Source organism: Sander lucioperca, chromosome 17 (genome assembly GCF_008315115.2).
Source record: "Sander lucioperca isolate FBNREF2018 chromosome 17, SLUC_FBN_1.2, whole genome shotgun sequence".
NCBI classification, from domain to species: Eukaryota; Metazoa; Chordata; class Actinopteri; order Perciformes; family Percidae; genus Sander; species Sander lucioperca.
In genome coordinates, this window is record NC_050189.1 from 3976917 (window position 1) to 4265274 (window position 288358).

A 288358-nucleotide genomic window follows, 5' to 3' on the forward strand; every position below is an offset into this window, starting at 1 on the left:
AAAAGTGTGTGTGGTATAGGTTTGGTGCGGACCACTAATGAGTAGCTTCACCATGTCTGATTCTTGTTAAAGGCTCCTGGTCATTCGTGTTGAACTTTGACTTTTTTTTTACCGCAAAGTTTCTGGAGTGTATTTGGCTGGGAGGAAACCCAGTAGACCTCAAATTATCCTCCTCCTTTTTCAGGCTCTTTTCATCATTTCAGCTCTCTTGCACACCATTCCTTTACTCTTGGACATTTTACCCACAGTTATATCTGTTCTCGCTTGCACATTATTTTCTTGCTTTCTTCTTCTCTCCTCGCTCCGGTCCCTGCTTCTGCCAATTTCATGCCAGGCCAGTCCTTGGAGAATCACCAAGGGCATTGGAAACAATCAGACGACTCTTCCCTCAAAAACAAACCTGAGTTCTTCATAATCAACCATTTACTTTACTCTCTGTCACAATTAAAAAGCGGATGGAAATTATTTTTTAGACATGGCTCTCGTTTCCTATTTCGTATTGCACAGTTCAAGATTATTTATCTAAACGCAGCACTGTGCGAGTGAGCATTCTGTTGCCCACAGCTATTTTCCACATGGGCAACCGTGAAGTCATATTGACACTAAACATATGGTCGGCCCTGTTTTGAGATACACTTGCAGACTCCCAACGTTTCACTTGTCTTAATAAATAATACCATGGTGGATTCCGGCATCTGGAATCAGTGTTTTTTTTTTAACAGCAAAAACAGTGCTTTCATGCATAAATTAACGCTGTGCATTTCCATTTTTACATGGTGCTGGGGAACACAACGGTTTGTAATTTCATTTGCAATATTATGAGGGAGGAACTATAAAAGAGAACCGTCCCGCTTGTAATAAGTGGCCCATTTTATGTTGATTTCCATTCCAGTCGAGCCGAGTACATCCCAGCACAGTAAAAAGATTGAAGCATTTGAGCAAAATCAATGATATTTTACGGTACTAAACCGCCAATCCTTGGTAATATATCCCTTTGTTATTGAAATGCATCTCTTTTAGAGGACCCTGGCTTCGTTGTAAGACTGGAGCTATTCCTGTGTGCGGTAAACGGAAGAAACCTAATGCTAAGTGACAGGATAGGAAATGAAAATAATGAGATCTCACAAATATAGTTTGGACGACAAACCGTCCACTGCTGCTTGTACAAAAGGAGGTATTTCTGTCCACAGGCCTAATTTCAGTGACCTCTGAGTTGCAGGGGTAGCTAGAGAAGGAGAGCCAAGAGGATTTGTGTTTTTGTGCATGAAAGAAAAAAGTGTATGTGCTTTCTTGTTTATGTTATTGAAGGTCATATTGAGTTGGAGTTGCGTTGTTACTCCCATGCCGAGTTGTAGCTCTCAAAAACAGCCAAACAGGAAATTCTCTAAAAAGATGAGAAAAGCTCACAGTCTAGTTTTTTTATTTTATTTTATTTTTTTTTTAAATGGGACCATCAACATTGGACTGAGCAGAAAAACAAGACTAATGGTGCCAATGGTACCCATCAGAACTGCTTGTCGAAAAGCTTTGGAGACGCTTCTTTCCCTCGCATCTTTCCAATGGCGGATTTTAGGGGCTGTGTTGGACGAATTCTGTAACTTTCCGAAACCGACAATCCAACACATTCACTTCACACTGTGCCGATGTGAGAAAGGATGCTGGGTATTAACTACCTTTTTTTTAATTTGTCATAAAACTATATCTTTCACTCACTTTCCATGTGTACAACCAAGGACAACAGTATGGGTCCTACTTTAACAATCTAAGCTCACGGCTTAAGTGCGTTTATGGTGTGTGTACAAATCCACTTTTGCTAGTTTAACGGCAGAAAAAAGGGTCCGTGCGCCGGTTCAAAAGGGTTGTACTTAGTGTCTTAATTTAATTCATGGGTGTGTTTTGGGCGTAACGTGCAAGAAACCAGTCGGAGTGTCATCTCCCATTCCCTTTATGAGCCAGACGCATTTGTACCTTGGTGCATTGCTATTATGATGGCGGATTTGCACCATAATATTTAAAAAAAATATATATATTTTGCATATTTGTATGCTGCTGCGTGTGTGTAACAAGCATAGTGGGTGTGCGCTGCACACAAGCCTAGGTGCATTTTACTAATGCACTGTTAAAATAACAATGAAATGCTGCGTCATAGACTTTAGACCAGGTTTTTGTTGGTCAATGGCGCGATCTATTCCCGCTGCCTCAAGATAGGAATAGCCAAGAATGCACCTGAACACACCTCCATGTAAGACCAACACGCCCATGGGCGCACAGATGGGTGCAGGTGCATTTGCTATTTAAACGACGTGGGCGCTGGACGGGAAATTGACAACTGCGTCGGTCTTAAACTAGCAAAGACACTAGCGTCGGGCTTTCGCTGAGCCGGGTGCAAGATATAAGACATGTTTACTCGATGGTGGCTCCATATGAAAATTGAGGGGTTCACTGAAGTCATTACGATTCATACTGATACAAACTGAGGGGGACATGAATGTGTCTACCAAATATCATGGAAATCTATCAAAATGAGGCATTAAAATACATTATAATCACAAATGTCAACCTCATGTTGGCGTTGAATGAAAGGTCAGGGGATTACCAAAATCAGATGGATTATTCCCCTGGGAACCATGAAAAACAGTACAGATTAATGATGAAAATGTAAGATCTGATGTCATATAAAATAATAGCTACAAGTTTTGATGTGTCTGGGGATGTGAGATCTGGTTGGAGATAAATTATAAATTCATGCAAATGGTTTTTTTTGTTTTGAATCTACCACTACACTCCACAAACATGTTGACTGTCATTTTTATACAGGCATTGTTCTCTTTGCCTCCATTAACCAAACATCTGCCCTTCTTTATGACTTTCAGTGTTTAATGAACGTTCCTGAAAGTTTCTTTTCGCCAGCCCAGCTGATGAAATGTGATGATGTCAGTGGATTGTGTTTTCCTTGATCTTGACGACTCATAACTCCGAAACCTTATTACGGTTGATTAGCAGTTTGAGTTTGTGCTTTTGTGTGCATTTCTGTTACGCATAAATCTTGACAAATGGCCTCTTGGCGCTTACCACAATATGCATGATGTAGTACACACACATTTCACAGCTCTGCGGCCTCAAGGTTTGATGATTAACTTGCTGTGTCTGACTTTAGTAAACTTAAATGTTGACTGATAAGTAGAAAAGCCCAAACATATGAGTCAATGAAAAGAAAAAACTATTGCGCCATCCCTAATTTGCTATTAAAAGCTGGTGAAATTACATTATTTCTGTCACATCTGCTCATATTCATATACACCAAATTGCTTCTACTTTCGCACCTCACTATCCCTATTCCCAAGTTACTACACTGGCAAACACAGTACAAAATTTGCTGCATGCAGCTGACATTTTCAGTTCAATCTCACCTGAGAAATGAATTGTCCAGTGGGAGAAATTTGATTTGCAGACAGGTTTTGGAATTAAAATTTGATTTACTAGATACAAGGGACATACTATAGCAGAACATACACCCAAAAAACATAAACTGATAACATTTGACTATAGGCATAAAATAATTCATCTTTTGATGCATTTGTTAATCCAATAAATGATTTCACTAGACTCTCAATCTGCAAAACTTTGCGCTCTATAAGTAAACAACCCAAAGACTTTAGAATGGCATCGGCCTTGCTCACCATATGCTTCTCAAAAGTTTCCAGTCAGTCGTACCTGCCCCAATAACTCCAATGCCAACCATAACTCCATCTTGAAATCTACTTCAGCTAATTAAGAGAGGAAGACAGTGGTACAGTAAAGGTCCGAGGGACAAGGAGCAAACATAAAGGTGCAGGTTAAGTGACAAGCCAGATGGTCGGAGTTTCGAACCAAAGTCACTTTAGCGAGTTGGACTCTTTTCACCTTCCTCTGCCTATAGTGTACTGCAGTTGCTGAATAGGCAAATAAAGCAAATTGTAATGGTACACTTTTTGAGGTCAGTTTTGGTTGGAGAGGCTGTGAAAATGATGTTATTGGAATTACTTTTTTCCTCTACTCTAAAGATTTAACAGTATCAGAGCACTGTGTTGTCTTAATAAAGGTGGGGCTACATTTGCAGTGCTGGGGGAAAAACACATTCCTAAGTTAAAGTACCAGTACAACAGTGTTAAAAATATTCCATTAAAATCCAACTTAAATCAAAGTATCATCAGCAAAATGTGCATAAAGTATCAAAGTGTAAGTACTTACATCCAAATAACTCTGGGGGTCATTAAATGGCTACAAAGTTATGCTACATAAATGTGTATACATTTCTCTAATATTTGCTTTCATGTGAAATATTGGATAATTTGACCTCTTTGAGCATCATATGTGAAATGTTCATTTGGTGGAACTGGGAATAAGTCACTGACGTCTGAAACGTAACAAGGGATCACAACTAGACACAGGTCAAAAGGTTGGGAGCCGCTTGTTAAATCTTGAAAAGTACAATATTTCTCTTTGAACAGTGGTGAAGGAGCAGAAAATGGAAATACTGAAGTAAAGTACAAGTACCTCAAAATCATATTTAAGTACATGGGTAAATCTACTGAGTAACTTTTCACCTCTGTACAATTGGTTCTTTTTTATATAAAGAAAAGTCTCATTATTGCAGTGCCTCATATGACAAGACCATGAATAAGTGTTGAGCAATATGCCACATTATTCTAAGCTATTTTCCTGCATGTCTGTTCAATTTGTTACCATTCATTTAAATTCCTAAGTTTTAGATACAAACATTAAGGTGATAACCATTAACCCCCTGTAGGTTTAGCCAGCAGTGAAAATGTTGATTATGAATCATGATTGCATAGAGCATCATAACACCGTCCTGTCTTCCAGGAATATTTTCTTTCAGATTTATTATTCTTGTTTTTCTCTTCTGATGTGTTTTGATTGACGGCTGAAAATGCGGTTATAAGAAGTCCCTGACAAAAGTGATCAAAGTCTTTGTGCTCACTATGATGGATTACCTAAACTAAACTCCATTAAGTTTCTGGAAGTTTCATGTTTGTACAGTGTGTTATTGTTGAGAAACTAAATAGCTTGAAAACTGGAAAACAGGGGAAATAAACAGACACCCACAAGCGAGAATGCGGAGGACAGTCTAGACAAGCTGGGAAAACCCATAATCACGTTGGCAATGTGCTTAAGATGCAGTAAATGGGAGGGCAGTGTCTTTAAAGCAGAGTGAAAACTCACTTTGCATATCAGTATTGAACACTCTCGCCCTTTCGAACAAGCTAAGTGCATTTTATTGGCAAAGTTTGCTTTAGAGATGAAATCATTCCACCGTGTTCCTGTGCAGTGCAAGCACTTTCTGCCTGGTCAGAGTGATGCATTCAACAACGCACAAACACACTCATGCATATAGGCTAGAGCGCAGATGGATATTGATGACAGTGCAATACCAATTGGTGTAATTAATGCCCAGGTTATATTGGAAGGACATAGGCAGCAATGTGGGCCATTTATCACCAGTGGGCTTGCTTATTCTCGCCCCATTGAGCCATTGGAGTAGGCTGGCTGAGCAGAATCTTAATTGGAGGCTCAGCCCTACCCCCCTCCCACACACACACACACACACACACACACACACAACCCCATGACTGCAGACAGGGGGGACAAGACGGGGAACAGTCGAACAGTCAGCCAACCCTCTCTCCTTGTTTTTCCTTTCAGTCATCACTTCGCCTCTGCACACTGTGCAACGAGGGACAGGAGGAGAAATACAGGTGCGGCGATGACAAAAGCACACATGCACACACATCTGCTGAAAACGGGGGGAGTCCGTCACACACGCGGCAGGGCTCAGAGTAGATTACAGAACTCCTGAGGAAATATTTCTTAGCTCTCAAACTGACAGTGCAAGAGGATTGACCACTGCCAAGCCCCAAAACAAACATTTACACTTCTCCTGCAATAGATGACATTATGTAAAGAGATGGGGGGGAAAAAAAATCACATTCTGGCAAATGGAAAATCGACAGGGAGCTCGCGGTCTGTATTTACTCCAATTGGTGCGAATGTCAGAGTCATTGTAGAGGATGTGCTATTTGAAATGTGTTTCAAAAGGGAGAGCTCCAGCTTTAAATTCATAGTATCCGCTGCCAACATCACCTGGCTCATTCTCACAACATTTTGGGAAAATTCCCAGCGGGTTTTCCGGTTAACGTTGCTTCTTTTTATAAGTTTCAGAATGTAGAGGTTAAGGTGGAGGGGCACAGGACTCGTCAGAGGAGCGCCTAATTGAAAACATAAATGTTAGAGAGGAAGCAAGGCAGAGTAGCATGGTAGAGGAGCAGGCACCCGGGGAATACCAACAAGCGCTCATTAGTTTTACTGTGTAAGGAGTAAAGAAGGGGAAAGGAGCTGTGGGAAGAAGGCGAGGTAGGAAGGAGGGAGAGAGTTGTCATGCAAACTTTTTTATAAATACAAAGAGTGAGTGCCTGGAAAGTAGGGGTGGGAATCACCAGAGTCCTCACGTTACCATATCATCACGATACTTATGTCACGATACAATATTATTGCGATTTTAAAAATATTGCAATATTCTGCGATATATTGCAACTTATTACCTTTTTTCCAACTTCAAATTTTTCCCAATTTCAAATGATGTCCCAAAAAGGAACCCTTGTCAACATTGGTTTAATCTAAAAAGATACATTTCTCTGTTTGTTCATCTCAATTCAGTTTTATTGCTGCAAAATGGGATTGTCAAGCAGAAAAACTGACCAACACATATATAATAAAAGATCGATACTTGGCGTCTGTGTATCGATACAGCATTGCCACGGAAAATATTGCAATACTATGCTCTGTCGATATCCCCCCCACCCCTACTGGGAAATGGCAGGAAGCCAAACACAGTTGAAAGGTGGGCGCAAAGGGACACGTAGAGACAGATATGTGCACAAACGATTGTGATATGTTTCCAGAAAGTCCTTCTTCTGTGCATTGATGTGTGCATCTTTACAAACACAGAAGCGTGAGGATTTTAGCCAAATGCATTTGAAGCCAGAAAGACAAACAGAAAAACGAATGCACTTCTCTACACCCTAGTCCCTCCTCTCTACATTGTTTTTTGCACATCACCACATCTTTCTGTGTCATTTTATCATTAGTTCATATATCTCTAGTGATTAACTGTCTGCCGGGCCTGAGTGAAAAATGCAAACAAGACACCACCTCCCTTCTGCAAACTACTTGTGTCAATACTGGGGAAGGGAGAGATATAATGGAATATGATAGACTGCTGACCTTTCTATGTAATCAGAGTCAGTGTCAATGGGATGACAAATAAACTGTTAAGTCAGACGAGAATGCTGACGGTGAGCAATACAGAAGCCTCAGAGTTTCTACTCTTGCCTCAATCAGTCTTAAACGTACTGAAATAAGTAGTAAACATTCACAGAGTAGAGGAGAAGCAGCCAGGTCAGACTTTAGATTTTTACTTGAAGTGATAACTTTATATATGTCCAATCAGCAGTTTGGTGTTTCCTGCAGACCTGTGGCCTTCAGCAACCAAAAAAAACATTGATGCAAAACGAGAAAATGAACTTCTTTCATCACCATTTCTGCACTTCCTGTTTCATTAATAACTCACATTTGTACAAGTTCCACATTTTGGGGAATGAGATTTTTTGCTAAATATGATGAGCTAGCAGGCAGTTAGCTTAGCTTTCTTTAGCATACAGTAAAGACTGGAAACAGGGGGAAACAGCTTGGCTACGTCCAAAGGTAAAAAAAAAATAAAAAATAAAAAACACCACTTTGAAAGCTCACAAATTACCACACTATATCTTGTTTGTTTGGTGTTGTGGAGGTCATTGGCCTGGCCAAGCAATATTATAGTTCCAGCAAGATAAACATGTTAATTAGAGAGCTTCAGAGGAGATGGTAGGCAGATTATTTCTGTTGTACCTTTGGACTGATTCCAGCTATGTTTCCCCCTTGCTTCCAGTCTTTAAGGCTTTAAGCTAAGCTAATTGGCTGCTGGCTCTAGCTTTATACCTAATGGACAGACACCTGTGGTATTTATCCTCTCATCAAACTCTCGGCAAGTAAAGGAAAAGCACATTTTTCCAAAATGTCGAGGCGTTCCTTTTTAAGCAAAAATAATGCCGAAACAACAGGTTTTCACCTCAGGAAGGCATGGGGCAGGTTTGTGATTGTCTGGACTTCATTCAAGTTCTAGTTATGACTGATGATGAAGGACATTAACTCAGATTTCTAGTCATTCTATTTTTTAAACTGTTCAAAACCATTTTGTCCAATATGGACATTGATTTTATATTAGTGGATTCATGTTATTGTGTTAAATTGTCACTTTTTGTCTTATTAACACCAATGCGTGTCCTATCAACACCATGTTAAAATATACTGGAATTTTCCTTTAGGGATATTATATATTTGTAAATTGCCCTACCCTAGAAAAAAAAACATCTTAAAAAGAAGACCTTATAGTTAATGTCCTGTCAATAAAAATAAAAGCAATGTTTATTCAGAGAATGTTTACCATTATAACAATGAATGTAGCATGTAAACACATGAAAAGTATTGACTACACACATTGTACATACCAACTAATTATAAAATATGAATCCTGTAAGCATACACTGCAGCCATGTGCAAGCAGTTCTTATGCTGACTGACGTTGTGTAAAAGGAAAAAGTTCTGCTTCTCTTACAGCACAGCAGATGGGTAGAGGAGACATCTGCAGTGTGTACTGTGTGTACAATACATCCCTCTAACTTTGTTAGTCCCCCCGCGTCTGTCCCCTCAACCCTTCGGCTAAACACACTCCATTGTATTCCTCATGTTGACTCGCAAGAAAAACCACCAGCGCCCCAGTCCTGTGCCATCATCTGGCTCTTCAGAAGGGAGTGGTGGCTCTGTGCGTGTCTGCGTGGTGTTTGCCTGTGTGTTTGGTGGGTGGGCTGCCATGCCTCCGTCTCTGTTGAACCGATTGGCATGGCAGCAGTGGGAGCAGACACTAATCTAATGTGCCAGGATGGAGGCATCGCACAGGCTGCTATCACTTCCACGGATGAACAAGTTACTGGTACAGAAGTAATGCTGCTGCAGTTAGTCAGCTGACTCAATAAATGACAGTGAGGGACTGAGAGTTTTATGCACAGAGGAGGCAGCGGGCTGACAGATGATGAGGATTTCCAGAGGGTCACATGTTCAACGCCAAGTGAAGGCCACATTTTTGTCTTGACCAAAGGATAGGACAGCATCAATCGGGATTACATCCATTTTGGACGTTTCTGCAGCATGAACATTTGCAACCACGTCTGCTAAAAATTATGTTCATATGTGACTAGACAATTTTACCATGCAGGTTCTGGAGGAAACATAATTGCTGCCAGAATTTTATTTTCAGTCCAAATCATAAGACTTTGACACTGGAGAACAAGGTTTGCATCCTCAGTCCTGCACATGGTTAGGTTTAGACTACCAGTACACTTATTGAAGTTAGAGAAAGATTATGGTTAAATATTGAGACTGTAAGCACGTCCTTTCTCATAGTAAAAGTTGGCTTTGACTATTTAAATATGCAACCAAGATCACAATCTCTCCCAAACTTTGATTAAGTGCTTTAAAGCGTCTATAATCAACATTTAAATGATGACAATGTACCAAATTACAATGTGAGGATGTGAAAGCAGTCGCCTGTACTGATGAACCTGCAGAGAATAATAAGCCAAGTCGGCTTTACCCAGCTTAAAGGAAAGTTTCAGCTCATTGTTTAGTTTTCCCGCCCGCAACTTTCTGCTTTGTTTCACTCTCACTGCCCTTATAGTGTTGTTTTTGGCCACAGCAGGCTGCTGTAAAAGCTCTAAAAAACCATTGAACGCAACCTGCTCAGCACCAAACGGCAGACGGACACAATTGGTAACTATTTGGCATATGTAGTGAAGCCTTCAGCAGCTAAAGAGACAGAGCTAAAAGAGAGTGAATATTGGACTTGCACTCGCCAGGTGGACAAAACATGACTCAAACATGATAAATGCTAATGTTGCTCCTGCTGGATGTGTAAATAAGCAACTGATTCAGTTTTGAAGTGTGAACATTTTGTTGTTGCAAATTAGTAGTAAATATAATCTCAAGGTTAGTATCACCGTTCTTCTCTGGCTGAGCCACCTGCACATTATTGACACAGGTTATATATCTTAATACACCTCCTCAAGACTTGTTTGCTTTTTTATGACATAAATTGTGATTATGCTGATTCAGTGTGTATAATGTACTATAATATTTATCTTTTTGGGCTCAAGTGTCTCATATAACCTGCAATTTTGATTGTGGACGTAAGGGCAAATGAGTTTTGCGTCCCATGACAAACTAAAAATGATTGTTGTTTTTTTTAACTGTAAACAAATCTTTCTCTAACCTTAACCGTACTGTAGTATGTGTAGATATTGTAGAAAAATAATAAAACACACAAAAAAACTTGGCACTAAGCTGTAAGATGTAATTGAAAGTAAGCTGGGGTTTCGCAGTATAACAGTTGTATCTGGCAATAGGCTTGAGCAACACACACACACACACACACACACACACACACACACACACACACACACACACACACACTGTTTTTCCCCTGCATAAGGGAAACACACTGTGCACTTGTATTGCCTGGTAATATGGCAGTCACACTTCGGATACTGGAAGGAACCTGGTGATTTTCTGAGTTGCAAAATCGACACATGAATTAAATATTTTCCACAGCACTTTGGTATCACCAGCCGCAGTTCTTAAAGTCAATGCAGTCTCACTCATCCCAATCATGCATACCATCCTCACCCCATCCCTCCCATGAATCCTTCAGAAAGCACTATACGATGCTTGTTATTTATACAGGAAAGCTTTACTGAGTTTTTTTTTTCCTCAGCACTGCTATGCTTTATATTCAGCCAGTACACTCACTCAAACTCAAACACAGTCTTATATTCCTGGTTATCATGCAGCAGAGGGGGTTAAAAGGTCTTGCTCAAGGGCACACTGGGAGCAGTTGTCAATGGAGATACCCCTGCTATATGAACATGCGTTTGAAATAGATGGTGAAACATGACAGCGTAAATCCTGAACATCCCAGCGGTGACACAGGTGGTTTACAACACGTTTTTATTATCACACATGCCCCCAATAGTACAGTGATAGATAGATTAAATCAAAACGGAAATTGAAGCCTGCATAGAAAAACCGTGTGATTAATAAAGAGGATAGGAGCGGGCTGCTGACATTAGGGTGACATTGTGCACGTAAACATCTGTTTTGTTTTGTCAAGACAGGCTGCTCCCTGGGGTTCCTGCTGCTTAGCGTCGCCAAATCCATGTGGATTCATCGCGTGTGTATATTTGTATGTCTGTGTTGCATTACCATGCATGCAAGAATGAATTTTTATGCACGTTGTGTGTGTGTGCGTGCTTATGTGCAAAGGGCTAATTAAGTGTAGCTCCTGCACAACACACACATATTTTCTCCTTGAGGGAGGAAAGCAGCCGGCAGAGGTTTAAGCGAAGGGTCCAGACACATGGCCTCTCATGGGAACCCCCCGCCCCTTCCCGCTCTCCTTATCCCATTGGGTGCAGCAAGAGAAGGAGAGGCAGGAAGTAAACAAGGTGGCCATAGGGACCACACGGTTCACACTTGGATTGTGTGTGAGAAAGACAGAGGATGCATAGGAAGTCATATTCAGGGAGAAGAAGATGCTTGTTATTCCAAATCAGACCACTTACATCGGACCTTAAATTAACTTTTGCGTCATAAGAGTGAATCTGAGTGCACAATGCAGAAAATTAGCATGCACAGCATTACATGCAAGTCCTGCAACCCCAGTGCATCAATCAAAAACAACCAACCGAGCTGTGATCTTCACATACAAAAATCCTTTGATGTAGCACGTGCAAATACAGATAATATCCTCATGCTGTTCTTCTCATACACAGCTTCTTCTAACCTAAATACTTCAACAAGCAAGCCACCCTCTTCATAGAGCCATCATATTTATGCAAATGACTAAATAAAACATGCATGCGTACATGCTTGACTGATTGCATTTATTCCCCCACACACAACTTTGTAATGTCTTACCACAATCAGATATGTGGGTAAATGCAAAATGTGCATACATGGAACTCTATCTACTATAAAACATCAAAAACAAAGTGTTGGCCTTGTCAGAATAATGCATGCGTAAACAGATAGAATATATACATCACAGGAGGATTTTCTTTGTTGGTGTGATTATATAGCAGGGATACACTGAGCAAAATAAGCAGCAAGCAAGAGGCCACTCTCCCTTGAGAACTAGCCGACAGATTTCAGTTTTCTTCTCCCGACCCTCATTCTGTGAATTGTATTGGCCCACACGGATAGCCGAATCCATTGATCTTGGCAGAGGCTGAAATTAGCTAATTAATTAGTGCGGGGGGACGAGCAGACAGAGCGCTTGATGCAAAAGTCATCCACAAAACAAAATCCTATCCTGAAGTCGCTCCCATGCCTGTGGAGATTTCAGGTTGAGGCTCGGCTTTGTACCTTATGTTAATATATCCTTCTGATGAATTATTCATGAGCAAGTGTCATGGGCAGTGTTACTGTGGTATGCAAATGAGATATGTAAATAGACAGCAGCATGTTGGACCAGCGTTTGGTTTAAGAGATCACTGAGGGATCAATAGTCGAATGGTTAAGTGTGACTGAATTAGTTAATGTATGTACACATGTTCATGTCAGACACTGTAGGTGTGAGCATGAATTCAGTGATGTGGACTGGAGTGGAATGAAATAAGTCAGAATTGTTGATGGAAATGCCCACAGACTGAATAAAACTTATGTTTTGACCAAAGAATGGTTGGTTCTCAGCTGAGGTAATTATGGAATAATTTCTGCTTTCATTGTTATTAAACTAGTTCTTTCTGTTGTTAAGATGAATGATGCACAAAGACTGAGTCGTTTTTTTTTTATAGTTAGAGCCCTAACACTACACCCACACAGGTGTTTTCACTTTTGTTGCCTAATTAGATCTCAGGACCATGTGGGCATGTACAAACTGGACTTGACTGACATCTCCCTGACTCCCATGGTGGCACCTGTAAGGGCGGGAGCCTGTTATCAATCATATTATTTCATAGATTTTTGGAATGATGACTAGAGGTCTAATCAGCCAGAACAATTGGAAAACCCTATGTAGATGTAGCCATCTTAAGAAATCTATATCAACCCTGTCTCCTAAACATTACCTTCAAATACAACTAAACTGCATTCTCAATTACGTTTCAAGGGAAGCGTACTTTGTTCTGGATAACATTTGTTTTTGAGGAATCACAAATACATTTCTAATCAAAGTCTGCATTCAGAGTCTATGGGAAGAGGAGGTCAGGGTGGTTTGATAGATCTAACAAACCAGGAGACCGTTGTTCATGTCCCATGTGAAACCAAAAGTTAACATAGACATATTTTAACTTGCGTACGTAAGTTAACTTGCGTATTGTACATAACTTACCTCACATATGTACTTATTTTAACACAAACCGTGAACTAAACCTAACCAAATTTTTGTTTTAATTCACAACATTAACCACATGTTTAAAACTGAGACTTTTTCACAACGTGCGCCTGTTGCTGGACATGTAACCTGGGAGAAAAAAATGTTCCCTCGAAAAAGAATTGAGAATGCAATTTTAGTTCTATAAGAACGTCATTTTTTTTTTTTTTTTTTTTTTTAGATTATTTTTTGGGCATTTTAGGCCTTTATTTATATAGGACAGCTGAAGACAGGAAAGAGGAGAGAGAGGGGGAATGACATGCAGCAAAGGGCCACAGGGCGGAGTCGAACCCGCAGCCGCTGCGTCGAGGAGCAAACCTCCACACATGGGCGCCTGCTCCACTAGGTGAGCTACCCAGGCGCCCAAGAACGTCATTTTTAAGAGATAGATGTGAATGGAATGGTCCTTAACAAAAAGAAGTAAACTGGGAGAGGCTGCAGCCCTTGGTCGGTGCTATTAGAACTACTTTCTAGAGAAGAAATAGTCCCTATAAAAACTGTTGACCGTGCGTTCCATTTTTAATTGTCATTTTTGTCAATGGTGCAAGTAACATAAGCTAAATCCTATTCACCTCAAATGTAATCAGGCGGCAGCAGAGACCTTTAAAGATGTATCTACTACTATCTGAATGGCTAGAAACTTACTTTTTCATTTTGACAGAACTTGTCTTTTGTCCAGGCTGAAAAACGATGTTTTGCTGCTTACTCTGAAAGTCAGTTTCACCTTAGTCTTGCATTGCCAGACCTTCCTCCACAGCGCTGCGGAGGAGGGTCTGGCTAGTCCACGCAGCATTCCGGGATGGGAGAAAAACGTGCTCTGGTTTATTGGCATTTCCTTAAACCAATCACAATCATTTTGGGCGGAGCCACGGCGCCGCTGCAAAATAGCCTTGGGAAGGAACTTGTTTTGGAGGAATGTGTACATTCAAAAGTTGTTTTAGTCGTGCAACAGAAAACTCAGATTGGACAGATAGTCTTGCTAGCTGTCTGGAAATAGCTTGCAGAGATCTGAGGAGCAGTTAACCATAGTCCTCATAAATCGACCGGAGTTTAAAATACAACGCAAAGAAAGCGGAAGGTAATGGGACATCCGAAAAGAGTGACATCCGGCCTGAATTTCCGGCAGAACGAAAGCCATCCCGGAAATGGAACATCGTGGATAGAGACTAGGTTCACCTCAACCCAGACTCACTGATGGGTGATGTCACAGGGTCCTAGAATACATATGTGCATCACTGCAACAAGGTGAGAAGTTAAACCACTGGAGGTCAACAAAGACAAGATTTCTACGGGGTGTTAAGTTAAGACTTTAAGTTTGCAAGTTACTTGGAGAAAGCTGAGCAGAGATATGAGAGGAAAAAAGGCCTTTACTGTATAGGGATAAAAGTTTATTGCAAAGGCATTGTTTGTTTTTTTCTTCGGTTATTTGGTACATAATTTATTTCGTACTATTACTTACTATTTATGGAGCTTTCATCCCAGACAATCTTACTCAGCACATTTAGTTCACCCATTTGTCATTTCATTGTAGATTCAAATTTATATTTCTGTTGATGAAGGTTATGTAATAAAACTGAAAGCCTACTAAATGGGCCTTGTGTCGAGATTGTTTTCTCAACTATGATTGATGTGTTTCTTTTGGCTTTGTCTGTGTGTGACTGAAAGATATCTTGGTGTATTTTTGATGTATGACACACAGCTAACTAAAAGGCCACATACTGTGTAGGGATGTCCAGATCCGATCACGTGATCGGAAATCGGGCCCGATCACATGGTTTCAGAATCGATCGGAATTGGACGTTACCTACCGATCAGGACTCAGATATATATGTATATATATATTCTCATTATTTTTTAACACATCTATAGATATGCGGTGGCACAGAGTTAGACCCTTTTGACTCCACACAGAAACAGCAACGCGTGCGGCATGACATCACTTTGTTGCAGAGACGCTATTGGTTAAATGCCGGCAAAGCAGGCAGCACGGAAGCAGTTTGAAGCAGAAAGCGCGAGTATGTCTGCGGTCTGGAGGTATTATAAAGCTGAATTATTATAGAAGTATCGGATCGGGACTCAGTATCGGTAGATACTCAAAATCAAATGACTCGGACTCGAGGGCAAAAAAACCTGATCGGGACATCCCTAATACTGTGTACAGTAGCTTTTGGGAATAGCTCCCTTTGGCCTACTTGGAGATTTCCTTTAGTGTAACAGTAATGAGAAGTGCAGCAGAGTGGCAGATCTAGCTGGGCACAGTGGGATGAAAATGGCTCGGGGTCTATCAAAGTGTCAGAATGGAATATAGCTGTGCTCTGGCCTTGAGCCACAGGGTGAGTCAGGGATTCACACACACACACACAGTGACACACACCTCCACTGTAAGGTCAATACAATCACTGCTGAGTCAACCCCTATATTCATGATCTGCCAAGGAAGTGTGAGCGAGTGTGTCTTAGAGAGAGAAAGACGGAATGACAACAACCAACTTGAGAAAGGGTTCATTCTTGAGCTAGAGGGCTCTTACGACACACCAGGAGAGTGCACTTGCATGTGTGTGTTTTGGGCCTCACACACAGCTGCTCTGTACATTATACATTCATCCACATGGGAAATAATGAGATCACTGAGATCATTCTCTTAGAAAAGGAAATCCGTTGCATTTTCATGGCTGGTGCACTGTGCATGTTAACAGCATGAGGCGAGAAGAAAAACCAACTCTCCCTCATGCGCCTCTCTCCCTCTTTTTTCCTTTTCCTCTCTCTCTCTCTCTCTCTCTCTCTCTCTCGCTCTCTCTCTCTCTCTCTCTCTCTCTCTCTCGCTTTCCTTCTGGCTTTGCTTAATGCAAAAAAAATCTGAGCATGTGTAGAAAATGCATGAGAATCCCACAGACAGGGAATAGTCTGGGGCACTTTTTACTGTCAATCTGTTGTTGAGGCTAAATGTACAGTATATAAATTCAGCTGTGGTCAAAGTAAAACATTTCCATTGGAGAAGAGGAGCTACTCTGCACAAAGGTGTGTGAATCCTAAACATAAATGCAGCGCTGCAGATGTGGAAAAGGTCAAAGATGAGATATGACTCCTGCTGCCGAAGTGTAAGCAGCAAAACATTACCAACCAGGCTACTTTTGCATGATATCACCCCATGATTCACATGTCAAAGATGATCCTCTTCACCATGTCTTCAATAAGTGAGAAATTATATGCGGTTGCCTTTCCCCAATCTAATGAGCACCAGTTTTTGATCGTTTCGAACGTGTGAGTATTGTAAACATGAGTATTATTAAAGGCGTCTGACTAAACATGTCTTTTCATGTTGTTTGTTCATACAATTGAAGACCAAATGTGGTTCTTCACATGACTGGAGAGACGGAAATCTGCAGCAGACAAAAACAAAAAGGGTATGTAACAATTCAGTCTTTTATAGAAAAGGTCTGGTCTGCAAAAATGTCATTTTTTTGTAAAAGGAGCATTTAGTTGGCAGTTGCGTAATTCTAATTTTTTTCGCTGTCAATCATTTTAATGGCAGGATTGAAATGCTCTTCATCACAACTCTATTCAGGTTTAACCCTTCAGATTGAACACCCCACTTAATTCAGTAACCTTGGAATATTGTTTAACATTTTGCTTTACAAAACTAACTTTTCAGAGTGACCAGCATCCTCAAAAGATTTTTTGTCACAAATTTTCTACTTATATCTGAAAGTCACTTTGAGCATATTCATATTCACAGCATGCTGAGATTTTAATAAAGGGCTATAAATGCCTTGTTGAAGGTGAAGGTGCTAGACTTTTTGTAAAATAAATTGCAGTTTTCAAAAATTCAATATTTTTACAAGGTTTTCATCTACCAGTGTACATTGGGCTTTCCAGTGATGAGTTTTTCTTTTCAACAACTTCCAGAAGTAAATAGATTTTGCAGTGAGAGTTTGCCTGCAATGAATAAATGCATTTGTCATTGGTCGAGGCTTACTTTTTAGGACATGAAGTCTGGATGTAAGGTGTCAGGGGGCGAGGGGTGTCGGATAGTCAATCTAGCAGTCACCTTTTCTCAATCCCTTTCCCCCACACTCTGCTTCCATCTATTTGTCATTTATCTGCCTCCTCCAGCTCTGTCTTCTCTTTTCTTCTCACCCGTTCACTTTTTCTTACGTAAGTAGTTCTCATTAATCACAGCCCGGCTCCAACTACTAAGGCTTGTATGGATTTTTGTCAAATAGCTTCTGCCACATAATTCTAGCACATATAAATGTGTGTGCATTCAACTCACAACTGATGTGTGATTAATGGGAGTACATTTGCCTGTTCCACTGCAGATTTTTTGCCTCGCAACAAGTAGCACTCATACTTCATCTTTGGTGGGAGGTCACGTGAATGGCTCTGTCGTGGCTGCAGGTTATTGCAGGAAATCTATCCTGTGACAGTAGGGGTCACGGAGAGTCTTGTGGGTAATAACTAGTGACCTGCACACACTGGAAAGATATCACTCATGCCTCATCTCTGCCAGTCCAGTCCCTGCCTTCTCAGTGTCCTTGTTTGCAGGTGAAAACTGTTTGTCATGCACACAACTGGAGCGATGAGAGGAAAAAAACAATATAGGATGGAGCTAAAAAACTGCTGAAATATGCTCATGTTGCAAGCTCTCTTATCCAGATTTCATGTGTGTTAGTGGAGGTTTTGTGCAAGCATCCTGTAGCTCAAATATTTAAACAAATATCAGGATAGTAACAAAATGCAGTGACTACATTATTGGTCAAAAATTGAGTTATAACCCATATCTGACTTTCATCTGACATCTGTTTTATTATCTATGGCATACAAATATTGTGCCATAGAAATGTGTAAGTCAAAAAGAAATGTTTAATAATTTTGTATTTGCAGTAGCCTACAAGATGCCTAAAACCAAGCCAAAACCATAAAGCTTTATCTTATTTTATACTATGATAATACATCATCATCATCATCATCATCATCATCATCATCATTATGTATTTGTTGATATATTTTGAATTGTTAACCTGAATCTGTAAAGTAGGCTAACTAGTAACTTAAGTTATCTAATAGATGCGGTAAAAGTACAATATTTGCCTCAGACATAGTAGTAGTAGAAGTATAAGGTACAGTACTTGAGTAAGCTAACTGTACTTAGTTACTTTACACCACTGACTGCAATCTCTGCCATAGAAAAACAGCTAACTATCAATCAACATCAATCAACATTTATTTATATAGCACTTTACAGCAACCAGCAGGTGTCCAAAGTGCTTCACATCAGAAACAAGAATAAAACAACATACCATACATCAAAAGGAATGAAACATAGAAAACAGTAAAATCAGAAAAGGTTACATAGAAACAGGAGGAGGAGAGTGAAATTGTCAAACCACTATTACGTATTAAAAGGCATTCTAAACAAATAGGTTTTGAGTTTGGACCTAAAAAGAGCTACATCTGTAATAGTGCGAATATCAGGGGGTAACTTGTTCCATAGTCTCTGATCACCCCACAGTTTATACCTTGACCTTGGTACTTCTAAAACCAGTTGATTTGAAGACCGCAATGACCGGATGTGCTCACGCAGCATTAAAATCTTTGACAAATACTCTGGGGCCAGGCCATTTAAGGCCTTGAAAACAAACAATAAAATCTTAAAATCTATTCTAAAACGCACAGAGAGACAATGTAGGGTGTAGAGAACGGGAGTGATGTGTGCACGTCTAGATGTATTTGTTAAAAAGCGAGCAGCAGCATTTTGCACAAGTTGATGTCATGAGATGGAGGTTTGATTCAGACCAACATAAAGAGCATTACAGTAATCCAACCTTGAACTAATAAAAGCATGAATCGCCTTTTCTAGATCATGCCTGTTAAGGAAGGGCTTAACTTTAGCCTGGAGACAAAGCTGGAAAAAGCTAATTTAAACAACATTGCTGATCTGCTTGTCAAATTTCATGTTGCAATCAAAAGTAACCCCCAAATTTTTGACAGCTGGCTTAAGGTATGAAGCCAGAGCTCCCAAACTCAAAGCTGGGCCGTTTGGCATGCATGAAGTACTGAAGATGATACACTCAGGTTTAGCGTTGTTGAAGTTAAGAAAGTTTTGTGAAAGCCACAACTTAATATCATTAATACAACTAAGCAGGGATTTTAGTGCGACACTGTCATTTGGTTTCATAGGCAAATAAATTTGCAAATCATCTGCATAACAATGAAATGACAGGTTGTGCTTTCTTATAATAGCCCCTAAAGGCAACATATTTAAGGAAAACAGCTAGACAGCTAAAGTAAGAGAGCTATATCAAGTTAGAACTAGCTTGTAGCCTAGTCGTGGCTAGCCTTAGCTTAAACTGAGTTTAGTTATTGATTTCCCCCCTAGCTGTTATCTGTAAATAAAAAAAATATATTTTGATAAAAGTACATGTTTGTTAGTCTGTTAGTCCATATAATTAAATAAGGCAGCAGCTAAATCAATTTGTGATGGAGGAGAACGAAAACAGCTAAACTCCTACTAAAGCTTAGCAGATCTCGGTAGCCAACTAACATTTTGACTCTAGTGAAGTTTGTGTGGTTTGGTGTGGCTAAGATATTTATATCACATACCTAAATGCAAATTGTAAATACATGTATTATATTGATTTAAATGTAAATATTAATAGTACTCATTAGGGGTGACCAAGAATAGTCGAATATTTGATGCTTCAATCGAAGGAGACTGATTTGACTGATAATCTCACAGTCGAATCTTCGCAGAGGTGTTATGAAACGAGGATCATGCCATTTTGGCTATATGGGGGTGCTCAATGTCTGATTTTACATAGAACTACCTACAATAAGTTAATATACAGCATATTAGGATATAGGCTAAATATCAATGAATAGGCCTAATGCTGTTAATAAAAATCTGAAAAGAAAGTGCGTGAATAAATCCAACCTCCCCATGACAGATTTAAGTTGCACTTTGAAATAGATAAAAAAAAAAGTAAAAGATGATCCAAAGTAAGATGCAAGTTGTGTGCCACTGCCTGGTCTGTGTCCTAATCAGTTGAATGTTTTCACACAAAAGGAGCTTTACCTTATCTCAGCTGAATATTTCATTACTGTAGTCAGCCCCCCACCAGATTCAACAATCAGTCGACAAGAGGCAAGACTTGACGAATCTGATTTGACTATGTAAATTCATAGTCTGGGACACCCCTAGTACTCAGACAGATAGAAACACACACAACAATGATTCCTATAAGCTATGGACTGTAAATGATGATCAAACTAAAGTTCATTTTTTTAAACCTGTTAAAATTGATAGGAAAGCTGAGAGAACCCATTCCATGAAGATAATCCAAAGGCAGAGTGCAGTATCTGAATATTTTAGGTAGGGGCATATTGTTTGGCTCCTGTGACAATTATTTTTGGGGTAAAATAATCAGACATTACAACCGTTTACCTTTAAACATCTTTTTCTTAACGTTTCTGCTTCTTTTGTTAATGCTCAGCCTTTGTAGGGCAGAATTGTTCAGGCAATAAAAAATAGTCAATTAGTTCACCATATTCCAAATTAATACAATACAAAGCAACTGCAACAAATGTACCCAAGTTAATGAATTTCCTTCAGAAAACAGACTTTAGCAGACCAAGTGTGATCACGGGGTGAGACGGTGACTGCATTTTCTATGTGTGTCCATCTCTGCTGTGAAAGCAATGAAATTACCCGTAATGACATCATCCTCGAGGGTGTGATGGCCAGGCAAAAGAAACGCTGATAGAATTTATGTGTACACAATTAAATTAAAGTTATTGCAGGAGTTTCCTTATGAACTTGTTTATTTGTTCCATCCACAACACATAAAAAAGTTAGCCTTCAATCCCTCAGTAAAATAAATATGAAATAAAAATCAATTTAGCAAAGCCCTAACTGCTATTCCTCGGATGCCATTTCCCACGGTTGCGCTGGAAAAATAAAATCTAAAGACAATAAAAAAAGTCATAAATTGTGGTTATCAAATAGCTTCCTCTAAGGTTTATGGTCAAATTCCCCTTGCTGATGTGATTTTGAGTCGTTATTTTGCACCAGTGAGCATAAAACGGGAATGGAATTTAAATTAAATTGGAATACCTCATGTTTGATGTTGGAGAAGTGATCAATGATTTCATTAATTAGCTTCACATATTTGAGCTTGGGGAATAGTATCTTTGAAATCTCTCTCCTGCCCTGTAGCACACAGAGGCTGCTCCCCTTCCTCTCCTCCCACACTATCTACCATCATAGGCCGGGTGAACTGGCAACACATTCTCACTCTCCCATAGCGTTAAGTACGGACGCTTGGTCATGTGCCTTTGGCGTTTGTTATTCACGCTAAAAGTCTCCTTTGGCATCGGGACTCTTGACGTCACTTTTGGCGCTCTGGGTCGGGATGTACTGACGCGGTACAGGAACGGAGCAGTTAAGTTTAGGAAAAGATCGTGGGTGGGGTTATAAAATGTACGTTTCTGTGACACGCGGGACAAGACCGGGATATTAACCCCGGTCTCCTGGGTGAAAGTCCTGTGTTGTTTGACCCATCCACCACTCCAACCAACCTCCTTACCCGGCATTTCGTTCTTTCATACTACTCGCTACCGTTGTCGCTCTTTATACTACGTCATCTTACAGCGCCGTGGTCGCGCTGCTGCTCTGCCCGGTGCGTTCCATACATACGCTGAAGGGTGCTTTTTGAGTCACATCTGACGCTCAGAGCCACTGACTAGGGTTGGGAGTGAGAACGGGTTGGAACAGGACACCACTACAAAATGCACCTTTGATTCAGGTGAATGCCTGATTATTATTGAGATTTCACCTATGCTTCTTTTAGGGCTCATATTCTCAACCTGTGTGAGGAGGTTAGTGCATGGCACGGCCAGACCTTTTTTATGAGTGGGAGGCTGCTTGCAACTTTGCATGGAGACGGTGGATAACGGGTCAATGTCAGCTATGATTGCTGCTGATAGCTGCCAGAGGGTGTTTGTTGCTGCCTGTGAAAAAGTATCAGGTGTGTATGAACTAGCACTTTGTTGTGATACAATCAGCTCACGCTCACACCTACACACCTGATGGTAACCTGACCTGATAAGACCGGTTTCACAAATACTACCAACAAATGAATATTTTTTTTGTAAATAAAGGCCAACAATGGATGTACCATTTAAGAAAGAATAATTCTTACATACTGTATTTGTAACTTGTATTTGTATGTAAACTGTTATTGACTGACGCCTACTTTCCAGATATTAACGCACCCAGTAATTTCTGCACAACGGCTCTCATTCTTATTTATGGTATTCATAGTATTCAGTCACTGTTTTATTTATACAAAAATCTCTATGAATTGGTATGCATTGCCTAAACATTAATTAAATTCAAATTCATTCTAATTTGTCTTAATTTGCCCCTCTCCCAACAGAAAAATGAATACTCCCTGCTAATTATTATATGCCAGGCAATTCAAAATGCTTCAGCGAGGACAAGAAAATGTGCATTTCAACAAGATTCAAACCCAGTATTTCTCGGAAGTGGCATCTTTTGAAGACAAACATGGAGAAAAGAAATGGTCACACTTTAGAATTTTCATTTGAAATCGTACATAAACAAAACTTCACAGCGTCGTGGGAAAAAAGTTTTTCTCCAGTCGTGTTCTTAACTGTACATCCTCCAATATTCCTGGGACAGTTGAGAGGAAAACTTTCTCTAAATTATTGAACTTTGGAGATGTAATTTGACAGTGCATTGTAGTTTTCTATTAAGACACCATTAGCGCTTTGAGGGTGCTGGAAAGGCTAAGGCATGCTGTTTATCAGAGCGTAGGGAATGGATCTTTAATCACCTAGACTGTAATCGCCACATACATCACCCAGACATACAGGCATGATAGCATACTCAAAAACATATTAGTATATGCACATATGTCAACAAGTGCATACCGTATGTATACTTTCACATACAGCTGACATGGAAGGAGAAAAGGCCACCGTGTCACTTTCTGAATGAGTTTTTTATAGAGTTATTCCACATTAATGTCATGCACAGGCTTAATTCGGTTTGGTCACCACTTTATACTGTAAAAAATATCTTTTGTTTGTTCATGACAACATATGGATGATTTAATCCTCAAAAAACATTTTGTAATGAAACCTTTTTACATTCACTCTCACCACAAGGTCCATTTGTTTATTGTTTTGAGCTTTCGTTTTAAGTCAACGTGGACAGGAAGTCTCCTGAAGTTCGCAGTTCATTAAAGCTGCACTAATCAATATTATTTACATCATCATTGGATCCAATCACTATGTATTATGTGATAATGTTGCTCGTATTACAAAACTACAGAAGATTAGCACTTAATTCTTGGGAAAAATCACTGATAAACTGAATGTATGCCACCTGCCTAGCAAAACTGAGTTTTATCTCGCACGACTAAAACGACTTTTGAACGTACACATGTTCCACCCAAACAAGTTCCTTCCCAAGGCTGTTTTGCCTCTGCAGCGCTGTGGAGGAAGGTCTGGCAATGCGAGACTAAGGTGAAACAGCCAAACATCGTTTTTCAACCTGGACAAAAGACAAGTTCTGTCAAAATTAAAAGTAAGTTTGTAGCTATTTTGCAGAGACGCCGTTGCTCCGTGCGGAGCTTAGCGCCGCACCAGATGATTGTGATTGGTTTAAAGAAATGCCAATAAACCAGAGCACGTTTTTCTCTCATCCCGAAATGCTGTGTGGACTAGCCAGACCCTCTTCCGCAGCGCTGTGGAGGAAGGTCTAACAATGCGATACTAGGTAGGCAGAAACAAGACTAATTAATTAATGCTAATGTTGCTCCGTGTCTGCTATGTGTAAATAAAAAACCTTTTGCTAACATAAATTAATGCAACTTTAAAAAATAGTTATATGGTGAATATACAGTAGATTAATATATACTAGAATATGATTTGGCTTTTTCCCTTTCATTTATTGTGTTATACATTTTTATTTGTGCATGTAATAGGTTTACAAAGTGAAAAAGCCCAAAGTCCACCCCAAAGGGACTTACCATCTTCCAGAGAAAACACTGTTCACAAACTGCTCCAAACAGCTCTATTGTAGTCCAGCCTTTACTTCTGTGACAAAAGTGTGTCACTTTGTAACACGTTATAATGCTCGCCTAGCTGCTAGCGTGGCACACCCTCATACTCTGCTTCTGACTGGCTAGTAGTACTTACTCCTAGGTACTGCGCATGTGCGACTCCCAACAAAGATGGAACAGAAGTGAGATGCCTCACTCTGTAGCTAAAACAGAGAGCTCAACACACAGGGTGAAAAGAGGAGCTGCAGCAATATGCAGTATAACAAAAATATGGTGTTTTTTTGAAAATTAAACCACGAAAACCCATTCTGGTACAACCTCTAAATACAATTATGAACCTGAAAATGAGCATAATATGAGCACTTTAATGTTATATGTTTCATTTTGAAATGAAACTACATTATTACCCAGTTTGGTTAGCATACTGAGATTAGTGCTGCATATACTGTAAGTGAAGAAGATTGTTTACATATGTGCAACACTGTAATTAGCACCTTTATTCAGACTATTGGAACTCTCCAGTTAATGTTGGAGTCCAGTAAACTCATTGGTAATAACCACCAGTGAATAAAAAGAACATGAAAAAAAAGTGCATTATTGTATTACGGGTTGACCAATTAAACGCTCTCATAAAGGAATTAGGAATAGGAAGATTTTTATTTTTTTTTAAACCAAATGACAAACAATGAAACCAAATATACTTGTTTTACCATGTTATATTTTTATTTCTGCAGAGACAAAAATGACAAGCAATTTATTTACACAAACCTGTACAAAAGCAAATTAAATTATGTAAAATATCTCATAAATAGAAGTGGACTTGCGTTCAATACACTTTGCCATGTTCAGCTAAGCTGCGTGCATAGTGACTCTTTAAACGATGATACATTTGTTCCTCAATTTCTATATCAACATCCAAGTCGCAGGACAAATAGTAATGGTTAATATTACAAATCTCATTACACAATGTGAAGGCTATAGGAATAGAGGAGAGCACAGACTGAACACACACCTCTGGGCGGCAAGATACAAACATTTTGATGGCAGCTATTTCATGTTTTCTGTCAAAAAATCTGTAGCAGTTACCTCAGTGAATATCAGAAAAAAACAGTGTTCAGAAATGAATGAGTGTACACTTTTTTCAGTGTAGTTGCCAATGTATGGCATATTTTCTTTCATGTCCTCCCTTTATGCCTGAGGTTCACACTACAGAGTCTTTGTTTCCATCTGATCTAGAAATCCAAAGCGTCACTGTGCAGTATCATAGCAAACATCATATCGCACGTATTTGTAGGACAGGGTTTCATCACCTACTGATATGCATATACTGTAAATCAGCACGTGAGTGTTGTGTTGCTCGGCACATGCTGAGGTGTGTGTTCTGTCAGCTACTCTCTCCTGCAGCTCTTCCACTCCTCCTAGTATACCGTCACATTAGCATTTTTATCTCTAGGCTCCCTCAACTCTGAGCAGTCAAAATGTCTCCAAGCACTTTTTTTTCTTTTTTCCCCGCCTCTACTGTATCTTTCTATGCTTCTATATTCAGTCCTAAAGCTTGTTTCATGCACAAAGAAGGTTACTTGACCTCTGATGTCATACATGTACATGAGTGGAACACGACAAAAAAATCCATTATATCATTATTATTACTACCAACAAGCAACTTTTGAATGTACCTGTACTCATTCGGTAATGCACTATGCTAGGAATGGATATTTCAACAAGATAATTAAACCCGGCGAACAATAGCCATTCGGGTATTAGACCTACAGGCTCACTGACATTTGACCAGTTGTCCTCAAGAAGCCTTTGACATCATGGGATTTCATCTAAGATATGCAAATGTGTTTCAGTCCGTTCTTAAATGCCACCCCATCTACTTTAGTAAGCATGTCAACGTTATTGTTGATGCACCATTCCAAACCAACATTTAATCATACCAATTGGTATAAAAAGGCACAATTGCATATTTGCATTCACTCTAGTATATATATATATATATATTTTTTTTTTTTTATGTTTTCTTTGTTTTTTTCAGAAGCACTCTAAATATACAAAGTGGCACCAGATAAAGAAAAAAAGTAAAACACGTAGTACATTGTCCATGTTTTTGACTGTTCAACAAATAAATGTATGGGATTACAAAGTAAAATACAAGCTGAAGATACAAAATTGCAAATCTCATGGTATAAAGTTGATGTAAATGAAATATATGAAATATTTGGGTTTGTGTGGTAATATAAGAGACATTGATGAAATTTGATCAATTATGACAAATAAAAATGAAAAAAAGATCTGACGTACTAAGTTGTACTACATGTTTCTTTAGGTATAACAAAAGCAAGCAACAAGGTGGATTTCAATGTTTACAGGAAAAACTTTTTTTGTACATTTTGTTTTACATTTTTTTTCCTTTTCCTTCTCAGTAAGTGAAGTAAATTCCCATTAAACGTGCAGTAAAAAGTAAATATTTATGTATACAGTTGATAAGTATAGGAGCACTTTCTTTTGAACAACGAGTAGTACTTACAGACTATAGATTGCCAGAATGCAGAAAAAAGCAACTCCGGTCAAACCAAAGGGGTTTTGCTAACATACAAAAAAGTTCCATTGCATCTGATATTCTTTTGCTTTATTACAGTCATGAGATTTTGCGCCTCTGTAGTTGCGAAAACGAAACATCACTGTGACAGGGAGGCACAACATCTCAACATTGTCATGTGTGTGAGCGGTCATTAAGCGTCAGCACCGAGGATGTGATGGATGTTTAGTTGAGACGTCACATTCTTATCTCATTCCTTCATGTAATGCCTGCTTTAAGCAAGGTTCTCCCCCCCCCCCCCAAAAAAAAGAAGAAGCTATTTTTGTGTGTAATGTGTAATGGGGGAATGCTTCATTCTGTTTGCGAAGCTTTGGTTTCACTTTGACACCATTTTTCTCAGCCTGTAAATCCAAAACCCTCCTGGTATCTGCGCGTACATACTTTTTCTTTTGATTGTTCTCCATTGAGCTGATTCTTACATTCGTGCTTAAAGATGCCATCACCATGTACTTATGGAAAGCAACATCTACTAGTGTTATAACAGGACTTTTGGACAGCCATGTGTGAGTCAATGTCACCTCGAAGGCTTGAAAAGTGAAAAAGAAGTTGATGCTTGTTGGTCACGTGTATATTATATTTATTGCTCAGTCTATCACACAACAAGAAAGAAATAACAGCAAAAAGCTGTCCTTGCAACTGTTATAGGATCAGCTTGGCCATGTTTACGCCCTCCTAATCCTATTATTGGTGTACATCTAAAGTATACACTAAATATAGCCTAAACACAGACACACTATGTACTGCATATCAGGTCCATACAAACATACAATTTCAATTGCACCTCCATAATTTTAATCTTGGCATGCCACACACTGTGCTTACCCAGGATTTACAGTCCAGCAGCGCCACTGGCCTCAGTTATATGAATCTGATTTTCTACTTCTGCATGTCTGCATATGTGATTTGCCAAAAACAGGGCAAGTATTACAACTTCATACAAACGGTAGCATCCCACTGTGGTGATACAAATATGCACGACCATGTACATGCATGCTTTTCAAGCCAATGCGGCGATAGATCATGGCTCTAAGATTTTGCATCTCTTAAGAGGGTTTCGGTCTCAACCTCGCCAATCAAAGACAAAGAACGAGAGACTGAGGAAAGGTAGTAAGACAAAATGGAATGAGAGCAGTTAGCGTTGTTGCAGTGGTCCAATGTTTATGTACAATGAGTGGCTTTTCACTTGTGAAAAGCGTACACACTGGTAGGTTAGAATAAGTCATCATATGTGTGTCACACCAGTGGTGTTGTAGTCTTAAACAAGGTGTTGTTGCAGCAAATTCCATTGGCTCCCATGTCTGTCCAACAAATGTCCATTTCAAGAGAGGACTGACACAAGTGTTGTTTTCTGGGCTGAGTATTTAAAGCTTCCCGTCCTTATAAGATTTGAAAACGGTTACATTTTGGTCTGCTATTGAGCAACTTTTATCACAAACGGTCAAGGTGACGGAATCCATAGACAGCTCAATATGACAGAGACCATTATGTCCAAAGTCCCATATGTATATATTGTTGCAGCCACTGAACACCACAGCCAGAGCAGTGTTCTGAAATAAAAAAGAGGCATTACCAGACACACTTTGAAGTCCACATGTACAGCTTTGTTTCTAGAAAAAAAACACAAACAGAAAAAGAAATTGTCTCTTTTGTACAGTGTCATCTTCAAGAATGGGGCCTATGTGTTTGGGTGGGTGGGGGGGGGGGGGGGTTGTAATGCATGCATGTACTGAATATGTAAAATGCGTTGATTATTGTACAGAGTGACTGTCAAGCAGCAGATCATGTCCCAAGAGCCCGACTCGCCAGTAGAACAGCCTCATCCAAAGTCCCATAGATGCCCCTCAACAGTTCTTCCATCCTCCTTTCTTCCAGGTCATGGCCGGAATTAGCACTTTAAAAATATTTTTTTTTTTATATATCCACTTAGATTTTTCATTAAGGAGCTGTCGTAAAAGTCTTTGGAGAAAGTGTAGTCCTACCTTGCAGAACAAGGGTGGCTAAAAAGCTTCTAGAGCTGTAACGGTGGTGGGAAAGCAACTATGCTTAGTGTTGTACTTCAATGCCATATGTCGTGGCACAGCGGGTGCATCTAACACTCACAGGTACACCTCCCGTCGAGTCAGAGTACCACAGGACGTGGGCTTGTACTCCCCAGTAGGTGCCAGAGGGATCTCCTCGGTGGGGTGGCCCAGCGCCTCCTCCCCATTTCCTGGCGAGCCGAAGGAAGGCGAGCCGAAGGCCTCGTAGGAGGAGGAGGAGGAAGCCATCTTCTTGTTGAGCAGGTTGCGATTGCGGTCGCCCATCATATGAGCGGTGGTGGGGTCTCCGTTGGCCATGGCGGCCATGGCGAGGATCTCTTGGCTGCCGGGCTGCTCGGCGCTGCTGCTGCCGTTGCCGCTCATGAAAGTGGAAAGCTTTGGTTGTTGGGAGGTGGGGGTTGACTTGGATGGCCGTCGCTCAGGCGACGTGCGCACAGGCATCCAGCAGGAGTCCGAGTGGCCGTACTCGTCGCATTCCCGTGTGCACTTGCCAGTCATGGCTACATCAGGCAAGGGCCGGGAGTCTAGAGGAAGCAGAAGGAGAGAAACAAAAGTAAATGATGCGGTTTGTTTCACTAAAGTGGGATATTTATTGATAAACTAACACTAAATACATTTCCTAGCACTTGGTGTTTGGTGTGGTATGTGTCACATGATTTGGCTATCATGAATTCCTTCCTTAGATGCGAGAATTTGTATTTTCTCCCTAATGTGGTCAACAGCGCATCTAAATGTTTATGGTGAAGGTAAAAAAAAAAACAATAAAAACTGGTCACAATGATTACCAGGCACCTATCGTCAAAGCCAATGCAAGTTCTGAATTTTATCACTCGTGAAGATAATTGAGCTCGTACGGATAAAATTGCATTTGTTTTCATGCAGAACCCATACCACATGACAGAAACGGAAAACAACAATGAAAAGAAGACTCCACTGACTACCACAACAGCCTGAAACTAAAAAACAGTGGCGTGAATCAGAGTTTAAATAACGTCATGCTTCAAAACGTGTTTGTGCTGAGAGGGGAAGGGAAGGGAGAAGTGGGAGGCCAGTGATGGAGAGAGGAGGGAAGGAGGTCAGTTTGTGTTTTTCAGTTTTTCCTGATCTAAAATTTAAGATTAGTAAGTACAATTAGGCCTGCTCTCTCTGTGTGTGTGTGTGTGTGTGTGTGTGTGTGTGTGTGTGTGTGTGTGTGTGTGTGTGTGTGCGTGCGTGCGTGTGTGTGTGCGCGTGCACGTTTGTAATGTGTGTGTGGGTGAGTATGTTTATGAGATGGGAGCACCAACAACAGCCTATCTGGTGATTGACAGAAGGCAATCACATTCTGATCTAAGTAGCTTAATAGCTTTGTGTGGCTAAAGCACCCTGATATCCTAGATCCTCTTAAATTCCACTAATAGGGGTCTTAACCAATTACCTAACTGGGAGCTGGCCTCAGATTAACTACGTCTACTGTATTATTGTGGAAAGCAAATTATGTGCTTACAATGCTACACCAGGACAACAGGTTTGACAGATATCCTACTGTCAATGACTACTGTCAGACAGTGCAATACGTGAAAGATAGTTATCCCAAATACAGCAAACCAAAGCTGAGTAGCTCGATATAAGACAAAAACTGTAAGGAGGGAAGGAAGGCAGGAAGGAAGGAGGAAGGAAGGAAGGAGTCTACTCCACAGCCCTGACCAAATACTGAGCCCTTACACAGAGTTAATAAGAGTGCCAATGTTATAGAGATGCATTGTTAGATTTAATTTATTCATGACCTGATGCAAAGTATGGAAAACTAAAATCAAGCAAAAGCGAGGGTGAGTGCAAACCAAGCCAAGCATGCCTTTGCCCATGTTAAAAGAAAATCAAAAGAGTTTGGACCATGGCTTACTTTTAATGCTCGTTTTCTCCTGTAAAAGAACAAAATAGAACAGAAATCACTCTTTATGTTTTGCACGTATGCAATAAAATATATACTGTATTGTATGAGGAAACCTTGAGCAACATTGAAAACTGTAACTAAAAGACAACAGCACCAAAATAGTGTTATGCAGAGCAGACACATGGCTTAGGACACAATGTAGCCGAGACAAACAGCAAAGAAAAGAGGAGATAGGGATAACAGAATTTAGTCCTACTGCAGTGTTTAATCAACAAATGTATCACTTTCAATATGAATGCCTTTCAGCAAAACATTCAATATTACTCTGAGAGTGCCATTCCTGTGCTGCCAGAAATCCTATTCCTACTAAATGCCTATTAGAATCCATTTTCATGTCACAAATTACCTTTTGTAACGATTGCCAGTCAATATATAGTCAAAGCCTCAGGGAGCGACTGCCAGTTGATAGAAAAATCAAATAACTTTTTGTCATTAGTGCACCTAAACAACTGAGTAGTTCTGTTTAATGAAATGTTAAAAAGCTAAATAAATGAGAAGAAAAGCAGAAAAATAGAGGGATGCAATGGCAATCACAAATAGTTAACATGCCTGCTGAAAATGTAGTGAAAATGATAAAAGTGGCAATTGATCATGTCTCCCTCTCCCTCCTTTCCTTCGTCTCAGCTTGACAAACACAGCCATCAAAGAGACAAGCAGATACCAGGTACTGATTGTCTTGCTCATTTACACCTACGATTGAGCCATCAGACTACCCATAATGCTCTCACAGGGCCTGTGGTGCCCTGCTCCTGATTGCCCATCCAATTGCCTCCTCACCACATTCACATTCAGACACACTGGTGAAAAAAAATCAGCAGGGAAGATTTCTTGCTTCCTCCGGCTCTTGTTGGTAAGCAGCCAACCTTCGGCATCACGTCTCTGCCACCGCCGTGCACGGTGAGCTGCTGAGGTAGTTAGCCGGCACGCTGTGTGTTGAGTGCGCTGAAAGGAGGCTGATTATTTCCTAGCCATGGTCCATTGACTCTGCAGGCTTGCTAAAAATATAGATGTTTCCCACTGAGCTAATGAACTGGGCTGCTATATCAAAGCAAAAATGCTGTATTTTTTTCTGTCTTCACAAGTGTCACCTCCCCCTGAGGTTGGGCCATCAATCTGAATACTTTAAAGGTCCCATATTGTAAAAAGTGAGATTTCCAAGTCTTTTTTATGATAAAGCAGGTTGAGGTGATATATAAATACTGCAAAATCCACAGAGAAATGCACAAAGCCTGTATTCAGAAACTGTGCCTTTAAACGTGCCATCAGGACTTCAATGCAGTTGTGATGTCACAAGTTTAATGTATATATAGGTAGAAAGTGCCACTACAGTGCCGTTACAGTCATTACATGGCTGCACTGACTGTGCAGAGACGCCGAGAGCGCAGATGCCCAGAAACGCTGACCAATTACAGCAGACTGGGCTTTTTCGGGAGGGGGAGCTTAAAGAGACAGGCACTAAAACGGACCGTTTCAGAAATGAATAAAGGTAAATTCAGACGGACAGTATTGGTAAAATAATGTGGTTTCTTTTTACATTAAAGCATGTTAACATTTTCTAGTAGAAACCCAAAATACAAATATGAACCTGAAAATAACCATAATGTAGGACCTTTAAAACCACTTAAATCCATCTGTCTTTTAGCTCTGGACAAATAAGTATGTTAGAGTCAGCTTCAGCCTGGACTAGTAATTTAACCGGTTGACTAAGGAATAGCCATAGGTAATGCTAAATTAATTTTAATGTCCACGCAACATCCATCTGATTATTATTTATTTAACAAGAATAGAAAGAAACGTCATTCTTTACATTTCCTTATAAACCCTTGCTGGCTTATTTGATTAAAACGTAATGTTAAATCCAAGAATGTCAGTCGGCAGAATCAAAGCAAATGCATTACAATATGGCTGATAATAAAACCTATTGTAATTGTTTCAAGTATTTCGATGGAGAAGACTCGCAACGTTGCTTCCAAACATATCCATAGGCCCTTTTAAGACCCAATTCAGAAATCAGGACGAGGAAAATATCTTCAAAGAAAAGCCCTTAGAGCACACCAGCACTGTAGCAGGCTTTTGTTACATACTCACAAACGTCCTACGAGCCCACACTATCAACCATAACATAACACAATACAAGTGGGTCACTCGGCTGTGTTAAAAAGCCTCCCCGAAACACTGAAAACCGAACAAGGAGGCCCTCCATACCAGGTTACGTCCCCGTGGGGGGCTCGGGCCTCATTGTTTAGGGATCCAGAGCCAGAGAATGGTGCCACAGGCAGGGCTATCTCCGTCGCTGGAAGAGAATAGTTTTTAGCCAATGCTCATAATGGCCCACAACGCAAGCCATTAGCCGATTTTTACATTTACTCAAAAGAGGCTTCTGGAAGATCGAGGGAGAGGTGGCGAGGGTGTATCAGGGAGTGATTGACACATGAGTGAGAGGGGCAATGGGCACAACGGAGAGAGCTGCAGCTTTCCCTGCAATGTAATTCCATATAGACAAAAGTCGTACGCTGCTGAAGTGATGATTACCCAGCGAGAGTGAGACTGCACTGTAGACCAGTGCTCCGAGATATTTGTGCCTCATACTGTGACTATACTGAAGACTTGCTTCGTTTGTGCAAGAAAGCAGGCTGAAACTGGGCCAGTGGCAGCACTGGTTGAGCTGCGGCTTTTCTTGGCTGGCTTTAGTCAGCCACGACTAGCTTACACTGTGGGATATTTCAAAGAACTTCCACTGCCGGGGTACAGTAGAAATTTGATGCGGTGTCTTTAGCACTCGCTAAGATGTTGCAGTGGTAAGAAAATATGGAGGGTTAGACTGTCATCGCTTCTGGCCATATGCACAATAATGTCTGTTGCGTGGGCATTTCTGGGCAATTACAGTTTAGTGTGTTTGTTTGTGTCATAGTACTGTACACTGAGTTTTCACTGCATGTCAACAAGTCCACTTGCCAGTCCGCGTTCATCTACGTCACCAGCGCTTTTTCTTCTGAGCTGTGTCTTCCCCCGCGCCATCACTACTTCCTCTCTTTCCTCTCTCTATATTTCGTTATGAATCGCTGCTACACACTGAAGCTCCGCAACCTTTTGAACTCTTTTTTTCCGGCCGTCAGATTCAACCCAAACAGCTGAGGCATTGGGAGGAGGGGAGAAGATGATGCAGATGAAGAAAAAAAGAGACTTAGAGGGAAGAGGAGACAAAACAGAGGTGATGTGCCTGCGTACTTTTTTGTGTCTACGCTGTGTCTTTGACAGACATTGCAGTTGGCTGGACAGCACATAGGGGTCAGAGCAGAAAGGGAGGAGGAGGGCATGTGGGGGAGGACAAAGACAGGAATGATGTAAAGAGGGAGGGATAGAAAGAGAATAAAGGAGGGAGGGACAAGGAGGGAGAGTGTGTGTGCCGAGTATAGCAGGGTCAGGGCCTAGGAGAAGGGAAACAGCAGATTGAGTGGCGAAGACAGCATGGCTGCCTCTGGGCCGTCACAGGCCAAACACACTGCCAAAGAGAGCAGTGGAGAGGAGAGTAGGGGAGACAGGAGGAGAGGAGAAAGAATTGAGGACATTAGCAAAGACAGGAGGGGAAGGAAGGAGAGGGTAGGAGAGGAGCATGGGGATGTGGGGAGTGATGATGAAGGGAACTTTGTTAACAGAAGATGCTCTGTGCTGTAAATAAACCCTGGTACCGTGCTCTCACACATGCTTAACATATCAATCCAACAACCTTGATTTAGCCTGTTTAAGGTTTCAAATTATCTCTCCAACAATGAAGTCCTGTGTACCGGTAGATGCCAAGCACCGCTCACCACTCCATTAACTAATCTCATATACTTCCATCACATTCCCTACATTAAGAAAACTAAAAGAAACACTTTAACCTTCTAAATGTAATTTAATTTGTAACGCATCCACATGGTTCCAATATATAGCCATTTATAGATATCTTCTCGATTAAGACAGGGAAAAATAAAGTTTTCAGGGCTTTGGCATAGAAGCACGAGAGGGCGCCTGTGTGAGAACAGAGAGTCTGGCTTGGAAATGGTCTTGTGATTGCCTCACACCCCTCATCAAAGGCCTCCCTGTATGGACAGATCTATTTCACACAGCGGAGCAATCAGCGTGGAGATGACAGTGTACATTGCTGGGTGTCATCCAGATTACTCTGTGCGGGCTGAGGGAGGGAAAATGAAATATTTATCCTGAAAAACCAGCTGTTGAAAATACGCAGGCTTTCATGATAAAACAGGAGAAAAAAAGGAGACAAATGAAAAGTGATAAAGGAGATAGCAAAAAAAAAAAAAGAGAGCCAGAGATAGGAATGAAACTTAAACCAAACACAACACGAAAGAGAGTTCTCTGCTGTTGCTCCGCAGTCGTCTTTCTTGTTTCTCCCTTTCTACTCATTCTCGCCTCTAATAGGGTCCCATTTAATTAGGTGAAAACTTGCCGACTAATTACGGTGTAAGAGCGAGTCTCACTGCGTTTGGCTCTCGCTTTGCATGGCCCCTGTGGCGTCGCCTCGCAGATGAGAGGTCCTCATCATCAAAGACAGACAAGCAGATAGACACTCTGCGCTGCCGAACACACACACACACACACACACACACACACACACACAACTTAAGATGGCTGTGGGGAACGAAAGGAAGGAAATGGAGAAAAAGAAGAAAGAGGCCTACGAGGAGAAAATAAGGTTGAGGGAGGAAATGTAAGAGCATCGAGAAAAAGAATAGATGCTAAATTATTAACGCTGTGATGGCGAATTCAGACAGAACAATATCCACAGGAAAAAAGCGATATTTGTCTTTCTCGTGCTGAGATGTTTGCCAGACAATTAGGAGAGATGGAGGAGAGAAAGATGCGCAGTAGTGCAGTGGAAAATGAGAACAAAAGGGGAGTCCTGGGGAGCAATGACCTTTGAAAACGCAAGTCACGGCGTGCAACACGAGCGACGACATTAATTGATTGCATTAATGTCAGCAGTGGAGATTTCTTCAGTGGCATAGTGATAAAATCCAAACCCCAAACATGTAACCCCTATTAGTTCAGTTAAGATCTCGTAAGCGGGAGGCCAATTTGATTGAAGGAGCAGAAAATGACAAATTTTCCGTCCATTTTAATTACTCTATACTATTTATCCTTAATGTTTACGTACCAATAACACCCTGTTCACGAGCCCACATTTGCCCCCTTTTTCAGCATTTCTTCATGTAACCACTTTTTGCTTAGCAGTGCTGCTTATAGGCCAGCTGGAGGAATGTTGTTAAAAGTGGCAGCAGGTGATCTATTCTCTGCCTTCTGAGCTTCTTGAAGTATGTACTGCCTAGTAAGGGCAACTAAGGGAATAATCTGGAACCCCCTACCATGCCTCAAGAGGTGCAGAACGGACGCAAAGGAAAACGGAGTGAGTGAGTGAGTGAGTGAGTGAGTGAGTGAGTGAGTGAGGGAAAGATACAGAGCCCTGATCGAGGTTTTGTAATGAGCTGTCACCTCCTTTTGCCTCGCTTTTCCAGATGCCCAACCTCTGAGTGGAACCAAGACTCAGCATAAAAAACCCACATGAGGCCATTCAGTACTTATAGAAGACCTTTTCTAGGCTATATGTAGCTAGATGATTACATCACTTCCTTTTCATTCTTCCTTCTTTAACTGCTGTCTCTACCCTAACTAGCATTACGATTTCATTGCAGGTAGGCATTGTGGGTATGATATGGTTGTTTCTTCTTCTTCCAGCAGGGTCAATACTCTTTCTGGAATAATGAATGTACTGCGGCCTGCTCCTGATGTAATTAATTGAGGAGAGATTAACTAGCATAATTTCATTCTGGTGACGATCTCTCAGCCAATTATCAAATGCGGCTTGCGCTCTCCCTGTCCTCTGCACACATCCTCTCTCTCCGGGTCTCAACCTCTCTCTGCCCATTTGAGCAGTCAGCACTCAAGCCAAAGAGCCCATAAATAAAGTGTCCCCGCATGTCATGCTCCCTCGTTCATCTTGCATGCATATGGGCGCTTGCACGCATGTACAGGGCGAAGCTTTTCGTCCAGCAGGTGGTCGCTGTGTTCACTGGAAGCATATTTTCTCTATCTCAGCTACACATGCATGAATGCAGACACCACAGGCCGTGTCCCGAGATCACTGCTGACCCCTAACCTTATCTATAAGTGGAACAACAACAGGATGATGTGGAGAGGAGAAAAGCAGAGTGACTCATCCACTCTGCTAATAAGAGTGATGGTGCTGGCTTCTTGCCAGACACACAAAACTACTGAAGCAACTCAAAATTACCTCCAAGATATGCTCTGAAATCCACACACATCTTTATAAACAAGGGTATTTTCGCGTCAGGCTTTCCTACAGTACTAGCTACAACTGATATATTTGTATATGTGATGAATTTATGCTATAAAAAAAACATCCAATTACAGTATAAAATAACGAACTGTGTCACCCTTCCTTTCTATGTGCTGTTTTCTTTAGCGTGGCACTCTGAGTTTATACAGACTACTCTGGAAGACCCGTTAGGATTAGCATTAGCCCCTCTGCTATGGTGCATGCATGCAACACTGCTAGCAACCGATAAAACAATATGACATTCTCCGCTCATTTTCACACCACGCAGACACTGTGCAGGTTGTAGCAAACCTTACATTAGCGTGTGTGTGTGTGTGTGTGTGTGTGTGTGTGTGTGTGTGTGTGTGTGTGTGTGTGTGTGTGTGTGTGTGTGTGTGTGTGTGTGTGTGTGTGTGTGTGTGTGTGTGCGCGCGCGCGCGCGTGTGCACGTGTGTGCACGTGTGTGTCCGTGTGTGTGCGTGCATGTTTGTGTGTGTTTCTGTGTGTCGATGCTCAGCTTTCCCAGGCACAGACAAGAAGACAAGCACACAGTATTATTTGATAAGAGAAACACAGCAAAGGGATGAAGGGGTGGTGGGTGTGTAGAAAATGGTAGGGCTTACTGAGCTACTGTGAGTGTGTGAGTGAGGGGTTAAATCAGTTTAAAAAAAATGTTTTTATTGTTTATATTCCAATAAATTATTTCTCTCACACACACATTCTCCCCAGCTCTCTCTCTCTCTCTCTCTCTCTCTCTCTCTCTCTCTCTCTCTCTCTCTCTCTCTCCAGTCTTTCGAAAAAGAAGTGCCATTGCTTCCCCTCCACTGTTACTCTTATCGCACACTCACAGGCACACTCACACAATAGCCTGTTTTACACCATTAAATGGTTATTTGTCAAAATACAATTTCGATTAAATCCTCCCCTAAAATAAAAAAGAAGAAAGAAAAAAAGGCTGTGATTTGTGCTTTTTACCGATTGTACTAATAAGAGAAAACATCTAAATCTTGCTTAGTCATACTGTAGGTCTAGAGAGGTAAGAATTGTCGGTACAGTTTCGAAGATGCCCATGGGTAGTTTAAAGAATATGATAGCAACTGGGGCTTTGGTGGTATTTTTCTCCTTTACGGTTCAAATGAATGGTGACTGCACAGAACATTCTTCATGATCTGCCCTCAGCAGCATATGGAATATGAAGCTTTACCAAGAAGTATAATACCACTTGGCAAAGACACTCATAACACTAGCAGCTAATTTGCATCAGAATTTCATTATGTGTCTCAAAATTAGCATGTCCTAAATATCACAAATAAAGTTGTATTCATGCGTTGCATAACTTTCATTTCAAAGATAAAAAGCGCCACCAACTCTTTATTTCTTTATTTGCAATAAAAGAAAATATGACAAAATAAGAGTCTGTCCTCCCATAGAAAATGTACTCTCTCAGCACCTGAAGCCTAAAAACAAAGGTTCCACTTGTGATAAGTAGTTAGCAGTGGCAGGATAGCTAGTTAGCGTGTGAGTCAGCCAAATAACACCCACTATCTAACATGCTTGTGATCCTGAGTGTAGCAATTAGCTCTTAGCAGCTAGCACATTCTCGGCCAGAGTGAGCAGTGCATGGTGAGTCATGACCTTAATGGAAAGCTAGTGGTGGAAATGTGGTGGGGGGGGGGTAATTTATGCTGACCTCAAGGGACAGGCTCCCTGTTTTTCGGCATGTAGGCTCATAAACAGGCACAGTGAGTTCCACTCCAGGGCAGAAAAGGCAAATTGTCCCGGGCCTTGTGTTTTCCAGCGGGATTCTTTTTCTGTGTTTCAGCAGGTTCACAAAACATGATGGATTCTTGTGTTCTACCTCAAAGCTCTCTGGGAAACTTAGCTGATCAATCTGTTGATTTAGTTGGGGAAATGTTTACTGTTTACTCTACAAATTTCTTTCATTCACGTTTGATTTTGAAGAGGGGGGAGTTGTGAACAATAAACTAACAACACATTTAAAATATCCTTTACAGTATGGGACCAAAATTGAATAGAAAGAAGGGCACACTGCCTGCGCAGACCTCTGCCACAGCCATGCCCTATCTAGCAATGTGAACCAAAGTGAAAACAAATTTTTCAGTATTTCATGAAAATCAGTAGCCTGGGAAAACCCTGACGAACTTCCGGCAAATTTTAGATTTGTTCTGCAGTCAGTCTGGCCAAGAGCTCATTCAAGCCCATTTCCAATTTTTCCAAATCAAGGCACCAATCACAACCGCTGTGGCGGGCTTTACACGATGATGATAGCGCAGCGACGGCAAGCAGCTTTTTGTTTACATTCAACATCGAAGCGCAGCAACCCGTTGATGCCGCTGTCGCTGCTACGTCACCCGGATCGTTGGTCTGATTGGTTGAAGAACTATCCAATTGCGCCCAGAGGCATTTGAGCGGCGTCCGTTTGTGACGCCCCTTTGGAAATGAGTTGTGAATGAACATTCCCCAGTCCTACTCTCAGTTACAACTGAGAAGGGTCTGGTGTCAACCAGGCTAGAAAATCAGGCTAGTAGTTCTGTAATCCTGCTGACAAACAAACCAAACTGAAAACATAACCTTTTTGGCAGAAGTAATAATGTCGTTTGATTCAAGATGGTGCACGTGTTGCAGATGGTGCACGTATAGCAGTGGCCAAACAACCCTAAACAACCCTAAATAAAAGCTGCCTTTATCCCTTTTGTTTGTAGCCTTGGTCATCTTTCCCATCTGCAGTGATGTGTTTTAACTCACAAGCTCAATTATAAAGATATTGGGACATGACAACACTCTTAGACACAGCTTTACGGTGTTATGACCAGGGAAACCAAACAAGCGATCAGAAGGGTTTTAGAAATTTCCCCCCTCAGAGCACCCAGTGGGAAGGCTAAAAACAAACTGCATCAAATGGCTCTGCACAGTGCAGCCCCCGATGAAAGTGCTAAAAGGATGTGCCAGTCAGCAAATAGGTTCTCCGGCACCTCTTTAATGTATCCTTGAGTCTGACCAGGGGGCCTCTGCTGTGTAAAAAACCTCCCACGTGTTTTGAGTGTTCATAAATGGAAGCAAGGGCTTCTGTGACAGCATGAAGGCCTCATTCTACATGGCGGACATCTGGTGAGGGAGTCTTGATCACCTCAATTTGCATACTAGTCATATGTACAAAAACATATCGCATGATGCCAAGATGTCATCAAGTATTGGGCTTGTTCCTACTGGGAGTGGCTTGGGAGCTCGGCGAGAATCGTGATCTTTGATTTTTTTGAGTGCCTTAAACACTATCCAGCCACTGTTGCTCCGGCAGAAGCTCAGAGCGATACAGCCCGATAACGCCAAGGTGTCCTGGATTATAGACTATCTCACAGATAGGCCACAGTTTGTTCCCTCCCGGAGCAGTATATTGGATTTGCTGCTGCAGAGAGGCACTGTGCTGTCACCTTCCTTATTCATTCTCTATCTTTGACTTGAGACTCAACTGTGGGTCACGCCACCTCCAGATTTCCTCTGATGATTCCTCTATTATGGGGTGCATCCGTGAGAGAGAGGAGTAGGGGGGAATGAGTTTGGTGGGGAGTAAATGTAGTACCTACAGGTCCCTTTTCGGTACATTTACTATACAGTCTTAATCATGTGTTTTGAGGTTTGTGGTTGCTTTGAACATAGTAATATATGTACATATTCTTCTGTCACCCTTCTGTGTTTGTATGCATGCACGTGTCAACGCAAGGCCATGCAAGCGGCGTGTGCACTAGCCATGTCCTCTCCCCATCCCTAAGAGGTTTTGCATGTTGTGTCACATTACGCAGTGTATAGACGCAAGAAGCCCATCTGAACATTTTCACCATCCTCTCCTTCTTGCCTTGCCTCACCAGCTAACACCATATCGTAAACATTCAGCAGTGCAGGATTCTGTTTCCAGCAAACAAACACCACAGGGAGACAACAAGGCTCTTTTCAGTCATCACTCAACAGTCATTTCCTATCCTTGAAGCTCCAAAGATATATTTGAATGAAGTGGACACTTGAAAGCAGGTTTCACATTAACATTTGCATGTATCACACGGATGAACAAGAAAGTTAGATGATTGGAAGTGAAACCAGCCCTGGATTTGAGTCACTAACCATGCCCCTCTTTCAACCCACAACACACACTTCTTAACTTCTTAGGCCAGTTTAGAAATATAGAACTACAGTGCCATGACTGGAGCCATACACAGTGTATTATTTAAAGCACCAGGGGCCCAATTTGTCACTCTGGCGGGCTCATCAGAGACGAACATCCTTTATGAAATGCACTTTTCACGCTGCCTGTCAGAGGGATCAAAGCAGCTGCAGCCTTGCCTGTTTCTCCCTCTTCAGCTTCGCTGCTCCAATTCCCACTGACAAAATGAGTCAATTTAAACCAAATGGATCCCCTATCAAAATAACGAGGGTGAGGGAGGGAGATAGACAGGGAGAAAGAGATTCATATCGTGGGTGGATGAGGTTTGGACAGGTGGGCAGTAACTAGGGAATATGGACACTCAGCCACTCTTTTCTTGACTGAAAATGGTTGGATATAAGACATAAATGCCATCACTGTATTAGAGTTAAAGTCAGTTTTCCGCTAAATGGAGTAGATGGTCAGACTTAGCGTGTAAGAATTCATCGTATGGAAGAAACTGTTTTGTTTCTAAGCTGTTTCTATGAGAGACACATTACATATGTGGTCAGAGAGGCAATGCCATTAAGCATTTCGCTGATATAAATGCACTATTTCTGGTCCAGTCTAGACATTTTGTACATTGTGTCCGTTTTGACAGAACAATGGGTCACTCAGTTTTTGTTAAACAGACCTTAAAGGCAAATTTCAGTAAAATAGGACTCTTTATTGAATCTAGTGGAAGCTGTAGGAAACAACATTGGAAAATTTGTATTTCCCCTTTTTTGAGCAAAATCTTTAAAACTTGAAAGCTTATAATATTACATTACTTCAGGGACAAGACAAAGTTTTATGTCTGAACAATTTTAGTGTATCTACTTGTCTCCACAGAGCGCACACTGACTCAGATGAGCTGGTATTACAATATTGAAGCTATAGCAGTAACCCCAGCCTTATACAAATGTTGGCAAATCTGAAGTTTCGAGCGGACGATCAACAACAAGCATTAGCTGTTAGCTTGTTAGAGAGGCCAACATTACCTACTTTATAGTTTTTTTTACGCTTGGGGTAAAAAACGGTTGATGATTCAAAGGGTATTTGGTCATGGTCTGGAAAAAGAGATCAGCTCCAGTTCATACACAGCCGGTTAAGAGTGCCTGGTTCGAAAAGCTTTAATTATCTGCAGCCAAAAGTTTTCACACAGCACTAACCTGGCATTGATCAGCAGTACTTGAGAACCCCTGCTGATATTTGATGCAAATATTACCGATTGAACCTTAAAGAGACACTTTGAGATGGTAAATTAATACTTGAAGAGTTCAAAAGCCCCATGTTTGCCTCATCATTCTGTTTCATTCTGTCTCATATGATACTCAAATTAATTTGACATTAGATGGCACGGAGTACGTAACATAACTTCACCATGCATTTTCTCCTTTGCCTTTGAAGCACTGCTTCACAAGATTATTCACCCAGCTTGACAGGCCTATTTTACCCCATTTCTACCCTCTCTACCCACCCTCTTTTTAGCAAAGATCTCGACCAATTGATTTTTCCTCTTTCCTCCGTCTGCCTCTCCCCTTGATTCTGATGCTTCTGGGTTGTGGGAAATGTTTACATTGATCGACGGCGGAGCTGATGGGTCTTTCATGAGCGTCAGAACTCAAAGTGGTTTTGTCCCACCGATGTCTCCAAATATCAATCACCATTGGGAGAAGTGTGGGCCGGACTGCAGATTAGGGCAATAAAGCCATGAAGGCCAGACTCATTTTCCTACCAGAGACTAGAAAACAGAAATATATACACCAGACCGCAATATAGTCTGACCTGTAATGGAGTGTCTGTGTATTCTGTGATGCGTCCTGTGAGCTGTCGGTGCTCGAAAACAGTGTTTTAATCAGAATCAGAATCAGAATCAGAAAGGGTTTTATTGCCAAGTACGTTTTTTTTAACACATACAATTAATTTGTTTTGGTGTTGTTGGTGCACATCACACATTCTCTAGATGGAATATTAAACAATATAAGTAGAGGTATAAACAATATAAGTATATGTACACAGTATGTATTACATTAAAAATAAAGAATAAATAAAGATAGAAATAAAAATGAAAGAGCAAAGAGCATTACAGCAGAGAGAGAACAGTGGCATGAAGAGCCAGGGGTGGAGTGTCAGGGTGGTTTCCGGGCCTTGTTAATAAGGCTAGTGGCGGAGGGGAAAAAACTGTCCTTGTGACGTGAGGTTTTGGTCCTAATGGACCTCAGCCTCCTGCCAGAGGGGAGTGTCTCAAAGAGTTTGTGACCGGGGTGGGAGGGATTGGCCACAATCTTAACAGACAAACTTTTCGGCGAATGACTGAAATACCTGAAGCAGATCCAGGCACGAACTAAGTTCGATCTGGAGGTGCAAAGTTGTTTATGTGCTGTGCATGACGCCGTTCTGGGGGGCTAGCGGGAGCGCTTAGATGGTAATTCCTGCATCTGCGTGGTCTCCATTAAAAATGCAGCGCCGACAGGATATTTTCTGCATCAAATTTTTATGACCTCAAGCTGTCTCGACAGCCCCGTCTTACAGACACTCACACGTAACAATGATGAAGTTCTTGAAGCCTATCTCTCCCTTACTTTCTGAATGCAGTATGGCTTATGTGTGAGGGATGCAGACAGGGTCCATGGTACATAAACAGTAGTATCCCTCAAGGGCCTTTGCTACTGTCTGCTGTCTGCGTGCCATCTCCCCGATGCACTGACTCACATGCGTGGACGCACACCAACATCACTGTTTACTAGCTCTCCTGCCTGTACGTACACAAAACCACATTCAAACATGAATTATGCCCCAGTGAGGCAGATTAAATATTTCTTCTCAATTTTGATGGAAAAAGGATCTTGACGCTGTCCCGGTATCTAGTGACAGGTTAAAAATGAACGCCTTTACAACAATATGTGTGCTACATGTAAATTGAACGACACATACGCACATTTAAATAGCCAGAAGCCCACACATGCAGCACTGTACAGTCCATTGACATAATACACAGTACAGTTGGCAGCCAAACTAGTAAACACATTATGTCTTATCCTCATGAATATCACGGCCCGATCTGACTCAACTGCTATTTTCATATTCGTATTCTGCTGTCACATCCAAGATAAAAGCACATCATTCCAGCAAAATAAAACTCTGCGAATCCCCCGTTCCACCAATTGCTGCATGCAAGGTCATATGTAAATAGGCTTCCCTTGCAGCAAGGGAGACAGAGGCATCACCATGCGTATCAGCAACATAAAAAATGGCAAAAGCCGCGTTTGATAAATACGCCGGGTACCCAGTCACACGCATTCCCTTGACCTAAGCAACTAGTCAGTGAGAAAATGGAGAGCTCTGGAAGTTTCGGCTCAGTACAGAGGCAATGAAGACGTACACTCAACACGTGGTCACTTCACCCTCATTATCGCTATCACAGTACTCGTATGTTCTTTTCTCATGTGTGGAGAGCAGAAACGGAATTGAAGCTCATTTTGGCCCCATTAAAACTGTCGTGGGAAAAGCTTTTAGGAAAGAAGTTGTAGTTAGTTGTTGTAAAATAATATTAATATTAAACTAATAGTACTGGATTTATCACTTTCTATGCACAGAGCTAGTAAAGCTAAATATCCTTTTGATGACGCCCAACTTAATCCCAGCAAAGCTGACAGAGTATTTGCTTTCTATCCAGTTCACTGGTTGAAAGATTAGCATTATCTATGTCCTTTGATGAAAAGAATTCAGAAAGAAAAGGACAGAGACTACACTATAGCATATACAGTGAGTGACTCATATGAGGGTCTGCTGCTAGGGAAGGGCATGCAGTGTTAATACCTGATGAGCGTAAGTTGAAAAAAAAAAAGTAATAACATTTATTTACTTCCTTTGTTTCCTCTTGAGAGACCAATGGGAGGGGGCTCATTGAGCTACTGCGGAGTGTGCAACCAAATTAAGAGAGAGAGAGAAACATAATCAGTAAGTGGTAGAGAGAGTGTTCAAGATGCAAGTGTGTATGAGAGAGAGAGAGAGACTGGTAATATGCTTGGAAATTTAATAAGGCTCAGCGCTCCTCAATAATATCACCCGCTCCACGGAGTCCTCTGGGAAACATGAAATGTGCCGATAAAGGATGATGCCTCCCTCTGACAAACGGGGTGTGCTAAAAGCGCTGGAGAAAAAAAAGAAGAAAAAAAACCATAGCCACCATAGCTAGCGCAGATGCTAATGTGCCCCAGGCTACACTTTAAAGATTATTCACTTTCTTCTCCTTATGCTGCGATTCTCTAAAACCTCCCCTCTCTAAGGTCACACAAGCTGCACACTTATTTAGACTGAATAATGTCAGCTTTGTTAGTGGACATGGACGGTGCATTTAAGAAGAGTTCCTGTTTGTGTTTTTGTGTGTGTGTGTGTGTGTGTGTGTGTGCGTGCGTGCGTGTGTGTATTCAAGCCTGTACGGCCATGTTGAATATACAGGAATATACTGCGGTAAGATTTGTCATGGCACCACAGCTTTGCCTCTATGAATGATACAGTTGACCAAAGAGCAGGCAGTGATTGCTCAAACTGTACTAAGTAAATACACTATATGCCAAAAGTACGTGGACAGCCAAATATTACACTCATATAACAGCATCAGCAAAAATGTCGGAACCTTGCTGCAGGGATTCGCTCCTTATGAGCCATAGTGACGTCGGCCACGAGTGTTGGCCGATACTGACGATGTTCCAATTCATCACAAAAGGGGTCTTTATGGAATGCGGGGTCATTGTCCTGTTGAGACAAGGAAGGTCTTCCCCTTGAAAGCACACTGTTGTCTCAAATAGCATCATATATTATGACATTATTATTTTCCTTATCAATTAACTCAGTGGCCCAGGTGTATTAGTGCTCATGCATAGCACCATTTATTATTAACTGTTACTGAGCTGCTGTTGGACTGCATTGAATTTTTCTTTTCCTGAGAACTGTTAAGCCGACTACCTCCAGATTGTTTCCTCTTTGGACCAACCGCCAACATCAAATCTTCAACAAGGACGTCTTCGAACTGGGGCGTCTGCATACTTTTGGCCACACACCAGTTCTTAACATATACACAATACAGACAAATGAGTACTATCAGTTTCATTTGATTACATATTTGTAATACTTTTTCTGAGTTTATCTGGAGTTGCTTTTAAGTGCAACCCTACTCATGTATGTCAAACCCAATGTGTTCATGTTGACACCAACACCAATGGAGAAATGCACCCCTGTGACCTGCCATGTCCTCTGAAACAAACTGAGAAAGACAGCCCCTCGCTCTGTTGAGTCCTATGACATTTACCTACCACACTGCCTGGTAGTGTAGGAATCACCCTTAGGCTGTACCAGGCCTTGAATTTTGGACGGGCACGTTTTCAGCCGCTCCCCCCTCCCTCTCTTGTCGCTACCTCACCAAGACTTGCTCACGCTTGACAAAAAGAACCCCAAACATGTACCTTGCTCCACTGCCGCCAAAACGGGCTGCTGCCTTTTAGACAGGGGACACAAAGCGTGAAAGGGAAAAAAACATGGCCCATTTCTTTCCCTCCCTCCCTCCTCTATTTCCTATCTGAGCAGACATTGATGTTCACATTCTTTCTTTCATGGCAACTCTGTCTATCAAGGCTCACCTGCTCTTTTGTCTTCACTAATCCGTTCTCTCGCGCTCGCTCAATTTTACCCATTTTTTTTCCCTTCAATACTTCCTCACTGTAGTCACTCTAACCCCCCCCCACCCTTCTCTCCCTCCTCCCTCACCCTCCCCACCCGCCCCCCATTTCTCTCATTATCTGCCTCTGTCTCTCCTAATCGGCCAACGACTCCCTATTGGCAAATTCATGAGATTGATCATTTTTACACGGGTGGGTGGATTTACTAAAAGGGCCCCTTTCCTCTCTTCCTTGATACACAGCTCCTACACAGCACGCTATGTGGCACCCACACCCTTACCGGTAAGACTGTGAAACCCTATCACTTAACATGCACTGGGCTCAACTCCCAGGAGCAGAGAGAGAGAGGCTATGGGAGGGAAGGAGAAGAAAGCGGAGTAACGTCTGAGCGGAATACTAATAAAGTGCAGCACTCGAGAAAAAGGAGTCGGAAGACAGTGGTGCTACAAAATTACCACTTAATTTGATTCAATACAGTAGCATCTCTATTTTCTATTCGCCCCGTCTTTGCGTGCACGAATGTGTACGTCAATTTATGTGAATATGTGTACGACTGTGTAAAAAAAAAAAGTGTGCCCACAGGCATGCAAAGATACAGAGTTATAGAACTCTCCACTTAAGATATTCATATGCCTAAGGGGACGTTAGGAACTCCATTCTTTCTCTCTTTTTTCCTTAATGTCTGCGTGTGTGTGTGAGTGTGGTCGGCTTCTTTGAACAGAGCGAGAGAGAGAGAGAGAGAGAGAGAAAGAGGTTGCATTAGCATGATTAAAAGGACAGTAACAAATGACTGCTGTCTCAGAATCCATGTGACTATCACAACAGGATATAGGCCAAGTATATCAAGGCACACACTCCCTCGTGATTTGACGTTCCTTCTTAAAGAGAGACGGAGTGGCGGGAAAATGAGCAATGAGGGTTGTAAGGAAGACAATATGCAACATCGTACCTGTGCCAACTTTGAGAATTTCCTCAATCGTATATGTTGTGTATAGTATTTTAAAAGGCTGGGTGTGTGTGTTCAGATGCATCAAATATGAATGGGCACATGGTCACTGGTGAAGCCTCATTATCACAATTACTTTGGGGGAAAGAATACAGAATAAAGAGTTTCTTTCATTGCTACAACTGCTGAGTTGCAGGCAAAGGCGGCCTCTAAAAATAGCCTCAAGGTTTCTTGTGCCATAAAACCCATTTCTATGCTCTCACACTGGGTGGAGGAAGTGGAAGAGCATATTTTATACTGGTCCTGCTCATTGTTATTCCACCACTATGCAGACTATTTCTCTTCGTTACAGCTTTTAATCATTTAGCTGAGAATGACTTGCCTGGTGCTGGGAAGCTCATTGGCTCGGCTTTCAATAATAACCATTCTGAATGGATAAAGTCATTAATTCCTGCCTATCACTTGGCTAATGCTCACCCATGGCTCTGCAATAAACCTTTGCTAGCCGAGTGCACTCTTTTCCAATTCCACTCAGAATAAGGAAGCTATAACCTTGTTCATGTTTGCACAGTGGAAAGAACATGTTTCTATATTTGCCCATGGCAGCATTCAGCTGGCATTCATTAATATTAGAGGCAGAGGAAGGGAGAGAGTGAGAGAAAAAGATTCTGCGGTACATTAGCGGCCAGATTTATTGACTGATTTGCACCGTGAATGTGGCAGGTGCTCTTAGGGTACTTGTGAACAGCGGAGCTCCCCTCAACTCCTGCATTTGGAGATAAGTTTTTTTTTTTGGGGGGGGGGGAACACCTACACACACACACACACTGCATTCTGTCAAGGTTGCTGAGACGTTGCAGGAACTTTTATGAATGTTCTCTGTCTTGTCAGGGCACAGTGTGCAGCCTCTCACTGACAGCAGGCACAAAATGATGGAGAGTCTGTGCATGGTGTTGCCAACGGCTGAAAATCACCTGCTGGACCCGTGGCCAGACCTTGAAAACACACTTAGACCACTTTTGAGGTCTCTAAGTCATATTTTAAATCCTTCAAACAACTGCTCATCTATGAATAGCTGCTGTGGTGCAAAGCTTTCAACACGAGGCCACATCATTCCAGCTAAGGGTGTGGTATAGACAAAGAAACTGCCACCTGAGCCGCCTGCATAATAAAATCTTTCAAAGTTTCTTCTCATGATGAGTGAAGCTCATTTTATCAGTTATAAATCAGTGCAGCAGGGCATCTCTCTTTTCTCATCATGGCATATATTTTCTATTGTCTTGTCAAGGCAGTTGGTGGCGTGACAAATCAACACAATCTGGTTTGTTTTCTATCAGGAAGCCTTTCTTTGGCTCTCATTGCACACTACTTCTGTGTACCTTACTATCTATGCCTGCTGTAACATTTACAATGCCTAGTTCAAGTCTAATGACCCATAAACATACTATATTTTTGCCTTTTAACCCAGCCACACAAGACAAAACACTCTCCCAGCATGCATCTCATTTATTTGTTGCTTTATGAGACAATTTAGATTTTATATGGTGTCACCAGATGAATCTGCCACATCAGTCCTGTTCAAATTACAAGAGCGGACAAGAACGTATAAGATTGCTACCAGCAGATGAATGCAGTATACATGCTCTATAATGGCCTTGGGGTTTCTTAACATGAAAGTGCCGCAAGAATCATTTCTTGGCCCTACCCCAAGCCACAGTCATAACCTTTTCACCCTGGCTCATATGTCTCTCCCAGCCTCCCATCACTCAATGGATGGGAACTGATGTATGGAGCGACGCTTCGGTTCAATACCATTTAATTGTATTAGGCCTAAAGTATGAGATTAGTCTTCAGATCTGTCCAGAAGAAACAGGGACGGTCTGTGAGCGCCGAAGATAGCATATTAAATTGATGTGAATCCGACACGGTATAAAGAGGGGGGGGGACTCTCAGGAGATAATGATTTGCTTGGATTGTTTCTGAGGGTCAGCCTGGCCATTTCAGGGCTAGGGAGGTGTACTCATTGACAAGTCAAAACTATTTATCCCGCCCGTCATCACTAAATATTCCATGCAACTTGATTTTCATCCCTCGTACATTGCTCAAAGCAGACCAAGCTCTGAGACATGTTGTCTGGTGCCATGCTTTTGAAATAAATTAGAAAAGGGAAGGGGAGAATAAATCACATTTTCATTGGATTTTTGTAGTGAGGGAGCCTCGGCAAGAATCAAAGGAATGTGTTTAGGCTATGAAACGCTATCTATTCTTGGATTGTGTTTGTGCTTTATTTTTGGGAGTTACTGTGGTGCTGCATATCATGAATAAATATGCTATAGTGTGCTTTTTGTCATATGAAAGGCCCTGGTGTCCATGGTGAAAAAGAAAGGAGGACAGAAACACAGTACGTACAGTACAAGCTCATTTATCTCTCTTTTCTTCTGTGCATTATATAGAGCATATTGTGTCATCCTTAAAATTGCCAGAAACAACGCTTTTTTTTTTTCCACGTGTGGGAGTGCAACACATACAAAATGTGCCAACCAATCTTCAACACACACATGTACAGATTTTGTAATTCAAACACAGAAGCATTCCAGGTACTAAATCTCCACCAATCGATTGGAGCTGTGGATATCATAGCATCATAGCAAAGGCAAGGAAACCCACCAAATATTTAATCCACAAGAAACATATCAGTATAGAGTATAGATTAGGCCATCTTCCTTGAAAGTAAGCGCATATTTACTGACACAAACAAGCATTGGGAGCTTGCTACTGAGATACGCATTGCTTTGTGACAGCATATGAATGTTTAATTAGACTGTATGGCAGTTCAGAATGTGCGGCTGTTACATTTGTTGCAAAAATTAAACAATACTGTTGCATATAAGGCTGCTCGGATAAATATCACCGGATTTAGAGGGTATTCTTTTGGTTAGATAGTCACTGTTTGGTAGGACTAGTTAAATACATGTTGGAGTTTTAATACCAAGACAGATTAAAGCTTTGCCATCTGTGCACTGAACAGATGCTGGAAAAATGCCATTCATCTTCATATTTGTTTTTTTTCCCCTTTTACCCTCATACGTTTTCTCCTCACTGTTTAAAGGCATTTTGATAGAATAGCACCTGCCACTGGTAAACAGGAAAAACAAATGGAGCTCTGAGCTCATGGATGTAGATGGGTATTGTTTTTTATTGATTTCCATTGGCGGAGGAGCTGGTGACAAGGAGTCTCCCCTCATCAGGGCAGGTTATCGATTAGCTGAGGAGGAGCAGCAGGGGGTGCGCGAGTGGGTCAAGCGTGAGAAGCGAAGAAGAAAAAAAGTTGGAATGTGGCCCGTTGGAAAGCCAAAGTGCAGCTGCGATCCCTGACACCGGTAATTAACGTGTGGAATGCAGTCAAATTCTCTTTAGATGGAAAAGGGCTGCTGCAAAGTCAACATTTTTTGCTTGTATAAGGGAATGGTCTCACATCCATAAGCACTTAAAGAATGAATGTATCCTGCAGCAGCTGTCAGTCTAGCACAGCTGAATTATCAGGTGGGCGGTCACACTTGCTGTTCTGGTGCAAGTCAGCATTTATGGGGAAAAAAACACTGCTTTTAATGAAGGTATTGCACTACCTGGCTAGCTCATTACCATTGCTAGTAATACCTTTAACCCCCCTAAATCAGGGGTTTTCAACGTTTTTAAGCCAAACACCCCCTAACTGAAAGAGAGAGAGAGCAGGGACCCCCTACTACATGTACATATTTTGTAGAAAATGAAGTTGCATATTAAACTGGGTCTACAATTACATGTAGGGCGACCTAAAGCCTTTATACATAGCTTTTTTGTTTTGCATTGAATATTAAGCTTTTAAAATAATAAAATATAAAAAAAATTGTTGGCATGATTTTATAAATTATGTTTTAATGTTAAAACATACATGTGGCACAGTGAATCCTTAGGATTAACTGTATCTGTGGATAGTTATCTTAGTGACTACCTTATAGGCCAGTAAGTCTATCATCAGTGGAAATCTATATTTAATATATCATTTTTGAAAAAACTTTCAAAAATTAACAATAATTTGGAGGCCGCCCTGCAGTGACTCTGAGGGCTCCGTAAGGGTCCCGGACCCCCTGTTGACGATCCCTGCCCTAAATAATGATACATCTCCATTCCTTTATCCCTTTAAATAACCATCCCTATGTTGTAGAAGTCTGCACTTAGAGGACACAGCACACTCAGAGGTAGGTGAGACAGATGACATTTTGAACCCCCGCAAGGACTGAATCATTACAAGCACCTCCCCACTGGAGGTGTGGTGGGATCAGCAATATTTCACACTGACAGAAGGACAGGACAGCAGGTGTCCACACACAAACCCGACTCTTCTTCTCCCCTTTTTTTTTATTTATTTCCGTGTCTCTTTATTCACCCCTATATATTTGGCAGAGTTGCCAGATTGGATCAAAAGCACATCCAATGTACCCTTCTACTCTATCGCAAACTTAAAGAGATACGCTCACACACAAAAAAAGCAGAGTTTCTGATTAGAAATCTCAAACTCCAGATAACATTCTCCTTTATGTTTCTAATCAGCATCTGCATGTAAATGTGTCTTTGGCTCCAGCTGGAGTGATAGGACTAGAATCAGTATGTGTCTGCTTAACACCAAAGTGTTTAAAATGCCCACGAGTGCCTTCCTCCCTCTCTACTCCTCTTTCTTTCCTCTGACTTTGTTGCTGATGTATATGCAAAAGATGCAACATTAGGACTCTGGTTAAGCTGATTGAACCCATTTGCTGCCTCTATCCCCGCACCCATTAGATAATACCTTTATGCACAACAGTTCGCTTGTGCCTCTCTTACATCTTATAAAGAAGAAGAGCTCATTTGATTGGAATGCTCTGTTCTTAATACATTTTCATTCCTCGTGCTATTTATTTCTATTTGGGCCAGAGCCTTTCTTTTCCTTTAGGACCCATGAATAGTGCATCATTCTTGGCTGTGAGCACTTTAACAAAAAAAAAACACAAAGAGCCTTGGATATCTAAGTTTGACTCCGGGGCAAGTCTCTTTCCTTGCCCCCCATCCGCCCTCTGTACCCCTGGCTCTCACCTCTTTTTTAGTTTTTTTGCACCACAGAAATGAAACGAGCTGGAAATAACAGCTCTGTCTTTGGCAGTGCATCTGAACATCGTAATTCTCCAAACAATTGAGGCATATTAGCTTTCGAAGCTACTGACATGGAAAGATGTTTGCTGACAGATACCACACTAAATCACTTAGGAGGCGTCCTCCTTTTTGTCTCCTATCTTGCCGAGAGGACACCTCTGCTTGGGTGGCCTACGTTGCCCTTTGGGATTAAGATCACCAATAGTCTCTCAAGTGTAGCGTTCATTTGCTGATTAGATATATCGCCTTCTATGTGTCATAAAGCCAAAGTTTATCCAATGTTTTACAGATAATTTGAGGATTTGTTCCCTAGTGATTTAAAAACATAAAAACATAAAAACTGGCAAGAACTGGTTCTTTGGGAATAAGTTGCCAAATAAATAAATAACGTCTTAGATTTCTGTCAATTAAAAATGTGCCAACATTCTTATCCTTCCAAGCTACTAGGAATGAAATCACCATAACCTCTCCAGAAATGATTACACCACCAGCAACCATGAGTGGTAACTACTAGTATTTGCTGGGATCAATTAGGCTGATTGGCTTAGGCTCTGTCTTGGCCAGCCCAGGGGGTTGGCAGTTGCAGACAAGTTGTCCAATTAAGTGAGCACAAGTACTTGCCAATAATGGCTGAATAATGTGCCTTAGTGTGATTCATCTCCAATGTTAGGCACCAGGGAGGCAGCCACTGAGTGTGTAAAAAACATAGATTTCTCTTTTCAGATTACAATCAATATCGCCCCCATGGTTTTGACAATGGCCTTAATGACAGATTAGACTGTAAAGATGGTGGTATCCTGGGTTGATGCCAATAGTTATTTTCAGGTTGACTCCCCCAGTGTGCTATGTACAAATGTCAAAATCGGTTCTTCGGGTTAAGTATTCACAAATTATTTGTATTTGCTTGCCCAGATGCTTGGGATTTAATACATTGTGGCATTTAAACATTGTTGATTTGTCAACTGCTACATTTGCCAGCTATACTCACCTGTAAATGTAATGTTCTGTTTTTGATTTTGGTCTGATTTACATGTGTGGAACCAGCACTGCTCCCTGTCACTCAAATAGGAAAAGAGTGTTCCCATTACATCACGCTGGATGGGTAAACAACATAAAAGGCTGCCAGTGACAAACAAACAAAACTACCTTGGCATTATACACGTATTTGCAGTCCAAACTTGCTCAAAGTTACTTTCTATGAAGTCACTGTTTTAGCATTTTCTCCCATTTCCCTATCTGAGTACAGAATAATAGTCAGGAAGTAGTTGAAAGGCTTTTATTTCTTCTGACATCACATCCAGCTCCGATCTCCCTGCCCTCTCTTTCACTCTCTGTATCTCTTTTGTCGACGCGTCTAACACTGGCAGGTTTCTTAATGTCACATGTAAGCAGCTGTAATTTAATGCGTCGGGTGTGGCGTCTGACAGTCGCGTGTTTAATCTCTCCCTGTCGAATGCTTGTTAGTGCCACCACCTGATCATAGGCCTGGAGTGGGAGATGCCACGGTGCGCACAAAAGGACCATTTTGAAATGCGAGAGATGAGCTGGAGAATGGCTGCCATCTTTGGTGCATTCTTTTTATCTCTCTTTTTTCCGTTTCTTGTATTCAACTTACTGTGTGACTATTCAAAATGTAGCCATGTCATAATGAGAAGAAGAGGAAGAAGGTGCCTTTACAGTGTTACTTGTGCATTCATTTCAGTTGCTCCCCTCTAACACACCCCTCACTTTTGTACATCGGCATTGCGCCGCACTTGGTTACCTCTCTGACTTATTTTTCTATTCCTCTGCTCTCTCCTCTATCACAATCTCTGCTTTGAGTCCCTCTGTGTGCATTGGCTGAAGGGTGGAACATGTAACAGGCTTGGATGTTCTCCTTTCTAACGTTCTTTTTTCTTTCTTTCTATTCTCTCTGTCTCTCTTTCTCTCCAACTTCCTTTCCTCTCCCAGGTGGCTGTCTCCGGCCAACCGTGCACACTGTACATCGGGGTCAGCAGCAAAACGGATGACATTAACAGGGGAATGCACACCTGCACAAGCACGGACGTTCCCCCACGCACACATTCCCTCGCTGATACACAAGCTGTCAATCATGATGGCCAGGGAAATGTGTGCTTCAGTACAGCAAGAAGCCGGAAATAATACAAATCCTCTGTGCAACTGGAGGCACCCCTTCTTCCCGTTAACTCCTCGTCCCTCCCTCCATCACTCTCCGTCCTCTCTACTTTTTACCTCCACCAGACCACTCTGTCCTTGTTCATTCTCCTTTTGGAACAGGGTATAATCCCTCTTTCACAAGAGGGTACTTGTTTCTTTATGTACCCACTATATTGGTTGCCAGCAGATAATTGTTTACAAGACACATTGCCGTTTTAGTTAAGATTTAAAACTCAGACACAGGGGGAGAAAGGGGTGAGCCGGTGACATGCGCAGGCTGAATCTCATTAGATATATTTGAACATCGTGAGATTCCGCTGACCACAATGCTATGCAGTTACCAGCGGGGCATTATGGGAGAAAAAGCAATTTGCTGCGGCAAGACTCAATGGCCTCATGAATCAAGTCAATATGGACAAGGCGAGAGCAGTTAAGAGACCAGTACATGCTGCCTGGAGATTCCACTTAATGCTGTTCTGTTACTAAAAAAGAATGTCACACCGCGTACTATCTCAACCCACAGGTTAATGTCCTTTTGTGCTGTCTCATTGTCATCTGCAATAGTTTTAACGTTTAGTTTTGGTGCGTTGCTGTGAAACTTTATTGAAGTTCCTGCACAGGTCAAAGAGCTTGTAAACAGAAAGAGGATCTGTAGCTCCTAACAATTATCCTTTTTAAGAGACACAGCAAGATAATGCACTGGTTTGTTTGCTTCCTAACAACAACCTGTAGGCTTCTGGCTGCCAGTAAGAGCTAAATAAAAACACCTGTCATACCCCACTGTCAACCCCTTCCTGCTAGGTAGCTGCGCCACTTAAGCTGCTAATGATAATGACGGCAATCAAAACATTGGCACTAATGCTGTTAATAGTAATGATAGCACTAATGAGGACACTACCTGGGAGGCTGTTTGCTTAAGCTGTTTTCCTGGCTTGCCCTCTAGGGTCCAGAGAAATAGGGCCTGATATCCTGTTGCACTGGTCCCACAATAGTCTCCTGGATGTCCTGAAAGGCGCTCATCTGCACTGGCTAACTGCTAATACACACCGCTAATTACAAACAGGGGAAATGAGGTAACAGCAAGAGAGCCTCGTGGGGCTCGGAGATGCACCCTGACTCCCTCCTCCTGTTGCAACCCCTCGCCCCACTTCCTCCCCAGAGGCTCACGGTTTGCAAGTTTCTTAACAGCTAGTTTTCAGTCCTCTGGCTGTTGTGAGGTTGAGTTGAAAATGCACAAGGGTGAGCAGGTTGGAAGAAAATAGGGATGTTGTTATTCTCTCTAGCTTTCAGCCTCCCTGTGCGGCAATTAACACCTGAAATATTAGTCTGCAAAATGGCTGCAATAATGTTAAATGTGGCAGCAGAGAGGCTAAAGCAGGAAAAGAGACAGAATAGAGCTCTTAAGCTTGTCTGTGTTGATAATAAGCTATTTATACACTGTATGTTCTGTCTCCTAACAAACGTGTGAGGGAGGAAAGGGGGTGGGGGATTACAATGTTGTGGGACCACCTTTGTCATGCCAAATCCCATTCTTAATCTGCCAGTATTGATTGGCCATCACAAGCATCCATTTACAAAACAGAGGATTGTGGGGGAATTGGGGATTGAAATGGATGGGGGGGCGAGGAGCAAGGCAACACAAGGTACTCCCAAATGGCTGACACTGGATAAAACCAAAGCCGGCTCCACTGAGCCTGCGCAGAAAAACAAGGATAATGCTCTCCCTCTCATCTACTGTTTCCACTCGCCACAAGCACAAGGGAGAGAATAATCGCCAGAGCAAGACTGAGCTAAAAAAGAGGGAAAAGGGTAGAAATGAGCCCTCCTGCTTCCATTTTGGCTCGGATATCTGGCAGTTGCCCTTTAAGAGTGAGAGTCTGTAGGGTCCAATTGGAGACAGGAGCTAAATCCCCTGTTTGGTCATTAAAAGCGGTTTCTAGAATGGCATCCATCTGCTTCTCCCTCATTACTGCTGTGAGTTATGGTGGTAATGTTCCTAAATACGGTACTGGCGAATTGTCATTGTGACCCTTGACTCAGGAAGTGGACACAAGCCGGTTAATGATGCCACTGCTTGGACAGAAGTGAAGCTCTGGGTGTCCAACTTGGACTCGATGCAGGTGGGTACGCGCAGTCTCGTCATTAAGCTTAAATGACTTGTCCTTTTGGTGACGCGAGGCTCACCTCGCCGCTGTGTTTGTGCTCCAGGTCGATTGTGCGGCCACCTGCATTAACACGGAGGGGTTGCTAATGCTCAGCCGAGGATTGCTTATCACCGCCGAACATCAATCAATCTCGTCTGCCAACTCCGCCCCCCGCCGCCGGTCCTGATTCTTTTCTTCACTGTCTTTGACAGATGGAAAACTCAAATCTGTGAAATGAGTAATAAAGCGTTGCTAAAGAGCTAAGCTGTGACTCAGCAAACAGCACATTCACAGAAGATAAAAGCCTTTTTTCACGGCAGCCATTTTGATTTCACATCCACAATTTAAAGTTAAGGCTGGTGTTATTTTCTCCTCCATAAAGTGAATGTCTCTACACTGCTCAGAATTCTTTCAGCTTTCGTCTAAACTCTAGCCCCTCCTGCTTTCTGCTCTCCATCCGTAGCTGCAGTGTTCACTCCCATTAATTACCTGCTTACAGAGGCTCTAGGCCTGCCAAGACACCAACAGAAGTAGAGCGAGAGTGAGAGTCACCCGTGTTCTTTGGGCTTATGAAGAATGTCTTACGGCCTCACACACACACACACACACACACACACACACACACACACACACACAACCAAAAAGATCCTTATTGTTTGCTTCAGACAAATACACACACAAACAGCGCTGCTATCAAACAACTTTATATGCATGCGGCTATGAATCTCAATATGCAAATAGATACAGTAAAATCGAAAAACAACACTCAGACGTGTACGAATATTACTCATCACTCCAAGGTGTGAGGTAGTATAGTGTTTACCTGGAAGAGAGATGAACTATACAGTACACTAAGGACTAATGAGCTCTCTGCAGCCCAATCCCCGAAGCATAACACACACACACACACACACACAACTCTCTCTCACTTGCAAGCCCCCCTCTCCGTTTCCGTGGCTTCCCCTTCTCCAATCCCTTTCGTCATTATTGCTATTGCTCCTTGTGTGTCTCACTTCTCCTCCTCCTCTTTCATCCCTTTTTTTCTTTTCTGCTCCCTACTTCCCCTTTTTCCTCTCTCTCCCCGAGGCATATCCCAGGGAGCCTGACTGATCCAGCGGCTGTTTGTTTGGAGTGCAGTTGATAGGGCACATTGGGTACCTTGGGGCACAAAGCCGGGGAGGCATACGAGGTGACCGGAGGGAGGAAATAAAAGGTTGTGATGCTCCAGTAGGTGCGCACACGTGGATGGAGGAAGTCACAGGTCAAATCGATGTGTGTTTGCACCGTTAGGTGGTGACTTTTTACTCAAAGTTTGGGTGACACGAGTGCAGCTTGATCCTTAGTTTTTGCCACATTCTGTCCTGGAGATATACAAAAAACTTTGGCCCCACAGTCAAAGTGACCTACCTCTGCAAGAAAAATACAACTTTTATCAATGTTCTGGCAGGTAGAATGTGGGAAGTAATTTAAATACTGTAGCAACAAGCAATATTGTTTAAATCCTCTATCATGATATTTGTAATCTTATATTGTGATAGTCGTATCAATTGTCATGTAGTACATTTTCTAGGAAAATCTTTTTTAATTGGGTAAAATAACTGAATATGATTGTCTGTTTTTGGCTAATCCAGTTAATGAAATACTTGACAAATAAAGGTAGTTCATCACAATGATGCAAAATATTTAATGGTTGACAAATTCATATTATATCACTATGTATCATCATAAAGCCAAACTCTAATATAGTGCATATTATGAGCTCATTTAGAAGTACGGTCAGTAAGTTTCAGATGACTGGATTTCATGTTTTCATCTTGAATTAGGGGCTAGATGAATGAAATAAGTGTTGGCAAAAAACATGTAACTAACAGGCAAGCATAAATCGAGAAGCGCCATTTAAAAGCTTTTATAGAAACTCAAAGCAGCAGAACATTGATTGACAAAAAGCAAAACTCTGTTGGACACTGCGATTTGTCACGTTGCTGAGGAAACCTACAACCATACACACACATGCACACTTGTTCCACATGACAGGCACACAATAAAAGGGGCACTCTAATCCCATAAAAGGTGTCTTTGTGGTATATGAAGCTGCTGCACTGCAGTCTACTTCACTTTGCTGGTAATTATCGGCGTCTGCCTGGAAGACAGAGACAGTAATGCTTCATTACAAAGTACAGGAACGACTGAGGACACTGAGGAGAAGAGAACAGGCCAGGAGGAAAGTAGGCGATGAAGGGGTATCATTACTGGCCCATTTGTCTTAAAACGCAGGGACGGGAAGGAGTTTGAGAAGGAGAAGGTGCACAAGATGGCTGCATGTATGAGAGAGAGACCCTTCAGAAACTAATCCAGTTCAGTCTCATGGGACTGCTGCCTCTCAGTGAGGACCAAGTGGCGAGTGCAAAATGAGCCAAACCCAGTGTAAATGTAGTAGACTCTCCAATTCAATTTCATTATTCCACCATTAATACTTGCCCAATTTGGGGGCTATAGCATGCCTTGATTAAAACGGACACTATTTAATAACCTCGGCCAACTCGAAAAGGAACACACCTTGAAGATGGAATAATTAAAGCAGTGGTGAGATAAGATTCATATCGCCCCTCTCTAACTCACTCCCCGCAAATTGGATGTGTTGGTAGAGTGGAGTGAGCCAGTGAGGGGAGAGAGCAACCATGGTAGGGGGTGGGTGGGGGTGGTTGAGTAAATGAGCGAGTGGCGGAAGGATTTGATGGACAAGTAGCCGGGTTGGGAGACAAGTGAGAGGATACGTGAGGGAGAGGCATATGGTAAAAAGATGCTTAGTGGAAATGAAGAGCAGGCACTATTAATTTGAACAGTCTGAGGCCTCAAACTCGCAAAAGTGCCTCCCGTGTTGTGAAGGGTAAATGTGCTGGAGAATGTGGGTGGGTTAAGCAGGGTTGCCTTTGCATGTGTCCAGTGGTGCCCCCCCTAGGGAAAGGCTATTTAAAGTAAGGGACGGACAGCAGAGTCTCCCTCTTTACTCTCACCAAGAAATGAGGAGAGAGAAGTGGGGCAGGACATTTTCAGTGTCCTCCACGCAAGCACACACAAATTCATACCAAATGTTTACAAGCAGCAGCTCTCGCTTGGTTTTTAAGGGCCTCGTTGCGTTGAGAGGGGAACTAACTGGACATGTTCTTACCTCAGCTTAATCACACCCCAGTGGACCTGAGGTCATGAGCCAAAACACTAACAAATGTGGGAGTTTTTTTTTAACAAGCATTCAGGCATGTCTAGCTTCTGACCCAGCCAACACATTATTTATTTTTCCTGATATTAAGAGCATGTCTGCATGGGGGCAGTGTTTTTTGTGCATGAGCGAGAAAGATTGCGCCGGATGTATGTGTGTGTTTGTGTGCCACTGTAACAGCTACTAACCTGCATACCCTTATGGCCTCACCTACAAAGAGTGCCATGGCTCGTTAAGCTGGCAAGGATGATAGGGCCTGACATGTATTTACCGTAGCCACGCAAACAGACACAGACACACACAAATGGCCCACTTTGGCCAGCAGCCTCGCTTCTGGCCATTTTATGACTCTTTGACTCTTTTCCTTCCATTACACCCACCCACCGTGACCCCCTTCATGTTTCTTTTTCATCCCTTAGTGCCTCCATCCTGGTCTGAAACGATTAGTGTCATACCTGGCTATGAGGTTAGTGTACTGTTCAGTGCCCTACAATAGTTCCTATAGAAATACACTGTAATCTCACTCTGCAAGACAACTTAATAGGAATAAAAAATAATAATATCAGAAAAATATCAAACGATTCAAGTTCACGGAGTGCATATGAACACGCGCTGCTAATATGCATGTCAGCATATCTTTTCCGACGTACCCAGACCTACTTCACAACACTCCATTGCATCAGTAGTTGATACGTGAGGCTCATCTTCACCGATATGTCTGTGCGTCAAGGGCTTACATTCAACACTTCACTGGAGCCAACATGTACTTTAAACACTTGCAGAGACCTTGCAGATGTAGCTGCTCAGTACAGTCGTGAGAAGGCTAGCTCTTCCACAGAATACCAGGGTCTCTGAAGGCAGCAAACGAGTTTTACTTTCTAAAACATGGTGGTATTTCAGCTTTTACGAAGACTTTACAAAAGAGTGCATGTTCTTAAATGTGCAGCATTTTGGTTAAGAGACTAATTATAGAATCAGAATCCAAGTAATCCTTCATCAGATTAATGTTCTTCTTGTTTGTATGCAGTATAACATCCACAAAAAAAACATATGCACATCTGAACTAAAGACCTATTTAAAATTCTTACGTGGAATTTAGCCTGCTTAAGCTGTTTAAAAAGGCTTTCAAAGCTCTCTCAGAAAGTGATCTAAATGAATGAAGCGAGGAGAGAGACTAATGCCGAAAGGTGGCCAGAGAGAGAGCGAGGGAAAATCACAGCATGCCACCCTGGGCTCAAACAAATCAGCGCTGTCTAGGTCAGCACATTTGAAGTTAAAGTCCGTCTTAAATGGGCCTTCAGACACCCTCAAATAAAGCCGACAGACAGCGCTGACCTTTACAAACCACTGTCGGCTGCGAAGAGAGAGAGAGAGAGAGAGAGAGAATGAGGGAGAGAGGGGGAGATGGAACTCTTTCTAATTGAAACTTTTTTTAACTCTTTTTCGGAGTTGTGCTAAACTATAGGGAAGGGAAATGAAAAGAGGAGTAGGTTCTGTTTTGATTTGTTCTTTTTCAGCAGAAACCCCCCCCCCCACCACCACCACCACCACCACCACACTTCAAATTTTTGTGTTTATGTTCAAATCTAGGTTGAGTCAGTGTGGGGGTGGGAGAGAGGGTGTTATTTTGGAGCTCAAGTTTTCTTTTTTCCCGCACTGCGCAATTAAATTGAATGACATGAGGGCTTGTCTAAATCGTTTGAAGCGACTCAGCTTTGCGCTGGCGTAATAGAGCGCGAGAGGGCCAAGGTCGAAGGCCCGATATGTCATATATCTCCTCGTGTTGCATAATTTAATGACCCCGAGCGTTCGCTTGGTAATTCATTTATTTCAAGGAGTCTGAAATTCAACTGAGACATGGAGCAGCAGGAGAGAGGAATCCGGAAGGGAAAGAACATTTTATTGTTGCTGAACGTTATTGATCTGCAAAACCAGATGCTTTTAATTGGATAGCAAAGGGATGGTATGGCTTGCATTTTGCCAGAAACTTTTTTCTTTTCTGTGAGAGAGTGAGGCAGTGCTGGTCCCTAGAAATCTCACCCGTGGTGCATGAGTTATTTGTTTATGCGTGACATATCTTGGCTGGGAAATGTGTGTCAAGTGAGCAGGTGGGGCGGTCATCAATGAAGACAATTAAACACTCTGGAGGCACTCAGCCAAATCTTCCCTCTGTCCCTTGTATCTCTGTACCCTTCCTCCCTCCCTCCCTCCCTCCCTCCCTCTCTCTCTCTTCCTCTCTGTGACTCTGACAGATGATAATTCAGTGGGAGTAAGGGGTCACGGCCTGACAGAGAAGGGCATCATCAGCTGTGATAACCATCGCTGGACACAGACAGTCAACAACAAGTTGGCAGCTGCAAACAAACAACAGACGTGAAAGATAACTTTTCAAAGGCACACACAGGCCTGTGGTTTTTAGTTGCAACCTCACACACTACTCTTTGAATGTGCGTGTGCACGAATTAATGCTGAATCGGCGGTTAAGATGAAGGGTGGTGCAGGTACACTTTGTGCTGTGGCAGCTGCACAGTGCTTACTCATCCTAACTTGACTCCCCGGTGTACACCGAGACCCGGAGACACACAAATACGCAGCAAGACACAAAAACGTTTCACCGTTCAGCCCCTGTCGAGGTCAAAAGGGCTCTCAGTTTCTCTGGCATCATCTCAAATGCTCGCTAATTACACCAAGTTGATGGGTATTATTGTACCCTCTCTAATTGCTGGAATATTCTAGAAGGACAAGAAATACTTCTGTCACTCGCACATCCTCAAAGGAGGGATTATAGTCCCAAACTGGAGTGAGGAGAAAAAAATAAATCACTGTCACAAATGGGGATCGACTGTCAGCCCAGCTAATTATCCCCGTTGAAAAGAGCAAGCTTCATTTCCCGGTCTTACGTCGAGGGGAATCATTTCGGCGACCTCATCCCCGACTTTATGAAAAGAAACATTACACTCATAATATTACCAACCCCACCACCCTCTCCCCCCATTCTTTGCAACTCTCTTCAGCTTGGCTTTCATTTTGACGGCTAATTCCGGTGTTTTCATTTCAAAAGGCATGAGCTTAATTCTAATGCATATTAGCGTATTACAAGGGGGTATCCGCGGCGGCAGCCCGCACACATCACACCGACACATGGGATAAAACATGTAAGCTCTCGGTCACAACCACAGTCAAATGTGAAAACAGTCTGCTGAGTGATCGCTCCGACACGCTTTCCACATATTAGCGCTTCTTTAATGCTCTCACAATGTTAGCCTTGTGCCTTGAACTGCTCTGTAAGAGGTGCAGCTTGGCTACCTCAATCTCAGTTCAGAGCGAACACAGTGCAGCAGGGTCAAAGCCGGGGCACTCACATGATCGATGCTAACGTGATTAGCGACACGCTAGCGTTCAACCAGAGGCTACGCTGACGCTCGTGAAGGTGCTAGTATGGGGCTCTCTTTCCCATCACAGAGGCGCATGTGAAGCCTGGAGCAGACATGTGTGCAGGTTAACATGGAGCTGCCCATGGACCATAATCCATTTACTACTGTAAACATGGAGGAGGGGGAAGGCATTTACTGTCAGGGAGCACTTGCCACAGCCAGTATATCTTCTCCCTGTCAACAATGCACACACTGCTGGCCTCCATGAGATCACTACAGCTACAGTGGTGTCAGGCTTCAACCTTCTAATCAACTTACTCTTTTATAGGCAAGCTTTTCATTTATTGCATATTGTCACCTACTATACCCACATTATTTAAAAGGTGCATGTCAGTTTAAACAAATTATTCATCTGGATTTTATGTCTCAGTGTTATTTTTTGTAGGAAGCCTTAGATCACAGCAGTTAGGGAGATGTGACAGCTAAGAAAATGCTTCCAGTCATTGAAATGGGTAAGGAAAATTAGGGGCATACATAAGTTTGTCATAATGAGTTCCTGTTAAGTAAAAAAAAGAACAACAAAAAATGTGTTAAATTGGAGAGTTTTTGCCATTATTGTTACTTTAATCTTTTGTAATCCCATTCTTTTAAATAAGCAAAATAGAGTGAGAATGAGAACAATGACTCGTATACAATATATGTAACTACCAAGGGCACTGAGGTCTGATAACAAAATGTAAAACAGCCGTAACGGCAGTTCAGTGTTAATCCACTGGCCTTACGCGAGGTGAATGAGGGCACAGTGTGGCAGCCAAGGTTAGAGACTTGTTTAAGAAAGGCTGACATTTACGCACTAAGGTTCCTAAGCCTTTAGACTCACAGCATTCACTCAAAGGCTTTGTGCCCTGCTGCTCATGTCATGTCGTATGGGTGATAGTTAAGCCATCGTGATGTACAGGATGTGTGTGTAAAAGGGTTTAGATGTGACACCGAGAGAAAGAAACAAAGAGTGTGTTTCCTACCTCTCTTTCTATTGTGCGCACACACTCCCTTTCCCCTCATGCAAACATCTCTTCTCACACTCTACCTTGCTCCCAGACCTTAACTTCTATTATTAGAGAAGGGCTCTCCAGCTACCGGTACTCCTTTTGATTTTGATTTGCGCCGGCTTCTGTAATGCTGGTGCGACGGCCTTGCCTGCAGAATGCACCACCCTCCGTCTTGCAGGGAAACGCAATTAACTAGCTCACAAACATTTAGGCCAGAACAAGTATGTGTGTTTTGCAGTAGAAAATACATCATTAATGACTTTTTTTCTGCAGTGGTTTGTCCATTCAACTTTAGGTCAAGAACCGTATAGTACAGATGTCTGCCCTTCAACAGCCAAGGTTGTCTGCGACGTCTAGATCGATATTTCTTCTAGTAGCCTACTAGCACGGTGGCAATGGCTGCTGAGCAACATAAGCAGTGAAGCACACAACCCTCTGCATTCTACCTATTTCTCCAAAATAGAAAAAAAGAAAGTGAGAGAGACATGGGGTTTTATACACAATGGGATTTTTTTAATCTGGAAGTAAGAAAACTCTAAACTATTTGCAGCTTGTTTTTCTGTTGCATGTTTCTCCTAGAGCAATGTGATGCTGGATGGAATTTCATCACCAGTAAGAGCTTGATAAACAGAATAATAATGAGCGTTGGCTCTTCAATTAGTGATTATGGCAGAGGGACAAAACCAAGACATTAAGTTATTGATTAAATGCATATTTCTTTATACTGGTGTATAGAATTTATCCTGCTGTTACATACCGGTGACTCACGTACATCATCCATGTGGCCGTATACACACACACACACACACACACACACACACACACACACACACACACACACACACACACACACATATGCAAATTTCAACCAAACACACTTGCAATAATAACCCAAATCTTTCCAACACTGCAGAACATCTCATGGCAACGCAACACTGTCACCAGACATCGTCAGAGTTATTAGTCTATTATTAGTAGACACACACACACACACACACACACACAGACACACTCCCTCCCTGCCACCACAGCGCTGTCATCATGACTGGCTTCTAATTGCATACAGAGGGGGCCGCATCCGTGTTTGACAAGCTGTGAACGGTCACCGAGTGGTGAGAATCACATTTTCAACTAAATAAGCCCCAAAATGCAAGAAATAACATTTATTTGGGTGGTGGCAGGATGATTATTCTGTAAATCAGATTGAGGCTTTTGCATAAACAGATGATTACAACGCGACGTCTGAGCAGCAAGTAAGGGAGGGGGGGAACAGGGGAGATAGAGCTGAGACAACAAGGGGGGGTTGTGGAACAAAGAAGGACCCTCTCTTATCTGTCTCTCTGCGCCTCAAACAGTTGGCACCTACTTTTTGTTTTTCATTTCTGCTCGCATTGGGTAAAAAGAGGAAAAACTTGTACGCAAACACATACACTCAGAGGCACTCACACGCATATATACACACACAGTGGGAAACTGGAGAAGAGCGAACGTGAGGCAGCTGTGAAAACATTGCTTCTCAGTATCAGAATAGACTTGAGAGGAAATATGGTGCAATTTTTTTACAGCTCTCTGCCTGTCAGGGTGCGTAAAGGGAGCCCTGTCCAGTGGACCTTTACAGTCCACACACTCATAAACACGCACACATCACGCTCCAAAATCCAAACCCTGGTGTCACTGGGTGGGCTGTGAACATTTGCTTTTTGCATGATTTGAAGCAACTTGTTGTAGATTATTCCTGCTGCCTATTTTTTTCAGGGGGAACACATTTGTCTGTGGCCTCATCTTCACCACAACATAAACAAGTGATTTCATGCTAGCGATAATGGGAAAGCTTTTCTTATTTTGGACTATATTTCGGCACCAGACGTACCACGATTAATGTTCAGATTGGTCCGTTGAATCTAATGTTAATGTATAGGGTATTTTCTGGTCCTGCACTCTGAATTAGTTTCATGACATATATAAGAAGCACATTTTAGCAATTTCTTTAGTATTTTATCTCTGGCAGCTCAAGAGAGTAAGGCTTAATTTAGAGTGTGTATGAAAATGTGTCAGACGTTGCATTTCATTAGGGGAAGTGCTCTCTGGATTTTAACTCTGCATTCTTTGTTTCTCATTATTTTTTCGCCCTATTCACATCATCAGCACTTCAGATTAAACTGACACAATCTCCTGCCTGAGTGTGAGGATGCACACACACGGACACGCACACACAGACACGCACACACACACAATTAATCACAAGGAAATGGAAGAGTCTGCTTGGGTTGCATCACCTTGAACAGAACACAATCTCGTCAACGCACTCCCACATTCACGCTCTTCGTCTCTCGCTCCTTCCTCTCTCCCATCATCACCTCTGCCAGAGGATAAACTCTTTGGCTTGCAGGCTTTCTATCAAAGCCCCAAACCACAAAAAGGAGCTCACTCTCTTTATTCTTGCAGTCTCTCTGCAAAAATCTGTTTATACACTGTACACACTCTCACCCCTCTGCAGCCTGCTCTTAAATTCGCCTCCTTTGCTCCTCCTCTGACTCTTTGGAAACAAATTGCTTTGTCTTTGCGCAGAGTTCATCCAAAGAACATGAGTGTTGACAGCTATGGTCTTTTTAAGAGGAGAGGGGGATTACTGCATGCATGTATTGAGGTGGATTAAGACTTTGGCGCTATTGAAAGGTCCTGACAGGAGAATTTTTGGAATTGGTCAGCGAGTCTTAAGCCCAGATAATGCCTTTAAGACCAAAATTAAATCACCCAAAGCAGGGGTAGTAATAATAATAATAACAGCAAGTAGGGAGAGAGAAAAGAGCAAACAATCAAAACATGTCTGGAAAATGCAATTTTCACTCTGAAACCATCTGTTGTTGCTGCTTATAATCTGCGGTTGCTTTTGATTAAGATTAAACCTCGCTCAAACCTTGTGGGCCGTTAAAAAGAAGTGCAGCCTCTTTTTTTTAATAAAGATGAGTGATTTGAATGGTGATTTGGGGAGTTCTGGAACAAGGTGAGGAGTGTGTGTGTGTGTGTGTGTGTGTGTGTGTGTTTATATGCGTGTATATATGCATATACGTGGGTGTGTGGATGTGTGTGTCCTTGCTCCATCTGCAATCGCTCAGGGATTAAGATGATTTATGTTGCCCTGGCGTGACTTTAGATTCACAACGTGTGTGGTGATGGAACCATCATTCATCGCTCTCTTTTTCACTGTCAGTAAAAATCGGACTTGATTCTACTAAGGTTGTCTAAAAGTTTAGATTATTATTCAAATTCTTACCGTGTCTGCTGTTTAATTACAGTATCCGTAGTTTTATTAGTGCTTCACCCATTTAGCATTGCAATCCTATAACACAGGCTCACGATGGATGCGATCAATATCGATGCAGCAGAAACAGAGACTTTTGTCTTTTTTACTCCACACATTCTTCTTTCTTGTCCAAACCTGGCACCTCCATTACCCACAATGCAACTCCACCACCAACAGTTTGGTTGTTTGTTGTTATGCTCGTGGCGACTAATACCACTAAAAGCTGCTAGCTTCAAGCAGAGATGAGAAGCGTGCTACAGAAGTCTGGAAATATTATTTTCATGTACAAACTCTGTGTGTGTGTGTGTGTGTGTGTGTGTGTGTGTGTGTGTTCCTGATTTGAGACAACTATCCAAAGAGTACTTTGAGAACGAGTTCATCATAACAGCTATAACTGGATAATGACTGTAACTTGTTTCCCTGCACAGTGTGTGAACCCAATCTGTCACTTCCAGAAGATTTTCAAATCCAAGCCGTACATTGTTGTGTGGGAGGCGGGCTAAACAGCGCTTCTCTGCATCCTACAGCCCCATGTGTACATGCAGCGAAGAATACAGTAGCCTAGTGCAACCAAAGAAACACTCCAGTGTTAATGTGAAAACAGTCCAAACAGCATGCCTTAGCTTTCACTTATACCTACAGCACAAAGGATTATTTCTTGTTCATGTATACAACCCTCTTCCCAGTAGCATCCCTCCAACAATTGCACAAATCCATTCACTCGCAGTGAGTTGCAGGCGATACAATGTTTGCCGAGGCTGCCAGAAGCTGATTTCAGGGCATTCTTTTAAAGAGATAGAGAGTGATTTTTACGTCAATCTGGTCTCTCGCATATGTATTTATGTGTGTGTCTCATGATTGTGTGCATGTGTTGTGTTCGCGGGCATTGTGAGCGGACTTGCGGGCACATCATCTGGATTAGGATGCTCTGTTTTGTCAGGCCATAGGTAGCGGGGGCCTATGAAGGCGTGTCTTTTGTCATCGTGTCTGTCTTCCTGCTTCCTTTTTTTTTTTTTTTTTTCTCTCTGCCTGGTAAAAGTTGAAGGGTTGCTCAATGCTGAGACAACATGTAACAAAAAAAGTCACAAAATCAAAGAGCAAAAAAATAGGATGAGGAAGTTAGATGTTTTTTGAAGCAGAAGTTTCAACTTTCCTTTAAACAATGCGTTAATTCTCCTTGTTCATTTGTTAGTTTTTCCTCCACTTAAATCTAATCATGTGTGCCCTGTGGAGACACCCCAGTGACTAGTCCCACAACCTCTGCTAAAGTGGTTGCCTGAGGGTTACTTTGAGCTACAGACAAGATAAATGCTATTGTTTTAGCCTTCTAGGTAGCCATTAGTCTGAAGGCGGGACTGCAAACAAAAGGGCAGGAAACAGACAAAGAGTCACACACTTTGCCACAATTGCACAGAAACAGGTGTGCCCCTATTGCATTTATTCAAAGGGTTAATCTTTTTGTAAAACCCCCCCTGGGGAAAGAAAAAACAACTCACCTGGCTTTCCCTCATCAAATCCCCACCGCATTTACCTCCATTGTTTGGTTTTGGGTGTCGCGTTACTTTGCTCTGATTGTGTCCGCTGATATGTTTTGGCCCTCGGGCGCTTTTCCATTGTGGTTTAAATGGAAGCTTTTGACTGCCACTTTGGCGTTCATCATCCCTCACAGGAAGTCGTTCTTAGGGCCGCAGTCATCAGAGCTCTGAATAGTTGAGCTGGAGCTTTGTGAGGTGATTGCTGCATTTTATAATCTTGAAAAGACAGCTGCCACGGTGAATGACGCACAAAAGAGAGGGTAATTCATTTCTGCCCCTTGTTTTGTGACCTTGAGGTAAAAAAAATCCACACCCAAGGTGGGGGGGGGGGGGGGGGGGGAAGGGAGTATAGGGTGGATCTCTATGTTTTGATGCACGCTTCCTCACCTTCGCGACCAGGTGCACCGAAATTACAAACAACACAGAGAGAGGGAGCGTCGGGCCTATGATGGAAAGAGACTCAGGTGAAATTTGGCAATTCACGGGCTCAAGTTGACGCTGCACTTTCGATTACCGGGTGCCAATGCATATTCAGTCCAGCGTGAGGTGGAAATGGGGCGTGGCGCCCCAAAATAATTCCCGAGCTGTCAGCGGGTTGTTTTATTTCACGATGCACCGCTGCATAGCATTCAACTTCAAATCCTTGCATTCCAAGATACGAGAAAGGGGGATAGAGAGGAGGAAAGTAAGAGAATGAGGGAGAGTGTTTTTAAGGAAAAAAAAAAACAAAGAGAGAAACAGACTGTACTTTCTTGTTAGAAAAAAAAGCATCAAAATACATCGGGTTTTTCCTTTGTGTGGCTTTATGCAGGTGCTGTATGTATCGGAATAAACTGTTCACATCGTGAGCTATGAGCGACGGCACAATAGCGAAAATGCTAAAGCTTTTAAATGGGTCACAACAATGCATGAGAAATCAGCTTCGAACTCACAAGAGAGAACCAGGGAAAGCGCAAATATTAGCAGCACACACATACGCACATACACAATTTCCTCCTTCTCACACACACACCATGCCAATTTCATGGCTGTGTGAATGGCTCAGCGAATGTTTTTCTTAAGTAGGGTGAGCTCTAGGCCTTCATAAAACATGTATGGTGCTAATGCTGACCATTATGTGAATTTCTTGCCTCGCAGTTTCCAGGGAAACCGGTTCGATGGACTAAATGGACAAGCCTTTGTTAAAAGTCTCTCGCAAAAGGCATTAAGTCACTTTCAACGCTCGGATAAAAACTTTACCCTCTGTTCTCTTGAGACCGCTGAGAGAACCACAGAAGGATTGTTCACCGTAACAAAAATAATGAGCATCCTTTTTTTCACCCCACCCTGACATAGAAAAAACAAAAAATACAAACATCTACTTCAGGAGGGGATTTTTATTTTCCCCACTAATGCATATATGACCCTGAGTAATTGTGTCCGTGACCACTGTGCCTTGAAAAACCCCTGCCAAAAGGAAATAAGAAGAGACGAAATAATGAAATTCCTCAGCTAGAGAAACTCAGGAGGATATTGTCCCTGTAGGTGGATCGTGTGCACATGTGCACACAGCTGTATAAGGAGGTTTTTGTGTGTCTGTATGTCTTTCTGTTTGATTAGGTAGTGTGAAGGGATGTTATGAGACCCATCCCCTGGTGTCAAAGTTCGCAGCATGTGCCACTTGGAGACCTCTAACACGGCTCTGCCACAGGGAGGCCACCTTCTATAAACCGTGTTAGCTTTTCATTTCAACCCTTTCCCTCCCTCTCTTCATCTCCTCTCTTCCCACCCTTCCTCCATATGAGTCACATTAACTGTGTCCTCAAAGAGAGAGAAGGCAATAGAGGGAGGGAGAAAAAAGCGGGAGGATAACCCCCTTCTTCCATTGTTACATGCCTTCATCTATTTTTATGAGGCGAAGGAGCGGAGGGGCAAGATAGAGGGAGTAAAAATAAGTTTTGGTGGTCCGCGGTAGTCTCGTTGCACCGCTGAGAGTATGATGCATCTCCGCTTCGATCCATACACATGTGAAAGGCATGTACACACACACACACACACACACACACACACACACACACACACACACACACACACACACACACACACACACAGCTATACAGTACATGCATTCTTAAATACACACACATTTTCTTCAGCACTCAGTATTGATCCACACCACTTTCTGTAAAGCACTTTATCAAGACAGCACTTTACTCTACCCCCCCCCCCCATATCATTTGTAAGCAGTTTATAAACACTTAATGATTTATAAGAAAAGATAGGACATTTCTACGTGTTGATTAACAACTAGGCCTATAGCTCCTATATAAAGCATCTGTAACTGGTGTGCTAACAGTTAATAAATGATTGATAATGCATTATAACACAGTTGCAATCATATGTTGCGATAATGATATATAACTGCACACATATTACAAATAATTTTCAGTTGGTTAAAAACATGGACTTTATACTATTTTTTTTTTTTTTTTTTTTTCCAGAGCTTTCAGGTCTCTAAAGGAGTTATAACTGTTGACTTATACATTAATAAACACTTAAGATGTCCATATATCTCTTTACAACAACATTACTATTGTTACAATACGTATTATTATTTGTATATTTGAATTTGTATTATTATTATTATTATTATTATTATTATTATTATTATTATTATTATTATTTGTATTATTTGTATTATTATTTGTATTATTATTTGTATTATTGATATTAAAGCCACTAGAGTGATAAGCGGACAGTGACGTTGACCCGTTTCACAGTTGCAGGAATGTCGCACAGTGTGTCTTAAGATACCCCACATAGCTCCAGCAACACACTAAGACCATCTCCTCACACTGAAACACACACACTGATTATCATTAGCTTTCCACATAATGCCTGCCGCAACCGAGCATTTGGTTGCCTGTGTTTTGACAGTTTTACAGCATTTAGCTGTGTCTCTGAGTCATCAAACCAACCCGATTAAAGACGAACATGATGTCAAATTCCTAAATAATACAACCTAATTGGTATCAATTAGTGGTAGCAGCCGACGCTGCTGGCAGAGTGAGGAGTTTCCTGACAAAATCCCTTCCCAGAAGGAATGCCAGTTTATAGCAATGCCTGCTGGAGATATGGCACAGCAAGCTGTTCTGTAAATGGGCACACGTGGGTAAACGTGGACAGAGTGGCAGAAGAAAGCTACAAAAACAAAAGTTTTTAGATATTTTGTATTGTTCAGTAATTGATACCTGTGTATGGGGACAAAGTTGTAGGCCGTACAAAAGCATAGTGTGAACTCAGAATCTGAATTGTCAAAGGTTAAGCTGCCGGTTGGGCCAGATGCCACATATACATAATGTGTATGATAAACAGATAAAGGCCTAGAACATGCATGCGTCAGCTCTTGCAAAAACACAGCCGGGAAAATGTACACAATTTGGAATTCCTACCTTAAAGGTCAAAAAGAGTGTCACTGCTCATATTCAACCTGGAGCGCACACAGTGAGAAACACAAGGATACCGGCAAACCTTCACTGAAATGAATTTGCATGTTTGCATATTGGCTGAAAGCAGGTTACATCTGTTTCCAGTTGGTTCAGTTGGGTTTGGCAAAACATGTTCACCTTGTGTAATTTCACGGCAAGTTCAAATAAATGTAATCAGCACATGCATTCCTTGTGTGCAAAGTGAAATTGCCGGCAAGTTTTTCAGATGTGTGGAAAGAATGTGTTGAGCAGGAGAAAAGAGTTCCGGCAGAGTTACAGTATTATGCATGAATTTGTGCATGTGCCTTAACTGTTAGATATGAGGAGGGGGTAGTGAGAGACGGTGTTTGCACATAAAGTACAGTATGTTTGGCAACTGCATGAATGAATGCATGAGCGGCCTCAGCTTGGTGTCGGCCTACAGAATGTGTGAACACCTGAATGTGTTTTTCTGAATTCTGTTTGTTTGTGTGTTTTCAACAAATTCCCCGAAGTGAGAAAAAAAAAACATCTTAATTATCTCAGTGTTCCTCTCAGATATGCTCCTGCTGTGAAGTTGGCATGCTGCAACATATGCACATACTACATATGTATAGTTGCCTTGTGCAGTGGTCCTCTTTGCTCAGCTCATGTTCAAGAATCATAAATTGTACAAATAAATAAATAAACACTTGCAGGCAGCGAGTATTATTATTGGCATCCCTTGCAGCGAGCCCACTCCCATGCTATAGACCTCACACTGGGAAAGACATGGTGCCCACTGTGTCCCAGTGCTGCACACCTGATTTTCCTTTCTGCACAACCTGTTCACCTCATCCTCTCTACAATCATGCTCAGAATCCTAACTGGTTATTGTGACAACAGAGAGGGAAGTTATAAAGAGAATGAATACCAGGAGGAGGAGGAGGGAGAGATCCATGGAGGAGGGTGGGGGGGTGGGAGGAACAAGCAGAAGATATGAGTGCCTTGGAGTTGTTTTATTGTCTTCATTGAAGACCGCCCCACCAAACGCTACACCTAGACTAGCCAAGAAGTGATGGTATCGTGAGAGATGTTGGGAAAGAAAAGAAGAAGAAAAAAGGTATGGAGACAAAAAGAAAGCGGGGTGCATTCCAAATTAACAGCTGTCGGAGAAAGTGTTTTAATCTGAACATAACAAATGCTCGTGCCATTTGGAGAAAAGCCAAATTGATAGTCGCCGCCTCGTTGCTCCTAAAAAAGCACAAAATGCACATGGCGGCGTGTGTGACTGTAGGCCCTCATTGAAAGTCATGTTGCTGCAGTGCCATGAAACATCATTCTGATCTCCTTCTCTTTCTCCTGTAAGTTCTGGCTATGTATAACTCTGCGTCCAGATTGCAGACGACGATGCAAAAGTACAGCCGTCTTTGAAGTAAAAAACAACGCATGTATACCTTCAAAAACAACATGGCCGCCTCACTTGAGTGGGCCTTTCAGTGCACGTACTTGACAATAACAATTTAAAACACATTTGCTGCCATTTTTGTGTGTAAAAATGGCTCATATTCTGTACATGCACAGTCAGTATGAAGTGGCAGCACTTTTTCTCTCTCTCAAACCAAATGGCTGTGTGATGCTTCTCTTTGTATCGACGTTTGTAAGCCAGCTGAATGGCTTTTTTAATCTCTGTTAGGAGTGGGTGTCAGCCTGCCTCTAGTTACACAAAACACCACAGCAACAATGCCATTATTGTGTGTGTGTGTGGACACACCACATCCATCCATCCATCAGTTCTCATTTAGTTTTACTTATATTGCAGTGAGTGTACTTCATCTCATGCATCAGCAGCATAACATCCATTTTGAACAATTCTATTCCCATTTAACAACATTCCTCTTTAACTTCTCTCCTGGCCTTCTACATTATTACTTATGTTGATGTAAAGGGTCGGTTCATCCAAATTGGAATGTCTGCCTCCACCCACTCCTCCAAATATAATGGAGGTGAATATAATTTCCAAAATTACACCAAATCAATTGTTCCTTTATTGTAGTTGCATGGTTCCAAACTCTTTTTGGGTTGTTTTTAGAGGTCTAGAGGTTTAGAGGTGGAATTAGTAATTCGCAACTCGAAACAATGTGTTAAAGAAATATGATTTCTTTCACGGCTGTTCTACCCTGTTAATTATCTTGCAACCGCTCAGACTTATCTTGTAACCCCATGGGATGGTTCTACAGTTTAGGACTCCTGGAGATAATCAACAGAACAAACACTTTTCTTAGGACTCTTTCTTTAGTAAAAAGTAGCTACAATTGGGAAATGTCCACAGTGAGGTCTGTGAATTATCCACAGTAACCTGGACTTAGTTTCTGGAAAGAGAAACGGTTGCGGCTGAATTTTTAAAAATGTATATTTTTCAGCGTTGTAGTGGATATCTCCAAACCTGGGCATATAAAAATGTGCATGGCTAAATGAGAAAATGTATTCTTTTGCAATTTGGGTGAACTGATCCTTTAACAGGGAAATATAAAAAAAACTTTCCGCACAGATTCCCCAGGTCTCTCTGCATCCTGTTAAAAGCAGGTATTTCTTCAAGTTTAATTCTGTCAGCATGGTGTGTTCCAGGAGTTAAGACTGCACTGGGTGGGCTTCACAGTCCATGTGTGCCCATGTGGAGAGACAGAGAGGAAGACAGGACTGTGGATGTGACACTGGGGTATGATTTGAATACCTGCCTGCTCTGGCTGAGCAGTGATCAATCATCTCTCTGTCAAGCGCCACTCCCTGCTGGCAACTTCTCCACGCATGTAACCCCATCGCTCACTTTTTTCCTTCTGTTTCTCATTCTCTATCTCTCTTGTTCTTTATTTTTTTATTTTGTTAATTTTCTCTCTATCTCCTGGTCTCTTGCCAACCTCCCATCGTTCGATCCACTCCTAGGCTCGTGTGCAATGTGTTACTCATTTACTCTTCCTCGCCACGCTTTCCCTCAGTGCTTTCTCTCACATCATCTCACCAGGTCTCCCTTGCTGTCGGCTTGCCTGAGGATATCACGAAAAGAAATAAGGGGTGTGGTGGTAAAGGAGAGATGGAAATGAATGAGAGACACACTGCTGAGGACTTTGCATGGCACCCAATACAAACTATTTTTATGTGCAACAACTCATTCTTATTTCTTTCATTTCTGTCCCGCTTTTAATTTCCTAAATAATGTTGTAGTGTTTGTGAACTTGTGCACACATGGATTGCGTCTTCGGGGAGGGCGACGGGGGTAAAAGCGTGTGTAACAAGCTGATTGATTGCGCAAGTACCTTCCGCTGGGTGATTTTTTTGCTACATCGCTCTCCGCCGGGTGGTGATGGGCGCACAACACACACGCAAACACACACAGAAACACACACATACCCCTATCCCTCCACCAAGTTTGGGGAAATCAGACCTAAGACCAGTGCTGCTGCCGCTGCTCCGCTCTTGAAATATGAATGGTTTTAATTAAACAAACTCGCTTTGCCATCTGGCCCTACAATTGGGCTCGCCTAATGAACAGAGTTACACACAAACACACAGAGACACACACCCATTATTAACCAGGCTAAGCAGCATTCCAACAGGCATAGCCTCGGAAATAGAGAGAAACAACAATAGTGAAGTGATCTAGTGAGGTGCTTCACAGAGCTGGAAAATGATGCAGCCCCTCATTGTGCTGAATGAGGAGTGAGTGTGAGTGGCTAAAGCGTGTGTTTTTATGTGACTAGGCATGTGTGTGTTCATTTCTCTGTGTAAAATTGTGCATTTCAGTCAGTCTGTCTGTCTTGTGTACGTTAGCAAAGGCTCAGACAGTGTCTGTACTCTACCTCGCTTACCTCAATTGCTGTGATGTGCCACTTGTCTGTCTTACTCTATCGGGCCAGTTAGCCAACACTAAATAATGATGTTTGTAATCCAGCGGTGGTACCCCAAGATTTCTCAGCGGGAGGGACAGGAGAGAGAGAGTGTGTGCGTGAGTGTGTGTGTGTGTGTGTGTGTGTGTGTGTGTGTGTGTGTGTGTGTTGGAGGGTGGTTGTCTGGCAGCCAAAGCCCAGAAACGTGGGAGGCATGCTAACGTTAGCAGCCAGTAGGACGTGCTATTACTCTCTTACAGGCCACAATAAATTTGCACTATTCATCTGTCTTAGCAGCCAGCATAAATTAAATCAGGCATCAGCCTCTGTGAGATGCACTCAGTGATGTAGTGGTAAGGAAAAAGTTGAGTAGACTAATATATATCTTCTTCTTTGTTGGTGTTCATCATAAGGCAGAGATAAACACGACGATATAAAAAGAAATAGCTTTTTTTTAAAGAAGCTTTTCCCCCTTTAAAACTCTTCTGGTTCTTTCTCTATCCTCTACATTACACACACTAATGTCTAGATAGGATACTTTGCTTACCTGTGTATGGTATGAGCAGCAGAGCATGCACAGTTGTATTAACTCACGGTTGAATTCGAGGAGGTAAAGCGAAAGTGAAAGGTTCAAATTATTCATTAGCATTTTTTTGTCTATATCAAAAGCAGCTACATAATGATTCACGCTGTGGATCAAATAGGATAAATCCTCGCCAGCGTGGACACACGTGCACTAAAAGGCCCACTCAAGTAAGGCGGCCATGCTGTTTTCGGAAGGTATACATGTGTTAATTTTTACATCAAAGACAGCTGTACTTTTGCATCGTCTTCTGCAATCTGGACACAGAGTTGCTATAGTCAACTTGCAGGAGAAAGAGAAGGAGATCAGAATGATGTTTCATGGCACTGCAGCAACATGACTTTACTTTCAATGAGGGCCTACAGTCACACATGCCGCCATGTGCATTTTGTGCCTTTTTAGGAGCAACCAGGCGGCGACTAGCAATTTGGCTTTTCTCCAAATGGCATGAGCATTTGTTATGTTCAGATTAAAACATTTTCTCCGACAACTGTTAATTTGGAATGCACCTCGCTTTTTTTTGTCTCCATACCTTTTTTCTTCTTCTTTTCTTTCCTAACATCTCTCACGATATCATCACTTCTTGGCTAGTCTATGTGCCACAGGCACAGCCCTCTGTATAGCTGCACTGAACAATTATATTACATCTTCAGTGCCGCGGGTTGTTCACATTTGCACGAACGCATTTGTTTCATATGAAAAGGCTTTGCACACCTCACTCATGATGAAAGGCCAGTGTGGAAGCATGTTATTTTGAGGTGTACTTGAACTTAGATGGTAAAAAATAGAAAAATCCACTTCGCCCCCCCCACCCCTGGCGATGTGAAGATCAATAATAGAGCACGAGTCTTTGACCCACTGATAATGCTGTACATCTGGAAGGGCTCTTTGACATCCATAACGGCCTAATCGGGTGTTTGACTCCAAACACTCAGCGTTTATGAATATCTGATGAGCACCGGGGTAAGCTTATGAATAAGTGAGGGGCCCAGCTGTGCATCAAAAAGATCAAGACTTCGTGAAAAGTAGCAAATGACATAGCTGAGCATTATATGGTAGCTCCAGAGTTTTGGTAAAATTAATGTTTTTCTTGCTGTAAAGACTACAAATTGAATTCTTTGTGCGCTGTTCAACGTTACAAAGTCAGAAACATAATGATACAGCTGAATTCTCATAGGTTCCAGACATGCAGCTTGTCTCTCACTCTGCCGAAGCAACGTCTGTGAAGAGGAAACTACAGAGGAGTTTTGTGTGATAGTTTGTGCAGAGTGGATTCGGTCAAGAATGTTCATATTCCCGCGATGACCCCGGCACTCCCTGTTTTAAGACTGTCTTGGATGGAGAGGTTGGTTTTTTTTCTTCTTACTTGACACTCCCCATGGAAAGAAGTAAACCAATAGAAAATAATAAAGTTTGAATCCTGACCTTGATGAAAGAGATGAGGAAAAGAAAACACAGTCCCTCGGCACATCTGTGCATGGTGGAAGGGAAAGGAAGGATGGAGAGCGGGAGGCACAAGAGTGAAAAACAAACTGTGTGTGTGTGTGTTGTCTTCCAAGTGTGTTCGTCTGGGTCCATGTTAGTACGGATGCCTGCGCATGTGTGTGTGTGTGTGTGTGTGTGTGTGTGTGTGTGAATGTGTTGGTGTGCGTGCATTCATGTGTGTGAGGCAGACGAGCAGCTGCAGCGGAGGATGATTGTTCCTGCACATTGTGCGAACATCGATCGACAACAAGCAAGTTAGAAGCCGGAAAAGGCACGGAATCAAACAGGGACACGAGCCTTTGTTCGTGTTACACCCTGACACAAAGCAATGGCAATCAAAAATGAGGAATCAGTAACACTGTGAATGGAAAACAAAAATCCTCAAACTGACACTCTGAACCCAAAGTCTTGAATTGACACCAATCGCTTTCATCTACACACACACACACACACACACACACACATACACTTCCCTCTTTGCTTGCTTCCATCTGTTTGTCTACAGGACTAAATAAAAACCACGAATCACTGTCGCATTACGCACATAAATGCCTACAATTACCTGTCGCTAATGATGCCCATGCCAACACTGAGCACCACTGCAAGCCATCTGCTAACTTTTGTTCTCCCTCTTTCCCCATAACTCCCCTCATTTTATAAAAGGAGCTAGGCCTTCATATAAAGCAGTGCTGATGGTGTCTGTGTGTGTTTTGGCTACAACACAAGGGGGAGTGCTAATGACTGTAGTTAGCATCGCTCTAGAGGCTGAAGCACTTTGCCAATATTTGCCCTAACCTTTGATGATTGCATTTACTTTACACTTAGGCATTTTGCTGATGCCCTTATCCATGGTGACCTAGCATAAGTGAGAAAGCAGGGGCTCAGAGTCTTCCTCAAGGACACATTACCAGGAACAAATAGCTGTTTTTGATTAAACGACAGGACCTAGACCAATTACAGTGTCTCAGATCACCCTGCTGCTGCCTACCTAACTCCAGGTTATTATTATAAACTGTAATTGTATGAATGTGCTGCAAGATATTCAGAGGCTGCGATGAAAACAATATGTTGAACAAAAACAGGCCAATATTCGCATGCACTCACTCGTACAGCTGCCTTTCCATCTACACGCACACACACAAACACACAAACACACAAACACACACACACACACACACACACACACACACACCCATGCACACACCAGTTCAGCTGATCTCACAAAGATAGCGAGTAGCAGCAGAGCTTGTTGTTTCTCTTGGATGCAGACTGATTCATGAATTGACCTTGACTCTGTTCCTCCAACAAATCTGCTCTAAAACTCCAGTGTGTTTTGCAATAGTACCCTCTGAAACCGTGGAAAAAGGAGAATTGACAACATATGTGCACTGAGCTGAAACCCAAATTGGTGGGGATTATATCACCATGTATTTTGGGTCAGTGTGCTAATTGTAAAATATTTCACATTGTATGATACATGGGCTTTTCTTTGGTATTCAATATTCAATTGTGTTTCACTACTTATGTTTTTGTTCTTAAGGTGGATTTGATTGACAGGCTGATCACACTTTTCATCTCACTGTGTGCTCTGCCATCGGCTGTCCCTGTCCTATTACTTTAAACCGAGACCAAATTGAAATTAGTCTTTTAATTGGGTCTAATTTGGCCATTAAATTGGGCCCTGTTGTCTAAAAAAAAGAGATTTTAAGTATCCACAAGGTAGCTCATATTAAAGTGGTTCAAATCCCTTTTAATCTGCATTAAGGCTAACATTTGAGAAAGCTCACTGTGGACACCTGTGTAACTGCCTGTTTGATGTGCACATCTGTCCAATTTGCCTGACTTTCTATCTGGGGTCATTGCAAACCCATAACTAGACATTTTACCCTCTCCCTAAAGGATGTCCGGGCCTCACCTTGTGGCTACAGTGGAATATTACACTGACTCCACTGATCATATAAGAGATAAGTCAAGACATCATCTCCAAAAACAGCTCCATCTAAAAAGACAGGATTTGAATCTTTGAGCCATTTGAATATCCTTATCCTAAGCTGCAGTGGGGAAGCCTCTGCACTTAGGCTTAACACTCTCAAGACAGCTCCTCCTTGTTAAGCATCGCCTCAGACTCCTAGACTATGAGTGGGACCATTACCCCCATCTCTCACTGCACTCCCAGATACGCACACTCCCACATATTTTGGTCTTGGTAGGAAACTAGCTGCTGTGAGAATGTTCTGCAAGGGACTATGCAGTGCTGTACCCAGGGACTGCCTTTACTATATGTTTTTTTTTCCACTGCTCCCACTCATTTTCTCTAGGCTGCAGTGTTTTTACATTACAACTGACAGAACAGCTCTATCTCTAAATACAGGCCTCAAGCCAAAGACACATTACAAATAAGTACAGCAGCTATCTGTATATAGCTTCTAAACAATTCAAGTTGCGTATTACCCCCCATTGTTAGTCCTCCTTTACTTCATCTCAAATAACACACACAGATCTTGTACAAAATCTATCCTCAGCCCAGTTGAAACGTAGATGACGAATGAAATTAAACTGGAATTGTAAAGAAATGAGAGAGGACTAAAGGGAGAAAAACAGCCTGAAAGGAAAAACGGTCTGAAAGGTGTTGATCTTAAAGAATATGTCTGTTACATAAATTCCCTCGTGTAGCTCCTTTGATCAAATAAGCCTGCTGTTTCTGAAACAGAATCACATGTTTTATAATAAATCTCACACCTCGTATTCACATGATGTAGATTTGTGGATGGGCTTTAATACAAGTTGCAACAGCTTCTACATCACTCCTTAACCCCACATTACACTTGGTAATGTGGTGTAATAGTTAGTTACTATAAAACTAACCAAAAATCTTAAAGCCAAAAAACATCTAAAGAAATGTCTAACAAATGTTCAAAAAGCACAGACCTTCCTCATGTTTTTGTATGTTTCTGAGACTGTCTACCGTCGGGCGTGCCGCTGTGGTGAATGCTCTAGGCAGTATGTGCGTGTGTGTTTCCTGTATCTTAACGCTTTCTTAATCTTCTTTAGTGTTTTCCCCTACCATTTTCCATGTGCTCTGCCTCACCGACACTGCCATCCGGCGTTGTCCTCTCGTAGCTGTCCTCGGGGAGGGGAAGGGCGCCCAGCCGGGGACCCGATGAACTCTTGCTGCTGGGCGTCTCCGACTCGTCCAGGCCGCTGTCGTAGCAGCTCTGCAGCGATCCCTGCTGGTGAGGGTCCTGGGGCTGGCTCACCACCGAGAAGGTCACTCGGCGAAACGGCTACAAGAGAAACCAAACGGCCGGGGGTCACTATAAAAGGGACTGTTTTGCTTTTCTTTCTTTTTTTGGTATTGTTTGACGACAGCTAGGGAGTTGGATCCTCCTGGATTTTTGAAAGGGATTCTGGGTCAGGATGGTAGAAAAATTAGGGAAAAGGGGGCAAGGGTAAGGAGACTATGCTTTAATTGAATGAGTCAGTAGGAGTCGTAGAAGTGTGCTAACTAGATTTTAAGGGCACAACTAACAGGGCTAACCAAGCTAGCTGTGATGTCACTTTCCTGACCCCAAAAAGAAGACACAAAACCTAATACACTCTATCACAATACAATAACCAACAAAGACCTTTTAATCAGCACCAACAGGGTCATGTTTTTTTCTCTCACTCTGAAAACTTACAATAGGAAGACATTGTAACAAGGACATGGAGGAGGCTATACAAAGGGAATCTTTCACAAGCTCGCTTGGAGCTGAGGGGACCAAGAAGACATGGCAACCTGCTAAACCTGTGTGTCAAATACAACTAAGAAGGAAAGAATGCACCGGCCTCATTCACTTGTTTATTTGCCCACTAAAAAAGAGGACAAGGTGAGCAAGAGTCCGGCTCTGCAGGAAGTCCGATTAGACTCCGCAGAGCGAAAGCGCAAAGACAAGTGCACACAAACTCACACACAGCAACACCTAGCCGATTGCATGCACACTACAGCTTTCCCTAGATGAGCTGCAGGTTAACGTGGTCAATATGTGTAGCCTGCTCTGAAACATTATTGAACAGTGTCCTGAGTTACGCAGTAACCGAGCATGTCATTAAAGCGGAGGCCTCTTGCTCACTGTCTGCAGTCCGTTTTCCTTCCTCCCCTCCACATCTCTCAATCCCTGTCTGAGCGTTATACAGAGGTAAGGGGAATGAGCATGAGGCGAGGAATGAAAGATCAGACTTGGTCATTACCAGAATAAATGGCATAACAAATGGCTAATGCCGTTCATTAATTAGGTACAAACACAGTCAGAGCTTTGCCTCTGTTGCTTCTCCTCCAACACCTTGCTGGACGTCATCACTTGTCCACCTGCTCGTCTGCTTTTGCCTCCCTCCATCCACCATTTTGAGAATGTTAAACAGAACAGAGGCACATTCCTCAAACATTATCTCTTTTTCCCTCCATCTCCTACCATTCGTTCCCAAATTGTCTCCCCTGATGAAGTGAAATCTGTTATCAGCCTCTGTGATCAGTAACTGCCTCTTTAATCTGTGCATCTATCCGTTCCCCATTGAACACCGTCATTTGATCTGAGAGGCAGATGCCAAAACATCATGTCAAGCTCTTGTCGTGCCCCACGGATATTTGCTATGCGTGGGACATTCTCAGCAAGTGTTGACAGGTCACATCGGAAGTTGAATTTTTGTTATTTTGTCATCCTGAGACACTTACTGTAAGCACCTCTAAGTCTCTGCCAAGCACATGCCGTGAAAGATTCTCTTTCTGATAATGAAATTACCCACAAGCCACTGGGAATAAAGAAAATGTCCTTGCTGTGTATGCCTGTGTGGAAATTGTGAATTTATTTATATATTTCCGCCCGGTTCTTTTTCTCTGGCTGGCTGGCTAGCACAGCAATCTTGGCAATAAATCATGTTTCCATGTAATTACAATCAACACTCAACACATGAATTGGTATAAATATTCATGCAAATTTCACTTGGATAGTCAAACATTTGTTGCATAATTAAAACCGGGGGCCCAGAAGGAGAACTGCTTTCTGTAAGTGCAATAACACTTGAAGAGATGCTAAGATATAGATAAAACATGGATTTTTTTTGTTTGTTTTTTACTCCATTACCACGAAACACTTGTTTGGTGTGAGGTGTGTGCTAACAAATCCCACAGCTTGCCTGTGGTGGGGGGAAAAACTACTTTGTCTGGATCAGATTTAGTGGAGTGCCATACTCCTTGGGAAACACTGTTTTCTAATGATACAAATTAAATGACTGTTGCCTAATGAATTGCTGGCGAGACCATCGCAAAGAAAAGAAACACTCAAGCAGGCGCGCACCGAGGGAAAATTGAGTTTGGGAGAGAGAAAAGAAGCTGACGGGAAGAAGAAAAAAAAGTTAAATGAACAAATAGATTTTATTCACCTGAATTTCCCCTTATTTTCACTGGAGGGAGAGCGAGATAGAAGAGAGAGAAGAAAAAAAGCTGATTTGTTTGCAAACCAGAAATGGAGTTCACACGGAGATCGCCGGAGGGTTTGGATTACAATCTACAGCAACCACCGTCTGCACAGCGACCTTCGCTCCATTCATTCTGTCTTTTAAATAAATGAATAAACTAAAAAGCAATTCTTTCTTAGTCATTTTTCTCATATACTTGTGTCTGTATATGTCTAGGTGTGTGTCTCAGAAGTCGCCGGGGAAGAAAAATGAATTGTCCAACATGCCATGTGAAATCACATATTGTTGTCACAACCAATGCCTTTTTCTCTCTCTTTCAAGTATTCATAGGGAGCAAATTTGGGGCTTGTCACATGGCCAAACCACAGGGAAAAATTAACTAAATTAACTGCCATGCACACACAATCAGGGTTGACAGCTGGGTTCTTTTCTGCCCCAAAGATACTTGTAACTAGCTAATGCATGAGCGAGGGAGATTCTACATTGTGAGAAATAAAAGCAGGCTGTGGGTGTTACAGTGAAAGCTTTCCCCTCACTGTCTGTCCATGCTGTCATATGGCAAAGAGCTGACCTCTTCTCACCAGATACTGGTCATTTTCAGACCCGGGGAGTTTGTTAAGCCTGACTGAGTACATGCCCTTTGATGCCGGTCCCTCTACCTCCTACCCCGCCCCCATGGTCCACTCAGCTGCCAATCAATCTAGCAGTGCACAGACACAAACCCACTGAAATGGCATGACCCCAGTCCCATCTAATTTTAAAGGAGAGCCACAATTTTTCTAAAAAAAAAGCAGAAGGGAAAAGAAGATGTAAGAGCAAATTCAGTTTATTGACTGTCTATTGTGTGATGGATCATTTTAAAGTCTGGGATTCAGAGATCCTTCAAAAAAATATCACAAAGCAAAACCTCATCAAATGGTTCCATTTCAGTAGATGGCTAACCCCCATGCTGTGTCCTGCCAGAGAGTGGCCATGCTTTCAATGTATGGCTTTCATTACAAGTTAGCACTAGTTTGCTTTATCTTCACCAGATGCCGGGACCCCTTTTCAGAGGGCCTCTTTGGGGTTGTGCCTGTGATTGAAAGCCAGCTGTGACAGCCACGGGTGATTGAGCAAATCCGTCATCCCAAAAAGTGAACAATGCAAACAAGCCACAGGTTTACTGGGAGATCTGGCCGAAGCTTGGCCCGGCCTATTTCCTGGACACTGAAGGGAAAACACATGGGCTGCCTGACTCAAGCAAAGTTGCAGCCAATAAAAACAGGACCGTGCCACTCGTGTCAATAATGTGTGACCTCTTGGATTTGATTTTCATTTCCTCCCCCCACTCCAAACTAGACATTGAGCTGCTGTCGGCAGCACTATGTTTGAGCCTTACTTCTTCTTTTATCTCCCAGCAAACCTTGAATGGGTAAAACATTGTTTTGAGGTAGAACGTTCTGCTTTGCGTTAAACCTCAGCGTTATTAAAATCAATGGCTCTAGTCAAGGCACATTACTTAAGGAAATACAGTAGCCTTAGTGTCAAGCGTTTTTGAAAGAAATTCTCATTATCAAATCTCCAATCCTCCAATGCCACTCATTAATGATCATGATGCAGTACATGTACAAATCACACAATGGTGACTGTGTTTATTCTCCACTGCCACTCCTCATCCACTGAGGTAGCCTTTTGAACCCGATCTCTCTGGATCTCTGGATTTATAATTAAGCCCACCTTCAACAGAGCCTCCGGACGGTGTGAAGGATAATGGGACCATGTAGGTAGGTCTGCTTGGAAAACACAGTGTGTGTAATTTCAGCTGTAAATACCTTTTGGTGGATGGCAGTGACCCACTACCATGAACCACAGGAAGTAATTGTGGCTGGGCAGGACTTGGGGCAAGGGGAGCAAGCATAAACTGCAGGGCTAGTGTCTTATTGCAGTCGACCAAAAGAAGATGGAGGGATACAGAGAGGAGAGTATGAGTAAGTGAGATGGAGAAACGGATAAAGAGGCCAGTCAAACCAGGGTGAGGGGGGAAGACTCGGAGAGATTGAGAGAAGTGAGGGACACATGATTGCCAAAAGTGCCAGTCGGTAATTAAGAAGCCATGTTTCATTTTTAATGGGCAACCAGACAGTGACCTGTGATACGCCACCTGAGACACACAGAAAGTGCCAAATAGCCACGGTACACCAAACAACATACTTGCTGGGATCTTAAATTGCCTTAACCAAATCGCGGCCGCGGCTCAAATGCAAGTGAAGCTTGCTGTAATTCCAGTACTGGTGAATTAAAAAGATCATGAGATACACTAATGCTGAAGGCGATAAATGAGACAAATGCCCTCAAGGTGAATGTCTGACTGGAAATCAATTGGAATCTGATCAGGGTGGATTCAGATTCTGTTTGGGTGCTGCTCAGTTGCACTTAATTACTATGCTAAGCTAAGCTAAAGACAGACCACTGCTGCCTGGCTTCGGTAGTCAAAAACAAGAGGCCGAATGTGGATGGTCGTTAGTGACGAGGGGGAATTTTCAAAAAGGGGTTTTGTCAGGGCCGAGTAAGTTGAGGGAATTCTGGCGGAGTCGTTTGCTGCAGCTTTGTTAGCGCAACCGCCTGCAGAGTCTCAGGTATCATGTTCTAGCCTCACTGATAGCTTTGGCCCTGTCAAGCTCCAGTGCTCCTCTTAACTTCCTCACGTTCCCCCGTCTTCTTCAAGCTTCACTCCTCCGCACACATTCCTCCCAGGTCGCTCAGGATGAAGAGAAGAAACCGGGGTAACATTTCCAAAGAACACCCAAGACTCCGGGAGAAAAGAAAAGAAAAAGCAATGCCAAGATAAAAGAGGCTCTTGCGAGTTCAGTGTTTGATTTTTCCAACATTATCTTCTGAGTCAACAAAGACGCAAAGAGTGTTTTTTTTTTTCTTCTTCTTGTTCTAGTCTGCTGAGTTTGAAAAAAAAATGTTTTTTCACATCCTGTCAGACAGCCGCTCTCACAAGGGCATCAAGCTGCCTGTTCCTCACCTTAACTGTGCCCACAAATAATGGATTTGAATATAATAATGAGAGATCAGATTGGTAAATTTGAATGCATGTCAGGAAGCTGTAAGGTCATAAAATCCACATGGGTCCAAAGCTTGATAATAAAAACATGTTAAACCCCTTTAAAAATACTTTTATTACAGGAGTGCAGACATTATGGGTAACACAGCACACAGCCTCGTTAAGAGTTGATGATGCTATTAGCACTCTCTTGTCGATCTTTGAAACCCTGAGTATTTTTTTACCCTTCTGTTTTACCATGTGGTAGTTTTATGATCTGACCGCACAAACCGATCAATCAAATGTCCTTCAGCGCATGTCTTCTGGCGTTCTCTTGAGGCTTTACTGTCCCTTTATTGCCCTCTTTGGCAGAAGAAATAGCTGTATAAATATATGTGCTCCAGTAAGAAAAGACTATTCAATAAATCCCCGCCTTCCAAAAAAAAAACAGCGGGAAACCCAAAACATGAACTCCCTGATGCTTCCGACTATTGTATGGTTGGGCTTGTGCCATAAAAAGTTGTTGCTAGGCACAAAAAGTCCTCCAAAAAAACCCTGGAGGGATAGAGTCTTAGTCACAGAGCTTGTGCTTTGGGAACTACTTTGGATTGAGAAAAAGGAAATGGGAATTGAAGTGGAAAACAAAGATGCAAAAGTTGGAGAGAATCTAAGAAAGGAACAAAGAAAAGGGAAAGGATAGGAAACAGATGATAAGGAAATGAGAAAGTTGGTGATCCTTCCAATCCCAAAATTCATTTTCTTCCTTCATCCACATCACCCTTTAGTCATTTCTTTGCCCAGTGTGTTTGGAATGCCTTTGGAAGACTGCCATAGCTACCACTTTCCTATTAGCATGCTCCCCATGTGCGCAGCCGGAGAGACAGACCCGCAGGAAGAAAAAAAAATGGGGAAAAAAAAGATCACACATGGTTACTTTCTTAAACTCTGGGCTAAACTTTTAATTGCTCTTCAAGTGGCGGATTAGGCCATTGGTGTAACAGAGATACTATTCAGGGGAGATGCGTTTGAACATCTTCAGAAGCTTAGTCCAACCCCTGACCTGCTCTGAATGGCAACCACACCATTTTTATGGTTGATGGGGTGGGGGGGTGGAGATGGGTTTGGGGTGGGTGTTGAGTGGCAGTGGATTAGCTTCAAGCTGACAAATAACACACCCTTTGTGGGATTCTGTTGCTTTTCTGCTGGGCTGCAGAAACACCATCACAGGGAGCCTGGTGTCATGTAGCTGATAGCATGGGGCTAAGAAGGACATAAAAAATGAGACATAAAGGCTTCATAATTCATAAAGGGAGGCTTGTCATTGTCATCCAAATAACTAATGTATTTTGCGTTTATGCTGTGGTACATTTTTGCGTCTGTCAGTCGCGAATTATGTTACATCCTCTCATTATGAATGGATGGGGGCCTTCTCCTGTGTCGCCACGTTAGAGCCACTGCTGCTGACATAAGCTGGGAATGAGTTTCAACCAAACCCCGATGCTGGTGTTGCTTACATAGAGTCTGCCTGCAAAATCTTGAGGTCGCATTTCGTACTTTTTTTGGAATTCAGCCCGTTGTTTGTACACTGACATCTGCGCGTGCATGTGTGCTAGTGAAATCGCTCCCTGCGCACTCAAGCACACAAGTGCCTCTTGTCTGTCTGAGTCAGAGTGTATGTGTGTCATGTCTTTGGCATTGTCATGTCATTTCACATGTCAGCCTGTCATCATCTTAGGTTCCCAGTTCTGGCATGGCATGGCGTGAGGGGGGGATCCAGGTGTTTGTGTAAGGGGGGGGATCCATCACAGCAGTGGCAGGGCTGTATCTGACCAACGACCTACTACTGTCAGTTTGTGACGAGCCTGGGGCTGGCGCTAACGTTAGCTTCTTGTGACACAGGTCTGGGTGTCAGCAAAAAGCATGACATGGCATCAACGAAGCCAAAGCGGCCAAATGCCAGAGCTGAGCACTCGCTGCCACGGATATGAGAAACAGCAGCTCACTTGTTTTGCTACCTGCCCCGTGCAAGCACAGATGGGAGATTTAGCAGCCTTCAAATGCTATATCGAAGGAAATGAATGTCAACGCAGAGTGAGAGAGAAAAAAAGGCAGTGATAGGATCTACGGAGATGGACAGATTTGTAGAGAGAAGGATAAAGAAAGAAAAGGACTGAGATAAGGGAGAGAGAAAGATAAATGATTCTTTATTTACCATCCTGAGTCACTGATGACAGATAACCTGTATTTATGGGATCAGGGCTGTCATCCAAACAGGCAAAGGAGAGAGGAGAGAGATAGATTGGAGGAGGTTAGAGAGCATATCCAGCTTTTCCGCTAATGAGGCGTTCTATTTGGGTATGATCATGCAGGCATGGATCATTCAAGTGGGATAAGTAGTGTGTGTCCTTGCATGTGTGTTTTTAGCACCAGTTCGTGCCTCCATCTATGTGTGTGTGTGTGTGTGTGTGTGTGCGTGTGTCCTCATGTCATCTTTAGAATCACCCGCACTCTCCTCATTTCATCAGGATAGCACCACCAGGTGGCGCGTCTTTGCATTGATGCAATGAATCCCAACTGTATGTCCTGATAATTTCACTTCCACACACTTCCCTTACAGATCCTATCTACCACCTGTTCCCTACAAGTGAAGCATACGACAATTACAATCCAAACAATTAAGAAAACAATTTATTACAAATGAGTAATTCAACCCTAATGTCAGGATAAATAAACTGACAGTGAGAAGGGAGAGGATGAAGGAGGATGGAAAAGAGCCCTAGGCAAGTGAGGGAAGGAATGAATACAGAGCTGCGGGAGAGGAAAAGGAATTGAAAGAGAAGTGTGCAGTTGCTAACGTGCTACACTCTGCTGGTGCAACATGTGGATTATGAAAAATGGAGTGGCTTTACACACTTATGCGCACGTTTAACAGACCTGGAAACTTGGCACTGAAGATGTTCCTCCCCTCCACATTTCTTCCTGTCATGTTCCCTATCCCTCCATCCTCGTTCATCATCTCAACTCAGGCCCGTTATCTCCCAACTTCCCTCTCTCCCCTATCTCCAGTCTCTGTCACTCTCGCACGCTCCCTCCCTACCTTGCTATCTTTGTTGAGATCACGCAAGGTCAAACCTCCCTGATGTTTGATGGATGAAAATGGAATTAAGATGAAAGCACACTTTCAGATAATGAAGATCTGCGGCGGGAGATTAGGAAGCTGAGGAGGCTGCTGAGGTGCCGACCAAATTAATATTGAAATTTATGTGTTTGGCTCAGGCCCAGACAATCCCCATGTGCTATTTTCACCAGGGGGCCAAAGTGGAAAACATAACAAAAATGTTAATAGCATTTGAGGAGGGGTAGCCGATAGTGTTTATTTTGTCTGACATAGGAATGCACAATGCAGCCATTCAGGAGCAGATGAGGGATTGTGTTGGGGAGCATTAAACATGCACACCTGTGGGGCTTTGTGTGTGGCACTGAAAGATTAAATATCTAAAATTTACGTGTGATATTTGAAGGTAGGTGAGTGTGCACGCTCCGTTGACCATGTTTGCATACTGACATATGCCTATTCAGAAATTTGCAGTGACTTTGAAAGGCGTATGATATACACAAAGTGACACATGCAGGCGATTACATTTTACAATCCAATCTTTACCATCTCAGCAGTTCTAAAAAGCTGGATCAGTGTGTGTGTGTGTGTGTGTGTATGTGTGTGTGTGTGTTGCAGAAGATAGACGAAAGTGATAATGTCCCGTGCCTCAGAAAGCATCACATACAGACAGTCTATCAAGGCCCTATATCAATGTCTGATGACGGCGATATGAACACTAATCCGCATGTAGGATAGTCCTCTCCTCCAAGGCACTTCTTTAAGTGCACTTAGCCAACAATGTCTCTCCTCTCCAAATCTTTCCACATTCTTGCTTTCTCTTTGACACTATCCCCAGCGAACCGGGGGGGAAAAGCAGAGAATATCCACAGTGTGCTCTTAAGGTCTCATTTTCGGCTCCAGCCCTATTAGATCTCATTACTCAGTTGTTGACTGGGCAGCCATTTTGGTGCAGCTAATGGGAAATTTGATAATGGCGTCAGATTGTTTTGGTCCCCATTGTCACAAGCTTTCCGGCACTCTAGTTGCGGTGGCACTTTGTTAAGGGAGAAACACAGGAGTGTTTCGAAAAAACACAATTAACAGTGCAGCTTGTTTGTTCCCTCAGGTATTTCTGCCCAATAAGTCAAATATAAATTCACAAAAACATTGGAGGAGTACAAAAAAAGTTCATGTGTTCTTGTCCTCTCTAAGCTGCAAGCTGTTCCTCCTTATTAAATGAAGGGGAAAAAAACGTGGTCAGGTTACATAGGAGATTGCCAACAATGAAGCTCTTTGTTAAGACATTAAGTAAACAGGCAGAATGCAGAAAACCTTTTTTTTCACCTTAAAGGTTGCAGATAGGTCAAACAGGCATGATTACTGGACACCTGTGCCTGCTCTTCAGTGAGCTCCGTACCAGTGTACAAATGCCCCTTTGCCAGCATGTGTGTTTGTGTGTGTGTGTGTGTGTGTGTGTGTGTGTGTGTGTGTGTGTGTGTGTGTGTGCGTGCGCTTGTGTTAACCTATCACCTTACCGGCAGCTGGTACCCTAGGAATAAAAGAATCGTCAGAGAGATGACCAGCGGAGGCAGAAGATGAAGGGGGGACAGTGGGTGGTATAGTGGCGGCGGTGTGCAGGGTTAGCAGATGGAACGGATCCTGTGTCTCATTGAAATAACCCCCCCCCCCCATCCCCCTCCCTTCCTTCCTCATGGTGCAGGTGAAAGCACCTAACTGTATGCATGACTTTGCTCCTCCTACTCCTACTCCTCCTCCTCTCTGTACTTATAATCAAGAAAAGGACAGGAATGAGAGGACAGGGAGCTTTGAAGGGGAACAGAGAAAAGAAAGGCTGCTATTGAAGTAACCTAAGCTAGCGGAGAAAGATAGCCGTCATGTGGACACATCAGACAGCGCTCACTCAACCACACACACACACACACACACACACACACACACACACACACACACACACACACACACAGTGGCAGCTACCTGTTCTGCTCACTGACTCCATGAAGGAGCTGGTGTTGGTGGTGGTGGCTATTGTGTGTGGCGGAGGGGGGGAGGTCAAAGACCGAGATGAATCCAAGATGATTATTGGTTTAATCATCAGTGGTGACAGATCTTAGTGATGAGTGGTCAGAACGGCACAGCACATGCAGCATCATCAAGGATCCATGATGCCGGATCAATACGGAGGCATGAAAGTCAGGTTAGCGATATGTGTGTTTGTGATTGCTATGAATAGGCTTTCTTGCGTCCTTGTGGATTCTCGGGGAGAACAGAAGAGGGATGCGCTTCTCCGCCTCCGGACTCTCCTTTTTTCCTCTCTTTCACTTTCTCTATCTTCCTCCCACTGTTACCTAGCCATAACAGAACAACAACCCACCAACAAAACTCAAGGCCAGAATTGAGGCTGTCACATAAAAAGACAAAACATCAGTTTAATTTGAGCTCGTATTACATTGCCATTTTCTCTCCCTTTGATCTAAGAACAATGCCCAGGATTTGCCTCAGACCGGGCAGTCTCCAAACCCATACCTAGTTTCTGCCCAACAGGTTTTCTCCCCATTCACCGCTTCATGAAGCAAAAGCAAACTGCGAGCAGCTTAGCACAGCACCCTGCAGAGCTAATGATGGCCCTCATCAGGCTGGCTAATTTAACCCCCTTTGTAAATTGAGAGGTAGAGGTCATGGGGGGTCTGCAATTCATCTAAAGCTGAAGCAGCTCCAGCTTAAAACAATAATCAGACCTCTAAAAAAAGAAGAAAAAAAAAAACAGCCGCTTGGCCCACATTTCTATGCTAACAAGAAAATTGGGTGTGTTTTATTTATCTGCAGTGCAGACCACATTATTATGAATTTGGGGCATTGAAAGAGTAGTTATTTAGAAGGCTAGAGTTTCTGTTATCCCCCATGTATTTACTTTGCCTCCCCTGCTCTCTACCCCAACTCTCCCTCCGTCACTGTGCCTCTGGTCCTCTTCTTCGGCCAGAATGAAAAGCAGGTCAGGCGTGCATGTCAACTCAATAAGCTAAGTATAATACACCAAAAACTTGAGGCCATCGTTGTTAGCATGCAACACAACGCAAGTATGAGGCAAAAATGTGTAAATCTGTCTTCGGAAATTATTTCAGGTGTTAGAAATCTGCCTTTGTAGAAATTCTATCTGCTGACATGCACTCCCAAGGGAGCGGGTTTGAAAAGAGTTGGGTGTGAGGTGGCTGTCCCTTTTTCCCAAGATGCATCTGCCGAGTCTTTTTGGTACTTCAGTGGTATTATAATCGTGCTGTTACATCTGAAGACAGTTGTAGCAGCTCACACATACGTGTATACATCAAATGGCTCTATTTCTTGCTTCAGTACATGGTCCTACATAACAGTGATGATGGTGTTTTTGCAGAAGTTGTCAAGCGGAGTCATTTTTTGTGTTTTTTTTTTTCTTCCCATAACCGACATGTGCTAGGTACCAGCCCATCCAGATGTGATCATCACCATTAGTGTGTTTGTTTTTTCAGCACCGTCGACTTTTCATTTGTCATCCATCTGTCAAGAATATTACGCACCAAGTCATCCATCACACTCAATCCACTCCCTAATTCTCACGTGTCTCGCTCTGCTTATCTCCATACTTCGGAGCTGAGGCATAATACTAACAAGGTTGAGAAAGACGAATGGCTTGTTGGGTCGTAAATCCGCAGATAAGGTGAGCGTGTGTGCTTCACGTTACGGCTTTTGGCCATGTTATACCTCGGAGGAAGTTTCTTCATGCGCACATGCCTAAGCACACTCATGAATAAAGGTCCCTGTCATCCTTCCCTCTCTTCACTAATGAGTTCCATTTCATTCCCACATTCCTTCACAGCGACCCTATCAACCTCAGTTCTGTTGAATTGCAATGCCACCAATCCCTCTGATTCTTTCAGTGTGTGTGTCTATCTCTCTCTCTCTCTCTCTCTCTCTCTCTCGCTCTCTCTCTCTCTCTCTCTCTCTCTCTCTCTCTCTCTCTATACAGTGCTTTCCAGTGCAGGTCGAGCCCTGCAATCTGGTTAATATTTCATCAAGTGGGGAATTTCACATCTGTAGGTCACATTCTGGGCCTTGGCAATGAGAAACTCAAACAGTGACCTGGCTTGCTTCTTTAATTCTCCTTCTTCTTCTTTTTCTTCTCCTCACCCTTCTGCGCACCCTTTTTTCAAAGGGAATTAACAAGTTGATATTAATTTGAGCCCTCGCTGAAGTACTTATAGCGCAATCGCTGTGAGTGGCCGAGAACAGGCGGGGGGGGGGGGGGGGGGATTTGTGGTGGTTGATGTGAGAGGTAGTGTGAGATGTGAGAGGCAGAGATAGCGAAGAGACCACCGGAATCCACATGAATAAAATAGCATTCCGTGTTGCGCAGCTAAATGAGAAGCGGCTGCAGTCATTTGCTGGGTACAGATTGTCTTTGGTCTTGGACAAATCCCTCGTTTAGGAAACTAAGGACATGATATCGCCATGGTCGCATGAAGACACAATGAACTGGAAACCACGGCTAATTATAGTAACATTTGCACCAGTTTGTGTGACTTGGAGAATTCAATATTTAATTTTCCAAAAGATAAATGTGTTCGTTTTAATAGTGAATGTGCGCTTGTGTGCCTTCATCTTTTTGTTTGTGTGTAATTACATGTGCGCTCACTAAAGGACATCTGTGTAGGCGCATTAAGTGTGGGTCTTAAGTGCACGCTCGAATCTGTGGGTTTACCCTAGATACAGTATCCGAACTGGATTAACAATGCCTCATGCATTGCAAGATGTTCGTTTAACACAGCCTCTACCTCGCAGCAGCTTAACAATAGGATGCCCGGTCTTAGCATGTTGACATCTATGATAACACTGGAACAAGACAAACATAGGACGTGATAAGAGATGTGATCAATGAGCCATTTACTGTTATTTCCATGAGGAAGTCAACACAGCTACTCTGGAATGGATTTAAAAAGATCAATGGACCTTTATCTGCTTACAATACTGAGTAGAGTTTACATAAACACAGAGAAGGGCTCATCATGCTTTTATAGAACACTAAATGATACCAACGTTCTCATTCAAGGCCTGTTTAATGCTTCTGACGGGCACTGTCGTGGGTCAGGAGTGCGTCTGTGTTGCTTTATCTGGGACTAGTGATTATTAGCAATGACCACTCAGAGCAATGACCTGCAATGCACTATAATGCATGGCCTTGTGACCTTCCTGTTTGTCTGCCTGCTTAGAGCTAATATGTATTGATCTGTTGTTGAGGAAAGGGAGTGTGTGGAGAGAGTGAGAAAAAGATATGGACAGAATGAATGCTAAGATTTGACCGAAAAAAATCACTCTGGCAACTCTAGGTCCCTGCTGGGCTAATTTAAGCAGGCAAACAAGAGAGGCAGTCCAGTAATCTGGCAAAATAAAAACCAAAACTCCCCGCTGCAGCCAGCCAACCAAGGCCATCACGCAGAGAAATGGCTAAAATCCACTGAATCTGTCTCAGAGTTACAGTCTCAACAAAACCTTGCAATGCAAGCCAACGAGCCCGTGCACCTTTTTTGTAAAGGTGCAGCCGACACGAGATGAAACTTTTGATATGAGCGCGTGTGATCTGGTGTGCGCCAGACGAGACACACCCATCCCACACGCAGCCCAGATCTGTCCATCAGCCATGTGTTTACCCAACCTGAAAAAAAACAAAAAAAAAACTGCCCCAATCAACACGGAAGCCGAGGCACATTAGCAGCCAAGTCCCCACAAGGCAGAGGAGATGAGGCTGAATGCTTATTAGTGGCTGTGAAATCTTAGCCTCAAAGCTTCTCTTGCATTTACAGGCTTCAGTCAGAAAGCACCATTCCTTTTCGTTTTAGATTATTATTTTTTCTGTTCAGCACAAGGAGTGAAAGCACGGAAGGTCGAGGCAGAGAAGCTACTATTATGTCCTAAACGTGATGTTGTAAGCACACGGATATCTCCCACTAACTCTGACTGCTACTGTAAGCATAAGAAAAGAAGTTGTTTAATATAGTATGTTCCCAGAGATTAGGAGGCTTCTCTTTATCCCACGCAAATTTACTCAGTGCACTGGCGGAATGCTGATTGGCGATGTAGACTTTGGCCATCGACTGAGAACATTTGCTGCATATTTAAATTCACAGTTAAAGTCAGCGAATAGAAATTGTACAAGTTCAACCCCCACGAGGTGGTAACACTATCTCAATGTTATCGGACAGCTCAGAAGCAAGCAAACACAAGGAATGAAATTAACACATTAATAAAAGTGTACAACCACGCACGGCCCCATACACAAAAGTACAACTCCAGCTCACATCTGCGCGTTCGCAGCCGACAGGACGTAGCGTTTAAATGGATGTGGCATTAAAAGAGGCAGCCCTGTTCTGAGCACTGCTGGTTTCATAAACACACTCCCTCCGTCTCCCTCGCTCTCCACATCAATGTTGGAATAACGATGTCTTAACATATTTGTCAAACAGATGCAGACTTTACACTTGCTGGAGGAAGATGCAATATGCAGAGCTGTATGTGAGTCTGTTTCCAGTAACGATGAACAGCAGCTGTCAGTCAGAGCTTGACCGAATTTCAAAGCACACTCCCACTCTCGGGTCCACTCAATAGCTGTCATGAGTCACCGCTACAAGCAATTAATGTGATGATAGAAAACAAATGCACAAATGAGGAAAAATAAGATGGCAGTGTTAAATCCTATAAGATCAAACTGAGGCCTTTCAGATGTACACATACAGATCTCGTTCTCGTAGCAAACTGGGCAGCATAATTGAGATGGCAGGCTAACGGAAAAACAAAACATATTTTTAGACTTGTTTCGCAGTCTCAAGCATATGTGCTTTGGAATGCTTTGGATTCCGCAAGAAGCAGAGAGGCACGTACCCCCGCTAGCATGGTTTAGCACTTCTTCCCCGCCTCTCGGTGTGTAACAACAACAATCAACCCGAGGATTGACCATCAATCGCACACCGTCCCTGTTCAATCTGCACGTTGTTTGATCTCAGCTAGGCAAAGCCAAAGAATAAACAACTCTATCACAGAAGGATTTTGCATACAAGAGAAAGACAAAGAGATACAAAGCAAACAAATAAATGTGCCAGCCCGTATGAAGATTTCTGGGCTGTGTAATTAGGCAACATTCATAATACATGACCGGAGGGAGAGAGGGGAGGAAGGGAGGGGAAGAGGGAACGAGAAAGAAGAAAGGTAGAGCATTTGAGTCTGCAGGCAGGAGTGGTAATGCTTGATCCGCTGTCATTGATCAGATGTGTGTACGTGTGCGCGAGTGTGTTCATGTCTGTTTGCTTCCATCATGTGTCTATTGGTGCGTCTCTGCACCTGTGTGTTTGTTTGTGTGCATGGTGTGATGGAATCAGAGGGCCTGTGGCAGGTAGAAAATGGCCCGGGCCTTTTCATTTGACACCGCTGCGCCTTCAAACAAACTATCTAGGGCCCCTGCGTACACCCATAATCCATTCAAGGTAGCAAGCAATTTTCATTATTGACTGGTGAGAAACACAGGCAGAGAAAGAGAGACAGAGAGAGAGGGGGGGAGAGTAAGCGAGACGAGATGGAAAACAAAAAGAGAATAGAATGGCTGAGCGGGGGAGAGATTGAAAGTAGTAAAGAAGTGAGAAGTGGAAGAGATAGCAGGGTGTTGGGGGAAAAAAAAAAAAAAGTTGAGAAAGAGGGAGATGGGAGGAGAGCTCCAAAGAGATAGATGTGTGATTGAGAGTGATGCATCTGGAGAGGGAGGGAGGGTGGAGGTGAGATGGAGAGTAGAGCGATGCAATCATAGAAGGTGCTAATGTATGGGTTCAAATATATAGCAAGTTCATGTTAACCAATGCTGGAGGCGACGTGTATGCAAGTGACAACCTGTCACCCTTTATATATGAACACACATTTGCACACACACACAGGTTTTCGGTGATCACCAGTAAAGGGAGAGGGGTGGAGCGCATTTGACGGTATGCTAATCCGGACCTTGTGAAGAGGGCCAGGGCTGGGCGACAGACATGGTCAAGACCGTGAGCTGACAGATGGCAGAAGCAAATTGTCTACACACACAAACACACACTGTTCTCTTTCTTTCTCGATCTTCTTTTTCTCACAATACAGATTCAAACTCAGGTGAAACTCCACCACCGCTTGTCGTTTCTTACGCAGTTTTACAGTATCCTGCTTTAAAGATTTGTCGAGAATATTGACAGGGCATTTTGGGGACAGACTCATTGATATGCAGCTCAGCAAACCGCCGGAGAAGAAGCCGAGAGAGACGCAGCGAGATAGATGGAGAAAGGGAGGGTGCTGAGCGTTGTTAATGCTTGAAAGAAATCCCTCTGCGCGTTATATGAAATCACACAGATTTGTACTGTTTAACCCGCCCTCCAACCACCGATACAACCTTTTAAAGCACCTCTCGATAACACACTGCAAAATATGTTTTATGATGTGGGGTTTGTGCTGTACATTATTCACTGCAGGCCTTTGTGGGCCGAAGCAGCAGTCAACAGGCAGAATCCTCTGCTTTTATTCATAGAGGGAAGTTGTAACAAAAAGGGAGAAGGAGGTAGGAAATGAGAGAAATGATTGATATTCCGTCCCCGTCTTGTTCCAGTCAAGTGAGAAAATTCCTCTCACTGTGTTTTTCTATCTCTCTCTGTCTCTCTAACAACCTGAGCCAGCAGCCAGGAAATGAGCCAGTTTTGTTTTGTTGGAAGTTTTTTATTTCTTTATATATATATATATATATATATATATATATATATATATATATATATATATATATATATATATATATATAAAGATATGTATTCTAAACAATTATATTCTAACAAATGACACACAAATGGTTTGTCCCACTCTCTGCGATATTTTCAGTGTGTGTGTGCTGTATGAGCGTGCTTGTGTGTGACCTGTGAGAGCACGGATGCGTCCGACTGATCATAGCGGGGGGAGCGTTTGTCCCATACCTCCCTGAGAAGATTAAGATCACCCCCATGGTGCATTGCTATAGCATCCATCAAACCTCAACAAATAAGTAATAACGGCACCGATCACTGCCAAATGTCTCCCTTGTTTCGCATTCATAGCTGCACTTCTGCTTCCAAATCCCTTATGCTAACATCTCAGGGCTCTTTCGCCTTATCTTCTCCTCCCCATCCTTTCAGCCTCACTCCCTTTTTTACAGTCACATCATCTCTCTCTCTCTCTCTCTCTCTCTCTCTCTCTCTCTCTCTCTCTCTCTCTCTCTCCCCCTGACACACACACACACACACACACACACACACACATTACACTCACAGGGAGTGTGTCTACGATTATGAGTCTCTCTCTTTTCTTATTTTTTTCTTCTCTACGACCGGGGCCAGGGCCAGAAGTTGCCTCTGTCAGCACAATAAGGCCCTATAATGGATGGTAATCATTCAGCGAGCGTGGCAGCTACGGCTAGCCTGAGAAAAAAAAGAGTAAAGTGAGTGAGTGAGAGAAAGAGAGGGAGGGAGGGTAGCCTGGCTCCTTCGCTGCTAATCTCAGCTAATGGCTTCTGCAGAGCCAGGAGAGAGGTATACGCACTAATAATGCAGCGGGGGAAGAATCGGAGGGATTGGGTGTGTGGAGTGGTGGGGTTGGTGGTGATGAGGGTGGGGGGGTCAACTGGGTGTTCAGAGTGTGTGGGGGGGCATTGGGTGTAAAGAGAGAGAGAGAGAGAGATGGGGGTGGGGCGATAAAAGAGAAGGGAAAAGGAAAGCAAAGTCAGCTTAAGCGTGAGGTTTAATAGCATCATTATTATGGGGAGGCACCCACTATGGAATTTAGAGCCAAACACACACACACACACACACACACACACACACACACACACACACACACACACACACACACTCATATGCCAAGTCAATTTAAAGACGTGTGCTTTGTGCATATGGCTATGGCTGTTCTGGTATTTCTTACAACATTTTAAACTGTTCTTTGTTATCAAAGGAATTGTTTGATATTTTGGCAAATACCTTTATTACTATTCCGTGCAGAGAATTAGATAAAAAGATCAATACCACTCACTTGTATTTGTCAGGTAAATACAGATGTTAGCTTGTTAGCTTAGCTTAGCATAAAAAGTGGGGGTTACAGAGATAAACAGCTAGCCTGGCTCTGGAAGTTACTGCTCCCGGCTACAAAATAGTCAAATATGTAACCCTTTGTTGTTTTTACACTTTGAGTTTTGTACATGTTAAACAGACAAGATAGGCCTATAACTTGTTAATTAGTTAGCTTAGGTTGTGGTAGCAGTTTTTTTGTTAGCTTCGGACAGAGCTAGGCTAGCTCTTTTCTTCTGCTTCCACTCTTTAGGGCTCCAGGCCAAGCTAAGCTAACTGGCTGTAGCCTAATCTTTAACGGAACCAATGTAAGTGGTATTGATTTTCTCATCTAATTCTCGACAAGAAAGTATATGAGTATTTCCCAAAATGCCATAGTATTCCTTTAAATAAACATAACAATATAATTACACTTTGAATACTGTTGAAGGGGAATGGCTGAAATAAAAATGCAAAGTTTATAGCTTAGCAACAATGTTGTTTGTGAAGATGAAATACAAACACAGGACTTTCACCCCGGAGACCAGGGTTTGTTTCCCGCGTGTCACTGAAACGTTCATGTTATAACCCCACCCACAATCTTTTCCTAAACCCAACTGTCGCGTTCTTTTCCTGCGTGTCACGTAAACGTACCTTTTATAAGCCCACCCACGATCTTTTCCTAAACCTAAAAGTGACGACAATAGTCCCGACCCAGCGCGTTTAGATAAACGCTTTTAGATCTGACACTAAAGGAGACTTTTAGCGTCAATGACAACACCAAAGGCTCTTGATCAAGCCTCCGTATTTCACGTGATGGGAGTGAGAATGTGTTGGTTTGGAAGATTTTAGGATCCACAGTCAGTGGATTGGATGTAGCTCAATAATGCTTTAAACATGTACAGGCTGTGACATTTTGTCCCAATCAAACACAGCATCTGACATTTTGTATTTCTCAAAAGAAAAGTCCAGAGCTAAACCCTGTGACAGAAAAAGAAAGTCTACACAAAAAAGATTTTAAATCAAATATAGGACTGTAAACAACCATTATTTGACAATGCTGTACATTGGCTAGTGCTGCAATGAGCACCATGCTTTGAGGGATTGAACGTTTGTCTAAAAGGATTAGCTCAGGGGATAAGCAGAATGTTTCCTGTATCTCTTTAGCCTAACTGAGCAGAGAAACGGCAAAATAGTAGCCTACTTGTTTGTGCCTGGCTCATTTTCCATTTCCAAATATATATTTATCCTTTTATCCTGTTTTCATCATCCGCAAGGTTATGCAAGCATGAGCAGAGACAGGGCTGCGAGGTCGAACGTATGAAAGGCTGATACCAAATTACTGTCCGGAGCTCATGCACATGCACAAGGGCTGAAGGCTGGGGATTGTAGGAGAGACCAGCGGGCGTTTTTCCCTCATTACAATGCCAACAGACACAGATGGCCGTGGCCAGAGCAGGGGCTCAAATCCGTTGGACAGCACCCAATGGGTGAGCCATGAGCCTTCCCATGGTCACAGACAACAGTAATTGGGAGAAAGAAGCTTGAAAGAATTAGCAAGAGCAAAGTGTGTAGGGAGCCCAATGTCTTTTGTGACAATTGACGAAAAAGTATAGGATAGTTGAATTAAATTTATTTTGAAAGATAGCTCCCTGCGTTTTCATTGTCGTCTCAAATCACAGACGAGCTGTGGGATTCACTAAGTAATGACTGGAACATTTATCCATATTACCATGATCAGGTATCTCAAATAATTCTTGCAGAGGGATTCACAACAGATGATGCGGTGAGGATTTTATACAATTTGCCTTGCTAGACTGGCCTCAGTTTAAAAGAAAAGCTGCCTCTGAGTCTTTCAGCAAAAATAAGTCATATTTTAGCATCCAGCTTGGGGACAAAGCAGACGTCTTCTGTTCTGTGTCAACAAAAAGCCACACAGTAGAATAGAGAAGGATGAGGAGAAGAAAAAATACTTTTGTATGTTTGTGTGTGTGGGAGAGATGGAGGGTGACTTAAAAAAAGTGATACACAGAAGAAAAAAGTAGGTGCAAAGAATGAGATGGAAAGTAGATGAAGAGGGGACATGAAAGTAGAGGAACACGAAGGAGCTTACGGAGCTTACAGACTGACATGTGCTTCATAAATGTGTGTGGTGACACTAAAATATCTCAACAACTACAGTATTTAATGGATTGCCATGAAATGTTAAACATTAATGGTTCCCGCAGGATGAATCCTACTGACTTTGGTGATCCCTTGACTTTTCCTCTAGCACCACCATCAGGTCCAAATTTAAATGTGTTCAATGACCAAATACCTACTAAACTAATAACCTACTTTCAGCCTCAACTGTTCTTTGTCTTAAGGGCTAATTGGCAAGTGTTAAAATGCTAATAGGCTAAACTAAGATGGTAAACTGGTAAACGCTATACCTGCTAAACATCAGCATGTTAGCATTGTCCCTGTGAGCGTGTTAGCATGCTGATTGCTAGCACCGGTGTATACTCTCAGTGTTGCATCCCTATGTTGCAGTGCTAAGCGATTGCATCCAGTGTGTCTTGTCTTCCCTTTATAAACATAACAGATGGAACATGCAATTTGTCCGAAAGGCAACTCCCTTTCCTTCTTCCTTCATCATCTTTTCCTACCTATCTCTGTCACTTTACCTCCATTTATTTCTTCTTTGTCACCAACCTTCTTCTTCATTCATCCCTACTTCGTACATCTCTCTCCCCCTTTCTGCCCTCCTCTCTCTCTCTCTCTCTCTCTCTCTCTCTCTCTCTCTCTCCCACTCGCTTCTGCAACTCTGTGAAGACTGATGTATGCCTGTTTAAGAGACGGGAAAAGAACATTAATCAACAAAGAGCTGCCTGTGTGTGTGACTGCACGCGTAAACAAAGCTAATACTATCAGAGGCATTCAACATCTGTGTCTGAGTGTGTGTGAGTGTGTGTGTGGCGGTGTGTCTGGGTATAAACACGCCTCCTTGAACCTGCTTCCACCTGCCGCGACTGACTGGAGGCAGTGTGTTGAATGCTCTCTGCTTCTTTCTTGTTGTTGACATTCAAACAGTGTAGTAGGTTTTTTTGCTAGTGAAGTGCGAGATGTGGAATCCACCTGGCATTATAAAGAAATGTGTTGACAAAAGAGTGCATTTCTGAAATACAGGTACAGTTGAGAACACTGTGTGAACACTCATGTGTATGTGTGTTGGACTAATACCCACAAAGGAGCCATGAATCACGTTTACACCCTTGGCGTGAGACCTTTCATCCATCATCGCGGTGTGTTTGTGTGCGCAGGTTGCTGCTCTCCTAATTTGACAAGAGAATGAGCGAATGTTATCATTTTCCTGCCCTTGACCCGTTCCTGCACCAGTAGACAGAAACACCAGATTGAGAAAAGATTGAACGAGGGGACGGGAGAGAAAACTAAATAAACAGGAGAAAGAAAAAAGAAAGAGGGAGAGCGAGAACGATGTTGCCTCAGGAATCAAAAGTACAAGACAACTACAGGGAAAGAATATTATAAATACTTTTGTTTTATTGTCTACCGAGGCTTTTTCTATCCACAATGGAAAATCTAATTTTCAATAACACAGCATGTTGCAAATATTAGATCTTCTCCGAACCCAGGATGTTGCCATACTCATCACAAAGTGTCATCAAAAGAGAGTTATCCTGAGCGGATGGATTAGCTTCAGTCTTCCTCATGCAGACTTTGACCTTTAGGTAGTAAATCGCAGATGGTTATCAGGAGACAAGCAGAAATAGAATGACAACCGAGGGGGGGGGAATTGATCCCTGGGCTAAAACTTTGTCTGTCAAAGAAGTTTGAACCCTGAAAAGTTTGTTCAAATGTGTCTGTGTCGAGGGTTTTTATCTCCTTTCCTGTCAGTTTTTGACATTATCAGGTGTTCTAATAGGATTCTGGCTGATACACACAGATGTGCATGCACTTCACACGGCGTTTGATCTGGCTCGCACAGCGGTGACATCCCGCTGCCAGTAACGAGGTCCGCTCTCGAGGAAGGAAAACCTGAGGTCAAAGATGCAACTACGATTCCACATGCTTTCATTTAGCGCTCAGCTCAACCACCCCACCTGTCTTTGAGCCCAGATTAAAGACCTTCAAAAATAGACAGAGAGAAAGAAAAGGCTGGGTGAAAGAGAAAGAAGAGGGGGAGGGAAAAAAAAGTTCAATGACAACAAAAACACCCTCAGCTGTCAAAACTCAATGTCATTGTATCTCAAAAGGGAATTGGTAATTGGCTGGGGCAGAAGGGGACTGGAGACGAGAAGGGACCTGGGCGAAGGTTCTTCAGCTGTTTAACGCTGTTGAGGTATGCTGCCCTCGTCCTCGTAGCCCCAGGCAGAGAGAGGCTAGCTCGGTTATAGAAGAGCTGCTTCTCAACTGCATAGTTCTAAAATGGTATAGAAGTCAAAAGGATATAAAACTCCTATTGTTGGTGGGTGTATAAAATACAAAGTGGTAGGCCCCCCCCCCCAACCACCCAACTGCAACGAGGGAAAAAGATGTTGCTGTGACTCATAAAGAATCAGCACTTGGTGCTCAATGGTTAACCAAGTCACTTGCTGGGAGCGGGGGTAGTGTGTCTTATGAATAGAGACCGAAATATTCCAACATGATTCTGTGGTCAAAAGCAAAATGCGCCAGGAGAAAAGAGGCACTTACTCTTCACAACACAATGGTGCTTTTTTTCATTTGCAAGGACACCTGTTTGGGGACATCCATCTAAACCTCAGCAGGAGGCCCTTGTGCAAGAGAAGAATTATCCTACAAAAGGCGTTAACCGGAACTCCTCAAAACTCTTCAAGAAAGCTCCATCGCCTCTCGGAGTAACAATGATAGGGTGATGGCCTCTATTTGTCCCTGCTCATTCAGCTTGTTCTTTAATTCCCTTGTTACGTGTAGTGCGCAGTGTAGGAATGCTTTGAGTTAAGAGCTCAAGGGAGGCCAAGGCAAGCCGATCAAAGGGCGGACTGAGGGTAAGCGCCACTTTAAGACCCAGTTGTATGGAACCACGTCGGACAATGACTAAGCAAAGAGGACACTTAACTGGGCTTACAACACCCTCTAGGAAGACTACTGATAATTAAAAGTTCAGCTGAGTTGCATTCCACTTAAAAAGTAAAACATTTACATTTATGTATCTCAATTTAGATCAGAATCCAAATCAATCTGGAGTTATGTAGCGACACTCGCTAGACTCCTAAGCAGTGAACGAGTTTCCCATTTCATGATCATCTGCATCGCTTTGACATTCCAGTCCAAACAAAGCTCAGCGACAGGGCCCCTGATTAACTATTAAAATCTACGTGTACAAAAGAGTGTTGACATGAAAGCCTGTTGTCATCTAGCCAAGGCCAGCTTACACTCAACCAAAACAAAGCAGCTTGTCAAATAAAACACTCAAGATGAATATTTTAGCATTAAATGCATGCAAGTCGAAAATCCACATAGCGACAGTGTCTTCGCCTTCCGAACGCCAGATCGTTTAGGTTACGCCAGTCGCTCATCTGATCTCCCACCTAATACTTCATTGCTAGATTTACTTTCTTTGGCCATTTGGATATATAACTAAATCCTACATGGTTTATCCAGATGGTCGCCACCCAGTATGTGACAGTCCAAAAATGCAATAAAAGGCAAAAAGAGAATTCATCCAGATATCTTTGCATCACTCTGCCTTTAATATTTCAAGGTTGGTAGCATAATACTTGCGTGCTCTGGGACAGAGATATTCACTTCAAAGGAAGAGTGTGTTTAACCTAGAAAATATAGCAATTCAGTAAAACTGATGTTTCGTGTATCTGATTCTGTGTGCACATGCCAGGGTTTGGCTATGAATCCAAATTTAACTAGAAGAAAAGGCAAGGTGAGCACATGGCGGTACAGCCGTCAAGGAACTGCGAAGGTAGATTTTTCTCTCTATTTAGGGTACAGCAGCAATCTGTGTGTGTGTGTGTGTGTGTGTGTGTGTCAATATAAAGACACCAACACATAAGCTCAGCTGCCGCTTTTCAGCGATGATGTTGAAATGATGCGGTCTGTGTGTGTTCCCTTTCTCTCAGGCCCTGCATCCACTGCCTCATCTTTTGTGCCTTTGACACGCTTGTACGTTCTGGGTTCTTTTTTTCCACGGTGCTATGTCATGATCAATTTACCGCTCGGCACATGATGGCCCCTAGCGCCTCAGAGGATTTTAAGGACTTTGTGTGCAATCCTAGCCTGACTCGCTTTCTCTCCCACATACAAAACGGGCATTTGTATTCTCATCCTGCTTTGGCCGCTGAGCGAGATTGTGTCCCAGCTTTTGCCTCTCTGATTCCAGGCTATTGTTTGGAAGAGAAATTGCACCGAATCTCGCCGAGCAGACACTAACTGGCAGCTCCCTATTTTGAGGCAAATCTCGCTCATTTTCGCTATTTTATTCCCATATTGTTTCAAACTGTGTGAGGTTGGGGGGGGGGCAATCTGGCAATCTTACTGGCTGTATGTGTTTGTTTGTGTGTATGCATGACTGTCTGTGTGTGTGCACACAGAGAGAGAAAGAGAAAAGCACTGAAGCAGTTTGAAAACATCAGGCTCAATCAGTGCTCATTTGTTCAGGGACCCTGAGAAACTCAGCTCATTGCCTCACATGGTGACAAAGTGGGAAGGAACCATTGACAAGTGTTGTCCTATGCAGCTACAGTACGTTTGTGCACCTGCCTGCTTGTTAATGTGCTTCTGCCAGCGCCGAACACAAACACGGCTTGGCACACGTTGAAATATAAAGCGGCAATTTTCCAGACTTCATTTTTACGCATCATTCAAGCTCAAACAGCAGCCAAAAAAATGGTCTTTAACTTTATGTGACAAAATCAGAACTACTGTAGATGTTATTTTGCTTCTTACTCCTTAAAAATAAAATGCTAAATGAATGGGTTAAAAATCCAGTGAAGCAAGAACATATCTTCAAGGACATTTGCAATTCAACGACTGTCATGAGTGTTATGAATGCATGTTATGCCGTCCAGTCTGTGTGTGTGTGTGTGTGTGTGTGTGTGTGTGTGTGTGTGTGTGTGTGTGTGTAGGTGGGTGCAGATTATTAAACTGGCCAGGACTGAATGTATTCCCGCAACCTGGATCGTGTATGCTCATTCACTTTCTCTCTTTCTATCCCCGCCTTTCCTTCCTCCATCACACCATCCTCCCATTCCCCTTCGATCCTTTCTTCTTCTCTGATCCCGCAGCCACCTGGCGAGTATCCCACGATGGGGACCTTTACAGCAGACCTTCCTTCACTCCTTCCTTCTAATTGAATAATGCAATGTAGTATAAAATCCCGCTCATTAAAGGGGCCTTCTATGGATTAAAATGCTGAGGCGAACACATTTTCCGCATGCGGAGGTGAGTTAATGTATTCGGTTACCTCCAGTAATGAAGTGAAAATAAGAGTTGACCGATGGGCTTCAATTTATGTGTTTGCTAGAGACGAGTGCGGGTGGCACCCTTCGGCCTAATGGTGCATGGTTTTAGGGCATTGCTGATTGATGTATTTTCATGTGTATTTTTTATGTTTCTGCATGTCAGTATATCTTCTAAATACTGCATGCATAGCTGTTCATCCCGTGACCTTTCAAATACAGAGCAGAATCTATATTCATGTTTAAAGGAATATCAATCTGGTCGATAAATCGTACTGTGTTTGTCAGTGTTCTCGGTATCCCTGAGGCAACCAATCCAGAGCATCTCTAGGTGATGCATGGCAGCCTCGTGGACATCAATAGTCCAGCTCTTCTCTTCAAATTTGTGCTTTAAAGAATCAACACTAGCAGTCATACAGTGCACTTACAGCTCAGTATGTCCCGGTAGAATAACTGTATTGCAAAAATGTTCTACAAAGAATTCAATGTGAACATATTTTAGCTCTCTAATTGGTTCACATATAAAGAAAAACATGTCCATGCTGAAATACATATTTCTGCTTATTCAGTTGCTTACTTATTTTTGATCTACGTTAGATCTACTGGTTCCCTTCCAGTCAGCTGTCATTAGTGTTAAAATTACATCTAAATTTAAATTCCCATTACTTCTCCACTGGTTCTTACCCACAGTCCCACTGCAGAAGAAAACAAACATAGTTAAGTAGAAAACAGGCAGAATTATAGCTACCTGGTGGCCGCAATACTGGCTGACCTGAGCAGGGGCGGGCCTAGAGAGGGGGCCCGGGGTGGCACCCCCCCCCCCCATCCACTGACAAATTTGATTTCCATCGGATCAGAGTACTGTCACTTTGCTGCCTGTTCTGCCAATCGCTGCCTTTCCATTTGGGAAACGGATACATACTTTAAACACACATTGTATGGCAACTGTGTACTTTGTTGAGATTTTGAGGCCAGTTTAGAAGTAGAAACATCTTGAACTCGCTGTAGAGCACTTGTTGCTGTAAGAAATAAATTGTGTATTGCACTTTATTTCTGTTCTGTTTCCAATTATCTGAAAACTTTGTACAGCAAGGTTTTCTTTGAAGTTTTTGTGCGTGTGTTGCACATTATTTTTATACGGTTCTGTGAAGAAAAAGAATTCCCAGCCCTTGTCATTTGACCAATTAATGTTTTCACCAAATGTTCGCCTTACGAGCCCACATAAAATGTGTATTGTATTCGGATATACAATTTGTTGAAAATAAAAACAAGTGAAATTAATAATGAATGTGATTTTCTATGCTGTATTCTGATAAAATTCCCCCCCCACCCCCCCCCGGTGCTGACTGATTATTGGTCCCCCCCTGTGCCCCTGGAGCCTGGACCTGAGGCCAGATACAAAGCAGTGGCAGCTGCTTCCATCCGCTGAGACCCACCTCATGACAGAGACAAAGACTGAGGCTCGATCCTTCTCTTTTAGCCTGGTTTAGTACATTGTGACTGGGCACGCACCAGCTCCCTCTCCCAACCCTCCGAAATCTACCAACAAGCTTAACATCATTCATCAACATCATTCACCAAACCTACCATGGGCAGACAGAGAGCAAAAAGCCATGAACAGGGTGTCAACCATGTGGATTCCATTGATAACGTTTGTTAACCAAACCTCTCTTTCCTTTCTTTTTGAGACTGTAAACCCTGTGGTATAATTTCAAATTAACCAACCTCATCCTAGTATGAATATGAGATTTCTTTGGCTAATATTGATATGCAGAATTTTCTCATTATCCCAGGCGAATGAAACCGCTACAAACAACACCCGGGCAAACGTGTCTCATGCGAGTCGTGGAAGGAAGGGGAAAAAAAGGAAGAAAAAGTTAATGTTTAATTTGTGAAAACAACACCCTTGACTAATGAATTTTCTAAGTTTGTTTCCACGCTTACAGCTCCTTGTTTGACTTTGTTTTAATAGAGCATGCTGATTTGGAAAAAATGAAGGGCAGCAAGAGCAGGAGTGGAGACAGGGGAAAAAGGTGTTTGTGCAGAAAACACCTTATTTGGACTATTTTTCTGAGCTGATCCGGCCGTGCTCTGCCAAAATGCGATGTTGGAGCTAAGTGTAAGACAAGAAACAGCTTACATGAGGAGTGCATTGCCAGAGGCATTTTAATGATCCAGGGGGCCTAGAAACGTGAGCAACAGACGGGGCTCCTCTGAGCCTCAGACATGAACTGAATTATTACTGTATACAGGAGCCAACATCTCCTTGAAGCATCGCATAAATCTAGGGAGGAAAAAGACAGGTAGCAGTGTTGCGGTGGCCTCAAAGATGTGAGGATATGAGCTAAAAAAGAAGACAGGATTCATCTGCTGTGGAGGAGTTCAGCATGAGTTCATAGATGCCATTTCCAGTTTCTCTGGAGCATCGTAGAGTCCTTCTTGTCGACAGCAGCAGTAAATGCAAGGCCACCATGACTCGAAATGTAGTAATTTGAACAAAAATGATAATAAAGTCTTAGCTTAGGATTTCATAGAAAAGTGTTTACTATGAAAATGACTTCAGAAATACTTTATAATAAAGATGTTGTAGGAGCTTATGCCTTATAATTAGTCAGTAGACTGCTTTAAGAATGTTGAGGTAAACAGGGTTTAATTAGGAAGGGTAGAGCAATCTGGGACAGATGTTGTGCAGGAAGGATCACACTGTGACTTTGGTTTGTGTCACAAAAAAACATTCGCGCTTTTCCAGAAAGACAAAAATAACATAACAACTTCCTGTACACACAAACACACGCACAAACACACACACACACACACACACACACACACACACACAACGTAAGTAGTTCTGATCACTCTGTTTGTTCAAGTGTTAATTTTTTTGATAAATTAGTTATTTATTAGTTATATAGTAGGATTAGATAATTCATTTTGGAAGATGAATCTCTTTATATCTTGCTACTATGTTCATTTGCTTACAATAAGTAGCACCAACATTCATAGGTGACTCATACTTCTTCCATGACTGTACCTTTTTTCTTTTTGTTAAGCAACTTTAACAAAGTGTAAGGAAATGTCTGGAATTAAAAAACACTGTGATATAAGCAACCTGCCTGTTCCGTCTCTTCGGCTTCTCCTCGCTGATTCGAGTTACTGGAAATGCTGTATAGCTCTGAAGTGGAATAACTTTGCCGAGTGCTGTGGCTTTGTTGCGCTCATGAAAGGAGCGCTCTTAGGATTGCATGCAACAGCTACAGACAGCGAGGCTTACCAAACAGATGCACACACCTACTTTGCAGGGGGAGAAAGGGGAAGGATATCTGAACAGTTACATGTACATACCTTCAGACCACACAACAGAAGCCGCTGTTAAATTCCATTTCTGAAAGCACGTCAATGACAATGTCGACACATGCACAAACAGGATGGACGCACCCTCTCAAACACCAAAACAACATAGAACAATTGGCAGCAGTGAATGCTGTCTTTTCAACTCATAAACAATTCATTTTAAGAAGAAAAAAAAGCGTTGCATATTTAACTTGACACCCAACTGTTTCCAACATGTGTGCCCTTTCACTGGATAATTCAGTTGATCATTATGTTGTTAAACCAAATTAGCACTACAACAGTTGCAAAAATCACTGAGGAAAGACAGACAAATATTTGAGTCATCCTTTTCCAATTCAGTTAAGCTAGTATGCTGAGGCGTGCATTATGGGAGTGGAGCCTTGGGGGGAGTGGGGGGGGGGGGGGTTGGGGGGGCTAACCTTGGTCTAGTTAGGGCACCGTCGCCCTCGTCAGCACCTTCTGCCAACATGAAAACATCCTTGTTTATTCCCATCACACTTAACAGAATGCCGTTCCCAAATTGCATGCTAATGCATCTTCTAGTGGGGTTTGAAAATCACTGCAAACTCCCAGCAACGCTCTTAACTTTGACATAATTCATTACTTCAAAGACCTATTGCATTTTACTCTGATATCAGTGTTTGTTTAATAAAATAAAAGAGATTAATTTCCATCCACGCGCTTACACACACACACACACACACACACACACACACACACAAATCCCTGGAGGGTGAGAGGAGTGTGTTTGTTCCAAATTATCACAATAAATGCACTTACACTGGGTAGTTACTGTTTTTTTCATGTATTTCTTTTTCCTTTTGTACTTCTTTTTAACAAGAGCATTGGCAGTCTGTAATTAGTGATCACTGAGAGGAATCAAAAAAACAAGACAAACTTGTTTTTGTTGAGCTCCTTTCTTCTCTCTCCGTCTTCCTTTTCTCCCCTGAGGGGAAGACGCCTCACACGCAATTTGGATTCAGAGCCGAGTGCCAAATCCAAACTCATTTCACTTCAGACCATGTTAACGCTTGCCGACTTCTTCGCCCGTATATTTACAACCTGTGATATTTGCTGTTAATAAAAGCAGACGTGTCCGTGGGACACTGAAGCCTGCAGGTGTCGTTGATGTCTTAGTACTTCTTCTTTTTTTCATCGGGAACACCGGGCGGCTTTCCTTAAGTGTTGTAAAAAAAGGCCTTTGTCTCTGTGCTTTGATATGTATCGCTCTTTACAGAGGTGATACCAACAGAGGGCTGGAGTCTTGAAGATGCCTACAAAAAAAAGCCTTGCTTCAGGCCATACAACTATATTTTCCCATTTACTTTTTTACTATATGTATATGAATATTTGATAAAGGCAAATGAAACAACAGGGGCCAAAATATTTACAAAACTTGAAAAATGTTGCACCTTTCCTGGAAAAGAAAAACTCTGTCAAAATGTTACAAACCTTTTTCTTTTCCCTTGTCGATCACCGTTTCGAATATACACACCCTGTTGCTAGTGCTTTTTGTTACTATGTATCTTTGCTGTCTTTAGCTTTTTTCCCCTACTCTTCGCCTTGTAGGAGTTGAGCTACACTGCTGTAACTGACAGATGGCCCCTCCGGGACATGTTTCTGGCCTGAGTTATTGTTTATTAAATCCAGATCCTCTCTGTAACATAAAGAAAACAACGCTACAGGAAAGCTTTTTTGGACCGTTGGTACTGTAAAACGTCAGGGATGTTTCACTACAAACAAAATAAGGGAAAGAAAAAGATACAGCAAGGGCTTTTGAGTTTTTGACCAAGAAGAAGAGAGACCTAAAGCAGCCGTAAAACATCCCCTGGACACAAGAAAACAGCAAGAGCAACGGTGCAGAACTCGTGCTTTGACACATCTGGCGAACAGCAGAGCCTCGTAGGAAGAATTTACTTGGGGTTACGTCAATCTTAGATTCTCAGGCTGAATGCTGAAGAATATTTGCAACCAAAATGAATATTTGGACTAGCCAGACCCTCCTCCGCAGCGCTGTGGAGGAAGGTCTGGCAAAGCGAGACTAGTCCCATCAGACCCGAGATCCGTCATGAAGCAGGCGACGCTGACAGGACCGGCCAGTTAGACAGGGTGGAGCAGGAGGGAGGGGAGCAGCGGGGAGGCACCGCAGAGCCAGGTGCTCTTTATAAACACTACTATTAGAGATGGGAACTGGCGCTTGTTTGAATAACTTTCAAATACGAAGGCCTGGTGTTTATCCACCATTGATCCCCCACCGTTGATTACACCTCGATGGGGGGGACCGTCCGTTGTCAGTGACTACCATTACAGGAAATCTATACCTAATACCCTTCTAATTATGAATGCTCATTTTAAAACTTCAACAGAGGAGCCGCAGCGTGGGCAGCTATCATTATTCCTTCAGGGGTAGGCGAGTAATTCACTGTGTTTCACTCTGTTGTTGTATATTATTTTCATCCTCCATCTTTAAAAAAAAAAAACCCTTCAGTCAAAATCCTGGGATGCAAACAATATATCAGAGTTGTAATATGCGAGCTTACATATATGCATGACTTGTAATTCTGTAAATTGTAAATTTCAGCCTCATTGATATGCTTAGGCAAAGAAACCAGCACATCTTTCAGTAGCGGCAGAGGGGCCTGGGTTGTGACTGCAGAGGTGCTGAGCAAAACAACATTGCCAAGGGAGCAGGAGCTTTTACATTGAAATGTACATTATAGATGTATAGATAGGCAGACTTATAGATTCATAGCGAGCCCGGGAGCCATTCTGGGCTGTGATGAAACAATGACCCAGGAGCTGCCAAATTTAGAGACAAGCTGGGTCTCCCAGGAAGCATCTCCATTTGGGCTGGAATGGCAAGTGTGACCCCCATCTCTCTGCTCCTCACCTCCTACTAATTGAATCAGGCTGCTGCCCAGGATAATTCTGTGTGTGTGTGTGTGTGTGTGTGTGTGTGTGTGTGTGTGTGTGTGTGTGTGTGTGTGTGTGTGTGTGTGTGTGTGGAGAGAGAGAGAGAGAGAGAGAGAGAGAGTAAGATAGACTGTGGAAGTGTGTATTTGCAAGGAGTCTGTTAAACCAGATTTAAAAATGTGTCTTTTTCTGAGCTGACCCTCGCATCAGATTACCATCCAATATATTTAACACGTGAACGGAATGAGAATATTGTGGGCACTCAACAACCCACCGGACCTTATGCCTGTTCCTACCAAGACCCGGAGGGCAAATATATATATATATATATAAACATTACTATAAAGTCATGACAATCTCTTTTAGAAAATCCCTCATGGACATTCCCTGGGAAATTATGCATTATTAATTTGTCTATTCACCACCCCCAAACCCATTCCTGATGCAAGGCTTTTTACTATATTCAGATGCATGGATTCAATTAAGAAAGAGCGGGAAGAAAAATTAAATATGTATGATTGGAAATTGCCGCAAGTTCCAGATTCCCTTTTTTCCTCTCCTTTTATACCGTAATCCGTTGAATATACAAAAACAATGTTTAAGCACTGTTCAGAGCCTTCCCAGGCATTCATTAAAGTTTTTCTTTCCCGGTGTGAAAGACCAATACATTCTGTTGGAGACTTGGCATCATCAAGGCCAGACATGGACAAAAAGAGGGGGAATGCTCGAGGGGAAACACTCTTATTAGGTTTTCCTGTCTAATTTCTACTGTAACGCTCGCGCACCAGCTACGACACCAGCACTCTCATCAGTGTGCAAGATTTAAACAGGGCTTTGAGGAGCTTATGCCTTATAATTAGTCAGTAGACTGCTTTAAGAATGTTGAGGTAAACAGGGTTTAATTAGGAAGGGTAGAGCAATCTGGGACAGATGTTGTGCAGGAAGGATCACACTGTGACTGCTTTTGGTTTGTGTCGCAAAAAAACATTTGCGCTTTTCCAGAAAGACAAAAATAACTAATTGTTTCAAACAACTTCCTGTACACACACACACACACACACACACGACGTAGGTAGTTCTGATGAGTCTGTTTGTTCAAGTGTTAATTTTTTTGATGTTGTTGTTTATTAGTTATTTGATGCTATAAAAATGGGATGAAACGTCATGAATGACAGCTGTGATTGACTCGCAATTGGTCTGGCGGGTGTATGAGCAGGACTTCAATACCGTGGCTCGACCGCCTGATCAGTACTGCTCGGACTCTGGCTCCAAAATTACACAAGATGGCGGCGCCCGTATCCGGGATATTTTGGCTTTACTCTTGTACAGCGGGAGAAAGTTGAGACGCGTTGTCCATCTTTTTTTTTTACAGTCTATGGTCTGGAGTTGCAAGCATGGTCTTGTTGTACTGTGAAGGAGCTTATGTTGAAAACGGCTGCACCCATGGAAATAGAATGGAGAGTGGACAAAAGCAAAACAAGTCCAAGACTTGTTGTATAGGGAGCATGTGGCAATGTGTGCGCAGTAAACAGCTTTTGTCCTCAGCCCTGCAGGGTGGGTCCCTGACAGGGGTAAAAGAAAGCAGGGCCAGGTATCCCGACAATGTCTTCCTGACTTCCCCGCTAAGTGGCAGCTACACTACTTAAAACCTGCTGATGGGATCCCAGGGCTCCACCTAGGCTTAAGTCGCCACTAAAACCACATGAAACTCACCTCTGACGGGCAGTGGCTGAACAAGGATCAACAGCTAACAATGTGGCAGTCCATGCACTGTTTTGGGAAAGTCACAAAAGCAAACACACCTAAGGCGGGTTTTATGGATTCTAAGCCTCAAATAACCATGTCCGCTAAGCTGGAAGGAACAGAGGAGGGGGAGGATAGCAGTGTGAGAATGAGAGAGAGAAAAAGGAGAGATGGAGGAGGGTATGTTTGTGAGAGAGTGAAGTGTTAAAACAGAGATGATGAGAAGTGGAGAGAGAGAAAAAGCAAGCTTTGAGGTGCAGATGATGTGGATGACAGCAAGCAGAGAGAGGGAGAGAGAGAGAGAGAGAGAGAGAGAGAGAGAAATAAAAAAATCACATATTCTTGACAGAAGCAACATGGCAGGATCACACAGCTATTTTTCATTCACACTCCTCTGCATTCACACATGATTCCAAAGGTACCCAAGCCCCAAGGAAGCCTTCCAGCAAATACTGTTTGCCAATTTTTCAAACCTGTCACTCCCTTTCGGTGTATCAGCTTGTGCTGCACAAAGGGGCCTCCTCCTGGTGCTGTCGCTGTTGTTGTTGTCACTGTGCTGATGTGAGGTAAATACGTGGGGCAGGGTCGTCCATTTCCCTCCACCACCACCACCCCACAATGCATCATTCTCACATCACACTGTAACATTACTGTGGAAGGGACAGTTTTTTTTCTCTTGCACCCGCGTTTTGACAACACACACTATCCGCGTAGTATATTTCAGTAGGTGTTGAAAAATCTCCTGGAAATATGACTTGTGTAAATAAGCGGCGATGGCCTGAGCAATGTGGGGATTGCACACATCGCCTTGTCAGTTCAACGGTAGCAGTTTGAAGTGGTTGTTTAGTAATCCGCATCATTTTTTTACCTCTGTCTTCCTCAGTCTCAACCGTTTTACACCTCCTGGCTGTTAAAAAAAACAGCTGAGCCTCAGTCAGACACTGTCTAGCCTACAGTGAGCTGCATGCTAAAGCTGTGAAAAACACCAGGCCACTGCAGGCGGGCAGGTGAAATGTAGTCAGTAGCGAGTGTTGCGGTTGTGTGTGGGTGACGCCGGAGGACATGTCTGCCACATGCAAAGACACACATGACGCCTTTGTTCTCCCTCGCTTTATCGCACACACAGAGGTGCACACCACTCACTGCCCACAGTGTTCATTATGAGCTTTGACAGAAAGTCTACAGAGACGCTGAGGCTAGTAATCAAACAGGAGCCACAGTGTGTTCCTAAAGGCAGCCTGGCCCTGCTTTAAGGTGAGGAATACTGTATTTAAAGCTTCTGCTGAGGCCAAGCCTTATAAAGTCCATATATGCAAGGGTAATATTGATTGAAATTTGCATTTGTAGCAAAATTGAGGGTGACACTAAAAACCCTACCTGTTCATACCAGATGAGGGTGATAGCTGATGGTTGTGTGAATACAATGGTTAAAAAAGGTGAGTGTTTATCGTTAAGCTGTGTAAATACACAGAGCAGACATGTTGAAACACCGCAGGCAGTCCCGGGGGCAATTCTGCGACGATTTACAATCAAACACATTCCTGTCGTCACATAGGCAAAGTCCCACTTCATTAGGACACATGCGTGCCAAGAGTTATTACAGAGACGAGACGCACTGCTGCTAGATTCGCACACAAACACACACCTTTCGGAGCTCATTCTTGTCATTCTAGCTACTGGTTTTAAGTTGACCGCTGATGAGTTGCCTGCATACCTTTAAAGACAATACGGCGCCTTCCAATCTAAACACACTTGGCTATTTGGTTTATTCCTTATGCATTAGAATACAGCATTTATTCAACATTTCTCCTTTTTGATCCTTGACACCAGCTCCTTTAATCTGTCTGAATGAATTCATTGCTATTCAGCCGTCATGCTCATAAGATATGGGATGAAATATAGAGGACTTGTTTCATCTGTCTTTAAGATTCATGGCTATGTGATACTCTGGAATGTGTGAAAACACTAGATTCCCTACGTGGCGCATCACATCAATAACAGAATTGACCTTGCGAAGCATGTCTTTTCTCAAAAGAGTTAAATGTGCGACTCAGATCTTTTTAAATGCTTTATACATAACCACTTCAAGCTCATTCTTTCTTTCCTGGCTCAAAAAATAAAATGGTGGAGATATTGTTTTTGAAATTCACAATGCTCAGCACATTTCTCAGGCCGGAATAGATGCAGGAAATGGGTAACCAGTGACCAGATTTGATGGTGTTGAAATACTTGAGTTAAAGAGCAGAGTATAGTTACTGATGTTCCTCTCACTGTCTAATTTGATCTCATGAATCAAGAACTCAAAGAGGGGAGGGCAGTAAATTACAGGTTCCTAAGGAGCTGTGACACAGGAGAGAGATGAGCCCATCGTAGTGAAGCAACTGCTGCCAATTTAGTGTTCAGGGACCTTCAAGTTTGAAGCACTCCCCGCTTGCCCAGGTGGCTTTATCAAAAGAATTTAGTGGACCATGACGTTCCCACGCCTCTTCCAACTCCGGGCCAACGCTCTGAGAATACAGTGACTTTGTTTGGGAGGACGTTGCCCATGAGCTACGCTTTTGGCAGGGATGCGTCTGAATTACTGGGAACAAGCAAGATGAGAGCAGTTAAAACCTTTTTAAAAGAACTGCAGGCATATCGCCATGGGAGTGGGTGGGGGCGAGTGCGGTGAAAGTATATTGCCATAGTAACAATGCATAGCCCACCAAGGATTCCTGAGCAAACACAGGCATACGGTTTAAACAGTGACTGAGGACCCTCCGCCAGTGTGCCTCCTTGTTCAAACAAAATCATGCTGGCACAGATAACGCTGGCATTTAAAACATAAATTACAAGGTCTCCAATTGTCATGTCATGTCCCCAATTCACTGAGAGAAGAGGCTCCCTCGGCGAAAGAAAAGCTTATTCAAAGAGATTCAAAAGAGCAGACACACATGCACACACACCCTAAAGTAAATCTTTCAAATGTGCAGGGGAAGGGAAGCTAGGCGAGAGCGGTTTGCATGTTAAGCACATTTGCGTCGACATCAAACGATCGTCCCGCAATTGGCTTCACGGGGGAAAAGTAATCTGCGCTACTCAAACATTTGCTGCAGCACCCGCAGAATTCTGATGGTGATTAAACAGAAAGTAGCAGTCTTTCCCCTCTAAGTCCGGCTGGGGATCTCCACGGCACACTCGTAAATGTCACCCATGTCGGCACTTACAGTAGCTGCTTGTCAAAGTTGCTAGCTTCGCTCACGTCACCAGTTCATAAGAGCTCTTCACTGTGTGATAGGCTTCCTTTATGCACTTATATTCCCAGCAGTTTGCCTCCCTCCGCTGAAGTCTGTTATTAATATATCATCACGGACAGATTAAATGTGATGAATCTGACGTTGGGTTTGAAATAAAGTTGAGGTAAAATATGAAAAACCGGCTACATGTTCGAGCGGCTTTGTTTACTATTATTCTAATCATTTTACCGCCACCAGACATGTCAATTTGATTGATGTCCTTACCTCTCTCCCCAATCCCAGACCTCATCAACCTGTAAAAAAAAAAAAAAAATGAACAAACAACATTCCCATTTCCCCCCGCCTCTGTGGACTAGCTCCCCCTCAAGGCACTTTGAATCCACTCTGTAATTTACAATTGGCTATTGTGTATCCCAAGTGTTGCATTGGACCAACTCAGAGTAAATGAACCATGTCAAAGACCACTCTTTCAGTCTTGATTACATCCCCTTGTTTCGCTCCCTTATAATTGAAGCAAACTGACCAAAAGCCATAGCTCAGAACACGCTATTATTCAAGCACCTGAGTTCACACACTCATTCAAAAACCAACATGGCCGTTCTTTGCCAGTGCTCAGTTTGATTGACTACTTGTGATTGTTACTCAGAACATTTTAGCTGGAGAAGAGAGAGAGAGAGAAATAAGGCGGAGGACTGAGATACTGCGGAAGATAAGGAGTAAGAGGTGAAACCAAAGCTAGATAACAAACAGGCTATAGGGCAAGGTATAGCAAATCAATACCTGAAACCATATTAAATGTCTGAAGCTCCTCAATCCACAGTAGAATTTGTCTGACTAAAGTCAGCATTACAGTCATCATTCTTTATTTTGCTGTTTCCAACAGGGCATGCCTATGGGAATATACACCATATGAGGAACTGTGTCAGAGTATATACCGTTTCTCCTGGCAGAAATATGCAGAGCTCTGCTATAGAACAAAACATTTCATCTTAACCTTTAAACACTGTTCTTTGCTACCCTCCTTAATTTACTGTTCGCTGTCAAATTTGACCAAACAGTTTTAACTGCTCTTATTTTAACATAAATACAAATAAAAATGACAAAAAGTATATTTAATAGAACATTTATTGTAAAAAGAACTTTATTAGAACATTAACATCTACAACATGTGTGTGTCTCCAGAATATAGACCCGAGCCTCTATCACTGTCATTCGCCTCTTCATGTTGTTTGCAGAGTAAAATGAGGGCAAAGCAACATGAAAACTGCTTATATAGTGTCTGTCTGTAGATATGATGTTGTTCTCATGAAGTGAGGGGCACATAGCATGAGAAAGAAGTAGATATCGATACATTGTTTGATTTGCAATGTTCTTCTCATGGGGGGAGGGGCACATAAGCATGAGAAAGAAGTGGGTTCCCATGATTTACACTACACTGCTTTGGGAAAGTTGAGTTCCATGTGAGGGAAGGACATGTGAAGAGGAGTAGTAGAAGGAGTATGTGAAAGAGATGGGTTGCTATAATTTACATAAGATTGATTTGTTTGGCAGGTGTGGTTCACATTGGGGGAGAAGTACATTAGTTCAAGAAAACACTGGGCTCCCATAATTTACATTAAGCTCTCTTGTGGAAAGTATGATTCATGTGTAGAATGAGCACACAAGCACAGGAAAGTTGTAGGAGTGTGTGTATGGAGATATCTTTCATCTCCTGGATGAAAATTATACTCTTTCCCATACATTTCCTATGGTGGTCATTTTTGACCGTAAACAAGTGTGACCAAGTTGAATAAATCACTCAGAATTCAAAGAAAGTAGTCACAATTAATTGTATGTGTTCAAATGCCTTTTGTGAAGGATATCATAAGGTCTTGAGGCAATCTGATGAGAAATGCCATATTTATGGTACAGGGAATGTACCATAATGTGTAAATCTGTCATTTTTGACCGGAACAGTGTTACAAGGTTAAGAAGTTTCTATTTAGTCTTAAAGCAGTTACACACTTGGCCGATAATTGGCCGTTGGACAGTCTGGCGAGGTCAGTGACTCGAGTCTGTTCGGTGTGTTCCGTGCCGTCGTCCATTGGAGGAGCTGTCGGATTTAATTTTCGCCGACCTGACATGCTCGGAGATAGGGCAGTCAGGATTCACCCGGAAATGGCAAGCGGGATGTGCGTGACTAAGCCTCTCAAAATCTGACAAAAATCTTTTAAACTGAACTTTGTCGATCTGAAATGAAAAAATGCACACAGCTTGAATTCATAAACGGTGCCTTTAAATGAGTCGTCAGGACTTAGGTATGGTTACAGTCATTTCCCGGCAACAATAACAGTGCAGAGACTCCAAAAGCACAGATGCGTAAAACCCGAAAACGCTGACCAATCACAGCAGACTATGCTTTTTCTGTTAGGTGGACTTTATGAGATGGCCGGTAAAACAGAGTGTTTCAGACAGACGGTGAATGCAGGTATATTCAGACAGACAGTATGAGAAAAATATTAAATTTGGGACATTAAAGCATGTAAAAATGTCCTAGTAAAAACTCAACATCCAAGTATGAATCTGAAAATGACTATAATATGGGACCTTTAAAACCATATTTTCCTTTGAAGGAATAAAATATGCCGCTGTATGGCCACTTGTTTGTAATGCAGTTTATGTATGACAATAATAAGCGTCAAATTTTCACATTTACAGAACTGGAAGCAACACATGTTTAGCATTTCTGCTTGATAAATGACTTAAACGTTTAGTTTTCTGTGTAAATAGTTGATTTCGTTTCAGGTCTAAATATTACCAAGATATAATCATACAAGCTTCGAAAAAGGTGGATTCGCGTCAGCTTACTGACTGTACCACTTTCACTCAGTTTGTCCTTTAAAGGATATCTAGAGGATTCTCTGTACTCCCTTTTTCTATAACTTTAAAGCATTTAGCGAGCAGTGGATAAGATGCACAAAAACCTTAAAAATGTTTTATGAAAATAAAATAACATGTAGAAGGTATTTGTACTGCCAACTGTCATCATCGGCCTCACGTGATCACAAACTATACCAAGGCTGTCACCTTATTATTCACATTTCAATGTACAATCAATTCAATGTTTCTACATTGCTGCGAGCTAAAAGAGAAAGTACACAGAGAAAGGAAAAAAAAAAAGAAAAAAAGCTGGCTGGTCTTCATAATTCATTTGATTTGATAGAAGCTACCTAGCGAGGCCATTCGTAACACCAGCTGCCCCATGACCTTCATTCTTCGGCAGACTCTTCCAGCCTCTGACAAGAGTTATCACGCCTGGCTAATAGCCTGCTCTCTGCCGGGTTAGCCTCATCGATAAAGGGGCTTCTCCTGCTAATGAATATTTCAGCTTGTTTTGCACACATCTACATAGCTTAATACAGGTGGTTGAAATACACGTTATAAGTCACAGCAGCGGTGTAGAACAAATAGCTCGACTGGGGCAAAGGAGCTCCCGGTGCCTTGCTCGAGGGCACTCACAGTTACCGAGAGTCACATCATCTGCCCAGACTACTCAAGCTTGTCGTGGGTTTTTTTTAGATAAAATATTGCTCTCGCCTTCAGGCTCCATCTGCCTCTGTACGCATGTGTGTAGAGAGTAATAACCAGACACACATACAAATATAATGAACTGCATTCCTTGGGTAAACAGCAACACACACACACACACACACACACACACACACAGGATATTGAAACCCTCTCAGGCATGTCGCCATGCATGTGCCTGGCATGCAGGATGATGGAGAGGCTGAACTGTGGAGGCCTCTGCAGCCCTCACAGGATACACACACACACACACACACACATTCATACTGTACACCCACACGCTTTATCACACCCTTACACATGCACACACGCATCCACACAGTGAGTGTACCCGCTGAGTATACATGCACAAACTTTCACACGGGTCCCCCCAGGCTTTGATGGATGGTCGGTGAGTGCTCTACCTCCTGTTTCATACACATATAATCTCATTTGGGGGGGCCACAGAGGGGGAGCCGCACCAAAACAGGGCTAATAGAAGCAGTCAAGCTGTCCTATTTCTCCCCTTCCCAAGTCTAGTCATATCCATTATACTTTGCTGCTTAGCAAATATGTATGACTGTAGCCTGTTAATAAAAAGTTAAATCCTTTGTACAAAAGCTTTCGGATGCATTATTTAACCCAGGCAATTCTTAATGTGTCTTATGCAGTCAGGAGATCTCAGCACATCTTAATATTTTAACACTTTCCCAATACAAAAGAGGAAGGTTAAATGGGGGAAGTATATGGGAAGAGAAGCAGAACTGGTGCTTGTCTGTCAGAGCCTTAAAGAAAATCAATGTGAACCTGAACCCAGGGTGAAGGTTGTACGCTTTGATTACACCGTTGAACTTGTTAACTTTTCCCGTCAACACATCTTCTTACCAAGTCCAGTCCAGTCTTTCCTCTGCCCGTCTGGGAGACAACATGTCACTTAAAGTGTCTTCCTCACCTGTGAGATCTTGGAGGAGCTTTACAGTTGGCTATCAGAGCAAAAGGTGGCACTTAGGGGTAAATCATGGACCAACGTGTCTGGCTTTCATGGCTCTTATTCTCATTTTCGTGAAGGCCGCGTGTGACAACACGGCTGGATGCTCGATGGGGTTTAAATCGCCGCCTCCTGACGGGGGGCCACGGACCCTGCTGGCAGTTCCCTTGACACCCTGGACCCATGTGAGCAACACTGACAGGGAGTGATTCATCTGATTCATCACTGTGTTCCCTCCACAGTGAGGGATGGACGGAGAGCGAGAGGGAGGCACACATGCCAAGACGTGAACAGAAACTTTGCTCATGACAGAATTTGAGAAAAAGGCCAAATTCTAAGAGCCTTCTGCCACCTGTTTGAATCAACGTCAAGAGGACACATGGCCAGTGACCTTTTCAGCAAAAACAACAACGGAAATCACATCATTACGGCTCAGACTCCACCAGACATTGTTTGCAATTTTGATGAGGTACAGCGTCACAGTAAACAAAACACTAATGTTTTGCCTATTAGCCTCAGAAATAACAAGGCTCAGGTCAGATACGTGTTGAGTTCCAGAGAACTATTCCCCAGGGCTGTACAGCAGTAGAGCTAAGCCATGTTCTCATTTAGTCGCTTCTAGTTACTGCAGTCGATACAAGAGGACAGCTATAGAGAAAACAACAAGGAGACTAGCATAGCATATCATAGACCTTGGGAGCCTTGTAAAAAGTCAATTTACTTTACAAACTCCTCCTAACAATTTCCGTGAAAAACAAGTCTGCAATATGGCGGGTGTGCGATGATTGATAGTGCCACAGGAAAGGCAAATCTGCAAAAATGAATCGGCTTTATCCTGGTGAGCCCTATCTAATGCGATCGCTGCCAAGTATGAAATGAAATTCCATTTTCGATGACATCAAATTGAAAGAAGCGGCGAGAAGAAGGTGGCATCCCCGACGCTGCCACTTACAATCAGCAGCGTGGAGAGCAATCAAGGTGGCATGTGGCTTAAATTCCTTGTCTGTTTCTTCCCTCACACCCCCCTTTTCTCTGTATTTTGGCATCTTATCATGACAAATGTTGGCGAAAGAGTTGGGGCTTCTTCAATCATGAGTACTTATTCTCATGCGAAGACAACTGAGCTCACTGGCTCTTCTATTGTATGCAGAGAAGAGAGTGGGAGACAAAGAAATAGAAATGAAGCAACCCTTCTTATGGTTTCCCCTATAGAAACAGGAAACCTCAGTATTTACATATTATGCAGAGTAATATAGCATGAACCAGCTATAGCATTCTTTTTCTATATTCCTCTCTCAGTCCCCACCATTTGTGCCGGTGTATCAGATAGGTTTAATCCTTAGATTAGTAATTGCCTGAGAGCGAATGCATTCAAATCACCAAACCAAATTATATCAGAAAATGCTGCCCGCTGCAATTTCATGAGTATTACCGTGCACTCTTACTCCTTCCATTTCCCTATCAGAACATAAACAACAAAAGCCCGAGAAGCCTAAGATTGAATTAAGCTGTAATAGATCCAAAACAATTTCGATAAAATTAGCCACAGTCTGCGGTATGCAGCACCACACTAAAGGGCAAGCGCTAATAATAATAATGTGGCAATAAACAAACCAGCTCATTGCACATAATCTCATTTCTAACTTAATGCAAGATTTCCAGATTGTGTTTTTCTCACCTTTGACACTTTATCCTGAAATTATGTGTAGTTGCTATAAAACTGTTTTCATATGTTGATCTGGTAATGTGATAATCAGCAGATTGCTTACAGTACATGAATTTGCTCCTGACTGTCCAAAGTCAGATTTAATGATAATGAAGAAAAGTTTCTACTTTCTCTGCTCTCACCAAAAAAAACCGAAGCTGACTTGTGTCAGCGATCATGGAGGATGGGGGTTGACCCATAAAGCTCCTGTGGAAACACTTATCATGTATCAATTGAGCTCAATGAGTGGCTGACTACTTAAAAGATAAAATCATGTGAGAGCCATCAGGGGAGTTTAGTGGTGATGGCTGCCAAAGAAAAATAAACAAAAGTTTGGACAATGGTGGCATGATGGTTTAATCCACAGGTGTTCATATAAAACTGAAGACACCTGAAATTCTGCCTCATTGGGGCTTTGTGAGTTTCAATTAGGTCAGCAGTGGCATTCTGTAGGTGTTTAGGCAGCTACATTTTATAAGTTAAAACAAATGTGGCCTGAGGCAAAATACTGCATTTCCATATTGGTTTCCTGATCTGCCTGGAGCCTGAAGGGCAATCACATCCTATGTTTTGGCTACAAACACCATCCAGGTGCCCTCCATTTGCATGGCGATATTGTTGGCCCTCTGTGAGTGTGGCGGGGTGAGGAATTGCCCTATGCAAATCAGATGCTTCTGGGCTGTATTCAGCCAGAGAGGTTGCGGCTACAATAAGGCACAGGAGGAACAGCTGGCCAGAGCACGGGTGGTGAACACTGGAGGCTGGGTTAAGGACAATGTCCAGTTATGCTTGCTGCATCCGTCCCGAGGCAGGATGACCTGGTATAAGAGTGTGGACCGAGCTTTTGCCTGCCCTGAGGTGCTACGCTGCGAGAGCACAGAATACAAGCTGCTGTGGCTCACTACTGATTAAAAGTGATCCACCTGGGCACCAGTGGCGCTTTGAAGTGCAATGATAAAACAAAAGCTGATGGCTAAGTAATTTCATTCCTCACTACATTACAGTTGGACGGCATTGTTTTCTGGCACTGGATAGAACAGAAGCTACTGCCAGAAGTAATAAAGTTAAGTGTTCTGTTAAGTGCACGCACTGCTCATCAGCCTTTAGATTCTAGGATTGGACACAGGTCTGTAAGAAGCCACGTGTAATGTAGCCACATATCGAAAAACAGGAGAAAAAAATGTGAATAACATAAGTTGCAATCAATGGAGTTACAGGAAGAGATGAAATGTCAAGTCTGTTGACCCTCCTGTTCAAGTCCTCTCCAGATGCTGGGTGACACGCTGGCTTTTCCCTCGCAGTTAGATCAGCTTAATGACTGATGGGCTTAAAAAAAAAACAGCTCGCCTTACTGATTAACTCCCTCAGTTGCTTGGTTACCTGTGCAGTTTTTGTGAGATCAGGTAGGCGAGGAGAGAGAAAGACAGAACCCGATACCTCAGAGATTACAGTCAATGGTCAGCACTATTCTCTCTCTCTCTCCCCCTCCCTCCCCCTCCTCCTCCTCTTCTTTCTCTCTATCTTTCCACCCGACCCCCTGAGTCCCTTGTGAAACAGTAGGGGCCATTCTCTATACCCCTAACAAGGCCATCTTTCTTGTGCCTGTCTCTATCTCTTCCCACAGACGGACAAAAAGAAAGGGAGTGGTAAAAGAGAGGGGTTTGTGGGCGAGGGAGTGTATACGCACACACACAATGAAAAACAGCCCTTATCACTTATTAATCTTAACCATACTAAACAGGTTTAACCTCGTTTGTGGCCAAATGTGTTACAATTTAAATATAACCTTTGTAATATGAATAAATCTCAAGATAGTAAAACAAAATATAATAAAAATAGAATGGCACTGGTATTCATTGACGCATCATTTTCTACCATTAATCCAGACCTGGCACAAATTGTTCCCTTTACTGAGGAATGCAAGTGTCCTCGAGTGTTTTATGTCTTTAAGCTGTAGTGGCACTTGAATATTTCTAGATGCGGCGTCTCTACAATCGAGAGCATGACCGCTTTGCTACTTAATCTAATACAAAGGTGGCTGCTTAATGCCATAATTGGAGCACATGAATGCACACCTTCTCTTCAATTAGCTCTCTTTTGCAGCCATTAAATTACACCCGATTCACTCCCAACAGAATGTCTCTACAGAGAATATTTACTGAGCCCATGGGATATAAAAGGCCATTTGAATACCTGCTAGCTATTGTATATTAAATACCTAACAGGCTACACTACACAATACATGTTGGGGGGGTATATTGCCCAGCAGACCAGTAAACACTTTATTCACAATTACAATTTAAATATGCAAACTAAAGGCTCAAAGATCACTACAAAATACTCTTTGTGCATTATGGCTTTTCCCATGACACTGTCTTCTAACAAACACGCTGTCCATAAAAGCTACCACAGCATTAATGTAGAGAGTAAATAAATAATTATATAAGTGGAGCATAGTGACACACAATACATGCTGCTGCCGCAGCAGCAGCAAATAGAGTGCCCTTTTAATTATGCAGGAGACATCCAAAAGCAACAGCACTCCTCACACTCTGGGAAGCAGCTCAGCGAATACACCATATTAGAAGCTGTTAGAGACCGAGCAGGGGAGGAGAAGGGCTAGAAGTAAAAGGGGAGTGAAATGATTTCAGAAGAGTAATAGCAGGAAGGAGGGGAGAGGGATATAGATAGATGAGAGTGGATATTTAAAAAGAAACCACTGCAAGAAAAAAGGCAAGGCAGAGAGCACCATTGTAAAGGGTATGGTGTAGCAGAGGCTGAAAAAATGGAATACAGAGAGGAAACGGGCAGCACGGGTGGATGCAAGGCATGCAAGGATGTACTACATGGGGCCAAAGGAGAGTATGAGGAGCAAATGTTGGCATTGAATATAAAAATGTGAACAACATATATATATATAGAGGAAAAGAAAGTGGGGAAACAGAAACAGATATTGGGGGAAAGGGTAACAATCCAGCTGAGAGAAAACAGCACTCCAGAATCCTAAAGTAGTAGTGCTGACGCCAGGTAAAAGAAAGATCAATAATTCATTAGACTGCCATAGAAAACACATAAAACAATAGTGTTCTTTTTTTCTGAAAAAGCAAATCAACTGACTTCATTATGTATTAACTTTGTTTCCTGCTGTTGTTGCACATCACAGCGGAAAAAACAGCCCAAAAATATAAAGACTGAACTAATGAAAGCCCACATTTGAATATCAGATCATGCCACCTACACCTTTTTTCTCCCAGCACATCAAATGGAAGAAAAGAGTTACTGGGAGGAAAAAAGAAACAAGAAGGGAGGTAAGACTAGCTGGATGGTGGAAGAGAGTGGAAGAAAAGCAGGTAGAAGATGGCAGACATTTATATACGAGGAAACAGATGAAGGGAGTAAAAGAAGCCGAGGCACAATATGGGAGGTGATATAAAAAACGTCGAATTTCACTGCTAGGTCAATAAATTGATGCAGACCCCAAAGTGCAGAAGAATGTTAATATGACCTCCTGGCCAGATGTTCCTACTCAAGCCGAGACCGTAAAACTGACTCACAAACCTCAAAAAAACATGTTTGTGCTGCATTCACCCTACATCTACCTTTCTCTCTTATCCTCTTTTGTTTTTTATTCTCCCTCTTTCACAAGAAGACAAGGCAGCCTTGTCACAGACACAGCGGCAGGGCAGGGCTTGACATGGCTAAAAGGGAGTGCCTCTGGCACGCTCCCCTCTGGGATAAAATAACTGCAAACCAAACCCTTATGTGAGCTGTCTACAACACTCCGACACATAGTTGCTAAGGTTAGTAGATGTGACACCGCAGGCGGAAAAGGCAGCCTCAACACATGCCGTGATGAAAGAGAAAAAGTTGGACGTGTTTGGTTGAGTAACGATACTGCCTTTGTAAGCTAATCTAAACCTTTCTCTTCCCTTTCAATATTACGTGTGAATGGCACTCCAAACCAAAACAGATCAATACCGCTAACTTGACACACATTAGCGCCATAAAGGCAACAAGACTACTGAGACTAGCCCTGTCAGAAAGCATTATGGTAGAAAGAACACTAAGAGAAAGAAACAGAAGACATTTAAGAGTGGTGGAGGGAAGAAGGAAAAAAAAAAAGAACATGGAGATGTGTCTTCTTACCTGTTTGTTGTACTTGTTGATAGTTTGACTGCTGTATTCAGAGCAGTGGTCAGATCCAAGGGAAATGTTATCTCCGGTGCCAACAAAGGTGTTGGCAGGGGGCAGGTCCTGAACTGCCTGGTGCTTTTTTCCAGCTGTCGGAGACTGTGGGTGAAGCTGGACAGTAGGGAGCGGTGAACTGGACTTGTAGTGCCGGGCCAGATCTGGGCTCCCTGGTCCTCCGTTGACCGATCGGTAGCGCCCCATGCCAGGACTGTCCGACAGCTTCTCGTTGACGCCATCGTAGCGCTGCCCGTTGGGTTTGGAGGCCTCTACGGTGACAATACTGCTATAGAGTGGCTGTTTGGACTTCTGTTTCTTCTTATCTTTTTTGGGCTTCTTTGACTTATCATGCTGCTGTGGCGTGAAGAAGTCTTCGTGATCCTTCTTGCCGGCCTCGTAGCCGTTCTTATTCTTGGGACGGCAGTAACGGGCCATGACGACGACTAGAATAATGAGGATAACCGTCATGATGCCAGAAACTACTCCAATGACAATGCTTAGCCGTTGTTTGCTTAGATCATAGTTGGGGTCACCGGCAATGTTTGTGTTCAGAGACGTACTCAGGCTCTTAGCCACCTGGGTGTCCACAACTGTGGAATTGGATAGTGTCTCATTGACATACACATGAACTAATGTTGTGGTGCTCTGTGAAGGCTGACCCTTGTCGTTTACCTGGACCACTAGTCTGTGGAGGCCATAGTGCTTCTGCTCCAACTTCCCCACCAGTGAAATGACCCCAGTGCCCCCATCAATCTCAAACAGCTTGAAGGGGTTTCCCCCAATGATGCTGTAGTTCAAGTCGGCGTTGATGCCAGTGTCGGCATCAGTGGCTATGACAGTTCTGACTACTGTTCTGATGTTACTGGAGGGAGGAAGAAGGGTGTAGGAGCTGTTTATTGGGAAAGTGACTGTTGGTGCATTGTCATTATCATCCATTATTAAGAGTGAAACTGTGGCGGTGGCGGATCTGGGTGGATCACCACCGTCCACAGCCTTGACACGGAATGTGTATGTGGTCTTTTGCTCTCGATCGAACGACAGAGTGGAGAAAATAGTCCCTGTGTCATTCTCAATAGAAAAGATGTCCTCCTCTTCCTCAATGAAAAGACTCATCTCTGCATTCTGGCCTTTATCTGCATCAATGACTGTGACCATGCCGACTGGGCTGTTTGGCTCAAGGTTCTCTTTAATATAGAAAGTGAACACATCCTGCATGAACTTTGGATCATTGTCATTTTTGTCTGACACAAGGACAACCACTGTTGCTGAGCCCTGTAGAGTGTTTATGCCCTTATCTTTGGCTATCACTTTGAATTCGTAGCGCTCCGTTTGCTCTCTATCCAGAATGGTGTTTACTCGGATGTCTCCACTGTCTGCATCGATAGAGAAAATTCCATTTACTGATGAGTCTAGGGAATAGGCTATTTCAGCATTCTTCCCACTATCTGCATCAATGGCTGCCACTGTTGTCACCCGTTCGCCAGGGGCATTACTTTCTGGAAACGACACCTCTACTACATTCTGGCTGAAGATAGGAGGGTTGTCGTTAGTGTCGCCCACTTTGACGATAAGAGAGTTATTACTTGCCAGACTGGGGCTTCCAGAGTCCACAGCCACTATGACCACATTGTATTCCTGTGTGGCCTCATAGTCCAGCGTTGCAGACGTGTGGAGGAAATATTTCTTTTTATTCTGCTCACCCTCCATCTCGCTGGCTGGTTTGAGCTGAAAGGGAACATCCCCTACCACTGTGCAGGTCACAATGCCGTTTTCCCCCTGGTCACGGTCTGACACTTGAACTAAGGCAATGGGTGTGTCCACCACCACATCCTCAGCCACGTTGGCTATGCCATCTTTTAAGAAAATGCGTCCAATTTTCCTTATCTCTATAGCAGGAACGTTGTCATTCTCATCCTTGATGTTCAACACCACAGTGGCCTTGTCCATTTTCGGTGGCTGGCCCCGGTCACGGGCCATTACTGTGAACCTAAGTTGGCTCACTTCTTCACGGTCGATGCGGTGCAACACACTCAGCCACCCTGTGCTTTCATCCAACCTCAGCAGCCTCCTTACTGACTCTGTGGCTGCCCCAAACACATACTCTATTTGACCATTAACCCCCACGTCTGCATCAGCCGCTTTGAGCTGCAGTATGGGGGCACCAGGGGAGCTGTTTTCTGGTAGGTCAGCTTCATACACACTCTTCTCAAATCGAGGGCTGTTGTCATTCACATCAGTGATCATCACCCTAAGAATGGCCTGGGAGGAGCGCGGGGGATCACCTCCGTCCCTAACACGCAGTGTTAGCTCATAGGAGTCTCTCTGTTCCCTATCAAGGGCCCCTTTAATGATGAGTTGAGGCTGCTTCTCTCCATCAGTAGTATCAGCAACTTGCAGTTCAAAGACGCTGCTCCTGCTTGCGCCTTCCTCAAATCTCCTCTTCCCCGAGAATGAATCCCCAGAAGAGCCCAAGCGCCTTGAGTTTTCCCCATTGTCCTGGATAAGCTCATATCGCTCTATTCCATTTCTGCCAAAATCTCTGTCTGTGGCTGTGGGCAGCAGATAAAGCGTTCCAATGGGTCTGTTTTCCTCCACAGACAGTGTCAGGACAGGGGAAGGGAAAGACGGGGTGTTATCATTTATATCTAATATGATTACTTTTCCCTCAAAGAGGTCAACCCAGCTTTGGGCTGGCCCAATAACTGACACCTCAAAATCTATGAAACACTCATTTTCATCAAATATCATTTGGCACTGCTGTAATTTTTCACGGTCTATGCGCCTCTCATTGGTGGTGAGCTCACCTGTTATGTTGTCTATTTTTAAAAAATCAGAGCCTGACTCTAGCGTGAATGTCACCTCGCCGGACCCGGCAACAATGCCCAGGTCGCCGGCTACGTTCCCTACTCTGACATCGGCGGGTCCCTCCTCGGCCAAACGGTACCGGAGCACTTGCTTGGCAGCGGGCTGATGCACAAGCTGCAGGATGAGCATGCAATAGTACAAATAGTCCACTGCACCAGTAGTCCTCATTGTTCTCCCCTGAAAAATGTCCACTTAGATTTGAAAATGTCGACACAAAAAAAGAATGTTATCACTACCGGAGACTCTGACTATGGAAAAAAATATATTTTTCAGAAAGAGCAAAGCCCTCTGCTGCGGGATGCGTGAGACTTCATCCTCCGGAAGACTTCCTACATCGCTCCTGCTGCAGTGCAAAGCAGCAAGTGCACGGGCTCTCGTCTGTTCTCTGACTTCCCTCCTCCAGCACTGAGTGTTAGTTGCTCTTTCCTTGTTATAGTAATATAAAAAAAAAAAAACGCAATGATGTTAAAAAGTCGTCAGAGAGGCTCCGTGCGCTCCCACAAATATTTGAATTGCATGCGCGTAAAAGCCCAAATGTTATAGTCCTAACATCATCGGATCAACAGAAAGTGAATTCAGTCCATATACCGCCGTTTTACTCACAGTTTGTGGTTAGAATCTCCTTTTTTTGGGTGAGGCTGCAATATTCCTCTCTCCGGCGATATGTCCATATGTCAGAGGATCGTGTAAATGCCCGCGCACTTTCCAAACTCATCAGGCAGCGTGTGTTGACTGCGCGGAGCCTGACAACTCTCCGATCTTGAGGATGTGAATATGAAACAAATTACCTGTCCGGCTGCCTACTCTGCTCTCTTCCTCCAAGTCACTTGCAGCCAGCAGGCAGAATAGTTCTTCCCTTTTGCAACTCCACAATGCCAAAGGTTGCATTAAAAGAAAGAAAGAATTTTGCAAGAAAAATCAAAACAATTAAAAATGTATATCCGACGCAGTTTATTTCGGAAACGTTGGTTGAATTCCTCAGTGTGTCCGGCACATTCAGCCTGTTCCCTAACCTGCAGACGCGCCGCATGTGTTGGCAGCCCCTATCTGCAGCACTGTGAGAGGGATTCACAAATGATATTGCAGTCTCTCTCACTTCTCCTCTCTCTCTCTTTCTTTCTTTCTCTCTCCCTCCACCCCCTCCTGTTTCTTCTCCTCCAGCAGCGCGCACGTAAACAGGGTCGGACTTGGTCTTGATCGCCGGGTCCAGACGCCAGCAGACAATATTTGACGAAAGGGGGACAGAGGAGGGAGATGCCTTAATATTGGTCGTTTTTATCGGTGTTTTCTCGAGACGAGGCTCGGCACTGTGAGCACAGTTCGCATGCTTCGTATGTATGCTCCTGTGGGCGATATTACGAGATATACGATCAAAACAAATTTTAATTGTTTTTTTTGTTAATTGTCATTGATTGTAATGTATTTTACATTATAATAAGCACTATATCATGACGTTATTTCATTGTGTAGTGTGGTACGGGGATGTTGGCTTTGCCGCAAGCGATCCCTTGTCAAGAAAACGCAAATTCAAAGCAGAACTTTTACGCACTGTTTGGTAGACACAAAGTTCTGTTTAAAATATTATATGAAATAGTTCAAAATCTCTGTCCAGCAGCGGACGACACGACACAGCCGCCGCTGCAGGATAAGCGAGACGGGACGGGGCTGTCTGTGTGCGCAGTGCTGTGGTTTCCCTGTGGTTACTAATATGAATGCGTGTGGTCGCCAGTGGCTGTGCTCTCCGGCGCTGCGGGCTCTCAGTGTCTTTCGCTTGCGTGCTGTTCAGTCCACTCAGCATCCAGTCATCTGAGACAGTGGCTATGAATTAATTTTGCTTAAAGAGGAATAACGAGAGAAATCCCTCCAGAGTGGCCCTTCAGACCATCCGAACAAGGGTTTCTTATTCGGCCACTGCGCACACCTAACTCCCTGTGTAAGATTAGGGTGCGCGGTGTGTGTCCTGACACAGCTGCCATCCAAGTAGTACTTGTGATGCAGTGTTGAACAAACATTCATGTCATGGTGGCGGTCACTTCGGCCACAATTGTGCTTAAATTCTCCCAGGGGTGCACTGTGTAATGGAGGAAAATGAGCGCATGTTTGGTGCTTGCGTGGATTTATATCTCCTACAGCACATATGCGCATTGCACTGCTGTGTTAAGTGGGGGGAGGGGGGGGGGGGGTACTTGTGCGCGCGGATCTCCTCCTTTAACTTGGAATTGAGGATGCTCTCCTGTTTTAATATAGGGGCAGTGCGGCGCTGTGTCTGATATTATATAGGGAAACAGTGAGGGGCAGAGTGGGACAGAGGGAGGCAGAGGAGGGAGGGAGGGAAAGAGGTAGCCAGTCTCAGCAGCTGCATCTTTCTCAGACGGCTGTCTGAACTGTGGCTTTATCCTTGCTTACTAGCGCCCTCTATCGTCACATTACAATCAACCCCCCTCTAAAGACTGGCGTGGAAGTACAGCAGATAGAGGGTAAATCCACTCATGTTTACACTGTGGACGTGTTGTCTTAATCCGTTAGTTGATAAGTTTCGCTCAAAAGAATCTCTGTCTAGTACAAATTCCATAAACCATAATGGTTTATTATAGGTAGGCTACATGTCTTTAAATATGACTCAGAAGAAGAAGAAGACATTTATGATTTATTCTTACAGTAATGGTTGATTAGTTTAAGGGCATATGTTTTTAAATATGACTCAGAAGCTCTGGGCCTATATGAATGTAGTAAGGCAGTTGTGATGATTACAGATTAAAACATTTTCATCATAGGGAAGTTGGCTTTAAATTCTCTCACAGTCACTTTACCCATGCCCATGGATTGTCAGTGTTATTTTTATAGAATTGTTAGGTTATACCCAAGCTTTAATATTGTTATTCTGACCCAGTGTTAGATAAAAAGCTCATGTTTAACCTTAGAACTGTCACAAATGTATTGTAAATTGTCCAAAACAATGTGCATATGACATTAAAACTATCAAACAATTTTTAACCAGGACATAGTTGCAACCACTGTAGAGTAGGGGTGGAGGAAGAAAATCGATACAGCATAGTATCGCGATATTTTCCATGGCAATACTGTATCGATACACAGACGCCAAGTATTGATCTTTTATTGTATATGTGTTGGTCAGTTTGTCTGCTTGACAATCCCATTTTGCAGCAATAAAATTGAAGCGAGATGAACAAAAGAGCAAAAAGTGAGAAAAGAGAGCGAAAGTGTTTTCCTCTTCGTTTTTGATTGATGCTGCTCTTGAAATTTGAATGCAGGTGATTTGGGCACTATGGAGCTCTTTTACATGTCTCGTGGTTCTTTGAAAACTCAAATTGAAATGGTTTGATTGCAACGTCCTCCTTTGTGACAGAAAAAGCCTGCTAATTGGCATTCAGCTATGATGGGGTTACCACAATGTTAGCAATTTTCCAGCAAGCCATCAGGTATTTCTTTCGTCTATTTTGTGAAGAGATTTAGGAAAGACTTTGAAATGCTGCATGTTAATTTTCACGTTGAAAACAGATATTTGGCACATTACACAGAAACAGAAGAAATTATAGCAAAAATGTTATGCTCAACATACGTTTCTATTGGTATACCAGGACATTATGTTGATTTCCATAGAGATCTCATCTGAAAATTAAGTAGGGGAAGATTTTCCAAAGAAGTTGGACTGTATGGCAAAGCGAGACTCCATTTTGGTTGTCGTGTTTACAGCTTTGAAAGTGTGAAAGTTAGTTTTGAGAAATGTGAGAAAAACACAGTATAACTGTTATATCAGGTCCACGATCGACGGGATGCCGTGACTCTGAAAAAGGTTCATTTTGTGCCATCCTCCATCTAGTTTTTATTTTCAGCCCATCACAAAAGTTGGGAAGAAAGCTGTGCATGCCAACAGTTGGACTACAGATCCACGATGCATACAGCTCCTTAATTAGCTTTCATTTGTCAACTTCTTGTATGTACATTAATTGCCATCTATAGCTGGAATTCTATAATCTTCAATTCCTAAACATTTACATATAAATCTAGCACGTTTCTCTCTATTGGGAGAGCTGTTAATAACACAGTAAATAGACTCTGTCGCTTTGAAGTGGGTGCTTGACGGATCACATTGCTGTGTGTTTTTTCGCTGGTGCTGAGCCACCAGGTGTTTGGGACTTGGGGGCGAATATACTCAATTAATTATGACATTGCATTGTGCAGCATGAGCAAGGCTACATTTCAAAACAGTCAAGAAATTATCACGTTTGTGTATTTTTAGAACATTCATTTCCATTAAAACCAAACCAGGGGTTTTGTTGAGTTCATCAGCACATATTTTCTTATTGGACTGTAATTTACACTTCACTTTTGTAGCTATTTGCAAAGTGAAGATAATTTAGCTTTTCCTGTCTTCAGTGTGCATTTATGAGTATGAAATGGAGGCAGGAAAGATGTGCTTAAAAAGCTTCGGACAATGCCTATGGGTGAAATACAGTCTCCCCTATCAGAGCTGTGTTAGTAGAGAAACCACACACGCTCTTATCAACATTCTGCCAACACCCCCTGATGTTAGAGCAATGGGTCTAAGCCTTAACATAGAATCTATGTGTGTCCTTATCTTCCTTCCTGCCTTCCTGTGTGTATCCGTATACATCTTTGCATGTGTGGGTACAAGCATTGATTCACACTTCCGATGCATATGTGTGGGTTTTCCCTTGCTGTGTGGATGTGTCAGTCACTGTCCAGAGTTGAGCCTGCATGGAGCCCGTCGCTGTGTATTCTCTGACTGCACACCCTCAGGAGAGATATACAACCATCCGTCAACAATGTGTAAAAAGTCAGCCGATGACGGCCAGCCAGCCAGACCACTCTTAGGCGACTCTTTGTAGTGCTGCCCTTGCGGTAATAAGTCACGGCATCCTCCACTTTGAACAGCTAGAGAAAGACATCAACAACAGAGTGACTCAACAGCATAGAGAAGAAGCGTCCAGTACTGTGGTGGTGTAGCTCGGCATGTCTTTTTTTCTCTCCAACTCCCCCTGGCGAGTTGCTATTTTGAGACTCCCAACGCCTTGTTCTGCCTTCTCCCCCCTGGGCTTCACAAGAACTGTTGAACAGATCACAATAAATATACAATAGAATTGGTTCACAAAGTTTCAATACCGGCCAGATCATTCAGGTAGTCACAGGGGGTAAAATGGATGGCACCATGCTTTGAATATGAAACAGAAGTAGTGTGTCTCGTTCAGTAAAAGAAGTGAAAGTCAAATTCCAGTGGGATTATTGCTGAGTTTCATGAGTCATATTTACCTTGATTTGACACCGTGAGTGATACAGCTGGGTGCTTTGCAGTATTAGTTAGCATATCCATGGGTGTACTCTGAATCTGGAGGGTGTCTTTGGCTAGAAATGTGTCACAATCTGCATCCAAAGGGCTTTACAGTGTTCATCCACCTGAACACATACACACCTATGGCAGCGGGGCGAACATGTAAGTCACTTGCCTAACCATTGGGGGGGTTTAGTGTCTTACTCAAGTACACATCGACATGTGTACAAATAGGGATTGAACCAGCAGCCCTGTAATTGGGTAATAAAATAAATATATACTCTACATGAACAACAACTGGACATCAAACGGTATACATTTCATATTGTTACTTTATATACAGGGTTATAACAATTTACAGCCATTTTGCATGAATTATTTAATAGTCAATAAAATGGCATGCACAAAATTGAAAGGTAATTTTTTTTCTTCTTATTTTATCTTTTTTTCATAGTTTAATTTCATAAAATTTCTCATTTTATTACATTTTCTAATGAATTTATTCTTGTGATTGAGAGGTTTCAAATTAACTTAGCACTTACAAGTTCTAACCCCATATCGCTCCCATCAGTACAAGGGGCATATACATTGTAGGCATTAGTTCCCCCCCCCGACCCCCCCCACCACACACACACACACACACACACACACAGTCAGTCATCCAGTCACAACTTAATCACTGACACCAGTGACACAAGGGACACCCTGCTTTTCAAAAGGCCCTCAAACTTCAAAAGGGGACCTCTCAAAGCAGCCATTCAGAGGCTCCTTTTTTCAATGGGATGAGGGCCGTTGTGTCTGCTATGAATGGATTGATTCGGAGCGAATGTGGTCCGAGGCAACTTGTATTGTGATAATTCCAGTGTCAACACTCTGTACTCCTCCCCTCCACCCGCTGATCCTCAATGAGCTTGGCTCTTGTCGTGGAGAAAGTGCCTTGGAAATCTGTCACTTAAAAGGGAAATTTGGCACAATAACCCTACTAATTCCTCCCTACCCATCCTCCAAAAAAAAAAAATCTAGCCGGAGCATGCAACACTACAGTAGTGGTATTATTAGGATCTGTTGAAGGAATAATAAGGATGAATTACCCTTCCCTTTCCTGTGACCTGAAAATCACATAGCATACTAAATCTTGCCCCCGTGTCAATGGCTGCCTGTTGTTTGCATGCATTAGATAAGTGAAAATAGAGGCTCTGTTTTATGACACTCATTTTGTGTGGAGAGTCCCAGATTGTCCCTGTCTCTCGCGCCCTTCCTCAACTTCAGCAGACATGAGGAAAACATTATGTGTGAAGGGTGTAGTCATTTCCAATGCATACTTACTTCTTGACTTCTGTGTGTGTGTTTGTGTGTGTGTGTGTGTGTGTGTGTGTTTGCCTGCCTGTCTGGTCTGCTGGTATGTTTATCTGTTTATGAACAGCGTTGGAGTGTTTGTGTGCACTGTCCCACTGTTTCGGCAGAAAATAAGAAGACACCTGCTCGGCGATTTCGGAGCTGGCTGTCAAAAACAGGAAAGAAAGTGGTGGTAGAAGAAGAAAACTGAAAAAAACCCAGGCAGCCCGAGATATATCTATTCTGGCTCCCCGCTCCCCTCAAGCTGCCGGTAGGAGACTTCAAAATGGCTCCACTCCCCGCCACAGAGTGGGCTTTGCCCTGTCAAAACGTCTTTCAATGGAAAATACAGACTGAAAAGTTTCCTCCTTACTCTCTCTCTCTCTCTCCCTCATTGTTTTTCTCTCTTTCGCCCGCATTCTCTCTTCCTCCCCCCATTCTATCCACCCTTCATCTCACACAGAAAAGGGAATCTCATTCTCTCCAGTGAAGCTCTCACTGAACGCTGCCTTTGCTCTTATAAAAATACTCTCCTCTCTCACTCTCTCTCTCTCTCTCTCTCTCTCTCTCTCTCTCTCTCTCTCTCTCTCTCGCTGGAGCCCCGCCAGAGCTCTCTGTCTCAGTGAGGTATCTGCCAGTCACTCAGAAGACCATTCTTCACTTAAACATGATGTCTATCTCCTGGGTCCTGTCTGTAGAACAGTGCAGGTCCTGGTACCTTTTTGTCAGAAGCGATTATGATTTGTGTTGCTGACAGAATCGCAAACAAAACCAGTGCGTGTGAGTCAAGTAACAGGGGACATTTGAATGTTTTAGATTATCCAGATTTGAGATTTTATTTTTATGGCCAAAAGTAAGTGGCAATTGTACTACATGAAAAATAATGAAATAGCCTCCAATCTCCCGGAAAGGCTTTCCATAAGATTTTTGGATAAGTAAGGGTCATAATCACTGCTATTGATACTGATATTAATACATTTTATTATCACAACTGGCTACTCTACATGTACGGGAGAATCATGTGTCATTAATTTATGAGGTGAATTCATCATTAATAGGCTACTTTGAAACAACCACTGAGTGACATGCATGTTAAAATACAAGACATTTTGTAATTATATTTAACAAATATGATTGTATATATGTGAATTATCTGACCTAATGGGGTGTTTATGTGTCCAGAATGTAATCTACTGCAAGACGGATCCATTATTAATTTTTTTGATTTCAGTAGTGATGCTCAAAACTCAAAAGACGTATTGATCTGCCCACCTTTATTAGTGAGTTTGGGCACTAATATTGGACATGGCTTGCATTCCTTCCAAAGCTGTTGGATAGAGTTGAGGTAAGAGCTCTTTGCAGACCAGTCCACACAAATGTAAACCAACAACAACAACAACAACAACAACAATAACACATTTCTTATACCTAGCTTTGTGCTCCAGGGCATTGTCATGTTGAAACAGTAAATAGGCTTTCCCAAACTGTTGGAAGCACTATTGTCTAAAACAGTGGTTCATATGAGCTGTGAGCACTCCATTTAAATACATTTTAGAGACCTAAATATGTAAACTACTCAGTAATTTCCCAGATATAACCAAAGATAAAGGTCCCCCTCAAAAAATGCAAGTCTATGGAGCAGAAATAATGTTTTTATTATTTACTAATGTGTTAATCATCTTGTGACCCCTAAGCTTTGTCTTATGATTGTCTGGGATGGATAGAGGTATGGATGGATGTACAATACTGGGTTCTTTTCTTTTCTTTTTCTTTTAGATTATTTTTTTGGCATTTCCACCTTTTTAATGATAGGAAAGCAATGAAAGGGGGAGAGAGAGGGGGAAGACATGCAGGAAATCGCCCCAGGTCGGACTCGAACCCTGGACCTTCTGCGTCGAGGCATGAACCTCTGTTTATGTGCACCCGCTCTACCGAGCTATCCTGGCCACAGGATGTACAATACTGTCAACAATACTAAACAATAACTTAAATAAAAAGTGGGAGATTTTTTTTTACTGTACATGCAATATATACATATGCTGTAGCAGTCAGTGTAACGTCATGACAAAGATGAACAGAAGAATGTTTCACTACACTGCCATTAATAATGTCATTACATGTGTAGCACATCTATCACTTAAGAAACCAATCATCATTCATTTCATGGTATGGACACTTGAGAAATCTATCTGTTGGAATTTGGTCCCCAAGGCATCTTACATTTATGGTTAATCTAATAATTCTCCTATGACCATGTCTAAAAACCCCATTCTGCCTGCGCTTTTCCCCATTAGTTCAGGTGGCTTCATCACCTGTGGCCAGAAGGAACCACCTAATGGCCATTTTTATTTGATAATTGGTTATCTTGACATTTCAAACTGGCTCCATAATTTGTTCGTCTCTATTGTGAGTGGCTCGTTAATTAGAGTGTGTCTGTGCTTAGCTCATCATTTCCGGAAAGGATTTGAGGTCATTGTCGAATTACACGGTTGGCATTCTTTGGACACGTTCATTAAAAATGGCAGTTTCGCCTAACCAGCCTAACATGAAAACTTTAGAAAATCTGATAATCCTAACCCTGAGGACTAACCACAGAAAGAATATGAATGTCAAAAGACAGAGTTTATTTGAATATCTGTAAACGTGCATCTTGTGAGATATAGTCTTCAGGATGGAGGCTGATATGTGCCATGACAGCGGTGAGAAAAAGGCAGATCCATGTTCGCTGAGTTAACTCCGAGGGAGACAAAGTAAATGTCCTTCTGTCAGTCTTCAGATGAGTGATTCCTCATACTAAGCCTTCAATCTCTCCACAATGCTCATCTCAATCATAATTCATTCTGCATCCTCAGAAATGGAAAATATTGATTTTCAATGAAAAACACCCCAAACCAGCATGCAGCCTATTGCCGGGAAAGTGAAAAATAGTATGCCCTATCCCCCTCAAAGAAGCACCTCTCATGCATCTGCTCCAGGTGTGATAAAACAGACGTCTGCGAGTCAACATCCAAACTAGTTATTGTTATTACAACTAATTAGGAGATAAGTCCTTGCAGTGTTTCCTCTATGTTGATTTTGTAGTGGCAGCCCGCCATGGCAAAATTTCTGCTGCCATCACAAATACGGCAGACGCACAGTTGCCTTTTAAATCATCCTGCCGACATAATGCACCCCCCGTTGGCTGCCGCTCACATTGCAATTTAACAACAAGTAGAACTATTCAGAGGTTACTGGGCCCGTCCAGTTTAACTCCACATACTGTTGTGTTGATGTAGTTTATTGTCAAAACGTTCGCTTTCTTCCAAGTTGACTATTAAACGAACAGCTCCACCAACACACAGCAGTGGAATTGGACAACGTTCTAATTGGACAACGTTCAACTTGTCAGTTCTGTCAGATCATCATCCTCATGTCAAACATCTAGAAACATTAAAACGGTAAGTGAGTCAGTGTAATATAATATAAGTAAGGGTTAATGCCCTTTGAGGTGTCCATTGTCAGGTATTAATGGATGACGGTGAGGCGTGAACCGTCCGACGCGCAGCCTCCGCCGAAGTCCATTAATACCTGACAATGGACACCTCAAAGGACATTAACCCGCTTATACCATGGTCACTTGCCAAATAACATATTTTTAAAACATTAGTTTATATTTTAATTAGTTTTACAATCAAAAAGTTTTTACAAACAATAACTCTGTTTCCCTAGTTACATCTGACAGTTTGACTAATACCTGGAACAATTATTCCCATCCTATAAGGTTCTTATGCAATGCAAACGTTGTTCACGCCTCCAGGAAATAGGAAGGACCTTAGATACGACTTGCCTCCCTTAGCAATGGGAGATAGCTCAGCTACAAGCCAGAAAGCTTGTATGTAAAGTATGTAAAGCTTGAAAGGACGAGTTGGAAATAACAGATTGACATTTCCTTTTTGTTTTAATGTAGCACATTCATTTAGAACAGTAAACAGTCAGTTTCACCAGAACTCCTTTAGTAAGTGTTCTACATCACTTTTTTATGGACACCCTGCAGCCAATCAAAATTGAGTATTCACCCAGACCATGGCATAAGTAAGGGTTAATGCCCGACTAGGCGTCCATTATCAGGTATTAATGGACGACGGTGAGGCGTGCTTTAGAGTGGCCTACCTTAATCAATGGGTTAGGCTACTGACCATTTACAATAAGTTGTTACGTCAATTATTAATTGGCAGCATTTATGACATTTAGAACATACATTATGAGTGGAAGGGTGTCTTTAAGTAGCCTAACCTTATTGCTTTAGGGGAAATAGGACGAAAATATGTGCAATATTATATTAGCTATTAGACAGTAGACTAAATATATTTGTTTGTGTTGAAGCGAAGTCTCACTTCCGCCTTGTTGCGTTCAAGGCTCAAACTGGCAGATAATTATTGCTGCCGTGTTCATATTTGCTGTTATTGTTGGTATGTTTCGTTGAAGACACAGCTGTTAACAACAACATGGCAGGATATGGTTCGAAATTAAATTCTGGGAAGGTTGAATATTTCTTTTTCAGTCATACTCAGAGAGTGTTCTTAGTCAACAACCTGTTTGTGTCATTCGTGCTGGCTCAAACATGAAGAATAGCAAAAACCTGCATTCAAATTCAACCTCAGCTGATTATAGTGTAGTGATTTATCTCCTAATATCATAATCGTCCATATAATATGATTTCTATAGCCTAAATTATTTATTATAAAGGCTGCTGTCTGGACTGCCCTCATTTTAAAACCCCTGTACGGTACAGTAAAACTCACATTGGCATATATTCAGCTCTGCGGGTAGTAATCCATTATGTGGCTGTATCAATGACAGTAATTTGCCAGGATTAATGTGATCATCAGTTTTGATCGATAGATTATGTTAGATTAATGTTTCAGTTGGAAGATGCACCAAAGATTATCAACTGTGCTTTTCCCAGACTCATATTTGTCTTAAACCTTCACACCTAGCACCTGTTTATACACAACGCAGCATTCAGTACTTGGTCAACATCAGAAAGAGGCCCCCCACTGTGTGATATGAGGTCGCCGTCTTTAAAAAATAGCAACATGAATCTTTTTAGGAATAAAAGGCTCCGGCTTCACTGATGCGATTAGAATTAAAAGTATAATGCTTTAAATCCCCTCCATGATCTCTTTTGTTTCAAAGCACGCAGAGATGACAGAAGGATTAAAGAACGTTGTTAATTTTGTTGTAGATTTGTGTGCATTAATTACAGCCAGGGCTACTATAATACCGTTTAGTATTAATACATGCATAAGAGAAAGTATTCAACAGATGATAAAAAAAGACAAATCTGCTCTCTTCAGTGTTTGACAGAGAGAATTTAAAAAGTCTGATCCTGTGTGCATGTATGGAAATTGGCATCCACATAATTCAAGCTTGAAGCTGAGAAATGCAGTTGCGATTCATGGAGCAGGATTTTTATCAATTAGTATACGGTGTGAAAACATTTTATATAACAAGTAATTATTTTGTGAAACAAAAAAAGTCTGTTACTGTGGCCAACATTTTTATCCTTGCAGCTGGTTGGCCTTCGCTTGAATCGCTCCAGTGCCAATTCTCCTGCTGTTCTCCAATGGAAACCTTATAATGGACAGTGTGGGGGAGTGTAGGGACTGTTAGGCCACATCCCAGCGGTGTCGACACTTTTCTGTCTCCACAGATCACTCTCTAAAAGTTTGCCACCCACACTGAAGCATCAAATCTATAGGAAAAAATGTTTTTATTTTAATACCAAATGGCCAACAGCAAAATGGTGAGTTTCACAGTTAACTCTTGAGCTTGTTCACAGCATTGGACAAAAAACAATCTCGCCTCAAGGTCCATTAGCTGGAGCTTTCAGTAAAATCACACAAGTCAAAGGTGCTTCTTAACACCTCCAAATTCTCCTTACCCACATCTCACTTTATCTTGTATTTAACAAATGGCTTTCCTGCACATCCTAGCAAGTCTCTCTCCCCAGGGCACAGTCCAGACTGATAATAACCATCCATTTAACTAAGACAGCGAACAAGCCAACCCTCAAATGTCAAAATAAGGGAGTGTCGCTGGGATTAGTTAATGGATTAATCAATTCATTTTAATCCTTTGAACCACTCTAATTGTTTTCATTACTGAAAAAGTTAATCACATTCCTGTCACTCTCACTCTTACTGCCCAACACTGTTTCCCGTTACCAGATGGTAAGGAGAGTGGTGGTAGATCATTTACTCCCTTTGGTTTTCAGTAAAGAGTAAAGCTCTGTTCTTTCACCTATATCTGATCTCTTATTTTGTCTTGCAGTAGAACACACAGTAACTTCCTGTTTCGGTTAAACAGACAAGTGCACAACTAGAGCATATTGATTTCACAACAAGTACTCCAAGCCATAAGACGATATAGGTTATTTATTCCTCTCCTCTAATACATAATAATAATACGCTCATAGGAGCATTTCTTAAATCAGCGCCCCTAGCGGTGGCAGAATGTAGCGGTCGCGGTTTTATACACGTCATAAACGTTGTGAAACAATCGCAGTTTAGGCCCATCTTCTTATTCTATAGTATATGTGTCACTCGTGCAATCATCTGAAAAGTTTAAAGATATGTCAGTGGAAATACCTTTATTGTGTGATCACCAGTATTAGGTATGTAATTTTTTTTTTTAACATTGCTGGCAAAAAAGGTGAGCAAAGGTACGCCAGCCATGTTTGTGATTGGTTTATCCCAACACACATTTCAGTTTGAGTGGTCAAAAATAGGCCAAAATGGTGGGAATACGTCTTTTAACATTTGTCTGCATTACAGAGGACAAGGCCTTTGTCAAGCTGTTTGCACATTAGGAATTTACTGCTGGAGGAACACCAGGCTATGCCCTTTTAAATGACTTCCCACTGTGTGTTTGTGTGTGTTCTTTCTCCCTCCTTGGGCCAGGCAGTGTCCCACTCTATCCCCGCTCAAATCACTCAACTTGTCCCTGGTTATCCCCCTGGCCCTCACACTGTCTCTTATCTGTCTCCTCTCCCCTGGCCTTTGATACACCCCTATAGCCTCCACCAGTTCCCCAGGAGTGCAATCTGCTGTCCACTGGTATTGATCAGGCACAAAAGGTTTTGATTAGCACACTTGGCTGGATAACGGGGGCTTCACTGTATGATTGTACACCGCCATTCCACTGTCTTGTTTCTCTATTGGCCGGGGAGTACTTCACTTCATTGGAGTAAGTGATTGGATGCGCCCTGGACCCCCACCTCCTCTTTCACCCTCTGTGGTAAAAGATCCGAGAGGCTGATGCTTTTTTCACTTGACTGAGTGTTTTTGTGTTGGTTTTGTCACATGTAGGCAAGTTAAATGCAGGCAGCAATGTGCGACCGAGAAGTGGAATAGATCTAAAGTCTAACCACAGAGGTATACACAGATGAAGGAACTGATAGTAGTCACATTTGGCAAAAAAAGAAATTAAGCTGATACCGCCACGTTCAATAAATAATTTAACAGGCGATTCAGTGAAGAAAAGCCCTCAAACAAAAGAACGAGCATGAGGGGAGATGTGAGGTCGATATGGATGTTTAATCAAGAGGGACGTCTGAGCTTTTTCTCATTTGCGGGAGAAAGAAGGAGACAAGGGCAAGCTGTTGGACGGTCAGGCATTCTGACATTGCAGTCTAAGAGTCAGCCACCCATTGGCCTATTCACTGGTCAGCCAATTAGGTCTTGGCTGTTAAGGTTTAATACCTACAGTTAAGGCTACTATTGTGTGCCAACTAATGCTATTTCAGGCTTTCACTCACTTTGGAAGCTTTCATTAAACCCAGAAGAATGCCAGGGCTATTCACATGGAGGCTTGAGTTAACAGCGCTTCATTTTTATATTTCCTTAACATTCAGACCCCCTCCTGCTCACATATCCCCATCTCCATATTCAAAGACACAATCCTTCAAACAAAGTCACTTGTGTAAGAGCAAAGAAAGTCAAATTTCACGTTTGACTCTTAGTTTGACTTTTCAGATGTCTGGGCTGTAGTCATTCTTACCTTTACAGGGTCAGAATGCTCTCACCATTTTAAAGTTTTTACAAACTTCTTTGAGAAGCCACTCCCTCGGGATCTTCATGTGATTTACTTACTTTCTTCCCCCAAAAGTCAGACTCAGGAGTTGAGATTGTGATTTCGGTTTTATTTGAGAGGTTTCCACAAACATTCCACGGTCATCTGACTTGATGTTTCCGCTCCTTGTTCTGGACTGAGTCATTGTAAACAGTGCCCCTATTGAGAGGGAAACTTATCAAACAAAAAGGCAAGGGACGGGCACTGGCACATTCCTTCAGTCGTGTTCATTAGTTGCAGGCTTGCTGTGATGCATGCTGGGTGGATGTTGGCTGGGCTTGGCCGACCACTCGAGCACTGAGCGCGTCAACAGATGTAGCGTAGCCTTTCCAAACAGAGGGGATCTGACTTGTTCAAACTTGGCCTTGTGTCTGGGGAGTTGTTGACAGAGTCGGAGGAAGAGAGGAGGACAAGGAAAGAGAGAGAGAGGGGTATGCAGAGAGAGAAGGGGAGAGGAAGGCTGGAAGATAAAGAGAGACAAACAGAGAAGGGTGGGGGTGTGAGGCGGGAGAAGAGTTGTTCCCCAGAGGGATCACTCTTGGTGTCTCACTCCACTGGTCCTTCTAATGTGTGACGCTCAGGAGATTGACAGACTGTGTAAAACTCAGCCCACAGGAGAAAACAACAACACAAGTCAGACACATGAAACCGGCAACTCGGCCGGGCTGTGGTGAGAAGAGACTGCGGTGGGAGTTGGATGGACAGCAGCACTGGTTGATGTAACCTTTACACATTCCGGGAAGGTTAGCTGAGCACATGAGCTCATTTTTCGTCCTCCACCGCCATCCCGCTTCACACTCACACAGTAACATGAGTTTGAATCTAGCAGTTTCCCTGTACAGCCTCAATTAAGCAGACAAAGTGATGTGCAGTTCCAACCTGCTTTTATTAAGTGTTCCAGTAAGGAAATGCATTTTTAATAAAGTAACAGAAAACTGCTTTCCACCTCCTTTCCCATATTATGCCATCTATTTTTTTTTGTTTGTATTTGTTGCAAGACAGAAGACAAAACATTAACAGACCAACAAAAATCAACAAAACAGCAAAAACGTAACAAAACAAACAAAAACAGTGCCTACGGGACAAAATATGTTAATTTTCTAGTGCGTGTGCGTGTGCGTGTGCGTGTGCGTGTGCGTGTGCGTGTGCGTGTGCGTGCGTGCATGCATGTGTCTAAATGATCTGTCTGGGACAAAGTAGTATGGATGGGTGGGGGTGATGGTCTCCGATATACCATCTAACCATATGTGAAGGGACAATTCACCCCAAAATGACAAAAAATACTTACTACTGACAGTATGAGATGACTGGAAATGACAGGAGAGAAATGGGGAATGACATGCAACAAAGGTCCCTAATCTGACTCAAACCACAGATGTAATAATATTACTAATATTATTATTATTATTATTATTATGTCTGTGGTTATTAAGGTGCAGTATATGGTCTGTGCCCTAACCCCTACTGTCTTGCCCACTGCACGGGAGAGATTGATGCTTTACCGGATGTGTTTTCAAACAGTGGTTTTTAAAATGGGAAGCATCCGGGACTGTCTGCCACACAGTGGATGAGACGGTCTCAAATGGTGATACCCGAGAATAGCGGAGGTGAATGGAATTTGGTTTGTGGTGCTCATCTTTCCAGAAACCATACACAGACAAAACCTCACTGTGACCAGCTTTTACAGGGACAAATAGACAAAAAATAGTCCCTATGAATAGTGTTAATGTTAATGGTGGATTATCCAGCATAATTAAACGTAGTCTCATGTTGTCTCAAGTGTCATTTTTCAATACTTTGATCAGCACGAATGGAATTTCATCCACCTCCACTATCTGCATGACTAGATACCTCGGAATGGTAAATGAAGGAATATATTTGCCTGTAATTTGGTTGAACTGAGCGTTTGAGGTATAATTTATTGATTCAATTTAATTTACGTTGTCAAATCATAACAGAATTTATCTCAGGACACCATTACTTCTCAAACACCATAGTAATTCTAGAAAGAAAAAAAAAAGTGTGTTCACACCCACATACACACAAAGCAGTATCCTCTTATGTCTTATTATCTTGTCCACAAAAACAGAGAAGACAGAGAGAGAGTGGGATAAGCCCATTTTATGGGCCTATACGTTTTCCTGTATCTCCCCAATGGCACACCTCACATGATATACCTCCATATCATCAATGTGATGCTCCCACCTTAAAATTGAAAAATGCTGTAGGCCTCCACAATCCAACATCCCCACATCCTCTCCATCATGTCCTTGACACATGAACATATAATTGACTGCAAAAAGGGGAGCGTTTCATTCACATGTATCTCTCAGCTTGACCTTCAGCGATGATGGAGAGAAAACAGCCGAATGAAGATGAATGGCAGGCGCAGTCGGCGCTGTGACCCAATGCTCCTCTTCCTGACTGCTGTAGCAGGTTTCATACGGCCATGGGCTAATCCTTATTTAGGAACCATCATCACCATCATCATCACATACTTTCTCAGAGCTATTAATCAAGGTTGTGCGGGGAGCATTTATCACACACAAGCGAAGGAGTGTACGCATTACTGTGTTGTGTACTAATCATTAGCATACAAAACATGCATTTTCAAATGCACAGCTGGATACACAAGCAGAATAACAATTGGTAATAACTGGATTTTTATGCATTTTGACAAATTCATTCTCTCTTTGGTTGTTTTTTTCTTTGTGTTACTGCCAAGCAATTTGCTTTGCACATGGGTGAGTTCAACTTAACAAAAGTAATATACTCAAATTACTTTATTTTGCAAAAGAAGATATTTGACCTTGATTTAAAATTCAAAGGTTTCTGTAACTCACAGAATTATTATAACCAGTGTAAATGTGTAATATATATACAGATGCATATGCTTTATATTCTTCAGTTTTATATTCCGATGCATGCTGGTTCTTGGGCCAAATAATATCTGTCTGCTGTGAATTTGCAGAGGACAGCCAATTGCCTTGACTGGTGCTGAAAAGTGACATATTGATGGGGACAAAGCCAATGCTAAAAACATTTACTTGTTGATTTAGTTTATGATTGCATTGGCTCATTGTGTTAGTAGTAGCCTGGGCTATGATGTCATTCATTCATATCCAAGAAAATACATCCCTTTTTGGTGGAGTTGAGATGCACATACAGCTCAGGCTTAGGGTAGGCTCCTATAAAGCAGCTGCCAGCATGCGTATGCGTGTGTGTGTGTGTGTGTGTGTGTGTGTGTGTGTGTGTGTGTGTGTGTGTGTGTGTGTGTGTGAGAATGCATGTGTTAAAATCTGTACCTGTGTGCACGTGTGTGTTTGTATACAGTATCAGTGCTAGCCGACACCATGATAGCTGCCATATGGAAGCCATAACTTCATTAGCACGTAAACAGTCTGTAGGCTTACTTGGGTGGCACACAGAAGGCGCACACACACACACACACACACACACACACACACACACACACACACACACACACACACACACACACACACACACTGAAAGAGCTGCAGGTGCACTATCAAACTGGTAGCCCATTAACAATGGCAGTTAAATTTTGAGTTCAGCTGAAAACGTGTTCCGAAACCTAATTAGTCTTTTTTTTTTTTTTTTTAATCAAACCAGATGCCGTTATAGGAAGACACAATAATAGAAAGGGTCAGTTCACCCAAATTACAAAACTACATAGTTTTCCCAATTAGTAGTTTTGTTTTTATCTGCTGAGGTTTTGAATTGTCAGTCATATTTCTGCCTCAGCCCCAATAGAGTGGAGGTGAATGGAATTTCAATTTAGTAACAAGATTTGATTGAATCACTCAGAAGTGGGCATGGTTTAGTAAATACGGCTTGGCTAAATCTATGTAATCACCCCAATTTCAAGGTCAGTCATTACAAATATTTTTATATTCTACAGGCAAAGATGACTAACCTTGAAATTGCAGTTGTTGAGTAAATATGTGCCAGAAAAATCATTTGTTCGAGAGTTGTTTTGACATGAAAATGCAAAGAAAAGATTTTTCTGACACACATTTATTATGTATTAAGAGATAAATGAATAATCAACACAAGGGCCCTGGATTAGAACTTTTGATTTTTTATTTCTTTTGTGTATTTAAATTTTATAAGATGAACAACCGGTGTGTTTTGAGGTTACTCATCCAACGATCTCATCTCAACATATTACTTTTAGGACACATATTATTATATTATATATATATATAAGACACATATGTCCACTAAAAATCTAGCTATGTGGACTATCTTGAGTCCAAATGAAGTTCAATTAACCTCAATTGTGTTGGGAGCAAGCGGAAGTTTTAGGACGTAGACATCTAAAAATGCAGGCACATACAACATAAACTTTGTTGATGGCCAAATAAAAAATGTGTGATTTGGGTGAACCAACCATTTAATTTTTGTCATGTAATGTAGCTTTCATGGCGGTAACTCTGAATACATTAGGCTCTTAGCTGCATTTACATGCATGCTACGTTTCAGTTATATATGCAACAAAACAGAATGATCTCTGTAGTTGGTCACCATCTGTGAACATGTTTCGAAATCTATACAGCCTCTCTCTTTCACACACACACACACACACACACACACACACACACACACACACACACACACACACACACAGTCTGCTGCCATTTAATGTCTCATCACTACTTTGCCTCACTGTCATCTCACATGTGACACCCCGGCTTGTGTTCACGTACTATAAGTGTGACACATCTGCAATCAGGAATCGGCAGCTCGTTCCGATGTGACAACATCGCCTTGAAGTCCTGTGTGTGTGTGTGTGTGTGTGTGTGTCGGCATGGTGACCATTCATGACACCCACCCACAGAAAGTGACACATTCGCGCAATCGACCGTGTGTCACACATAACTTGACTTTTTGGTGTCATGCGACATACTGACGAGGGCTGTTGTCAAGTCGAATGGCAAACAAAGCATGCATTGTTTCTTCATCGCTTACGTTCATCAGAGAGAGAGTGCTACGAAAGGGCTGAAATTGAGTTTGTTTCTATCTGTATTAAGTCGCTGTATTTGTTGATCCATGATAGCACTGCATCATCGCTAAATAGGTGCTCTTCTGAGGAGTTAAGCCTGCCTGAACACTGGAGAGCAGGCCATTTATATAGCCTGGATTAAACGGCAAATCCCAGCTATAATGAGAACCAATCACAATGGCTGTGGAGTATCCTAGCAACCGGCAGCGCTCAAATGGTTGTTTGGGCATAGTACAAAATATGGTTGTTGTTGATGTTGTTATTGTGATGGGGGAAAATAAATACATAAATAGAGAAAAGGTGGGCGAGTATAAATATGTGCTAGAAGACAAAGAGAAGGCCAGAAAGGAAGATGACTACAGAGAAGGCAATAAAAAAAAAAGCAATAGCAATACTGTGAAGTGGGTGAACTGACAGGCATGTGAAAAGGGATAGTGAAGAGACATGAAGGAAAGATACACTGTGCGAGTCAGAGAGAGAGAGAGAGAAAAATAGCAAGACGGACAGAAAAAAGAAAGACAGTGGAGAAAACATTGAGGGCTCTAGAAGGAATTAGGCAGCTTAGGGGGCATTATGTCAGTGCACATAGGATTTAGTGTATAAATGTGGATTATGGCCTTTTGCTTTGATAGAAAATGCCATCGTATAGGCAATGGAGCTGTGGTTTGTTCTTCGGGCGGATATCAAAGAGGGCACCCTGCTGCTTTTTGGAATGCACGGTCAGAAGGTGGGCACTCAATCCCTTTCACTGACGAATTCAGATGGGATTTGTAACGTCAACCACTCCGTTTCTTACTGTGTGGGGCCAAATGGACCACAGCAACAATGACAGACGAAGCGAAAGGAGACGGACAGGTATACAAAAAATAAATGGACACACATGCACAGGGCGAGGTAGCTTGCTTTGGAATGCATTCCATCGTTCTATTTAATTTCACTTAATTTTAGATTACTTTGCCAAATTTGCAGTGTAAGTGCAGATAAGAAAAAGTGAACAATTATAAAGTTGAGGAAATTTATTTCAGGCTTGCATTCAAACTCTTCTTTCTGGTGTCACATAAAAAAAAAAAAAACTGTTATCGAAATCAAAAAAATCTAAATCTTGCTTTCTACTGATGAAGTAATCCTAGAAGTAAACACCCTTAGGTGTGCATTTACTCTGTTTTATATTTATATTATGTAACAATGCAGCAGACGTACACACCACATACTGTACAGGAAGATGCAGGATCTGTCATGCACAAACACACATGCACAAATATATCCTCACACACTGTTTGATCTATATAAAAAAAATTTACACCCGAGAATTGCCACTATCCACTTTCCCTCCTGCACGTTTATCGTCAGCCGTATGAAGGATACCGTGTGATTGGCCCAAAATTCTACACAGTCCTCCTCCTACACAGTAATGTGCTGTTTTGCAGCTCTCTTTCAGGTGCCTCAGTAAATAGGGCCATTGTGTGGAGTGCATTACCCAAAGGTTTTACTCCCATCTCTGTGGTTTGTGGCTAGTCTCATATTAGCCTCACTTTTCAATGTTGCAGTCAAAAGCATTAAGGGTTAGGGCTAGGAGATGGCTTTATATGTTGAAAGAGGATGTTTCAGAACACTGTGGGAGAAGAGTCATGTTTTATTCTTCTCACTTTTTATTGTAAAATGGCTCAACAGCTTCTTGCAAAATGATTAATAACACAAAACTGAAATAAAGTATGTGACCAAAAACTAATTAAAGTGCCATACTGCTACTGAGCTTTTGCATGTCTTAGCCCATTACCTGCTGTACTAATTATGCATGCTATGTTTTTGCCAACAATTTTTCAAAGCATACCATGCTATTAGACCCACCAGGCAACTATTGGTTTCCATTTATTTCAGTACAGTGTGAAAATCACCTTGCAGAGATTTTCTTCAGATGGTATTGTAAATATAGCCTACTGTTGTTGTTGCCTTGGTGGTTGTATCAAACAAATATAGGCAAATAAAGATGTTGTGGAAAAAGATAACGTAGGCCTATATTTTTTTGTTTCTTGTCGTAAAACGATTTCTATTTGGTCGCTGGGTGCCAAAATGACATATGACATTATACATTATATATGACACATAATTTGTGATTACAAGTAGCGATATGGAAGAATGTTTTTGTGAGGGCAGCAACAACACACACTTTCCTAATATTCCACTAATCAACTGTTTGTGGCAGTAATGCAGCAAAAACATATCAATAAAACATGCCAATAAAAGGCAGTAAAGTAGAAGACTGTTAGCTAGCAAACTGGCTACCTAATAAATGTAAGTCCAGTATTCACTCTCTTTTAGCTCTGGTTTGGTCTCTACCAACTTGAGCAAAATATCTGTCTCTTTAGTTACTAAATTATCAGTTATGTTCACCAACTAGGTGCTGGGCAGGAGGCATACAGTGAGTTTCATGAGCTTTTTCACTGAATACAAAATCATGAGAGCGTTGAGAGTCAACCAAAATGTAAGTAAATTTGCCGGCCTGAAAACCAAAACAATGAGCTAAACGTCACTACAACGTAGAGCTGAGGAGAGCTGCGAGTCGGGTGATAAGTCTGCATGGGTTCTTTATTACAAGCGACCCCTTTCAAATACTAGCAGTCTTGTGATCCATTGTTAATATAAAATATTGATCATAGCTGCTTAAAATGTTTGGTTTTGTTTAGCTAAAACTGTGAAAATGGCCAACGTGACCTCTTCCAATGATCATTTTGTCCAGCCAAAAATTCCAAAACCCAAATGTTCTTATTATTTTACATAATCGCAGAAAAGTAAATCCTCCCATTTGAAAAGCTGGACCAGAAATGTTTTTCTTGATAATGGTTTAAATGATTGCTTATTCAAAAAGAACAATTGACTCTTTCAGCTCTACTGATATGGTTTGGTGATTACATTCCATAATATGTCAAGTGTACTTACAGTATATATACTGTACTGTAGAAACTTTTCCCTCATCTCAGTTCTATTATATGTTTTTCCAAGGCATGTGAACTTCATGATCAGACGCAGCGAGACATAACCTTGTTCTCCCAATATCTAATCTCAGTTTGCCACTTTTGTATTTTTATCTCAGTTCTTTGCATGCAGAAAAGAGTAGGAGCAAGGAAGTCAAAACTGTCTGAACTCCCCAAACGAAATGAAAGTTATAAGGGTGATGTTACCCTGAACAAGTCGCCCCATCATGGCATGACTCACATTTACACAACCCCTGAAGGCATAAGAGCTCTGATGTCTCCCTCTCTGTGTTTCTGTCTTTGCCTCACTCTGTCTTTCTCAGCACTGCAACTTGATGTCAAATAGAGTCAGTGCCCACACCACAGGCCTGAGGGAACAGAGAGACAAGTCTGTCTTTCTGCAGTCTCTTCTCTTTATCTTTCCCCTTGACTTTTTTCCCTTTTTCGAATACAACAGGGGGAAAAAAATCCACATTTTGAATAGTTATTTTAAAAATGTATTACCTTTCCCATGTGAAACCTGCAAAAAGGGAACTATATTGATTAAAAGGTTTCTAGAAAGAGACGTTTAATTGAATCATTTTCTCTTAATGATTGGCATTTACACCAAATATTTTATGCTGTTCATTCCTGCAAAACTCACAACAGCATGGTGCGCACTCAGCATCGTTGGCACTTGTTTCTTTAATTATTACCGCAGCCCATTACTGTGCATGAAATGTGCATTTCAATCCACGTTGGCAACACTATTTTTGGATATGATGAACAGAGATTGTTAAATCAATATGAATGATTTTCAAAGGCTGTCCTTGGCTTTTTTTCTCGCAGGAATCTGACAATGAAAGAGAACACATCGAAGGGAATCGTCTGTGTGTGTGTGTGTGTGTGTGTGTGTGTGTGTGTGTGTGGAGGGATTTGTTAAGAGACAATAAAGAATGTGAGTGGGAGGGAAAGGAAGAAAAAATAGACGAGGGGACAATTAGGAACAGCAAGTGTTAGAAGCAGTCAAGACACAGATTGAGAGTAGCGAAGGAGTGAGAAAGAAGAGTCTCTTGTGATTTATACGGTTATTATCTCTTGCACTTGTGGGTGTGAATGGAAGCTGTCATGCATGCACCCTGGCAGGTCTCCTCTCCTTGTGTTTGGGGAACTGGGCAAGTCCCCAGGGCCCAAAGTTTGGCATTAGCATTCCGTTCGGTAATGGGCCCCTATTTGCCGCTTGTCACCATAAGATAGGTGGATTCGTCCTCGCCAGAGTCCCTCCAGCTGAGCGGGGCCCCGTGTCCCTGTTGTGCTCAATGACCCCTCTCATTCCGACTGTCGATTTCCTCTCCCTCTTTCTTGGCCGCTCGCCTTCCCTTTTATTTTGTCTCTTCTCTTCAGGCAGAAAAGGCACAAGAAAAACTACAGCCACGTCTTCCACTGAAAATGTTCATTTGGTTAATCTTTGCCATGAAATAGACATTTATTTTCCAAATGAATGAAAGCTGAACGGTGCCATGCAGTCGGTGAACTCCGGTCATCGCCGGTCTAATCCCACACGGCCCAACGAGAGAGGTTTTTTCTCGTATTCGTGCGGTTATATTAGGGTTCATGATAGAACAGATGCCGGTGAGTGTGCAGGCTAATGAGCTAGCAGAGTAAGGTTCAGAGTTCACCCGTACTCTCCACCGTGGAGACCTGAGTTTGCTTGGAGCCGTGCCCTCAGCTCCGTATCGCCCTGAGCAGAAGAGACACAAGATCACTAAGGTCTTGACAATTCTACAGCAGAGAATATTAATTGGAAATTGGTGGGGGAAAACATGTTTTTGCTGTGAAAGATTTAAGAGGTAAGATGGGGTAGCTAATGGGGGTGAAAATGCTCAGGAATTACAGGCATACATACATCACATATACAGTATCCAACACAAAATATTTGCTTGGACTTTTCTTTCCTTGTCTCCAACCAAAGAAGGGAATTATTTCCTCCTCCATCTTAACATATTGTGTGTTAAGAGCACATTTCATATCCTAAAATCCAATAATTGTCAAAGATCAATGACTCATCAATTTTGCATGGCTGATCATTAGTGTGTGCTCCATAATGGCCCGCCAGCTGTTCTGTGAAAGCCAAATCCCTCATAGACAGAATCAGTGTATTTGCTGACATGTCGCCCCCATTTTGTTCAAATTAGAGTCTCTCTGTTCAAATATGTACAGTGATGACACACACCGTATGTCTCAAACATGTTTTTTGTAATCTGTTTGCTTATGCACACATCCTCGTTTGCGCTTTACACGCGACCGCAACTGGGTCACACCGAGAAAGGAGACGGGGAAAATCAAAGTTGCCTCGTGATGGCACATATTACAGATAAAGATTAGCTGCTGATTGATGCACTGGCTGCTCTGTGAAGGTGAGGCGAGCTACCCTTACTGTTGCCTCGCTGCCTGGGATCCGTCGGAGCATAATACCAGACGACAGCCAGCCTGGTGTTTGTAGCGCAAGCCAAGAGGGATTATGGGTAGTGGGCTTTAATATCTGATTTTAATTAGCAGTTTAACACAGTGATCACGCCTCATTAGGGGATGTGCTGAGGATGTGCGTGAGTATGCTGGAGAGAACCAAGAAAGTGCGGAGAAGAGAATATAGACCCTTGCAGGGGAGAAGACTCACTGTGCATAAACTGTCTGTATGATGTTTTCCATGTGATTGTAGCAGATTATTTTGCTTTGCTGACAGCAGCTTCATCACAGAGCTTCCACCAATTAATCAGAAAACATATAGACTTCATGGTACAAGAAAAAATAGTATGATGTACATTTTAAACCTAACACCGTATGTTTTATAGCTCCACCATCCTCGGCTGGCTGCCACCATTCATCTGTTTGTGTGGAATTCCCCTCAGCCTTTCCATTGCATACCACTTAGGGATTTAAAGTGAGTGTATAAAATCTGTGAATAGTCCTCTCCAGCACAGGATAAAAAGATTAAGGCATTTTAACCCCTAGGAACCCAATGCCCTCTTGCTCTTGTCATCCAGGAATTAGTCTGGCTCCTCCAATTGTGTCCATTTCCTGGTGTTGATGGCGCAGTGAGGCGGTGGGACACTGTTGGCGCTGTACCAGAATGCTGCATGGCTGGGTGAAAACAGGACCCTCAGTCTCAGTAATGGTATAATGGGACAGGAGGGGGTTTTGAAAAGCTCCAGTGGTCAGCTGGTAACACACCACTGCTCTTTTTCTCTCTCCCCGGTGCTCCTTTTCTTCATCTGCGTCCTGCTCGTTGACTCACTCCAAGCCTCCTCTCTCCCCTCTCCCTATCGCTGTCCCTGCTGTGCCAGCAGCTGCCTATATATGGTGAGATGCATTCAATCCACTTTCAATCCCCTGGGTTTAGTTCAGGGGCCATGCTCATTTTGTCGGAGGCAGTTTCAACCACCTCTCTAACCCCTTGTATTGCTCTCTGCCTTTCTTTCCTCACATTCCACCAGTTTTATAAGGGGAGCAAAATAATGCACTTTATAAATCCCTGGAGATATCTTGCAGAATAACAAACAGCCCTCAGCCACAAGACATTCATCATTTGCATGAAAGTAAAACTGTTAAACTGCAATAATGCTAAAATCTCCCTTAGTGCCTTTGTTTTTCTCGATTTGATCATTTAGAGTTTAATACCTAAATTCAAACAAGATGTTCCTGAAAATCCCTTCTAATGCTACTTAAACAATGCAAACAATTGGAAAGATCTTGCTCTGCACTGTGTGAAGGAGATATACCAACATTAAAGTGTACTAGATAGGGAAAGTAAAAGTGTTAATACTCTAAAGAGCCCATTAAGCCAGGGGATACATGGGAATTAGTGCCAAGATTAGTATGGCAAGTAGAGCAAATAGTGGGTCTGTATCGGAACTCGAAGTAATGGCTGTCGACCAGAGGATAAGATCCATTGCACCAGATGTTGCTCATCTCTCATAACATGTTTGTGTCACTCAGACTCTCTCCCTAATGCTTTCATTTGATACCCACATATCCGTTGTTCTCCCTTTTTAAAGGCCCTCTGGTGTCTTCCAGATATAGACCAGCTCTATCACAATGATCATCTGGATGGTGTGATGGATATCTGTCTACTTTGGTCTCACACAGAAATCTGAGAGTCTTTAATGAAAAGAGTCATTATGTTTCTGCACTGTCGTTACTTTTTTGACGTGAATGAAAATCAGTTAAAATGGATTAGAGAATGCATGCATAGGTATTTTCCCACTTGATGCTACATTTTATAGCATCAAAAATAAGGACGGCCCTTATTCCCAAATCTTATTTCAGTTGTTTCCTAATATTATACGACTCTAAGAGAGAAAGACAGGGTGACACATAGTTCATTTGGGAATAAGGTTCCTCAAACCAAAGCATAAGCATCATTGTTTAGTCCAACCAACTCCCACTGTTGGCCTGCAGAGCTTAAGTCAAGAGGTGCTGAGAATCTGGCTGTCTTTTCTGTGCCTCATTGAGCTTGCCTTTTAACACCACCATAATTAGTTTTTACCAAGCCTCCAGCCTTGGGTGTCTGATTTTGTGTCTCTCAAAGAATCGAACCTGTCTGGCAAACAGAAACAAACTGCCCTGCACGACTCCCCTCGTTTGTACGCCTCCATACCAGATTGCTTATTGAACAGCGGGCGTGACAGCTTAAGGGCTGGAGGGGGCAGAGAGGAGGCTAGCAGATTCACACCAAACACAATGTTTCAGGACACCTCTAATTTTTTCATCATTTAAGTGGTCCTGTAATTAATCTGCCTGTACATTTAATTAAAAAGAAAAGTTGAGGGTGTAATTGAAAGCAATGCCTGGACCCGGAGAACAATGTGAGTGGTAATGCATCGTGGCAGCGGGGATACATCACGTTAGTTAATCTGAAGTTGACCTCAAAGCAACTTGGGGAAAGAGAGACAAGGGACTCTTTACTGCGCCAGACCTCCTACAAACAACACAGACAGACTTGCTTTTAATTCTGGAAATGAATCTGTCATGTCACTGATATTCACCAAAATTAGTTTAAGGGAAGAATTAATGTGGCAGTTTGGATTCATCCAAATAATAGTATAATAGGTAATAGCTGTTATACTAGTAATAATCTGCTGATTTACTAAGCCTATATTCCTCTACACAAACACAGAAAAATCCACATAGATACATCTCACCAATTTATTCTAGGCCTAAAGCTCTTTTTGTTTGATTCCAACAACACAGGCTAAAGATGATTCATCACTACAGCAGATCATGCTCTGTCCAGGATCATAACAGGGCAAATGCACCCTGCTACAGCAAAACACTCACTCCTCTAGTTGCATTACTCTGCGCCCTCAGACAAAAATGAATAATGGAAGAAAGACCAAACCACGCACAGTCAGCTCAATTGCTAATGGCACATCACGCTTGATTTTGGCATGCAGCCATTCAGCCAAACAACATCTGTGACATGTGTGTGCAAGGAAGGGGAAACAAAGCAATTTCAGAAGTCATTTGAGCTGAGTCAGTGATGGTCCAGTGACAATGTTTTGTGCTTGTTGTTAGGGAAAAAACAGTGAGGCAAGTAAATGAGAGTGAAAGAACGACAAGTGGCAGGCAACACAAATACTGTAACACTGAGTTGATTTTACTGCGTAGGTGAGCCAAGACTTTGTTGAGGTTGTTATGTCACGCACCAAGACATATACTGTGTACCTGTCATGGTAGAGATTTCACTACTTGTTCTATTTTTGCATGTGATTGAGTGGTATGCAATTTCAAACAATATCTGGAAATTCTGTGGTAAGTTATATAAGATGATTACACATTTACTGCTCTCATATTTCTTTAAAACTCCCTAAATGAAGGCGCTGCCTTTATCTCAGTAATTACAGAGGTACATTTATGCAGACCTATATTTAAATGTGCATTTGTATTTAAGAATCTAATTTGAAATCAGTTATAAAAAGTACATCAATTATATCAAATTTTCATCTGAAGTTAAATCTTGTTTTAGAATTAATTTCTCCATAGCTCTTGCTTTCATTCCATTTCAACCCAGTCTCACGGCAGTTCGTGAAATGGTCACGTTATTTAATCTATTGATTCGTGTACACGGGCACGTTTTTCTCGTTTTTTTCGTGGTGGCCAGCACGAAAATTTGTGTAACTAATGTATTTCAATGGGAAGGATATTTCGTGATCACAACACGACTACGGTAGCAAGTAGTATGAAATGCCGAAAATCCGTGTAAGGAAGTTGGTTGGGGTGGTGGATGGGTCAAACAACACAGGACTTTCACCCCGGAGACCGGGGATCGTGGCCCGCGTGTGGCGTTTTGTGTCCCCGTTGTTGTTTTCCTAAACACAACCGTCCCATTATTGTCGCGCGTCCCCCAGAGTCCTATCCCCGTTATTCTTTTCCTAAACCCAACCTCCGTATAGATGCTTCGAATTTCGTGCTGGCCACCATGAAAAAAATGAGATAAACGTGTTCTTGTACATGAATCAATAGATTAAAAATTACGTGACCATTTCACGAACTGCCGTGAGACTGTGTTCTCCATTTACATGTTTTCAACATACAGGCTATTGTATGATAATGATTGATTGACCGGAGCAATTTTTCTCAATTGTAATATGACAAGTGGATCCGTATAATTTCCCCTTGATAACATTTATTTTGTTGGTCTCTTAATTTGCTTGACTTTGGCTTAACTAATATCTTCATAACTGGAGACAATGAGTCAAATTAAATGGTAAATGGGCTACATTAGCTACCCTACAAAGTCCCCAAGGGTCAATCCTGGGACTAACTTTATTTTCTGTATCCACTAATGATCTTCCTTCAATCTACTGAATTGTACTCATTTGTGTGCAAATAACACCATTACAGTACTTTTACAACATAATCACATATACTAACCATATTCCAACACCCAATTTTACAGCAGTTTGAGCTAGCCAAGTTCCAGACCTCTGACTCACCACTCACATCTCTGATTTGTTCAGTGATTCATATAGGTGTGATTCATTTAGCTCATATAGATGGTTTTTAAACCAGTTGGAGAGACAATTGCCCTAATAAAAGCATTTTAGGTGAAATTAGGAATAGTAATAATAAAAGTAATAATAATTAGCTGGCTAGCTACACATCAACATCCATGAAAAATAGCAACAGAAAATTGGCACCAAAAAGCGTGAATTGAATGAGACTGAAAGAACTACTCTTAAATTGGCATATTTCCTCAAACACCACCAAAACATTACGTTTACTGCTCCTACTGACTGCAGCTTTTGTTTTGACTAAAAATGACTTTGACAAGATGGATACGTCACTTGTTACTGACGTTTAGGTAGGCAATTGTTTGTTAACATGTTACCCATAAGCACTGCTGCTGAAGTGGTTTTTGATTCGCTTTGTTCCCTAGTGGACAAAAATAAAATTAACTTAATGTAGCTTTAAGGCATCCCGGCAACAGGCAAGAATTAACCGCTGAGCCCCGAAACCCAACTCAGATGATGAGCTCATTCCAAGATGCACTGGAAGTGAGAGCTCTATGAATTAGCACAGAGAAGAATCAAACAAAACAATCTTAAGCATTCTAATGGCCCTGCAATTACTGCTACTCCCACATTCATACAAACAGTCCCAGCACAAGCCATGAGTCATTAGGATCAATTTATAGAATAAAGGCTGAGGGCTTGCACAGAGGGGGGGGATAAGGAATGAGAGGTTAGGGGAGAGTTTGTTTACCTGCACTTCACTTGCTCATAGGCTGTTAGGATTCCAAAAATGCCAGTCCAGTGAGACAAACTAATTTCTCATTTTATTGTCATTTGCCTATGCCTGACTTGGCTGGGACCTAGGAACTGAATATGTGACTCAAAGGGCATGCAACAAGTAATCTAATTGCTCAACTAATGACTTTGCTCATAGTTTGTCATCCTTAGTTTCCCTGCCTCTTGTAGATGTCTCTATTATCTGTTTGTTTAGCTGTTAGGAAGGATCCCTGACGTGCCTATGCACGTGTGTTTGCATATAGCTCTTAGTTCACACTGTTTAGTGTTCTTCCTCCCATCTGCCCAGACGCCATTCTTTTCTACAGAGAAATATTGTGTCTTTATTTACCATTGTTTAATCAAGATGCTGGATGGGTTGAGTTTAATTAACCCAAGTTGGCAATAAATGTAAATGCCAAATGTCTGCCAGTGCTACCACATAAAGCTTTTATGAGGTGGAGCCCTTTTCTCTGAAGGGTATAAAGCAACTCGGCGCTGACCCGCTGATTCTGGAATGGCCCAAGGTTGGTAATGAATATTGTTACGAGGTAGAGGAAGCAACTTTATATGCAAGTTATGATTCTTAGTTACATTTCACAGATGAGATCTTACAACACAGTTGTAATGTTTACAGACAACACTGCTGTTGTCCAAATGTTGCCTTTGGCTCAATTTACAAACAGATAGTTGTCTAACATTTTATTTAAGATTTTCTTTACTTCCAGACAAAGACAGGCTAGCTGTTTGCCCCTGCTTCTAGTCTCTATTCTAGTCTCTATGCTAAGCTAAGATAACCAGCTGTGGTGGCCATATATTTAACAGATATACATGTGAGTGGTATCGATCTTCTCATCTAACCCTCGGCAAGAAAGGAAATAAACATATTTCCCAAAATGTCAAATTGTTGCTTTAACCATTCAATTGGAGTGAACAGGTCACAACACTGTGCTCCTATTAGTGATAAAATAATGTTGTTTTCATATAAACTGTAATCCAATCTTGTTTAACTAAATTACATGAGATCTTTTTAATGAGAGTTAGCCTCTCACTCAATCGCCCTTCTCCATGAACAGATTTAAATGATAGATCAAACTTATGCCCAATGTGGTAGATGGTCAAAAACATCTTCTTAGACAAAAAGTAATTTATGTTTTTGTAAGTGCATGTTTGGCTAATCAGATTCTGAAAACATATTGCTTCAACGATAAGACCATTGTTGCCATACTCCATCAAACAAAAGCTGACTGGACTGTCTACTTACAGTATTCCCAGACAGCTATCGGTGAAAAGTGCCAGACGTGTTTCACAGTGTAATCAACCTAAAAGAGACATGTCTGGACTGCAAGATTGATGTTTATCACTTCTGGTAGAATGTGGCCGTAACACTGCCAGGGTTCATTACCCTTTACCATTAAATGCATGGACTAATACTACAATGCATTGTGGGTACAAATATAACATTAGCAATGTGCCTCATTCTTTAACAAGGCTGTCTGACTTTAATATATTTTATCAACTTTTATTTTATTATTTATTTATTTTTCTTATAGACATTTAGACAATAGTAGTGCCAATAATAGTGCTCAAGTAAGAATGGATTTAGCAGCTTTTCATGTATTTCCTTCACCTAATTGCATAAAGTTCTCTAATCAGTTTTGGACTAATTATTTTTATCCTGCATCCCCTGGCTCCAACAGTACAAGGGGGTGGGGGAAGTAATAAAAAGGAGAGGAATAAGGTCCAAACTTGACTATTTATGTCCTCGTGTCTCTCTCAGTTTCCGTCTCTCTCTTTGGGTGGTGACATCAGTGCGAGAATTCACAAGAATTATTCTCGTTTCTAATCATGGGAAATGGGATATGATTAAATAGCCTGCTCAATCTAGTTTAATGAGCATTCGGCAGCTCACATTTCCAACTTGTTCCGTGGCATTTGGGATTATTGTCAAGTCATGTGGCTGCTAGAAATTTGGTTCATGGTTGACTTCAACAGAGCCTTTCTCTCAGTCACTCACTCATTCACTTACTCACTCACCCATCCACATCCGAATGCACGCAGTGGCACAGTGTGAAAGGATTATGATGGGTTCCCGCTGCTCTCATCATGCAAGCCCTCACGCTCATCATGCAAGGCCTCACACATCCTGACCCCCTGTGAGGAGTCCAGGCCTGGCAGTGCCCTGCGCCTCCAGCCAGACAGTACTGAGTGAGGCTGACCATCACAGTGTGAGACGCTGGCTCTCCCTCGGTAGGCAGAGTACAGCACAAGGTTGAGAAAGAAAAGCTAATTATTCAAACTAATTTGAAAATATAAAATTGCATGTATATGTGAAGGATACAAATATTTTTTTTTTCTGCACAGACTGTCCTCACCCAGAAAACAACCATATAGGTCAATTGTGCAAGCAGCTCATAGCGACCCATATTTCTGTTTCATTTTAGTAGTTTTACATGACTCATTTCAAGCCAATCCCTGATGATTTGCTAACCCTAAATAAGTATTTTTGCTGCCTAAACTTAACTAGTTCTGTTTCACAACATTGATGTGTTTAAAAGAAATAGAACGGTCATATATGTTGTTTTGGGAGTCATTGGCAATCGACCTATTCTGTCGTTTAGGTATGAGGATGTGATAATTCTGCAACATGAAAGACACTCATATTTTATTTTTTACAAGGGGAATACCCCATTAACATACAGTATGAGCTGTTCATTTTTGTAATTTAATATAATTTCTACTTTGGAAAACAAATACTTGAAACATGCCGTGAGGGGTTCAAGATGGTCAGCACAAAAGGACCAATGAATTAATAGAAAGGGGTCATCCATTCCATCCACTCAGGGGGCATTGTGTTTTACTCATTATGTTAATGGACACTTCTAAAGCATATTGGGTATGAATATTTGGGAACTCTAAAACCGACGTTATTCTCAAATATTTTAAAGCACTTTTTCTATAGTACATCTATAATTCATGTATTCATCACTTGAAGTACCATTCACTTTTGTTGTATTTACTTTAACTGCTTAAGTATTCAACCTAAAGTTCATTAAAGCAAAGTTGTATTCTTGTTGTCAAAATAAAAGCATAAAAATCATACAAACTGTGCTAATAGGTGAAAATGTTTGGTTAAGCTATCATGCTATTTCATATTTTTTCACTTCATCCTCTCAGCTGCCTCTCTTAAAGCAGCTTAACGACTCTCGGGGGCCATTTTCACACCCACACTTGCTGCTGTACCTAAATTCAGTTTGGGGAGTTTCAGGCAGTTAACTTACCTGAGGCTATTACAGCTATTTTTACTTGCCAAGTGCTTGCCACTGCGAGACAGTCTCATCTCCAGTTTTCCTTTTCTTGCTGGTGCTGCTATTTGATCAGGGCTTTGTCCGTCAGATTTTATTGGTTTATACTGATGCAGTGGGAATGAATGAGAAACAGGCCTGTGAAAAGGTCAGGAGTCAAATGAGAAATATGAATATACCTCTCCTTTGCTAGAATGATATTGTGTGATATTTGGAATGTTTTTTTAATAATTCATGGATGACTGGTGACAGTCAGTGGATGTCCACATAACGGCATACTGTCAAAATGTTAAATTCCTCAAGCAAAACAACCATTTGAAAAACCTACATGTCTAATTTATATGGAATTATTAAGACCAACAAAAAACGTGGCATCAGAGATAACACTTTATTCATTCCAAGGCTATCTTTTCTATCATGCCATGTCAGGGCACAGTAAGGCAGCCTTTTTTTCTGACAGCATTCTCCACACCAATAACAAAATTGATCCGTCTGCATCCTGCAGCACTTTCAGAGTAAATGCACACTTTATGCTTTTTTTTCCACTCAGGGAAATTAAACCAAAGAAGGCTGTGCTAGATACTTGCTCCCACACATCTCAGAGCATCTCTTTAAAGAAAAACTCTGATCTGAGGCAACCTGTTGGCTACAGAAGCAGTTTATGAATCTGGATTGAGACATATATGGCATGTATTTAAAAACAGCAGGGCAACTAAAGTGGATGTGTGTTAGTTTATGGAATCAAGAGATTTGTCATTGTTGTAATTCGCAGTTCTCCTCTTTCTCCCCATCTGTCTGCCTCTTTTTTAACCGTTTATCTCCCTTCCTTACCCTTAGATTAGATAATCATCTCGAACACCCCTATCAAGACCTCCTAGACTTCTCTTTCTAAACGCAACTGGATCAGTGCCTCTTTTTTCCAAACGAGACAAGACCACTTTGACTGGCACGGGGGTGGGGGGGGGGGTCCAATCTGCGGGGAATCTGATTGTGCAGTTATTGAATTTGAGGGGTCAGATCAAACGCTCGGCTCTTCCCCTCCACAGCTACCATAACCTCCTGAGAAAGAAGTGAGTGGAATACGGAGGCAAACTCCGGCGTGAGCAGGAAAGATTAAATCTAGCAGGTTTGGAGAGGGGGCCATTTACTGTACACGTTTGGGTTGTATTTTGCTTTCACAGGGAGAAGATTATGTTAGATGCAATAGATAGTATGCATAATGGAAAAAAAAGTCCTTAACTTCATGTCGAAGCTTCTGGCTAGATGGGAAATCAGGATTCTTAATGGTGTTGCCAGGGCGAAGCATGTCAATTCAATTTCTCTCCCTTCATTAAAGCAGAAGCTTATTACCAGACATGCCTACTAATCTTATCCATTTAAAGTCCAGGATGTGACCTTACCGTTCACTTTGTGGCCATCATCACAGACAGGTTCAGGGGGGCACTAGGATCATCTTGGCCACAGGGTGGGCGAAGTCTCTTCATAACCCTGTGCTCTTTTAAACTCACTGAATTGGATTGCAACGCCCATTACCAATTCAAGTCAGCGCTGTAGCCTACCTCTGGCGTCCTTGTTTTAGGATGCATCAGTGAGTAACTTGATGTTTATCAAATGGAGTTTGTTTCAAGGTGTGTGAGCAGTCAGGTTTTCTAATTAAACATCCCTCCATTAGAAAATAAAATGTTTGCATTACTGATTGGTATCAGCAGACCTTTGAGTATCAGAATGTGGAGTTAATTCGGTTGGAGCTGAAACAAATTAATTGGCTTTATGGTTTAAAAATGAAGAAAAAAAACAACTCGGGAACTGCTTCTACTTTCATATTGAATGGCTTATGTATGGTACCATTGTCTTGTGCCTCTCAAAAACCTCTCCTCATGCATTAATGGACACGTGCAAGTTTAAAAGCATTTCAATCAATGAAACTGAGTCCTCTAATGGGGCCTCCTTTCAGGAAGGGGAGCTGGAATATACGTTTTCATTACAAGGACCAGATTGTGGCGTTCACTCAGCGCACTCAGCCCTGTATTGAAATGAGAGGTGTACTGCATGATTACCGGAGAGAGCAAAAAGCTTCTGAGAGATAGGAGATAGTGAAGATGAATACACAGCCCCCCCCCCCTTCATCCTCACTTCTTTGATTCACCTTTTAATAGTGAAGGGAAATAAGTCATAGAGGAAGTTAATGATGCTGAAGGCTTCCATACCTGATAATGTGCCTATGATGTCAATGTAGACAATGTTTACATTAAATAAATGATGATGAGTAGATTCTGAAATGCAGGCCACAGTAATGCACTCAAGTTGTAAATTCCAAGCTGGTAAAACAACAGTCTCCTGATACTTAAGGCCTAGTCGCACCAGTAAGTGGCACAGTGAAATGAATATGTCTTCGTGAAATGTTAATCCTAGGATGGTGACATATTGGATACTAGCAAGACTAGTTTCAGTGAACTGCTGTAGCTGGCGAGCTAACCTCTAACATTTGGAACAACAATTGGAAAACATGTTAGGCTAGTCATCGCTCCCTGATTATCTTTGCATTTTCTCTGTACTGTACCCTTTACTACTCCCCAGCATTTTGTGCTCAGGATTGTTCATTATGGTATTCAATGAAGAGTTTTGTTGAAGAGGAGAAAAGTTCTTTGAGCTAACAACCTTGGTAACTTGTTAATTGTCATTTAGCAAGACAGGAGCTTGCTAACAGGTGCTTGCTAGCTGTCAGTTAGCTAGTTAGCTTGCTTGCTTGGTCACTAAAAGAACAATAAGTTCTATTTCGTATAGGCTTTGCCCTCTAAGGGCTGTCGCTATTGGGTTAATCCCTTCGCGCATGTGCAGTCGTGAAGATTTCTTTTGCGCCCTGTGCCCCGCACGGGCCTCTCTTACGTCCACAGATACTGTATATTACAGTTGCGTGACCAGAGATCTGCTCCCATTTTTTTTTCAGCGACAAGCAGTTTGAAGACTTCGAAGAACAGCGGTGTCCGCCGTGTACCAACCACCGATCGGCTACATCCTCCCGCCGGCCCTCCACTCGAGCTGTGAAGTGTGCCTTCGACCCCGTTCACCGGGCTGGCACCCCGCCGGCAGTTCTGTGGTTGTTTACCGCCGGAGGAACTGAAGAGGCAGACAATGGCAGCCGAGCGGACAGTCGAGTAAGGTAAAGATACCACCAGCGGCGACACCCAGACAGCCGGGAAGGGGACCTCTTTGGCGGGCACGAGTCCGCTGACTCAATCCCCCGAAGACGGTTCCCTTGCCGCCCCTCCCTCCCGCTACGGCGACTATCTCTGTTCCAGGAGAGGAGCACCACACCAGCAGCTTTCTCCTCTTTTTTCTCCTCCGCAGCGGGCAGGCTCCCTGCCCACCGCTAAGGTTCTTGTTCTCGACCTGTGTGAATGCCGAGTAGCATTCCCCTAACCCGGGAGATAGATGGCGGTCCCGCCACGGTGGCAGAGCTTGGCCTCCATCCCACTTCCGACGGCCCCTTTTTTCGGAAGCCCACACCACAGTCTCCCCGAAACCAGGTCCATGCTGGCTTCACTGACCAGCGTACAACCTAGGTGGCCGCGGCACTGAACAATACCGTTTTGCTAGCATGACCGCTTTGGCTGTTCCCTGCTGAGGCTGGGGCAGCCACGAGCTGTAGGTAGTGGAGGGGATGCGGTAACACACCTCCTAGAGAGTGGCCACAACGGCGGCACCGAGGTGTCGGCTCAAGGAGACGGCGCCCCGTGAGCTGCGGGCTGCGGTCTGCGACTTTCCAAGCCCCGGCTCCAGCTCCATCTACAGCGGTGCGGCCATGAGATCCGGCGGGCAGCACCCACCTGGTCCATCCCACTCGCCGATCCGGAAAGCGTGTTTGACGGGGCACCGGGAACACGTGTCTCACTCTAGCTAGAGTTGGAAACATCACAGTGTTTTTAAGGGCCACACAGTTCCCTTAAAAAGCAGTTTTTCCCTCTCAGTCAGTCCGCCTTGTCCCTCCTGAGCATCTTGCAGCCACTGGACCTCATGTTTCACCTCACACACACGCAGACAGGCTCGCTGCCACGCCCACATGCAGTATGCGGTCAGAGCCAGCCACACTGTGTCAGAATTGACAGGCTTACTCACCCACTCAGATTGCATGTTTATAGCCTACTCAGTTTTTTTCTCCACCTCCCAGATGATTACGCGAAATGGTGAGAATGTTGAATGAATGGCTTGTGAGAATCGAACTACCGCCTTTCACAGCGGCGGGGCGATACTCAGGCATGCGCATGCCGCTCTCTTGGTCACGCTCTACCATGGGCTGTGATGACCGGTCACTCGCTTCTCACAGCGCGGGAAGGCTCAGCGCTCTCTGTTGCTATGGCAACAAACAACACACGGCTATACGCCTCAACTCGCCAGCCTTCCCCCGGCTTTTACCGGCGTGGTAAAAGCTATCATGCTATCTCAAGTTCAGATAACGGCTCTGATGCCTTGCACACATGTGGTGCCGTAGGCGGAGCCCGGTCACTCCCGCACTGTGTAAACAGCTGGAGCGAGCACCCACTCAGTATGTGCGTGCTACACAGTCACTTCTCCCCCCGACCGTCTAGCAGGACGGGGAGAACTCTGACTCGATGACTGCCCCGCCATGCATCCACAGCATAGCAGTGTTGCTATGGCAACATACAACACCCGAATGTGCGCGCGCGACCTCGGAGCGGGGCGAAGTGTGGGAAAACTTGCCACCCAGGAATGCATGGCTGTCAAAGCTTATCACAAAAAGGCTATACGCCCCAGTTTACCAGCCCTTCACCTCCTTTTCGACGGTGTGTTGGAAACAGCCGCGTCATCTCAGGGGAGATAGCTGCTCTGACGTCAGAGCTGTGGGCAAAGGATGCCTTTTTCCCACGTCCCTCCAGGAGAAGAGAACGGCGGTTTTTATTCCCGTTACTTCTCACACCGGGAAAGACGGGCGGAATGAGACCCTTTTCGACCTATCTCAATTCAACCGGTGCATTATGAAGCGCCCATTCCACTTGCTGACAATCAGACACGTGTTGGAATGTGTGCGCCACCACGAATGGTTCACTTCCGTGGATCTGAGAGACGCATATTTTCCATGTTCTTCAAATGCATGGAGACAGCGCTACAGCCGTTACACAGAAAATGGATCAAAGTCCTTTTTATTTGGACGATTTAATCATTATGGCTCCTTTCCAGGAGAGGGCTGCGCTCCACACAATGGAGTTCGTGCAGCACCTACAGACACTGAGCTTTGCCATAAACTGGCAAAAGAGCTTGCTGGTCTCCTCACAGACAACCACTATGGGAGCCAAACTGTCAGCGCCAAGGCTGGACACACTAAGCTCTCTGTTGTCACGCATCACGCCTCACACAATAGTGTCGGCACTGTCTGTGATGCGTCTCCTAGGCATGATGTCTGTGAGTCACATGATGGTCCCTCTGGGTCTCCTCCACATGAGAAAGATTCAGAGATGGTCTGGTTGAATGCACCTAGATCCGATACGGCATAAGCGGCGTATGCTGACCATCCCTCTCTACAGTCGGACCTGGCATATTGGGAAAACCCCCGGACCCTGTCATCCGGTTTTCCCCAGGGGAGATTGACGTCACACACATTACGGTGCACACAGACGCCTTTCTCACCGGCTGGGTGGGAATAGGAAGACAAATTAGTTTATGTTCTGCTTGTGGACCTTGTGTCGCAGGTGGCATTGACTACATCAGCTTCGCCCTAACCCAATAGTGACAGCCCTTAGAGGGCGAAGCCTAAACAAAATACAACGATAGTTAAGTATTGTAACTCCAGATTCTATGAGTATAGGCGTATCTCTAAGGTTCGGGCCACCTGCCCCACTAACATTGGCTGAAGAAAAATGCTGATGTTGGGAGCAGATCTCTGGTCGCGCCACTGTAATATACAGTATCTGCAGACGTAAGAGAGGCCCGTGCGGGGCACAGGGCGCGAAAGAAATCTTCACGACTGTGCATGCGCGAAGGGATTAACCCAATAGCGAAAGCCCTTAGAGGGCTACGCCTATACTCATAGAATCTGGAGTTACAATACGTAACTATCGTTCACATTGGTGCAATTTACTGCTGTCGGATTCTGTCCGCAAACCATTTTTCTTTTGTTAAGCAGTTGAAACTCCCAACAGAGGAGGTTAAATAAACATGGATGGTGACACTACAGCTGAGTTATGATAGCCTTCTCCATTTTGGACTCTTCAGCCTTTCCTACGGTCTTCTGTTGGTCGTTGGTGCATATTTGCGGTTCAAAGTTCATACAGATTTGCTAGAAAACCCCCTAATAACAATGTTTCCCTTGGACTGAATTGATTTGGCTGTGATATTTTTGCCATTTTAAATGCTAGTGTGACCAGGCCTTTAGACTTATTTGTTTTACAGAAAAAAACATGAGTAGCCTACATCATGAAAGCACATGGGGAATGACATTTAAACATTACAACTGTTATGCTTATTGTCAAAACCCACTATTTTTCAGTGCTCACATAAAGGCAGTAGCCTACTGCCTTTAGATTCAGAAAGTAAGAGAAGCAACACAATTAAGCTAAAAGCATTTCTCCGTAGGGGATCTCAAGCAGGGATGGCAGCCATTAGAGTCTTTGACGAGAATAGAACAGGTGTTGTTTAATTACTGGGGTTTAAGGTGGTGTGAGAACAGAGTGTTAACATAGTATAAATAATTCTTGATAACAGTAAAATGTTGAAGTGATGGCTGGATTCTTGCTGTCCCTCTTGTCTCATATTGTGAATGTGAGATGTCAATGTGTGTGGACTGCTTTCACTCTCATCCACAGCTTTCTCTCTGTAATTTATTTCCAGTTTCTAGAAAGTTGCCTGCAAAGTGATTCAATATGTGTTAGTGGCTGACACCTTTTCTCCCTTTTTATTTTAACTTTGTAATATCAAAATATCTCCATTAGGTATAATTAGGCCTACAATCGGATGAAGTTTTAATTTCCCAACTTCCAGCAAATATAATTAATCTAACTAGTTTGTGACACATTTAATAAACTTGATATTGCCTTTGGTAATGAATTGCACTTGAGCAAAAAATTAATTACTCTTCCCTATTGTGACGTGCAAATACAGAAATAATTTAATTAGGTCTGGGGACCCGTTGCCAAGCCTATTGTTGCACAAGTCTGCAGGTTTGGTAAGTGTCCTTTATGTAATGCAAATTGCATTGCAGTGTTTCAAGCCCTTGTACAGCCCTGTTTCTTTCACACATGTATTATTTAGCCAAAAGCCAAATTAAATATTACATTCCAAAACAATTAACATATTTTCAGTCACATATAGTGCTAAAGGACTTTCTGGGGGCTGCATGCAACTGGTTAACACCCCACATTTGTGAATCGTTTACAGTTAATCTCAGTTTTGTCTTCCCTACAGTTTTCATATCTCCTACCAGCCGGCTGTATTTTAAGCAGCTATTTCAAGCGCTGCTTTGATAATTGCAAAGGTGAGGAGGGTGGGAATTTGTATAGTTTGCATCTGACCTGGCAAAGATATAGAACCATGTTCAAAATGCTCCCATGCATACCATACATCTCATTACCATCTGAAGCTTGCACTTCTGATCCGTTCTGTGATAAGGATGCTGACTTGTGATGTTTGAATGTTTGAGTATGGCTTCGTTGTTAATGATGGTAAATGGCTGTGATAAAAGCCAACCCACAAACCAAAGAAACCACAAGAACTTTATCACACATGCTTTTACAGTTACTAAATGACTTATTTGCACTGTGGTAACCTTTTTGTTCACTGGAATATGATAATGTAATTTACAACCTTACAAATAGTATCAATTATAGAATCTTATGAGAATAGCAACCTCTACAATTAGCATAGATTATTATATAGTCTGTGTATATGAAAATAGCACTGTAGGTGCACACCACATAACTGCAGAACACAGAATTTGAACCTGGACAAAACGCCTGTCTCCATCTAATACAGTGGATCCCAACCTGTTTTGCCTAATTCACCCCACAGCCCTTTCAGATGAACTCAAGTACCCTTTTGATGACACCACCTATCATGTTTCAAATGTATCATTTGAGCTGCTTGACTGGATGTTATTTAATACTATTGATTACATAGAGGTGAATATTTGTAGAATAAGTTTGTCATCCAATTCTGTCATTGTTTAGGTTGGTTTGCATTTGCAGTACACTTGGAGTGGACCATTTATCAATTACATTTAGCTGCCTAATTCAACAAGTTATCCATCTATTAACCATCTATCCATTACTTTTAGCTAACCGTTTATCCAATAATTTTAACCATTTATCCACAATTTCAGTGAACTATCTTAACATTTAGCCTATCCATTACTTTCGGTTATTTAAACCATATGTTTAGCTTACTCAACTGTATGTCTAATTCTAGCTATGTCAAAATGTTTCTGTCACTTTTAAGTATTTAAAACTTGTATCTATTACATCAACATATTTCCATTGCTATTCATACAGTAACTTATGTATTACTAGTTGAATTGCTTGAGCAATAAATAATGCTTGATTCATTTAAACAATTTATTCCTTACTTTAAGCGGTTTAGCTTTCTCTATGTGTTTGGTTACTAATTTTCACACCGCATTCATCATTGAAGTCCTTGGAGAATCAAAAACTTCCAACTAGTTTGCAATTATACTTCCCATTTTATTTAATCCTGTTCTGTATAATCAAGAATCACAGGCCCTCAACAATTTCTAATTACTATATTAAAAGCTTTCCAAGGCACTAAACCATAATGAATTTAATCTCCACAATGTGATATTCACATGCACACATTAGCATATTTTACCTTAATGTGCAAAGTGTAGATATGCCAACTGGGAGGTCTGTCATTAGTCATCTAGTATAGGATATTTGATATGTAGATGACTACCTTACTGAGTTTCTCTGCAGGCATTGTAGCCAGTGTGACCCTCCACAAACTTTTATTCACTAACTTCATAGAAATGGGGATGGTGGCATGGATGAACTACAAGTGCTTTACAATTTATAATGGCTTGTGGACACTTTAAGAAGATGCTGGACATTTTGATGTATTCTTTAATAATATATTTAATCTTCCTCTGCAGTAATACGCTTGCATTATACAGTGCATAAGCTGAACAGAAAATGTTGTTTTTCTCTGCTTCTATAATTCCATGACACATACTTTGCAAAGCCATTTCCCATTATGTGGCTTTTATTCTGATTTTGAAACATGATTTCTTTAATGAGCCCTTTTTCAAAAAATGTAATTTCTTTCCTTGAACACTAGAAGTTCAATGTTCTTTATTTACTTCCACAAAAATGTGCTTCCAAAAATGGGATTGGTGATGAGATAAGAAAAGGAAGAGTTTTATAAAGACATATTGTTTTGAAAGCAAAATCGAGACAACGCAAGCACAAGCACAAATAAAATACAGAACAATCAGTTACAGCAGAAACTATATTGTCGTTGCTGCGTGCTTTGATTTGAAGTTACCTGTATTGAATTTGCCACTATTCATTAAAGTTAGCACCTGAAAGGATGCTATTTTCTTCCTACTTCCACATTTAAAAAAAAAAAAAAAATGTCAAGAAGAAATTCACAAAAGAATAGATTACAGCTTTAGAGAACAACAGATATCTGTGAGTATATTTATTTCTTATACTACTAAACATTTTTCATGACTCCCCAAACACATCACCACTGGGGAGTCTGTGGTGACAGCAAAAGTAATGCATTTATGATCTGTCATCTATTTTACTGAACATACAGTTCTGTCACGTACTGTACATTTAGAACATCAAGTCGTTTCATCTATTCGACAGCACGGAATTAATCTCACAGAAATCTTATTCTATGGGCTAATAAATATAGGAGATTAGCAAAAGTGTGTGTGTGTGTGTGTGTGTGTGTGTGTGTGTGTGTGTGTGTGTGTGTGAGTATGAGAGCGAGAGAGATAGGAGAGGGGGAGGGAGTGTGATTCGGATGTTTAAAGTCCATGTGTGAGTGTGTGTTGTTACATACAGTATGTTTTGTGTGAGTGTGCCACAGGAAAACCTCCCAAAGTCTCACGCAGAGCCCAGTGGGGGTTGTATTATGCCTCACCAGCTCACTAGCACCCCCTACTGCTACGCCTCTGCAGCCTGGTGACAGGCCGATTTCACAGCTCTTCAGGCCTATGTGGATGCATGTTTCGTGCATGTGTGCGTGCGTGTAGTCCAGGTGGATAGATGGGAGCCTGAGAGCCTGCGGTGGTGCAGACATGGTTGCTGAGCTGCTTGTCCCATGTAAACAGTTTTCAATTCAAGCCCGTAAGCACCACCTGCCCACCATATTTTCAGCCCTTTTTGCATTCCATTATCTGAATCAGTGACATTGTGTGAAAACATGGAATGGTGCAATGTGTGCATGTTCAAGAGTGCACATCGTAGTTGCTGACAAATACACTATTGCCCATCATTTGGTGCATTTAAGCACATTGATCGAATTGTTGAAGTAAATATTGTCCTGAGCTGTAAGTCGTTTGTGTGTGTGTGTGTGTGTGTGTGTGTGTGTGTGTGTGTGTGTGTGTGTGTGTGTGTGTGTGTGTGTGTGTGTGTGTGTGTGTGTGTGTGTGTGTGTGTGATGGAGGGAGGGCCGGTGCACTGCCCAGGGGCCTAGCCTGGAGTGCTACTCCAACTCAGACAGCAGGATGATTAATGGAATGTAAATGTTGATGGATTATTGAACAGGGAAATGATAAAGTTGGCCCATGCTCCCATAAAAACCAGGCCGGGCTCTTGAAGTCGATCAGCATGTGTGTATGTGCGAGCATGCGAAAGTGCATGAGGTTGTTTATAGGGGCAAACCTAATAGGCTGAGGTTTATAAGCCACGACCCTTTAACCTGCTTTTAAATAGCTAAACAGGCAAGCAAAAGCAAAGCTGGTAAAAGGCAAATACAGAGCAAAATCAATGGGATTCTTGAGTGAGTCATCAATACTCTGAGAAATCAAAATTACACTGATATAATGTAATTAAATCCCCAATTAGATAATCACATTAAATTACAATGTTTTCTTGTTTCTTTCTCCTCTCTGTTTTAGTAGTAATTCACTTGGAGACTTGTATCAAGTGTCAAAATTGGAGTGAGTGAAAAAAACCTCTGCTCTTTGTCTTATTCAATTGCTCCACATTAAGCCAGCTCAAGTAATTAATTTCCAGCAGAAGGAAGGCACTCATGGACTCAATACTAAATGAGGAAAAATTATACACCAGATAATGCCCTATGAATAGCTAGATGCCCCAGCTAATAAGTTTAAGTGTATTTGTCTGGGGATGAATAAAACCAGTCAGGATGAAAACATATCTCATATCAAGCAATTTATGTTGTGGATATTTAATTCCTCCTTTTGATGGCTTGTGTATTAGGTTTGGGTATCTGTGTATATCTGTGTGCCACACTAACACACTGTACATCACGCTGGTGGATTTATTGACTTTAATCTAAAGTCATGGGAGAAAATAAAGCAGGAGACAGGCATCGAGGGAGAGACATTGGCAGTTTATATTTAAATATGACTAGATCATAACTCAAAGTCGATCGTTTCAAAGCAAAATGGAGTGCTTTTTATATCAAAGGAGAAAAGCTGAAATATGCTACAAAACAAAGAAATAAACAGGGCAAGATTCTATAACTTGTCTCCTTGACTTTGAATGTCACACCGCTGTATCGCAACATCTTATCTCCTCTTGGATGCTTAAAGTTCAGCTCAGAGGATTTGAATCAACAGACAAACCTCAGGGGAAGAAAGAGGATTAGTCGATTGTTGCCCTTGCTACACTTGAGCTGAATACGAGAAGCCCTGGTTACGCTGGGCAGCCCTGTGCTGTTTTTACTAGACCTCCCCTATAGGAACACACACACCCCATACCAAATGAAGCTCCTCTAAAGGCCACTTGCATAACTCTTCAGTGGAGAGTGACCTTTTATTTTTTACTGGTATGACACCAAACCACAGCCAAAGACTGAACAGTGTAATAAGTTTCATGGCTCACAGTTATTTATAGTAAACCATGATTCTGTCTTGTTTTGGGAATATCTTGCAGTTTTGACACTTTCAAATATTTTTTGTTCTCCTTGTATAGCATTTAAAAAAAAAAGTTTTAATGTTTGGATTTGGTTGGACACAGACAGTGGTGGAAGACGTATTTACTTAAGTAAAGCTAGAAAAAAAAACACCATCACAATGAAAAGTGTTATTAGCGAAATGTAATGAAAAATATCAAAAGTAAAATTTGAAATGCAAATAAATGGCCCCAGTGTGTGTTATACTATGATATATTGTATCATGTGATTATTATTACCGATTCGTTAATGTGTAAGTAGCATTGCACTGTTGTAGTTGGTCGAGGTACAGCTAATTCCATACTGCTGGGTAGTTTCATCTATGCAGCATATTTTATTAGCTTGTCATAAAATGTGTATGTGAAATGTTCATGTTGTTAAGAAGCTAGAAAACTATAGCCATCAAAAAATAAAAGAGTGAAAATGTTTCTCTCTAAACTGAACTGTTGAGTAGAGGTATAAAACTAGCCTGCGAATCAGATGAATCTGCAAGCTCATGTTTCATTTGCTCTGGCAGATGGGTCTGGCCTCCCCCACGTTCAGACAGATTTCCAGCCGGGCTGAACCTGGACGGACCAATCACAACGGTTTATCTCACATTTTAGACGATGACTGACAGAGGTGCGTCACGCTTAGCGAAGGTAGTCACTGAACGAAACTGGCATACTGCGTCCAGCACAGCACACCAGGCTCACGAAATGTAGATCAAACTGTCAAACTAGGCGGTTCTGATCAAATATGAATCAAGATTCTGTTGCTATAATTACTACAATTTCTAGCCTATAAAGTTTCAGAAACAGTGTCCAGTTTAGCAGTAATTTAAAGAAAGTTGGGCGCCCGGCAGCCACTTTTTTACCTCCTTTAAAACCAGCCCAGTCTCACAGCAGTTCGTGAAATGTTCACGTAATTTAATCCATTGATTCGTGTACACGGACACGTTTATGTCCTTTTCTTTTGTGATGGTCAGCATGTTTTTTAAACTAATGTATTTCAATGGGAAGCATCTTTCATGATCACAGCACGATTCATTAAGAGCGACTACGGTAGCGAGTAGTATGAAAGGCCGAAAATCTGCGTAGGGAGGTTGGTTGGGGTGGTGGATGGGTCAAACAACTCAGGACTTTCACCCCGGAGACCGGGGATCATGTCCCACGTGTCACGTTTCCTAAACCCAACCGTCCCGTTCTTCTTTTACTAAACCCAACCGTCCTGTTGTTGTCCCGTGTGTCATGTAAATGTAAGCCCATCCGCAATCTTTTCCTTAACTTAAGGGGCCGTGTTCATTTCATTCGAATTCAGGTTGTAAAAAACGTGCTGACCATCACGAAAATCAGGTTGTAAAAAAATGTGCTGACCAGCACGAAAAAAACAAGATAAACGTGTCTGTATACACGAATCAATAGATTAAATTACGTGAACATTCCACGAACTGCCGTGAGACTGGGTTGTTAAAACAGACCAAGCATCACCCCAACTTGCATGTGTTGCGACGTGTTCCGTTGCTCTGATTGGTTGTAGGTCATGTTTCGTTGCTCTAATTGGTTGAATGTTTATTCAATTGCGAGGCATGCGCTTGGAAATCGAAAATGAACTGAGAGGTCCCAGACTAATACGCATTTGCGAATTACTCTGTTGATGCCAGGCTAGTATAGAACAGCATGAAAAGAAATACTCAAATAAAGGACTTTGATAGTAAATCCACTAATTTACATTCCAACATTAGGCACAGAGAAATGTACACAGTACAGAACATCAGCTATAACACATCCATGAAACCATTGTCCAAGCACAAATAAAGAAGACACAAACACACAAAATAATGTCATTTTTCCACTGATAAAATATGTTGCTCAGCATGCAGTGCCACCCTCAAAACCCATCCCCTGCCAGCCCGTGGCAGATGCTGCAGTCTCAGCCTGCCTGCCTGCCTGCCCGCATGTTGACAGGCTCTGGCTCTCCAGCTAACAAGCCAGTTGTGGAAAGTGCAGTTATGGCGTGAAGGCCTCCCCAGTGCTGTGCCATTACCCAGCACCCGGCAGAGTTGAGGGAGATCATCATTTTCACATAACAAACCGTAGATTATTATTTTGCAGACAGTTTCCTCAAGTGGAAAATTAGCTTCCGCCAACCGGGCGTCTTTCTGCCCATATTCGGTGGCAACAATTTACCATGCAAAGAAAAACACCGTAAATGAAACTAATCGCAGGAAAAGCGATCCAGCCGTGGGATGGGCTGCTTATAGCTGTGCTTCTGAGAGGAGGGGGAAGTCTGCAAAGAGGGGCAACAAATGGCTGTTCATGGTACAATTTATCAGTTTATCTTTTTTTTTTGTCCAATTCATTTGGATGCACAAATGATGGCATTCATTACATGAATGTCTTTTGTTATGCTTGGATTTAGCAGCTGGTGTTGCATATTTAGAATTTGCACAATCTGTGTTCACTAAATGCACCAAATACAGTAGCAGTACATGGGCTCACTATCGCTGTCAACATGCAAACCACAAGCATCCTCATGAGGTAATGTGCAGCCTTGAATGTATTCTTTGTGGCCGTGTGAAAGTGCTCAATCATTTCCTTAAACTTTTAATAGACATGCGAAATTAACCTTGAGCTCCCATTGAGATGAGTATGAGTGATCGATTGATTAGCCTTGGTCATTCATTAGACAAATCATTTCTTTTGACTAAATGATGGATGGCGTGAGTGATGTGTCAGAGGTGTGTGGGACATTGGAACAAAACATGACAGGTCAGGCAGTTAGCTGATACTTGAATGTCAAGAGACCAAGGCTAGTGGGGCCGTGAAAGGCATATGACTTAAAACGGGACTATCTGATCAATGATAAGTGCTCAGAGAGTATCCTACCCCCAAAATTTTTTTTATTTACTTTATTACTCATCAGAGAATGGAATACAGAAATACTAATCATGTGCTGGCTTAATGCATTGCCTAGTAAATAAAACCACAGAAAGGTGTTTATTTTGAGATAATTGTGTGCATTAGAAGTACTGTATGTCATTAGAGGGGGAAAAAAACTCAGTTAAAGTCAGTATAACAGCATATTGGTGAGGGCGTGGCCTATGGCTCTCATTTTCCATTTTTATTCTTTGTGAACACAAAATGTTCTGCCAAAGTTGTAGCAGTTTTGTCACATACTTCCCTGCACCAATCAGAATTAGTTTAGACGTGTGTGCTGGACAGACAGGAGCGAACACTGTCAAAGTTTTAGAAGAGAATACAGCTAAAAAGTTAAAACAAAATTACATTAGAAGAGAGTGTTGGTATATTTGCCCTAGAGTATGAAAAGTAAACCGCAGGAACAGTTTTCATTTTCTCAGGAAGACAACTGAAAGAAATGCTCAGTGCCTTTATTGGTGGCCAAACCACTGCCAACACTAGCCATGCTAGCTATTGAGTTGGTTACGGCCTGCCAGTCTCCTACGGTGAGCAATCACGCCTATGCCATCCTCCTTTCCCTTAACCCTGTGTTCCCCCCACGTCAATCATTTTACCCTCCTGTTTTCCTCGGGTCAAATTTGACCCTTTTTCAAAGATGTGGGTTTCTTTCAACCTAGTCTCACTTTGCCAGACCATCTACACGCTGCAGAGCAAAGGAGGGTCTGGCTAGTCCACACAGCATGGGCGGCGCTAAGCTCCGCACAGAGCCGCTGCAAATAGTTGTGCGAGAGAACTCTCAGATTGGACAGATAGTCTAGCTAGCTGTCTCAATTTACCGTGCAGCGATCTGAGGAGCAGTCAACAATAGTCCTCATAAATCCACCGGAGTTTAAAATTCCAACACAAAGAAAGCAGAAGGAAACGGACATCGGCGAAAATACATGCATCCGGCGGAATTTCCTGCGGCACCGGAGCAATCCTGGAAGTGGAACGTCGAGGATATAGACTACCAAACTGTCAAAAAAAATAACGTGGATGGTTCCGTACAACGCTCTTCACCATAAATAAATGATCAGTTCAATACTTTTATTTAATTTGGGTGTTTTATTCAATTTTATGGCATTTGAAGAAAAAAATTGATAAAAGAACGTGTGAAAAACGTCAGGAAAAAAAAAAAAAAAAAGCATAGAAAGACAGCGGAAAAAGTGACAAAGAACTTCGGAAAAGTGTTGAGGTTTTAATTTAAAATTTGGACCCAGAAAAACTAAAAGTTGCATGGTCGACGGGAAGACAAAACAAGGGTTAGACAAACGTTTCAATGATATTTTTTGATCCATCACTATTGGGCACGGTGATGTACGTGTCTTTTTTATCCCTTCTTATTCCCCCATCACGCATTGTGTCACCCCACAGATTATGCTGGAAGTGAGGGTCTTGTAAGAGATCAAAGGCATGCATACTTTTGAATAATAACTGACAACATTGATGTCTCTGTACAGAGGGAGCAGATTTTTGCATTGTACTTAGCCTGGAATCTATAGTGTTTGGCTCCATATCCTAGTTTATTGTACTACTCCACTCAATGTATGATTTTTCTTTTCATTACTCACAATGAGTATATGATTACCTGACCTCTGTACAATCCATAGATCTGTTTTTCGTCCTTTGTGCAGTCCACAACAAATTCAATTGTACATGGTGATTGCTTTCATTGATTCTCACATTCCCTCTGTCCCACATGTCCAACACGTATTCCGCATCACTTTCTTCCCCTTCACACAACTTACTGCTCTCGAATACCGTGACCCTTTTGTGAGGAACAAGAGGGAACCCACGTGGTAGGTCGGGATTCGACCGATTTAAGATATTCACACTAATGTATTGTTTGCGTTAAATCTCTGAAAGAGCCACACCCTAATTAATTGAATCATAGTGATACATTGGTAGAGCCAGAGGCTACAGATGGAGGGAATTAGGCCTCATGGAGAAGAATGGAAAATCGCAGGAACATGGATGGAGGAGGAGATGAGAGGTGGGGGGCAACCTCATGGGGATTGTGGCTTAAGGCAACCTCTTTTCTAGGCAACAGATCTTCAGTGCATGTAATTAGACAGGGTGGGGTTGGGGTCCTGGCAGCATTATACATTTAATATATTGCTGATATGTCTCGCTGATGTATGTAAGAGAGGGGGGAGTGCTGAAACAGGAGCTATAGCACCACTAAATTAAGATTTATTTAAGCGTGCAGATCGAATAAAATTTAAAGGATGGACTGAGCTGGCACCACGGGACCTGAAAAATGTGGAATGTATTAATGTTGTGGTATGTGAGCATAACTCCATCTTTTATGATGATAGACACTGGCTGTTAGGAAGTGACATGCCTGTACTCTTTTTACCTCGGTGTGGTTGACAACAAAAGGCTCAGAGAGGGTGGAGGGGGCGATGGAATGACTCTGGTGTGGCCGAGCAGTTTGATAAATGATTGGTTTGTCTTGGTGAGATTATTTCATTCTTCTTGCAAATTGGATAGCATGCAGATATTAGGATGAATGCTGTTGGGCCTCAAGCATAACGATGATGCCCGATGATGTATGTTTGCAAGGTGCGCTCGAACAGAGCGGGAGCCAGAGAGAAAGAAGGGCAAAGGAAATGAGGGTGCAGTTGAAAGCGGGAGATACTGTACCTCCCTATTGATGTGAAGCAGAGAGAGCGCAAGGGAATATAGGATTCTACACCGCCGCAATGAAAAAAAAGATGTGGAAACATTCACGCCTCTGATAACAGTGTGAGCTATGCACACACTCGCACACAGCCTCTACGCTCTCCATGCGGCATTCCAGTTGGTATTCAGTTCATGAGGAAGAACAGGAGGGAAGAAGCCTCACTCCTCTCTCTCTTCCCGCTCCCTCATTCTCTCCGGCTCTCCGTCGTTGTGCCGATGATAGATGGAAATCTCAGACTGCTGTAAATTGAACATTGCGTCCAGCAGACCATTCATAACGCCGTCCCTTCCCCGCTGCTATCGTCAACATCATACGGAGTAATCTGCCGCTGACAGGCTGGGCTTTAATGGAATAGTTTGAAACGCTCAAGTGTTGACAATGGTGCACAGGAGGGGGTGGGGGTGTGGGGAGTTAAACCACTGCTGGAGCACTGATGCAAACCATGTTGCACAAGTTTGAATGGATCTGCCACAGTTGTCCACATTTGAACATGTGCAGTAGATTTAGGTCATGAGAAGGGTTGCTTCTGCGCATTTACAAATGAAAATAAATGAAGTCCATATGTGTATTGACCCTGATGGCTTTGTATTTCAGCTGCTTTCTTGTGCTGAACTAAAAGCCGAATATCCCCACAAAGGATAAAGCAAAAAAACTCTCACATCTCAGCAGTCGCCTGCCTTTCTCTCTGCCCCTCTCTCTGTCTGTCTGTCTGTCTCTCTCTCTCTCTCTCTTTCTCTCCTCTCTTCTTTATCTTTTCTGGGTGATGTCTTCAGTTCAAAGCGCCCACTGCACACGGACGGCGACTTAATCTGCAGAGCATGCTACAAAGGCGACCTTGAGGGGAGGTTTGATTGAGGTTTTCAAAACCCGGGTGAAAAAGAGGATTGATAGAATCAAGCAAGTGAGATTACTTCACATTCTGTACCACACCCACCCCGCTGACCTGGGGATAGTGTTGCAAATGAAGCGCCGGCGCAAGTTTGAGAGGGGGAGAGAGTGAATGAGGATGATGAGAGAGGGGAAAGAAGGGGAGAGCAGAGAAGAAGAGAGTGAAGGTTGCGAGAGGAAGAGAAGACGTTGAGGACAGGAGAGATGGGAGACAGCATCGTAGAGAAAAGAAAGGGAAGAAGCGTGCTTCCATACTCTTTAACTTCTGTTGGAGCTGCATGATCAAACTGAAGAATCATGCACCCAGCGAATATTGATGCCAGAGTTTGACTCTTTGCTCTGAACAAGTTTTTGATTAGTTCCACTAATCCTTCAGCTTCAGTTGTAGTCGTGCACGAGGAGAAACTAAATAAATAAATAATCACTCCTGCAGTGAATGGCAAATATTGTCGAGAAGGATGTTTAAATTTGTAGCAACTGAAAACCCTTAGTGTATTTGTTTGCTCATAGTTTCTTCCTCAAGAGGGCAAAATTGCTGGTGCCTATTGATTCCTCTCGTCTGGCTTTGGTGCTATGCTAAGTGGAACACAGCTTATTTGATACATACTCCTTGTGTTGTTGCGTAAATGCTTCTTTGTGTGTATTTCCTCTTTTCATCTCCACCCGCTCTTTAAAAGAGAAAGAAAGGAGAGTCGGGACGCTCTCTGCACTACAGTCTCAGCTGCATTCATCAGTTACGAGAGCCTCGCAATTATTCCCCCTCTTCAGTCAGAAACCTCAACCTACCAGTACCGGAACGCAGATGAATGACTGTTGTCTCCTCTGCCGGATTATTAGCCAGTAGATGTGTGTACACCGACGTCTCAGAAGTCTCTGCCCCCCCTTCCCCCCCTCCCTCCCTACTCAATATGTTCCTCTTTGTGTTTCTCGTCAGGAAAACAAAATGCTGTCGGGAAGGAAAGGAAAAGGCAGAGTGCAAAGCTTGATGAGAGGTTTGATGATGACAAGCGTGAAGGATCTGATATAGGTGCCCCCTAGAAAGCTTTATTGCTAGCTGCTGATAAGACGAAGGGAAAAATAGTTTGCCACTTTTCACCCTGAGGTTGAGAAAGTAGAAAAGCCACCGAACACAAGAACCGAAATGTCGTTTAAAACGATCAGGTAAATGTGGAGTTTTATTAGAGGAATTCAATTGACACAACCAGTGTACACTTGTGTGTACTGTATTATCTATCATTTCACCGTGTGGGGAATTGGCAAATTGGCGGCCCCTGCTTGCTGAGAAGGTACCGTGCACAGAGAAGCTGTGTGAGAAGGGGAAAGGGGAGGGGGGGACAGTTCACCCCTGGGTCGAATGGGTTGCTGGGCATAGGTGCCGACACCGTTGGTGCTCCACTAATGCTGAGCACCCACGAAGCTGATCGCAGTTATGTGTCAATTAAACTTTTCATCTCCAATCCTGTCCTGAGTTGAAAGATAGCCTACTTTGCGGCTTTATTATCGAGTTGATAGGCATGTGTGTTCGTGTCGACCGTCTGAAATGCAAACATTTTTTGACTACTTTTTTTTTTAAAGGGCGTGCGCCTGTGAGCACCCACGGGGGAAAACATAAATCGGCGCCTATGTTGCTTTGTCTCCCAAATGGAACGGTCCGGACAAAGGGGGGAACGGGGGACCATGAGCCTCCTTGAGCTTATCACTTTTATGCATGATAAGGATCTATCGGAGATCTAACCTAACTTTTGGACTGCTCTCAGGATTACACTTACTCTGCCAGTCACTGTAGCTCACGCAGAGAGGAGCTTTTCAAAACTAAAGTTGATCAAGTCATACCTGAGGTCAACCATGTCCCAGGAACAGCTCACTGGCCTTTTCGTCAGTATCAATCATTCAATAGAGGAGCAGATTTCATACGATAACATCATTGATGATTTTGCATCAAGGAAGGCCAGAAAGGTCAGGTTGTAGTTTTAGTTTGTGTTTTCTGCTCTTAGTGCAATAGTGTAATAATTAGATTCTCTTTAGTGCGTTTTCACATTTGTGTGATGAAGGATTTGTGCTATTTAGAATATTTATTCTATATTTTATTTGCATATTATTCTTAATATTTTATATTATTGTTGCTTTCTGCTCTTGCTACATTTTTTATATATCTGATTGTATATATCTTTGGCACATTTATATATATATATTTTATTATAACAACATAAGTGAAAGAGAAAATTATATTTCTCAATTGCACACCTTCATTAGAACATTTGAAAAACACACTTAAGAGAATCCTGTTATTTAGCTATTGCAATTACAACAGGAAACACACTTTTTCAACTATTTCAAAAGACAATGAACACAATTCTGCACAAAATATGACAGTATAAGTTATCAGAACTTAAAATAAATATACACTATAATATAGTAATTCTGCAAAATTCTGCAATTTTGTGTGGTTTTTATTTATTTATTTGGGGGGGTGGGGTGATGGGCGCTCGAAGGGGGTCTCGCCCTGGGTGTAATTCAATGTAGAACCGCCACTGGACACAACTGCACGTTTATAATGACTAAAGCATTTCCCGTTGCAATATATCATTCAGTAGTGTTATACGGAATTCTCTATCCACAGTGATCTGTCAATACCATCTTACTGTCCATAAATGAATAGTTAGGTGTGTGCTTCAACTCGTCCAATTCCCATTAGCAGTCTTTTACTGTGTGTCCATGTTCTCTAGACCGTTAAGCGGTCAGCCAGGATAAAGTCCAGGCCGGGGGCCCCATTAATTTTGGTTACCGTCTTGTCTTATGGGCCTCACAATGTCCGTGACCGGCAATAAAGGCCAGAGACCTATTATTTAAGAACGGAAAGGTGAAAAGGGAAGCAGAGCAAATGGGAACGGGGCTTAGCTCAGCTATATGGACACAGTCTCACATCACAGAGCTGCTGTCATCAAGGATGTATTAAAGAGAGTGGATGCAGAGAGAGGAGAGGGGAAAAGTGGATATATTTCCAATGAATTAAGTTAAAGAATAGGCAATGGGTCTAGGACAATAATGTAAAGAAAACAAGGATGAAATAAAAAACCCTTATCTGTTTCCTTCATTGCTCTTCAACAGATGCAAAACAGTGGCTGAAATGTGACACTTTGTTGTCTACTTGGAGAAACATTGTCATGAGGAATTTACATGTACTGTATACAAATCCACAAGCAACTTCTATATCTTGAAGGTGGCGCGGCAACCTTGAAGACGATTTCAAGATGTTGTGCCCGATGTGCTTCACCCTATCCGTCATGCTCCAATCTCTGCTCATGTTCTCCACCCGGCTGCAAGACACTGTATCTCTTCATTCCTTTTATCTGCTACTCAGGAGATGAATCACAGCAACAATCATTCCACATGCGCTCAAATGACACCGAAACACAAAACTGACAGACACACTGACTTGAACATAGATTCTTCTTTTCCCCCTCCTCCTCATTCTCCTCCTCCTCCTCCTCCTCCTCCTCCTCCTCCTCTTCCTCCTCGTTCCTTGCAAACGTGCAGCAATTCCAAATCCGATTGTCACATCAGTTTCCGCTGGTCAAGGAAAAAAGAGGGAAGAAAAGCAATGAAAATGATGATTTCTTCTCTCCTCAAGTCGGGGGCCTGTCGTATGCAATCTACTTCGACATTCCACCTCATCAGCTTCTCTATTTAACAATTTTGCAGAGGACATAAAAAAAGCCTGCAGACTGGTGAGGATATGGTGGCAGGTGCCTATTCAAACACTGAATATTAATGGCGGTGAGAGCGAGGCCTAGGTGCGCACACAATCATTATCCTCTGCACTTAAAAGCACATAGCCATTAATTGTCACCCAATTTTCATATTTTGCCAATCTGTTTGTGCCACCCTGCTCGTTTCTCACACTAAATGCTTGTGACACATCGCCCACAGCCATGAGAAAAAAAGGGGGAATGTAAAGATATGCAGATATGCATGCGGGGGGACCTTGTCTGCAAGGATCACAAAGGCAGCGGCAGAGTAAATGGAAATGCACAAAGGGAAGGCATGACTCATCTGACGGCTGCAGACACGGAATGTCTCACTTTTTAATCCGAGGATCATATTTGATTGCGTCTCCAGTGTCTTGAGGGACTTTAAATAGACATGTTCGGCACTGGGTCAGCAATCAGAGAACGAGCTTGGCCATGAGATCTGGCATCGTGACTACGAGGTTGTCAGAGAGAAACATGTCAGGCTCGGGAGACGGAGAGATGCAAAACCATCGCCTCTTTGTCAAACATATCACATGAGCTGAAATGATTGCAGAAGTGAGGAGCTTGGCAGTGATTTTGGTCGGCAGGACAAAATGCTTTTCTTGTACTTGACATAATATGTACTGATTTGAGTCAAGTTTCTTGTATCATTCTACTGTCCAATGTTTTTAAATGTCACAATGTCTCCAGATCTGCCTTTTAAAATCTCTCGTATTACTATCTTTTTCTCCACTGTACTGTCGAGAAGAGCAGGCATCCCAAAAAAAAATCAACTTTTCAGTGACATAACACAGGAAATTGATGAAATGAAAATGCGTTGCCTGCATATAACTCTTTTGAACAATAGTACGTGATTACGTCTGTAAATAAAAATAGAGTCTCCATCAACCAAAACATTTCTAAAATGAGAATGGTGTGTTCAGGTAGTGCTTCAGCGCTGATGGAATCTAATGCAGGGGGGGAGCGGGGATACATAATTCAAAAGTAGGCTTTTGCCTCATTTTAATCGAGAGTTTGTTGGTATCCCGGTTCATTAGGATGAATGAGCATTGTGCGGTTTACCCGTGGGTGAAAGGCCTCTCGTTAGTGATTGAGATCGAGGTGCTGCTGAGGCGGTGGGGGCGTCAACCAGAACCGGGCGGATGATACAGTGTGTACAACGTCTGAGACAAAGGCTGGTAGATGAGATCTGAGCCAAATGATACTGAATAAACGCAGGGAATATTCTCAGTTTGTATTTTTGGTGATGATATAGGCTAAATCTAAATTCAATTCAATTCAATTCAATTCAATTCAATTCAATTTTATTTATAGTATCAAATCATAACAAGAGTTATCTCGAGACACTTTACAGATAGAGTAGGTCTAGACCACACTCTATAAAGCCCCAACAATTCCAATAGTTCCCCCAAGAGCAAGCATTAGCAGTGGCTATTGCGACAGTGGCGAGGAAAAACTCCCTTTTAGGAAGAAACCTCGGCAGACCCAGACTCTTGGTGGGCGGTGTCTGACGGTTGGGGTTATGACGGTATGGGATGTAGCGTGGCACAGCAGAGCATGGGTGGACGCGGTGGACGCAGCAGGACGTAGTCGGGCATTGCAGGGAATCGCAGAGCGTAGCAGGGTGTAGCAGGTCCATAGCCACAGCTGCACCCAAGACCCAGGTCTTGGTGTCGCCCTAATCCGAGGCGATGTTCTGGGTGAAGAAGAAACATAAGGACTCCGGGGAGTAAACTCCCCAGAGCTAGGTGAGTAACAAGCACTTCTGAGACATGATGTGCATAAAAGGAAACAAAAGAAAAGAGCGTGTCATAAGAAGGAACTTCCTCGGCAGTCTAGAATTATAACAGCATAACTAGGAGAGGCACTATATTATTGATTATACGATAGGTAAATCTGATGACTGTAAAGAGAAGCAGAGAAAAGCAGGGGTGCTGTGTCTGCAGCTATACACCCTGCCCCGCCGGTCTAGGCGTTCACTGCAACTCCTCACTCCCTAACTATAAGCTTTATCAAAGAGGAGAGTTTTCAGTTTAGTCTTAAATGTAGCGACGGTGTCTGCCCCCCGAACCCAGATTGGGAGCTGGTTCCACAGGAGAGGAGCCTGATAGCTGAAGGCTCTGCCTCCCATTCTACTTTTAGAGACTCTAGGAACCACAAGTAACTCTGCATTCTGGGAGCGTAGTGCTCTAGTGGGACAATAAGGTACTAAGAGGTCCTCAAGATATGAAGGTGCTTGACCATTTAGAGCTTTATAGGTCAGAAGAAGGATTTTAAATTCAATCCTGGATTTTACAGGAAGCCAATGGAGAGAAGCTAATACAGGAGAAATATGATCTCTTTTCTTAGTTCTTGTCAGAACACGTGCTGCAGCATTCTGGATCAGCTGGAGAGTCCTAACGGACTTATTTGAGCATCCTGATAATAAGGAATTACAGTAGTCCAGCCTGGAAGTAACGAATGCATGGACTAGTTTTTCTGCATCGTTTTGAGACAGGATGTTCCTAATTTTAGCAATGTTACGAAGGTGAAAAAAGGCTGTTCTAGAGGTGTGTTTTAGATGGGCGTTAAAGGATAGATCCTGATCAAAAATAACTCCTAGATTTCTGACAGTAGTACTTGAGGCCAGGGCAATGCCATCCAGAGTAATTATATCTTCGGCTAATGAGGTTCGTAGGGGTTTGGAGCCCAGGACAATAACTTCGGTTTTGTTTGAGTTTAACATCAGGAAATTGTAGGCCATCCATGATTTTATATCTTTAATGCAAGCTTGAAGTTTAGCTAGCTGGCTGGTTTCGTCTGGCTTGATTGACAGATATAATTGGGTGTCATCCGCATAACAGTGAAAGTTAATTGAGTGTTTCCTAATAATATTGCCTAGAGGAAGCATATATAAGGAGAATAGAATTGGTCCAAGCACTGAGCCTTGAGGAACGCCATGGTTAATTTTAGCGTAATTGGAGGGTTTATTGTTAACATTAACAAATTGCGATCGATCAGAGAAGTAGGACTTAAACCAGTTTAGTGCGATTCCTTTAATGCCAACTAAATGTTCCAATCTCTGTAAGAGGATGGTATGGTCAATAGTATCGAATGCAGCACTAAGATCTAATAAGACAAGTACGGAGACAAGTCCTTTGTCTGATGCAGTTAGAAGATCGTTAGTGATTTTCACCAGTGCCGTCTCTGTGCTATGATGCTTTCTAAATCCTGACTGAAAGTCCTCAAATAAGCTATTGCTATGTAGAAAATCACATAACTGGTTAGCGACTACTTTCTCAAGGATCTTGGAGAGAAAGGGAAGGTTAGATATAGGTCTATAGTTGGCTAAGACCTCAGGATCGAGGGTGGGTTTTTTCAGTAGAGGTTTTATCACAGCTACTTTAAATGACTGCGGTACATAACCTGTCAATAAAGACATATTTATCATATCTAGCAATGAAGTGTTAACCACTGGTAACGCTTCTTTAAGTAGCTTCGTTGGGATGGGGTCCAAGAGACAGGTAGATGGCTTAGCTGAAGAGACCTTTAGCATTAATTGTTGAGGGTTTATAGGATAAAAGCAATCTAAGTATATGTCAGGTCTAGTCGTTCTTTCTAGCAGTCTGTCAGTTAAAGGTGACCCATTAGAGGTTGGGGGAAAGAGGTGATGAATAGTATCTCTAATTGTTATAATTTTATCGTTAAAGAAACTCATGAAGTCATCACTACTCAGAGCTATTGGAATAGATGGCTCAGTAGAGCTGTGGCTATCTGTCAGCCTGGCTAGAGTGCTGAAAAGAAACCTTGGGTTGTTCTTATTTTCTTCTATTAGTGATGAATAGTAGTCTGATCTGGCCTTTCTTAGGGTCTTCCTATAGGTTTTCAGACTGTCTTGCCAGTCTAAACGAGATTCTTCCAGTTTGGTGGAACGCCATTTACTTTCAAGTTTGCGCGAGATTTGCTTTAATTTACGAGTTTGGGAGTTATACCAAGGTGCTAGTTTCCTTTGCTTCATCGTCTTCTTTTTAAGGGGAGCAACAGAGTCTAAAGTCGTCCGTAGGCAGGCCGTAGCATCGTCTACGAAATGATCAATTTGAGAGGGACTAAAGTTTACATAAAGATCCTCTGTTATATTACGGCACGTTAATGAGTTTAGTGCTGTTGGAATATCTTCCTTAAATTTAGCTATAGCACTGTCAGATAGGCTTCTAGCGTAGAAGCTTTTATCTAATTTCGTATAATCGGGTAGTAAGAATTCGAAAGTTATTAAGAAGTGGTCTGATAATAAAGGATTTTGCGGGAATACTATTACGTCTTCAATTTTGATGCCATATGCCAGCACAAGGTCGAGGGTGTGGTTAAAACAGTGCGTGGCCTCATGCACACTCTGACTGAAACCAATTGAATCTAGTAGTGAGTTGAAAGCAGTACTAAGGCTATTACTGTCAACGTCCACATGGATATTAAAATCACCTAAAGTGTTTCATTTTCAGGAAATAGTTTGTCGCGTTGATTTATTTCATCTTGGGTATAGGTAAAAAAGAGCGATTTTTTCCCCCAGTTATATACATTGCTTTGTTCACACCTGTAATGTGTCAAATTACATAGAACAGATCTCTGCACTGTCACAGCCCAATATTCACCTTGTTCCTAATGAGCACTTGTAGACATTGTTGCTGTCATTTTTTTTGAATGCAAATTACCTGTTTTCAGGCTCAGAGGTGCACAATCCCACTCTAACTGTCATCTTGAAAGGCAGGACAGAGTGTACATTCTCCAGCTCAGGTTTAGTCATTTGAGTTCACTGCAAATTATTTGTGTTTGACAGTGAGACTTTTGCTGATAGCAAAAACAAGTTTACAACCTTTGTGAGCTTAATGCAAACCCCCAATTTCAGTAAGTCTGTTCCCCAACCCTATAGGATTGTACATGTGTAAGTGTGACTTAAAGTTGGGGGAAAAAAATCCAGAGCTTTCTGAAGAAAACATGAAACATACATGAAAAATGAAAAAGGTAATTTCAGTAATTCACAGTACAGATCATAGTCTACAATGTTGCCAAATAAATAAATCTGACATATTCTGACACAGGTGTTCTGTTAGGAGTCCTAGAAACAATATTTCGCATTTAACAGCTCAAGAAACATACTTAATATTGTTTATTATAGCTTGATATTTAATGAATATTCCTAGTTATGTCATTTCAGAAAATTACACATATCAAATATGAAAGCTCACTATACAATAGTATGACAAATACTAGTAAATGGTAAAATAGTTGAATTAAGTACATGTTATAAATACATGTGACAGTATTTACATAACAATGGTAACAATTGCATATTGCTCTGTTTATCAGCAGCATCAACCAGCAATATGGATTTACTGTAAATACTGTATATGAATATAAGTGTACCCTAAATTTAAAGCATTATACCATATGGGTAAAAAAAATATACTTTCCTACTGTTAAACTAACATTATAGAACATAACAATTTGTTCTGTCTTGACACGCACACACACACACACACACACACACACACACACACACACACACAAAAAGGGAAAGATATAAAACAGCTGGATTTACTGAATCTATAGCACTCTTGCTGCTTATGTGTCAAATTGTGTCACAGCGTGTGCCACTGTCACCATGCACGGGTACCTAAGTGAATTAATATCATCTGTCACGACTACCTACATTCTCCCTTGGTCCCACCTACCCAAGGAAGTGCAGCAGCTCCCCAGGCAAACACATTCCCTCCTTTCCACTCTTCAACTTCATCTGTCACACATACTGTAGCTTCACCCTCCTCCCTCCTGCTGTATGCTACCACCTGATGCACACACATATACACACACACACACACACACACACACACACACACACACACATATGTACACGCAGACAGGCACAGATGCACACAATGGCTGTCTAAATGGCAAACTCTCGCCTATTTAATCTGTCACAGTTCTTAGCACATGCACACATGCACACCTTTCTGACTATCTGAGTGACAAGCATGGCAATATCAAACCATATTCCTCATGGCTGCCGTCAAAGAGGAGGAAAAATAACTTTCCTAAACTAGCCCAACACGGGTGCAAAGAGAGAGATTAATCAGCCAAAGAAAGGGGGTTACGAAGAGAAATGAATATCACAAACCACTGACAAGTTCATAAATCTGAAGTACAGATGGGGGAGCGTGTAGCAACCGAGATGCCATTCAGAATTGTTTTTCCTGGGTGATGTAGACCAACTCTTTTTGGACATATAAACAGGAAATCAGCCACAGGGTTATTTTAATGATATGTGCCACATTTAGTGTAATTATCTTTTAATCCTGTGGGGAGTTTTACTCAGAGGAAACTATTGTTTTTTGGAATGTGTTTCTAATATGAATATTTCTATACATTGTTGAAACCACGTTTGTGGATATGTTGAAGATCCTACTGTCACTATTTTTTTTAGCATAATAGTGCACATATTTGGTATCTCAATCCATACAATAACCAACTGCAATTTTAATACCACCCTACTTCCACAATTCTGAAATTTAAAAATACATTTTAATGCAGTTAACTATAAAAAGTAACATGCAAAAATGTGATCCAGGGAACAAGCCACAGATACATTTGGATTTTTAAAATAACACTGTTTTGTTGTTGTGAATAAAATGTAACTTAACAATCTTTATCAAATTATGCACAGTTGTAAAAATGCAGGGCTTGCTTTTGCCTTGAAACGATGACACACACAGTTGTTGCCCCGGTTACCCGGTTTTCTGGATAGAGACACAGAGGGGAGGATTGCTCAGGGAGTTATTAGGAAAGAGAGAAGTTTCAATTGATCTGTGATTTTTCACGGGACTGTGAGCTGTTTTCAATTATCTGTCTCCAACACGCCTGTTGATTTGCAGTTAAAACCGTTGAAAATAATTGATTATAAGACATGTTTTTTGTGGTTATTTTTGCAACAGTCTGGTGCAGGTTGCACAAATTTTAACAGCAGATCTGCCGTGCGTAATTGTGCATTGACAGTGTGCAAAATCACTCCAATTAGAGACTGCAGATGGACCAGATACATGCTGCCTTGTACAGTAAAGCAAATGCCTTTAGTACAGACTACTATCAATCTTGATAGATGACTGGTAGGAATCCCTCATCAATTTTAATTCTCTATTGGTGGCATTGATTATATGTCAGCTGGTGGAAGAAAATAGAATCAAAGTGGAAGGAGCACTTATGCCTGCATTTACAGGTTAAACTAAAAATCACCAGACGCGTATATCTTGCCTTGAACTGTCCCCCTGCTGGCTCACCTGTCAATCAAACATGCATAATGCCCCACATTTGCAGACGCTTGGAGGCAATGGGGCAATCCTGTACCTCTGAAATATTTTTCTTCTTTAAATTTACATGAAAAACATTAATAATACATTTGAAAATCACTGGGACATGATTTATGTGACTTTAAAAAAACATGAGTTTTGTACCTTCTGTTAGTGACGTTTTGAATTATAGCAGCGTTCCCTCACATCTCCGCACCTGATGCAACCATCATTAATGCCATTTGTTACACCTGTGTTCAACCAATCAAAATGCTAGTTGTTAGTGTATATTTAATGCTAATTAACAGTTGCATGGCAACCAGACCAGGCTCACAAGTTAGGGACAGTTAGCTTGTAGCTGGCTGGCTTAACATTTTAACCCTCCATCATAATTTAAGTACTTGTTTTGCTGCAACCTACAGCAATCATCAAATATTCAGTGTGGAGCAAAAGTATAAAGTCTCCTTGAGTCAACATACCTACACCTTGTTACTTTACACCCCCCGGGACAGTCACTGTTATATACCAAGTGTGCAGGGAATGGGGATGATGAACAGGTGGTTTTGCATTATGGGTGTGCGTATCAATATAATATAATGCCTGACACTGAGTTTTTCGGTGCTCTGTTATGAGTCACAGCCTGGCTCTCTGGGGTGTCCCTTACACTCATTATTGTTTGTGCTTACCTTGCCAATTATCTGTGCGAATTCAATATTTCTTGTCACAGCTGGAAAGCAGTGGCATGCATAGGCTACAGCTAATGGGATGCAGGAAATACAGTGTAGCATGCTGGCAATGTAAGTGGGGGGCAATGTCAAGCTGTATTTTCTTAAAACCTTTAAGAAACCTGTTTTTACAACAAAATTACCATGGAAACATTAAATTAGTGTATTTATTACAGACAGCAGGTATCTGTTGTAATTCAATCTAGTTTGTTTTTGCATTAGTTTATTATACTTAGTTATTCCTAGTGCTTTATCGTCAGCATTTGCAGTTCAATAAAATGACACAAGTTGAAGTTTGCAGCTGGCTGCTTTTCAAAAGTCACATCTTTAAATAGAGCTATTATTTAACAAATTCAACCCGCTGCAGGATAATGGGATGAGCATTGCAGCAGGTAAGTTAATTGGAAAGACAGCTGGATTTTGTTTTTCAAAGAGAAGTACAGTTTGGGTAAAGGCCAGCGGGAAACAGTCAAAGTCATTCTGACCATGAGAACAGACTCTGCAGGACTGCCAAGGGGGCACACAATAAATATGGAATTAATTAATCAAAACTGTTTAATTACTGGTGTATTAGGTCTCACTATTGATTCAAAATGCATATTAGTGTTTACCCTGACTCTGTATCGTCGTGTTGGTAGGTACAGTGATTCTCATTGCCACACTCTTGCACAAACAAGTTATTCAGAGGCCGTCTCACACAAATTATTGATCCATCCACCCATCTTCTAAACCGCTTATCCTGTCCAGGGTCACAGAAGGCTGGACTCTATCCCAGCACGCATTGGGTGAGAGGTACGGTACACCCTGGTCTATCACAGGGCTAACACGTACAGACAGACAACCATTCATAAAACCCACATTCACATTATGGACAATTTGGAGTTTTGGCTTTCTCCTCACCTGCATGTCTTTGGACTGAGGGAGGAAACAGTAGTGCCTGGAGGAGAGCCAACCAGACATGGGGAGAACATGCAAACTCCACATGGAAAAGGCTAGCAGATTGGAAATGTAGTGGTGAGGGCCAGATTAACCCACTGTAGGGCCCTGCCCCCCCTCCTGGCCCCTGTTTTTCCTGATCTCAATGCATTGCGTATGTGCACCGTCACTTCCAAATAATCATTAAGTGCACACTACAGATTACTCATGACAACATTATGTTTCACCTAAAAACAATCAGTTTGTTTAGTTATGGTAATTGAAATAATAAACACTTTTACTCCAATTATTATAAAATGTGCACCATGTAATGACAATATCACCTAAAAGTTCCTAAAACTGGATTATGCATTTCAGTGATATTGTGCTATAGCGGTGCGTATTATAAAATTAAAATGTATAAATTAAGCAATGAATTAAATTACTGCAAACCAGATGACGCAAAGTGCAACCTGGTGAGAGCCCCCTATAGTGCAGATGTCTGGGGCCACCCTGGTGAAGCAGCCTTGGTTTTAGGCAAGCGTAAGAATTGGTGATAGCCATCTAACTTTTTTTAATTGTTTTTATTCTATTAAAACAAACGTTTTATTTAGTTTCATGTCACTAAAATCCTGTAAAGCAGCCTGTATTATCTTAGATTTTGTCTGTTGATTGTTACATAAATGTCGGAATAGACAGAAAGAATATTAAAATGTGTGTGTTTGCATATATGCACAGAGGTCAATGAACATACTGGCACTGCTGCTACTGTACATTGCTGATACTTTTTAGTTAATGTCATTTACAGAACTTGGGCTGCCGTCCATTGAATTCCATCTAGCTTTTAAGCGCCATCAACCATATTGTTGCCAGACATTGTCATTTTGAACCTGTAGCTATGCAGTCCATCAATGAGCGGTGCGGTGTCAGTGCCGTTTGAAGATATTATTTATTTGTTCCTCTGAGGCAACACCTTTGACAGCTGGCAACAAGTTTGGAGATAAGACTTGAAACAATGCGCTCCGCGGGAACATTAGAGCTTCTTTTTGGGATTGACACCTGTGCTTCAGATGAACTGTTGGGTATCACTCAGATAGCACATCTCTATATCAACAGTTTGTGACCTTTCTGAATGCAAAAGCAAGGGGCATTTGTTCAAATCACAGCGACAACAGATATGGCCTAGCATTACATAAAGCATAGAGTGATGAAGGGCTGACTTGTAGGCCAACACTTCAAGCGGCAAGTTAACCTCCTGGTGTTAAGTAGATGGATTTTGTGGCGGCTAATTAAAATACTGTACATTCTTTTGACCCATTACATGTAGCTAGAAGTGGAGACTACAACACTCTAATAATAGCTTCTGTGTCTGCGCGACTGCTTGATCATCCACGTTTAGAATAAATGGCTTCATTAAAATTCATGTGGAGTATTGTGTAGCCTGTCCTAATCTCTTTGTGGGATTTTCTCTCTTTCAATCCATCCTTACTTTCACACTTACATAGACAGTATATAAGAATGGACCAACAGATCCCGTTGCTCTGGACGGAGACCAGTGAATTAGAAACACTTTTCCTGTGATGGCTGAGCGTTACTGCGCAGCCTCCAACTGAGAGAGACGACGTAAATGTGACGTGAGCAACCTGTCTGAAAGTTGTAAGTCTTCTGGTAGCTGTGCCAAGAGAAATCTCAATAATTCCCAATCTTGCAGAGACAGAGAGAGTAGGTATATGTAAGGAGATAACATGGACACAGGCTAATTATTGCTAACTAAAATGCTAGTTAACATTAGTAATTAAACTTAAACAGCTAATGTAAGTCGAAACTGCCTGAGAGCTTCTCCTGTACTGTATGGTAATTCCTCTACTATGCAACAGTAAATCGCATGGTTATGACACAATCATTAGCCTATTTTTACAAAAACGTCTGCTACGGAGCCATAACGTGAGATACAAGGTAATGGAGCCTTTTATACATTGTCGTGTTTCTTTAGAAATAAACAATGGACAAATAGAGTCTTTAAACAGATGCAGAAGTAAAGTTATTCACTGTCAAAGTAACGTCAAAATGAATGGCAGTCAATGGAATGCTAACGTCGGGTGATCGTTTGGTAGCATCAAAATGGCGCCATAGGAGGTTCGAGTTCTGAAGCGAAGCTTACCCCCTTGCACGCTTACTGTGTAACACACCCTCTCTTGTTTATCACTTCCCTTTTCTCTTTGGGTTTTTCCCTCTTCCAATCCCCCACCAACTTTGGCATCACTCATTTTCGTCCCCAGATCACCTCCGTCTTTCTCCCCATGTTCCCTCGTCTTTGACATCGCTCCACTCTTGACTCAATCTGCCGTCTCTCGCAACTTTTCCATCCCGCATTCCCCAGTTCACTCTTTTCTCTTGTTCCCTCTCTGCATCTGTCTGCCCTGCTCTATATCCACCACACCTCCGTCTACTCTTTTCTTCTTTTCATGGACCTGTCTCTGTCATCCTGAGTGTGTGTGTGTGTGTGTGTGTGTGTGTGTGTGTGTGTGTGTGTGTGTGTGTGTGTGTGTGTGGAGGCTCATTGCCATGCCTAGGAGCAGGTGCGAGGTCCAGGGAGAGGGGTTTGGATAGACGAAGCGCTCCCTGACAGAACAGGAACAGGATCGGTTGAGGAGAATTAACCCAGCAGGCCTCTCTCCCTTCCCTCCCTCCTTCTTTTTCTGTCTGTCTCTCTCTTTCACACTCTCTCTTTCCATCTGGTAGGACAAAGCTTCCAGACTGTGACACACACAAGGTGCAAGTGAAATGGCAGTGGTGGTGGTGGTTCACAATGAGAATAGATTCTAGCATGGCTGTAACAAAAAAAAAAAACCTTCTCTTTTGTCACTTATTTCTCATGTTTATTTCCGCCTTTTCTCACTTTTCCCCTGCAACACGCAGCTATGTGAAACAGAACATGGAAGAAAAATTGATTAAAATAGGATAAACGTGGAATTCAAATCTAATACACAAATGTAAAATCAGTTTTCCAGAGCCACTATTCCCAATTTTTGTCTGTCAAGTCTCTCAGGAATCCAAAAGCCATAATACAATCATATGTAGCTGATAAATTGAATAATATAATATAATAATAATAATCTGCCTTTCCTATACTCCATATAGTTCCACTCACCTGATGCGGTGCGACCCGCAGCGAAGGGGTTAACCAGAGGTGTCTGTATCATGTGTTATTAATTTGTCTAGCTGTCAATGGAAACACACATATGTCTGTATTTATTTTGGTGCCCTCTCAGGATCCATTAGATGGTCAGGTTATTGCTTTTTGATTGTATTTATTCCCTTCTGCCTTTCATTTCCGCTATCTTCACCAAGCAATATTACCTAGAAATACACTTCCTCTCCGCTGTTGTCAAAATTTGACTGATTGATCTTTAAATAAATATATAAAAGTTTATTGCTTTGCCATGATGAAATTATGTTACTGTACAGGGTAGGAAAGATCAGTTCAGTTTATCTATCCTCCTACTGTATATTACATTCTGTATTATAATATAGATGTGTATGCAATACTGGGTAGCAGTGCTTCATGTGTTGTTGTAGTTGGTCTGACTGGCTGTAATGAGGAATAACAAAATACAGTTCAGTCATTAAAGCAACACATTTGAAAGTGGAAATAACACAATTAAAAGTTGAATTCATAAATAAAATGCACACTTGCTTAATTCAACACACTCAAGGGTTTCCTGCTGCAGCTGTACTTGGTCTAGTAGGCTATGACCAGTAGCCTTTAGTGGCTAATGTTAGTTAATGTTAGCAAACTTTAGCTAGATATTGCTAATGTTAGCCTACTGCAGCCGTAGCCTAGTTGGTCTGGTATGACCTGTAGCCTTTGGTGGCTAATGTTAGTTAAAGGTCCAGTGTGTAACGTGTTTAGATGTTCATTATCAAAATCTGTGTTGCCCGTTCACAAACTTGTCCTTTTTCATGAATATTTACCACCACCATCAATTCCAAGTATTCCTTTTGGCTTGAAATTTTACATTTGCATTCGCGTGAACTGGGGTAGACGCTCCATATTCATACGCCATCTTGAAATACGTTAGCCGGTAAGGGACATACAGGACATACTGCTCCACCTTTCGCGTTTTTGCTGTCACATGATAAACTCACAGGTGCTGCTAATGCCGCTAATGGGTATCGTAGCTTCCCGGCCCCGGCAAGTTTGGAGAAGGAAACATGGAGGACCACACGTATTCAAAATCCAAATTTCAGGAACAGGAGTCTTATTCTTCGTCCAGAAAAAGAAAAAGAATATTGAAAAGAGCTTGACTTTGAACTGCGTGGTGTGAGAGAGTTGATTGCAATATATCTCAATGCTAGATGGAAGAAATTCCTACACATGGGATCCTTTAATGTTAGCAAACTTTAGATATACATTGCTAATGTTAGCCTGCTGCAGCCGTAGCCTAGTTGGTCTGGTATGACCTGTAGCCTTTGGTGGCTAATGTTAGTTAATGTTAGCAAACTTTAGATAGATATATTTTTTTTCTGTTCTGTCAATAATCAGTCAGTTTGCTGACTTTATGACTCTTTTGCTAGGCCAACTTTAACACTTTATTTCAGCATTTGCCATTATCAGGCAATTGTCCATTTCCTTTGTTGGACACTCCAACCAATTGCATTACTTTGTGTGAACATGTTTTAATTGCCCTACCGACTGCTACTTAAAATGATGGGATCACATCGGCTCCTTCAACTTTTGCTAATCTCTCTTTAGTTATGGACTTTACCAGAGCCAGACCAGCTGTTTTCCCCTGTTTCCAGTCTTTGCGCTAAGCTAAGCTAAACGGTCGTTTCCTTATATTTAACGCACAGACGTGATAGTAGCGTCAATCTTCTTATCTCATTCTCGGCAAGAAAACATATTTTTCAAAATGTCTAAGTATTTAAGGACAAGGACAAAGAAGACAAGATAAAGAAAACAGGGAAAGAATTTAGCAAAATACAATATTGAGCAGCTGTCAGGGTTTTGGTATTTGGTTTCCTGTTTTATTTTGTAGTCTGTCTTGTCTGTCTTGTCTTGTCTAATTTACTTCCTGTTTTCTGTTTTCCCGCCTGTTTGATTGTTCTGCCCCGCCCTGATGTGTTCCACCTGTTTGTATCACCTGTCCGTTGTTAGTGTTCATTACCTGGTGTATTTAGTTCCTGTGCTGTTCTTTGTCTGGTGTCGGATCATTGTTTTATGTTGCGTGTTTTGTGTCTGGTTTTGTTTCTGTCAGCACGTCATAGTCTGTTCAGTTTTATCTGCCTGCTCCATTTTTGGACCGCCTTTGGTTTTTTCTGCTTTTTGTGTTTAATAAATCCTCGTGCTCATTACTCCTTGCCTGCTCTCTGCATTTGGGTCCACCAGTCTCTCTCTGCACGTGACAGAATGATCCGACCAAATATGGACCCAGCAGAATTCAAGCCAGTTTTCCATCCACTGGATTCGGATGGAGAACTTTTGACGGAGTTTCTCCGCTCCCTGCACGAGGAGGACCCTGCCTTCGCCAGGCACCTTATGGAGGTGCGTTGGCAGGCCACAGCCCAGGAGTTTCGCTTCCCCGTCTCCATGCCTGTGTTTTGTCCTGATCCCGGGCGGACGTGCAGCTCTCCTGATCCCGGGCGGACTAGCAGCTCCTCGGATGCAGCCCGGCCAGCGTGCGCCCCCGCCCGCCAACAGTCCTATAAAGGAACCCGCCTGGCTGTGTTTTCTGGGACTCGTGGAGGCCGAAGACGGGGGAGGGGAAGACATGGCTCCCAGCGCCATGCCCTGCATCAACCTCTTGTCAAGCCTGAGCTAACCTGTGTACCTGAGCCTGAGCTAACCTGTGTTCCTGAGCCTGAGCTGACCTGTGTACCTGAGCCTGATCTGACCTGTGTACCTGAGCCTGAGCTAACCTGTGTTCCTGAGCCTGAGCTGACCTGTGTACCTGAGCCTGAGCTGACCTGTGTACCTGAGCCTGAGCTAACCTGTGTACCTGAGCCTGAGCTAACCTGTGTTCCTGAGCCTGAGCTGACCTGTGTACCTGAGCCTGAGCTGACCTGTGTACCTGAGCCTGAGCTAACCTGTGTACCTGAGCCTGAGCTAACCTGTGTACCTGAGCCTGAGCAAACCGGTGTTTCTGAGCCTGAGCAGACCTGTGTATCTGAGCTTAAGCTGACCTGTGTATCTGAGCCTGAGCTGACCGGTGTTCCCGAGCTGACGTGCAACCCTTCTGTTCCCGAGCTGACGTGCAACCCTTCTGTTCCCGAGCTGACGTGCAACCCTTCTGTTCCCGAGTTGACGTGCAGCTCTCCTGACCCTGGGTTGACGTGCAGCTCTCCTGACCCTGGGTTGACGTGCAGCTCTCCTGACCCTGGGCTGACGTGCAGCTCTCCTGACTCTGGGCTAGCTAGCAACTTTCCTGATTCCTGGCTAGCTAGCAACTTCCCTGAACCCCGGCTAGCTAGCAATTCCCCTCATTCCCTGCTAGCTAGCATCTCTCCTGACTCTGGGCTAGCTAGTAACTTTCCTGATTCCTGGCTAGCTAGCAACTTCCCTGAACCCCGGCTAGCTAGCAACTCCCCTCATTCCCTGCTAGCTAGCATCTCTCCTGACTCTGGGCTAGCTAGCAACTTTCCTGATTCCTGGCTAGCTAGCAACTTCCCTGAACCCCGGCTAGCTAGCAATTCCCCTCATTCCCTGCTAGCTAGCATCTCTCCTGACTCTGGGCTAGCTAGCAACTTTCCTGATTCCTGGCTAGCTAGCAACTTCCCTGAACCCCGGCTAGCTAGCAACTCCCCTCATTCCCTGCTAGCTAGCATCTCTCCTGACTCTGGGCTAGCTAGCAACTTTCCTGATTCCTGGCTAGCTAGCAACTTCCCTGAACCCCGGCTAGCTAGCAACTCCCCTTATTCCCTGCTAGCTAGCAGCTCTCCTGACTCCAGGCTAGCTAGCAACTTCCCTGACTCCTGGCTCGCTAGCAACATCCCTGAACTCCGGCTAGCAAGCAACCGCCCTGAGCCCCGGCTAGTTAGCAACCTCCCTGAGCCACAGCTAGCTAGCAACTTTCCTGATTCCTGGCTAGCTAGCAACTTCCCTGAACCCCGGCTAGCTAGTAGCCTTCCTGAGCCCCAGCTAGCTAGCAGCCTTCCTGAGCCCCGGCTGGCTAGCAGCCTCTCTGAACCCCGGCTAGCTAGTAGCCTTCCTGAGCCCAGGCTAGTTAGCAACCCCCCTGAGTCCAGGCTAGCTAGCAACTTCCCTGAACCCCGGCTAGCTAGCAACTCCCCTTATTCCCTGCTAGCTAGCAGCTCTCCTGACTCCAGGCTAGCTAGCAACTTCCCTGACTCCTGGCTCGCTAGCAACATCCCTGAACTCCGGCTAGCAAGCAACCGCCCTGAGCCCCGGCTAGTTAGCAACCTCCCTGAGCCACAGCTAGCTAGCAACTTTCCTGATTCCTGGCTAGCTAGCAACTTCCCTGAACCCCGGCTAGCTAGTAGCCTTCCTGAGCCCCAGCTAGCTAGCAGCCTTCCTGAGCCCCGGCTGGCTAGCAGCCTCTCTGAACCCCGGCTAGCTAGTAGCCTTCCTGAGCCCAGGCTAGTTAGCAACCCCCCTGAGTCCAGGCTAGCTAGCACTCTCCCAGATCCCAGACTAGCTAGCAGCCCCCCTGAATTTAGGATGGCTAGCAGCCTTCCTAGTGTCCCCGAGCTTCCTAGTGTCCCCAAGCGGCCCAGTGTCCCAGCACTGCCCAGCTTCCCCGAGCCTCCTAGTGTCCCCGAGCTTCCTAGCGTTCCCGAGAGTTTCCTAGAGTTTCCTAGTGTCCCCGAGTTTCCTAGTGTCCCCGAGTTTCCTAGTGTCCCCGAGTTTCCTAGAGTTCCCGAGTTTCCTAGTGTCCCTAGGCGGTCCGTTATCCTTGATCCCTGGCTGACCAGCAGCTTTCCTGATTCCCGGCTGACTAGCAGCCTCCCTGATTCCCGGCTGGCTAGCAGCTTCCCAGAATCCCGGCTGGCTAGCAGCCGCCCCAAGCTTCGGCTGGCTAGCAGCTTCTCCGAACCCCGGCTGGCTAGCAGCCTCTTAGATCCCCAGCTGGTTAGCAGCATCCCTGATCCCCGGCTGGCTAGCAGCTCCCTTGATCCCCGGCTGGCTAGCAGCTTCCCTGAACCCCGACTGGCTAGCAGCCTTTTTGATCCCCAGCTGGTTAGCAGCACCCCTGATTCTCGGCTGGCTAGCAGCATCTCTGAACTCCGGCTGGCTAGCAGCCTCTTAGATCCCCAGCTGGTTCGCAGCATCCCTAATTCCCGGCTGGCTAGCAGCCTCATAGATCCCCTGCTGGTTAGCAGCCTTCCAGAATCTCCGCTGACGTTCAGCCTCCCAGAATCTCCGCTGACGTGCAGCCTCCCAGAATCTCCGCTGACGTGCAGCCTCCCAGAATCTCCGCTGACGTGCAGCCTCCCAGAATCTCCGCTGACGTGCAGCCTCCCAGAATCTCCGCTGACGTGCAGCCTCCCAGAATCTCCGCTGACGTGCAGCCTCTCAGAATCTCCGCTGACGTGCAGCCTCTCAGAATCTCCGCTGACGTGCAGCCTCTCAGAATCTCCGCTGACGTGCAGCCTTCTAGAACCTCCGCTGACGTGCAGCCGCCCAGAACCGCCGCTGACGTGCAGTCGTCCAGAGTCTACGTCGTCGACAGACCTCCCAGAGTCTACGTCGTCGACAGACCTCCCAGAGTCTACGTCGTCGACAGCTCTCCCAGAGTCTACGTCTACGGGCAAGCCAGAGGCCTTGCCGGTCTCCGGCGCCCCAGAGACTGCCCCTGAGACTTTGCCGGTCTCCGGCGTCCCAGAGACCTCCCCAGTGACTGCCCCTGAGACTTTGCCGGTCCCCGGCACCCCTGTGACCTTCCCTGAGACCGCCCTTGAGACCACCCCTAGGACTTTGCCTTCGTTCTGCCCCCCTGAGACTTTGCCCGTGGTGGTCAGGCCCACTCCTGCCGCTCGTGTCCTGTCGGCGGTCAGGCCCACTCCTGCCCCTCGTGTCCTGTCGGCGGTCAGGCCCACTCCTGCCCCTCGTGTCCTGTCGGCAGTCAGGCCCACTCCTGCCCCTTGTGTCCTGTTGGCACCCCAGTCAACCTCTGCCCCGGTTGCCTGGCCACCAGACTCCAGTCCAGCTGACCCGCCGCCAGACTCCAGTCCAGCTGACCCGCCGCCAGACTCCAGTCCAGCTGACCCGCCGCCAGACTCCAGTCCAGCTGACCCGCCGCCAGACTCCGGCCCAGCTGCCCCTTCACCGGCGCAGCCTCCCAAGGGGCTCCGCCTCGGCCGACCTGCAAGGCCCCCGGAGGGGCGCTGCCCTCGACGTCCTGCCTGGCCGCCTGAGTGCCCTCGACGTCCAGTACGGCCACCTGAAAGATTCTGCCTTCGTCGCCGGTGGCCAGAAGGTTTCTGCCTCCGTCGCAGGCCGCCAGAGGGATTCTGCCTTCGTCGCCGGTGGCCAGAGGGATTCCGCCTTCGTCGCCGGTGGCCAGAAGGTTTCTGCCTCCGCCGCAGGCCGCCAGAGGGATTCTGCCTTCGTCGCCGGTGGCCAGAAGGTTTCTGCCTTCGCCGCAGGCCGCCAGAGGGATTCTGCCTTCGTCGCCGATGGCCAGAGGGATTCTGCCTTCGTCGCAGGCCGCCTGAAGGTTTCTGCCTTCGTAGTGACTCTCTGTCCCCTGTTGCCGAGGCCTCTCTGCCCCCTGTTGCCGAGGCCTCTCTGTTTCCTGTGCCCCAGTGACTCTCTGTCCCCTGTTGCCGAGGCCTCTCTGTCCCTGTCCCGGGGCCATCCTGTTCCCTGTCCCGAGTGGCCCCTTCTGTTCCCTGTCCCGAGTGGCCTCTCCATTCCCTAGCCCCGCTTGACTGGTTTGTTAACCTGTTTGGCCCTCCTCCGGTCCCCCTCCGCCCTCCCTGGGTTGTCTTTTTGTTCTGTTTTTGGGACATCTGGGATCTGTCCCTTGGGGGGGGGGTACTGTCAGGGTTTTGGTATTTGGTTTCCTGTTTTATTTTGTAGTCTGTCTTGTCTGTCTTGTCTTGTCTAATTTACTTCCTGTTTTCTGTTTTCCCGCCTGTTTGATTGTTCTGCCCCGCCCTGATGTGTTCCACCTGTTTGTATCACCTGTCCGTTGTTAGTGTTCATTACCTGGTGTATTTAGTTCATGTCAGCACGTCATAGTCTGTTCAGTTTTATCTGCCTGCTCCATTTTTGGACCGCCTTTGGTTTTTTCTGCTTTTTGTGTTTAATAAATCCTCGTGCTCATTACTCCTTGCCTGCTCTCTGCATTTGGGTCCACCAGTCTCTCTCTGCACGTGACAGCAGCTAAGCTAATATATATTTTTTTGGATGAAAAAAGGCAAAGGCTAGACTTAATTTTATGAAGTATGCAGAAGAATGAAGTATGTCTTATTATTCTGTCTGTATGTTGATGTGCTTCTGTAGGCCTATGTGGTTTGAGCCCAGTTACTGCACTGAATTTCTTGCTTTCCATAAGAGTTGATAAACCAAAATATAAAAATGAGAAATCAACTGCTTCCAGTTTTTTCTTGATTCATATTCTGAAATAACTCAACCTCTTTTGGACCCATGGACCCAAAGTATTTCTCGCCTACGTCACTGTCATTAACAAACCATTTGAGCACATACAAAACAAAATAAAATTGGATTCTTTTTTTTTTTAAGTAAGCACAGGAGAGTATTCCATACAGGTTTTGAAAAAACAGATTTACGATGTTTCTGTTTATAATGGTCATTAGAGCCTGTATCTCTCTCACACTAGCTGTTGCTTCTTATAAGCCTCCTTTCTCACAAGAAAGGCGCCCAGCAGACAGCGCAAGAGGCACAGTGGAGGTGGAAGAGGAAGAAGTAAGAGACGCAATTAATAACAACTCTCGATATAATCCTGTCTCCAACCAATGCATTTGGATAGAAGCCAGATAAGAAGGGACAGGAGCAAAATCAGCAGGGGGGTGGGAGGGGAGGGACTTGGGATGTGTCACACTGTGTGGGGATAAATGTGGAAGCCTGTAAATAACAGCACAGTGCACGAGTAAAACAGGCAAGTGATAAGATGAGAAAAAATGTGTTTGTGCTTTATGCTTTCACCGTGGTCATGCAGGATCCCCCTCACAAATGCTGTTGCGGAGGAAGTGACACGGTGCGATAGCGGGGGAATTGATACAGCGTTGTTGTTTCTAATGAAAGCATGAAGAAGTGTTGGGTTGTGTTGTCGCCTGTGTGTTTTTTTTTTTACACTGTAATAACCGTATGTCCAAGTTGCAAAGCTTCACAGACCTAAAACTATGGCGAGCAGAAGCAAAATGAAAGCCACTGCAACAGTAATGCCTGCTGACTGTTTAAACTGACTTTGATTGACATTGTGGGCTTTACCGGCTGCATAAATCTAAAGCCACAGGGAGGAATATATACTGTAAACATCAGTAAATAAACAGTGAAAGACTCATCCTTGCGGCTATACCCCCCCTACACTTTTGTTACCCACAATCATACTGACAAGCAAGAGTGTTGCCATGAGAATCCTTACCTTCCTGGATTTTGGCGCATAGATAAGATTGGAGAATTGTTGACTTGATTGCACTCTCGGTAGTGGTATGCCAGGAAAGAGCATGCAATCATTTGTAATTTACTTAATTTACAGATGCCCGTTCAGAGCATGCAATTGAGGATAGCGACATTTCGTTGAAAGGATGGGGTCATTAAATGTGGAGTGTGCTTGTTCCCGTGTGTCTCGTGGAAATAGTTGTCAAGTTGCATGTGGCTTGGCTGCAGAGCACCACAGACGTGCTCATCCCCTTGTTCTTTGTATGACGTAAATGAGCTGCTTGAACCCGCGCTGTAGTTGTGGATGAAGGCAGGCAGGCTCACTTTTCAACTACTGTGACGACGATCTGTTGTTGCATCAGTGTGTGTGTGCGCCTCAAACGCCTGATTTTAATTGTAATGTCAGTATTGTGTAATTGATGATTTCATTCTTGGGTTGCGCAGACATAAACCACTGAGGTAACCATTAAAATAAATCACAAATAAACATGTTTCCGCACACTGGAGACTCATAAAAGAGAGTGCTCAGAGAGCAAAATCAAACTAAACGTGTGTCTGTGTTCATTTCGGTCAGTTTGTTTGTTTGCCATACGCCTCTGTGGTTGTCTGCATTATTGATTTACATGTGAGTTCATCAATAATTAACAGTTTTAGCTGCCACTCAGCTGACATCATTGCCAGTAAAACACTCAAAATGTGATACCTTGTCTGTGCATAGGGGCAAGGTGGCTTCCATTATTAACCAAGTGTCCTTTTTTGCCTCCTACAATATAGTTATACCAGGCCACCTTAAATAGTTATGGGCCAATGTTTAGCAGGATGCTATCACCTCGAATCAAAACCTCTATCATTTGTGAAAAAGTGTAACTGTTGGATAAATAGTTCATGAATTTGCTCAGGTTCCATGGATTTGGTTAATAAATCAGCAGCAGACTTACATAACATTTACTGTTGATAGCTTTCTTTTCAACCTTTTATGGATGTTCAGTCACAGAGGGTAATAGGAGATAACAGATAAAGAGGCAGAACACAACGAGCAGAGGCAAAAGAGAAAAGAACCTAAGCGGTCTGACAGACGCTGTATGAGAAAAGATTTTTTTCTCTCCGCGTTTTTGTGCAGTTATCTCAAATTTTCCAGAGCTGGGAGAGGTATCAGAGAGATATTTAATTAAACAATGGTCCGGCCATGTTCAAGGTCAGATGTGCCAGCTCAGACATTACTGTGGAGGAGCCGAGGTGAGGACTCGGCACACACAAAAAGCCTTGAACAATTTCTGTGAATGATATAGAAAAAGATTTTTAACACCACATGAGCGAACCATTGGCACTAATTACGCTCATTACACAGGTTCAAACGACACAATCATATTTTCTGCTCGGACAATTTCATCACATTAAAGCCCTGCAGGTTGTCCTGTGCGATGGAGTTTCAAACTTTCTTTTAACTTGGACATTGTTAAAGTGGTGCACTTATGTGTAGCCTATCTGCATGCAGTTATGAAACCTAATGACTGTAGTAGTAGAAGTATGTCATGTGGTACAGTATCCATTGCTTCCTATAAAGGTTTAACCTCTTGAAGCAAATTTTCTCCCATTCAGATTTTTTTGACTTTTTAATAAAGTTATGTTTTTGTGTTATTATAGTGGATCAAAGTGACCTATATGTATTTCTTATGGAAGTGTATGGTGATCTTTCCTCATCAGTTCCCTTAAGTTACTTTTGTCAGGTATATACAATATTTACTGTGGACCACAGTTGCATCATCACTCATCTGCATTATTATCCACAGCAAGTACATTTTTTATTTGATTTACGTGTTATCTTTACTTTATTTACCTCAGAAAAACAGACTGGTCGCTATATTGGTAGTTATAATCAAATGACCCTGCTGTATAGCTAGCATTAGCTTGCCAGCTAATATTACAAATGAACTGTTGCCATAACCAAGCCACTCAGCTAGCACAACTTGACTGTGGAAATGTGATGAAAATGACTAATAGACATTAAACACTTTAAATAATTCTGGCGTGGAATTCAAATAATCATTTTGAACAATTTTTGTTAATTTTTAACAAAGATAATCTAATTTGAGTCATTTTTACCCAATTACCGTCTGTCTAAGGGTCAAGGTACGCGAAGCATCAGTCATGGGTAAAGTAAACAACATTGACTCTTCAAATCGCAGTGACAATAAAGTCACTTACACCCAACCAGCAGTACCAACCTCCTTTACAACTTTTTGCACCGGTAGGTTATAACAACATTGTGTTACCTTTTGTCATTGCTGCTGAGAATATTTGTCATTATCTGCAGAACTGCAAGAGGTTACTTGTCAGGGAAATGTTATATAAGTTGCTTTATGCACCCACTGCTGTCAAGTTTCTGGTCTCTCTTGCTAGTTGCAACAAACACACACACACACACACACACACACACACACACACACACAATGCCATGGCTGACAGTGATTAAAGCATTGTAACTTTAGTTTATTTTGGCCAAACACATTCTACTGTATGAATTTATAGCCTACTGTTTGAGTAACTATGACAAAGTGCAGCTTACTTTCAGAAGTGTGGATAGTGTCATTATTCCCTGGTTAAGATGAGCTTAGTACTGCTGACTTCACCAGTATGCAGAAAACTCAAACTCCACTCAGCTTGGCAGATGTATTGAACGCTGGACATATTTCTTTTTTCACCTTGGTGAATGCAAATAATTGGTAATTCATACTGGAAACACATCACTTTACAGCCTACACATGCTGTGCATGCAGGGTTTGGCAGGGGGCAAGAACTGGCTGTTAATCAGGTTTGATTTGCATATTGATGTAAATATTACTTAAATTAGTCTCAAGACAATTCTCATTCCTGTCTCACCCATGTTATAACATACAGATCAGTGGGTGGATGTTTAATTGGCTAAAAAATAATACAAAAAATGGAATACTGAACAAAACTAAAAACTAAGGCTCTCAAGTGTCTCATCCAAGTAATAATGCTGAAAATCTTTCTCATCTTTTTGGTGGATTTGATGATTTGGATATTTTACTGCTACTGGCTTGTTAATGGCTAATGTGCTGGTTAAATTGCTGTTAGCCACTGGCTCTTCTTTTTTGCAACTGACATGCATCATGAGGAAGCTACAAACATGTGTGACTGTCCCTTTCAAAATCACTTTCTAAATATATCGTTTTGAAAATGCTGTAGAACAAAGATGAACAAAGCAGACCTACTTTTCTGCTCATTATTTCAAACGCTAATAGTTGCTTGCATTCAGGTTACATTATAAGTTAAGTTTATGGTAACCCCTGCTGGCTGGAATTTAGGCTTAATTTAGCAGTAGCAGTAGTCAACAAAAATAGCCTCTAATATTAGAAATTCTGAAGATAACAAAAATGCAAAACAAGCTTATACACCCACAGGAAACATTTCAGACAGTGGTCTGTGATCCGTCTCTGTGAAACCGATCCTCTTCCTTAAATGGCGCAAGGACCGCAAAGCCAAGCCAGTGAGCCACCCTCAGCACAGGGGCGGGGCTAGAAGGGGGGCACGGGGTGGCACCGCCCCCCCCCCCCCTGAAATATGATTGCCCCCCCGAATCCATTGGGCTAGAGCGCTGTCAATCTGACAATTGTGATTTCCATTGGATCAGAGCACTGTCAATTGACTGCCTGTTCTGCAAATTTCCCCCGCCCTTGTCACATGATCAATTAATGTTTACATGATGACTATTTAAAATTCTGATACCATGGAACCAGCACTGGAATTGTTTTTTTTTTTAAGTGGCAGACTTAGCCTATAGCAAATGTGTATTTGTTTAAAATAAAACAAGTGAAACAAATAATGAATGTGATGTTTTATTTAGCAGAATTATGTTGTGTGATGTGTTATCCTATCAAATATTTCCTATATTTCTAAGCAGATTTGCTATGTTGTATTCTGATAAAATTTCCCCTGGCCCCCTCTGACTGATTATTGGTCCCGTCCTGTGCCACCCTACTTAAAAAATCCTGGAATCGCACCCTGCCTCAACATAGTTCTTTCACCTCTCTCCCATTCCCGTCCATCTCACCCCTTTAACTTTGAACCCTGATCAATAAGTACTAAGTGTAACACAATCAATAGATGGGTATTGCCTTGATGCCTGCAGCGCCAAAAATATAAAGAGGCAGCGAGGGTCAGATGGCCATTTTTACGCTTCTTGGAATGGCAGAATGTGATGAATCATGAAAACGAGTAACTGTATAGGCATTATTGTCTCCTACTTTGCTCTTGTTTTGTATACTTATTTTCCCGTTTGTTGCACGGCTTCCTTAATTTCCTCCCTCCTTCTCTTCCTCCTCCTCCCCCTCTTCATCTTTCCCTTTCTTCCTTCAGTTACTCCTGCATTTGATTGGTGCATAGGATCATTTGGGCATGAGCATGGATGGATGAATGTGTCAATATCTAAAGAGGATTGGAGCTTTAAATGAGGGACTGGACTACCTGAGAAAGCAGCCAAGGGAGAAGATGCTGAAAGCTAAGTGAAGCAAAAAGTTCTGAAACGCAGGCAGCAGCAACTTGTGAATTTAGCCCGGCAGCCAAATTACAGTCATGCATTGATTTTTTTACCTTTTCCTGTCATGCCCTCTTAGCATCCCAGTCTCTTTGTAGTTGTTTCTTTTTCTCTTAAGTTGCACTTCATGTGCCTGACATGAGTACTGTACAGAGTTTCAAAATTACCTTAACCCTCTCTTCATCCTCCCACTGATTCACATAACACACACTGTAACGACGTCAACAACACTCACAGCGAATGTTCCTTTTTTAGATTCAGAGCCGTATTTTGAGATTAAAGGCGATTTAAGATCATCTGTTCCTCTTTACCAAACTGCATTAGAACAGCAAAACATGTCATATCGAGTGTGATCGGTAACTTGCTTTAAAGCAGCCATATTATGCTCATTTTCAGGTTCATAATTGTATTTTAAGGTTGTACCAGAATAGGTTTACATGGTTTAATCTTCAAAAAACACCATATTTGTGTTGTACTGCAGTGCTCTCTCTCACTGCTGCAGATCCTCTTTTCACCTGGTCTCTGTTTTAGCTACAGAGTGAGACCTCTTTTCTTCTTCTTCTTCTTCTGTACTATCTTTGATTGCACTGCACATGTGCAGTAGCTCAGATGTAGATCATGTCAGCTAGCTAGCTCCATAGACAGTAAAAGAAAGGCTGTTTCTACAACTTCAGTCAGTTACAAGGCAGGATTAGCTGGGAGACTTCTAAATGAGGGCGCACATGTAAGTAGTTCTTTTGTAGATTATGGTGAACTTGTGTGTGTTGTAGCAGTGCTTTGCTATTGAGAACGAGGTAGCATGCTAGCGTTAGCATGCTAGCGTTAGCATGCTAGCGTTAGCATGCTAACGCTACGAGCTAATGGTTGCGGTTAGCCTGCTCGTTTCGGCTTGTGATGTCACAAGCCGTGCCGATTTTGAACAGCTCACCCAGAGACTGAAGGCAGGACACATTCAGAAACTGTATCTCACTCTAAACAGCATGGATGGATTTTTTTCAAAGTTTGTATGTGTGTGGAAGCACCAGAGACAACATAACACCCCAAATCTCAGAAAAAGTGCTTTTTTCATAATATGGGCACTTTAATCAATGTACAATTAATTGTGTTGGAGGCTCTGCAACAGGAAGTCACCTGCTCCCTGGAATGTTTATTGATGTCAGCCAGTGCATGTTAATTACATGTGAATGATTAGAATGTGGTATCACCGTAGTAATGACCTTTTTTAATGCTTTCGCCTTTTAAAATCAAATCAATCAATGTCTTTATGTGAGAGTCAAGTGTAAAGAAAAGTGTAGCTACTTTTGAGTCCCACAGGTCATGTCCTCAGTATTGTTTCTGAAAGTTTTGTGGATTTTTAAGTCATGAGAAAGAATCATGTACAAACATTTTATATATGGAGGATTTTTTTAAGGGCACTTTCTGATATCATATAAAGTCTAAAGTCTGTATCTTAAATGTCTGTATAATGAAGATAAAATAAAATATGATAAAAAACATTATGGGTTTCAACTCTCCAGCCTAATTATATTGCTGACAGTGTGGAGCATTTTTACAATTATGATAGATAGATAAGTTTAACTTAATGAGTATTTATACACCTAAACAAATGAATACATATGTCAACACAAATAATCAACAATTTAAACTTTAGTACTGACATTACAGTTACTAATCCTTGTACTGCTTCATTATTAGGCGGATTATTGGTGTAAATATTACTTAAATTAGTCTCAAGACAATTCTCATTCCTGTCTCACCCATGTTATAACCTACAGATGTGTGGGTGGATGTTTAGTTGGCTGAAAAATAATACAAAAATGGAATACTGAACAAAACTAAAGTCTGAGGCTCTCAAGTGTCTCATCCAAGTAATAATGCTGAAAATCTTTCTCATCTTTTTGGTGGATTTGATGATTTGGATATTTTACTGCTACTGGCTTGTCAATGGCTAATGTGCTTGTTAAATTGCTGTTAGCCACTGGCTCTTCTTTTTTGCAACTGACATGCATCATGACGAAGCTACAAACATGTGTGACTGTCCCTTTCAAAATCATTTTCTAAATATATTGTTTTGAAAATGCTGTAGAACGAAGATGAACCAAGCAGACCTACTTTTCTGCTCATTAGTTCAAACGCTAATAGTTGCTTGCATTCAGGTTACATTATAAGTTAAGTTTATATTAACCCCTTCCGGGATTGCTCCGGTGCTGCAGGAAATTCCACCGGATGCATGTATTTTCCGTTTCCTTCCGCTTTCTTTGTGTTGGAATTTTAAATTCGGTGGATTTATGAGGACTATTGTTGACTGCTCCTCAGATCTCTGCATGGTCAATTGAGACAGCTAGCTAGACTATCTCTCCAATCTGAGTTTTCTCTCGCACAACTATTTTGCAGCAGCTTTGTGAAGTTTAGCACCACCCATGACGATTCTGATTGGTTTAAATAAATGCCATTAAACCAGAGCATGTTTTCCTCCCATCCCTGAATGCTGTGTAGAGTAGCCAGACCCTCCTTCACCGTGCTTTGGAGGAGGGTCTGGCAAAGCGAGACTAGCTTGTGGGATACATTAGCTTGCTGCAGGGGCAGGAGGTGTGGAGAGACCTGTTAGCCTCCACCCAGTGGCTCAAAAGTTAGTTTATATACATGTTGTATCTTCTTAGCTGCTAGCTAGCCACATATAACTTTGCCTATATTTGGTTGGTAAGCTTTAAATTGAGGATGGGACTTTTCTGGATTACTGCATGCTGTCAGTCACGGCTAAGCTAACATTGGCTAACTTCTAACTGTGGGGAATTTGGACACGTGACCTCAGTATTTCTGAAATCCATGGCTACAGCCTTACCCTTCAATATTGAAGATAAAATATGACTGTAATATTAAAATAATATGGCATTATGGTCCATCCTGTCTCCTACCTGTGGTGACATGTTCTGTTTTGTGAATAGCAGCCAAAAGCAAACCTCGGTAGACTAAGATAAATATTTTCCAACACAATGCAATTATAACAGCTGTGTTTGGTTTGAACCACTCTTTAGGTAATTTCCTGGAAATTGCCCAGTCACAGACTCCAACTAATGTTGACCTATGGTACTTAAAGCAGGCAAATATGAATAAATAATGCAAAGGAAAGATGGAGATACCACATAAAGCAAGTAAAGTGCTTAATTATATAGTTAATCAAGCATAGCTCCGTGCAAAAAACTAAAATAGAATTGATTACAATGCTAAGTGTCTGTAATTGATTCATATAAGTGGAAACTGATAATTATCACCAACCCAATTAAAAGCGAGATAAACAATCAACAATCTTGTGGAGGAGCAATACTTTCTGTCTCATTTCAAGAGTCAAAATAATTTATGAGCATAGTTTTACTCCGGTGGCTCCCGGTGAAGAGAAGTTCACCAGAGGGATGAAGCATGGTAAACCCAGGGGCTGGTTTATGAAAAAGAGCAGGGCAGGGAGTGCTTGTTCAGACATGGCTGACATGGTTTTGATCACATCTCCTCATGTTTCTCCTCTATACTTTACTAAGCCCGGGGTGCACTGGGAATATGCAACAGTGGCAGGTGAATCAGCGCAAGCATTTGTTTACTTCACAGAAGCAGGAAGGAGAGCTTGACGGACTGCTCAGCATGCAGGCCACTGGCTGTGGAGAAACATGTATTTATTCTGTCCAGGAGGGGGGTTAATCCCAGGAGGAGGCGCAGAGTTGTGTGCAGACGCACGGGAAGTCATTTTCGGCAGGGGGGGGGGTGTGCAGACCACTCTACCTCTGTCTCTCCCCTCCCCTGACGGTGCGTACTTCACAGGGAACTCAGAACAACAAACAGCGAAGTATGTGACACATTTTAAAAAGTTACAAACTATTTGTTTCTTAATAGGCATACATACCGTAAATCACAATCATACTAGGCTAAATGTAGGCTACCATCTGGGATCAGGAAAAAGACGCAGAGATTAGACACCGTGTCTCTACCTTATGATGATTTCGGTACACCAAACGTAGATTTGCACTCTGGAGTTTGGCTGATAAACTCTGCCATGAGACCCTGAATATCAGATCATCCAAAATGTCTTTGTGGACGTGAAGCAGTGCCATGTGTGAAAGTCTGCTCTGAGTGATAGTGCTACGGAGCCAGGTTTTCAGGCGGCGAAGAGCTGAGAAAGACCTTTTGGAGCCAGCAGTAGACACTGGTGAACAGAGGCACAAGTGGATGAGCTGTTCCACCTAGGTGAAGAGATCAGCTGTTCTACCCCGGTGAAAAGCCCTCTTGTTACTAAAATTATCCGTCTCTTCATCCCACACCCCAAACATGACATACAAAATGTTGTGGAACAGAAACAACAACCAGAGATATTTATAAGCGATCATTTTATTGTCATCGCAGTTTGCTAACAGGGGATGCTGTCGCACCAACAGGGGGTGCTGCAGCACCTCCAGCACCCTTACTTCCCGCGCCTATGGTTGTGTGGTGCGCACATTTCAGTGATGTGTGTGTGTGTGTGTGTGTGTGTGTGTGTGTGTGTGTGTGTGTGTGTGTGTGTGTGTGTGTCGGAGTATTTAAACTGTAGATATGCCTGCACTTTGTACACAGATTAATTACTTTCTCACCATACAAATAACGCAATTATTTTTTTTGTACACTCTCTCAAGGGTATCATTAGCAAGCGCATCACAAGCCGAGACAGTGGTCTTTTATGTCTCCTGTATGATGTATCATTTGAAAGTTACATCCTGCTTTTGCTTTGAATGTAATGGAACCTAATCTAAGTCACTATTTTCAGTCATGAATAGAGGGATTCTTTCCGTGCCTTCTTTCTTCTTAAAAAGGTATTTGTCAAAATATCATAAGCTTGTGTAGCAGAAAAGTTACCAATTAACTAAAAGATTGAAGTTGTTAAAATAAAATAAAGATTAAAACAAAGAAGAGGTGCAGGAGTACATCAGGTGTGTAATGTTTTGGAATAAATGTTATCATTGCCATAGAGTTTGTCCCAGTGGGCAGCACATTCAATTTTCAGGCACATGAGGAAAGTGTTAACTGATAAAATTATTATTAAGGATTTGTAAAAAAGAAACCTGCTCCAGCTTGAGTCAATCTGTTGTCTTGATAACAGAGCAATTCCAGAAGCAAAGAAAATGGCTTCCCCTTGGGATAGAGGACAGGCTACTTAACCATCACTTAACCCTGGGTAACTACTGTATCTCTCCATCTAAACCAAAAAGGAAAATTGGAGATGGGTGAAAATCACCAAGGGCAAAGGGGTTCTTCTGAGCAGATAAATAATGTACTTAGGCACCGGTTTGAATTCATGGCACGCAGCCAGTGGATAAAATCGTATCACTTTTATTCTGGTTGCAGGAGGAAGTTCGTATCAGGTACTGCAATCTGGAATACGTGTGATTAGATTCCCTTAGCGTGGCTAGGAGGGGTGGAGGTCGGAGGTTGGAAGGAGCCGGTGGGGACAGATGGGGGGGAAGGTCAGACAAGCCACGCTATCACAGGATTCCCCCCCCTCAGTAAATGATTTAACTGTTAAGGTTAAATTCTAGGGCATCTGTGGAGTGTCTCTGTGACTCAGATAGAGAAGTCTATCAGACGAGTTGGTCCTGATATACTGTAGTCATCTCATGATCGCTGCTCAGGTCAAACCAAATCACCTTCCTCTAAATGGCATTTAAAAAGGTCAGCCCATTGTGACAGTTAACATATATAATAAAATTTTCATGTACAATGAGGATTTTTCTTAAAATGTAAGAAGCAATTCACGAGTTAAATTTAAAATTATTTCATTGTTTATGGTTTCTATCATTTGTATGCATCTCCTATTTAATGTTTTTGATGCATTATGTTGAGCACTTGGTATGAACAATATACCGTATTATATATACCATATATTATATACCTAAAATATAAGTATTTTAAACTACGTAAAGCGCTGTAACGCGAACAGTCTATGGTGCCATAGAATGATAAAATCCGAGCAGCGGTTACTGGTTGTATTTAGCCACTACAGAGCTCCGGGATGCCGACGCTGTGTTTTATGTTGACATCACTTTGTGCTATTTCATTTTGAGATTATTTTTCATTGAATAGTGAAGTGCATAAGTGTTTTGGCATGGCTGGCCAGGTGGTACTATATCCATGGTAATGGAAGGGGGATTTAATTCTTGCATGTTTTGTTGTGCGTGATAAAAAACATCCCCCCCCTTGCTTTCTTCACAAATCGCACCCTGTATATATATATATATATATATATATATATATATATATATATATATATATATATATATATATATATATATATATATATATGTGTGTGTGTGTGTGTGTGTGTGTGAATATATGTGTGTGTGTGTGTGTGTGTGTGTGTGTGATTGGTACCATTCTTTTATAAATCAAACCAACATCAAGTTATAACCTGGTATTCTACACAGCGTTGTGTATTCCATGGGTGACTGGGGACATATTGGACACAGTTTTATGAAGAATCATTAATCGTTGTTTGTATTCCGCACACCACTTGTTGTCATGAAGACCTCCTGCTCTTTCCATATTCTAATCCAGACATAAACCTGTGTCGATGATTAGCAAGATGTACTGTAAAAAAGCAACATTATTTGTTTTTAAGTTATTTGTTTTAGAAACACATTTTCTGAAATCTGTCTGGTGCCTCAGGTTGAAGGCAGCATTATGAATGACTTAAGTGAAAAAAATCTATGTTTTACCCTAACAAGTTGGTCTTACAGTAAGATTATTAGCTGAGTCATTTTCACAGTTGTTTTCAACATTTTTTAGAATAATTCATCACCAAACTCATCAACCCTCTCCTATTATTTTCTCTAACAATGTGATTGTGATGTGCTCTCTTTTGTATTTAATTGATGTTAAAAGGTTATTTTAGTTAGAAAATAGCTGTTTCTAAATATTATATTGTAGGGTTATCGGAGCTTGTTTTTACTGAAATGGCTGCCTACAGCGGTTGATGAGGGCATATACAGATTCATTTATGCCAAAGCTATACATGTAATGCAAAATGAAATTACAACAATTTAGATACAGATTACACAATACGCTAATTTACAATTACTACCTAAAAACTCTACTAGAAACAAATATATAAGAGAAAAAAAATGATATAGCACGTGTAGAAAATATACCCCAAATAGTTCGAAAGTAGTCCAAGATAACTAACTTTGTGTATATAAATTAGACTAAACTAACTAACCCAAATGATCAAAAGTAAATTAAGTTCAACTTGAGTCCACACTTTTTATTTAAATGTACTACACTTTCACCGTATTAGTTAATGTCAACTTTAAAGTGTGTAAATTTTTGATATTAATGAACGTCCGTTACATTCAAGCCATTGCCAAATGAGTTGCTACAAAGCTAATTAAGACTATCAGCTCCATACAACTCTCTCTATATTTCTCAGTATGGCTGTGTTCAGAAGATTGTGTCGTCCGGTGACTTTCCCGCGCAGAATTCGAGCAACGATAATTACCTCTTCTGAAGAGTCCATCATGTTTTTTTAACCCTCCGTGTCCTCCTTGAGCTACTGGCAACTGCGTGGAGGAGGGGTGGGGGCGTTGCGCGGTCACAGAAGGCTTGTATCATGTGAACACGCCGACAGTGTTGTTGTCATTACTTAGAATTCCTCATGGGGGAGACAGAAACTACGCACTATAGCTTTAAAACTGATTTTGCCATGAGCACCAAAAAACTGTAGATATGGGTAGAACATACACGTTTAACACATATTTAATATCACATAATAAAAATATAATTGATTTGGGGGAAAATATGGATTTTTTTTAAAACATCAATGTTAAACAGACCCACTCGATTTTGACTCCAAACCATAAACCACGACAAAAATGCAGTTATGTTTTTCTCTCAGCTTCATTAAGCTCTCATTTTGTTGTGTCAATATGAACGAAGAGCACCGAGACTTGTTGTCCTTTCAGTGAGCCTGACATCTGACTTCACTGTATACATTATCCGTCAGTGGTGCCTGGTGATGAGGGTATACTAAATGTGACATTTGCGATTGCAGATGAGCTTGCAAATCCAGGCTTTACTGCCATCACCAACCAGGGCAGGCACATATTCATTTATTTATACTCCTAGATTGCTACCATCAATCAGAGCATTATAAATCTTCCCCCTCATCAATAGGCAATCTGCTAATGCATGCAGCCGATCAATTCCTGACTAGCACAGACTACATGCAAAGCAACTCATCTCTTTCACACACCGACACACACACAAACACACTAGCTGTCTTTAATATATACAAACAAGCACATTCATACCAGTTGTGCAAACACACATCCCATTTAGGGATCAGTAGTTTGATCAGAACCAATATGGTGTCGCATTACTTGCCTAGATGGGGAAAGGGGGCTTACAGAAAGATGAATTAAAGGGGTCCCTGTTGTATCATAATGATTTGATTAGTGAATTAGATCCTGCAGTGTCTAATGAAAGTACTACTATAACAGAATAACTGCGGCTCGGAAAAATAGAGAACCTTAATGTGTCCCAAAGTTGTCACTGTTGTTGTTTTTTTTCTTTATGCAAATCATGGAGAATATGTGCAGCTGCATAAAATATATTTTTGCAGCCCATGATGCTTACTGGGAAACAAAGGATGTAAAACAACAGAAAGCAAAGGCCATCATTCCTCTGCTTCTATATCTTGCTTTTAGGACTCACTGCCACAGAGGCAAATAATTGGAGAAAGGCAAATGTCAGAAGTGGCTTGTTTGACTGGGGACAGTCAGCAACACATTAAACACGGCGATACTTTTTTCTATTGGCTGACACACTGGCTCGATCCCTTGGCAGGTTAATACATGACATATTCAGATCTGCCTCTTGTGTTTAGACCTAATAAAACCCCCCAAGCACAAAAGCTGTCATGGCTGCCTGTATGGTATTACGATGCCCTTCCATGGAAATGCTCATTAAAATTCAACTTGTTTTAGACAGGTTCAAGCAGGTACAAATGGGGGTCAGGGCAGTAGTTTAATCAATCAATCAACAAACATGAGTGAAGACACAGCCTTGTCAGATTACAACCTGCCTTTTGCCATTTTCTATCAAATCATTTCCTTTCACTGTATATGATTATTTTGCTGATTTTTATACAGGATTTTAGCAATACCGAGGTCCAATTTTAAGACGTTTGAAGAGCAACTATTGTATAAGAGTAGCTTTAAAACCATCACAGTGGGCAGAAGCATAAATGACAAAGATGATTAAGTAAAATAATATACATCTTCTTTATTTAATCTTTTTGTTTGAGTTTGCATCATTTTGTATTTGAATTATACAAATGTGTCTCAAACAGTACAGAAACATTTGAACACATATTTTGCATATCATAATAATAAATATTTCATGTATACATTAAATACTATATTATTATTATTATACTTATGCTTGGTGTGTAGTTAACTATAAGTTCCATTATAACTGGCAATATGGTTAATACATTGTTTGAACTGGATCAGTACAGTCTTTGTGTTTAACAGGACAGAGACATAATAATCCTGGGTGGGATAGTGTCTTGCTCTCTCATCTCCGCCACCTTTCTCTCTTTTTATTTCGGTCTCATCATGATCTTATCCATCTCGTCCCTTCCCAAGGAAAGATTTGTTTGAAGTAGTCTCTTCATTTTAGTCTGTCTCAGTGAAGAAATTAAAAACAACAACTCAGTTTATATATTTATATAGTAACAGCGTAGGGTAGCGTTAATGTTACTGGCCTCTGCTAACGTTAGAATAATCCCTTCCTCAGTCACCTGAGACTTACTAACGTTATAGACGCCATCAATGGCCACTGCACAGTTTCAACGCAGCGCGACAGCAAGGGAGCTTTTCGTCAGCCATGATTTTTGATCGTATTACCATGTATTAGTCAAAAGGCTCAAACTTTCACAAGAGTTACTGATGTCCTTCGTAACATAGTAGACTACATTAGGTCTGCTTGTAGCAGCCTAGTTTCCTTACATCATGTATGGAAAAACTACATAATGTACGTAGATTACCAGCACAGAGGGGCCATCAATCTGCTGTGATCACAAGACTTAGGAACATGCAGACGACTAAGAGTAAGAGAATAAGTGAACAATGTGCGACAGGCTTTTTGGGAAGCACTCTGATTTCGCCTTTCGAGAGCTCTTGAGAAATGCCTGGGGTGAATTATATGAGTGGAATGTGTCCTTGAGGTTTCTCCTGCCATGATCTTCCAGGAAATAACAGCCACGGTAACTTAGAACGAGTTCTGAAAATATCAACATGAGGAAAGAGATTGTCTCTCGTAAGTTATTCACTAAGCACATATTATATGTTGTGTATAATGATTCAAGGATTGCATTACAATGGCCTTCAGTGTCATTTTGGTTCATCTTAAGCCTGGTTCACACGGGACGATTTTAAAATTGCTGGCCGATTTTCCAATCCTGAGAGACCCCACACACAGCGATAAAAAATCACGGGTCTAACAGTTTTGGTCGTACAGTGTGTGGTGCGCAGCACACGGCAAAATCAACACATCACACACAAACCGATTTGACTCCCGAGCATTCCCAGGTCAGATGGGAAATCCCGCAAAATCCCTCGAGATCAAACGTGACTTCAGAGTAAACAATCATGGCGGACGAAGAGGATGCAGTGGCGATAATTTGTAGTTTGTTTTTAACCGAAAAAAAACATTATCAAAAGAAAAGGCGATGGTCAAAGAAGTGGAGACAACGCGAGCATGGACTATACTTGCTATACTTATCTCCGACGTCCACCGGACTTTCTGGTGCGCCATGCCGCCAGCTGTTTTGATTTTGTTTCCCGGTGCTTTTCTCGCCGTCTCGTCACCTCGCTTTCTGATTGGCTACACGCCACAGTCCACAGGCTGCATGCTCGTTTGTGCTCGTTTGTCCCCACCACACACGAGGAGAAATCGGGCCAAAACAATCCAACATGTTGGATATCCCCGATTTGAGATCGGAGCGGTCCAGACGTCCTTCCGAGCAGACGAGAGCAGTCTTAACACACCACACACGGCAGGAATATCTGATCAGATTATTTTACAATAATCGGAGCATAAGAGAGATTGTCGGAAGGGGTGAATCGGGGCTAAACTCTGCCAAATTATCCTGCCGTGTGAACCAGGCTTAAGCTCAGTCGGTAGGGAGTTGGGTTGGGAACCGCAGGGTTGCTGGTTCAAGTCCCCACACGGACAAAATTATGGTGGTGGACTGGTAGCTGGAGAGGTGCCAGTTTACCTCCTAGGCATTGCCAAGTTGCTCTTGATCAAGGCACCGAACCCCCAACTGCTCAGGGCGCTTTTCCATGGGCACCTCACTCTGAAATCTCTCCATTAGTGCATGTATAGGTACTGTGTGTGTGTGTGTGTAATTCAGGCCTGTGTGTAATATGTATAATAATAACAACAGAGTGAAAACATTGTGCGGCATTAATAAAGTGTAAATTATTATTATTATTAATAATAATAATAATCTTCAGCTGTCATTGCCGGTGAAAATGTATCTCTCGTTGTTTTTTTAGTAAGTTTATGGTTTTTACTAAAAGTGTGTTACTTTATTCTACATGATACGATAGATAGATAGATAGATAGATAGATAGATAGATAGATAGATAGATAGATAGATAAGCACATTAAAACATATTACCACTTCATCTAGTAGTTTAAGAACAAAATCGGTCAAACATTTGACCAACATTTCGAAACGTTTGGGGTTATCAAAGCCACTTATCGAAATCCCTCTCTTAAAATGTGTGATGGCCACCAGACAATTGATGCACATCTGACAGCCCCGAGTCTACTGATGCACATCTGTAATAAGAAAAGCTGAAATGGTGTTTACAAGAGAAACACACTTAGTTTATCCGGCAGACAAGATAACATGGACAAGGCAAATATAAACACAAACAAGCCAAGCTGTCCATGCATGCAGACACGGGACGGTAGCTGCAGACACACACAGACACAAACTGAAACCACATCGCCCACCCCATTACCATCCGCCTACCAAACACAGAAGCCAAACACAGTCTGTGTTTGCAGCCCTCGGCTTTGCCTTGCAACGCGTGGGGTGACAGATTTACCATAGTTGGCTGTGGCGGTGCCCTTGACCGCCCCTGCCCTTTCTCCTCCACAACACAAAGGCAATTATCACCTTGTCTCTCCTCAGACAGGACCCCACTCATTCAGGCTGGGCTTACTGTCGGCATTACATCTCAGGGCAGATTAATCGTTAGAACAACGGGCACAGGCGGTTCCCAGCACCTCCTGCTGGACATAAGCTAAGGAGATGACATCATGTCGAGTTATTAATGCTGACATTAGCGAAGGGCAGGGGAGGGATCAACGTGACACTTCTGGTGGAAGATAGAGCCCAGACCCTTGCGCTGCAGGTAGGGATGGCAAATGTCACTTTACCACAGAGCATGCTAATTATGTGACTTAATGAATGGGTTTTCGTTACTTAACATTTTTTGGATGCCAGCCAGCAGGACATGTAACAAGGATCCTCATGCAGGGTTTGGAATGCCATCCCTAGTGTTTTAATCCATTGTACAGTGTGCATGTGTGTTTGTTTGTGTCTGTTGATGGGATGTAATGTACCTGCACAGGTGGGCATCGGTGGTTAATAGATGACAATCGCACACATTCAGGCACACACACACACAACATGGTGTTTGGGATGCAAGTACACGGGGGCGTGTGGAGAGGGAGGATTCCAGTGCTGCAGTGGAATGAACTTGGGATGCAATGCAAGTTGTATTTTTCACACAATTTGTTTATAACTAAATTTTTTATCTAATACAAATACTGTTTATGTACGTAGTTACTGTCCTATATAGTTCATGCCATTGTGCATTAAAGGAGGTGTGTTTTTGTAGTACAGTGTCAAACATTTTGTATTAACTCACCCCCAGAAAAAGCAGAGCCCCCATGGAAATACAAAAGTTAATTTGCTGCATTTACACTGAAACAAGACTAAGAGTCTACAGCCCCGCTGGCAGCTCTGTGAGGTTGTACCACACACAGGTGTTTTTTTATTCCGGGTTGGGAGAAAAACATGCTCTGGTTTATTGGCATTTCTTTAAACTCAGATTGGACAGATAGTCTAGCTAGCTGTCTCGATTTACCCTGCAAAGATCTGAGAAAAGGTTAACCATAGTCTAGAGTTTAAAATGCCAACACTAAGGAAGCCCAAGGCAACGGCCTAAATGAGTGAAATCCAGCAGAATTTCCGTCAGCAACGGAGCAATCCCGGAAGTGGAACGTCAAAGAAATAGACTAGGTAAATGCTAAGATAAGCATGCTCACTTACAGTACACAATTTAGGCTCCATCCTCTGGGCACCATGATCATCTGTTCCATATTTAATCACAATCCATCCAATTGTTGTATAGATATTTCAATCTGAACCAAAGTGATGGCCGAGACAGACTGACAGACATTGCTGCTAGTGTGGCAAAAACTACCTTTTTTCAACAAGATACAGAGATATGGATGGTGCACAGTCATATCATATCTTTAAGAACCTCTAGTAGAGGAAATGCACACATGGATATGCTCCCACTTACATAGAGAATTAAAAATATTTATCTTAAGCAAAGCACAATCTCAACCTCAGTTCATCTAATAGATGCATACTCTAAAATCTTTTCTACTAGGCTGGTTTCTGCCACATCAGTGGCAGTCTTACTCTCATCTCCACAAATCAAAAGTAATGAAATGCAAGTGTCAAGCTTGGAGTCAGTGCCATGAATCACAAATAAAGTATTAATACAAGAGTAATTAACTAACTAACTAATTGAAGCTTTTTCTGGCATTGGAGTGTTCTGTGCAACATCCCTCTCTCTATTGAGAGTTAGCATCGCTTTCCAGGATACATGCTCTTTCTGGCCCTGATGTTCTTACCTAACTTTTGCTGCGACGACTATGCACTTTGTTTCCTAACTCCTTCAAAATGCCTGATCTTTATGAACCACATCAAATGTTGCCTATTTGAACAAGCACTTTGAATGCAAATCAGAGTTTTTCCGGTCAACCGCAAGACATGTGTCAACCTCTGCAGAGATTCTTCAAAATAATATCACAGTACAGTGCCAGCAAAGACCTGCCACTGCTGTTTGACATTTTCTGGAAGGGATATCGTTTTCTGTGCCTCACAGACTCATGTTTGACAGAATGTAAACCAGCCAACCGAATCGGGCTCTATCTGAAAGGTCAGGAACTCCTCACAGCAACCGCCCAATCAGAGCTGAGATACAGCTGTCATGACGGGAGGAAATGGAGGCGTGGAATGGTATAGCCATGGGGCAACACTTCCGAGAGCGGCGCAATCACAGCACCAACACAGTGGGACTGTTTAAAACTAATTCAGCCCCCTGGACAACACAGGCCAAACCTGCTAACCTTTTGTGGTAGTATACGAAGAAGTTGTCTCATCTGTGACAGGTGAACTTTGAGCCTAAAGTCTCGATGCGTTTTTTTTTATATACATTGTACATTTGAGACATTTTGATCACCATTGTTCTGCACATGATAGTACTAATGTAACAGTAAACAACACCATGCAGTTTCAATGCTGAGATCACTACGTTCATGCATTCTAATGACAGATTTATTTTTCAATCAGTCAGTTTTGATTGTTTTTGTGAATAAACAGCAAAGTCTCTCCTCTACTCTGTCAGTCTTCGCTGACAGCGTGCCATCTTAACAGAACAACACAATTAAAGGTCACTTCTCATTAGTCTGTGTCCAAGAGGGGACATGGAGACACACACAGTTTGGTTATTAGCGTCTGAACAAACATCAGCCCTGAACAAACTGTCCCTGTGCTGTCACTAATAATCCGTGGTCATAAACAAAGGTTTTGATTGTTTTTGTCGCAATTGCTTTTAGTTTGTCGATCTGTGTTAGAATAACAAGTGTCTTTGACATCACACCAATCCAGACAGGACTAAAATCAATTTAGTTTTATTTGAGCCTATTGTAAAGCATTATACATTCACATGAAAAGAAATTAGTCCTCAAAATGGCTATTGTCTTCACATTCAAAGTTTTATTTTGCTCCAACCTATCACTTTTTAAGAGTGAAAGAAATCTATTTTTTAAATTATAGATACAAAAGTTAAAGTAGTTAAAGTTAAAGAGTGAAATAAAACTTTTCTGAAACATTTAACTGCCATGAATATGCTGGATTTACACTCAACAGGTTTCTCTTCTCACACTGAAAGCCAACACAGGACTGCTTGTTTTGACACCTGATTTCGATGTAGCTTCATAGTTTTTCAATGAAAACTTTAGTTTTTGTTTGTTTTAGTCAGGAACATTTTAGTCTCATTTTTGCATTTAAATTGTTATGTCTTAGCATTCTGAAGCCACAGCTATTGCACACTTTCTTCACTAAAATTATATTCACTGTTTGGGTTTAGCTAGCAGCTAAAACATTACCTCAGTAATATGTCTTTAGTAAACACAGGCCTACTGCGCTATACAGATAGGAGCATGTAAAAAAAGATAACTGAAAGTAACGTTAGCTTAACCATACAGCCAGTCATTCATAGTTTTATGATAGCATTGGCCTACCTTTTTATTAATGTGTGCATGTTTTTGTGGTTTATCCCAGTTGTTTTGTTGTCGCTGCTTGTCTAATTATCGTATTGGTAGCGCAACATGTAAAGCAGCTAAATCAACTCCTGAAAAAAAGTCTGCATCTCCTCTGTTTTTAGGCTTTAGAGAATCTAGCTTGTGATGGGAGACTTTGGCCAATCACAGCTCATTTTCAGAGAGAGAGCGTTCCTTTTGGCTGTTCTGCACATGCATTTACCCATTTGACAGAGAGGCATTTGTTTTTGCTTTCTACCCACTGTAGCTTTAATCAGGAGGGTACAATGTGTTTTTATTCCTTGACCAGAATATGTAACATATTTCGTTATGTCTCATTTTCATCAATTGTTTTTCAATACTTTTCGTTGCATTTGTCATTGTCGTTGACGAAACTAATAATGCAGTGCAGTCAAACAATCACAAACCTGACACACAATTAAGAACTTTTACATACATTATAGTGGTTTATACTGGTAGTAATTGATTCTTTGGGTAGAGCATCAAAAAATACTGGTTAAAATAAACTCAAAGACTAACACGCTGACGGGGCATAATGCATCTATAAAGCCTAATTCATAATCCCAAATATGACACAATGATAAATTTAGCACTCTAATGTCACTTGAGGGGCTGAGCGATTTCCTCTCTGCAAAAGCTTAAGTTTCCCAGTTCCTCTTCCTTCTCCCTGGGGCCAAATTTGCAAAAGCGGGTCATCCCAGACTTCATCTCCTCCCCCTGGTAGAGTACGCTTATTCATCTATCATAAAGCTTCCCAGAGGATTTCCCTGGTCATGTAAATTGGGGTTCTCAAACAGCCAGAGTTTAGGAAAAATGCATCTCATAGCAAGCCACTCCTCTTTGCTCTTCCTTCCCTCCCTGTTCTTTCCCTGGCCCCTTTTTCCTTATCTGTCTGCTGTTTTATCTGCTTGCCAAGGTCAGACAGGCTTGAGGCGATCAGTCCTGATAAAGACAGGACGTGGAGATGGGAGGGTGGGGGGGGGGGGGGCTGTTGATGGTCATATCTAAACAGTCCCCCAGATAGCAAAGTTCTTTTTTATGTGCGTCACATTTAGGCTTTACCTCCCTCGTGCACTGAATATCCCCAAAAAGAGATTATCATGTTATCTTGCTGGGTCACAATGTATATCATTTATCAGGAGATATGATTTGTTGACTTTGCTGTGGTTTATCTAATTTCATTTCAAGTCTTTTCAAAAATCTTTGATACACGCTGTCAGGGAAACAGAAAGTAAGAGAGACGAGACTGGTCTACGAGACTCTGGGGGGAGATAGCTACGCCACAGAGACTAACTCATCTCTCTCTTTCTCTCTTTCCGTCTCTTCCGCGTCAGGAAATGGATCAGGTTTCTAAAAGCCCAAGGCCCAGATCCCCTCAATATCATCTCTGTGTACTACATTGTGATCTTGGATTGACTGATTCGCCCCTGGGCACTTGTGGGGCGAAACAAGAGACGAAGTGTGTTCAATGTTTAATTTCTCATTTCATCTTAAGAAATATTAAAAGGCAGGGTTTTAGATGCTTTGCACAAACTTTGTTGCCTTGTTTTTCTTGAGCTGTTTTGAATACTCTCTTTTCACTGTTCTTAAGAGTAAAAGTGACATTTGAGTTGTTTGCTAAAACAATAGCCTCGCTTGACTTAGGTTAAGCCTGGGAGAATGCCAAAGCAAAGACAATAAAGAGCAAGGCATCGTAGAAACTCCCAATAACACAAACACACACACACACAAACACAAACATATTTCTTTTTCTCCCTTCACTAAGGGAATGGGAGCTCTATTAAATAATTCAAATGGCTGTCCTAGGATGCCAATCAGAAATACTACAGCCATAAAAGCCATGTCTATACTTGGTGCAGAGTGGAGGCCCTGCAGCAAATGAAAGCATTATTCTTGTTATCCTCCGGAGAATGCAGCAGCGCTAGTATTTCTTCTTCTTCTTCTGCTTGTCGCCGATTTATTTCTTTATTTATTCTCCGGGAGGAAGGAGAGATGTTTAGGTTTTGAAGCAGGACATATCTGCAGGGGAAAGCGACTGTCAGCCTACTTTATCCCCATTTGAATAGTGCCTCTCTGCTCGCTCCAAGGTGAAACACACTCTGTTGGAAACTGGGTTAGGAGTAAAAACTGCCAAGGCGGCCTTTCAACAATACTGGAGGTATAAGCATGCACAGCTCCTCCCCCAATCCCCATCCTCTTTATTTGGCTGTAGTAAGTTATCTATGCTTTTAAATGATAAATTATTAATCATGATCTGTGCTGTGTTGTGGTTTGACAATCAGTTAGTGTTTCTGTGTGGGATTCGAAGCCTGTATATGTGAATATGTGCCCAGCAGTTTTGTCAGTGATTGCATTAAACATGTTAAGATTAAAAAACATGTACTTTCTTGGTTTATAGTTTCAACTGAACAATATAGCCATCAAATGTTTGTTTTTTTGTTTCCAATTCTACCTTCCAGCTATCTAAATCTGCTCAACTTTGACACATTCAGCTTGTATGAGGTTAACATATCTCTCTTTAAATAAAATCATAATGTGATGGAGGTGTTTGTAAAATGACAATTAATATGTGAACATAGCAATAAACACACTAATAGTTTGTTGTACATTTTCCCCATTGACGCATCATTTATTTCACACAGAGAAAACAGTAAAAAAAAAAGAAGAGGGATGGGATAAAATAAAGAACTGGAAGCTGAACTGCCACACAAACACACATTCACAGACCGTTGGTGTGTATGTTTTTAAGCTAGCTAGCAGCAGTCAAAATCCATGAATAAAATAAGGTTAAAAATGTGCTTTCCTTTCTCTCAGAACACACATTTAGCCACTTCAACAACTGCACCCACATTTGGCCAGCTAGCTCGAGTTAGCTCGAGCAACAACAATGATAAAGTAAATCAACCACTTCACCAACTAGCATCTGAATAACCTCTTCTTTAATTCAACTTAAGACAGCTACACATGCTACCTAGTTAGCCAGCTAACAAGCTTAGTTGGCAACATGAAGAGGCAATGTTAACAGCAGCAGCTAGCTGGATAATTCTGAGTTTGGTTGGTAATGTTGTGATTCTAAAGTTGTTCTTTTGAAAGTGTCACTATGAAATAAACAGACTTGAAAAGATGGCATGTTGAAATAAAAATAAACTGTGATAAGAATGACATAACTTTATAATCATGATTTAAATTGTAATAGTATATTTTAGTTATTTGAAGCTTAACAAGGTGAAGTAGGATACAATGTAAAGGAAAAAGTACCCTATATATTTCTGACTAATACCATGAGCCCAGAAATTTACCCAGTGTGCTAGTGAATGTTAACTAGACTACATTTACTAGCAATCTGCTACACATTTGCAATATTTTTTCTTGTCTATTGACTGAATGCCATACTGTAATAGAAACGTGTAATATCTAGATTAATTCAATGGTGGTGGAATATGAGAAAAGACAGTGATGGGAAGTGTGGTGAGGGAGTTGATGGTGCAAAGGCAGAAACTCTTGTTATTTGTCCTCATGATCTTACAGTAGATCTGTAGTGTCTGGCAGAGTTTATTCTCCATTTATTTGTATTACATAGCATAGGCCTATATACTATCACAAGATATCTATGAAGGTAAATATGGTGCAAAATGGGAGAGCTGGTAGAATACGATGTGAGAACTTGCAGAACAAAAAATCTGAACTTGTGTGTTAAAATTTGCACTTGTAAAAATAAAATTTGCACTTATAAAAAATATTCACACACATGTGATCTGAATTTGAAGTCATACAAAGAAAAAAAACATGAGAGCTTGTAAAAAAAATCTGAACTTGTAAATTGAAATTTGCACATGTAGAAAATGTTCACACACCTGTATTCTGAATGTGAAGTTACAGAAAAAATATTCACAAATGTGTAGATTGATATTTACATGAACACAATGACAGCTGCAAACTTATAATGCAACATTTACTCGTATACTTTTTTTTTTTACTCTGGTTCATTTTCCATCACAACCACAACTCAGTGATTACAACCTCTCGAATCTGTCACTGCAACTTCACATATGTGCTCTCTCGCATCACAAAGTGGCGAATCTGCGCACCTCGACTTTCACAACACTCTTGGCGATACATTTGGTGCAAAACTAATTTGTACCTGTGGACTTAGGCTGTGGAGCTCTGAGCTAACAGAACGGGAAAAGCAGGGTTTCTATCGCCAGATGAGGGACAACTCTGTCTGGCTTATTTATGTAGCATGGAAACTTGGTGGAATAGCATGCTAGCGTTAGCTAACTAGCAGCCAGCCCGCTTCTAAATAAATACCTTTTAATTGTCTAAACACTTTTTAACAATCAAACTAAAACACTGGCGGTGAGCTCCACGGCCTGCAGCCGCAGACGGACTGTCATCAGTGGGGATCGACCAGCGTAGCAACACTGCTTTTGCCAGAAAGCTTCGTTGCCGACCTCGACCTGCAGTCGGAGCTCCAGCGGGACACGGAGAGCCCCACATCCGGTAGCAGCGGCCCATCCCCCGGCCATGACCAGAGCTTGCTTTGCTGATGTTGTGCATCCCTGCTAAGAATTGCACCCGCTTGGGCAGAAACAATCATTTCTGCAGAATTCATTGCTGCCGAAAATTGCATCTAGGTAGCAAGGAAATGCTACAGAGTCTGATAAAACATTGATGTCTCTAAATCTTCTAAAATTCTAATCATTATTGATGAACATGACAAAGAGATTTACTATTGCCTAGTTTTTAAACAGTACTTTGCCTTATGAAATCATCATTTTCCCTAGTAGATGCAATTCTCGGCAGGGATGCGAAACTTGGCACCTGTTACCCACTGATGACGGTCCGTCTGCGGCTGCAGGCCGTGGAGCTCACCGCCAGTGTTTTAGTTTGACTGTTAAAAATGTTTAGACAATTAAAAGGTATTTATTTAGAAGCGGGCTGGCTGCTAGTTAGCTAACGCTAGCATGCTCCAATCCATTCCACCAAGTTTCCATGCTACATAAATAAGCCAGACAGAGTTGTCCCTCATCTGGCGATAGAAACCCTGCTTTTCCCATAGACTGTATATAAGAAGGCTTTTCCCGTTCTGTTAGCTCAGAGCTCCACAGCCTAAGTCCACAGGTACAAATTAGTTTTGCACCAAATGTATCGTCAAGAGTGTTGTGAAAGTCGAGGTGCGCAGATTCGCCACTTTGTGATGCGAGAGAGCACATATGTGAAGTTGCAGTGACAGATTCGAGAGGTTGTAATCACTGAGTTGTGGTTGTGATGGAAAATGAACCAGAGTAAAAAAAAAAGTATACTAGTAAATGTTGCATTATAAGTTTGCAGCTGTCATTGTGTTCATGTAAATATCAATCTACACATTTGTGAATATTTTTTCTGCAACTTCACATTCAGAATACAGGTGTGTGAACATTTTCTACAAGTGCAAATTTCAACTTACAAGTTCAGATTTGTTTTACAAGCTCTCATGTTTTTTTTCTTTGTATGACTTCAAATTCAGATCACATGTGTGTGAATATTTTTTACAAGTGCAAATTTTATTTTTACAAGTGCAAATTCAATTTTTACAAGTGCAAATTTTAACATACAAGTTCAGATTTTTTGTTCTGCAAGTTCTCACATCGTATTCTACAAGCTCTCCCGTTTTGCACCATATTTACCTTCATAGATATCACTTGTAGTGTAAATGAATTGTAAATGGATTTTCAATTGTGGCACAAATAAATTACCTCTCAAGTAAGTTACTGAACAAGTCAACCAGATAAAATAATGCTCATTTTATTGTTTTAATGTACCAACCTGCATGCTTTTAATTGTTCAAAACGAACACAATGTTCTTATTGAATGTTTCACATTGGTGATGGCAGAAATAACAGCAAATTAACAGACAGCACTTTGTTTCTCCTGACAACTTCTCACATCTGTTGAGGTTGCTCATGCAGTTGCTGCACTGTACTGTTAATCACAGAGAAAATGGAACAAACAGCACTGATCATGTGTCTCCAATGGAAGTTATTATCACATTCTGTCATTTATATGCAGATGAAACAAGATTGCAGTGAGGGTTGCATTGATTCATGAAATTTATGGGGGGGGCGCATTATTTTTTTCATTATAATGCTTCTCTTTATTCACTGATTAATTATTTATTTCAAACTTACATTTCTTGCAATAAGCACTTCAGCTGTGACCCAGCCAACCCAACCACCCGTGACCTATTTGGATAGACTGAGCAGATGGGAAGAAATCCAAAAGGCTTTTAGGAAAAAATGTTTCCCCCCGCTTCAACAGATAGCAAGCCATCTGACTCTCTATGGTGAAGCAAGCTTCCCAATGCCCAGGAGTCCATCTTAAAACTGTACTAATGGACAATTTAACCACCATTCTCCTTGGCCTCCCAATGCACCTTAAAAATGGAACCAATCCCCTCACCAACAAACCTGCACCCACTTATCCATTTGGTTACCCTCAAGATGATGTCACTCTCTATCCAGGGAGCTTGTGGACCGCCATGTGTCTGCGTGCATGCGTGAAGTAAGGCAGCCAAGGTCATCACTCATTGATAAGGCCCCTGTGGAGCGCTTGTGTTATCTCCTCTGCCTGGGGACTTCCCAGAGCAACCTCTACAATTAGCCATCTTCCCCTAACTATTTATCCCAGTGACAACTACCCCGACCCAAGTACTGTATCTGAGGCGGTCTGGGACTGAGCAGACGCCAGGCAACCCCTCAGCACTTAAGATGGGTGCTTATGAAATCCTTGCATATTTCATACGGTAGGTCCCTAATCACCCTTGATTCATGTTCTAAACGTAGCAAATGTAGTGTTGAAGTGCAACCAATTGACTTGGGAACGAATGATACATTTGTATGTCTGATTATGTGAATCCTGATAAAATTATGATTACTGATGTATAGTGTTATACAAAAGTGAAAAGTATTTTTACCATACTGGTTTCAGGCGGTAAGAGCAGTAGCTGTCTATGAGTGAGGAGGTTCTTAGCTTACTGAATATTTACTAATTTGTCTAGTAATTTTAAAGCTCATATATATACATATTTAACCCTCTTGACACTATTTGCTTTTAAAGTGCCCATATTATGAAAAAATCACTTTTTCTGGGATTTGGGGTGTTATGTTGTGTCTCTGGTGCTTCCACACACATACAAACTTTGAAAAAAATCCACCCATGCTGTTTAGAGTGAGATACGGGTTTCTGAATGTGTCCTGCCTTCAGTCTCTGGGTGAGCACGGCTTTCTACATCACAAGCCGAAACGAGCAGGCTAACCGCAATCATTAGCTCGTAGCGTTAGCATGCTAACGCTAATGCTAACGCTAGCATGCTAACGCTAGCATGCTAACGCTAGCATGCTACCTCGTTCTCAATAGCAAAGCACTGCTACAACACACACAAGTTCACCATAATCTACAAAAGAACTACTTACATGTGCGCCCTCATTTAGAAGTCTCCCAGCTAATCCTGCCTTGTAACTGACCGAAGTTGTAGAAACAGCCTTTCTTTTACTGTCTATGGAGCTAGCTAGCTGACATGATCTACATCTGAGCTACTGGGCATGTGCAAGTGCAATCAAAGATAGTACAGAAGAAGAAGAATTAAAGAGGTCTCACTCTGTAGCTAAAACAGAGACCAGGTGAAAAGAGGATCTGCAGAGGTGAGAGAGAGCGGTGCAGTACAACAAAAATATGGTGTTTTTTGAAAATTAAACCATGTAAACCTATTCTGGTACAACCTTAAAATACAATTATGAACCTGAAAATGAGCATAATATGGCTGCTTTAAATATTTGTTCTTTTATTGTATGAAAATGTAAAATGGTGAAAGTTTGCACTGTAGACAAATAGCAAGCTCTCCCTTGAGGGGATGGAAAGCTGGAGATTCAAAAATAGTGGAAGCTATCATAGCTTATTAGCATCGTTACATTATTTACTTTTTTTAGCAGGGGCAGCAGGGGACGACAAGAGTCGATGGTACAAATACTTCTTTTGATTAAACTGTGTGAACTCATTGTCCCATTAGCAAGCTAACCACTTTGCTAACTGACCATTAGCAAGCTTGCTAGCTAGGAAAACTTTAGCTCTTCCATGAGTTTTCATTAAACTACATGGTGTGCAATGGTAAACAGAATATCAGGGGGAAGTAAAACAAAGACTCCTCTAATTGTTTGAGAACTTATATGCAGATTTTGTTGCGTAGAACAAAGGCTACAGTGTGTTACATTTGAAAATATTTAATGTAAAAGTAACACTGTTTTTCAGTGCACAAAGAGAGAGTTTAACTCCACAACTTTTTTGAATTGCAGAGCTTTACCGGTATCATTGGCCCAGTAGGACAGAGCTCATCCCTGCCATGTGGAAATTGCAGAACTACTGTCAGGGTAATCTAGAAACAGTTCCTTCCTTCTGATGAGGACGACCTTGAGTTTGAAATATGTGTGTGGGTGCGAGGCAGGACGGTAGTGTGACTATTTCAGCACAGTCCTCGGGTATTTGCTTCCTTCCTGCAGTGCAAAGTATATGCTTTTAAATTTGAAACAACTTTAAAACAGAGAGTGAAATAAGTGACCTATAGGCTACTGAAGTGGTTCACTACACACACTGGTCTGTAGTGTACTGTCATTCAAAAAAAAAAAAACAGCAGCAACTAGCATCAGTAATTGGCTTTGAAACTTTTGTCTGTAATTCAGAGGTCATGGCTGTGACAAAGATTCATATCATCTATGAAAGTTAAAACCATAAATACAAAAATATGTTCAAGGGTACAGTCTAGACACGGTTGAAGAATTCTATCCCATAATTCAACGCATGCTCAAGGTGTGGGTCAGAAATCATACAAATGCAAATATTGGTTTAATGAGAATTTGCAGACTCTACTTCAATTGCTTTATTCTCTTAAGCAAGACACTGTAGGACACCAGACACAATTTCAAGTAACTTTCAGTTTATCCCTTTTTTGTTGTTATTGTTCACATTTGACAATGTTGCATTGATGATTTTATTTGACTCACAGGAATAATCTCCTGTCAGACTCTTTAACAAACTTTACTACCTTTTTTGGCAGTCCAACAGATACTCTCTCATGTGTACGGTGAATTTGAACCCTATTTACAATTCTGTAAATCAATCCAAAATGGCAACCAGACGAGTAACCAGCTATCCTTTTTAGTTTTATCATTATTAAGTCTCATTAAGTAAGCATTGTTTTCTTTTTTGTCATCACTACGTGCAGCAGAACAAGCTCCAAACCCATATTATCATCTAATAAAGTTGCTACAGCTAACTTAGCAAAGAGTACATCCAGCAGAAGGTCCTATGACATGCTGCTTTTTGGATGCTTTTATATAGACCTTAGTGGTCCCCTAATACTGTATCTGAAGTCTCTTTCCCGAAATTCAGCCTTGGTGCAGAATTACAGCCACTAGAGCCAGTCCCATAATGAGCTTTCCTTAGGATGTGCCATTTCTGTGTCTGTAGCTTTAAATGCTATTGAGGAGGAGAGAGGCGGGGCAAGGTGGAGAGTGGGGTTGTGGCCTTAACCAACTGCCATGCTTCGCTCATTTGCAAGCCATGTTGTCTCTCTCTTTCTCATGAGCAGGCCAAATTCTCTGGGTGGGCAAAGCAGAGAAAGGGGGGGTAACCTTTCCCCTTATGACATCATATAGGGAATATTCCAGATCAGCCCATCTGAGCTTTCATTTTCTCAAAGGCAGAGCAGGATACCCAGGGCTCGGTTTACATCTATCACCATTTCTAGCCACTGGGGGACCATTGGCAGGCTGGGGATCTCATATTAATGTTAAAAAAAACCTCATAAAGTGACATTTTCATGCCATGGGATGGGACCTTTAACATTCATTTGGTGTTGTGTTTCTAGCCATTCAACATTTGTAGGAACAATATTTACTCTTCTTATAGCTTGGATTTGTTCTCCAATGACTTCTCAGGGGAATATTTGGATCTTTAGCATCTAAATGCTCCACTATGTTTAATTAGTTTAATTTAAAAGTAAATATAGTATAGGGCAGCTTGAAACACATTAAATTGTGTTGCAATTGAAAATATATTTCACTTTAAATTAGCTACTTAAGTTCTATGAAAACTTTTATCTACATTATCGGCAGGAAGATCATTCCATAGGAGCCAACCAGTGTTTAATTGATTATTGCTTTGTTTTAACTAATAATATATCATTCCATTATATGTTCTGCCTAAATGGTAAGAAAAAGTAAAATGATGTAGACATATTCTTCTTTGTTCTTGATAAGCCTTCACTATTCCAAGTTCATAAAATATACCAGATAAAAGTGAACAAAGCATTACCTTAATACCACATGCCAATGGTAGTTAATACTCAGGTCTGAGTATGATACATGCAGTTCACATTGGCCTACCTCTGCGCTGCTCAGAATTTCAGCCATGCCTTGTACTTTGTGTAGATCTCAGTGGCCTTGCTCTCACTTCATGTGCTTCCTTAATCAGAGTAAAAATGTCTCCTTTCTTTATTATTTCAAGACACACACAGAGCCAATTAGCTAATCATTATGGCAAGGCAGGTGGTGCACTAATACAAGATAATAACACACCTTGGGCATTCAGAGCCACCATACTGCTCAGGGCCTTTCAGCCACATTGCAAGCCTAATTGGGTTGTGGAACATGGGGGGACAGGAAATAATCATGCAAAAGGAAAACTGTTAGACCTGTAACTTTTGAGCCTGCTTTTTATTGAGGGAATGAGAAGGACGTTGGCATTATTAAAAGGAAAAAAAAAACATAGAGACAAAACCTGGACTAATAGTTACACACAGGAAGTCTGTACTATACTAGAACGTTGGATTTATTCCCCACCCCCGTTTTTTTGTTCCTCCAGATTAGAAACAAACAGTGAACAATATCTGATCATAGGCTTATCCATTTATCTTTTATATGATCTCAAATGAATACAACAAAAAAGAAGGGATGTATCATGCTGGTTTACTTTAGATGCAGGGCTCACATCATTATAATGAACCTTTTTTCAAAGCCAAACATCAGAACAGAAAATGAGGAATCACCTTGAAGTTGAAAACAAAGGCTTTGCATTTTACATATGCAAAAAAAAAAAGTAAAGTGCTAAATGTCCTTTTATAGTTTTAGTAGCATACGTTACTGCTTTCTTTAATTCTGAATTTATGATGGAGAAAAATCAAATCAATGTAGGCCTGTTCATTAATAAATAATTGTATGTGTGCAATGCCTTCGCCCGCCAAACACTAATTGTGTTTCCGTAGTGATACAGAGGTCGACAGGGCTTTTCCATGGCAACTGTGGTGATGAACACTACCTAAAAGGTTCTGTATCCTTTCTAGACACCACAATGCACTGGCTGCACATGAATGCTGTCTCACACTGTATGCACCTGACAATGAAATAAAATCCACATTTAGAATGGAGATTTTGGATAGTACGGGACATTTTCTTTCAGAACTTCTAAATGAAATGTGACACTGTGTGCTAGCGATCTAACTGTTGCAGCAACGCAAAGTCATAATTCCAAATCCGACAGCAAATTTTGTTGTTGTTTGCTGTTTTTTATTCCGTGATGCACAATTCTGGCTATTGTTATTCTAAAAGATTTTAACTTCCCTCGTGACGATCAACGCAAGGTGACATTTGAGACTCTGCTATCAAAACACAAATCCCACATGCTTATCTCAAAATAAAATTTGACAAGTGAGGGATCCACGGGCAAGTAGTCACTTGCTGTTGGGGAGAGCTCGTGTCTCAGCGAATATGCTTTACCATGAAAGCAAACTGACAGTCAAGAGTGTCAAAAGCAGTTTGCTTCCATTATAGTCTCCCCCTGCCCAAGTCACACATCTGGTATTCGTGGAAGCAACATTTAACACGTTCTCTTACAGAGCTGTGGCGTCTTTCTTTCATTATGTTAGCACCTCCGAAGGGCAGGATGCTGTGTTTCTGCCCCCGTCTTTGACTGACACGGTGGTTATGAGCAATGATAGCTGCCAGGGGCTCCGAGGGAGCATCTAAATGAACTGACACTGGCAGTGTGAAGACACCGCACGCCAAATCCACTGACAACATTATTATACTAAGGACTTTATATAGGATGATGAGGCCTGGAGAATCAATGTGATTGATGCGCGGCACTCAGCACATAATTCCTCACGTTTTATTTAAGACACTCGCTCAGAGGGGTTGTTGTGACTGCTGCCACTTGCAGAGGTGCTGTTGTTGAATTATGCTTGCCGGTTAAGCATGTTCAGTTTTGCTCTACACACAGGAAATTAGAGCTGCACAAGAAGTAAAATACGGTCCAACGTCCTGTCCGACAGCAGTTTGTAGTCATGTAGGAGAATGTCAGTTGTGTGCAGCCGAGTAACACAGGTAACATGGCAGTTGGACTGTTGGGCTGTGCAATGGCTGTAGTGCTCGAGTCCAGTCTCAGTCTCGAGACAGTTTTTATTTTTTATCTTGGACTTGGGGGTATTTTGACTCAGGCCTTGTCTTGGTCTTGACCCCGGGTCTCACCATAAAAGTCTGTTTTTGCTCTTTGCACTCCAGAATGACACAGAATTGTTTTCTGATGCCTCTAACATAATTTGTTAAGTTCAGGCGCAACAACTTGGTTAGGTGTAGGGACTACACTGACTTTGTCGCTCTATAATATCATAACCTGACATCCTCCTTAATTCCTGTCATAATTACTTGGGCTTTTTCTTACTTGAACGGGAACATAAGTCTTTTTGGGACACTTTCCGAAACAACATTTTGTCCATGCTCTCATTACCAGCGCACAGTTGCAACATCTACATTACATTACATTACATTACATGTCATTTAGCTGACGCTTTTATCCAAAGCGACTTCCAATTAAGTGCTTTCAACCCTGAAGGTGCAAACTCCAGACAACAGCTAGTAAGTGCAAGTACATTAGCTTTAAATAAACAAAACTACAAAGAGCTATATGAAAGTGCAGCTTCAAGAAATATTTTTTAATTTATTTTTTTATGTTTATCTGAGGTGTAGTCGGAAGAGATGTGTTTTTAGCCTTCGGCGGAAGATGTGTAGGCTTTCAGTCATCCCGATGTCAGTAGGGAGCTCATTCCACTATTTAGGAGCTTTCGTTGAGTGATTAGTTCTCCCTCGCTGTGAGGGGGCAGCAAGCAGGTTGGCTGATGCAGAGTGGAGTAGGCGGGTTGGGGTATTGGGTTTGACCATGTCCTGGATGTATGCTGGGGCTGATCCGTTCGTGGCCCTGTATGCAAGTACTAGTGTCTTGAAGCGGATGCGGGCAGCAACTGGTAACCAGTTAAGAGAGCGGAGGAGCGGTGTAGTGTGAGAGAACTTGGGGTTAGGTTGAAGACCTCCCCAAGATGCAGTATATCTTTAGCCTACCATTACAACTTCGAGGATACCAATAAGTTGACGCACGCAGCCAAACAAAAGATACACACTAATTGAATGAAACAGTACACAATGATACAACCTATCTGCTACTTCTACGAAAAAAGTGGATGCACTTATTTTTTTTATAAATCCCATATTCAGATGATGAAATAATAATCACACAATATTTCATGTTAATGTCAGAATGTGACTTTAGGCAGCTTTTTCATTTTGTTCCCACCATTGCATGTTTTGGTTAATTACCCAGTTTGAGTTTTAGTAGTGTGTGTATTTTTCATTTGGTTTTATTAGTAGATGTGTTGCATGTTTTAACAGTTATTAGTTGCATGAGTTTGTGGATTTGCTGTGTGTTTTTCTAATTGTTTGTTAGACTGGGATTATGAGAAGCAGCTGTGATTGCCTGGACCACCCGCCCACACACACACACAGCTCATGATTGGCCACAGGATCTAATGATGTGGTTGTTAAAGGTGGACATGAAACAGGTGTGGGGGAAAAAAACAAACAGGAAAGAGAAGTCGGGGCTGTGACCTGCTGGAGCAGAGTTGTGTTTTTTAGTCATTTTAGTCATGTTCTTTTTTATAGCTGTGCAGAAGGAACCGGTTGGATTTTAAATAAATTATTGAAGAAACCATCCTGTGGAGCTTACGTTTTTTTCTAAACAGTGGAAACGCCTTGTTTTGCTGGTAACAAAGGACCTCACACTACTGCGTGACATTAACATCAATATAGGAAGTCAAAAAATAATGAATACTAAATTCCCTTTCTGTAATGTTTCCCCCACTTTAATCAAACATCTGTGTACAATGAAGCACTGCCACAACAGTGCCCACGTTTCGCCTGCCATATGTCCTGCCCAACTGTTGCTTTGTGTAAAATCTACAGTCAGAGGTAATAAAGCATGCAGTGTTTGTAAATGGAAAAGCAAAGACACACAACACTAGTATCCTTGTTGTTTTATCATTATTTTATCAGTGTTGTATTGTCATTCAGTTGCTTTATGTCATCAAAAGGGTAATCTGGTCTTTACAGAATAAATTATATTGAAAAACAACCTGAGAATTCACCTTAAGCCCAAATATGGTACTAATACAAGAAAATAACACACACGTGTTTGAGGGTTGCTTTTCCCTTCCACAGAATCTAGTTGTAATGATAGGATAGAGATATACTGCATGTTAGCCTTAGCTACATTTGCAATATATATATATATATATATTTAGATTTTTAAGGTAGAAGGGAAGCAGATGGGGAGGGATAAAAAAGAGAAATGTGAGAAATATATACTTTAAGGTTTATTAGGCTAGTGTGCAATCGCAGGCTGCTTGCTCAGGGAAATTGGTGCCCCCGGGCTATATCCCATCCCCATGGCTGCTCACAGGGAGATATTGAAAGAAAGAAAAGGAGGAGGCCTGTGTGTAAGTGAGATGGGAGGGTTGGGGATATGGTGAGTAGGGAGTGTGAAAAGAAGGAAAGAAGAAGCAGTGCTAATACATGAGATGAGTCTTCCATTTAATGGAAAACCTTGTACATGTGTGGTAATGAGTTTACTCATGAGTAAATCACGAGTGCGCTCTCCTTCAATGCATGAAGCCGTGCCACAAAAATCCATCTAGCCACTCAGTAATTTACACTGAGAATCAGGAAATGTTAAAAGAGAATAGTTTCATGATGCACGCCCTAAGAAGGTGATGACCAACATGATTTATTTATTTATTTATTGATTGATTTACTGTCCGAAAATAACGTGCACGTACACAATTATTAAAACGTTCGAAGAAATCCCCTTGGCATGATTTATTCACTCTCAGATTTCAACTACAACATGCTAGCCCTAATTAAAGACATGTATAAATCAGGTTTGCATCATTAAGTGCTGTTTATATCTTATTTCTGTCTCTGCTGCTAATAAAGCCTGTGAAGCCCTTTAACAGTCTTTATCTCTTTCCTCTTTCCTATAGAGACCCCTTTCCTCCTCCTGACCACCTGTTCCTCTCAACCCATTTTAATTTACTTTGCCATATGCTTAGCTGCAGCTATCCAACAGCATATAGCTCATGAATAACCCAGTGAGTTCATTCTCTCTTTGCACCCAAAACACTTTTTTTTTTTTTTTTTTTTTTCATTTATTTATTTAATTGTCGTGCTTGCATATCTAAAAGGAGACATCAGTCATGGTTAAAGTGATAAAAAAACAAAACAGGTTTCGCTTCATGGGGTGCTTTTTAGTTGGTGTTTTTGTGGGATATCAGGTTCTGCTGCTCTGGAGCCTTACTGCACCACAATAGGAAGACATGTGCTTATAAGTCCCTGCATTACATGTAGATAGGTACCTCAATATGTTACTCTCAAATTATGAGCTAAATGTAATGGTTATAGAAAAATGTCCCTGCAAATTGGTTAATTCTGCATTGCTCTAGTAAAGAAAATGTGCAAGATTTACTCTGATAATTTACAAGAGTTGAATTTACCAATTCACACAACCAAGACACTGCAGACTCCTTCTTTAGCCTACAGCAGAGGTTCCCAACCTGGTGGTTTGGACCCCAAGGGTTCACACGATACATTTGAGGGGTTGAAAGATGATCATCAGAATCAGAATCAGTTTTTCTTACCCAAGGAGTTTACTTTGGTATTTTGGTGCATAGCAATAAATAGTAATAGTAATAGTAAGAGAAGGGAAAAATGAAAAACAAGTAATGCAGATATCAACTCCTGAATAGAAAAATGCCTCCTCTGATACACACCGCAATTTCACACTTGGGTCGCTTGATGGCACCTGACCTGGCCCATATAGGTGAAGACCATAGGTTGCATTTGAGGTCTCCGGAAGCTTAGCAGGTGGAACCTTAAGCTTAGATGTTACATAATATTCTGTATATTATTGCTATACAGAGGACAATAATTGTAAACCATGTAAGCCAATAAAAGAGGTCATTACCTCACGTTTGGACTACTGCAATGGAGTCCTGTCTGGGGTCCCCAGCAAAAGCCTAGACAGGCTCCAGTATGTCCAAACCTCTGCTGCCAAGGTCCTCACCCACACCAAGATGTGGCAGCACATCACCCCAACCCTCATCCACCTTCACTGGCTCCCAATTAAGTTCCGCATCACATAAAAATCCTCCTTCTCACCTACAAATCCCTCCATGCCCTGGCCCCACAGTACCTATCCTCCTCCTCCATCCATACACCCCACCACGAAACCTGCGGTTCTCAGACGTCAGCCTGCTCTCCATTCCCCACACCAGACTCTGTACCTTCGGAGACAGAGCCTTTAGTGTTGCAGCCCCATCCCTCTGGACCACCCCCCCTGCAGATATCTGAAATGCTCCATCCCTGGACCTTTTTAAAAAAAACTCCTGAAACACCACCTGTTTACCACAGCCTACAACCTCCTTTAGTATAACCACTGTAATTCTGTAAAGTGTCTTTTGGTTTTATGAAGGGTGCTATATAAATAAAAGTTATTATTATTATTATTATTATTATTATTATTATTATTATTATTATTATTATTATTATTATTATGTCAGTAAGACACAAACACTTTGATTATCCCATACAATAACGAATGACAAAACAAACTGAGGATGAAGTAAGACTGTTAAGAAGCCATGCCGGTGCTGAGTTCCTTTTCCCTCATACACCACACAGACAGAAGGGAGGATATAAAAAGGCACACACAACGTTTGAAGTGCTTAAGAAGGAGTGTAAAGTAAACCAAATCCTCCTACCTTTATGAGGAGGCTAAGATTGCTTTGATGGCTCTCAGAGTCACGTCAAGAGACATTTTAACGTAAAGGACCAAATACGGTGCAGAACAATTAGACACCGTGACTCGCTCTGTCCCCAAATGAATTTGGACATAAAATAGGTCTTGTAGAGTCAAAGACATTTTCCCTGTGGCGAATGCCCTTCTTTGTATACTATTCATATAAAGGCTAATATTACCTCGTCCTTGCAGATATGGCTTTGTGGTGTCCTGAGTGGTTTTGCGACTGTGACCTACATCTGTTTCTCTATAGAGATAATCATTAGGGATTTCTCATAACTTTCCCGGCCACAGTGTGTTTGATAAACATTTTGTATGCTTGAATTCATGTACTTTTGAAGATGTTGCTCAAATGTCTTTGCGTAACTGTAAAATGCTTCAGAGGTCAACACATTTTTTCTGATGATTTGAAGACAGCTAGATTTGTCATGAATCACTTTTAATAAAAGTTGCTGAGTATCTCACAACAAAGTTGTCTAGATGACATGTAAAAAAAAATGGCTGAAATACAGTAAATCTAAATTAATTAGGGTAATGTAGTTAATCCAATTTCTGATGATTTCTTTAAAAGATTTTACAGCACATGTTTTACAGAGTGATTCAGGCTATCTCACCCTTGGTTCACACAGAAAACAGGCAGCTGTCACTTTATGCATATGAGCACCACAACAGATTAACAGATCAATACCTCTCTCATATCTGTCTGTTAAATATGAAGCTACAGCCAGGAGACAGTTAGCTTAGCATAGCATCAAGACCAAAAACAGTGGGGAACAGCTAGTGGGGCTCTCTACAAAGGTAAAGAACAATTACTTGTTATCTAAAATATAAATGTTTTCTACTATTGAGTTTTTTCTACAATAACGCATTGTTAAAGCTTCATTAAAAAAAATGTTTTAATCATTTTCACATATATATAATTTATAAATATACATCAATTAAAATCAAATTTGTTCATAACACAACTTTTCTGAGCGCTATTAGTTTCATAGACTACCTTACACTCAACAAATAGTTCTAATGTGGGTGTAAAAATCCTAAAATAGATGTATCCCCAAGAGGCAACATGCTGTATAACTAATGCACATGTCTCTGTTGTTTGTTCAATTTCACTACACATGTGCAATCAAATTTTTTATTTATTTAAGTAACAGTGTACACCTAAAATGAAATTGTATATATATATTTCACACAGGATTTTAAAAGTGGTTTCACATGTCCAGTGTGCAAAATCTTCAAACAGTTTTTCCATCTGTGGAGAAACAAAGAGGCCTTCTCTGTCAAGCTGATTTCTCCTCCGTGTAAAGACGATCATGACTGTGAGGCACTGTAAAAGCAAAATATAAATCGCTTACCAGTGCAACTACAGAGAAGAAAAAGGGCTTGACAGCATCAGCACATTCCTGCACCATGCTGCTATCTCATATCTCATCTGATGACTCTGATATTGTGGATTTCTTTATGAAATAAACATGGTGTGGAGAGGAGAGACGGCCTGAGCCAAGAATCTCAGAGCGGGCACAGATTTGATCACACGCTCAAGGAAAAGCAAAAAAGGCAAAACAGATTGGATGGCCAAGACAAAGTAATTGGACTTGTGTTGGTAACCTGAGTGGACACAGACCCATTTATCTCTCTGTCTGAAGCCCAGAAGGTCACAGTAAAGAACCCTGATTGTACCATGCAAACCATTACTGATGTAAGAAACTCTTCTCGGGACTTTCTTTTGCTTCACCTATAAGGATTTCCTGTTATCCATTATAAGGTTATTCATCCTGCTTTTAAGTATACTGTGTTGTGACATTTTTGAAGCAAGCAAGCAAAATGTTCTTAGTATGGCACTTTTCAAAACAGAAGTTACATTGTTTTCAAGAGGGGAAAGAAAAGGATTCTAAAGGGAGAGAGAGAGAAGGCAGTCTATGCTAGCTGCTCTGTGAGGCTATGAACTACAGTAAATGCTAACGTCAGCATGCTAACATACTCACACTATCATTGCTGACATGCTGATGTTTAGCAGGTATGCCTAATATATACTGCTCACAATCTTTGTTTAGTGTGTTAGCTAGATGCTAACATTTGCAGCTGAGGCTAATGGGAATGTCGTTACCTTTGTAGGTATTTGTTCACCAAAGTTATTTCAATTCATCCTGTGGGGAATATGAACATATGTAGTTGAGTTCCATGGCAATCCATCCAGTAGTTGTGAAGATATTTCACTCAAAACCATACATTTTCCTTTGCTTTATCAATCATGGAAAATAGCTGCATGACGACTTGCTTTCCATAAAATATAACGTTTGCGATCTGCACACACTAGACGCCACTTGCCTCTTTTGCTCCCGGAATGGCAGCATGCTATTGGATATCACACACTGGAGCGGCAATTTGCCGCCTTTGCTTGGTTCTGTGTGAATAAACAAAGCCGGCATAATGGCAGACCTTGATTGCGGCGCTATTGCGGAATGTCTGTGTGAAAGGGGCTGTTGAAGTGCAGGCATCCTTGGAGCTTTTGTTTTGCTCATTCTTTTTTTTTTGCTTGTTGTTCCAGAGACCTTGGCAAAATGTTGATGGAGCTTTTGAGGACCAGCTAGCCTTGGAGGAAAGAAAAAAAAATTGAAAGAGCTGTCTGGTAAATAGTGTGATCACACAAACACTATGTCCTGTTGAAGAAGATAACCAAAAGTGCAAGTTACAAGGCAGCACAGCAAAAGAGAGTTTGAAGGGAAGATAGAGACAAGGAAAGAGAGGAGAGACAGAGATGAGAAGCAAAAAGGGAGAGTCAGTGGAAACTGCATGCCAAGCTTTGTAAAGCACAAGGGATGAAACATCGCTTTTCTCATAAGATGATTATGTTGTTAAATGAGATATGGCAATACTCTTGTAAGCGCTTAATCCAAGGATCTCCAGCTGCCATGCAAATGTAGCAGATGTCAGCAGGATGACACAAAGCCGAGGAATGAGCAACCAAAATTCTCCTCATCCGCCCCCCCCTCCTCCTTGCTGTTGCCGGGGCTCATTGTACTAACCCTGTTCACGTATTCAAGGGGGAGCCGTGGCAAAGCACACATTTGGTCAAAACTACCGCACGCAAAACTGTTTTTGTGGTCTTTAAGGAAGAAAAAAAATGTCTCTGAGAAGTAGCCATGCTTTAAGGCTTTTCTGAAGTTGCCTAAACTTGGTAATGCTTGGATGTTCGGACCAACTTCTATGAAGCTGTTTCTTTCTGAAGTTTTCTCTAAGCTTTGCCGTGCTTTCATGCAGCTCTCTAGGCATTCCCAGGTGGGATTTTAGGGGTGGGTGGACCAAATCGGAGTGGATTTCCTTGGGGGACATTAAAGTAAAATGTTTGACTCGTCCCCTTGGGATTCACGTTGATGACATCATGACTATGGAAGTGCAATTGAGCGCCACTCCAGGCCCATTAAATCAGATAGCATGATCATTTAGTCTCATTTGCCATCAGTCCCACTAATTGCATCTGACTGTCGACTCCGGAGAGTATTGTAATTCCCTTGAACTGGTTAAAGTGACTGTGATGGGATATGCCTGAACTTGTTTAATGGCAGGTGATATATGATTTGTTTTGCTTATTCGTTATCATTCGATTTTAATAGCAAAGACATAAAAATGGAATTGATAATCAAACTCTCTGGGGCTTATCAGTGCTACGGTATGTGTATCCTCTTTGAGAATTGAATCTAAGCTCCAAATGTATCATTTAAACAGGATCAGTTCACTCCAAATACAAAACAACCGAAAGATCTGAAAAATGATATGACCATACTGTACATTGAGATCAAGCTTGTCAAATCACACTCGTCGAAAAACATTCACTGTTCAGCCTTCCGGGAGGCGCTTTTTCCGTGTCTTTAACTGCCCCTTTCTCTTTTCCTTCCCCTTTTCTTTTATCATTCTTTTTTTTTCAACTCCCTTCTGCGGCTCACAGAGCTTTGTGCTCGTGTTTGAGTTCTCGCTGGCTGACAGGTTGTCACAGATAATAAGTTTTAATTCCCCGTGTGGGACCAAAACTCACTTGCCTTGTAATTTCCTCATAATTTTATTCCCTTTTGAAGCCCTTGAATGTAGATTGGTGAGATGTCAGTTATGAGTGTGGTAAGCTGAGATAGTAATGTATTCTGCTGCACTAAGACTGGACCCTTTGTCAAATTAAAGGGAATAAAGCGTATTCTTTCATGTTTTAATGTGAATCTAACATAATCATGCTGCAGGTGCATGATCAGTGATAGTCTTTATTTATTTATTTTTGAAGTCTTAACTTTGGTGCTAGTTTTTTATACCTTTTTTTATTCAATAGGCCTACTATTAGTTGATTGAGACAGAGATGGAAAACAAAAACAAGTTAGTCTACAGGGCCTCAATTTTACCTTTGTGTGACAACAGTGCCATCTGTGCAGTGAAACACTGTGGTACTGACTCTTGTGAATTACATGATCTCACTCCAACCCCTGATCCCCATTTGTCCCAGCGGTGATGTGTCTAAACGCACCACAGCCGTTCTGATGGACACTTTGCCTTGAGCTCCTGTTCACCCCTTCCACCCCTCAATGCCATTTTTTCTCCCCAATCCAGAATAATGAGCCTTTCAGAAAATCAACTCAGGGATCCCGGCCCAGTGGTATGTTCGGCAGCCCAGATTTCTTGCGTCTTCCCCATTGCTAAAGCCTCTGTTAGCCTCGCAGCTTCCAGGCCGCTGAAAAATCACAGCTCTGTCGGCCAAGTGTGGCCGCTGTTTCAGCAGGATAAGTTGGCCGGGGGAATATTTTCTAAGTCCCCCTAAATGTAAACGAAGCACCCTTTGCTGTCACCCTGGATGCCTGCCCTGTCTTCTGTCTTGGATGGCTGGTTAGGCATTCTCTACCTCATAAAGGATGCAGCTGTGCTGTATAAAAAAAAATTGCACAGAATTGACACAGGAAGGTTCAGACTTTCTCCTAGCCCTGTGGTTTGAAAATCCCCCTTGTTTTGCCGCCAGCCAGAGCTGGAAACCACAAAAACAAGAACTTATGACATCTTCCACCTATACCCAGAATAATCTATTGAGGACAGGTTTGTCAGACAGGTGCGTTATTTCACTGAGGACTGATGTGCATGTAGTCAGAATTAGTGCCATTTTCTGTGGGCTCTTAACTTGCGTGTCATGGGTGTTCCGTGGTGATTCCCTATGGATCCCATGTGATGGATGGTCTTAATGAAGGGTGTTAATTTAAAGTCACCTGCAGGCTATAGCCGTTCTATCCATAAGGCTGCATCATCACCTATCCAATGTTCTCTCTACACTGACAGAGGAAGGCCCAGGGAGAAGTAAGGAGATGGAATTGGATTTGAAGCTCTGAGGCAGGTAATAAAAAGCAACACTCCCACACACCAAGGAATGTGATTTCCCCAAGTACCCCTGGCAGACATGTTGAATTTCTTGCTGTAATGTATAGGCGACCAAGCTATTCATAACACGGAAGGCCCTGGCGAGTACACGAGCTGAAGCTTGTTTTCTCATTAAAAGAGCCTTTTCTGGTCAAAAATGCACAGAGTGTACTTTCTTCAAGCCATATGTAATGTACTTTCATACTTTCATTACATACAGTAGCCCAAGCTTAAAACCTCATTGGTTTCCATGGTAATGGCTTACTGCATTGGGCAGCCATTTCATGTGATAAGCGACATGGAAGCTTGTAATGCAGGCGCATGACTAAATGATAAGGCGGATGGGTTCTATAAAATCCAAATCCATAATTTTATCCACAAATGTAATGTAATTTGAACATATGTGCATGCATAATGTAAGTAGGTCTACATAGTGAAGTACAACATGGCACAAGAGATAAGATGCATCTAGAAGCACAGAAGGGATTACTCACTATTTTTAATTTACATAACATGAAATTTAAGTTGTGTCTGAGAACCACTTGTTCACAGCCACAAACTTGAAAAAGCATTGTCACTACCCGATCCGTACCCGAAACCCAATCTGTTTTTTTAAGATTATTTTTTGGGGCTTTTTCCGCCTTTAATTTGACAGGACAGCTAGGTGAGAAAGGGGGAAGACATGCAGGAAATCGTCACAGGTCGGATTCAAACCCTGGACCTCTGCTTCGAGGCATAAACCTCTCAGTATATGTGCGCCCGCTCTACCCACTGATCCAACCCAGCCATGTGGTATCCTGACAGTAACAGTCTACACACGTGCATAAAACTGATTAGATTTCCTGTAAGGATCGGGCAGCCACAGGCATGTTAGCATTGTCACTTTGAGCATGTTAGCATGCTAGTGTTAGCATGGCTGTGAATCTTGTTTCTAAACAAGATGCAATGACAAGTAATGCTTGGTATGACTTTAATAATTTCTATACATTTTGCATAGGTAAAGTAATAACTGTTGTAATTACTGTCTTGACCGAGAAATAGAAATAAGTAAGAAATAAGTGTACATAAGTGCGTCTGTAGAAAATCCATTTAAGATCCATCTAAACCTTCTGAAAGCTATATTATCTGTGCCCTTATGTTCAATTACTACATCCTCCTTTGCAGTATTGTAGGTCAGAACATGCTCCAGCATCATCATGGCATTGTTGGAGTGTAGCATAGCATCTCTTGATAGAAAGAATGAAACAAAATAGGGGAAAAGCGCATGTAAGATACATGGAGACTGGTAGGGAATAATTTCTGTTCAAGGATAGTATTAAAGAATTATTCAGAAATAAAACACTGCACAGAAGTATTAAGGTGTTTTCTGGACTTCTGTTTGTTCTGTATTGTGTTCTGTTCATTGTAATTTACATGATCTCTGGCTTATCTTCTCTGCATGTCTTTAAAAGAATGTCCCCTGGAGGTTCATGGATGTAATGAGCTAAAGTCAATAATTTCCAACAGAAAAATAAATTACAATCAATACTCTCTTTCACATGCTTGTTGCTACATACTAGTCTGGATCCAGAGCTGTAGTTCAATGAATCCAACATAAAGTAAAATGTGATAAAGCTGTACTCCCTACACAATAGATAAGTGAGATGGGGCTTACAAAGCCTCTGGATGCCATGTTGAACATGGCCAGCAGCTGGTGTCAGTGCTTCCTAAGCATGGCCTTGCGAAAAGGCAGCATATATTTCAATTTCCCCTTCAGTAGTTCCAGAGAGGTGTCCGGAGAGGTTTGGGGAGATGGCTGTCTACGCAAAAAGGGTCCTCAGTAGCTTTCTATGCAGGCCACTAGAGCAGCAGGGATGGCCCTAGGCTGGGACTAAGCCTCATGCCTGCCTCACTGACACTGATCCGCCTCCCTTGCATTGCTACACAGCCTAAATAAAGCAACCATGGTCAACACGGGGAACAGAGGGTGAAGAAAGAGTGGGTTTTCACTTTGTGTCATCTCAATGATTTTTGTCTTGCTCCTAAGGCACAAAGCCATTGACTATCTGCTAGAAATTATTTTCCCACCAGCATTTGCATATAACACAACTGTAATACATTTCTGACACAGTAAGGATTGTCTTTTGTACCACTTTTTAGGTGAAAGTGCAGTAAGTACAGAGCAGCCACTCTCGGCTAATACTCCATTAGACATTTGGTGAAGAAACATCATTAGTTTATTTTAATGTGCCGCGATGGAGGCTGAGTGACACTAATGGGGGGCTGCGTAAAAAATGGTGTCAATCTTAGCACTGTGACGGTTCACTGAACAGCACATTAGTGCTAAAAGTATTTCAGGTCTCTAAGTATGCCTTCCTCTCTTAAGCCTATATAATCAGGGGGGAGGGGGCTACGGAGGCGAGCCGAAAAGACGTTTCAATATTCATAAATAGGGGAAAACTGAGAGCACGCATTGTGAAACAGACAACCTGGACCATAGGCAGGGGGTGTCTTAATAATTCTGTTGAGCCTCAACACTAAAGCTGCATTAGCAGGAGTGCTGAATGGATTCTCTTCTTTCTATCGAAATATCCGCAGTCAGCAAGGAGGATCTGAATCGGAAAACGTGACCATCCCTCACTCGATCAAAGAAAGTACTCATGGCACGCCAACACAGCAGAATGTTGTTGTAGTGCAGAGAAAGTGGATGTTGCAGAGGAGATTAATAAACAATTTACAGTGTAATTATTACCATTCTGCTCATTAAAGCAATGAGATGTGATTAAGTGGTAAATAGGGCTGGACAAAATCATTGTAGATCTCCCACTCGTGGATGTGGTGGCACAAGTAGTACCTTCTAGGCAAACAGTGGCGGAGGATACCACATTGTTAAAAATACTAAGAGTGTAAGTGTAATCAGAAAAATGTGCTTAATGTATTAAATGTTAAAGTACTCAATGCAGAAAAAGTGTCCCCTGTGACTGTGACATAAGCGTGATTTATGGCTGATTTCGCTGTAGCTTAAGTGCGTAAGTGGCCTGAAGTTAATACTTGTGCGTTGGTGTGTGCGTAGATCTCTTTAAGAAAATAGCAGGGCCAGCACGTGTGTGTGCGAGTGGAGCGTGTATGGTAGAGCGAGTGAGAGAGTGACAGGGATTAGCTTCGGAGCGAGTGCCGACTTTAGAGTCGTGGTGAGAGAAACAAAGTGTCTACCCTGTGCTTTCTGACCACGGTGGGGAATCTGTAGCATGCTGTTTATGGAGAAGGAGAACCAGGAAATGAGTACAGGGAAATGCAACGTTACCAAACCACGGCAGAGCGACGTGTGTCGCCGCAGCATTTAGTTACGTAGCCACGGCATAGATTTAATGCAGAAGCATAAATCACGCTTTACTCATGTATTAATGTAAAAGCAGAATTTTACTGTTGTAGTTGGTTGAGGTGGAGCTAATTCTTAACTATTTAATATAAGGCTGCAACTAATGATTATTTTCATTATGGATTCATCTGCTGATTATTTTTTCAATTAATTGATTGATTAATTGTTTGTTTTGTAAAAATAGTTAGAAATGACCATTACAAGATCCCAGTTGATACCTCCATAACGCTAGTTTTGTCAAAGAAAAACTACAAAATTACAAGATTATTAAAAAAATACATTAAAATTATTAAATGGGAAAACAGCAAATCCTCACTTGTGAAACTGGAAACATGAAATGTTTTAATATAAAAAAAGGCTTAAACAATTATTATTATCAAAATAGTTGGCAATTCATTTTCTGACAAACGACTAATTGATTGATCGACTAATCGTTTCAGCTGTACCTGTATATACTCTAATGTCGTTCAATTTATAAGAAAACATATTTTATAAGCGCATGGTATGTTTTGTTTGCAAAAATATTATTTTGGTAAGGTAATTAGGAACTAAAGCTGTCAAATAATTGTAGTAGATCAAAGTAAAAAAGTACAATATTTCCCTCTGAAGTGAAGTAGATAGAAATTGGCAATAAAAGAAAAGACTACAAGTAGCTTAAATTTGCACTTAGTCACATTCCACAACTGTCTGCAAAACCGGCCTTTAAGATGTACTGACCAAAGATGGAGTGAGAGAATAGGAGATGGACTTCACTGCCATCACTTTCAAAACATGTAATAACTGGGAGGTGGAGGGGTCAAGTGCCTTCACTCGTTCCTCAGACGAGACAATATGATACAAAAGACAGATAGACAGTGAGTCATTTTACCACTTGACATTATTGCAAAATATGTGGTCTTCACTGCTTCGCCCGTGACAAGTCATGCATCAGAGGTCAGGCTTCCCCAGGGTTATAGCCCTCGAAAAATACATCGCTGACAGGTGAGCATTTCCAAGTTATTATGTAACCATTAGTCTCGCATTGCCAGACCTTCCTCCACAGCAATGCAGAGGAGGGTCTGGCGAGCCCACACAACATTCCAGGATGGGAGAAAAATGTGCTCTGGTTTATTGGCATTTCTTTAAACCAATCACGATCGTCTTGGGTGGCGGACAGAGCAACAGTGCCTCTGCAAATTAGCCTCGGGAAGGGACTTGTTTTGGTGGAACGTTTGTGCGTTCAAAAGTTGTTTTAGTCGTGCAACAGAAGCTAGTTCTCTGGATTTACCCTGAGATCTGAGGAGCAGTTAACCATAGTGCTCATAAATCTACCGGAGTTTAGAATGCCAACACAAAGAAAGCGGGAGGTGACGGACATCCTGCCAAATATTAGGGACATCCGGCGTAATTTCCGGTGGCACCTGAACAATCCCGGAAATGAAACGTTAAAAGCCTTAGCTAACGGTCACAGTTTAATATTTCTTAATATATCTCATTCAGCCAGTAGAAACATTTATAGTAATTCCTAAATTAAAGCTGCACTGCTCAATATTTGTATAGGCTATTAACAACAGATGAATTGGCTATGCGTAATATGATAGGTGTCTCTTTTAATAAAAAAACAACAGAGAATATTCACCCAAATGCAGCTCACTTCAGCTTTTTTTTTTCTTTTTAAGTGAATGCCATTTTGGAAATAGCCTTTAAAATATTTCAGAATTTATATTTTTATCTAAAGCATGAATCAAATTCGCAGTTGCCGAAGATGTTGAATTTCAAGCAAGCTGAAATGCAGATATTGAGTTAGAAAAATGTGCTCAGAAGAATGAGAGATCGCAAATATAATTTGATAAAAGTGACAAGCCGTAAATCGAATGCAGAGAGAGAATTAATAATTCAGCACGCAGAATCCTTCCTGAGACAGAGGGGGAGAAAACAGAGGAATAAGAATTATGATCCCTGGTGTCTGCTCAGTTCCCTTTTCCTTTTTCTTTTCTTCCCTTTCTTGCAGGTTTCATGAAATCTGGGACACTGAGATGTACTGTATATGTTTAGAATTCCTGCGTGTGTACTTTTGCAAAACATCTTTTCTTCCAGATAAAGTCATTGCTGGAGACGAAACTTGGAATTCATCTTCACTATTATAGAAACACCCTTCAATACGGCTGTTATCGGTTGAAATAAATAGGGTTCAAGTCGGCGTCAAGTGGAAATTACTCTTCACATGTCCAGTATGTATTCAACAAAACACAACATGCTGTTTGGATTTGCATTGCTTTGATGATCCCATTGAAGTGGTGCCTGTCAGTGCATCCACAGGGGTTAAAAACCCAATCCCATACAATAGACCTCTCTAAGTGATTGAGCAGAGGTGGAGTAACCTTGGCTATCTCCTTGTGGAATATAACTGAGTTGACTTGTTTATTGTTTTTCTCCTCCTTCCTCCGTGCCCTCTATCTATGTTTGTTTTTGATTTGCTTGGCCCCTGGTGTACTCTACGGAGATGCCCTTTTCATGCATCGCCCTGGGTGCTGTTGCTGGTCTGGGACTTTTGTGGCGCCCCCGTCTAGGGTCGGAAAAACCCTGTGGCTGTGATTGTCCTCTACCTTGTGATGCCAAAGCATCCAGAGGATTAGTTTGTGTTTTCCTCTTACCCTCCCTCCGTCTCTCTCATTCATTCACATGCGACTGTATATTGTCAGTGTGCCAAAGCTCGCACATACACGTTGTAACCATAAACCCTCAGGACATGCTGTTGGGGATGCCCATGTTCACACTCACCCGCATGAACACACGCATGCCCGACTGTTTTCCCGCCAAGCAGGATTTGTAGTATTTTCCCCCATGAATCTTGTGGCATTCGCCCGATAAGCTTCATCCTGCCAGTTTCTAGCTGCCTGGCACTAAAATGTGTGTGAAGCCTCTGAGACCCCCTCTATCATTATTCATGAACATCATTATTTTGCAACTGTCTACGTTCTTTCAATGAATTTTCCCGGCGCCAAACTGTAGGCGGCCTCTAGTATCAGCATGTAACACTCAGATTCTTTTGGTTTTCACTCCAAAAAATTAAGTATGTGTGAACCATCCTAAAATGTGCTGCTGACAAGCATTTGGCTAAGTCTTTCTAACACTTAACGTACCCTGTCCTCCCTCCCCACCCTCTAATTGGTTTAATGTACAGTGAAATAGGGTCGACTGTTTTCTTTTAAGTTAAACTGTGGACAGATCCTGCCTCTATCGCCGAATGGCTGTCAGGTTCAGTTAGAAGCTTAGGTAGATTGAACAAAAAGGTTCAGTTAAGCTGAAAATCCAATCTGAAGTGGGGTGGTAGCAAAGTATTCTTTAATAACTAAATGATGCATGAACTCCAAGCATGGCATAAGTCAATGGCAGAGGTTAAAGCAAAGACAATGCACTTCTCTTACAGTATTAGTCTCACATATAACGTTCAATTTACACTGAGAATCTTCCTCAGGCAAACATGAACTCTTGTTGAAATCAAAACCACACAGGGACTGCATATTTCCAGTTGTATTAAGCTGCTACTTGTGTTCCAGAAAAGCACTGGAAATCAGTCGTTAATATAAAGTTGGCCTTGCACCTCTAGCAGTAAAAGACTCTAACTAATGAAGAAGAGGCTGTATTACTGAGGGACACATACAGTGTGTCAACATAAGGCACCTGAGTCCCCTATTATGTGGGAATGTTGTACACAACATGCCAAGGCTATCCACATTATTATTATCACCTCCAAAAGGCAAAAGAGCAGACAGCTAAAACATTTAAAATTTAAATTTAAAATTTTTAATTTTAATGGTATTGTGGTCTCACTTGGTTTCACTAATTAAATGCGGGGAAAAAAATTAATGCGACTAAATTATCTCAAAATCAAAAAAAAAATGCCATAAAGTTTGGTACAGACATTCATCTGGCCCTCAGGATGAATTTCAATACCTTTGTTGATCCTCTCACTTTTCATCTAGAGCCATCATTAGGTCAACATTTCAATTTGTCCAGTACTTTTGTTTATGATGTAATACTTACAAAACCAATGACAAACTAAAATAAACTAAACCTGTACTTAGTGTTTGGTGCTAATTGACAAATGTTAGTATGCTAACATGCTAAAACTGAGTCTGTGAACATGGTGAACAATATACTAGTCCCTCCAGGATTTCGCAATGTCGCGATAGCACCAATTCACGCGAATTCAACCAATCACCGCAAATTTGGTGCAACTCGCAATTTTGACCAATCACTGCAACTTTTCCGCAAATTTGACCAATAACCTGAGTTTCCTGCGACTTCAACCAATCCCAGCAGTCCCATCTGAGAGCCAATGACCAAGCGGGAGTGAGAACGGCCACGGGTTGATAATTTCCTTGTTTCTGATGAAGACGAGACGTGTGTGACTGACTCAAACATCTCACATTTACCAACAAAACGTACAGCTAAAGACCGTCCAAAAATTTCAGACCGTCCAGCCAACCTGTATACATTTTAACATTAATGTACACTGTAACGTTTAAGTCGCTGAAAGCTGCTGCTGTTTCAATCCTGTCGGCTCTCTGCAGTGGGCAGGACTGCTCAGCCCCTGCGACTGACGCACGCACGCACACACACACACAAACACACACAATCACACACGGTGGATGCAGGAAAAACCGGAGATGAGACGACACAATGACCTAAATTGAGGACAGCTGCGCTCGTTATTGTAAGTACAATGATAAGTTAAAGTCCAATAAGTAATGTTACTTCATCAAACCGTATGAATGTGTGTCCCAGGCCAGGATAGGAAATTATCTAACAATGTAAAGATCAACAAGCCATTGACAGATATGTTCAAATTTGATTAATTCAATAAATTATTATTTTTTGTCTTAAATCCACCAGCCATTTTCATATTATACCAACATTTGCAGCATCCTGAGCTTTTTTGGTAAGGTAACTAGGAAAACTCAGCCCAGAATAATTTTATTTTCCCCGAAACAAGTTTCCTTTTTATTTTTAGAGAACTATAAAAAAAAAAAAAATCGCAACTTTTTTTTGCAACTTTCAATGTCTCCCATGTCTCGCAACAAAACATACAAAAGACATCGCAACTTTTCTCGCAACTTTTTACAAAAGCTCCCGCGAAATCAGGCATTTTGGGCCGCAACAATCTAAAAAAAAGGCCGCAAAATCCTGGAGGGACTGATATACATGCTAACCAGCAGTATGTTAGCATTGTCATTGTGAGCATGTTAGCATGCTGATGTTAGCATTTAGCTCAAAGCACAGTTGTGCCTTAAACCTTTCCATAAATAATGCATTTGTTTTGATGTTGAAAAGTCTAAACTACCGGTATGTTACTATGAAGTGCTTTACAAAAAGATTAAGTTAACAGAAGCTCTGGTTGCAAAAACTACATTCAGGCTAAAGGAGAACTCCACAGATTTAGCATTGCACTCCTAAAACATTGTCGGACTGTGGTGGACAGTTTAAAAACAAAATATCAAACCCAATGCAACGAACCTAGAGATATCATCTTTTTCACTCATGCATTCCTTTTCCTTGTCAAAACCTGCTGCCTACATTACCCACAATACAACTCAACCACCGACAGTTCAGTCAGAGTTTCAGATGTGTTATGCTAGTGGCAGCGAATGTAGCCTCGAGCCTCAAGTAGAGATGAGGAGCAGGCTACAGAGGTAGGCTCACTTCTTTCTAACTCCACAGCCTCAGGTTTTTTCATTTTCAAACTTGTAGTCTTCGGCCCCAATCAACGCTGACTCAAGTGAAATCACTTGAGGCAATTTATCATATTTCACGCAGCTCCAACTGGAGCCTCAAAAGGCTTTATGCAACTTTTTTTTGCACATATGCAGTAGTATTCCTCAAGACCTGTAAACCAACTTTGAGTTCCCTTTTCAGGTTGTTCCAGTAGAACAAGGATTGTTTTTCTGGATATTGTATTCTGTTTTATACTGTGTGTATTTCTATTTTCATTACTGTGCTTATGCATGCATTCAAGCATGTGTGACACGATAAGGAAAACCCAATTACTGTTAATGTGAAGTCACTGAGGGCTGGGGGGGGGGTCATGCCCCTTGTTTTTTATCAAAGGATAATTTCATTTCTTTGGGGCAAATTCAGACCATACCACATTCTGGGTAACATAGAAGCTAGCGTCCACTTCAGTCACAGTACACATTATGCTCAGTCCATTCTTCAGTCATCAGCAAAGGCCAAGGCAGACTCGAAGCCCTCTCCAAAGAGGTGCCCCAGGCTATACTCTTCATCCAGACAAACTCTGCACACAGCTGAGGGCCAAAATAATTCCTGGCCTGTCCCCTCTGATCGGGGGGAGCGAGAGGGACTGAGAGACGCACTGGCCTACATAACCATAATGAGCTGAGCACGTAGGTAGTGAGCTAACACGGCAAGACATGTGGCTAAGTTAATAGGGCAGGCAGTGTAACCCTGCCGCAAAAACCTGCAGATGTGGGAGTGGCATGTGATAGGGTATTGATGGGCCTTTTGCTAATCTCCTTTGAGAGGTCTGACTGAGTAATGGGAAGGGATTCAGTGCCTCAGAGGCACGTCCAAGGGCAATAATGAGGCTCCACATGGTCTCATGATTACCTCACGATTTTCCTGCCCACCATGGTATGAACATGTAGAACGCTGTCATGATAATACACAAGTTAACAACAAGGATAGTTTAAATAAAGCCCATATAAATAGATTTTTTTTTTTTGCATGTTGCAAGTTATCCGCTAATTTGTTGCATCTTGAGTACAATTAGAGAAATATTCATTAAGGCAATTCTCATACACAAAGGTCATTCAAAGTGCTTTACAGGCAAAACATCAACAACAAACAAAAGGATACAATGAAATAAAGACACATTAAGGTACAGAGAAGTTTAAAACTAAAAATAATAAAATAAATAAAAGTGCAATAAACAGTCTTTAACTTAGTTGTAAAAATGGCCACAGTTGGTGCATGTCTTGGTTCCAAGGGAAGCTGATTCCAGCAGCATAATGGCTAGAAACTGTTTCACCATGCTTGGATTGAACTCTGGGCAACACTAACTGACCAGTCCCTTCTGATCTGAGAATCTTCCCCGGCTTGTACTCAGTAAACATATCTGCAATTGATTTTGGGCCTTGACCACTGAAAGACTTATAGACAATAAACAGGGCCTTGAAATCAATTCTAAATTTAACCAGAGGCCAGTGCAGGGATCTAAAAATCTGAGAAATGTGTAATCTCCTCTTGGTGTTGGTCAGTGTTCTAGCAGTAGCATTTTGAATGAGTTGCAACTTTGTAATGGTCTTATTGGGAATGCCAGTAAGTAGCACATTACAGTAGTCTCCCCTTTAAGAAATAAAAGTGTGAATGATCTTTTCTAGATCTTGGTTGGACACAAAGTTTCTAATTCTTGCTATGTTGTTAAGATGCCAAAAAAGATGACTTGGTTACAGATTTAATGTGATCACTGAAATGCAGTGCATTAAAATGCAACACAATTGTCAGATCCATGAAGTTATGTATGTTCATGGACTATATGTGTATGCATGTATGTATGTTTTTGTTTTGTTATTTTTAGTTAATGGGACTTCTGTACCATATGTGATATTTTGTGTATGGGCCTGCTGATTTATCTCCTACAACACACCATGATTTGAAATAAATAAATCGCCTGGGTCCACTGGTCCACAACGACACACTGACATATAGTGCACTGTTATAGGAATACTAAATAAATTTAAATCTTATAAAAAAATGTTGTTTTTGTGTGTTATCAGTTAATTTGTTGCATCTGGTAAACCAGAGAAATGTGTTTACTGGTGCAGAGGGAGACATTCTCATTACCATTAGGTTATGAATATCCATGGAGTGTATTGTTTTAGTCAATATGATTTCCATTGCACTACACGCAATATATGTTATGTGCTGGCTGTTTTCTCTTTTACTACTATGGATCTACAGTATGTCTGAAGCTGAATTGCATTGAATGGGTCCACATCTTCTTGCACTCACACGTATACGCACACAAGCAGTGAGCAGTGCCAGTGTTAATCTGAGCAAATGCATGGCCCATTAGCTGTTTTGCGGCAGTAATAAAATTCCTGTGCATAATTCATGGCTCTGTGCTCTCAGCGACTGTCATGGTGTAAAGGTAGAGCAGCTTGAAGTTAACTGCAGATCAAATTTAAAATAAGCTATTAAAACAACCTCACAGTAGAGATTGATTTGCCTTGTCTTTTGAATTGATGTATGTTATATTGCTAACTGAACTGCGTCAAGGTGAAAATGTGTTATTGATCTAGAAGTTCTCTAAAAAAAGGTTTATTCGCTGATTAGACATTGTTCTCTGCTGCATCCAATTAACACCATCCCACCTCTGTAAAGTTTCCTTTTCCTGTCCACCTAATTGTTCTGTTTTACAGTCTATTTATGTTCACTGTACGACTCTGCCTCTCTTCCCTCCTCTCTTTCTATCTGCGTTTCTTGTTATTTGAGGGGTTGTACAGTTTTATGTAAATTGCGCAGTGATAAAAAGACAGAATCGTTCCCTCTGAAATGACAAAACTGCCATGATTCCACCCTTTTGTCTGTGGATTTGCTTTATTCTCATAGATGCTCTGCAATCCTCTAAAGGTGGCACAACGTCACGTCTTAACCAAATTGAACCTGACAACTGTCTCATTCATTTGCGAGCCAATGTTTGTTCCAGAAGTTAGAAACAACAGCCTCCTGCATTCTCCGGCAAATAAATGTAAATGCTTGCAAAAAACAAGTACCGCGTCACCCCGAGGCTTCTCTCTCTTTCTCTCTCTTTCTGATGTACACCACAGACAATACCATACATAAAGATCCCTTCTTATCTTATTTGAGCAGTTGCTTAAGGTATTTCTGCAAACTCCAAGGGGCTAGAATTATAAATCACTGTGAAACAAGATGGCAATCAGCGAGTATTGTTGCAAAGAAGACTAATGAAACCACCCACCTGGCAAATGACCTGGAGATCTGCTGTGATACTGACTCGCCACAGTCACTGAGATGTGATACACTGGATCTCCCTCACGCACAGTCCCCCATGATGTGCCTTGAGCTGGCCATGGCCAGATAAGGCCACAAAGGCAAACCAATGGGGCTCTTTGTCTGTTTGTACCATTACGGGGACACAAGCTGATTTCAGATTTGGCTGGGTTCTGTTAAGCCGCCACAGAGGAGTGGGGTATCATTTTATCTGCGAGAGGGATTGAATTGTGTGTCAGTGCAAGCTGGTATTTCCCATGGCAATTCACATTTAATTGTAAATACATGCTACAACCTTTCTTTGGAATAAATTTGCATGTTTACCATTGTTGATCTGTACTTCCAAGGACTTCAAAATGATCAAAGGAGTGAGTTTGCTTGAAGAATGAAGCATTCAGCATATTTTAGGTTAACAAGAGTTGAGTTTCCCTCTACAGCAGTTGGCTAGTGTCGTCTCCCCAACTACCCTCCCCTTATTACATATGAGGCAATCTATTTTTATCCTTTTTATTATCTTCACGTCTTACCATACATGGATATAAATGCTATGCCTCCCAAACGACATCATTATTATCTCTGACTGCTACGATAAATCACCTCATTTATCTCTCATTGGCGTGCCAACTTTGACAGAAACCCCTGGAAATAAGAAACAAACATAAAAGAGTTTTTGAAAAAGGGAAGATGCATTTTTATAAACTGAGTCACACTTGTAGCATCCATAGGAATCAACACCAACCAGGGATGCTGCACCCTGCACCTACACAACATATGGCTGTATTTGCTGTACATGCATAAAGTAACTAGTCATTGGCCATACTTCAATATAGGTTTAATTTGGTTATAGTTGTTTACAAGAACCTTTAACCCTAATTATACATGTGATCTGTTCTTTAAATAATCCAAATACATTTTTTTAATATAATTGTATTTATATATTTTAGCTGTTATGTCCATAGATAGAGCAGTATGCACACAGAAAATGTACAGAAATCAAACTTTGTTATTACAATGTATGGTTGACATGATTTGAATGTATAATCCTACATTTTGGGAAATAACTTTACTCATTTTCTTGCTGAAAGTTAGACGAGAAGATTGACACCATTCTCAATGTAAGACTGGAGCTGGTGGGCTGTTAGCCTAGCTTAGCATAAGTAGCAGGGGGGAAATAGCTAGCCTGGCTCTATCCAAAGGGAAAAAGGTCCGCCCTCCAATACCTCTGAAGCTCACAAATTGACATTTAATCTTGCTGCCTTTTTGTAAATGTGGACCTAGTCAGGCTAGCTGTTTCCCCCTGCTTCCAGTCCTATGCTAAGCTAAGCTTATAGCTAAAAGTCCATGGTATGTTGGGGATGTGTTCTTTCTACCGCCTAGTGGCTAGAAGTCGCTTACTGCAGCTTAAGGTATCATATCAAAAATGTGTAGCTATTTTATAGGAAATGTGTAGTATACAGTACAGTTTGAGGATATATATAAATTGTGCAAACTGTATTTTAATATATGCCATCATATTCTATCTGTATAGTATGGAGCGCCTAGATGAAACTGTGGTTTTTGAAACCGTGAATTTACTGGTCTCCTTGTGCTTCAGTAATTAATACAGTAGCTAAACTAAATTGCCTTCTAATAACTCTGTCTGCCTACATAGCATCCCACTTGGTCTTTGCTTAGCTCCCAGTCTGAGCCCCCACCATAAAGTCCAATAGATGATTAACAGGATCATACTTCTAGCAAAAGGCTTTTTGTGATTTCCTTTGTGCATGCGTGTGCTTGTGGCTGTGTGTGAGCATGTGTGTGTTTGTGTACTCAGAACGGATTAAGATAGAGTCTGAGTTATGGCAGCTGCCTTAAGAGGGAAATGGAGAGGGTGGAATAGAAAAAAGGGAGACAGTGATGGAGGGAGCGAAAGAGGGAGTGTTAGCGAGAGGGAGAGACAGACCTGGCACCCTGCACTCAGCACTTCCACTGACTTAGCACAACAGTGTGGATGTCACTGACTCTTAAATCACTCCCAACCTTCTTCGTGCTCCATTTACATTTCAGGGAAATCCGCCTGCCTTGAGCCAGAGAGGTTGTTTTACTTAACTGTCTCAGGATACAAATATCAATTACTGTAATGTAGCTCCTGCTAAAGTGTCTGCAGCTGCTGAATGATGGAGGAGCCAATGCAGCAAAAAATCTAAGCGTTGCTATTCTGCAGCATTATTTAAACATAGAATGTTTAATGTGTGCAAAGCTTCACTGAAGATACTCTATTATTAAAAGGATATATATGTTGAAATAGATTTCATAATGTTTTCACACAAAAAAAGTTCACAGCCAGATCACAGTTTGTGGTAAATGGGGTCCTCTGGTGGTGAGGACAGCTCAGACTATGGGAACACTAATCTAAAAGTGAAGTGAAATTTTTGCTGAAAATGCAAAAGCGATACAAAACAGCTAATGTTTGCCACGCAAAAATGTGTTTCTATTAATCGTGTACGTGTGTGTTAGCTGATACTAGACTAGGTTAAATCAGACTTTCTGCACGGGCCAGAACCTGCGAAATGTATGCCCACGCTGAACGTAATCAAGGAACATCCCATCCGTTTTTTGTCTATTGACAAGTCCAATAAAGTTTATTTTAAACAAGACGACATTTTCTATTTTGGGTCTAAAATAGGCTTAATCCATACAGCATCCACCTAGCTTTATTGAATTTTCAGCACTTTCTAATAATCAAAATAAACAGACATATGCACTTTTGTTTTACTGAAATAATAATGGTAATTTGGTGGCAAACACTGTATCAAATGGTAAACAAAGAGAGGTCAGTTAAAGTACCAACAGCGCTCTAATGGACCATCAATGGAACATCTATGATTGGACCCAGACACTATCTGGGCTCTATGATTGATGGCCTGTGCACATTACAAATCACTGAAGAGTATTAGATTGCTCATTAGCATGATGATGGGGAGAGGGTGGATCTTAGGTTAATTACAGATGAAGAGTCTAATAAGGGTACCTCCTCAATGCCTCTGTAGGGCATTTGTAAGTGCACTTGGGAGTGGTGTTAGGGAGTAGACTGAAGACAACTTGCAGTTCACTGACAAATGTGAACTACTAAATTGGCATCAAAGAATGCAGCCCACAGACAGAGTGTGCTATGGCAAAAGGCAATGACGCAGGACAGGTTTACATTTCACTTGTTATAAGTGCACGTATAATCTATCATAATCCTCTGAGCCAGACCCAGCACCATGGACAGGAACGCTGCATGGTCATAGATACAAGTTGCATACAGTGTGTTTCAATCCTTTGGTTGGTCCAGAGCTGCACAGCTCTTTCTTGCTAGATGCATGTCTCTGTCTCCATTTACACACTACTGTACATCAAATATCTAACATACCCCTTTTTTTATAATAAGGGGGGCTATTTAAGCCTCCAATGCCCTTCCCACTCTTCTGCTAATTGCAAACACTCTGCAGTAAATAAATGTAAAACAGCTGCAAACTCTTGCTGGTTTGTGTGCTCAGGCAATATCAGAAAGCTATGAGGATGCTGAGGCTGCTGGCTGTTTTATTGCTCCTCATGTGGGCAACATCATGACATTTGCAGGATGCTAATTTCTGCTGTTATGCCGCTGTCATCCCTCTTTGTGCAGCATGTGTATCGGTATTAATTGTGAATTCCTGGTTATTGATGCTGCCGAACATTTCACACGAATAGTCTGCTCCGAGTCATGAATTTTTGAGAGTGTAATATGTTTTAGGTAATAACTATCTGCTGTATGGCTAATGTGTTTATGCATCCTGTTGCATGTCAGGTGGATTGCTGGTTACTGTAGTTGTTGGGAAATGGCCACAAAGGGAAGTAGGTTCTGTATTGTGGCTTTGAAGGGGGCTTATTATTGCGGCTCCCTTTCTTCTCTATGCAAAACTCAGTGGATGCTTGTGGGGAGTGATGAAGGCAAAATTAACATAAGCTCTACATATATACTCTGCATTCACATAGAAAAACGTTGAGTTGGCGGATTGATCTTTATGTCCGTTTTCCCAAAAGGCCCGGGACAAACTTATCACAATCTGTTCATATAATATGTCCCTGTGTTTATTATGAACATGTTGAAGGGCCCGCCCAGTTCAAATCCCCATATTCTTTGCCTCTCAACTAATTTGAAAGACAAGGCTTAATTCCCCAGTTGGTATTGTAAATAAATAACTATTCTCCACCTCTTATCTACCATGGATGGATCGCTCCCATTAACATGGTTAATACTGCTCAATTATTGGAACATGGAAAATGAGTGAAATGTGTTTGGTTATGAATACAAGCAAAAAGAAGCCCAGATGGATAAGCTAGTAATGGTAGCACAGTCCCCCTTTTCTCATCTGGGATCAACTCTACTATAGAAAGCAACAGTGTATTATACCAGAAACCCCTCTTGGAGAAGGAAGCATTTTACAGTTTTTTTTTTTAATTCACAAAGCTATGTCTGGAAAACTCTGTGCTGTATGCTCGATATATACACCAGCCCGTCCTTGGTGTCTCATTCAAAAGTGAAACACATTGGAACATCTCAGCTTGCTACTGTGAACAATGAAAGAAAGTGTTGGAGTTTTTGTTTTGAATCTGTGTGCCTCTAAACTCTTGATAACCTTCAGGAAAATCAAAAAGAGTGCAGTGTTTTTATTTCAAACACTTTCATTATATAGCTTTATAGATAGATTTTAATTTGAAACATTGGAAAGCACTGCTAAGCAAAGTGCTATTCAATTTTGAAAATTATATTTTCACACCATCAAAGCTTATTTATGCTGAGCAGTTTTTTGTCTCCTTATCTTTAACTCTAACACTTCCTGTAATCAGCGTCCTCCAGATGACATCACTCAGAGGACAAATTCAAAGATTGTTTAGAATTTCAAAACATGTGCATGAGTTTAATGAATGAGCTTTGTGTTTTTGTGAAGAGCCCTCCCCTTTTAGCTAAAGTAAAACCAAGGTGCCCTGGTTGGATTCATGTTAGTGCTCACCAAAACCTTTTCATCATGTAAAACAGGTTATTGCTGTTGTCATATGCAACTCCAAATGAGGTGATTTTTATTTCACTTCACCCTAAGGTTTAAATTGTATTTCATGATTTTGAGTCAAACTTTTGTGTTTTTAAAATTATATACCCACAGCCATGCTAGCAGCTTTGTGAGGCTGCTCATAGGCACATGTGTTGCTTTGAGCTAAATGCTAATGTTAGCATTACATGCTCATAATGATAATACTATACTGATGCTTAGATGGTCTTTGTTGCTAAATAGCAAGAATTACAAAGTCAAGTTAAAGCTGATTTGAATGTTTTTCAAGTATTTGATCAAAACCAAAATATTAGATACATATAATAATAATATATTGCCACCATTCAACCTATTGGTGGCAATAGATGAAAGTCAGGGCATAACCAAAATTCTTGCAATAGAGTACGTGGGCATATGGCTATATCAAATTGTATTGCAATCAATCCAAAAAATTTTAAGACATTTTAGTCCAAATCAAAAAGGTCAACCACATGTTGCTGCTAAAAGAAAGGTTTTCCTCAGGGAACCATGAATTTTTGGCAAAACTTCCAGTAGATGTTGAGATGTTTTACAGGATGAGTGGTAACTTTGACCTGCTGGTGGCAGTAGAGAAAATGTGAGGAAGATCACTAACGTCATTAGGGTTCATCCTCTGGGGACCATAGCTATGTGTACCAAATTGTATGGCAATCCATCCAGTAGTTATTGAGATATTTCCGTCAGGACCAAAGTGTTGGACCGACCAACCAACAGGCCGACAGAACGACATCGCCATTCCTAGAAACACCACATCCCTCTGGGTCTACCTTAATCTCTTTGACCACTGAGCCTCATCCAATGTCAAACTCAATCTAAAATTCAACAAAAAAAAAAGCTGGAAAGCACTATTTGTTGTCATAGTAACTGATGCCAAAATGTAATACCCTGTTGTTTTGTTCTCCCTAGGCTCGGCAGAAAGGTTCACACATACACACACGAGGTAGCACTGCACAATTTTTAATAAACACAAGACAGTAAAACATTGTGACTGTTGCATTCTGGGTAAGAGACAGATATGTTGGCTCGGTTGTGGCTCTGGAGTTTGCCGATACAGGATTCCATCACACAAATGGTGTGTGTTTGCAGGAGCCAGCTCCAGTGAATGTTGTTTTATGTTTCCTTTGATACATATTAGCGGGCTCTTTGTTTTATGCATCACATCCACACATGAAATGAATGTTCCATTTATTTCTGTTCCAAAGGAAGCATCTTTTAAGTGCTAAAATACACAAATGAGCTTGAAAATGGACGCTGTTTAATGTTTTGAGTCATCCCTGTTCAATTTTAACCAGATGATGGTCCAACAGTTTGGAGACAGACATGGAGAAGTTCTGTTTTTAATCCCAGACCCTAATAAAAATGTATATTTAATAGTGATAGCTTTGTGAGAAACTGACCACTGTGCTTGTCAGTTATCAATGCTGGACAATGTTGGAAATTGAGTAGTTGTTTAGGCCATCTGCTGATAAATCTGCTTTTAAAAACACCAAACTCAGTGTTCTATTCATAAAATGTTGGTTTTATTTAGCAAATCTTAGCAAGATTTGTGCCAGATGCAGAAAGCAAAATAAAGTCAAATACAATTCATAGAATACTGCTATTTTTACTAGTAGGCTATATAAGATAGGCTTGTTTTACTGTACTATGACCTGTTCATACTAGTTTTTAAGACCCTGTGTTTAAGCTCAGTAAGGCTGCAGCTAAGTGGTTAGTTTTTTTATTTTCAAACTAAAGCATGATCATAAATAAATGATTCAAAACAACACCCTCCTCCACAGCGCTATGGGGTCTGGCAATGCGAGACTAGCCGCACAGCAATATTAAGGTTTGCTAACATCAGCTAACATTAACCACCATTAGCTAGCTAACTTATTCATACCAAAGTTAGAAATTACGCTTTGAAATTGCACTTTCCAAGTGTGCGAAGGTCCGCTTGGGTTCGTGTGACGTAAATGTAGTTATCAGAGTGTGTAGGCATAGGCTCTGTGCAGACAGCCGCGTACCTCCAATGTCTTGTGACCATGCAGCGCTGGAAAGCTATGATGGTCGCTCTATTTGACTGTGTGAAGAGATCCGTCACCACCCACATCTCTACAATTCATCTTTAAAACAATATTAAGACATATAATGTGCAACAATTTATAAACGCCGATCTACTGCACATGTGTGGAACGCGTCCTCCAAGCCGACTCCAGAAATATTATCATCAGAACTACTATGCATCCGGGGTGTCTGAAGCATCTGATGTTTTGGAGTATAACCAAGGCTTAAGGGTGTGGCAGCAAAACCCCTGCGTATATTTAATTAAGAAATGGTGCGTTTTATTGCAAATTACTTTAACTTTTCATTTGTAAGATAAATAATGTGATACTTCTTATTTTAAAAGTAACATAGTGATGCTTCAAAGTATTTCCAAGTAAGGGGATTCTACCACACAGCCCCACTGGTTAAAGAATAGCATATGTTCTAAACACATACTGTATAGCTAAACATGTTCCTTATAAATCGACCATTTAGTTTGGTCAGACAAGATATTGTGCAAAACAGTGTCAGTGGCTTTGAGATAGATAGCGTTGGAACTGTTACAGAAAAAATGCAGCATTTAGGCAACATTTCATAAGGGAATCTAATTTTAAAGAACTTAATGACTCTTTGATATCAGTGATCTGTCTCAAAGCTGGGTCAATTACCCAAGCTTGTAGGACAGCTGACAAGCAGCATTTTACATTGCCCACAACAACGCTGTGCTGGTTTTATCACACTAGTTTCCCATGAGCATGCACTGACCCCACCTTCTAAAGTGCAGCTCGTCTTAATTGCCTGGAAAATTATCATCTGTGCTGGGAAAAGCAAGGCTCAGAGTTTGTCTTAATTTCTTCCGCCCCAGCTCTGTGATGACTCTGTCCGAGGCATAAAGTGCCAAGCTAGAGGAAATGTGTGGTAATTGGTGTACCCTGAGCTGCGGGTTCTTTATATTTGCTTGTGGCAACACCTCCTCTGTCTGTCTTCTGGTTAGTTAAAACAGTTGGCAAAATTATACTGCACTGCATCTTATTTTTTTTTTAAACAAATCTGATAAAGCTGTTTTTAAATAATTTGAGGTATAAAGGCTTTAAGGAATTGATAACAACAGCTAATTAGTTATTTTTTTCAATGAATTTCTTAACACTATATCAAATCAAAGGACAATGCAAGATAAGACTGTAGTAAATAATCTATAATGCAGCCCAGTGGGCAAAAACAAAAAAAACACTAAAGTTTGACAAGGAAAATCACACACTAGACAGGATAATTTACCACACATACTGCCGGGCAGCCTTGGCAATCACTAATCTTTCATTGTTTCTTCTATAGTTAATAAATTATAGTAATTATTTGCCAAGAATCATTGTTACTATTATTATATCCATGGCAAATTGACAGTGACTACATCAATATATAATCACTCCTGTGACCAGATGTGAAATTAATCATAATATGAAGACATCAAATCATTGGTCACAGATCTCACATGGTTGTATTTTATTAGAGGAAGAAAATATGCTTCTGACATGATGATTATTACAGCAAAGCCTTTATATCTGGCAGATTTCAGTGTTATGTTCATATGTGACTAAAGCATCAACATCGGAATGAATTTTGGAAAGATCTCTTGCTTACTGTAGCACGGCAGGCATGCCATGAACTTAATTGTGAAGTTTACAAAAATAATGTTGGGAAAATTTACCCCCTAGAAATTTCTTGGAATTTGGTTAAACAATGGTTTTTTTCATATTGGAAAGAGGTTGACAAAAACAGACTTTTCTATCTTAACCAGCGACCTTTTGCTGGCTGAAACAACTACTGTCACTTGCAGACTTTATCATCTACTGTATAGCTAGCGATTTAAGTTAATGTTAGCTCCATGGCTTGGTTAAAAACGTAGTGTATGTCTAACTTTTTCATGTTTTTAACTGAGTTATATTATAGCACAAATAATATATGTACATGCACTTCATGGTTAGATAAAAAATATAGTGCCAAAAGACTGAGACTAACGCATTGAGATTTGAGCATTTCATCTCCTTGGTCTTGGAAGTAATTGGTACTGTACGTTGTGAGCTAGTTATGCTAGTTTGTATTAGAGCAGACCAACTCACAAATCCATTCCTCTTGTAATTTTGGTTTTGAAAAGACAACAAAAAGACCACCTTTCAAACTCTAACTCTAAACATATGTAGCTATACAGAGTTAAATCCCTCTTAATACAGCATGATATTTCCGCTGCTTTAGCATCAGGAGAAATCCAAAGCTTGACAGTTGTGCCTGTCGTTGAAGTTGCAAAGCTTTATTGGACAATGGCTGGTCGGGGGAAAGGTTTAACGAACATTTTTTAAACAAATTTTTTTAATTTTTGTATCGCCGCAGCTAATCCATGTTGGAGACACTGTGGATCATTTATCAGTGCCTAGACAGAAGAGCTAACAGTGTCTTTGAATGATTGTTGCACCTGCCTAGGGTGAGCATTCATCTGCAACAAGGCTTGACTAATGAAAAGAGATCTTAAATCTAAACAACCCCTTTTCAGCACTTCTTCACCTACATTCCTTTAAACACAAATGCAAATACACACAAAAAAGCGGTCATCCAGTATGCAACTAATCTGCAATTTGTTACTTGGATAGTTGTCTTGTGTATAGCTGAGGGCTTACTTGTAGAGTGTAAAGTGTGGTTTACAGTCCAACACCTAAAATGTCCCATTTCACATTTTGTTTGATATAGTATCTGGTGGTGTGATATTAAGGAATGACAGAGTGCAGTCATGTTTGTTTGATCTCTTCTGTATGGGGAAATAAACACTGAGTGTGTCTTCATAGCGGCTGAAGCAGGCAAAAGTAGGAGATGATGTTGGATTGGGGATCCCATGTCCACCCACACAAGATGTACTGAATTCCCCTTGGATTGGACTTATATATTTATATATTTATATATTTTTACTGGCCCCGAAAAAGGAGGGCAAAAAAACACTTTTCCAAATACTTTATTAATCATATATACATTCTAATGATTCATACAAACAAAAAACCTATTCTGCCAAACATCTGATAGGACATTGGTAATGCAGAGCAGGAACATCCCTTAACTTATAATTATCTGGCAGGTCTTTTTGTTGTTTATAGCCCTTAGTGCTACATTCACACTAATCCTCACTTTAAACGCACTTACTCTTTTGCCTTTTGTGAAGCACAGCTCAATAAATTCTGAAATTTCCCAACCACCTTCTATCAGAAGTCTCCCTACCCCCCAAACACTCAATGACAATAACAATCCGCCAGGGGAGTAATGTTGGGGGAGCAATTGCAGGTCTGCTCAATAGGTCTGCTAGCAAATTGCTTTTTAATGTTTCGCACAATAGCCCAAAACAAAGCGGATTGTTGTCCATAAGCCATGCGAGGCCATTTAAGTGAGTGTGAAACATGACTCACAAAGGACTCCAGGTGTCAACGCCAACGTGGGAAGAAATAGGAGACAGCGGCGGTGATAGGGGAAGGTGAGCATTAATTAAGTGTATGGGTTTCGGGATCTTCATGTAAGATTGACTGACTGTGGGAGAATATGCTGAGGGAGTAGCTGCACTGATAAAATATTTTCTTGAACTGAAGCTTTGCTAAGACCTGTGCAAAACATTTAGAGTCAAATTAAACCTGAATCAGTGTAGCCAGTGCTTTCAAATGAGATATATACAGTAAGTGTCTGTGTGTGTTGCATTTCGTATGAACATTCATGGTCCCCAGAGGATGAATCCTAATGACTTTGTTGATCCCCTGACCTTTCCTCTAGCACCACCATGAGGTTACCATTTGCGTTTTTAAGTGAAATGCTTTTACAATTATTGCGTGGATTGCCATAAAAGTCGGTACAGACCTTCATGTTCCCTTCAGGATGAATTGTCTTGGATCCCCTGGCTTTTCCTCTAGTGCCACCATCAGTTCCAAACTGTACTTTGCCCAATTTTGGTTTCTGACTACAGTAAATATCTGCAAAACTGTGACATTTCATTTCAGCCTCAGCTGTACCTTGTGTTTATTGCTAATTAGCAAATGTTAGCATGCTACACACAACACACTAAACTGAGATGGTGAACATGGTGAACATTACACCTGCTTTATATGAGCATTTTGAGCATGGGTGGTAGCATTTCTGCATTTCACAACAGCCTCACAGAGCCATGGCTGTAGACTCTTAGTGTTGTTTATGGCACATTCGGATACATTTTATGTCATGTCAAAGTATTTTACACACACACAGTAAATGCTGATAGCAATTTATATAGATTTATAGAGCGTCACGATTGATAATCAACAACTCTTCATGGCATTTATAAGCATAAATATTTAAGAATATGCCGTCATTTGATTTTAGTTTTATTTTCTCATCGGTTTCCACTGGGGGTTGCAGCTCCAACCACAGACCCCCGTTGTACGCGTCAACCAATCGCCTAAAGCTCCCAGCGCTACATCTGCTGCATCTGTACAACAGAGAGACAGCGCGCTGTAGGACGCATCTAAACTGAGGACCTCGCTTGAATAATATTAATTAAACCTCCCTAACTAATTGTGTGTTACTTTTTGCTGTCAACCAATTATGTTTTACACTCTTGGGGAGAGGCAAGATCCCCTGCTCACTGTGAAATTCCAGCTGTCATTGAATTTCAATAAGCATGTATTTAATTAACATACTAGGCCACTGGAGCATATCGATATTTATTCCTCTTAAAGACAAGACAGGGGCGCAGCGTTTGTTCTGCCCTCAGTCAGCCGAAGACGCCTGGTGAGTTGACACAGCAGGCAGGAGAAAACATTTGATTGAGGACTTATAATAATGTTTACCTTGCATGTGCAGCTGTGAGCAGTGTGCTTAATGTATTGGCTGGTTTAAACGCATCTGACACTGAGACATGTTGTAAACAAACCTTCATATGTGGAAGGCCTCATCATGCCACATGTAGGTACCGATTTGAATTGCTTCAGTGGTATGAGTTTGGTAAGAGCAGATATTGATGTGAGTTTTGCTTTCCCTCCACCATCTGTTTGTCTTGTGCGTCCGTCCTGTGTTGTTCTTTTATCAAGCGCTGGTTTTGACAGAACAACAGAAATCATCCATCATCTAGATTTACCCCCACAACCCTAATATCTAGCAGACAGTCCAATGCCATAACACCACAGGCGACAAATGCATTTTAGAGGAAGGGTGTGTGTGTGTGTGTGTGTGTGTGTGTGTGTGTGTGTGTGTGTGTGTGTGTGTGTGTGTGTGTGTGTGTGTGTGTGTGTGTATATATATGTGTTCGCGCACACATTTTCCTGTGTGAGTGTGCTTGTAGTGGCAAGAAGCATGGGGATGGGGGGTATAATAGTTACAGAGTGAGCTAAACTCAAACTCTAGCTGCCATGCCATAGGCAACTGGCCGAATATTCCCCCCCTCCCTTCTCGCTGGGTCAGCACAAAAAGTGCACAAAACAGCATCAATTGATTCTTCCATGATATCAGGAGGAGGAGAAGGCCTATATCTGTACAGCAAGCCTCCTCCCTCCCTTCCTTTCATCCCAGCCTCTACCTGCTTCCTCCGAGCGCTGTCACACATAATGAGGCCTGAGTTGGAGATGGAGCGAACCAAGAAGCCAAGACAGCCACCGCGGCATAAACAACAGTCTCCGAGGCCCAGCGAACCACAGTGGAAATGGTACATATTTTAGCATAATGCTCTGCCGCCTCCCCCTCGCCATCCCTTGTGCTTCACACAGCAAAAGAGCTGTGTATTATTCAATGATGTGTCTACCGATCCAGTGGTCCCGTAAGGCTTGCAAGGTCACAGATTCAAATGATGTCACATGTGTCCCAACTAATGATTCCCCGCAGGGAGAGGTTTGAGGAATTGTTGGGGAGTTGTTTTCCAGCATAGGGTACAGAAGGTCTGCACAGAAGCAGATGGAAAGTTCAAGGGCTTTTTTTATTATACTGTATGGAGATAGGTATACAGAACATGCCCTGTTGTCATCGATTTTAACCTCCAGAGCAGCCAACTAAAGTGCTATTTGGCTTCCGGTGATGAAAAAAGTTATTAATCATTCGTTGAGAAAACAAGTCATTTCCTCTAAATGTTTAAACCTACTTTGGTTGGACATACATAATGTACTTCTCCATTTTGTTCAGCCACTCTCCCCCTTCCCGCTTTTTGAACGCCGCTCTAAGGGGCGAATGCTACCTGCTAAATATATAGATACCCTCCCTGAAATATGTGAACACGCGTAAATGCCTGAATCAATTTTGCAGGCTAAGATGGGATGAAAATAAATCACTCTCCTGGCCCTGTGTCCAGGAACCGTGTTTAGCTTCAGCCGGCTGTTTAATAATTTTCCTTTTTAATTTCACATATAACCAGCTCAGTTGGTAGAAGTTCAGGAAGGCAGGGCTATCAACCAAAGCCACCTAAAAGGTGTGCAAACAGATAAGTACAGACTTCCCAGTGTCAAGACTCTGTTAGTCCACATAAATACACCACACACCTCTCAATTTTATGCACTGGAGATGATAAAATGAGAATTTTTTTCTTCACATTAGGGTGCCTCAGGGCTTGAAAGTAGAGGATTGAGGCAGTTATTCCCTCCGTTTTTACATCCCTTCCTTCTACCACTTTAGCCAGTAGCCAGCTCCAAATACGTATATATAAGTAGGCTCGTTTTAGTGCTATCTTGTCAACCTGAGATGAGCAGAGAGATCGTAAAAGTGAAGTAATTACCAGAAACACGTGATTAGAATGTCATTTGTGCTGACAAGGGCTAATTAGAGACGTCCCTTCTCGTCATCCTTGCTCCGATGACAGTCCATAATGGCAGGGGACCAAAACCCTGTTGTGAATTTTGCCTACATTGGAACGCACATGATGAGATGGTCCTCTTAATAATTTGTGTCACTTCAGTCATATTACGTTTTTAACAGACCTTATATAATGTTCCATTCCAACATTGGCTTTTCTTTCTCTTGACCTCCACTCCTTTTGTCAGATTTGCTTCAATGAACAATGAATGTGCAGCTCAGCACTGGTAGTGACAAAGTCACTTTACGTGTCAGCCCAAGGGTGCTGCAACTTTTGTTCTCATGATGTCTAAGTTCAGACAAATCGCATCGAGGAGTTATGAAGTGCATTACAAGAAGGGAGAGCAGAGAATAGGAGGAATCGGGCTTTTCAATTCTCACATCTTACAAAATGTAATTTTGCTACAGACCGAATCCCTATAAAGTCAATGTTTTTAGAAGTAATGGTTGCCTATTCCAATCAGTGTATTTGTATCCATAGTTTAATTTGTCTTTTGTACACTGAATTCTTTTGATACTAAATAGCTGTGATTTGATCTTTTCATTTTCGCACTGAGCTATCTTCAGCTGTCTTTCTTTTCAACTGTTTCAAAGGCTGTTTGTTTGTTTTTTCACCACCTATGAATCATAGTGCTTATCTTGCCAGTTGTATTTATTTATTTATTTAGTTGTATTTCTTGGTCCATATGGTATATATTTTGTCATCATAGAGCCATAGCACTATTTTGAATAGAAACAGTGTAGTGACAACTGTAAGCAACATACTTTGTATTGAAAACAATATATAATCCATATGCAATGTCTCTATACGTTGTGATTACCACATACTTTTCTATGGAATGGGATTGTGAAACTACCTATAGGAAGGCTACACACACTGGGCACCTGGGTAGCTCACCTGGTAGAGTGTGTGTCCATATACAGAGGTTTACTCCTCGCACAGCGGCTGCGGATTCGACTCTAACCAGCGGCCCTTTGCTGCATATCATTCCCCTTCTCTCTCCCATTTCATGTCTTCAGCTGTTGTATATAAATAAAGGCCTTAAATGCCCAAAATATAATCTTTAAGAAAAGGAAGGCTACACACGGTGTTACAAAAAAGTAACACGCTGCAGTGACATAGTGTAAAGACAATTATGGGGTTTGTCAGCAGCATAAAAATGAAATATAATCATTTAAAATGTGTTTTTACTGACAAATTGTAATTGTATTGTATTGAAAGAATTGCATATATAAACTCAAGTGTAGCATGAAGAGATACTGTTTTATGTTTTATTTTAACAGTTACTCTGTGTCACCTCCAACTGTGCAATATGTCATCTCTATTCATTCACACCTTACTCATCTGTATATCTGTGTTTATATACTGTCTGTTTATATAAGGTTGTTTATTGTGTAAATACAGTTGTTTTATTACTATTATTATTGTAACTAATTATATTCTATTTTTCCATTTCCTATAGTTTATGTATATTTTTTCTCCTATGTCTAATAAATGTGTATGTGTGTACATTTTTTCTTTTGAGCTGCTGTAGCACAGGAATTTCCCCAGTGTGGGATTAATAAAGTCTATCTTATCTTATCTTATCTATCTTATGACACAAAAACTATCATAATAAGACAATATTTTTCTTCTCTTATTTTCTTACAGAATAATAACTAAGTAATTCTTGCCTCCTACGAAAAATAATGAGAATTGGATAATTGTTTTTAGTAACAACTCATTTTTACTAGTAACAATCCCAACACTGTTAGGACGGCGACAGGCAGGATTAGGGCACGGTATTGGGCATTCTTCAACCGATTCCATAAAGAATCGGTTGTAGGGCATGTTTATTAGCAGGAAGACGTATGTTCCTCAAACAAAGCAGCATCAGTCTCTAAACTGGCAAAGTATTCAGAGCAAGAGACTCAAGTTAAGGGAGCTGTGGAGTATGAAGGGCGATGGAATTAGATTCATTATCGCTGCAAATTGTGATGTGTTACCACCTTCTACCAATCACTGCAGTCAAGGTGAAGACCCTGCAGGCTTTATCAGTAGCCTGTAGCAAACAGCTTCCAACCCTTAGAATAACTCCTCACACCCATGTTAACATAAAGTTTGTATGATGGTTCATTCCATCCATTTTACACGTGAAGTTCAGGTGACAAGTAACGTCACCAAGAGTCAGCCTATGAAAAACGCTTTTGTTAAATCAAGGTTTGAGAAAATGACTGATTGTGTCACAAAGATTTTATTGAAATATGTTATCCAGGTGCATTATGTGGAAATGTAGGATCCAGCTTTTTCGGACCTTGACTCATACACACATTCAAATGTCTCTGCTGCTTTAATTTTAACCATTCCTTTTTTTATCCGTCTCTTACAAGTGCCCCAAAGTGCATCACTAAATCACTGGAAATGAGCTAATGATTTTTCTTTTCACAAGACACAACTGAAATGATGTTCGTGTGGCAACTAATTCCTTATTAAAAGAAGGCTCACTGCAGAAACATAACAACACAGCTTCAGCAACAGAATTGACCCATGAAGCCCATTAGTGTCCAACAATTCAGATATAGAACACAATGAGGCTGAATAAAGACCTTGCATTGTTAGGATTTACAATCTACAAGTAGGATTTTTACAAGCTTTTTATGCATTTGTAAAATACAAAATGTATTAAATTATACATTACTCAACTAAACCTAAAACCTTAAAATGGTGAAAAACATCAATTTAATAATTACCTTTTTCACCATTTTAAGGTTTTCACAGTCTGTGAAATTACTGTATGTAATTTCAATCGTTTTTCTCGCAGGTGAGATAAATCTTAAAGCTTTAGTGCATAACTTTTTTGTATTAATGAACGTCCGTTACATTCAAGCCATTGCCAACTGAGCTGATACAAACCTAATTAAGACTGTCAGTTCCACAAAACTCTCTCTATTTCTCAGTATGGCTATGTTCAGAAAATTGAGCGAAGATTATTACCTCTTCTGAAGAGTCCATGTTTTTTAATCCTCCAAGTCCTCCTTGGCTACTAGCAACTGCATGGAGGAGGGGCGGGGGTGGTGTGGGATCACAAAAGGCTTGTATCATGTGGATGCGCCGACCTTTTTCTTGTCATTACTTAGAATTCCTCATGGGGGCGACAGAAACTACGCACTATAGCTTTAAGACAAGGCCGATGTATTTGTATAGCACCTTTTAACAAGGCAATTCAGAGTGCTCTACATGTACATAAGACAGAAAGGCATTAAGAAAATATGTAAAACACACATAAATAGGATTTAGAAAAGAGTAAAACAAAAACAGTAGAATAAAAATTGCAGTGCAGCTGTATATAATGAGATATGAATAAATAGTTTCAATTTTAACTTAATAAAATGCAGTAGTAAACAGAAAAGAAAAGAACAGAGCAGACCTAAAGTTTTCTGGGAGTTTGTTCCAGATATGTGGTTATAACAGATGGAACGGATACAAATAGACAGAGTTTGAGAAACAAGCATATGCCCAATAAAGATCAGATATTTTACTGCTTGATATATGTGCGCCAATATTCCAAGAGCTGCCAAATACTAAAAATGTGAAACTTTATTATCCACTAACAGCCTTAATACAATCAGAGGAATGTAGAATACTTCACTGAAGAGGCTCCCTGTCATGAATAATTAAATGCATTAATATAGGCTGCTGTTTATTAATTCCGGGGATTATTTGTTTTGGAGTCACCTAGGTAGACGTTTCTTTTTGGTGACAGCAGCATCTGTTACCAGTTTCAGCATGGCACCACATATCACGGAACAGTAACAAGCCTGTAGTCACACAAAGGAATCAGTGAACTATTGTACACCGAACAGCAGAACAATTAATTACAGCCAGTGTGGTATGATGTGTAAATGAAATAAATTTCCCATCAAATTATCTTGGGAGATATCAAGCAACTGAACTGCAGAGAGGAGTGCTGAGCATCAGTAGGCAAGGGGAGAAAGTTGAAATAATTGCAACGTTGTTGGCATTTAAAAAAGAATGTGCATTAAAAGAGAGGAGCAGGGCAACTTTAAAGGCCAAATTTTACTTCTGTTATTGTTTATAGTTTATGCATCATTATACCCTCTTTGATTTGTAATATTTATAGAAAATTTTTGTAATAATACTTTATAAAATGACTAGGTGTCTAGAAGAGTTAATATTAGACATTCACTAGTTGGCCAAAAACACAATTCCAAATGAATGCTAAGCTGAATAAGCTGATTTGCTTTCTTTCCAAGATTTAGATGAGCAGACCGATACTCTTAAGTCTGTATGGTTAATCTGTAGGTGGAGCTAGAAGCCAGTTAGCTTAGCTTTCCAAAAAGACTGGAAACAGAGGGAAACAGCTAACACAGCTTGATCTCAAGGTAATAAAATCCCCTAAGTAACAAGTTATATATAATTTGTTTAATCCCCACAAAAGACAAAGTGTACAAAAGACAATACAGCATTTTGTGGGGGGGGGGGTGTTATGTGCAAGTTGGCTCCCAACGAAGAAGAAATTAAGCACATAACCCCCATACAATGGCAACTATAGCTTTATATTAATATATATTTACATGTTAAATGAGCTTAGTAGGCAGGTTTAGCTGTTTCCCCGTTTTCAGTCCTGCTAAGCTAAGCTAACTTTGCTAGAGTTTAGCTACGTTCTTAACGTACAAACATGTGAGTGGTATCAATCTTCTCCCCAACTCTTGGCAAGAAAACAATTACTTTAATGTAAATATGATTGCATGAGCAATATTAATATTAACATGTTTTGTTTCACTGGATTGGATGTACTCTACTCTAACTTGAACATTTTAGGCCATCATCATAGAATAAGCTAAAATCTAAGTTTTTTTCAGAAGTTGAATTAACATTAACTTGTTTACTGTCAAAAAAAGAGATGAATAACATCAAAATACATGTTCATGCCAAAAACAGGAGAGCTGATTGGGACATAAATTCATATTGTGCTTAAAAACATTCAAATTTGATCATAAAAACGACATGCTGGAAGAACATCACTGGATCCAGGTTGTTATTTTTCTTCCTACTCAAATGCAGCCATGCAAAAAGAGGAGCGGGTGTTTCCTCCTGAAGACAGGGCCCCTCAGAGGCCCACGTCCCACCGGGCCTATCTAAGTAGCATTTTGAGACGAGACGCACAGATTTATCCCGAGGGAAAAGGCAGCTGGCAGCCCAGTGGACCAACCATATAGCACCCTCCCTGGAGCTGTGCAAAAAAAATAATGCAATAGCTGTGCAAGAGATGTAAATTGGTTTACTTACAGCATACACAGGGTATATTTACAACATGCTGCTACAAAAGAAAAGACATGTTGTCATGTATCATACAGGCGTGGCACAATATATGGGAGCTTATATTTTTATGTGGGTCTAAGTATGTATTTTAATGTTATAGAATTTTGTATGCTATTCACAAGTTTCAGTATAAGTATGTATATTTAGTTAACATGCTAAGGCCTAGTTTTTCTACCAGTGTGAGGGCAGAATAATATTTCTTGTCGTAAGGGAATCAATCAAATGCACTCTGCGGTTCCTCAAAGTCACTATGAATGGCCTAGATGCAGTCAGGCAACCCGTGAGATTCGATTTACTACAAATGCAAATAAGAAAATAGGGGTCACTATTTGTAACTCCCAAGCAAATAAAGGCAGTATTGAAGGCGCTATTCCTATATATCTTATATAGTATTAATTCAGATAAACACCATTTAGTACCAGAAATGCATTGATGTGGAGTAGTTGGACAGATATTAATATCTTTCTTCCTTTACTCGGCATGAAATGGAAAAGGGTCATATTCAAGTTTTGATCAAGTTTTCACAAAGAGCTCAATCCTAGCTTGTCTAAAGCACACAAAAAGGCTAATGCGAAGTGTGTTATTGCATTTGTCCAGTGCATATCTTGTCTTTTTTTCATTCTATCACTGACTTTCAAAAGCCTTTTCATTTAGAACCAGAAAGAGGGGAGCTGCGATTGATTTGGTGACACGCTTTTAGTCCTCAGTGCTAACTTTCCAAGCTAATATTCACTTTGCAACGCACTTATCATCCTTTTCAACCCTTTTAGAAAGTTTTAGCTTTTAAGCATCGGGGTAAACACTAATTTAAAATAGTTTATTATCATATCAAAGAACAGGAGCTACTTTCATGTTGAGGTTGCACAATCTTTGACCTTATCAGCAGCAACAATAAAGTAAAAGCTCTATGACAAGTTGCTTTTTATCTTTGTAACCACCTTTTTCAGTTGAGATCAAGGGCAATAATATTGCCCAATAAGCTCAGCAACAACTTTTCTCCAGTATATTAAGAACTTACAAGAAACCCTTTATGAAATGTCCATTCTATCCACTTATTCACCTTCAAATGTGGCACTATTGAGCTTTCTTAAAATGCCAGCTTTTCTCTGCCACCCAGCATATTCATTTCATGGTAACACTTCACAAAAAAAAATCAAATTGGTTTAAACCAAATAGTTAGTTAGTTAAAGGTGCTCTAAGCAATGTTGGGTGACGTTACTTCTTGTTGACGTTCGAAGTATTGCCAAACAAAACGAGGCTAGCTCGCCCCTCCCTCTTCCTCATCCCGTCCCCTCCCCCTCCCCCTCCTTTCCGTGCTTCCGCGCACTAACCCCCCAACCCTCACCTCCAAATCCTTCTTGTCAGTTTTTGGCTGGAAGACTGTTTGTTGTTTGGTGGTGCAGGTTGGCCAGTTTGTTTTTGTTGGCGTTTGTGGAGCCTGGGCTGTCTATAGAGACTGCGTTTTTTTACAGTGTGTTCAGGGGACAGACAGCTCACGGATAGTGAGGAGATGTTTGCTGTATGTGACAAAAAATGTTGTAGCCTAAAAAACGCATGACATCGCTTAGAGCACCTTTAATAGTTATTTTACTGTTAACAAACAATGAAATTAATGCTATAATTTATTTGAATAATTTAACAGTTCTTTTTTTTTTTAAAAACTACTTATTTTATATTGCACTAATGATAAAATAACATACGTTATAACATTACCAATAATTAGTAAATATAAATAATTTCATTGTTTGTTAACAGTAAAATAACTATTAACTAGAGTTGAATTAACTATCCATCGTTACAGTATGTATGTTTAAGTGTTACCATTTTCTTTACCTTTAATGATAGTGACATAATTGTCAATCCCAGTGTTTTTTTCTGGTTGGCATACAGATATCCTGATGGTCCATGGGCAGTGGTGGAATGTAACTAAGTACATTTACTCAAGTACTGTAACTAAGTAGTAATTTGAAGTACTTGTAATTTACTTGAGTGGTTTTTTTTATGCCACTTTCTACTTCTACTCGGCTACATTGTATTTTTTACTCGACTTTATTAATCGGACAGCTTTAGTTACTAGTTACTTTACAAATTAAGATATTTGCACAAAAAAACAGATGTAGTTTATAAAATACGATGTTTTATTATAAATTAAATTACCCAACAATGTACAGGCCTGCAAGTCCAGTTGAGAAAAGTGGATTTTGAGGGGTATAGCTCCATAGAGTCCCATTCATTCTGCAGTCGCCTGTGAGCGCCCCCTATATGGAATCAGAGTGGAACTGCAACCAGTTCAGAAGCCGGAAGTATCGAGAGAGTGGAACTTCTTCCCTTATTAGAAATTCTTTGGCAACACTATGGGTAGTGATGAGCTGCTTATTCTCTGAGCTAGACAACATAGTGCCCGGAGCTATTCAGTATGCAAACTAACAATTGACATGGCTGCTCAACAAGGTGCCACTGGGAATTCCCCTTCAGCTCCCTCAGCAGGAACAGGTGTAATGTCAGCCTCGCCTTTAAAAATGCACTCACTGGCTGATAGACACTACATCTTCTTAACAAAAGAAAATGACTTCCCCACAGGCCTGTCAGAGGGCAACAAGAGGAAATTAAAAAAAATAATTATTAAAAAGCAGGCCAAAGAAAATGTGAAAGAAGAAATTGAGAGACCTGTTGTTTGTTTTGCGCCATAGCCTTCACAGATGTGGAGAGAAGGAGAACATAATGCCAAATGATGCCTGCTTGACGTGCCGTTGTCTGTCTGTCATTGATAAAAGTTGGTACCACAGATATTTAAATGTGAGGCTGGGATGTTTTTCTCCTATCAGGATAACTGTCTGATCGGGATTTGCTGGTTGGAATCACATGAAAACAAATCTGAGGGCTTGTGGTGCTTATAAATTACAGCAACACATATTTTTTTCCTTTTTTTCTTTTCGCTTTGCCTTTTTCTGAGACGCTACCGATCATATCCTAATCCTTCTGTGCTGTCTATGCAAATCACATGTCACTGGGTTGATATCCATTCTCCTGCTAGACTCTGGCTGGACATGAAGCTCTCTTGTTGTTTACATCAACTCTGACTCAGAGGACTATCAGGGTTATGCAGCAATGTTGTGTGGGAGTGAACGAGATACAGTAACAAAGCCATCTAAGTAAACTGTCCTGAATCAAAAATACTGTATGTGTGCCCTTCATTGCTTGGTGATTCTCACATTCCCATTACCCCATGCTCTCGGTATGAACTCTAAGCATAATCAAAGCCACACAAAAATGACTTGAGTAATCATCTAGTAAGGGCATAAATGGCAACACTCAACAAGTTGCATTGTTGTGTGCGTTAACAGACTATGAATGGTCTTTATATTTGGAAAACCCTCACCGTGTTGTCAGTTCCGATAACCCAGTCTAAAGGCTCAAAAAAAAAAATATATATATATATATATATATATATATATATATATATATATATATATATATATATATATATATATATATATATATATATATATAAAGCTGTGAAGGTTTAAAGGATGAAATGAAGGAGCACATCAACAAATCATATTTGACAAGTTCTGTTCTTCCTCCGGAGGGAAATGGAAAGGGCCTTTAAAAAGAAATGAAACAGATAAAAATACAGATGTTCGTTTCCTCTGAGGAATTAAGGCTCAGAACTTTTCTGCTTTCAAGTCAAATGCAATCTATTTCCACTTTGATATCATTCACTCCAGTTGAGGAAATTCAGAATGTAAACTGACCCGTGT

The 288358-nt window shown here is 41.8% G+C and overlaps 1 protein-coding gene across 7 annotated transcripts; it reads right to left on the reverse strand.

The window, feature by feature from the left end:
• Nucleotides 1–25369: 25369 nt before the first annotated feature.
• Nucleotides 25370–134510, reverse strand: pcdh7b (protocadherin 7b). Of its 7 annotated transcripts, none has more exons than XM_035993784.1 (4): nt 130480–134509; nt 82786–83005; nt 29371–29833; nt 25370–28817 (listed from the first exon to the last, which is right to left on the reverse strand). In XM_035993784.1, the coding sequence occupies exons 1-4, from the start codon at nt 133552–133554 to the stop codon at nt 28709–28711; spliced, it is 3867 nt and encodes a 1288-aa protein (XP_035849677.1). In that variant the 5' UTR covers nt 133555–134509; the 3' UTR covers nt 25370–28708. The 7 variants fall into 7 exon arrangements, with proteins under 7 accessions (XP_035849677.1, XP_031145720.1, XP_031145719.1 ...); XM_035993783.1 differs by lacking the exon at nt 25370–28817 and adding an exon at nt 31192–31210 and having other exon boundaries at nt 29594–29833; nt 82810–83005; XM_031289861.2 differs by lacking the exon at nt 25370–28817 and adding an exon at nt 31192–31210 and having other exon boundaries at nt 29594–29833; nt 130480–134508.
• Nucleotides 134511–288358: the final 153848 nt, after the last annotated feature.

Coding starts and splice junctions, on each gene's coding strand:
- pcdh7b (XM_035993784.1), bottom strand. CDS start 133,554: ATGAGGACTACTGGTGCAGTGGACTATTTGTACTATTGCATGCTCATC. Junction 83,006..130,479: donor TCAACAAGTACAACAAACAG/GTAAGAAGACAC, acceptor TTTCTCTTGTAG/CCGTTTCGCCGAGTGACCTT. Junction 29,834..82,785: donor GGCAGAGCACATGGAAAATG/GTAGGGGAAAAC, acceptor TGCTTCCTCTAG/ACTCCCGGCCCTTGCCTGAT.